This window comes from Poecilia mexicana, unplaced genomic scaffold (genome assembly GCF_051168715.1).
Source record: "Poecilia mexicana isolate PSO_F unplaced genomic scaffold, ASM5116871v1 scaffold_2, whole genome shotgun sequence".
Lineage (NCBI taxonomy): Eukaryota > Metazoa > Chordata > Actinopteri > Cyprinodontiformes > Poeciliidae > Poecilia > Poecilia mexicana.
The window spans coordinates 8,986,524-9,265,482 of record NW_028263371.1 but is presented as its reverse complement, the minus strand read 5'-3'; the positions used below and the strand labels follow the sequence as shown (position 1 = coordinate 9,265,482).

The window sequence follows — 278,959 nt, the reverse complement described above, 5'->3', positions numbered from 1 at the left end:
GGCTTAGTCATGAGAATTATCTGAAAGACTTGAGGAAAAACTGTTGCATTGACAAAATGACACAAACGGACAACAAAGGCTATAAATGTTGATGATCGTAGAGATGTTAATAGGTTTTAAAGATAAAGGAATGTTGACTACGCCTCCAGGATGTGACAGAACTGTGACTAAAGTACAAGAGAAGTCTCCAATTGACTCACTTTGGTATGAATTAGCTTACAAGGTTATAAGATTATGTTCTGTGAATGCAGCAGTGTCTGTAGAGGAGGAGGATGTACTGTCATATAGTCAGATGAAGTCAAAATAAAACCTGATTTTAGTAGAGTTTTATTTTGCAGTGTTTGGAAGAAGGAGAATTGGTACAACCCCAAGAACACCATTCCAACCGTGAAGCATGGGGATGGCTCCATCGTGCTTTGAATGGTTGTTTTCTGCAAAGGGAACAAGGCGAGTGCATTGCGTACCCAGTCTTCAGACCTGGACCTATTAAAACTTTGTTGGATTGAGCTGAAACTCTGTGTTTCCCCAGAAACAACCCCGAATCCTAAGAGATCTGCAGAATATCTGTGTGGAGGAGTAAGCCAAAATTTATGCTGCAGTGTGTGCAAATCTGGTCAAGAAATACAGGAAACATCTGACCTGTCTAATTGGGAACAAAAGTTTCGTTACAAAATTATTTTCTGTTGTATGAAATACTTACTTCATGCAAAAAGAATTAACATTATTTTTATTCTGCCAGGTTCTTTGAAAGCGATAGATTAGTATTTCAGATCATGTAATACTGACTTTCCTCCACTGAGTGGCGCTGTAACAGCGCACTTTTTTGGATCTCGATGGAGAGATCCGATCGCTGTCAGTTTTCCCAGGTGTTCAAACTTTTTTTTTTTTTTTTTTGGTATTTTCTTCGAGGTCCATCAGTCTACAGCTTTCACAACTTTATTTTCAACGATTTTTGCCTGAGAAGTCCATTCTTCTTCCTCCTCACTTGAGGAAGAGGAAACTTCCGCACGTCTTATCTTTTGCGCGTTTTGTGTTGAACCCCTCCACCCCCCCTTCCCTGATGGTCTTTCTTGGGGCGAAATCGGGCTTTTGTGTTTACCTGGAAGCCGCAGGGGCAGGGGTGGATACACCCCGGACCTTGCCTCTCAGCTGCCCCCTCCCTGCTACAGGTCTGCCGCTCTAAATGCCCTAAACTCTGTGAGCTGACGAAGTCGAGCACAGGAAGACTCCGAGGACTCTTTTGATCGGAGCTTTGAAGAAAAGAAGCGAACCACAGGTGTGTCGGATGAAAGGACAGGTAAAAGCTGCTGCAGCGGCAGGGTGATGCAGACGGAATGTACTAACCTCTTGTTACACCTTGCATCCACCCTGCAGCAAAAGAACAATAGGAAACATTTTTGTGCTGAACAAGAGGTGTGATCACGAGGTCACCTGTGTTTCTGACTGTCCACGGGAAGACTTTTAAAGGCGATAGTTGCGCTTGCATCTCATAACCTGGAGTGATAAGCCTAAATGATGGAGTGGCGTGAGCAGTCCTCCGTCAGCAGCGAGGAAGCATACTCGGAGGCGCAAAGATGGATCGAGGTAAGTCAAAGCTACCTGAGAACTGTTGTACCAAGGATATTCTAACACTAGACGCTTTTATGCTCCAATGTATTAGTGATACTATTCTGGAAAGCTCATTTGTTTCAGTAATTCTGCTCAACAAGTCAAAGTAATTTATATTCATTATGATATATTTCATGCATTTACTTTTACTTTTTATTTTTTGACGATTTGGGTTTATAATTAATGGCAGCCACAAAAGTCATTGCACAAGATCGTGTTCTTTAACACAGAAATGACATATTATGACCTAGACATTTCTGAAGAAAACCACTGGTTTAACATGAACTATTTGGCAATGACAGTGAGCCCCAAAAGGTCATGACTGAAGAAGCTGCCTGTTAAGAGTCCTATATCCAAACATGCTAATGGAAAATGCAGTGGAAGAAAAAAGTGTGGTTAAAAAAAAGGTGCAGCTATGGAGTCAGGGCTTCAAGAGAACTTTGGGATACAACTGTTGCATTTGTTGTGTTAAGCCACTCTGGAGTCAGAGACAATAGCAGACGTGTCTTACCCTGGCTGGGGAGTAAAAGGACTGGACTGTTGGTCGACGGTCTTTCTCTCTCAGATGAAAGTAAAGTATGCATTTCAAGTGGAAATCAAGGTTCTAAAGTGTGGAGGAGGAAGAGTGGAGAGGCACCATACCCAAGTTGCATGAGGTTCACTTTTAGTGACGGTTTGGGCAACCAGGCAATCTCTGTGTGTTGGTCCACTGCTTCCCTCTGCTGACAAGCTTTATGGCGATGATGAAACTTGTCATTGCCGTAAAGCGATGGCACTTTTCACCGGCCCAGCTTCCAAAACGACCAATAGTTCCTGTAATGACAATGATCACAGCTCCTGATTGGCCAACAAATTCCCCTGACCTAAATCCCATAGAAAATCTTCAGGGTATTAGATAATAAGTGACACCGGACCCAACAATGTAGACAGCTTGACAGCTGCTGTTAAAGCAGCCAGTAGCATTGCAGCGTGCATTTTCACCTAACCTTGGGTTCACATTTAGCCAGAGGCACGCATATGATGGAAACTGGCTTCTTGTAAAAAGTGTTTCAGTGTCTTTTGGTGAGATTTAATGTTAAAAATACGGAAATCTGAACATATCTACAGGTTCATGCCATTCCTTCTCAACTGGTGTACAATTTAACCAGTGAGATCAGCCTTGTTTCTGGAAAACAAAAATAGTTTCTCAGTAAACGGATGTCTTATCTTCTTAGAGAAAAGGTTACATTGTGTTGAACTCATTCATCGTTGCAGGACTGTTGTCTGCTTTTTATTTCTTTAGATCTTGTCAAAACCTGCTCCTCTGTTTTTAAGCTCCTGGGGCTTCAGGGCTCCGGTTTCAAGCAGAAAAAGATACAGAAGCATTAAGAAAAAGTGCAGCTTGTCCCAGTCGCCAAGATGTTAACAAATAATTTGACATATTCTTGGTTCGTTTTGATCTCACACCTTTTTCATGTGAGAAATACTGATGGAAAAGTTCTTAAAGCAGTTGCACATCTTGGCAGGCAAATTGTTTAGGATCAATTCAAGAAATCAGCAACTGAAATAAGGAACAGCTAAGGTTTAGTATTTTTCATATTAGTTGATTAGTTGAACTGTTTGATCCAGCAAAACCTACTGTCCAATTTTTTTTTAGCTAACGTGCTTCTCTTAGCTTGTCAAGTGTATTTTTGAAGTGGTGTTCCCTTTGTAAGAGCCATGACTGTAGATGTTTATTGCAACTGCTAACATTTTGTGAAACAGACAGAATGTGCTATAGGGCAGCTGAGCAGCAGTGTGTAGTAGGTGGATTTTTTTCCTTATGATTAGGAAAATGTCCATTCATTCCAACACTTTCTTTGGGTGAAAATGGTGTTTAAACCATACAAATAGTAGGATAAAACATTTTTTTATTGTTTAAATCCTTGGAATACATTAATAGGCGAAACATATTTGCCATTTCATTCAGTGAATACAATTTGACATATACCCTCTAAAATGCTAACAAATCTAAAATGCCACATTACGTAAAGTTTCCACCCAAACTCTCGCCATACTCTTTCTTCGGATCTAATTAGGGAGTCATCCCCCCCCCCATCATTTTGCGAATTCTCCTCCCAGCATGGCGGCACCGACACGAAGCTGCTGCATGACTGTAACTAAACAAATATTGTTCTAATTTCATGAAGGGGTGAATCTGAATGCTTTCAATGTGACATCAGCATCTCTCCCATTCACACACTGGCCCATTGTTGTGGCTCTGCCGGTGGGATCGGGGTGGGGGCCGCAGCGCTCAGCTGAAGGCTGCAGTACAAGAAGGTGAAGGTAAAGGCCATGGAGCTGCTGGATGAAAAGAATGTGAGAGAGGGCTGGCACAGTGGAAATAAAAGAGCAACAACAACAAACCGTACTCTGGCACTAGAGGAGTTGTCCCCCCCCCCTCCCCGAAGAGAAAGTTTTTGTTGCTATTGGATTGTGCCTCTGAATGATTAACAAGCTGCTTGGCTTCACAGAGCTTTAAACCGAGGCATGTGTGCACTGCGAGGTTGGTGGTGGCGTTAAAAAAATGAGACTAAACGGTCCGGAGCCCGTCACATGGACACATTCCAGGATTTGCTGCCATGGCTGTGAACGTGGCCCCCTCTGAGGCAGTCGGCTGTCAGCGCAGGGCACGGGATCCTTCGACCACAGGGCCTGTTGGAATAATGGAAGCTCTTGTTAATTGAATAGAAAACCCTTCGAGTGTAACTGTTATGACGACCCCGAACAAGTGGTGGTGTTTGAGCAACTTATGGGTCCGAAGAGCAAGCATAAGGCTGCTTGTAATGACAATTAGTGATAATAATGGTTTCCTTTCATTGAGATAGGTGTTCTCTACCTCTGTTTGTTGTTTATTTTTCAGGGATTTTTTTTTTTTTTGTAAATATAAGCACTAAGATTACCAAACTCCATTTTATGTTATACTTTGACCTGCTCATACCAATTTTAGCTTACTTAAATTTCTCTTTAAGAGCTGTAATTATTAGCATCCAAGCCTTCTAGTAGTGAGAGGTTGTTACTTGTTTACATAAGAAGAGGCAACAACAAGCTGTGAGAATGAGAAATTATACTTGTAAAATAGAAAATTAATATTTTTCAAACCCAAGTAAAATATTTATGAAGTTGTCTTTATGTTTAAACTGGAGTTAGCATCTTATATTAGCTATTAGCAGGGCTAGCACAGCTAGCCTTACATAATCAACAGTCCCCATGTGTATTCTCTAGAATATATATTACTTTAACTCTTGAGACATCCTGGACAGACAGAGCTCAAAAGGATTAAATAAAGCAGTTTGCTGTACCCCTTTATCAGCTTTCCTGCCAGCATCTGAACGTCTTGCTCTCTCACACTCTATTGGAACCTGAATCGCAGACACAATTTGTCTTGTTTTTGAAAATAAGATTTTTTTTTCAACAGCTTCTTAAATCTGCATCCTTTTAAGGTATTGTATCACTCCACTGATACTAAAACTAACCTTTGAGTCTGATTCATTCTGCATTATAGTGAAAGGTGCTGCCGACAGCACGACCTGCTAGCTGATAAGGCACACTTCTCTGATCATTAGAGAAGATTAGATTTGTCTCTTTTTTGTGCAGGAGCACAATTCAAAACATTGAAAATGCAAAACACACAGTCTGGCATGTGGGTTTTATCAGTTTGTCAGGTTACAATCAGATTGTTCACTACGCTGATAAGAGTACTTTTCATTCAGTTTCTACATTTAGCAGTGACTTATTCTAATACTTAGTACAATATTAATATTAATAGGTTTTTAGATATAAGCAGCCCAAGTTTTAATACGTAACAAGCTTTATGGAAAAAAAAAATTAGAAAAAAAAACACACTGAGTACTGCAAGATCTTTAAAAAAATTGGAAACTTTTTTTTATGAATTCTAGAAAACCTTTATGCATGTTTAATAGACAATGTTGTGGAGCAGAACTGTTCTATTACAGGACCAAACCCTACGTTCTCATAAGTGTCATTAGAAAGGATTTTATACCTTGACATTTTAAAATGTATCTGTAAAGTCTGAAATTGCTTAGAAAAAAAAAAGCCAATGTCAAAAGAAATACTTCACAGATGAAGGAAAAATTGATTTCCCTCCGTCAGTGGATCCATCTATTGTCTTCTTTTGTTCCCAGTGGATGGGAGTTGAGCTGGCTGAGAAACGATATCTGATTTCCCATCTAAGGTAATGATCAAAACATTCCATGAGAAACAATGACAGCATAGAGTGGGCCCGTATAGCAATACATTACTATTAAAATAAACTCAAGTCAAAGAATATTAACCCAAAAGACAGTAGATAGTATTTGCAAAGTTGACTAAAAATCTCATGGCACACAAATCCCTTTGCAGCTGTAAGAAACAGCAGATCTTAAGGCAGGGTTTTAGTTTGTTTTACTCTCAAAAATGCTTTTATTCATCAAGAACAAAGTAGGTTTTCAAGAGCAATACAAGCTGGTGGATCTAGAATTCTGAGTTGTATAAATCTGAATGAAATTAAAGTTTCCTTCCTGTCCATATTATACAGGAAACGAGAGACCTACCCAAGCACCAGCGTTCTGCTTCTTAATGTTACAAGGACTTATTTTTATTGGCTGCTATTCCTAGATTTGGGAAAACAAAGGTAATACCAGATTTAACGGCGTCCCGCTCGAGTCTTTCTGTCACTACCCACAAAAACTGATTGGAAAGGAAATTTACAGCTCTTCTGAAGCAATGTTTCCTGGACATTTTCCCCGAATAACTCACAAAATATGTTTTGAATGGCTCTGTTTTTGGAACAGAGTACTATCAATCAAAACATTAAGATCGCCAAGTTGATCCGTCTCGGTGGACTTTTTTTTTTTCTTACTCTGTTTGAGGGAATGAAATTATTAATAACTTGGAGAGGAAACAACTCTTGCTCTCTGGAGCTGATGTTGCTTCATTGTTTACCACCATAGAAACGTTGAATCTAGACTGACCATTTATCACCCTGAATGATCCCTTTTTGACAGTTTTGACATGAAGTAATTAGGAATAGCATTCAGAATCATCAACGTGAAAACAGGCCCTTGCACAGGCAGCCAATCGCTTTGGTGTAGAAACAGTTGTAGCTACATTGTACCAGCGGTGACATTAATGGATTTCACAGCTGAAATTTTGTTTTCAATTCAAACCCCGAAGCGTGTGGAAAAATGTTCCCTCTGTTGACCCGTACTTTATGCTCGAGACACAAAGAATGTCAGGAACAATTAGTGGTTGAGTGCTACATCAGTAACCAGATTGGCCTTGGTGTCCTGTATGAATAAACATGGACTCCTCAGACTGTTCATGAACTATCTGGGCTCCCCCCGTTTGGTTTGTTCCTGTAATAATTACTGTTCCTTGCAGAAGTGTTCATATCCCTTGAACTTTTTTTCCCGCGTTGTCCTGTTACAACAACGAACTTTGTGTCAATCTATTATGTAAAATCCTTACAATCACAACAAAAAATAGCTTATCGTTGTAAAGTGGATGGAAAAGAAGGCATTGTTTTCAAAATCCCTTAAAAAGCGAGACTCAACCTTTTCCCTGCATTTACGACTACAAGTCTTTCGGGGTGCGTGTATACCAACGTTGCCTATCTATTGAAGCAGGTTTTGGCCATAAATAATAAAGCAAAATAGCTCTAGCTCAGTCACATCATGATAGAAAGTTGACAGAGACTGACTGAGCCATTCCAACACATGGATAAGTTTCTGGTCGCTGACCTGGAACGTTTAGATGCAACTGGTCCAAAGTAGTTGAATGAAGTGGGTGAATTACTCACTCAGTCTGTATTCAAGACATTCAAGACATTCCTGCTTATGCCTAATTATTCGATTCAAGTATTTTGAGCAGATCATCCTCTCAAAACCCATGAGGACTGGAGTTTCGGACCCCCTAATTAAAAGAATCCAACTTCGGTCTCACCAGAGAGACACATGCCTTCTTCCATCTAGTCACTGTTCCCCATAAATGGTTTGTGTCACAATTCAAACTGAATTTCTCTAGGCTTTTTTCCAGCACATAACCAATTGTTTTCCTGTTGAGAAATTTGGCCACCTGAGCAACGGTGGGTTTCTTTTACAGTTCCCCCAAAGCTACTATGCGTTTCTTGACAAAGGACGGACAGAGGGAAGGATTTTACTTTTCCCCTTCACTACTGCGTAATACTTGGTGTTGGTCTGGCACATTAAAACCAAATAAAATGCATTAAAGTTGGTTATTTGGAACATAATGAAATGTGCGAAAAGACGCAGGCATATAAAAACTTTTGCGAGGCACAATTGTTTTGCTCGGGCCTCTGTCTTTACCCATGGCGAACCGGATCCATATTTCTGGAGCTCCTGTGTTTAGTTCTCTGATAAAACCAGAGCGCCCGTCTGCCGTTCCACATCAGACCTGTTGATCTTGATGGTTGATAATATCTCTAATAATAGTGGAGCACACTGGCATTCTGTTACAGCACATCCAGCCTGGTGCCAGGGTGGTTCCCACACCTCATACCCTAATTGTCCTCTTTCAGTCAGATTAGCCGATGTCACTTTTGATTAGAAAATGTGAGGGGAGAGCAACATCAAAGAAACACGCTGTGGAAAGAGGATGAAAGATGTTATCGTTCACACTGAGCTGTTTCCTTCTCTATTGTTTATTTGCATGCAAGTGGATCCCAGTAACTTGCCAGCGCATCTGTGGAACAGCAGGGGTCAGGATTTCGTATGCTAAATGCACAGCCTGGCTGACTGCTGCCAGTTGCATAAGGTTGTTTTCACTCCTTATAAAATAATGGCAGCTCTCCCTGCTTCTCTCATCTTCCTGTTTGTCTTTTTTTTGTCCTGGGGAATTAGTTTGGATACTAATTTTGTGAATGGAAAAGAAAGAAGCAGACTGAGCTGAAATATTTCTTACCACGTAGCTCGATTCCGTCTTGCAAACGATACAGAAGTAGGCAGTGGAAATGTGTGAGAACTTTATTCTTGTTCATGTATCTTGGCATGGTCTAATTCTCTTGGAATGATAAGCATTCGAGGCCACGGCCATCTCTGGTTACCCAGGGTGTGTTCTGAGGTGTAGCGCAAATTGTTTGAAAGTAATAATAGTCATGTTTAATCGCCTTTAACTGTTTCGCTTTTTCCTGTCTTGTCCATAATTATGTCCTGCACTTAACTTTGCAAGAGTTTGTTTCAAGCTTGCCTTAAAATATGGGCGTAATCCTTGATTGTAAATGCCGACAAGCCTGCTTATTTTTACAGTGTAATATAGAAGACCTCTTAAGAATATGCTTGAAACCTACTTTTTTTTTTTTTGGCTCAGATTAAGGACATTTATTTCCTGATTTAAGTACATGGACTGTTGTTGCATTTTGCTTTGATCCTTTTTGAGCTTTCTTGCAGCACTTTGTTTTTAACACCTGGCAATTCTAGTTTAAAACAAAGAGAAATCATAAATCAAAACCTTTCTATTTCCAATTGACCGATAGGACGAAAGGTGTCACACCTGTGCGACACCCTGGACTCACCAAGCGAGGTAATCACAGGCCCACATCAGGTGGGAAAGTCTTTGCAGGTAAATGGAGGCATGAAGTGAACACATATAGTTTCTTCGACTAAGCAGTCACAGACTAAGAAATTATCTGTTAGAAGAAGAGCAAGAAGTTCTTCAATTCAAATCAGAAGCATCAGATCAGCCTGAGTTCCTCTGTCAGTGTTGTTTTAGAAAAGAACGAAAGCCTTCTTACCCTACCCCACACTTTATTTTCGCAACTTCACAGCATTGTGGGACACCGCCGAATCCACTTGCCTTCCCTGGCTGTATGTGTATTTTTTGCAATAACATGAACATCACAGGAAGCGTGGAAGATTGAATTTAGCTGTTAAACACATGTCAAGCCACATTATAAGCATGGAGGAGTCAACAAGCAGCCAGAAGCTGCTTTTTAGAATGAGACGGCGCTGAACTCTGTCCGTCAATCCGTCTGTCTGTCGTGGTGCACAGGACACTAATTAAAGACATTTTAACACTTACTCTTCTACGAAAGGAAATATTGTGAAAATTGTTACCAAAAAAGATTGAATGTTGGTCCATATTTTTTCTGTGAATTAAAATTCCACCACTTCAAATGAGTGATATGAAACTTTAATGTTTCGATTAGCGGTGCGTCAGTTGGAGTTTTCTGGTCAATCAATGATCTTTAAAAAAAACCTTACCTGGTGATTCCAATTTTGGACGATATCGATTTTTTCCCCCAGATTTTTAACCACAAACGTGTCGATATGACCTGATGTTTGTCAGAGTAAGTCAGGAGGGAGAGTGGCTGATTTTCAGAACTTTGCAGGTACATAAGACAGATTTGATTTGTAAGTATTGGCCGATCCCAGATCTTCCAAAATTAAGTAAATCTGGTCCAATTTATCGATACACCCTACTTTTGAACGTTCACAACATATTTATGGACGTTATTTATGTAGATATGAATACTATCACTTTTTATTTATCAATTTATCCACAAATTCAAACATTGTTTGAGTAGCACAGTGTTGTATTGAAAATATTGAGCAGGACTGCTGAGTAAATACAGTTTTTTTGCCTCTTTGTATTTAAGAGATCCAGATTTAGACTTTATTAGACCAGGAAGCATTCCAACAAAACACTGCAGGAATCAGGGAGTGGCTAAAAATCATGCACTTTGTTGCAAAACATAGAAAAAAATAATTGGGCTTTTTTTTCACATAAAAATGCTGCATGAGAGTTGCACAGGAAATGTAGTAAATGCACGAATCGCTGTAGAAGTCCTGCACGATTGCTTCAGTCGCTCCACTGCATGTGTGCTTGTGTTTAAGGCTGCACGTCAGGGTGTGCATGCATGCAGGCATGCATGCAGTGTCCGTGTTTGCTTACATAATGGTTCCTGGTGTTTCTGCTGCGGCGGTTTGAGATCATGGGAAAAGCATGAGGCTGTAACACAGCCGCTGTGTTCCTTCAGTGTTCCAGCCTTGTGGCTTCTGCAGACTGACTCCAGTACAGCTTTAACACAGCCCGCACATTTCCCAGCAGCTTCCAGCAAGTGAGAAGAAATCACCCACTTGGGAGCCCCCTACCCCCAACCCCCTGAGGAATACCTGGAGGACCTTACTTAACGTTGGCCCTCAGAGACAGTGTAGGAACTCAGAAGGAAATACCTCTGACTTCCTCTGCTACTGTTCTCAACATCCTACCTTTATTCTCCAACGCTCCCCACCCCTCATCACACTCTGCCCCCCACCCCAGGCCCCCACCTCCTCCTCCTCCTCTCCTTACCCAACCCTTGCTGACTGTTTTTGCACACTGTTCTTGTATTCTTGCTTCTTTTGTTTTTGTTTGTTTCTCTCCCCCCAGGCAGCAACCAAGAAAAAATTTGGGAACGGCGACTTCCGATCAGCCCTGGAGAATGGAGTTCTGCTGTGTGAGTAAGTACTCCTCTTTTCCCAGGCACCTCTATTAGGCCACTCATTCATAAGGAATCCCTCCGCTCTCCTCCACGTCTGCTCTCTTCCAACGTAAGTGCCGCTGATATTTCCCAGGCAGACCCCCTGCCAGGCCACTGTTTGTTTGTTAGCTTGCATAAACGGAGCCAGGGTTGTCCGGACGGAACAATGGAGGCAGTTATTTGTAGGTTATTTGATGCTATCATGATCAGACTTTCTCTCATGCCTAGGAGAGCAATGTCTTTCCAGTTGTGTTGCCTGTTGGACAGATGTTATGGATCTGTGGATTGGGCTGCGTGCCGTCCTCGCTGTAATGAGAAGCTGTGCAGTGGATGAAAACGTTTCAGTTTTGACCACAGGAAGGTTTCAAAGCATGCTGCTTTCTAATTTCCCCGAATGGATACGGGACGAGCCAACAAGTCAGTTTTAGGAGCCCATGTCTTTGTGACATTTGCTTTTTTTGCATTAACTCAATAACTCTTCTCAGTCAGGACATTTGTAAGGCAGAGCACAAGGAAGCAGCATGCATATGTGCAAATTGCTTAACGGACACTGCAATGGGATTTGCACATATCAGCATGAGGTTGATAATTAGCAGCAGCCCCTGCAGACTCGTCCAAACCTTTATCGGCAGCCGCTCGAAGGAGAAGAAGAACCGCCTCGCTCTGCTGATTGGGGCCTGACTGACGAACAACGCTGTCTGCAGTTTTATTTTTTTGCGTTTCTTTTTCTTTTCAGTCATCAAGCTGTCTGTGTTTTCTCATCACGAGGAAGAGGAAGGCAGATTAAATCACCTTCACCTACAAACACAACCCTCCTGCTCCCATTGTGTTGCAGATATCCCAGTTTCTTGCTCGCAAAGGAATGTCCAGTGTTGCTCTCACACATGATTATATCCTACTCAGCCTTAAGTATGTGTGTCTTATCTCATGAAAATCCATTGTTTCGCTGTTAAATGACCAGCATGAACCCAAGTGCGACCCCCCACCCCCCAATCCCAACACCACACTCTTTCTTTAAGTCTATTGTCAGCCTATCCCATCCGCCTACAGCCAGAAAATCGCTTAATCTTATATGGAGTTCAGTTTCTTTAAAACAATGGCTTCTTTAGTTGCATGTTTTCAAAAATATTCCCACAACTTACTTTTTAAGTTCATTTCTGCAGTTGTTCCATCATAACTAGTCGTTGTGGAAGCTGTGCAAAACTATTTACCGTGCAATGACTATGATTAGCATTTTTTTGGAAAAAATAATATATATTTTGACTTGGACCATTTTAATAGAAGACTTGAGAGCTAACATTTGTCATGAATTAAAGTAAATTGGTACCTGGCTAAACATGTAGATTAGACAAACATAGACATATGCCTTTTTTCAACTACGTTCTTTGTGCTTTACGGTTCCAACTGCTGTGTTATCCTGAAGACATCGCCTGATTGATTTATCTCCAAAGTAAACACTGATACTCGATTGCTCTAATTGAATTAATATAAACTAAGTGCTATGGTTACACTTGGTTAAAATAAGATAATGTACAAAAATGTTTCAACTATCAGGAGTAGTCGCAGGTAAAACGGTTCAGAAAGAGAGTCAGCTCCCTCCTTTTGGTCTTTGGTGACGGTTGTCAACTAGAAGAAATGGGTTTTCACATTCTGGAAACTCATCCCAAGTGAATGACTTCCGAGGAATGTTGCTGTATTCTCTTCAGCCTTCTTATTATCTGCTCTCTCTTGGACTCTCACATGAATCACGGACATGTCCCAAAATGTTGTGGAAAATACCAATCCTTTTGAATAGCTCCTGGTCTCTGGTGTTTCTTTGGCCTCATTACTAAACACCTCATTGTTAGCAAAAATAGTTAACTCTGAGTCCTGGATGTGCTTATACGCAGTGGGTTCATTTGTCAGAAAACAATCAGACTCACAGGTTTCTGATCAGGAAGTCACTTCTTGATCTTCATGGAGCATCAAACTAATTGTTGTCCTATTTCAATTAACAGCTAATTTCTCAGTGCATATCTCATAAATATCTTAACTGGATAATGTGTAAAGGCTGAGGTATGTTTGAGTTTCCCCCCCTTGATCTGTTAGATGTGCAACTCGATCTCATATGTGTGGAAGATGGATAATAACTGAAGTAAATTGTGCTGGAAACATAGTACAGATAAGACTGTGAAATATATTATCTGTGCTCAGATTCTGTAATTGTGAAAAACAATTTATGCTGCAGAGTAAAAAAACCTTCTTAAACAGCCTTACTACAAAGTTTGTCACTGCAGGCAGTTGTTTTTATTTGATATCTTTTTGTTATATTGACTCTTACTCAATAACTTTCCTTCAAAGTGGTTTTGAACGGCACCACGAGTCCATTATCCTCTACCTAAAACCGTAGCAGTTTTCCGAGTTTAAATGTGGTTATTCAGGTTTGTTTTGAGGTTACTTCTGCAGTGGAGGGCATGTTTTTGGAAGCACAAGGGCTCATTTTTGTTTACACCATGGCGCGGCACCGGTGATTTACTAAACTGAAGCCAGGTGGCCACCATTAAACCAGGTCGTAAACACACAACACCACCAGGACTGTGCATCAAGTCCTGCTCATTCCTGCGTAGCTGGGGCAGCTTCGACAATGAGCGGGTGCTTTCACTTACCTTTTAATTTCCCCTGATGTTCTGTGTCTCTTTCCTCTGCTTACAGTCTGATAAACAAGATCAAGCCTGGCACCATCAAAAGGGTCAACAGGCTCCCTACACCTATTGCTGGACTGGTAAGTCTTCTTCTGTTCTTGTTTAGTCTTGGACTGTGTTTTCAAATTATGCCAATATAGCCATCAGTGAAAGCGTTTCTAAGCTTTACACCACATCATTTTCTCACGTTTTTCCTCACGTTTGACGCTGCTGATGTTCGGCGCTGTGAGTTAAAGCAAAGGGAATAATGATGTTTGACAGGTCAAGGTAATTATATATGTGCTTCCTCATACTTGCCCAGTAAGTTTGGTGAATGAGGAGCTGCTTCAAAGGATGCAAATCGCTTACTTAACAATTATGTTACAATAATGTCAGACAGTCATTGTAAAGTGGGATTAAAAAAAGGAAATAGCCAGGTTCTGATTCATTCTGAAAATAGGTAATGATGAGTCTTCTTTATTTTGGCAACATCCAGACTCTTTAATGACAGGCAGAGATTAAAAGATGAAAAGGATAAGACCAAAAAAGCAACAATAGTCCTGGCTGGTATTCCACTTCTGGTTGGACAAAACATTTCCAAAACATTTGGGTTAGAATTAATTTCCTCTGGCAGAAATAAACAACTGCATCTATCCAAAGTCTAGATTTTGGTTGTTGCAGCCGTAATGAACAACTGAAATGCTGACTTTGCAGCTTCTTCCTTTAGTAACAGCCTCCACACAGAAGAGGGTGGAAGTGCAACACAGATTGATTACTACAATCTGATTACTCCCAGTGCATGCACTGATCAGAATCAAATTTTTGAGTTTCCAACAGGTTGGCCAATTTTCAGGACTTGGTCGGGCCTGTGGGTTCGACTACATCTTTTTTTTATTCACCACAGCTTCATTGAACAAGGCACTAAATCCCAAATTGAACTACATGCTGCAAAAATAATGTATGAATGCGTGTGCATTTGTGAGTGTGGATAGCTGCATGTCACTCCAGTGTATAGGTGTTTTAATTGGTCAGCACAGATTCAAAAGTACTATAGCTTAGTTTGTTTACCATTTAATCAAGTGCATCTCCAATGTAGTCCAATCAGGTTTTATGTCTTTCTTGAAAACTGGGTTTTTGAATGATGGAGCAGTTTGTCTTTTAAACTCTTTAAGATGCCAGTTATAAATCTTAACTGGAAGATGTGGCACATTGCACATCTTCCAGTTAAGGCTTTTGGGCCACCATGGCTCTCTGCAGATGGATGTTTTGGGAGTGCCTGCAAACAAGTTCTCGGGAAGTAGAGGCTTGAAAACCTACCTAATACCCATCCATGTGAAAGCTCTCTCTAGTGGGAGTAATTGAGTCCAGCTGTCTAGAGGAATTATAGACATCCCTCTCCAAAGCATTGTGTGTGTGTGTGTGTGTGTGTGTGTGTGTGTGTGCGTGTGCGTGTGTGTGTGTGCGTGTGCGTGTGCATGTGTGTGTCTCGTTGTCAGTAAAAACAAACAGACTGTAAATCATAAACTGTCATATGTGTTTTGTGACAAAATCAACTTTCTTTTCTTTTTTTTTTTTTTTTTTGCCATTTGCTGTGTTGACGTAAAGGCTGGGCACCTGCTGAGGTAATGGGTATGGCTCCATCGCGGCGCTTGTGTGGTATTTCCGAGGCTTGGACGCAAACCTGAAACCACCTGATCATAAATTCCCCCTTCCAAAGGCTTCTGGCTGGCCTGAGGCTATCCGTTACTGCCGGCCACATGGAGCGAGGCTGGATGCTCTCCCGACAAACATTACTCACTCTCACTCTGAGAGTTGTTGAGACTTTACTCCCTCAGCAGTAAAGTGGTCTTGCTATCTCCAGTCTTTAAAAATAGCAGGGAGCGTGAGGATGGGATAAAGTGTTAGGCAGTGTTTAAAGTAGAGAAACACCGATCGCTGACTTCCAGTCTTCATTCTTGTGAAGCTTTGATCTGTCGAGGCCAATTTTAGCTGAAATGCAGCACTGTATACAATGTTGACATAATGAGGGCTTCAGTTGGCCTTATTGTGGCATTTTCCTAAACAAGCATTATTCCTTCATTCATAAAACTAGATCTACATCTGCAAAATGTCTTAATTCAAGCCAGAATACTCTTATACTTATGAGCCACCAGCTGGTGGTGATAATGTTTGCTCAAACAACAAAATTAAGGAGAATGCTCTGAACATACATGGCTAAAGCAGATAGCTAGGCTAAAGTTTAAATGCTACCACCCAAGAGAAAGTAGAACTTTTAACAATTTGTGTGATTTACGAAAGGCTGCCAACATTTCCAAGTCCAAAACAGAAGTTAGAATTTCAAAAGGATAAAACAGAGCAGCTTAGCTTTAATATATGTTTAGCCTTTGTGGGATCTGTTAGCGTTAAATTCGGATCAATTCATCTCTTTGCCAAGTGGATGAAATGTCTTCACTGTGTTATGTGGCAGAAATACCCAATCAAAAGTGGAAAAGACAAGAAAAGGCAAACCATTTGTACAGTTCCCACTGGAAAATTGTGCTCTCCCTCTGCATTTAGTGGGTGGATTTGTCAGCTGTCGTCCTCCTCCAACCTCCTCCTCTTCTACACGTTTTGATTCCACTCATGTCCCCCACTACTCTTCTTACAGCTGACCAACAGGAAAAGGAATGTTTTTGGCTTTTTATTCCCTGCTCTGTCAGAGATTGGTTGTTACTTAAAACCAACCTGACAAAGAAGAGCTATTTGTAACTACGCCTCATTGCCACTTAAACGTGAACATTTGCCATCATCATCATCACCATATGTTGTTTTACTTTTGCTATCTGAAGGATTTTAAATGGTTTAAATTGATACCAGCTTAAAACTCTGGCAGAGCAAAATCCCAAGGAAGGAATGGGAATATTTAGCAATGCTGGCTCCCAACCTGGGTCTATTCTTTGGTTTTACTCGTGTCCAAGTGATTTTTTTTTTTTTTTTTTTTCCTGTCAGCACATTTCAGTACTCTGCAGGCTGTGGGTTTGGACCATCTCAGCCCCAGCATTGGGCCTGGTTCTACCCACCCAAAATACACAGTAATTGGTGTGGTACTGGATGTCCTCTGCATACACCAACCCCTTGGTGAGTTGAGGTACCAGAAGGAGGAGGCAAGCAGGCAGTTTCGATAGGCCCCAGGGTGTCTTTACACATGTAGATGTGTGTGTAATCATCTGTGCAATGACAGGCATTTGACCATGCTTTGTTACTGTGTTTATGTTCTACGGGTGCATGTTATGACTGGATTGGACCGCTGGAACTGTCTGGCTCAATAAAGCCCTGTTTGAGGAGTGGCAGCATGTCAAGTATTCCAGTCTCCTCTTACTTTCTTTTCCCAAGATTTGGAAGTGTGTAGCCTGATATTTTAAGCATAGTTTTTCGTGCTATGTTTGCTTCATAGGTCGTGCGAGGGTAATCTGAGAGTAATCCTCGTTCTTAACCCGACGAGCTACCCGAGGGACGTCAAGATGCACATTTAGGAATAAAATGCTAAGTCAGACGTCCTGTGAGGCAAATCTTTTTCTTCCTTGTTGTGAAGTGCTTGAATCAGGGTTTTTCCAGTGTCCATTAGATTACCCTTTTTCAGCAATGCACTGACGATAGGTAATGAAATATGAACTTCCACTGTTAAAAAAGTTTCTTTAAATAAGTTTCCTTTTTGTGTGCTTGTATTAATTACATTGGTGCACAAGTAACCAGCTGAACAAAAAGTGTTGGTAAACAGTCTGGCGGATGAGACTTTTGACCAGTTTTGATGTAAATTCTGTTGCACTTCAGTCGCACGGGGTTCAGGTTTACCTGTTTGAACCACAATTTGACTCCAGTGACCTCTGAGCCTTGACAGATGTCGCTGTAGGAAGCTGGGGTAAAACGCAAACAAGGACATCACCCTTCCTAATGACTTGAACTTCTTCTATTGTCAAGCGATAAGATTTGATTGAAAACATGTTAAAAAGAAATGGGAAACAAAACACAAAGATGCATATTTATGAATGTACTCAAACGTAATTCCAATAAGGTGCCTCCTTCCTTTTGTGGCGTCACAGGAGGCATATTGGTTTTTTGAGAGGGTAGGTTTTTATTTTATCTACTGACAAACGGAAAACCGGACCATGGTGATTACGAATTTTGTAAAATGAGTTTGACTGATATGATGGTTTGTGTGGTCCTTTTATATATAATTATTCATGATAATTATGTTGACTTTAAGGGTTTTGTCATTTTTCAGACAAATCCCCTTTTCAAATGTCTGCTATGCCAGAAAAATGACAGAAGCAAAGTTTAATCTGAAAAAAAAAACAGTTTTCTTAAGTCTAGATGCTGCTTTTGATTTTGGTACCACTTGATTTTTTAAATAGGAGTCATCCAAGGCTGCATTCGAACACAATGGCTGAATTACAAGGAACAGGAAGAGCTGCAACCCATTGTCAATAAACACCCACAGATTGTTGGCAAGTCCATAAGGACAAAGGGAAGCAGTTAAGATCCTGTAATCAAGGAAGGACGGAAAGAAAAAAAAACATTTTGCTTTCGAAACCACAGCAACTGGTTTCCTCATATTCCACATACTTGCATTGTCTGTAAAGATGGAGGCTGTGCAACACAGTCGTAAACATCCACCTGTCTTTAAATTTTCCTTGTTGCGTTTTCAATACTGTTGCGTTTGTGCTGGATTTCTATTGGTGTTTCTGTTGGTTTAATGTTTTGAGGTGTTGACGATACCGCTTGCCTTTGAAAGAGAATCAGGCCCCAACATCTCACATGCTCCACCATACCTGACCCTTTTAACTGGCAGTCAGATTGTAGCAATTGGCACGTTTAGGCAAATTACTGTAGCTATTTTTCAGACATCTGTCATTCTTAAATGTCGTGCTTTTCAAATTTCAAGGGTGACTAAGAAAAGAGCCGCTGTCATTTCCTGTTTATACCATTGTGAAGCAGGAAATCACATACTGCTAATTAGAAGTTACTCAACATGAATGAATTTTAAGTATAAATAATAATTTAAAAAACTGCTTTATTTATTCTACAGTAATTTGTAGAGGTGTGATTAAGTATTAGATCTGATATTAAAAAATAATAGAAAATATTTCTTTTTTTCATTACTGAACAAATAGATTTGTTAAGTTGCTTTTTATAGCTGTTTACATTTGTATCTGTATTTAGTTAAGATATAAAAAAAAAACTAAACAGTAGATACTTTGACATATTTTTTATCCAACATTTAATTAATATTAAATTGTTTTTTGTTTGTTTCCATTTCCATCTTTGTGTTTACATTTAGATTTTATAATTGACAATACATTCAGTTACCATATAAGGGATTTGTGGGGTCATTTCGTTGACATAATCCAGTTTATTAACCAGCAATGTAATCACCTAAATGCTACGCTGGAGAGTCGCAGCGCTTTTGGAACCATAAATGGTTTAAAGCTGTGCTTCGCCGGCCCTTTCCTTGTAATTTAGCTGTCGTGTAGTTTTAGTTCAGTCAAGACTAATTATGTCTGTCTGCTGAGACGTTTATCTCATGCTTTCAATACTGAAGGTGTAGAAAGGTGTGTAAACATTTTAAAGAGAGTTAATGGAGTTAAACTTTCCAAATAGGTAGCTCACTGCCATGTGTCCTTTGTCATTTGTGGTTCACATACAGGCTGTACTCGGTGATGTTGTGTCATAAATTTAGGCTCAGTGAAATAAATGCACACTGGAGAGGCATGTAATGACAACAAACGATGGGTTTGGTAAGAGCCCGAGAAAATCGCTCAGCTTTTTGCTCTGACAACTTAAAGCTTTATAAATATTGCAAATGTTTTAATAGTTTTTATTAAATTAAAAAAAAAAAATGTGAGAACATTTTAACAGTGTGTTCAGGGCGACAGTTTTCCCACCCGACTGATCCATCGCCCCTCAGTAAAATCCTCAGCTTGTTTCCTAGGTATTAATTAAGATGCAAGTGTTGGGAGGTTAGATGCTTCTTTGACCAATTACTAATAAGCATGTTTGTCACATAAATATAGAACCACCCAGCCCTTAATTATGCCAGCCGATGAGATCACATCAAAACCCTTTTGAAGCAAAAAAAACAAACAAAACAAAACAAAAAAATCAGAATCCAGAAAAGCAATGGTGCTTTTGTACTGGAAGGTTTATTTTGAACTCGTGAGGTGTGAGCACATTTATAGCACAAGACGTCCTCCGGCTCACATCTGTGCAGCTCCTGCGCTCTCAGACATATCCTTTATGCAATGTGACTGACACGGTGTCGGAGGACAAACCGTCTCTTCCACTCCCACGTTTCCATGAATAGCTACGGGGAAATAGTTGTCCACCTCTGTCACCCGACCTCATGTTTCGTAGCAACTGAATGTCTACAAAATACTACTCAGGTATGTTTTGATTTAAAAAAAAAAAAAGGCTTGGCAGGGAGGACAGGGTGCAGTTTCTGGGTGTGAGAAGAAGAAGTAGCAGCAGAAGAAGGCCATGTGCTGCTGCTGCTGCGTGCGTCACTTTTGCACTTGCATGGCAGGTTGGGTGGGACTTGTACATGCCTCTGATGTCATTCTTCCTGCTTTGGTTTGGTCCCCACCCTAATCCATCCCACAGGTGGCTTCGCCTCTGTCATTCAGCTCCTGTCAAGCAACCCCCGCCTCCTCTTTCATTTGTCTCTCTCTCTCTCTTTTTCTCTCTCTCTGTGTGTGTGTGTGTGTGTGTGTGTGTTCTGCTCCGGGTCACTTCTTATTTGCTGCACTCACACGCTCCTCCCTGCAAGCCGCTGTTCCCTGTGGTGACCTGAACTTTGGAAGCAATCAGTTGTAGGCTGCTCCCTGTCAGGGAGTTGTTTTTTTATTTTTTATTTTTTTCTCCTCCCCCCACCCCCTACCGTTTTTTTTTTTTGAGCGATTATTTTCTGCGTCTGAGCACAGGGGAAAAGCAATCATACCTGCTTTGTTCTCTGTCCAGGACAACCTTAACGTCTTCCTCAAGGCCTGTGGGAAGCTTGGACTAAAGGAGGCGCAGCTCTTTCACCCCGGGGATCTGCAAGACTTGTCCACCAGAGTGACAGTAAAGTAAGTTTTGATCTTGCAAACGCTGCTTTACACCCACTCACCTCAGGATAAACTTCATATTAAGAGAACCGTCTGTCACCGTACTCTTACCTTTCGCTTTAAAGTGCCATGAAGCGTGAGTTTCTTCACATAAAGTGTGATTCCGGCTGTACTTGGATGTTGCTTGTGCTTCTTTCAAATGGAATGGCGTCTCACATCGCTCACATCACTCAGAGGTGATGTGAGCGATATTATAATTTAACTTAACAGTTTGATCAGACAACGTCTTGCTGGAGTTACACACTGGGCTTGTTAATTTTCCATTCCACGCATTGTTTTGTTTTCAGTTAGCCACCTGTCAGAGAGGCATGTCGACCAACCAGTTCAGTTCTGCTCCAACTTTCAGTCTGTCTGCTGAGATCGACTGTTTATACAGTATTTTGCTGTGCAAGCAAAAACCAAAACACTTGAACACTGTTCAAGACTCAAACGAGGTTAGAGTGTTCACATACAGCAACAAGCTGAGGGGATTCATCCAGAGTTAGTTGGTTTCCCTTCAGTTGGGTCCGGTGTACTTTCTGTCAAACAAGTTACACCTAACTTGGCCACATAATTGCGCCGTTTAATTTCACCTCAGGCGTTATCACCTTGAGAAAGTAGTTTCACTTCCTGGAGCGTTTGCTTCGATTCCTTCCAAAGTGTCATCCTAATAAAACAATAAAGCATGCACAGTCGGCATGTGTGTGCGATTGTGTGTGCGTGCGCTTGTCACATAGGATGTACTGTTGGACTCCAAATAAGCAAATCTGTCTTCCGTTTTATTGAGACACACCCTCGGCCCACAGCAGATGACAGTCTGTGTTCAGATGCAGCTCACTAAATGTCTAAATCAGGGCTGTAAATGTAACGATAGCCCTTTGATGCGCTGAGCGTTGCATAAGATTTTCGCAGGGTATTGGCCGTAAAGCACTCTCGATATGACAGCAGAAAATGATCTTCCTTTTAATGGCAGCCAGATGAAGCAAACCAATATATCAGTAGGCGAATGCGGATAGAGGAAAAAACATAAGCGGCCTCAAAGTTCAGTTCTTCTGCTTCTGTTGAGTGAGTGAGTTCCCCCTTGTTCTATTCTTAGCTCTTTGGGGGCTGGGGGGGGGGATCACTTTGACAAGCTGGATTGATTGGAATGGTGTCGGCGCTCACAGTGGACGAGCTTTTAATAGATTATCGGTACGTCCTGCTCCGGCGTACAGTCGTTCAGAGCACACCTGCGTTTGTTTGCATGTGGCATTTAAAGTCGGGTTGGGTTTTAGCTGCTCTTTCATACAGGAATGTGGACATTGTTGCTGCTGGAAAGCGTCACGTTTGGTAAATTAACCTGAAGCTGTTTGTGCTCTTTGTTATCGTTTTTTTTTTTTTTCCTCTTTCACTCTTTTGAGAGTGGCCATAGATGAGACTAAAGGTATAATTACGTCGCTGCAGTCAAAGGGACCCGGCGCACAAAGAGGTAACATGAGTCGAAAATGCCAAACAAGGCTGCAGACGTGCATCCAACGGCTTTATTGCTGTGCAGCTTATCGGAGTCTAGGCAAATTAACTCCAGAGTGAGAGAGAGAGAGAGAGAGAGAGAGAGAGAGAGAGAAAGTTGTCTCTATCAGCTGTCTGAATCCTGGTGTTTGTCCAGCCTCCACTCCCCTAAAGCCCAGCCTGACAGGTGCTTTGCTTAGCGCTGTTGGATTTTGTTTCCTACTGTTGTTATTCTGTTTGATTAGAGATCAAAGATTTTCTTTAATCTTTTTGATCTCAGAATATTTCACTTTTCTCTTTCCTTTTTAAGATCATCTTTAGAGTGGGGGCAGGGGGGCGATGAGGATAATCAACACTGTTTGGCATTACTTTCTATAAACATCAGCCAGAATGTGTATTCACCAAAGAATGAAGATCATCAATGTATATATTTCCAAATTCAGCATAATAAATAGTAAGCTGAAGCTTAAAGCCTAAATCAATAAATTGGGATAATTTTAATATAGTATATTTATATATATTTAGCCTTACTATTATCTATGCGATGAAGGAACCGCAGACATGTCTAAACATAAGTAGAAAATAACGCTTAGTGTTGTACCCCTGTATCTATTTTTTGCCTCCTCTGATATTATTTGAACAGATTATTGTTAAAACAAAATAGCTAACTTTCACACTCGGTTTTTACATCCAGTTATCCCTCAGGTTTGGAGCTGAAAATGATGTCTGATGTTTGAGTTTGCGTTCAGTCAGACACTGTTGAGCTGAAAATCATTTCATTCCGGTCACATCTTGTACGATTGTAAGACTTAATTCCATCAGTCATTGTTACAGATGCAAACATTTAGATAGTTAATCAGATAAAAACAGGACTACAAAGCTTTGGACAGGGTTATTTCTCTTTGGCGTTTTGTTGACCAGTTTGTTACTTTGTTAATTTAATTAATTTGTTTATTCCCAATCACACAACTGCTTTAAATTAGAGACGTTGCGGTGAAAAACAATCCTCATTGATTTTTCCGGTGATTGGTCTTCCATATCATCGCGGTGCGCTGCGAAGCTGGAGTCAGACATCGACTGACAACGTGTGCTGAGAACACAGTTCAGTTCACACAACGTTCTTGTTACGACAGCCATAAACGCAGATTGAATATCTTCCCTGACCTTTGAGCTGTGAAGATGCTGTAGTATTCACCTTCCTGCTATGCTGCATTGCTTTGTGTTGTGCAACGTTTGTCCTGATAAAGACCTTTATCAATCAACAGCCCGGTCGGTATCAAAATTTTATTGCAGCTAAACAAATTCTTGTGATTTAGCAACACCCTGATAAGAAGGGGTGACTGTGCCGGAGGATTCGGACCAATTAAAGATTGTCATAAAAAAAATACAGAGCAAATGTAACGCCTTTGTTTAAAATTGTGACCAGACTGGATCCGATGCATCACAGGAGACTGTGATTCACCAAACCAGCGTTGCTACTTTTCGTCATCTCTGCAGGAAACTGCAGCGATCCAGATGAGTCATTGAATTTAAAGATATTTGGAGGAATTCGACACCACCCACTGCCTGTTGACTCGCAGATTTATTTTGGGAATTATGCTTCATAGGCTGCACAACTGAGACTAAAACCCTGGAGAAATGAAGAAGGAGCAGGATGTAGGGGGGACTGTACCTATACGTAATGCTGGCAAACATTGTCTCAGCTGGGAGGGTGTGAGGCCTGGCCTGTGGCTTTGCCTCAAATCTTGCATATCTTTCTTCGCTCTATACTGAATAAAACCCACCAGCCAACCAGAAAGTGCTAAAAAGACACCACTTTGAGTAACTCCTGGTCGGCTTACTGCGACAGCTACTGGGACCTGGTCTCCTTGACGATATTTTGTTGAAAAACTACAACATTTTTTATGAGCCATTAAAGTGTTTTTCATTCCAACAACCCGCGTTACAAAACCTTACAAGCATCAACATCATAAAGATGACCTAAGAGATCAACCAGCATAACTTTATTAAAGGTTCTCATCGATCAGAGTCGTGTAGCTGGTTAAAACTTGTTTTTGTTCCCCCAGCCTGTCAAATTTAGCTTCTCTTTGTCTTGGCCCAACAAAAAAAGTGTCTATTTTCATTAAAGAGAGTCTGAAATCTATCCACTCTATGCAGTCTGTACCAAAAAGTGCAAAGATAATGTTGCCACATTAACAAATGTGTACTTTTGCAAAATGACGACTAAAGAAATAGGAAGGTGAGAAGAGGGTCGCTGCAAAATCAGTACTTTTAGATGGAAATAAAATGTATTAAAGAATTAAATAAGGGGTTTGTAATTCTATCAAATAGCCAAAGTACTTCAGCCATGACCTTTAAATATGCCACATACTTATTTTGAAGCCTTAAGTTTGGTAGCTTGTAGCTGCTAGCTACAAGCTACCAAGCAAGCAGAAAAATGTCTCATTCTGAGAAAAAAATAACTTGATGTAGTGACTATTTGTCCCAAAACTTAAATTCAAAAATAAAAAAAATAAAAACTCAAAAGTGACCAAAACAAAGGTGAATCCAACTCAAATAGTCACCTGATGCACCGTGGATTCTGGTTTACGCAGCACAAAGGATCAAAAAGGTCAAAATATAGTTTTTTGGCTTTATTTCACATTTCAGGCAAAAAGGTTACAGGCTTCTGCTTCTGCTCCTATTCCTGTACCTGTTATCTGACTCACGATTAGAGACTGATGTGACTGACTCTATAGGCTGGTAAAAAACCTTGTGACCACCCACGTGCATAATAAGCTGCCCAAGAGACCCACCTATTTATACCGTGAAATACCCACATCCCAACCTGAAGTTAATTAACTAATTAAGTGAATTCCTAATCAAAGAACAAAAATTCTAATGATAAATCACCTGGGAAATAAACAAAAAAGAATAAACTAAACAATTTAAATTCTAAGATTTAACTAAAAAATGGGAAAATGGCTCCTACACTTAAGAATCAAAATAATATGCAATCAAAGCTCATTTCTCATGTCTCACATATAAATGTCTTTGTGGGCATGGTTAATACATAAATTAGTCAGAAGTTACTTGATTTGTTTTTTCTTTTTGCTCCCTGTGAGTGACCAGAATGTCAATATTCCCCTCATACGTGTCTGTGTATGTCCCTTTCGTCCCCTATTTGAATTCAAGGCCATTAGAGGTGTATATAGTGGAATATATGAGTTGGATTGTTATTTTTAATTGAATAAGAAACCCAGGCATCTGCTTATTGACCCCAGTGATTTAGAAAATCAACCCCCTGCAGAGAGGTCCAAAGTCTCGTTTTTTTCCACAGTTTGATTGAGCAAATTATTGACAAGATGTGACTGCTGCTCTCCCAAACAACAAAAATAAAAGAAAACTACTTAAGATGGACAGGTACATCAAGGTTTATGTTGCCATTCAGGAATTTCAAGGGCATCTTTGACAGAACAGAGGAGAGGAGTGCCTATGCAATGTGGTTCCATTATGTAATGGCTTTGTTTGGCTGCAGACCAAACGTCCGCACTACCACAAAAGGACATTTTTTGCTTTTCCTCATAAAGTTTCACTCGCCACACAGAATGTATTTAAGGTGGACATGTACTGTACCAAATGATTTAGCTGTGTAAAATTAGTAGCTAAGTTCGACTGGGTAGAAAGAACGAGAGTCACGCCTAGTTTGTTGGTACTGAGGGTGTGGCTCACTGTGCACTAATGGTGCGAAGACGACGTTTCACAAAACCATTAGGTTTCATGGTTTTATGTAAAAGGCACGGCCATCACTGTTTGTCCGGTTGTGTAACTGAACAAGGAGCAATGCCAAGCAACCTTTAAAGTTTCCTCGTCTGCCAGTTGTGACCCCCGGCTGTACCAGGCCCAACACAAGGGTTATGTTTGTGCTCTGTATGCCGGCTGGAGAGGGAAATGCCAGCCTCACCCTGCTCCTTGCCCACAGAGGCTGCTGTGTCTCAGATAAGCACGCCACAATGATGCCCAACACTGTCGCAACCACAGCTGATTCCACTAATTAAACTGAGAGCAACTTTCTTTTTAGCACTGCTGAGATTGTCTTGGATGCTTGCTGCGACCCGCAGCAGAGAGAGAGGGAAAAAAAAAAAAAAACAGATTTATTTCTTATTTGTGTGGTGAGACAGATGTTGAAAGAGTGAAAGATTTTCATTTCTAAGGTATGTGTTACTTTTTTTTTATTGGGAAGTAGCTTGCTTGTCTTTGTGACGTTGATGAAGCTGAGCAGGTTTGCTGGTATGTTGCGGTTTACTCTACATAGTTTCAGGCCATGTAAAAAGGTTTCACATATTTTGCTCATCACTCGACTGTAGATCTTAACATGTCTTTTCACTCGCGTTGCAGCACAAGCGAAAATAGGAAATTGGAAAGAGAATTTTCTTTGCTCTCTGTTAGGAAACTCATTTGTCTAAAATTTGAATAGTAGCCCATGTTTCTTTACTTCCTTTTTTGCATTTTTTGTTTAATTTATGTGTTGGCGCAACTCACGTCCACTCCTCGTGAAAACGATTTAAAAGGCTTGTCAGATGTTGATTATTCAGCTTTTTATGTCTGGTTTTTGATGTTCTCTATTGTGTGGTGTCTCTCCACAGTAAAACCTTTTTCATGTCATCATGAGTACTTCACAGATATTACCAGAAATATTAAAAATGATCCATTATGTGTGTATGAATTTTAACAAATTTGTTTAAAAAAAAAGAAAAACATCTAATAGCCTGCCACTTTATTAGGTATTACAAATAAAGATTCAGCCAATCACATGGGAGCTGTTCAGCAAATTTAGGCGTCTCAGGATGGAGAAGATGACTTGCTGAAGTTCAAACCAAGCATCTGGTGTACCTAATAAAATGGAAAATGGGTGTAAGTGTGAACGTGTTGCTATTTTGTCACTTGGTCCTGTGTCAGAGGATGTGTTTTTTTTTGTTTGTTTTTTTTAGGTGTACACTCTGTGCTGTTTTTGTACCAGACTCCTGATGTGTTTTTTTCCCCCAGTGATTTTGCTTCATCATATGAGAGCTCAGCTGATTCTGACATCTATGTGCGAGTCCTGAGGCACTTTAAAAAAAAAAAGAGATCTTTTTGTTTACTCCTCTCCTTTGCTGCTGCTATTCCCAATGTATGACCTTAAATCTCCTTTTATTTCCAAGTATAATACTTTGCAACTGTTTTTTTTTTAAAAAAAGAAAGCATTGTTTTATTCTTTCTTTGCCGTTTTTTTTTCTTTGCCTATAAATTTGTGCAAGGCCCAACTGAAAAAAAAAAAAAAAAAAAAACCCCGTCCACTTCAGTTTTCACTTCTGGCAAATGACCGTGTTGGAAACTCCTCGTGTGAGATGACGCACACTGGTGGGAAAGGGGATCTGCCACCCATCCAGTGAAATGCCATAAGCGGTTGAACGTTGCAGTGCTGTAATCACAGCAGTTTAACTCACTTAAGAGGAAAGAGTTCCACGTAAATACACAACATTCACTTTTGACGTACAAACAAAGAGCTACATGCTCCATGGAGCGCATTAGTTAGCTGCAAACTCAACGACTTGACTGTATTTCTCTTTCCGACACAACACAGCTGTTTTGGGGGCAGGGGGACTGAACTTGACAGCCAACAGAGAAAGTTCCCAACGACCTGGCAGCTTGCTAGAGAGACGACCTCACCAAGTGTTGCTGGTACAGACCCAGGATTTAGTCCAGGCAGCTGCTGTGATACTTAAATGCTTTTACCAGGAGGCAAAAAAAAAAAACACTCTACATGAAAAGTCTTCATCCTCAAATATAGATGAGTAAATATAGTTTCTTATAGTTTCATAGTTATAGTGAAGGTAAACCAAAGTTGTTGAACCTCCTAATGCTGGTAGTTTTAAATGCATATCTACTTTCCGGCTCACAAACTTATTAGAAACTTTACTACTGCACAAAGAAGAACTTGCAAAGAAAAATACATTTACGCAGACGCAGATGTTGGGCAGCAGTATGAAGGAAGAGATAAAACTAAAATAACACTGCCTCTTAACGACAAACCGGTGTTTGCCCTGCAGCTCAGCTTGCTGCCGCAGGAAGCTAGAAAAGTAGCAGTTTTGCCATGAATGATTGCTTTAGAAAAAATAAGCAAATGGCATTTTTGATGCTTTTGGATATCTGCTCTGTGCCAAATTTTTGAGTGTATTCATTAGTGCTTCTGTGCATGTTGAGTTATTATTGGCTAATTTTATCAGCAAAGTTGAAGATTTGTTGGTGCAGTGTGCTACCAGGGCTCACCATCAGACTAGGTTAGTGAGAAACTTTTAGTAAGATTTAAATTTTTCATATTTAAATATTTGTCTGTACTTATAGCTGTGCTTTATCAATAATTCTATGGTAAATATTTGCACTTAGCTTCAGCAGAAATCCTTCTTGCAATTTCCAAAAGATTTAAACGTACCGATGACACTTATTGATGAATAATAATGATCTTTGTCTGCCATGTTGCCCTCTGCTCTGTTGTTGTCATGATTTGGCGGTTTTGTGATGGTGAGAACCAACGCAGGGACCCAGCTTGAGATGATGACGATGAAAAGTTTAATAAGAAAGTGGCTCAAAACAGTCCGGTTCAGGCAGCACGGCAGAAGGCTTAGCAACAGCTAAATACCGGTAGCAACTGAAAATACAAGACTGAAAACGAGAGCTGAGTCGACACAGGACTTATCAGTTCTACTGTGACGACGACTGACGGTGACACACAAACACACAAGGATCTGACAAAGAACAGAGACAACAGGTGGGCTTAAATACACAGGGAGTAATCAGGGGGACTAGACACACCTGGGAAGCAAAAAGGGAGCAGAAAGAGCAGAAAACACAGACTCACAGGGGAACAGAACTAAATAAACTCAGAAAAACTTAGAAATAAATACACAAAAAACTCAAATCCTCACAGTTGTTGAGTGAGATTTTGGCGTGTTTGGGATTATTATCCCCTGGTTACAGCACCGTGTTTGTTTTAAGAATTTGCTGGTGTTAAATTTGATCCGTTCTATTTGTTTGACGATAAATAACTCTCGTGCCACTAGCTGTAACACTACACCAAAACACCGTCGAGTGAAAATAGTTTTTTCCTAAATGCTGCTGCTTTTTCTCAGCACATTCCTGCCACCATATTTTATCCATTTACCTACTTGATTTTTTTATTTATTTATTTATTTTTACAATGAGGTGGAGATTGTTTATAGTTGGATTTTTGAAGGTGGCACTGTCACTTTGAATACTTTGTGTACTTTCTACTTTAAAGATATTCAGCAGTGTTAGTGTGACAGCATATTTGTCTTAAATTCTTGTTTGAAAAAAATGACTGTTGTTTTTCTTAAACTCAATTCTTGGTTGTAAAACAAAAGATGCAGATAACTGAGAAAGTCGTATTCCCAAATGTGAATTTTTGAAATCCTAGTCATTAGGTTATAAAAGTCAGCCTTCTCAGATCAGAAGTTGAATATTTGTTTGAAGCACTTACTGTAAACATTACTGTGATGATTCCAAAAACATTAATAATCAAGAAGTTGTTTTTTTTGGCAGGGCTTGAATCATGATAGTAAGCATTTGTCAGTCAGCACACTTGAGGGTGTTATTTGAATTTTACATCACTCTGTGATTATGGCCTCAAAGGCGCATGCTTTTAGTCTGCTTATTAGCTATTATCAGCACAACCGCATTAAATCAGGAACATGTTGGATGCAGCAAAGACGGAAGGAAGGCTGTAAATCATTTCTCTCTTCAGTGGCGTATATACCGACACATCTGTCACCGTAAGTGACAGGTAGACACGAAACACACAAAGGTGAGAGTCATACAGGGCTTCCAGGATGACGCCGTGGGCTTTGTTTTTGTCTCCACGGGAAGTCAGATTTTTCCCTCTTAGGTGATTTACTGACAGTCGGGCCAGACTGCTGAGCCACAGAAAGAGAGAAAAAGCTCAGCTAATTCTTCAGAGAGTTTGTTCTCTCACAGCAGGGCTGTGCTTTGTGTCATGTTTCCGGTTGTTAGTTTTATTCCCATAAAAATGACAATCAAGAATCTTTCTTTAATGTCAAACAAATGTTTTGAGCAACTTATTGTTAGTTCTACATGTTTGAAAGCTAAAAGAAAAAAAAAGAAAAAAGAAAAAATCAGTTTCTGCTGTGCTTTGATGTTGTTGTTTTTTTTCCATTTCAGAAATAATGTTTGTTTTTCTCTGTGCCTCTGTGTGTTGTTGTACGGAGGGCTGACAGAAGTCAGGATTGTGCTCTCAGCTTCCAGCTCTTTCACTGCCCAGCTGACATAAAGCTCACAGCGATGCCCTCTGTTCTTTTATTGTCATTTGCAGTTGTACACAAACATCTCTCCTTTCTGCTCTTTTCCCACACAGGCATCAAGAGACAAACAGGAGGCTGAAAAATGTGAGTTGTTTTCTCATAAATCATCTGTCGGTCTGTGATTTGTTAGGTAATTATAAAAAGGTAGAGCTTGATTTATTTCAGGTACGGTGCTGTCAGGGACTGTACCTGAAGCATATCACTCCTTGTTCATTTCTACTGTTATATTTGAAAAGTTTTACAAACGATAGAGGGGAACGCAGAATCGCTACTTGTTAATAATTAACTCTGTGGAAAATGCTGACCAATAGAGACAGAGTCTATTAATTAAATGGAGAGCCAAGTAAAACCGAATACTAACGGCAATGATCCTTATAGAGTCAATCACATAAATACAAACAATTACAATAGAATATAGAATTTAAATGCAGTTGTCATTTCCACAACAATAAGGTTCAACTGCCTCTTCTGCTGTGTAAAACACAGAAAAGCATTTCTATTAATGACCACTTTACCTCGCCGCACAACTCGTACTACAACAATCAGCATAGATTTTTTAAGCTATAACTATAACATGCATGACAAGGGACAGATTGAAACGTAAGTAAATGGTAAACACTGTGTCTTATGGTGCACAATCTATATAAGAGCAGATAAAACAGGTGTGTGCTTAACAAGCATTTGATTTCTTCTGCTCGCTTTAGGATAAGACATAGTAGCAGTTCTATTTTTACATTTTGCACATTTTGTATTAAATATTACAACACTTTATGAGGATATTTTTGTTTCACCTGCCTACTTTCCTGTTTGGTAGCTGAAAATTTAGCTCATATGCTCACAGCTGTATTCATTCAAATAGCTGAAAGAACAAAAGGCAAAAGGAAGACATTTAAAAACAGATTTTTATCCACTCTTAGTGGACAAGTTAAGGTAGACGTGGACTGAACAGATTTCTGACCTCCAGTAAAGCTTTGACCTGAAGATAAGTGTTTTAGCTGATTCTCAGTCTCTGTTTATCAGTGTTCAAAGTATTTTTCCTAGACTTCCTGACTCAACGTATGATTGATTATTTGTTTGTAGCAGTGGTGAGGAATCACTGCAAAATAAAAGTTTTGGTTGTTATTTTGAAAGACGAAAAACAAAATGATTAAAGAGCCATAAACGACTACCGTGGTTAGCATTTACCAACTGTAAACAAAAGCGTTTCTGTGTTCTCCCTAAAGAGTGTTGATCCTGATTTCAGCCTTCAACAAATCTGCTAAAATTTTTCAAATCCAAAAAGTTTTGAGCTAAGTTTCTAAATGTCCCTATGTCAATTTTGTCTCTGTGTATTTTGAACTTGGGGTTCAACCTTACATGTTGTTGAGAGCCACATTAAATGTAGGAGGCTGTTGATGTGTGCTTATTTGTTGGAGAAATTGTATACTTAGCTGTACGGCTTTATGATGTGCTGTTTTCTAAACGAGCCTAGAAATCAGACCAGAACAATCACCTGCCTTAGCACAGCATAAATCATTCACCACTGAGGGCAAAAGTGCAGCAATTGCTTGATAAATATACATCTCTGGAAAAAATTAAGAGACCCCTGAACTGAACCCCATTGAAAACCTCATGGTTATAACACCAAACATTGATTTCTGAACTCTTCCTGAGTTAAAACGTTAGTATTGCTGTTTCTAAATGAATATGAAATTGTTTTCTTTGCATTATTTGAGGTCTGAAAGTATTTGACAATTTCTCATTTTCTGCAAGTAGATACTAAAATTTTTACTTGGAATTTCAGAGACATGTTGTCAGCACTTCATGGAGCAAAAGAACGATGTTCGTTTTACTCAAACATATATATATATATATAAAGTAAAATCAGAGAAGCTGAACATTTAAAGTGGTCTCTTCATTTTTTCCAGAGCTGTATATTCTCTGATGGTTATTAAATTTTGCCATTTTTTATTTACTGTCTGTTTTTTTGTTTGTTTTTTTTGTCTCCAGGTTTTAATCACCATTTACTGGCTGGGTAGAAGAGCTCAGAGTGATCCTTTCTATGATGGACCTTACCTAAATTTCAAGGCCTTCGAGGGATTATTGGGCACCGCACTATACAAGGTGAATTCCTTTTCGAAGGTGTAATTGTACCTCTGGGCTCTATGACCTGTTGAAGGCTTAGCTGTCAGCGTGTATTGAAATCCTCTTTTACAGTCACTGCTCAGTACATTTGTGAATCCTCCCTGGTATGTGGACTATGCGTGAGGACGGCCACAGACGGCCGAGGGAGCCCGCGCTCTGGTGGGCGGCGAAACCAGCATTGCGTTAAGTCATAAGTGACCTGATCCCTTGACTCAGCTATTTTCATCTTGTTTACAACGCGGCACACATAGTTCACATGTTAAAATAGCCACTTCTTTTCCTCAGAGAGGCATTCCGTCCCTCCCGTCCTGCCCGTGCCAGTGTTGAACTTGGCACCTTGTGTTTCGCGTGGATTTATGGCTTGTGTGTGAGCCCTCTGTAATCCACTTCACTCCAGGGATTTTTTGGTAATAGGAGTTGGTCAGGGCACATTTTGTACATTTAGCCACGTTAATCCAAGTTCAGCGGCTCTTGAGGTTTTGGCCGGGTTTTAATTTGTTGACCTCTATTGTCTGGCAGGATTCGGAAGATTACAGATCAGAAAACCGTCTTTCTCTTTAAATCGCTTGACACGTTTTGGCTTGTTCGGTGCCCTCGTGTTTAAAGAGGCTTTTATGTGTTTGTGTGCAGCGACGTTCTCGTCTTGTAGTAAACACAGTCATTAAGGGTGTGGGGATGAAGTTTGTTTTGACAGAGATGGCAGGAAGGAAGAAATGATGATGTTTTTCGATGCAGATTTCGCCATCCGTCACCCATTATAACTCATTGTATGTTTACAGTAACCACGTCAACACAGACTTTAAAATCTACCTGGGAGATCTCGCGCACCTCCGCCCCTTTACACACTCAAAGGAGCTAAATATTAGAACTGGCACAGTGTCATCTAGATGCGTTGCTGACTGTGTGCTTAGGCATAAAAAAGGTGTTAAGCACCCACGTTATTTCTGCCAGTTTGCATACAATCATTATTGGTTGAAGTACTTCTGAGGCTTTTAATTCTTTATTGTTTGAATCTTTCTTTCTTTCCCTTTCTAGTTTGATATTTGACTACTCTTTCTATTTAATGAAGAGTTAATTTCAAGCAGATGGCTTCCTGCCACTCGCCCCGCTATTAAACAGGGCGCGTTAGTTTTCAGGGCCTTTAGGTTAGCGCTTTGGGAAGAGACAGTCAAAGTCAGCCTGATTTAGTCATTTAAGCCAGTTTAAATGTTGGTTTGTGGTCGTTTGTGTCACTGAGTTCGCACAGATCAATCTTTGTCTTCTCTGGCCATGAACCCTTTGTCCATGAGGGCAGCTTCCAATTTTAGTTGAGTTGGTACGTGTTGATTTTAATAGCAGTGGCTTCTTTCTCACTCAGTACCCTTTCGGTCAACAGGAAAACTTAACGTTAGTCCACTTTATCTGTTCCCACAACATTTTTGATGCATGTTTGGTGCCATAGTCCTATTTGAAGTCCACATTGGTACCAAGTTTTTGTTGTCTGGTTGATTTGAATTGAGGTTGAAGATTTCAGAGGTCTTTGCATGATGCTATGACCACCACACTTGACAGCTAACCCTAACCCTAACCCTAGGCCAAAGGCCAAGTACCTAAATTTGTCTCGTCTACCTGCAAAACTCCACAAAACACTTAGCTCGTCTGAACGGGAAGCTCTTGAAATGGTTCAAAATTTAAAGCAGATGAAATGGGGTTCACAACGGACAGTAACAGAGAAGCTAAATATTTTAACTGGCACCCTATTATCATCAAATGTGTGACCGACTGTGTGTGTTTGTGTGTGCATGAAAGGCTCTGCAGGAATCAAACAGCCAGAAGGGCTCCAGCGTTCGAGACAGCGGTTTTGGAGACAGTTGGTACTCTGAGCGAGAGGAGATCTATTCCCTGAGAGGAGGTGGAGGCGGAAGAGGCGGACACAGGAGGGACGACTCGTTGGACAGTTTGGACTCGCTGGGCTCGAGACCCCACAGCATCTCATCCGACGCCACTCTCAAAGGCAGCAGCGAGGGTACAGTAGACGATTCAAGCCGCTTTCCCTTGCCTTTTTGTGTCGTTCGTCCGCTAAATTGCCTGGGTTTTGCTTTTCAAATCTGTGTTTTACTCTAAATAGTAGTGAGTCACTGAGTCTCTAGATCCATACCTCTCAAACTGTGGTCCGAATACCACTTGCGGTACTCTGACTGTGAACTATTTATAAGTTAATTAGTAATAACATAGAGTGAATACACCCCAAACGGACAAAAATATGCTGTGACCACAGTGCTTTGTGCACTTTGATCTTTGTTTCAAGAGAGCAGTACTCACAGAGGAAGTGCAGTTGAGAATATTTAAAAATAAAAACTCTGAGAAAATGAACCACAAACAAGTGCTGGTGTCTATTTTCCTCTGGATGAAACCAGTAATAGTTACTGTTGTTCTCATTGACTGTTCATTGGCTACTGCAGCCCTTTGAACTGCCTTGTTGTTGAAATTGTGCTATGTGAATAAAATTACCCTACCTTGTCTTTCCTTACTGTTCACAATAGGCTGCAGTCCGATGGCAATGCATCCTTCAGCAATGTCTCCATTCAAGCACTAAAGAAAAATTTTGGGAATGGAGGTTTTTTGTTTTTTGTTTTGCTTGTTTTGCTACCAGACGTAAAAACAGAAAGTTTCTAACTGCAGCTTCAGCAATTATCGGCCATGTTGGATTTGTAGGTTAAATTGATTTACCTATTACCAAACTCTGTCTTTGACTGTTTAGATTTTCAATTCAGAGGGCATTTCTGTCTTGTTTCTTTGTTTGTGTTTGCTTGCTTCACTCTTCCTTTCTTACTCTTTTTCTCTCTTTCTCTCATTTTTTGTTTTTTTCTCTCTGTCTTTCTTGCTGCAGCTCTTGTACTGTTTTAAAAGGTTTGGATTAGGTGGAACTTGGAACACCTAATATTTCGTGAGGTAATATTTATTTTCTTAAAAGCTAAAGAACCGCTGGTCTAGACCTTCTTATCTTGTGTGTTTGCCTCAATATTTCAAATCCATTTCATCTGTCTGGACGTTCAAATATTTGTGAACTGGGAAGACCCGCCGTCTTGAAAAGCTGACTCCCATTTGTGAAAACAAACGTCTATTGCCATCTAGTGGTAGGCTTGTGGAAGTTTTTTTTTTTTTTTGTAGAATATCAAAGTACAAAACTTTGACACACTGATGTAAAACGGATTCTCTGGTAATGGACGTTTGGGCGACCCAGCGGTTCTTTTGTGTAACTGGGAGCAGTGAGACATTCCACAGCCGTCCACAGCAGCTTGTAAATGAAGAGGCCTCTGTTCCCCACCCTGCACCCCTCAGTTACTCCTACAAAGTCACTCCAAAACACACACACACACAAACCTCACTCTTTTCTGGCTTTGTTTGTCTTCTTCTCTTTTCCCTCCTTCTGTTTTGCACCAGTTCTTGATCCTGTCCTGGTTCTCTGTCCAGGTTGTTGCAGCGACATCGAGGCAGACTCCATCTTCAGGATGGCTGACAAGAACAGCCTCAGCTACCGCAGGTCACTAGTCATCACGCCTAAAGCCAGCGCCCAGTTTAACCAGTTCCTGCCCACTAAGGACAAGCAGTCGGGCTACGTGCCGGCTCCGCTGAGGAAGAAACGGGCTGAGCGAAACGAGGACAGCCGGCGTAGCTGGGCCAGCTCCAGCTACGGAGAAGATGAAGCCACGCTCACCAGGTACATCGTTTTTTTTACACTTAAAGGTGCTGTTCCTTATTTAGTTCATGTTGGTGAAATATTTGGCTTGTTTAGTTGCCAAAAGTTCACAAAAGTGTGAGCATGGTTGCTTGTGTTTTTAATTTTTATGCTGTGGGATGACGATCTTAGTCAAGAAGGGATTTCCGCTCCTGGCTATGGCAGCAGCCATGTCACCCAGAGCGCCTTACCATCATCAGCTCAACCCCGCTGGGAATATGGTTCAGGGAGCGGAAGCGACACGGACCCAGACCGACCCGACCCCGATCTCGTCCTGGACGATCTGGCAAGCAGACGATTCCACAGTCCCTCCCCTGCTCCTCCCACCAACTTTGCCGTGCCCGTCAGCCCCTCAGCAAGGGGACGGGGGGTTTGGGGTAAAGGCGGCCCCTGGCCCAAGGTCACTGTTTCCCCCACTCAGCTATACGTGACCTGCGACAGGTCAGAGAACATGAAGATGCAGTGTGGATGTGCCTGTGTGATGAGAGATAAAAACCCAATGCTCATCTTCCTCTCAGTTTGCATGGTTTATTGCAGCCATGAGCAACAAAGTATTCTGCCTCTAACACAGCTTCAAACACTTCCGTTTGATGGAGTTTTTGGGGAGAGTGATTTACAGATTCAAGCTGCAGTAAAACCATGTTTGTTCTTTCTAAAGAAAAAAAAAATGTGGGCTTTGAGTTGGAATTTGATTTTTTTTTTTTTTTTTGTGGCATAGGACCTAAAATTGGTTTCTCAGTTTGCCTTGAGTTTGCTTGGGTTTCCTAATCCTTACATCATTTGGTTTGAGGCTGCTGTGCTTTTTTTTTTTTTTTTTGCGTGGCTTTTGTGAGCTTGGTTCCTGCAACGAGTGATTTTTAATTTGGCACTTGTGGTTGGCTGTCTCCTTTGAGCAGCAGAAGCAGGAAAACGCAGTCCCTTGACCGCAGCCGCGTGAGGGTGGACCACCGGCGGGGCGTGTGCTCCGACAGCCTGTTCAGGTACACGTGCGATGATTCTGAAGAGGATGATGATGATGAGGTGGGCTATGCCGATCCTGTCCAGGACGATCTCTATGCCCGTAAGATAGGCGCCAAACCGCAGCGGGCGAGCAGCGTGTCTTATAACAAGTTCTTACCAAAGTTCTGGACGCCCGAAGAAGACGTTCATGTACAGAAGATCAAACTGGGCTCTCAGAGGAGGCCCTGGTACAAGGAGATGCAAGGCTTCAGGTGTGTGAGGGGGGCTGACGGTGTGTGTCGCATTACTGGGGACCAAAATGCAACAGGGAATCGTAACATGTTAGCTACACCTCGGCTTACCCAACGCTTTGCAAGAGCATTCATACTTCTTGAACTTTTTCCACATTTTCCTGTACGACCGTAAACTTTTGGTGTATAATAAAATAAAGATTGTGTGGTTGGGTTTACTTTTGGCCCACTTTACTCTGATACACCTGAATAAAATCTAATTAAACCACCTAATCAGTACACAGCAGGGGTGTCATAACCAAACTGTGGGAAGAGCTGGTAGTGATAGAATGTGAAAACGGATAAAAACTGTTTTTGATTTGACTGATGAAATAATATTTAAGTACACAACTGTTATCTTGAAGGCTCTAAAGTCCAGAAGGCCACATGAGAACTTATGGTGGACCTGATTTGGCCCGCAGTTCTTGAGTTTGACACATATACCATTGAGTATGGTGCAGCGAACACGACAACCCAGAGTGCAGCATCTGTATTCCTCCCCTTGTTGCACCCAATCTCCTCCTAACTCCAGCACCATCTCCACAGTGAAACATGGTGGTGGCAATATCATGCTGTGGGAATACTTTTCCGGTCAGAGTCGGCGTGACAAAAAGTGACAAAGTTCAAGGGGTATGACGACTTTAGCGAGGTGTAAGTCACACTGCTGTTTGTTTTCTTCTTGCTTAGTTTCCTTTAACTAACTGCATGCTAATATAAAAAATATTTTTAATTTATTTAACAGCGCATTTCTTTGCAGTACGACTTCCCAAACTCCTATGAGTCCTGCTTTTATCCTGCGATCGATCGGACGCCCTCTGCTCTGTTCTAACCTCCTCTGTCCCTCTCTCTTCCTGCTCTTCTCGGCTGTAGCCGTCAGCGGTCCGGCTCTTCGTCCGACGACTCAGAGGGCGGCATTGGTCCTTGGTTCTCCTCCGCTCCCCCTTCTTCTGCAACCTCCCCCTCTCGCTCCCACAAACACAAGACCCCGGCTCAAACCACCCTTGTTGTCGGGAAAAGGTCGATACAGCTGCACGACGGTGACGATGCGAGTTCGCTTTAAAGCATCGCATTTTAAATGAACACTACTCCATATGGGGCTGAACTGATTTAAGCTGCTTTCTAATCGACTAATAAAGTAGTTGAGCCGCTGGGGTTGCCTTAACGAGCTCTAACAAGGAGTTTGCTACCCCTTTTTTTGGAAATGAGCTGTATTTAAATTTATTACAGCTTCTACCCAGTTTTGCAATCAACTTGCATTGGTATTATTTCGCAGCTGTGTGCATTTACGAGTAACAACCTCATTTTATCAGCATCTGTTTGAATCAAATGTCCCCTTTCCACCTTTTCTTGCACCTCGATCCAGGTCCCATGCATGCGCTCATCATCTCTCTATCCTTTTCTCTCCTTCTGCTCACCCTGCAGTACTCATGTCCAAGCACACCCTCCCCCACAGCTCCCCAAGATAGAGCCCCCTATTTTAGAGATCCCTCCTCTGGTGTTTGCCCCCGTGGACCCCGCCTCAGGTCCCAGACTGGTCAAAGGTGAGAAGTGGCCTCTTCTGGGGCGCGAAGACCCCAGAGAGCCACCGGACCCCATTGACTATGAAAGCATTGACCCGGACTTGGAGAACGATGACATGTTCGCCAGGCGGACCCTGTCGTTTCAGTCCAACGCAGACCTGGCCGCGTTCAAGACTCGGCTCCCCGCCAAGCGCAGACTCCACTCATCTGAGCCGCAGCTCAATATCGTCACACGGCAACACCTTCGCGGAGACGCAGAGGGAGACGATTTTCCAGACATTGAGCGGGACGATGTCGTTTATCGCAGGGAGAAAACCCAGAGGCAGCGAGCGCTTTCGGGAGCCCCAGACAACTATGCCCCCATGCACGTCCCGGAGCCCTGGGCCCTCCCTGCTGATCTCAAAGCCAGACTCCTCTGCGCCCCCTGCCCTCTGACTCGGGAAGCGGCCGCGGCTGAGCAGGATCAAGCTAAGAATGAGCTCCAGCCAGAAAAGGATGACATGCTGGTTCGGAAGCTGCGAGATTGTTCCGATCAGAGTCAGCAGAGAGGCCCATTGGCCGGTCGCACGACTCCCTCCGTGCCTTCCTCCTGTAGCAAAGGCGACCTGCAGAGGTGGCAGGCAATCAGGGAAGCCTCTCAGCTAAGATACAAGAGGAAGCTTTTATTGGAGAGACTAGTGGCTCTGAAGGTGTAGAAGCAGATGGATGTGAAACTTCTGATCCGTGTACCATTTACCGCCCCTGTGTCGGATGACACACGAGTCCTGATGGATGTGGAGTCGGTCTGAGGTTGAACTTTTGTCCAGTCACGCTCTTGTTTAGAATGAAACGCTGCTTCTTCTTTTTTTTCACTGGGTCACTTTAAAACATGTTGCTGTAAGCCACATAGAAGGAGATATACTGACATTTGCTGTATAAAAAGTCTATTTAGTTCTTGACATATTCTGGTATCACGTTGTCACTGTTTGGTGGCTTTGAGTGAAAATACAGTCTGATGGTATTTACACGAGAAGGTTGAAACGAAAAGACAAAATAATCTAATTGGTTAAATTGCACCATATTATTGCTGTTGTAATTGCTATTGGTTATAATGCAATAATACGCTTTTTGCATTTTTCTTTTGACACATTGACATAAGCAAAAAATACAGTACTAAATACCAGCTACATTTAGCTAATTTTTTTCAAGTTAATAATAATTTGTGCTTATTGCCCAGAATAGTGTGTGTGTTTGTCGTTTGGCTCCTTATAGAGTAGCAGGAATGGATCTAACTTACATCAGCTGTGTAATTAGTTTGGCAATCAACTCATAGGCAATAATGCAGTATTTTTCCAATAATTTAAGAAAGTTTTAGGTCCTTCAGAATAATTACATTTTGTCAATAATTAAGTTGATTTAGTTATTACTTTATTGTTGTAGCTCCAAGAAACAGTGCTTTTATGCATTGTACGACTGTCCACTGCAGTGATCACGTTTAAAATGAGTTTTTAATTCTGAACCAAAGAGGTAATAACTTTTTGTTTTGTTACTGGCAATATAGCAGTTTATTATTGGATATTAAAAACTTTATTACATTATTGAAAAGGTATTTGTGTGACTAGCTTTATTATATTTGGAATGGCAAAAATGATCACTTTTTTTGCTGTTATTTTGTTTTTGACAGTGAGCTTCTCATAGCTTACCTGTAGTTTTAAAATATCATAAGAGACTGACTTTGTGGCTTTTTGGGGCAGAAAATATTTACACTGACACAGATGTCTTGTTAGCGTAGTCCTCTTTCAGCCAGCTGACCAGCAGTGTGGAGTAATGGCATCTTGTTAAAAGGGTTTTAAACCAAAGCAATGATAATGATGGAATATTTTTTTAAACATTTGTCTTCCTTGCCCATGAGTAGTTTCAATTTTGTTTCCTCTTATATTGAGAATTAATATTTTATTTTTCTGAAAATGGTTGCAGTTCAGAGGTGCATGTTGTTTACCTTCAGGGTGAACTCCCCGGTTGTGCAGCAAACTTACTGCTCCTGCGTGTGTGGGTGTGGTTCATGAACAAAACCCCCCAAAACTTCTCCTTGACAGGAAAGGATTTCATGACAAAAAACTGGTCCCATACATTTTCATCTTTAGTTTGTTTTCTTGAAAGTCTGAATTTGCCTGTAAATTGTAAATCCATATATTTCTGCTCAATAAAATAAAAGAAACAACTTCATGACTTTGCTTTGGAACCAGTTGAATAACTCCCCGAGCCGTGAATCTGACCCCGAGTTCAGCTGAAAAGAGCATCACGCCAACATGTGAAACTCGAAGCGCAGCAGCAAGACAGGGCAGATGCAAACTACAGCAGCCCAGACTGCAACAAGTCAGGCAGTTTAATGTGCGCCAACAGGGGGTAAAGAAATCCCCCACCTCTCTGAAAGTGCATGTGACGTGTGCGCTCTCTTCGTGAGCAGAACTCAAAGTTTTCACCACAGGCTGGGGGTACAATGCACCCATTTAAGCTGAGTCAAGCTCATCTGGATTTACTTCGCTGCCATGTGTGAAGTTACGCTTGCATCATGGAGTCTGTGGACAGGATGTGTTGCTTAGAGGGAAATCCAAACACATCTCTATTAAGTAAGAAGCTCCATACAGTAGAGTCAGTTTTGGTTCTTGTATGAATGGAGCTTAGGAAGCTTTCTCCACTCCACTAAAGCCTTTTAAAATGCAGGAAATTATCTGAGATTATGGGGTGTGATTAAATATTCCATAGAGTTTTGCACAAAGCACACTGGCAAGCCTGTGTTTTTTTGTTTTGTTTTGTTTTGTTTTTTTCTCAGGGGAATGAGGGTTCATACAGAAAAAGCAATCCATTGCAATAGAAAACTTTCATAGGGCAGACTTGACAGATAAGTAATATTTTTTACTTGGTGTTCCCATGCCTCTCTTTTTTTAATGCTTCCCTGGGCAACTGCCCATATAATTCATACTGTCAAGTCAGCTATTTCACTCTTTATCTTCTGCAGGCAGGCAGCTGCAAATTTTAGACTTTGGCAAGCGGAGTCATGTTTGTGTTTGGTTTAAATACAAATGAGTTTTAATAAGAGTCTCCACCTGGCCTCCAGCTCTTGACCGGAGTACTGTCAGTCTCACTGTGGGGGGAAAAAAAAGAAAAAAAAACAGCCTACAGAAATGTGACCTTTGTTGTCTATGATTCTCTCCGGTTCCCCCAGACAGCAGGAAACGCAGGAAAGTTCTGATGGGTGAGTTGACGCGGACGCCCAGAAATGTGGCATGTTTTGGATTTGCTCGGACCTCTGTCCAGTCACACCCTGCCTCTTGGTCTGCTGCTCTCACTGTTGTTTGCTGCTAACTTTTGACATGCAATATTAAACACAGGGGCGAGTCCAGGGTGGGAGGGTGGGGATGAGGGGCTGCAGAAAGCTCTTTCTTAAAATTACATAAAAAAAATATATATATATAAAAAAACTGCAGTGTGACCGTTATGACTGGTTAGAGGTCTGAAATCTTTGTGTGACATCTTTAAAGGGAGTTTTTTTTTTGTCAACTGTGACCCTTTGGAGACTTTTGTTGCATGACGGTGGGGATGGCAGTCGTAAATTTTATTAACCCACTAATTTTTTATAACCTGTTTTATTTTTTTTCCTGGCTGGTCTTTGTGGTGTGGATACTAACTCCCTAACATGAAAGTCTAACATGATTTCCAGTATTTGCAGATATGGCGGTATGGTAAGAGACGATGCATGCGTAAAATGTTTTTAGTTGAAACTTACGAAGTATGTTTTGTTTTTTGTTTTTTTTGTTTGAAGATTTAACAATTCAAAGAAGGTGACTCTTTATTTTCTACTATTTTCTCCACTTTTATCGTCCCTCAGGAGCAAATCAACAAGCGACATCCAGGTGGACCCGTCAATCATCCGGCAGAATCGCTTCGAGGAGCTTCAGAAGTACAGAGAACAGATTAAAGAGAGCGAGGATAAGTGGCAGGATGTGAGTATGTTTGATATGGGCACTGGATTTTACTTAGGATTATCCAAGTGAAAGGGGTTTAAAACTGAAGTACAGTGAACTTCAGATTTTTTTTTATTATTATTATTTTCTTTAAATCACTTTCCTCCCATTTCCCTAATTACTAGCTTCAATAAAATACACTGAAGCTGGTAATTATAATGTGACAGAATGTGAAAAGGGCACTGTCTAGCACACGCCTGCGGCCATCTTTCCCATAAGTTTTCTGCATAATCAAGGCAGACAGGAAAGATGTTTGCTTCTGGCAGAGATAACGCTGAAGTGAAAGACGAGCGCATGATCTGTGAGATTAGACTCGCAGCTGCCGGCTGAAATCAGAGCCGTTTGGATTGAAGTCAAAGAGGCAGGAACTGGTTGGTGCGGTGCTGCCCTCTGGCTATTCACTGTTCTCATTGGCAAATGTCCCTGCTGGCAAGAACAACCCCAACAACAGATTCAATATGAAATATTGCTATGATGTAATAACGATGGGGAAGTTACAGAAAATTACTTCATTTTAATAAAAGAACAGCGTTTTCTTGAAAATGATGACAATTATGTACCTGTTTTGTCACTTACTTAATGAGTAATAAAACGCCTATTACGTGACAGATGTCTTTATGTTCTCTCTGTTGTACCTGCCTGCTGTCTGATTGATGTCACTGCGAAGTAATGGAGTCCTGAAGCTGCATTTAGGTCACACAGTCCCCAAACCACAGGGGAAGCGAGTCGGGAGGAGCTTCAGGCTCACAAATAGAACACCTTCAAATGAAGCCCTGTTTCTTTTTTTTTCCTGTTTCTCTCTTTTTTTTTTTTTTTCTTCCCCAACTTCTCCATCACACCCCCTAGCTGTCCACGACAGTCTGTCGCTTTAATCCAAACCTCGAGCTTCGATGTGTTAAAGATGCGGCGCATTAGGTGAACTTGGATATCTTTTCTCCGCAGGACTTGAGCAAATGGAAAAACCGGCGCCGGAGCGTGAACTCTGACATAGTGAAGAAGAAGGAGGAGCGGGAAAAGATAGAGCAGATCACGTACGGCAGCGACGGCAGGTCCAAGTCCTTCAAGGAGATCCAAGGCGAGAGGTGAGCAAAAAAAGGGGGAGGGGGAGGAGGGAAGCACACCTGATCAGTGTAGAGCATCAGGGTGGTTGTGGTGCTTGATGAGTTTGTTCTTCTTTTGCACCTTTTTACCCTCAGAGGAGGGATGCTTTACTAAGGTAATAAAGGGTAAAAATGTTATTCTGTGTTGTTGTAGAGAAACTGCACGGTTGTCTTCAGTGTGTAAATGAGAATCAGTTTATTATGCCTCATCTCTTTGCATCATACCCACCGCCTCATCTTTAATGTTGCACATTGCCCTCCCTTCCCACTCCCTACCCTCACCTTTCTCTTCCTCCCTTCCACCCGCAGAGAAACTAAAAAAAAGCACAGCATCGGCAGCCGCCTGTCGTCTCTCTCCTACTTGGATGACGACGACGACAACTTATTTGAGAAACCCGTGATTCGCGCGCCGACCCGATCGCTTCCACCCAGAAGCTACACCATCGACGCTCCCTCGTATTCCCCAGAACCCCCCAAGCCCTCTCCGAAAGCCGAGGACCCCCCGGTTGCTTCCCCACGGACTCGCAGACTGCCTTCGCCTCCCACTCCGCAGGAAACCGTGGATGGTCCTGCAGCCAGAAACTCCATCACCACCACCACCACCACCAGCAACCAGTCTCCAGCAGCTGCATCCTATCAGAAGAGTCCAGCGGAGGAACGCGAGGCCATAAAATACACAGAGAAGACTACGAGGGACGTAGCCCCCCGCTCCTCCTTCGCCTCCACCCAGAAGGAGCTCGAGCCAAGGTCCTCATTGTTGGGAGCGCCGACTGGGGTGGAGGCCCCCTCCTCCAGCTCTCCGGACAGACAACCACAGTCGAGCTCGATGGAACCCAAGCCTCCCGCCGTGTCTCGGGTTTCCGCCTCCCTCCCCAGGAGCTACCAGAGATCGGATAGCGCGCGGCTAACCTCGGTCGTCACTCCGAGGCCCTTTGGGACCCAGCCGTCCCGCATCTCCTCTCTTTCCAGAGCTCACACGGTAAGTGCAGCAAACCGTGTACCAGGCACACAGAGGTGCGCCTCAGTAAATGAGTACTGCGCTGAGTAGATTACCTGTTACGTAGATTCATTACACAAAGAGGGTTTAGTTCTGCTCATTTTGATGACTCTGGCTTACAACTAATGAGGACACAAAATTGAGTTTCTCTGACAAATGTTCTTTTGCGTGTGAAAATAGGTTTTGGAAAAAGACGAATGTTTATAGTCATGCTGAGAGTAATTAATGAAAAGTTGAGTGGAAGAAAACAGCCTTGTGGTAATAGAAGTACAAGCAGCAGAGATAATAAAACAGCAAAACGTGCTCAGGGTACGCTAGGAAGGTGAAGGAGGCCGGACTCAACAACGTGGATGAGGTGAAGACGGTTATTAGACCTGTGATTCCTTCCCGCCTCAGACATCGTATCTCTGGCTTTAGCTCTAGCTATCTTCAACTTTGATCATCTAGAGCTACTGATCAACTCTTTATGTTCTAATCCTCGACAGACGGACGAATCCCACAAGGGTGTCAACGGCAACGTCGATGTTTCTAAGAAGGCGTCTGTGCCGAGCCGGTATCATCAGTACATGACCTCAGAGGACGAGGCTCAGTCCAGTTCTGCACACAGCAGCGATGACGAGGAAGAGGAGGAGGAAGAGGAAGAGGAGAGCGCCGCAGCGAAGGGCCTGTCCTCGACTCAGAGCATCAGGTCTCTCCCGTCTCCTGTCAAGAGTGACGTCTCAGTCAGTCCTGCTCCTGGCAAAGAAACCAGCAAGGTACTGGGATTTCTTCTTCTGGTGATATCAGAAAAGGAAAACTCTGCTTCAGAATGATGGTGTTAACAAAGATGTATTTTTATTTTGTTCGTTTTATAATAAAAATTCAATGAAACTAAATTCAGTTTATCTTCAGTTTGTTTGCTGACTAAAATGGAGCAACAAACGATTATGTCAGAAGCTTTTCTGGCCAAATTAAAAAAATAAAAAATAAAGACATAATCTGAAAGATAGTCCATATTCTTATTAAACACCTGCTGTTGTGTGATTTCCAGGAGGATTTCTGTGAGATGCGAATCAGCCTGAACCAGAAACCCAACAGCAGCCGAGACTTTGGCTTCCAGGCTGCCTGGGACTCGACGGGAGCTCGGGTCACGTCCATCCAGCCAGGTGACCCAACACAGCTGAGCTCGAACCCGAACCTTTCACATGAAAAGTCACCCATGCAGTGTTTGCATGTTATTCACAGTAACACATGGTAATACCGAACACTGGTGCTTTGGCTCCGTTTCATCTCACCTTTTAAGCGCTGCCTGTTAGCCGTTAGCAGGTTTTCGAGTCCACTGCAGTTGTGATGCCAGAACCTTATGTAGGGCAGCGTCTATATGGGTCAGATCTGCTGGGTCTGAGCCTCTCTTTTCTGCTGCAGCTCCCCACCAGCGCATGAACAGTAGGACGTGTATTTTAAGCTATACTGACATCTCGCATCAATTCATGAAGCCTGCCCCAAACTTTTCTTTATACAAACTTAATTCTGTTTATGCAGCTTTTTTAAGTTTTCACCTACATTATCTTGTTGTTGTTGTTGTTGTTGTTGTTGTTTTTTTCTGTTTAAAAGAATCACCTTTAGCGACGTACATGAGTTTGTTGCTGTTTGTTTGAAAGAAAAGAAAAGGCCTAATAACAGTAACAGATCTACATTTTTCCAGTTGGGCGGAAAAATGTCCGTGTTAGAAAATATTTGCTTTTACCAAAATTATTGTTCTGTTTTCGTCGGTTACATTTCTCTCAGTCATTTTTCAAAAACAGAAAAACAACATCCCATTTTGGTCATGACAACTCAGTCTGTCGCTAAACAGACAAATGTTTTAAAAATTTGAAACAACTGGGTAGGAGTTTATGTTGCCGCCACGCACGATGAAGAAAATCGTAATTGCGGTGAAAAGAAATCTGGGCAAAGAAAGGACAAGTCTCCATAGCAACCGTAAGATGCTATCCACAGCACCTGCTAACTGGGTGTTTGGGAGTGTCGGTAAAAGCCCACAATGTTCGACCATCACAAACAAAAATGTGGAGTTTGCTCATTTCTACTGGGTATTTTAACTGTGCGCTTTGCACCCGCTGTTCAGTTCTCGTAGTTGAAGATGCTTCTTTTGTTTACTGATGTTTGAAGCCCTAGACCAGAAGAACTGGAAAAGCTGGGACTGCTCTGATGTCGGTTCTAAAAACGTTCCTTCTTCTAATAAGCCCGTTCTCCCTGTAACTTTCAGGTAGCTCGGCCGAGATGTGCCAGCTGCAGGCCGGGGACGAAGTGCTGACGGTGAACGGGCTCCAGGTGGCACAAATGAGTTACGAGCAGTGGAAGTCCAGCTTGGAGGAGGCTCTGCAGAAGGGCAGCCTGGTCATGGATGTGCGCCGTCATGGCCAGCACAGTGAGTCATCTCCGCTGTATGCATGTGCGTGTGTGCGTGTGTGTGTGTGTGTGTGTTTGTTTGTTTGACTGCTGTGAGAGCAAAGAGACTGAACACGAAGGAAAGGTTCAAGGGTTACTCTCCTGCACTGACAATGCTGCTTAATCTCTGGGTGTCGCTAAACAGTTTTGACACTTTAAATTGGTCCGTAAACTATTGTGAAGTCACCCATGAATGATATCATGACAGCTAAATGGCGAAGGACCTGTTGAGGGAGGGCTGGGTGTGTTCTCACCTCTGTGGTATATTTTCTCCCCCCCTCCCCCCCTTTTTTTAATTGGCTGGTTAAAAATGTTCATGTTCCATCTTTTTTTCCTGGTCATTGTTCTCTTTGCTGTCCTTTTTTTTAGTATCTATAAAACATTTTCCTTTGGAGAGTTAACCCTGTACTGTTTGTCTTTGCAGTCTTTCACTTATATCAGTGTCACCTCAGAACAGAACTAAACTACGCAGTCACTGAAACTAACATAAACGACTTGTCGAATAGTTTAGCAAAGCCAATTTATCTAGTAAAAGCCTATTAATAAATCAGTTTGAGTTTATGACCTCTTTGGGCTGCATGGCTGGGGAAGGTGGTTTCTCTGTCGCCCCCTGCTGTTCTCTACAATAACACCATAACGGCACCTCTTGGTCCCCTGCTTTATAGTGGTGGTGTGTGTGTGTGTACATTCTGCCTCCGGATGTCGGGGTTCACATTGACAGAGTCACGGACTCACATACACTTACATGCACAGATCTTGGGTTTATCTTCAAGCACACCATCTATTTTTTTTTTCTGCCATTGCATTTACTGCATGCAGACTGGGACAGAGATCAACCTTCCCTGCCATTTAAAAGCCATAAGACCATCAATCTGACCAGTACGGATCATCCGATACTTCTAGGTCCTCCTGAGACAAAGACCGCCAACTCCAGCCTGGATTTCACTTCCCGTACCGTCACAGAATCGGTGCTGGCTAAAGAGGCCCCCACTCTGGTGGTAAGTGTTGATATCCACTCGGTTGACGTGAATTTAAGCCGTTTTTATTCCAGTGTTATCTACGAATGCAGTGACCACAGTTTTGCTGCCAGTCTTCAATCTGGCAATTTGGCCAGTGCTAGCTTTAGCTGCAACCGATTTCTCTGTCATTACTATAATTAACCAAATTTTTAACATTTTCTCTAGCCTTCCAGCTGATTGGTCAGTCATGGTCAGGGTAGATGTCACATGACTGCAGACATAAATAAAGACAAAGTAAAATCGGTTTACATTTTAAGTTGTCTTTAGCATAAGAGTTAGCATTACTAACTATCAAATCTAGTCTCTGTGTGCATAGATTGCCAGTTTCCATATCCAGCATGTTTTGTTACAGAAGGCAAAATCCTGAGAGGCTAAAACAAAGCAACTGTGATAATCTATTAAGTCTTATTGTTATCCGCTGAAATGCTTGCTCTCTCTGACTCTCTCGTAACCTAAATTTTGCCTCAATATGTTTTTTTTTTAATAACTTCTTACATTTCTGTCCTCACTGATTCTGAAAATGGCCAACAATGACAAATTTGTTAACACTTAGCTATGATGCGTTCATTGAATCGAAAGAAATATGATTTTTGAATTTCCAGCCGGCTGGTCACCTATCAGGATCAGTGGACCTGAAACTTGCTTAGCGTTTTCTGTGTTTTCCTGTTTTTTTTACTTCATTAAGTGACGCTTTAATGACCTTAAGCCTTTCTCTGCAGGATGTGGCTTCAAACAGAGTTAATGGGGACTTCCAAGACCAACCAGTGACCATGAGGAACAAAGGTAAAGAGCTGTGCTAAAAGTTGGAAAGGTTATGGAACTGATCTCTGAGATTATTTCTGACCATAGCAAAGACGTGGAAAATAAACAAACCTTAAACAGAGATGTCATTTATGACTGTGTGCTGGAAATAGAACGGACAAATTTGTTGGTAAACCTTGTAAAGATATAAAAAAAGCCTTTAAATAGGTTCACTTTTTCCACAAAGTCCTTCTACAAAAAGGTAGGAAAATGCTACCTTTAATTTGTGTGCTTTTATTCAGAGGGAAATAATCCCATTTTGATTAATAATTGTTTTTAACAAGGTTGCACAGTTATTGATGGCCTGGAATGTTATTTTTTTATGAATGTCCCTGTTGCCAGTTGCACAGTGCTGAGTTTTCAATAAGATGGAGCTGACTGACAGACCTTTGACCCTTCCTGTTTACCCAGGCTTTCTTTCTAGACCATTTTAGAGTCTTGGGTCCTTTCTTAGTGGATAAGGTAAAAGGATTAGGATTGAGTCAGGTTTGATTTGGCCCTGTCATTCCGGTTGTTATCCTGTAGAAAGACACGTTAGGAGTAAAGCTTCACTTTTCCAGCAGAAAACACCAAATCTTTTGCATTCCCAGTGTTTGTCATCCTTTGAAACAGAAATAGGTGCACAGCATCATGTTATTTATGTTTCAATCTTAATTTCATTCCTTTTTAGGTGGCAATAATTGTGCTATCTGTAACTTTTTTTTAAATGCAGTTTGTTCAATTTTTTCCCCCACTGAATGAACACACCCAAACCAAAGGTTGAGTGTTTCCAGATTATTCAGTATGAAATTACCCTTTACATAGAGTACCAACAAATCTGTGTCCATCTGTAAGTGCACTCTTCTCAGGTTAAACTAATTTCTCTCTTCTGCTGTGTCTCACTTAACCCTGTTTTCCGTTTCTCACATAGAGTCAGAACCAATATCTTTGAAAAACTTAAAACGGAGGTCAGAGTTTTTTGAACAAGGTAAAAGTCAAAGAGAAGAAGCGACTGAAAGGGATGAATGTGGTTCCTAATGCTGACTCTGACTTCTCTGCGTATCCCGATGGCCGATCTCTCTGCGCTTTTTATCTGTCTGAATTCCAAGTCGGAGCTGCATGTCTTCTTGTCCGTCTCAGACTTTCTTTCTGTTTATAAAAATGGGACCCTGTTCCCAAGGTTCCTTTTTTTTTATTTTTTATTTTTTTCCCTTTTTCTTGTCTAGTGTCAAAGCTTAACCCTTGTGCTGTGCCCCTTCCCTCCCTCAGGTGGCTCAGGGCCCAGTGTCAGTGCGCTGGTCTTCCTCTGTGGTAAACAGGGTTCATTGTGTGCAGTTGAAGTCCTCACCCTTGCTCGGTACAACTTGGGATTTTGACATGAAACCTGAACAGCTTAATAATATTCTTGTCCAACTTGACGCCCTCTAAAACATAATTTAAAAAAAATGAACGTAAGCTACATTTTGAAGCAGTGTGTGCTGGTCCTAAAGCTCTGCAGCATGTCAGCATCCCAACATGCCAACCACAAAAGCACATCCCTTGAATCCTGTTGCATTTGTGGAATTGCACAGATTAGCGCATTGCTCCACTCTTCATGGAGTTTTAGGTATTCCTGACATGCACGTACCGAAGAGTCTGTCTGCCTTTCAGGCTGCCTGTCTGCTGCTGCTCCTCCTGTTGTTGCTGCTGCTGCTGCATGCATATCGCTGATTAAATCTTCTTTGATCATGTTTATTGATTTTCCTCTCAGAAATACTGAGGTGCAAATGTCAATAAGTTTGTGATCTGCCACGAAGAGACCAGATGAATCCTAATAAGTGGAAATTGACCTGTGGTTCCCTGAGGCTTGGTGAAAACATTAATGACAGTTTTGCTTTGAGTTTTCATTTTTAAAACACACATCAACACTTTTTTTTAAATTGAACTGGAACGTTAACGAGCCATTTTGCCTGGACGTATTCTCGGGCCTCAGGGTTAACTTGTCTGTTTACATGTGCCGCTGCGCCGCTCCGCCCGAGCATGCCTCTCGTACTGACTCAGTGTTATTTCGTTCCCAGGAGGATCGGAGTCTGCGATGCCAGATGTGAGTAGCGTCAGAGGGGAATCTTCTCTTATCTGTGTTGTGTTTATTCGATTGCCATGACAACACCTGTGAAAGCAGGCACTGTGAATCTGTGTCCATGAAGCCCAGGCACACTGTCCTCAACAATACAATTATGCGCCACTTTGTGTTGCTTTGTCTTATCAAACACAGTAGAATCTTTAAAATGTTCTGGTTGCAACACGAGAAGTTGTGAAAATGTTCAAGGCATGCGAATGCTTTTCCAACGCATCTTAAAAAGTCAGTGCTAACGGCTGGAGCTGCCGTCCTGCGGTGCAGTGTGGTCCTAATAATCCCTCTGCGACTGCACTAGAAATGGGTCGCTGCCGCTCCTGATGGCACTCATTGCTGTAACATCTGATTGCTTTACGTTTCAGATTTCATTTGTTTCTGTTGCTGCAGAAAAAAAAGCATCATGTCAACCAATTTTTTTTTTACCTTTAAATGAATGAAATTCATGTTATTTTTTGGCTTTTGGAGATCAAACTTTTTTTTTTTCACCGCCAAAATCGGCTCATTTTGTAGCACGGAGATTTAGCCTTTAAGGAAAGAGAAACAAGACTTCAAACACAGACAGACTTACAGAAATCAAAGTACTTTCTGTTAGAGACACTTGAATTTTAATTTTCCAAGCTGAAAAAAAAATAAAAAATGATGAGCACCACCTGTTTTTAAGGTTAGATGTATAAAGTAGTGACTGTGTTACTTTTTTCTGGTGACCTCCAGATTCCTGTTCCTGCAATCACTCCAGCTTCCTCCAGCCGCTGGTCGTGGAACCCAGAAGAAGAGCGCAAGAGACAAGAGAAATGGCAGAAGGAACAAGAGCTCCTCCTACAGGTTTGTAGGAAAATCACAGTAAATAATCACCTTCATCAACTTTATTAAAGACACAAGTAGGTCCATATGAGAAAAAAAAATAATAATAACCAAAGTTATAAAGTTTATAACTTGGATTTTATTTAATTAGTATATTTTTATGTGTTAGTTTTCTTTGTTAAAATTAAAACTATGATGTTTCAGGTACTGATTGTAACTAAAAAAGAATCTTCAAATGAACAAAAAGCAAAAATTAAACTTAAATTATTAATATGATGTGTTGAAGACAAGAAAGCATTCAAGGACCCAGTAGTATGTGTTGTATATCCACGATAATTAGAGCCTCTCTGAAGCTAGAAGAGACACATTTTTTATAGAGAGGATTTCCTGATGAATCTCAGAGGGTTTCTTGTTTCAGTAGTCTTCACCGCCGTTTGATAAACGACCTGATTTCGAGATGAGCCGGGACTCATCCTGCCAAGGTTTAATAGGTTCTTCAGATCAGGATTCTCTGAACATGAGATATGGGTGACCTCCATATCCACAAGCCTCCCAGCAGGCTGTCTGTCTAAAAGTATTCACACCCCTGTTACGTTTTCACATTTTACAACCACAAACTCTGTGTATTTTGTGTGTCAGACCAACACAGAGTAGTTCATAAATGAGAAGTGGAAGGAAAAAAGTTTTTTTTTTGTTTTTTTTTTTTAATAAATAATAATCTGAAAATTTGGGGGTGCAAATGTATTCAAACCTATTTACTCTGATACTTCTAAATTAAATTACCTTCAGAAGTCACTAAAGTAGTGAGGAGAGTCCTTGTGTGGGGGCTCTAATCTCATTACAAGACAGCTCAGAGGTTTGTTACAGAGCATTAGCGAACAAACAGAAAAGACAAAGGATCAGATCAGAGTAACTTTCAAGAGGTTAAAGTCTAGGAATGAATATATGCATGAAGCATACCTAAGTTTTCGCTTGTAATTGTCAGAAAATGTGAAAAAGTTCAAGAGATACAAGCATTTTTGCAAGATACGGTGCATTTCTGCATGCTGCTTAGACAAAAAAAAAAAAAAAAAAAAAGTGTTTGGCATTATAAAACCGCTTTCTAACCATCAGGAAAAATACAAGCGTGATCAGGAGAAGCTGCAGGAGGAGTGGCTCAAGGCCCAGCAGGAGATTGTCACAAGCGTGGGCCACCAGCAGGTAATGAAAGTTATTTCAGTTCTCATGAGTTATGGACTGCTGCCTGAAATATTGTCTGGATTGTTCTAAAAGGGTGGCAATTAGTCATGAGTCACAGTGGAAATTTGTCTAAATGTATCCAAAAAGCTTTAGTGAACAGAAATCCTGTAATTATAAAACCATTACGTGGTCTCACAGTCTTGTATTTGACTTTTATAAAAGCAGAACAATTTCAGATAAAAGGATGTACCGAAAGCAAGGCGAGAACAAGGATTAATCATGTGGACGCTAGTAATATTGCTATTAAGTTTAGTCTTAAAAATATTATTATTGCTGTTTAATATTAGAGAATTTGTAGAGATTATTTAACAAGTGGCTCCTCCTGATGTCACAGCGAGGAATGAGGCTGCTGAAGGCCGTTGTGTCGTTTTGAATGTTTCTCCAGGTGAACAGCCACGGCGCCGGCCCACACTCGCCCCCGTCCTCACTCCAACAGCCCACTCTGTGGGAAGAGGAGGAGAGGCAGAGGAAGATGGAGCAGGAGCGCCAGCGGCAGGCGGAGGAGAAGAGGAGGAGGGAGGAGGAGGAGCGGGACCTGCAGCGACTCCAGGAGGAGAGGAAGAGGAGAGAGATGCAGGCGGAGGAGGAGAGGAAGAGGAGAGAGATGCAGGCGGAGGAGGAGAGGAAGAGGAGAGAGATGCAGGCGGAGGAGGAGAGGAAGAGGAGAGCGATGCAGGCGGAGGAGGAGAGGGAAAAGAGGGAGGTGGAGTTGAGAATGCAAAGGACGAGAGAGGAGGAGCTGAGAAAGAGGGAGGAGGAGCAGAGGAGGAGAGAGGAGGAGCGGAGGCAGCAGGAGGCGGTGGAGCAGCAGCGCCGGCAGAAAGTCTTCGAGCAGCAGAGATGGTCAGTGCCGTGGTGCTGCTGCTCCTAACACGCACGCACACGCACACACACACACACACACACACACACACACACACATCCTCGTGTCACTTGATGCGCTTTGTCCCCTGTGCATTAACATAGCTGCAACTAATGCGTTTGCTGTGCTTTACTCTCCTTCCCCCCTGTCCCCCTGCTTCCATCATCATCCCACCTGTCTGCACACACGGCTGCTCACCAAAGGGCCGCTGTCTCCCACGACTTTGACAGTGCTCAGCCTCCGCTGTCCTTTATTGACAGGTCAGTGCTCCTGCTGCCATTAGCCCATCATCGCTGCTTTTACGATGCTTCATGTCGTGGCTGTTTGCTCCGCAGGCTACTAACACCGGTTTAGGTTGATGTTTACATGAAGTATAACAGGATCCATCCACACCACGCAGCTTTTCTTCTGTCCATTTAGTCGTCCAAGCATCTGCGCATACATCCGTATATCTGTTTATTCATCCATCAGTCAATCCGCCCACATATCTGGCCGTCTTTTCATCCATTCTTCTGTTCGCCCATCCAATCTCTTAGCAGTTCTTTATGCCGTTATTGTATTTAACAGTCAAAACTCTGTAGGAAAACTGTCCAAAAATGGACAGATCAGTCTGCAAATTTGAAAAACCCAGTTCTATGCAGAACTATAAACTACACAAATGAATGGGGATGTTTTAGTACAACTTTGACCATGTGGGCACTGGAGAAAAGACCCCTGACTTCAACCTTGTGCACCTGATTTTCGTTTCAAACAAATGCTATTTGTTAATTCCACCTTTAAAAAAATAGATCATTAAAAGCCTAAACTCAGCATAACATTTTTCCCTGTGATGTTTATGTAAAGTTAAAGTTCTAAGTGTTTGTTTGTAATTAGGCTTCTTTTAATTGCAGCCAACTGAAAAGTGTTGCAGGTCATACAAGTGGATGTTCACCCAAATGGAGTTGAACTGGAGTTAGCTGCTACTTTCCAGTTCAGCTTCCTAAATATAAAAAAAAGAGTTTGAATGAAGGTCTGCGATATAAAAATGCTAATAAAGTGTCTGCCGTCAGAAAACTAAACATAACGTTCAAACATTTGACATGTTTTACTGTGAAGAGTAGGAGAATTTATTGACAAGAATTGTCAGTCTCCCATAGCTTTTTATTGATTATTGATCACTTTAAAGTTAATCATTTCTCACTAATTATAATATTAACCGTTTTGTTTGACAGGACAAAATCCCAGTCGTCTCCCCAGCTGGATGATGACGACAAGCCTCAGAGGAGAGGTCAGTTTGGCTCGTTTGTTTCTTCGTCGGGTTGTTTTCTGAACGGCTCCGCGCAGGGCTGTTGTTGCACAGCAGATGTGCGAGTGTGTGTGTGTGTGTGAGCCCTGTCCTGCTGTACGTAGGTTTGCTACGGCAGCCAGAGGACTTGTCTCTCAGGCTGCTGGAAGAGGAGTTGAGGATTGCACGTAGAAAGCGCCAAAGCCAGAAGGCTGCATCAGAGCTGGAATGGAGAAACTACCTCAGATACGCAGAGGCAGAGAGAGGTTGGCTTCGTTCTGGAAGCTCCACCGCCTCTGCTTTTTTTTTTTTCCTTAAATCAATCCCTCCCAGTGTCCTTCCATTACGATCGACTGATTTGTCGTTTCACCAAATCAAAACTTACAGCTGTTTGATTTGCATCGGACTGACTAAATGAGACGTTAATCAGCTGCCTTGCACTTAAAGTGACTCAATTACTGCACGTGTGACAGAACAGAAGCTTATTGATTGCAATAAAGTTACTTTCAGATCGGCGCATGTTCCCACCCCCAAACATGACTGAAGTCTGATTTGAACAGCGCCTTGGAAAAGTTTTCATACCCCTTTAAAGACGTTTACGTTTTGTCACGTTTGAGCCACAATCCTCAGTGCTTTTAACAGGAGTTTTAAGAGAAAGTAAATCATAAGTGTGACGTGGAAGGAAATGATGCAGTGATGCAAATAAACGGGTCAGGCGAGGAGAGTATTTATCAGACAATCAGCTGCGAAGCTCATGAGGTAAATGAAGGTAAATACAGGACAAAAACAGATTAAATTCACATCCACATTCAGCTAAAACGGTCTAGATCAAAGCATATTTGTGTGTGAGAACGGCCCTGTCAAAGTCAACAAGACCTTTATCAAGCTGAAAATCATTGGAAGCGCTTTAACATTTTGTTATTTTATTTTTTTTACAGATCCTCTCCATCTAATTTAGCTGAGCTATTTCTTAAAGATGATTGAGCAAAACAAATTCAGTATCTGTGCAAAGTTGGTGGAGATATTCAGACCAAAAACATTGCAGTTGCACAGAAAGGCAGTTCTGGCAAGTCGTTACACAGCAATAATAGAAATTAAAACAAGGTGTAATATTTTCTTTCCACTTCACAGTTATGCACCACTTTGTCTCTGTGAAAGACATTGAAGCTTTTGGTTGTAACATGACAAAATATAAAGACCTTCAAGGGGTATAAATGCTTTTGCCAAGCGTCTTTGGTGCGCATTATTGCAATATGTTAGATAATAAACTCATATTTATAAAAAGAATATGTAGTCTAATAAAAAGAACAAAAAAATCGCTCTTTTCACCCAGCATAATTACACTGTTTCTCTCTCCTCTCTGGGTGCAGCGATGGGAAGCTCAACTCCTGACGGGAAGAGTCAGCAGCCGCTGTCGCAGGCCGAGCTGGAGCGCCAGCAGATCCTGAATGAGATGAAGAAGAAGACGCCGCTGCTGACGGACAGCAGCTGGATCCGCCAGCGCTCCGCCGGAACGGCAGTCAACAGGGACGGCGACGTGCCGCCTATGCGCAGGTAGACACCTCGTCCGTCCTGGTTGGTTGGTTCTGTACTTTTTTCTACTAACGGCCCCGGGTCCTGAAGCGGAAACGTCTAACCATCTGGCTGCCACACTGACACTGATTCGGCACGTTTTGTTAGAAAACCTGAAAGCGGTTGGTAGTCAGATGGTTTTTGCTTCTTCAACTAACATCCTTTAACGGAGGGGTTGTGTGGTGTGTGGGCTGGCTTTACAGAGGGGAATCTCTTGACAACTTGGACTCCTCCTACGACTCTCGGCGTTCATCCTGGACTCCCAGAAGCAGCTCTTTTGCCTCAAACTACTCTCGGCCGTATTCCGGCTACTCTGGCAACTCTTCTTTTTACACCGGCGCATCTGGGCCCCGCCGGCCAGGCTCCTCCACCCTGCCCCCCTCCTTCTCTACGGGCTCCCTCCGCGGTGGGGCAGGAACCTACCCGGCCCCTTGGTCCCGTACGTCCCCCTCCCCTTCCACTCCGTCACCAATCACCTCTCCGGAGCCCGCACCTGACGCCTATCAGCAGCGGAACAGGTAAAAAAAACCAAACACGCCGGTTTCCTAAGGCCCCCAGGAACCTGCCTCTACCTGACTTTGGGTTGTATGTGTTATACCTGTGAGGTGAGGAGTGGTTGCTAAGGGCATTCTGGATCTTTCTCCTTGATGTACTTCTGGTTATTTGCTAAGTCTGCATGGGGGAGCCAAGTGTCTTCTGGGTGAAGGTTTTATGGTTTGACTTATTTGGCTACGGTAAGTTGAACATTTGGAGGAGTCAAAGTGAGGTTTTCTAATCTAAAAAAGTACAAAGTGAAGCATGTTGATGGCAGCATTATGCTGAGGTACAGTTGCATTCCACAAAGTGGACGTGACGTTTAAGAATGAGTTTCAAACCACAGACCCATCAGCTTCACCTCTAATCAACAGCTAGCTAATTAATACTTGAACGTAAATGCTAATAAGTGAAAATGAATTTCTGACCAGCACTGTAAAAGATGACCTCACAGATGACCTTCTTTAAAAAGATGATTCTGGATCGACAGCCAGACAGTCAACAGGCCAGTCTTGGTCACATCTATTTATCGCATCGCTTATCATTTATTGTGATACAATTTCTCCAAGTTAAGAATTTCGATTCGTTCTTGTCACAATAAACTCCAATGAACGATGTTTAAAATCACCCAAAAATGTCCGTATTGTTGGGATCGGTATTTTCTCCACTCAATGAACGTATCGATAAATACCAATACATTTTAAAATGCGACTAAATGCACTTAATGTGGGAACTATAGCGACACAAGTCGCAGTTATTTATGTGACTATTTGGGATATGATTGTTGCGTCATGCAGTCACAGCCATGAAGTCGCCTAAAAAATTAGTAATAAATTCTTATCACTTCTATTGTTACCACAAAAAATCGTGATAAAACTTTTGGTCTGCATCGTCCGGCCCTCCTGAAAAGAATTATGCAGGAATTCAGTGTAAATGTATACCAGTGTGCTTTGTGTGTGTGTGTGTGTGTGTGTGTGTGTGTGTGTGCGTGTGTGTGTGTGTGTGTGTGTGTGTGTGTGTGTGTGTGTGTGTGTGTGTGTGTGTGTGTGTGTGTGTGTGTGTGCGTGTGTGTGTGTGTGTGTGTGCATGCAGTCACACATGCCTCGTCGCATGTGTGCTTCGGCTCTAACAATCTCAGCTGTGGATTCTGTGACCCAGGTCAGTGAGTGGCAGGAAAACCTGCACGTTCTGTGACACCCCGCTGGGAAAGGGAGCAGCCATGATCATCGAGTCCCTGGGGCTCTGTTATCATTTGAGCTGTTTCAAGGTGAGAGCCGGGGACTCCTTTCGCCACGGCGGAGAGTGTCGTCTGCACGCCTTTGTCTGCTGATCATCACAGACTAACTCGGTCGATCTGAACTCGTTTTCCTAGTTCTACTAACTCGGGGGGGGGGGGGGTTCGGGGGAATTTCATGATTTCTTCCCAGCAGCTCAAACTTTTTAGCTCTCTACTTATCCGGGGACTTTGACCTTCAATCAGATCTGCTCTCTTGCACCCGTGTCGTTACTTTCTGTCGTGATGCATGTCCTGCGACTACTCCAATCATTTGTGTTTGAATGAATACGGCCTTCGGTCTGTCTGTCTGTCCTCATCACAGCCTCTGTGGCTCTCTTTACCTCTCCTCTCTCTCTCTAAACCCACACAGTGCACCGACTGCAAGTCCGACCTCGGAGGCTCGGAGGCCGGGGCCGAAGTCAGAATACGAAACAAGCAACTCTTCTGTAACACCTGCTACATGCGAGTCAAAAGTAAGAAATCGATCCGGCTCGTGCCACTTTCGTTTATCTTTTAAATTAAATTATGATGTTCCGTTTTTGTTTTTTTTGTTGTTGTTTTTTTAGCTGCCCACCCAACATCCATGTGATGCAGGCGTGCTGCAGCAGATCGACGAGGAGACTACATGTGACAACAACCCATGAACTTTAAAGTGAAAGCCGTTGCAATAATAAGCCGGACCTCTGGTGTCTTTAATTGTACTGATGAGATAAAGATTTCAAAAGAAGTTATCTGCTTTTATCATGATCTCGTATGACGCATTATAACTGTACAAATGTTCTACTTTCCCTCTATATATTATATTATTTTATTTTTTTTATGTTTTAGCCATAAATCTGTCTCTGCGAGATTCCAGGAGAGTTTGCTTTTCCGACTCCATTTAGACAGATTTTGTAAACGTGGTGAGAGAAACCTGCAGGATCATGCTTCTTTTCTATGCGTGTCTGGTGGTATTAATTTGTCGGGGGGGATGGGGGGGAGGTATGCTTTCCATGCGTATGTGGCTTTGTATTTGTAAGAGACAAAGGCAATAAAATTATTAGGATTCTCTGATGCATCGCGTTTGAAAATGACAGCCTGCTTTGACCGCACTTTTTATGCTAAGACTTCACGTCATTCTGTACTGAATTAAGGCAAATAATAACTCTGTAAATAAATGACTAAATCCTCAGCTTGGACGTGTCTGGGGTGTTTCGTTCTCTGCTTTCGAAAAGCATACGGGGCAAAAGTATTTACACCCTTTGACTTTTTTTTTTGTCATTTTGTCACTTTCCAATTACAGACGTCAGTGTATTTTATTCAGATTTTAAAGAGAACAGGAGGGGAAAAACTAAAAGGGAATTTGTACTCGACTCACTCCGAGTCAAAACAGACAAAAATGGACGTCACACTTTTTCATTTTTTGTTTGTAATCCCATTGACTTTTGCAACATGTAAAATGTGGAAAAGTTCTGAGGCTATTAATACTTTTCCGAGGTAATTTAGTGCAATGATATTTTAGAATATGATGCAAAGGTTTTCCATCCTCTGTTATCTGAAATCATTACTCTCATCCTCTTTTTTTTTTTCCTGTCTGTTGCTCCCGTTCTGTGCTTCTCTGCAGAGCGACGCTCATAATGAAAGGAATCTCAATGAGCTCTTCTTTTTTTTTTCTTTGCTAAGGTTCAGAGGGCCGGCATGCTCTGAGTTTCCCAAAGCCAATTTGTCATGCATATTTTATTCAGTGCACATGCATTGCACTTGATTATACTTTGATAAGCTCTTCCCCCCTCCCCCCCCCTCGCATATTCCTTTGTTCCTGCCTTTCCGCAGGTGTATTTTGTGGACGTCCATATTTAGTCTGCAGCTCCCAATTGCATTTACAACACAAGGTAAAAGACAGTGGAAATGAGCTCCATTCAGGCAATTTTACTTTGAGGAAATAGGTTAGACCGAGCATTGATTTCTCTGTATTCTCTGAGGTGAAGCACAAACAGTCCTTGGAGGCGGACGTCTTAAATTCTTGGATTCTTTTTTTAGATCTATCTTGGCGCTTCTATTGCAGAGAGATTTTAGTTTTGAAAGGAGCCAAGCACAGCTGAAATGCTGGCTGGGAAATCTAAAGTCATCCAAAATAGGTGTCCCATGTTTTTTTTATTATTTTTTTTTGTATCTTTCTTTTAAAGCCAGAGCCAGCTTGTTACAGAGCAGAATCGAAGAGCGTGTGTTTGAACACAAAGGGAAGCAGGATGCTTCTCATTTAGGTGTACTTAAGGTTTAACTCCTATAAATCAATAACTTCACTCATTTCAACACCCGTCCTTGAAAATTGTCTTGTTTCATTATTTAGATTGGCCTTAAGGGGGCAGTGTAGGGTAAGATTTTTATTTTTTATTTTTTTTCCACCAAAACAGACTGAATTGATATTTTAGCTGCAGCTGACTGACGGCTGCTGTTGGTTGCACCACATATGCAAATGCATGACATTTACATAACATATTTTCTGAGACGAGCTAGAGCAATTGAAACACAGCAAATCAAACAAACAGTTTAATCTACAGCAAACCAAAATATTATGCCGCTTCTAATTTGCAATATATTCTGACTCCAGCTGTCACTAGCTTAGACGTCGGGTCTTGGGTTTTGGTGTTTTCACAATTAAAAAGCACATTTTCGACACGGTGACAGACATGTAATCATCTTCCAGGTTTCACATCCTGCCCCAGCCGGAATGCCTCTCTGAATCAGGAGAAGCCATCATGCTAATTTACATGCAGCTTAAACTGATGCTATAATTAGACATTTAATTGCAGACACAGTCTCCAAAGACCTGTTGCTACAGCTCACTGCATCCTGCACCTCCAGTTGACAACAGGGACTAAAGAAAATGCCCTTCCAGTAAATCTGTAAATACTCGGCACATCAAGGAGGATCTTTCATTCTTGGTCTTTTGGTCTCACTGGAGAGGCTTTCGCATTAAGACGTGTGACAATTTTGCAAATTTCTTGAAAGTTTAAAAGACAAAACCACAAATTGTTGGAAATGTCAGCCTTTTTTATTTCATTGGGACAAAATTATCCAGGTCAAAACATACGATGTCAGAAGACATAATTATTACGAATGTTTTGTAGAAGAAAATGGTAACATTGAATTCAATGTAGGTGTGTGTGTATCAGATTATTATTACAAAAATACTACTACTTTTAGTAGAACGTCTGATGATGACAATAATCTAGTATAATAATTCTATAAGAACAAATATAATACTTTAACAAGTAACTAAATAACATTTCTATTAGTTCTTTATCCACACCCACGACCACATAAAACTGTCACATAAACTGTAATAATGTTGTTATAAAGCTAGTCCTTAAGGAACAAAGCTTATAATAGGATATAATAACCCATTTTCAACTGCAAATTTTAAAGCTTCAAATTTATCACTGAAAACTAAATGTGCATCGTTTATTTTTTTCTACTCTGTTGCGCAAATCCAGGAAGCTATTTGACCCACAAAATAGCAGTGATATAGAACAGTGGAGACAACAGCTGCTGATAAGCCAAGGTACGTGTAACGTACACACAAATGGTCTCAGTAAATCTTCTGGACATGGTTGTGCAAAACGTCCCACCGGTGTTCAGTCTGGGGAAATCGGCGGCCAAGTCAAGACCTCGAACATGTTGTGGTCCATGTTCTAATCTGGCTCTGGTCAAACTTGCTAAACTGTCCTCAGTCTAGTCTCTTGAACATTTTGTCCTCTACCAGAGTTACCCGCTTCAGCTTCCAGTAGTCATGCGTTGCCTGAGCAGCTGCGCGTTTTAAGTATTAGCCATGCAAGCTCGATAACAATCAACAGAACTTTCTAGTTTGAGTAGGAAAAAGTCGTTTCTTTGCTAATTACCAACATATTATTAGTTCTCGTCTGCGAGCACGCACATATTTTTTCCAACTTTTATCGGGATTATTGATCTGTGACCTTTCGCGAAGCGAGGGAAGGATCAGCTTAGATCCCTACTTGTCTTCATTAAAAATGCTGCCTCTAATCCCCCACTCACAAAAGGGCAGAGCTCATTCAAAGGAGACTCGACCTTATAAAAGAGGTGTGTTTGTTTGCTTTTTTTTTTTTTAATTTGTCAGTTCGGCTCAGCTTATTTATCCAGCACCCATTCCCAGCAATTATCATCTCGAAGAAACTTCACGAAACAAATTTATTCCCAGTTATAAAGAATCCTGTTCGGTCCTTCTTCGGTTCGTCTCCTTAAACCTATTCATACAGTCAAGTTCAAATCTGGTTACAAATTATATTGCAACATAATTATAGTCACTTGATGATTTGGGTACCTGATAAAAAGCCAATTGTCAATTGATCTTTGATCAGCGTGGAGCAATACCTCCTCAGCAAGCATGTGGCAACAGTGGAGAGGAACTACTTCCTGTTAAGAAGAAGAAAGTTCCAGCAGTACCAGGTCCCACATGAGCTGCCAGTTGTCATTACTATCTTGGTGTTAAAAGCACAGGAAGGAGACACACATACACACACACACACACACACAAAAAACAAAAAAAAACACTGGACTAGGAGAACTTTCTACTAGGAAAAGACTCTGTATGTTTTATGTCAGCAGTAGTTCTTTCATTGCATGTTTGAAAATGCTGACATTTGCTTCCTTTTTTTAAAATGTACGTACACAAATTGTACTATAACTATAAATTGTACTACTTTTGCTTTGGTCGCCTTCAATAGCCATTTGCCAAATATCAAAAGAAAATACCATTAAATGTCCGGAGAAAGTTGGCTGTGGACGTTTGGCGAACGTCTGGCAGAAGTCCCGCCAACGTTCACCTAATGTCCGCAGCTGAAGTCCTCCGGATGCCTAGCGGTGTTTCTTTTTGACGTTCGGAGAAGCAGACCTACGTTGACCAAAAATTCAAAGCAACGTTCAGGGGACGTAGGAAGGAAGTGCTCCGTCAATGGCACAAAAGCACTGAGTCATGACTCCTTTCTATGAAAATGTAAAACAAAAAAAGTCACACATAGTTCATGACGGCAGCACCACCATCGATGACTGACGCTAAACTGCTGAACTGTGAATCACTGGGCGAAGCGTACCCTCTGTGGAAAGAAAAAGGAAATGTGATTTTGAGCCTTTTACGTTTTCTACTTTGCGTATTCCAGCGGACTTGGTCTGCCTGAAAACAGCCAAGAGAATAATTCATTTAAGTGAAGAAACGATAAAAGAAACTCCCCACTCACCCATCTTTGCTTCCCCCCTGCAACCATGTTATAATCAGGAATAATAATGTGCCAGAATTTCTACTTGCGGCCTTAAAGAGCACTCTTTTTCTTCTTCTTCTTCTTTTCTCCCCTTTACGTCTTAAACACTGCAAGGAACACCATTCCCGGTGATAAGATGCCTTTGAGTTGCTTTTTGCAGTTGGCAGGCGGGAAGAGAGGGAGTGTTACATGGCTGTAAAATGATAAGCCTCCATGGTCCCAGCTGGGACACCCAGATATGTTTGAGACTGCTTTGTGCCTTGGGTGACAGGGGACCAAGTTTTCTGTCCTGATATTAATTCATCCTGCCTCAGTACTACAGCAGAGCATGAGCTAGAATACAGATTCTTTGTTAAGTGTTTTCTGCTCTTTATTTGATGCTTTGACCAGGGACAAGGACTGGAAAAGGCCGATCACGTTGGTGTTTTGCAGTATGTTTTAAAGCAGTATGTGGATAGAAAGCCATGCCTACAGTGGTGGTTTGCTCCGACGCTAACCTTCTGCAGATTCCCAATCGTTTAACCGCACACAGTTCAAACGTGCCGATCGGGATTGAAGTTAATTGGAATATGTGCTGACAGATGATTCGCTGTGAAGTGTAATGCGAGCTGTGATTTAGCCAGGCACCAACAACCTCCAGCCCACTGCGTTTTTACACATCACCTGACAGACAACAGAGAAAATATCACATTACCTGCAGACTTTTTTTTCTTTTTTTTTTTCCCAATTGCCTTTCCAAACTCACGCTTAAGATCCTGCGCAGCATCGCAGACTTTTGCCTCAATTTCTACTGAAGAATTACATTTTTAAGATGCAAAATTCATGATTTCATTTAATTCCCCTGTTTTATGTTGATCGTCAACCGATTGGTCGGTTTATATCACTCTTTAGGTCCTGCTCGGTTCTGCATCACTCTATTTGCTCAAGTTTCTAAAATGCAAACTTCAAAATGTCACGAAAGTTAAGTGACTTTCAAAATATCTCTGCTTATCTAGAAATCTACCTTGAACAAACTCCTCTATTTGCATTATTCATCAAAAATCTAAATTATTTGTCCAGTACATTTGATTTCACATAAATTATCCCCAGAATTAAGCACCACATTCGACCTCATGGTACATGGAAATCAGTACAGAGCTGCCTTCATTCAAATGAATGTTTAGCTGTACCAGACAGTTCTCCCTGAGATTTTTATTTTTTTAACTCACATTTCACAGTGAAAGCCGTAGTCTGCAAACAGGAGGAATCTCATTGTCAAAATATATCAGCCGTCTGGGAGAAAAAGAAGACAAGAATTGCTAAGGGAGTAGATACAACATAAAACACCGGAAACCGAGACAGCGTGAGTGCAAAGAATTGGACTTTCTTCCAAAACTGATAAAAAGACAAGAAGAGAACTTGTAAGGGAGGCTGTCAAGAGGCCCGTTGCAACATTAAAGAAGGCACAGATAATAATGTCAGATTCATGTGATAAAATCACCCATATTTTTCATGTGAGGAGTGAAAGACTGGAGCATTTTCTGACAAAATGTGACACGATCTGATGAATGACAGGTTAAGACTTTCAGCCGAAATCTCCAAATTAAATCGCAGCTAAACTCCTGCTGTGAGGAAGCTTCAGGTCTGTAGCTATGTTTGAATCTGTACCTAAAGTGTGTTTGACTTACTTCTATTCTGAAGGTATTGAAATAAATTCAACCAAAGTGGGTCGACGTGCCTTTTGTTTAAGGCACGTCGACCAGTTTAAATAGTTAAACTGAATTATTTTAAAACGATAAATATTCTCGCCATTGTGCAAATTTTGTTTGACCTCCGATTTAGGCTTTTACGAGTTTCGATATGTAACATAAAATGAATTAGGAGGAGACAAAACCATGCATGTATCTCACTAATTAAACAGAGCAAACCTCAACTCACTTAATTACATAATAATAAGTCACAGACGGTCATTACAGGAACATGAAACAGAGGGAAAAGATGAATATGTCCCCAAAGATAGGACGAGCTCTTAACCTTTGCTTATTGATTCCCAGATGAATTACAAACTCCAATATGCCATCATGAAGTTGCATGTTTTTGTTTTGTTTTTTGGAGTTTTTTTTCATCTGTGTTAACCTTTTAAAACTAATGACGCAGGGGAAATTATCTTGCTGACTATGTTAAGTCAGACAAAGAGTGCGGGCATAACAGAAAAAGGTGAATTGTGCAGAACCCACTCGTAGGTGGAGAGATGACGAGTCGAGTCACAAACAGGCTGAGGTCAGGCGAGGGTCAAATGTCAGCTGTGCAAAACCTGACAAAAAAAAACAAAAAAAAAACGGAGAGCTGATGAATCCATTGAAGGGCAGAGTCACACTCTGTGAGCCTGAAGGGAGACATGGAAAGTGACTGTGCATGAGTGCTGCTCATTCTCACCTGAATGCAGTACTCCCAGGATCCAGTTTTGTGCCGCTCGCTCGCTCTCCCTCCCTCTCTCTCTCTTTTTCTCTCCGGGAGTCACCATATGGCCAACGCAGTAATCCTCTTTCTAGCCTGAAGCCAGCCTGAGGCTGAAACAGCCTGGATAACTCGCACTGACTGGAGCCGCTTCGCTCTCTTTGTTTCAGAGAAGAATTTCAGAATTCAACGCACTGCAGTCAACCCCAACGTACATATCCGACGTCTTCCCTCTTTCGCTTTGCAACCCACGTTTTAGCATCAAGTGGTAAATTATTAAACAATTTAGCCCTACTGGTATCAATATCTCCTTGATCTCCTCCAAAAATAACATCTTTTTTTTATTATTTAGAAGTCATCCCAGCTGTGTAGGAACCTCTATGGGTAATGTAGTGGTAAATATTTTACAGACAGTTGGTTTTATGGGGTGTGTGAGTGAAACGAATGCACCTGGTGATGTGTCACACAGTGGAGGCAGCATCATGCTGTGGGTATGCTGTACTTCCACCAGGGCAATGTTTGCAGAAAACACCTAAGATTAGAAGGGGGGGTTACTTAGGCATGCCACACTTTTCAGATCCATTTCCAAAGCACTTTGGACACCACTTCCAATTCACAGTTATGAACTGCTTTGTGTTGACATCTCACTTAAAATACCAATAAAATAAGCTTACATATGTGGTACTAAGGCAAGAAAATGTGAAAAGGATAAAGAGATATGAATACTTTCTGTGTGTTTTTTTATATATATATAAATATAAAAATGTTAAACAATGGTATATTAAACATGTAGGTCTTTTTTTTTTCCTGCATGTCCTTCCTCAAGGTTAAGCCTGTAGCTCAGCTGATAAATATAATTCACTGTTGGCAGGTAAAGTGTGAGATATTTTGTAGGAGGAAATAAAGGTTAAGTTAAAAATCTAAGAGTATATTTATAGCTTTTCAAAGATTTGACTCACAGGGCCTTACTGAGTAACTCCTAAGTGTGTAAGGAAGACCATCTTCCTTTTTTCTTGACGTAATCGGTCCGTTCTTGCTGTTCCACGTCGGACTCTGTGGGAAGCTGGGGTTCTTTTTTGGGGGGGTTCTACATTTCTTTGATGTTCTGCTGAAACCAGACCGATGACACATCAGAGCCAAGCGTTTTTTTTTTTTTACAAGACCGGCAAACAGTTTCCGAGCCGCAGACATCACTCACGCTGGCTTCATGTTCTCGACGGTGACTCAGACGCACACCATATAGTTTTATTTTAGCGCCACAATAAATATCTCTTCTTCTACTTTCCAAACCAAGACACGACGCCGGGCTGGGTTCTGAGTTTTCTGCTCACGCATTGATGCATTCGGTTTGTAGTTTCTTCCTATTTGATGCCCTTTCTAGTTTCTCTGACCTGTTGTTGCCCTCGTGGAACATTTTTTGTTGCTTTGCACATAGGGAAGAAACAAAACAAAACAAAACAAAACAAAAAGGATAATTTCTGACCTTGAGGGGGGGGAAAACACTCAACAGGAGAGAAAACAGTAATTTCTGTCTATTGAACTCTCTTTGTGGGTAAAAGCAAAGATCACTCTTCATCCTGTGCGCAGGTTCAGGATTTCAAAAGATCTCCTGAGTCACTCTCTCGTGCTGAATTTGCCGTTTTGCCCCGTCTTTATGTTTCTCCAAAGAACCGTACGGCTGCGGAGTGGAAAGACACCTGAAACGATGCGCAAGCCAGCCAAGATAAGACCTCCCTATTGTTGCGAGTGCAGCGAGCAGACGGCGCCTCGTCTGAAAAAGCTCTGCTGTGGCTGTGGAGCTGTACGTCTGGGCTTTTGTCTGTAGTCCATTCAGCGTCATTATCTCTCTCGCAAAGATGTAATTACTGTATGGAGAGTAGCTTTCCAGAACCCATCATTTCCTGCTCTGTAAGCCTCTTGTTTTGTTCGGCCCGTACGTAACGGAGGTGCCGAGCCGTTGTCAATATATTGATATCAACAGTTTTCACGACTGTGATGCTGGAGGGAGATTCGTGCATGTAAAGATTGGGATTGGACTCAAATGACAAATTTGAAGATGAAATAACTCTGAGACTTTGATATTTGGGGAGAAAAAAAATGTCAGTGCTGCATACTTGAGAAAACCCTCAGGACTTGCTGTATTACATTTTTTTAAAGATATTTTGTGGACAGAGGTGAAGAGTTTATGTAGACCTAAAAAGTTGAACTTGCTCAGAGCTTTGCCCTAGAGTCCCAGGCATATGGGTCATCGGTACGCCTAGCTGCCGTTTTCTTCACCCTTGACTGAAGGCCCAGGAGGGAAAGGAAACTGGAGCTGGAACCGTACGCCCTTCAGGAATTCCTCACTAAATCACAGTTTGACAGCTTGTTTGTTTTGGATGATTGCTCTTGGTTAATATTAATCTTCTTAGAGGTCTCAGGAGAAAAGGAATATCAGTAATCTCTCACAGGTGCAAATGCACACCCTTTCACACTCCTCTGGTGAAGGAAAGGCAAGAAGCAAAGATGCATTCTGCTTTTTGTTGCAATACTGTGTCTCGCAAAAGTACTCTAGTGCAGAATCTCAGTCATCCAGGGTCCCAAGTGCTTAAAATGGAGGGAACAGGACTTCTTCTGATTCTCTTAGCCCGAAAAATACCCAAACACTCAACTAGCACTTCTTTCACATATTTTTTCGTCCAAGTAAAAGTCAAATATGGTCATTCAAGAAATTACTCTGTGTAGCTGATCATAACATCTGATTTGATATTTTTACAATGATGCCATCAGACTGATAGAAAATGATGTCATGAGTAAATTGTGTTTCAAAGACTAAGTTGAAAAAAAATTATCCAAAATACTAACCATAAAACACACTTTTGCACAATTTTTCTTCATTTAATGAAGTGAGTATTCAGGAATTATATTCAAGTGAGAGTAGCAATAAAAAGTAGTGTAGTAAAACTATTCCTAAAAGGTTTTTTTTTTCTTCTTCCGTAAAGTTACCCAAGTTAATGTAACTACTTTTTACCCACAATCTGCTCTCAACCAATATGCATCATCAGTTCTGAACATTGGTTGGACTGCCTGGAAAAGCCAGATACTCCCAGATACGTACTTCAGTTAAAAACAGAAAAGACAATTATGTGGTAACCAGGCTGTACTTATCTATCCTAAGGTCATTGTGTTGTATCTTATAAGATGAGTGTCAGAGGTATGAATGTGGCCTAGAAGGACATTGTCTTGTCTCACATTCATCTCTATTTAAATCAGCTTTACATATGCAAACAATGTTCTCTGGTGAATTCATGTTCTCAACATTAAGCTGTTGTGATTAAACACAGGTGCAGATTTAATTCATGCAAGAATCTTTCCACAATTCTGTCCTCCAGATTCACTTGAACAGTGGAGAAACTGTGTGATGTCCTCAGACCACTCAGTCGTCTCCACTGTTCATCATTCAGCCCTGCAAGGCCTTCATTGGTCACAAAGCAAAGAGACAAGCCGAGCTTATTAAGAGTGTTTGGCTTGTTAACTTGCTAATGGCCTGGGTGTTTGCTCATGAAATATATAGCTTGTGTCCATTTGTCTCCAAACTCAATTTCATGCCCTCCTGAACTGATTCTTTATGTCCTCAGAGGAGGAAGATATGAGGGTTTGTGCAGAGTAGATCACAGCCCGGTTGCAAAAGCTGCAAGTTTTGTACTGTTCATAATTAACACTTTCGCCTAAGAGCTAAAAGTTTAAGAGGAAAACAAAATCACTGCTGAGGAGTTTAAGCCCTCAGATCTTTCGGTGCGTTTCTCCACTGTGTTGAAGTCATTTTCTTTGCCTCTTTACGTTGAAGCTTGAATGCGGCTCAACCGTGCCTGGTTATTTTTTAGAAACCATGAGTGTTCATTTCTTGTTGACTTCTTGTCTGCTTTGGGAGTTAAGTGGAGACAGATATGTCTCAGTGACATTTGAAATACCAGGAAGGTGTTTGTGTGTCGTATTACCCAAATCAAAAAAAAAAAAAAAATAGGGACTTTATATTTCATTTTAGGACTTCAAACTTAACAGAAGCAAACATTTTTTCCTGACAGATTGCTACTTGGTTTATAAGTCAGTCAGGTTTTTGTGTCATCTGATCTTTTTGTATGTAATAAAATTACAATTTGAATTGCTGCAGTGACTGTAATTCATGCAATGTGACACAAAACAATCAGATTTTAATTTGTAGCCCACTTTTGTTTCGTAAAATGTCTTTACTTGCTTAATTCTTGTGGGTCATGACCGGAATGATGCACGTCTCCAGTGGTAAGTGGACAATAGATGTGTTAAACCTTGACAGGCGGAAACACAGACACAACCACGTATGCATATGGTCAAACCTAATGGACATTTAGAGAACGCTATTAACTAAACTTTATGTTTTTGTACAGTAAGGGGGGGATGCTCTATAGTTACTATTAGATGCATAACGATAAAAAAAACAAGACAAGACCAGACACATTTGAGTTCACAAGACTGACACAGTACGAGATTTTAATAATACACTCGAAAAAACTTTAAAAAACAAATTTATGCTTCAAAAAGCACTTTTATTGACTTTTTACACAGTTCCTTTACTTTGTGACTTTCTTTTTAAATTGAGCTTTAATTTAGCTTAATAAGTGATTGGTCACTAAGTTACTGATCAGTCTTGTACATATTGTGAATGGCAAAAAAAAAATGAAAAGCAACTTGTGATAAGGAATGTTTTTGATAAGACTTGAAATATTGAGAATATTTATTGTACATCATTTCTGAATAAGATGGCTGGGAAAACATTAAGTTGTTAACCATCTAATTATGCACACTTTGATCAGTCACCCTGCTCCACCCACATTCTTTATTTCAGGTAAATCTCTGTATCGAGTTAACGGGATTAACCAGCCAAGGCCTTAATCTGGAAAACTGTTGACCAGGTTGTGTCCCTAATTTACCCTCCATGTTATTTTAATTGCTGAATCTTTTCCACAAAGATGACTTATAATACAACATTTGTAATTGGGTTAGTTTCAGAACGTTCTGTGTAAAAAAAAAAAAAGTTAAATCAAATCCATCTCGTTCTTGGACATGAAATCTTGGATTACAGCAGGTAATCCAGTATCAGTAGTTTTCCTTAAATAAAACAGCGCAAATTCTCCTGCATGAGTGAAAGTAAAATGTTTTATGTTTTTTGTTCTCATTAATCCTCTTTTGCCTCTCAGTAATCTCCTTCAGCTGGCCTGATTTCTGATTCCCTGGCAGCTGTTGACCCCCCATGATAGGGTTACATTTAACTATATAACAGATTATTTAAAAAGCTGATTGTTGGAAATTTTTCCTCTCTCTTCTTTTTTTTTTTCCAATCGCAGGTCTTGCCAAGCAGGCAGCTTTCTGTTGATTCACCAGCTGGATCGCAGCTGCAGCGGGCAGCATTTCCTACAAAACACCGCCCTCGATCTTCCTGACAAAAACACAGTGTAATCTAATAAGTAATCGATGCCTCTAATAAGCGGGCCCGTCAGGCATCAGTCTGTCCACAGAATGTCTTCTGTTGGGTCAATAGATCCAAAGGTGGACTGAGATTAGTTGGACTTAAGTGTGCAGGAGGAGATTTATTCTCTGTGAAGTCGGCGGCTTGCCTCCGTCCTGCACGCAGCTGGTGGAGCGCTGATAGGGAAACCTGTTACCCGCAGATAGAGCGCAGCTGAGGCATGAGGGTGCAGACATGTGTGCCCTTTGGTGAGAAAAAAAAAAGATAAGAAAAATATGTCAACCTGAATATATCCTCATGACGTGCGATTTTGTCACTCAGAAAAAAAAATGTTTTCTTTCTTCCTCAAAAACTGCCTGAGAAACTGTATCCATGTTGCCCCCCCAAAAAATAAAAAATGGCGACGCACCAACAATAACACGCCACAGCAGCTGCTCTCAAACGCTAATGAGTGTCCATCACATTTCTGCCCGCACTATTATTTGATCGTTACATCATTTATTAATTGTTCTTGCTCCTTAATGGCTTGAAAGGAGCGGAGCCAAGCCGACAGACATATTCCAGTCACCGGTCGTTGTAACCGTCACGTAAATCAACTTAAATATTACAGTGTGACCCAAAATAATAATAAAAAATAAAAATAAGGCACCACAATATACATCGTTGCACATTGCTCATCATAATCCTGTTGCTGCAGCAAGATTTGCTCCGTGGTGACTCACTCGCTCTAAATCCACCTCTGCATTTCAGCATCATATGTTGGGCCCTTCACTATACCACTCTGAATGCATATTTCATGGCTCAATGTGTGAAGAATGGAGAGTTTCTCAAGTAAAAAAAAAAAAAGCTCCTTGTAGCTGCCAAAGGATGTAAGAAGAAATACATGTTTTCTCTTTCATTATAAAAGCATCTCTCTCGAATTAGGGATTTGCTGAGGTTTGATCCACAGCACAGTTTAGAAACTTTCCTGCCACTCTAAATTGAAGCAGCATTGTTGAAAAATCGCGGCTCGCGTGGAATTCAAAAGAGAGATTTTTCTTAAAAGCTGGATTTTGAGCTCAACGTAATCGATTCAAAAGAAGGAGATTGCAGGTTGTCGCCGCAACTGCATTCGGAAGCAGAAGCCGGTAATTGTATTTCAGTAAATACAGTTGACATCCTCAACGATTTAAGCCAGCATTAATTGTGAGGGTTGTGCTGCTCATTGCATAGAGAAATCTCTCATAATTGGATATAAATGCAGTTTGAATGACCGGCTGCGAGTTGATGTCAGCAGTGAAGGACTGCAGAAAGAATTAGTCCTCCAAGAGTTTCACCGTTGATCAAAAACAAAGCTGCTACAGTGCCTTACCAGAAGGATCCCACCATGTTTTTACTCTGCAGCCACAAACTTGAAGGTATATTATTTGGACTTTGTGTAACAACACAGAATGACGCACAATTCTGCAGAGGAGATAATGTAGTCAAAGTGTCAAGGAAGGCGATAAGGAGACAGGATCAGCAGACAGTTTGAGTTACGTTTCTCCTTGCTGGATTTTATTTTCCCAACATCTTGGGATTATGACATCTTAACCTCCCAGTGGCCAAAATCTTACTGGCTACAACACATAATTGGAGACACAGCTGCATTTCATTAGTCTGTACCATTAGAAAATAGGTCAAACCAAGCCACAAGTAAACAAACTCATGTTCACAACTAAATGATTTGCAAAAATCAAACATATAAAGGTTGCCTTAAAGAGAAAAAACAACGCAATACAGAAAAAAGAAGACCCTGCATGTGTTTTTACCAATGGATGCATTCAGTGACATCATACACTAATTTAAACAGGAAATGGCGGCCGGTCCCGCCCACACACCTGTCCTGACTGTATGGTAAGTGTAAAAGGAAACAAACAGAAGTAATTTGGAATAAATGCACTATGTAACAGAAGAAACATTCAAATAAATGTAATGGTTCAGCAGTGTTAGCTCTACAAAACATAAGCATGGATGTAAACTGCAACATGGAGCCACCACAAACGAACCCGGGACGATAAAGTGAAGCAACAAGGTTTATGTTGAAGCATCGTGGCCAACAAAAGAAAGATGAAACGAGTTAGAAATGATGGGTGGTTTACATTTTAGAGCTTGAAGAAGTGTGCAGTCGGTTATTTCTTTTTCATCGTTGTTATTATTTTTAGGCTGGTGACGAAAACTGCCAAAATCCACGTGAGCGCCGTCTGTATCTGTTCAGCCGTTTTTCCAGCGGATTTTTTCTGTGAGCTGTCAAAATATGTCGCCAGCCTTCAGCAGACATGTGAGTGCCTGATTGGTGCTTCTGATCAAAGGCCAAAATTAGATCCCTCAAGGCTCAGCGGGACAAGTGGGGAACAACAAAGGCAAGAGGGGAAGAGAAGTCCAATGTTGGTGATGAGGAGGAGAACATGGTGTTAACATTGGTTTAATTGACTGGTGGTTATAAAAAATGCCTGTCGATCAGGGTTGTGTTATTGATCTATTGAACCTGTAAACGGTGGCAGCGGACAGACATATTTGATTCCCAGTAGGGGTTAAAGGAGCAGAGGAGCCTGTGGTTGTTTTCGTCCTCCGCATCTATTTATGGTCCAAATATCGACACAAGGCAGAGAGCACTGGGTACTACTAGACGTATTTAGTATTAAATTAACAAAAGCCAATCAGAGGAGATCTGCTGTACTCTTTAATGTTTTACAGTAAAAATATCTAAATGGACGTGGTGAGGCAGAGGAGTGAAGTGTTTGCTTAAAAATAGTCCAACTGGCTTGGCAATGATTTCCAGAACAAACAAAAATGTAAGAATCAACCTGAGCTCTGTTTTATTTATGTGGACAACTATTTTCAGTGAATAAAAAATCAACATCTGTTCCGCAGTACCTGTACAATGCTTACAGGAGTTTCACTAAATATAGTCCTAATGAAACAAAAGAACATTCTCGATCATTTTTGAGAATTAATCTACGCAAATGGCATTCTGTGAATATGGTCAAGTATTTAACCATATTTTCAATGAGCGACCGTTAAAGTCGATTACTACCAGAATTGCAAAGGCAAGAAATCAAATAAATTAAATGAGCCCGGCGGCATGAAGTACGTTAAAATGTCTCCAGTATCAACGCAACGCAACTCAAAGAAATTCAAGAACAGACAGGAAATAAAGTAAATGACTACTATTAATCTGGACAGGGGTTACAAAGCCACTTCTAAGCCTCTGGGACTCCAGGGAACTAAAGTGGGCATCTCAAGTAACTGCATAAGCAGAAGGAAAATTATTAGAAAAGCAGCAGCAAATCCACCTAAAAAAAGAATCCCAGAAAAAAGATCTTGATATTTTTTTGGAGCACTTTGGAGAAATTCTCTGGTCTCTGATGTTGTGTCCTTAAGTAAACCATGTACAGTAAAGCTGTATTAAAATACTGCGACTAAAATTCTCAGCAGTGAGGTAAAAGACTCATTTAGACTTTCTGATGAGTTCTTAAAGGTAATTATTTTCACCAGCTTCAGAAGACCCAAGCTATTATCGGTTTTTATACATTCACCTATTTGCATCATAATTTTCTGTCTAATGTCACTCCAAATTATTTGCAGAAAATTTGCCTATTTGGGTTTCTTTTTTTATTTGTCGTGAATTTTAAAAGTTTTTTAAAAAAGCAACTTAGGAATCTGACAATCAGCCAATCCAGGAGTGGCCTTCATTTTCCTTGGTGCTGATTGGCTGTACGACCCTGAAAAGGAGCATGTAGTTTACGATAGATGTTTTAGACTAATCTAAAAACAAATAGCCGATTTCATCTATTTGTTGGCCATTGTGGTCCTTATCCATCACGAACACCAAGGGGTCACCGTATCAGGTCTAGAGAGTGAATACTTTTTCACAAACGAATGAATGGCTTTTTTCCCCCTGCAATAACTAAAATCCTTATTTGAAAGCTGCATTTCGTATTTACTCATCTGACATTAAAATGTCTGACAACAGAAAACACTGAAATATCAACTAAGCGGCAAAAGCAGAAGAAATCTGTAGTACTTTTTTACACTGCGGTATGTGTTCAAAGGACGTCAAGTCGGCTCATCGTTTGACTCCTGCTCTTCCACCCTTGTTAGTATTTTTAGCCAGCCGTGCATCAGGTGACCTTTACTCTTGAAGAAACCTCCTCCTCTGCTGTTATGTCACTTAAAGGTCATCTGTCTCAGAGAGTTCTGCGTTTCACGGTGAAAGAGGAATGTGCTCAGAGGAACTTTTCAGACCACCTGTCGCTCTGTCGTCATCAACCCGATGTGATGCATCAGCGTACAACAAATATTTACAGCTCGGCCAGCGCTTCGCCACGAACCTCGGACTTGTGTTCGTAGATCTGATGCCGAGAAGAAAGCGTGAGAAGACGAGGGCTGAGTTATTAATCACATTTATAAGTAGAAAATATTTGAGCGTTTCTGTCAGCAGAGCAGCCTTTTGAGATAAAGAGCGATATCAAAACTGGCAAGGCTCCTCTTGGAGCTGTTAAATCTTTCATTTCAAATAGCATCTCATCTAATCTGCCGCTTGAACTCAGTCCAGCTGAAATGATGAAGGAGATGCTGTCTTATTGCACTCAACAATTTTAAAAGATTATAATCCTTGCAGTATTCTTACATCAACTTTTACTATGGAACATTTACCAAAGATTAGTACAAAGCTACAGACGTTTACCCGGGGGGGGTAAGATGCAATCCTGACCAAACAGGCACTTGTTAACAGGAGAATTACCTGCTTTTGTAGCTGAATTAATGGCCAAGTAGGAGGCCTAATGATTCTTCTGTGTAGTGTAACTCAAGCTTGTGAGAAAATACCAAGCATCATTACATCTGCTTGGCCGATAACACTCTAAAAGTCTGATGTTCCGACTATTAGCACCTACTAATTAAAGCTATTGCGAAGAAATGTGAAATGAGCACCAAAAAAAGCGACTAAAAATCATAAATTTGGAGATACAGTATGATCAGTATGATGGTTTGCTAAATTTATTATTTGTACCTGCTTAATGTTATTTTCATACCTATACATGATTTCTTGTGCAGCTGTAAAGCAGCAACAGTAACAAAAAGCTTTGCCTGGGAAGTTTGTGCAACATTTACTGCAGTCTTCATGAACAAAGCAAGCTTGTGAGAAATGAGAGCTCTGGGCCTCATTGTGCTTTGTGTTTAACAACACTGCTGCTGGAACGCCGCAAAGATGCAGCATTTCCAACTTGAATGGGCAGTGGGATTTGTCGTCAAGTTTCTCTCGCCGCCGTATTGATGTCCTGCAGCAATTTCCCTCGCAAGGGATTTTTAGCCCGGTGTGTCTCTTGGCAGAAATCCTGCACAGCCACAGAGCTTCAGCATTAAAAAGGGGAAAATGCAGAATCTCAGTGTAATAATAATTGCATTTTCTGTTCAATTTTTTTTTTTTTGTTTTAACAAACCTCAGCAATTCAGTAAAGATCGATGTAATTTTTCAGACTTTACATGAATGGGGAGAAAACGTACACTTCGCAATCGACATTTTTGAATTTGCAACAAAATGAGCTAAGCCGAGCTACATGGAGTTTATGGGATCCACTTTAGATTTATAGAAAAATTATATACCTCGTCCTTTTAATTTGAACTCTGCTTGTTAATTCATAACTTAAATTGCAAATATGTGATATTCTGCATATGTGATGAGCATAAATATCAACAAGTCACAGAAAAGGGAGATATTAAACATGTTAGCATTAGCTTAGCACTTCAGAACTGTTCAAACAGGGAAGAATGCTAGCCAAAAAAGTACAATAGAACTGCAACAAAACTAAAGTTTTAACGCTTTGAAGTTTCCCTTTTTTTTTTATTTACACTATTTCCTTTTTTCAGATTTTGTTGTGAATATGTGTCAGTTTCATTGAGGAAATGTCTCATCCATCCATCCCTCCATTTTTGTTTTGTTTCTTCTCTCCTTCCTTCCTTTCTTGACTTTTCGAGGAAGGACAAGTCGATGATGGAAAATATGAGTTGTTGCCTTGAAATGTGTCTTCAAGTGTGACTCCATTTATTGTCTTTTTTTATACAGTGTATGTAAACATCTGCTTTCAACAATAAATATATTAAAATGAATCAAAATATTTTACTTTATCATCCTGAAACTATTATGTAGGTTCAAAACCCCCTTTCCCTTGCAACAGAGGGCCATATGTGACCTTTGATCTGATTACGAAACCAAAAGAAAAGTGAATAAGCTCTTAAGAAATCACATAACATGCATTAGAATATATCAGTAACCTTTCCATTCAAAACAACAACAAAAAATTAAATGTTATTTAAAAAACCCTCTGAGTCATCCAGGCAGATGTCATTCAACATGCCATGTTGTTTTGCTCCATGAATTTGAAAAATACCAAAGAACACAGAGAAGATGCCGAACGTTGTTACAAAAGCATGAAGGACGGAAACACGTGAGCACGTTTCGTTGAAGGATTAGGACAGCCGCTCTTGACATCAAAAGAAAATAGAAATTATCCTTTTTAATATCAAAATAACTCCACTGACGCTTGCCAGCGCCGAGAGTCTAAGCTTCCCCTGAAGGATGTAGCTTCAGCTGAGCAACATGCACGCGTCCTGCCAAACAGAAGCAACAAAAAAAAAAAAAAAAAATCTCTGCCTCTCTGCGTAAGAACAGCAACACTTTTTATTAAATGCTGGAAACACGACAAACTTGGATGTTCCCATAAGCTTCGTTGGTAGAGTATATGTAAAAAAAAATAATAATAATTGATAAATACCCAAAGTTCTCGTTGAACTTGTTTGAAAACTAAAATATATCTGAAAATACATTCGACCTAGTTGTCTAATCAGGCTGGAAACAACTCCAGCAGAGGAAGCAGACATCTGTCAGAGGAGGAAAACAGATGTTAGAGTTTCACCATTTCATTTTTTTTATTTCCTGTTCTGAACCAGAAATCCGTCAGAGCTCATGCACCAGCATCAATGTAAAGCACAGTCCGTGCTTTAATTGTATTGTGCTGAAATCAATACCCATTTAGTCTGGTGTGAATGTCAACAGTAGAAAAAAAAAAGAAACCTTAAAAGTACCCTAATTCACCTGTATGCTGCCAGTGGCGATTGATATCAACTTAGCATGTCTTACGTAATATCTGTAGAGGAATCCGTCTCTCGCTGTGGTGTTTGTTGAACTCCTAGATGGAGGATTGTCAGACTGCCAGTGTACAGATGAGTAATACGGCACATGGAGGATGAAATCACCTGTGAATCGTTGTGTACAGAACATTTTTCCCCCCCACCAGTCATTGCTTTGAATCAGATATGACACACAAAGACTTTTTTTTTTTACTGTTTTATCTTTTCTCTTGTGTCGACTTCTTGAAGGTTCTGTTCTAGCCTTGTTGCTCGGATCCTTCAGGTTCTCTCCCATTTTTTGGCTTTTATATTGGGCCGGCTAACAATAGCTTCTCTTGATTATTTTAAATATTGACAAAGATTACTTCTGGGTAATGAGAAAGGGAGGAGGAACTCGGTTTTGCTCCTTTGTTTAGCCCTAAAGTCTTGAAAGTATTTTATATTCTTGTGTGTTTACATTAGGAGCCCCATGGAGAATGCCAGTGTGACACTAATAAATGAAAACTGAATTATTTAGTAGACTCAGGTTGAGCTGTGAATGATGGTTCGACAGCTCTGTTGTTGTTGTTGAACGCCCCTGCTAAAATGACGAGACTTCATTTCCAAAACTTTTTCCCACATTTAATACAACACGTAACCTTTAATTTACAAAGGTGGATCAGAAAAGAACCAGAGTCATGTCAACATTTGAGTCAGAAACAGATTTATCCTTGTGCTGTTTTTATTTATTTATTTATGTGTTTATTTACTTATTTTTTTTGTTTTTTACCACAGCCAATCCATTTGCATCTTCGTGTGGAAACATATCTCTAGAAATCTGCTCCACAAAAGTGGGGAAACTCAAACAAAACTGAGTAAATATTTGCTTTGATTGAAATAATAATACTTCTCCTTCTTTCTGTGAAAATGAAGTTCATTCAAGCCCTTTGAAGGGATCAGAGTAACACTGGTTGCCTCTCTTAGCTGAAATATTGGCAGTCGGCACTTAAAGGATCATTTTAAATCCATAAGTGACCCAAATAGTTTCCTTTCTTTTTGTTTCTATTTGATCCATTTCATAAAAAAATAAAATAAAATAAAATACTTGGGCAATGTAACATTCAATGTAAGACTGTGTTTCTCCATCAGTGACAAAAAAGATGAGCTATTTATATCAAGTAAAATAGTCTGGGCTTATTTGCATTTGCTCTGGTTTTGAGGGATTAGAATGACTTGTGCGATCTCAGAAAGCCAGTAAGGATTATTAAAAAAATAAACCATTTATTTTATTCAACCCTTTACTCACACTAAGCATGATTACCTTAGATTACCGTTTCAGATAAGATATGAAGCTGTTTGCTTTCGAGAATACTGACAAATGCTGAACAGCTAGTGGATTTCTTTTATCTACAATGCTAATGTAATAAGGAAATGACCAAACACTGTGCCAGCCGTACTGTGCCATGAAAAAAAGTCAAACATTTTTTGATGCCCACTTTATGTATTCATTTTATGTTTTTGTCCATTTTCCTTTGTTTTTAGTTTAAAATGTCATCGGGGACGTTTCTGATGTGGCCCTTAATGGATTAGGAAACGCCGTAAAAGAAACAAAATCCCTTCGTTTAGTTTAGGCACAAACACTAATTATTGATTCCTCAGCTAAAGCGGTGCTGAAGTTTACTTTTAAATCCCCTTAAAGGACAAACTGGGCAATTTAAAGACCAGGAAAGAACAGGAGTCGTCTGCCTTTCGCAACAGAACAACAAGCATGTCTTCTTGCTCCGTTTCCGCTCGCAAAGCTATCAGCGGACTTACTCCTATAAAGACGCCTCAAGGTGTTTTATGCTTCTTCTCGAAACGCTTTCTGTCCACAGTGACTCAGGACATAAAAGTCTTACCTTATTTTTACTTCCTCGCCCTGCCATTCTGTCCCTCTGGGACAAAAGTCATCAATCGTCCAAAAGAACGCTCAACTAGATCACAAACACGCATTCTGACGAAATTTAGCTTAAATTCTGAATTTGTTTTTAAAATGTGAATCACAAACACTTTGGACATTATAGGCCTTAAAACTTTCTGAACATTACACATTTTCTTTATTCTCTTCCCAAAGCATATATATATATATATATATATATATATATATATATATATATATATTTTGCTGAATATAATATATTTTTTTGTGAATGCAACTGTCAGAGCTCCAAAGAGGTGCAATGAAAAGACCAGTACCTAAGAAGTACAGCCAATTGCCCATACCTGAAGCACTCGAAACTGCCAAACAAAGGCTCCAAGCCTTGGCCAGCCGCCTAAAGAGATACACAAGAGAGAATGAAGCCAGGAGGATTAACCGGCTCTTCTCCACCCAACCAGCTAAAGTGTACTCTCAATGGCAGGGTAATAACAACAGAGCAGACCCACCAAGGCTGGAGACTGAACTATACTGGAAAGGCATATGGGAGAGGGAGGCGTCCCACAACAGCAATGCACAGTGGCTAACCTCTCTACGAGAGGACCACAGCAACCTCCCTGAACAAGCCCCGGTAACCATCACTGTGGCAGATGTCCAAGAAAGAGTCTCGGGTATGAAAAACTGGACAGCACCAGGGCCTGACATGATCCATGCCTACTGGCTAAAGAAACTCACTGCCCTCCATGAGCGACTGGCAGTTCAACTGAACCAGCTGCTACAGAATGGGACTCACCCTGAATGGCTAACTGAAGGGCGCACAATCCTGATCCAGAAGGATCCCTCAAAGGGTTCAGTCCCATCCAACTATCGGCCGATAACCTGTCTCTCTACAACATGGAAGCTCATGTCAGGCATCATAGCAGCTAAGATAAGCGGGCACATGGATAAATACATGAACACGGCACAGAAGGGCATCGGCATAAATAGCAGAGGAGCCAAACACCAACTCCTTGTAGACCACACAATCACCCGAGACTGCAAAACCCGACACACCAACCTGTGCACCGCTTGGATTGATTACAAGAAAGCCTATGACTCGATGCCACACACTTGGATCATTGAATGCTTAGAGATGTACAACATCAATAGGACTCTAAGAGCCTTCATTGCAAACTCGATGGGGCTGTGGAAAACCACCCTTGAAGCCAACTGCAAACCACTTGCACAAGTGTCCATCAAATGTGGCATATACCAAGGAGATGCTCTGTCCCCACTGCTGTTCTGCATAGGCCTGAACCCCCTTAGCCAAATCATCAACAAAACTGGCTACGGATACCGACTCAAGAATGGGGCCACAATCAGTCACCTCCTCTACATGGATGACATCAAGCTGTACGCCAAGAACGAGCGAGACATCGACTCACTGATCCACACCACCAGGATCTACAGCACTGACATTGGGATGTCATTCGGACTAGAGAAGTGTGGCCGGATGGTTACAAAGAGAGGGAAGGTCATCCACACAGAAGGGGTCTCACTCCCAGAGGGAACAATAGCAGACATAGAGCACAGCTACAAGTACCTGGGAATACCACAAGCAAATGGCAACCTCGATGAGGTCACAAGGAAAGGAGCCACAGCCAAATACCTCCAACGAATAAGGCAAGTCCTGAGAAGCCAGCTCAATGGCAAGAACAAGATCCGTGCAATAAACAGCTATGCCTTACCAGTAATCAGATACCCTGCCGGAATAATTAGCTGGCCAATGGAAGAGATAAAGGCCACGGACGTTAAGACTCGGAAGCTGCTAACCATGCATGGAGGGTTCCACCCCAAATCCAGCACCCTGAGACTGTACACAAGCCGTAAGGAAGGAGGCAGAGGACTAGTGAGTGTGAGAGCCACTGTCCAGGATGAAACATCCAAGATCCATAAATACATCAAGGACAAAGCCTCAATGGACGATGTGCTCAGCGAATGTCTCAGACAATGGGGAACAGAGGACGAGGTGCTGGAGGAACCATCATGGGAAGACAAGCCCCTACATGGGATGTACCACCGACAAATAACTGAAGTGGCTGATATCAGGAAATCCTACCAATGGCTGGAGAAAGCTGGACTCAAGGACAGCACAGAGGCCCTCATCCTGGCCGCCCAGGAACAGGCACTAAACACCAGAGCAATAGAGGCTCAGATCTACCACACCAGACAAGACCCAAGGTGTAGGTTGTGCAAGGAGGCCTCTGAGACAGTCCAGCACATAACAGCAGGGTGCAAGATGCTGGCAGGGAAAGCATACATGGAACGACATAACCAAGTGGCGGGCATAGTGTACAGGAACATCTGTGCCGAATATGGACTGGAAGCCCCGAGGTCAAAGTGGGGAACACCCCCAAAGGTGGTGGAGAATGACCGAGCTAAGATCCTGTGGGACTTCCAGATCCAAACAGACAAGATGGTAATGGCGAACCAACCGGACATTGTGGTGGTGGATAAAGAACAGAGAAAAGCCGTTGTGGTGGATGTAGCAATACCAAGTGACCACAACATCAGGAAAAAGGAGCATGAGAAACTGGAGAAATACCAGGGCCTCAGAGAGGAACTGGAGAAGGCCTGGAAGGTGAAGACCACAGTGGTGCCTGTGGTCATAGGGGCCCTCGGGGCAGTCACCCCCAAACTGGAGCAGTGGCTCAAACAGATCCCAGGAACAACATCAGACATCTCAGTCCAGAAATGTGCAGTTCTAGGCACAGCCAAGATACTGCGCAGAACCCTCAAGCTCCCAGGCCTCTGGTAGAGGACCCGAGCTCAGAGGATGAAAGAGACCACCCGCAGAGGGTGAGAAGGGAATTTTTTTTTTTTTTTTTTTTTTTTTTTTTTTTAAAGTCCAACACAAACATCACTGATTAATTCAGGAGTCATTGAGATCTCATAATAAAGTCGCAGTGCTCTCGAAAGAGCAACTTAATGCATCCTGATTGGTGCTGAAGTCCAGTAATTGGTCTTTAGGGCAGCAATCAAATATGAGAAGCATAAAGGGGAGTCTGCTGCTGCCAGGTGCTGCCTCACATGAATGAAAAAATGAGCACGCCATTGAGCAAATAACACTCCGCTGATTGGCAATAACCCTCCGAATGCAGAGGAGACTCGACTGTGAGGCTTTGATGTGAGACGAGCAGCGCTGTATATGGGGAGGCTTTTACACAAATGCATGGCTGCTGCAGGAAGGACATTTTCTTTTTGATGGTCGTAATTTTCAAAAGGACCCTGCAGCCATGAAAGGTGGCAGGTTTAATGGCCGAGCGCGTGGATAGCATCTCGGCTCGGGTTATCGGGACGCGTTACGTTGATGTGGGGCCTGGTGATCGCAAATTGTGGCATTGCCGAACGTCCAGCAGGGCCAGGACGCACACGAGATGGATTTTAATGCAACGTGTGCTTTTTTCAAATGTTAAAAAAATGCAAAATAAAAATGAGCACAAAGTGAATTCAGTTGTTTCAAACTCTGCAAGACGTCATGTTTTTGCTTCCTTATATGATGTTTTGCAGTCCTACACAATGCTCATGTGCAACTTTTTAAACTTCTATTTATTTGGATGCAACTCATAGGCATCCTTACACACGAGGTTTAAATTTAGATGCTGATCTACATTTTAAGCTTCTTACTTTTCAACCTAAAACACGATTAGCTTTGTAATTTTAAGAAAAACACTACAAGTAGACAATTTGATGGGGGCAACATAGGTTAACAGTTGTTGCACCTATGGCTGATTTGGTGGTGCAGTTGGAAGCATTGTTCCTTTGCAACATGAAGGGCTTGAGTTCAAATCCTGCCCTGGGGTCTCTCTGGGTTACTCCAGCTTTGTCCCACTGTCCACACACACCCACTGTTTGGTTAATTTGTCTTTTTAAATTGTTAATAGTTAAGAGTGTGTGCAATCAATGGTGTGTATGTGAACAAAACATGCATGTGTTTCTTTAGGATCAGGAAGTAATGTACAACAAGATGAATGTTAAATAGATATGGTCTCAATTTCTTTAAAATAATATTTAAATAAAATTATACAACTTCAGGGCATTTAGTGGGCTAAATGAAAAAAAAATAAAGAGCAAAGAATGTGCCAAAACAATTTAGCTGCAGACTTTAAAGCAGCTTAAGGTCATAAAACATTACCCTAAGCTTTGAAAATCTCTCAAATGACCATTCAGTTTGACATTGGAAAATTGAAAGATCCACCAAATTGCCACGCAGTTTAAGGAGAACATTAATCAGAGACGCAGCGTTAGTCATCACTCTACACATCTCACCTTTATGGAAAAATGACAGGGAGATTGCCACTGTTTAAAATAAAGCCATTTGAATTCCTATCTGTACTGGTCCTTAAGCCATGTAGGGGAGGATCTGAGATTTTGCTGTTTACTGGTTCACCAGGTCTGCACATCACCTTAAAAACACACTATCCGCACCTTAACCCTTGTGTGTGCGAGGACTGAGGCAAACGTAGAGGACTATGGAAAATGATACAAGTTTTACGTGTGTGGGGTCGATTGGACCCCATTTCTTCATACAAGGGTTAAAACTTAGGGGAGGCAACATCGTGCTGTATGTCATGTCTTCAGCAGGGACATAAAAGCTGGTCAGGAAAGCCTGTGAAATACTGGAGGCTGGAAGAGAGGTTTACCCAAAGCATTACCCAAGAGCTGCAAGGGAAAAGCTTGCTTCACAGAATATCCATGTATGAAAATGACTTTGAAACAGTCGAGATTTAAATTTGTCTGAGAATCTACAACAAGCACATGATGGCTGGATGGATGGATGGATGGATGGATGGATGGATGGATGGATGGATGGATGGATGGATGGATGGATGGATGGATGGATGGATGGATGGATGGATGGATGGATGGATGGATGGATGGATGGATGGAACTCAATACAATAATTTGTGGAACACCATGAAATGCAAAAAAAAAAATCTCAAGGGATATTATCTTTTTTCCTGCTGAAGTTCAAGCAAAGTTTCTAATACTTTTCTAATTATTGTCCACCCTGCCTGTCGAGTCTGATTAGGTTAACGCCAACGTCTTTCTCGGTTTGCCGTGTCAAACTCTTTCCATATTTAACGATGGATTAAACATTGTTCTGTGAGATGTTCAGAGCTCCCTTCCTCAACCAGCGTATTATAATAATAATCAATGTTTTAGTTTCCAAGTCACGCTTCTTAATATAGTTTAGAAATAAATGCAGTGTCTCAAACTATTTCAACATTTACTTCATGGGTGATTTATCACCGCAGCACGGCAACGCAGGGCATTTTTTTGGTGTCTCTAGTTAAAGTAGTTTCTTGAGAGTTTAGAGAAATAAAAATTTATATGAGCAGAAAAAAGTAATAAAAAAAAAAGACCTAAATAAACTGATCAAGTTTAAAATGCTATGCAGGTGCCACACAATGACATCACAGATACACTATGCTTCAATAAATTCTCAAATTTTATTTTATTGACAGAACTGATGAATGAACAAGAACTAGCTCTAATGTTGTGATGGGGAATTTAGTACAGAATGTTTAGGTGGTGGATTATGAATCTACAAAAAACATGTCATCTTAAAATTACAAAATTAGAAGTAGTTCTTATTCAGGTTGACCTTGCATAGCGTATTCACGCTGGCCACCAGAAGTCCTTCGCTTTGTGTTTGGGAGATTCTGGGGCTTTGGACTTACCTTAGCTGGCTACTCACACAGGGTAGTATCCTGGACACTGATTATTAGAGCAAATCGTTCATGTATGATTCATATAAAGCTTTGAGAAATGCTCTTGACCTTTTCTAACAATCTCTTTGAACAACTCTCAGCTCCAACAGGCCAATTATGTCACCAAGTCTGTGGACTTGGTAACATTTGTCGAGAGAGGTCTCGCCTGCCGCGACTGATTCCAAAGACGCATATATAAAGATTTCATCCGTCGTTTCAATCACACAGGCTATACTTGTTTCTTTCCTTTTTCTTCCCATTTCACAATCAGTAACAACATGCATGAATCTAAGGTGCAATGGAAATCACGCTCTATGGCTGAAATATGAAGCAAGTACAGCGGGACTGAATTTGCATGTGCCGCGACAGCTTGAACAATTTGTTCAGTTGTGAATGATAGTTCCCTGCACATGTTCAATTGGGTCCCAATCCACAGTCTCAGAGGAGACGAGTGTCACAGCGGCTGAGGTGCTCATAATATTTCATGAGTAAACATGGCCATGAGTCAGTTGTTTGCACGCAGAAGTCGATGATGGACTGGTGACTAATCGAGGGTGTTTCCAAGGAATAAATGTCGTGTAAAAGAGGCCAGTTCTAATAAATGGCAATGCTGTCCATTGTCTTGTGTGTCTCTGATGCTAAGAAAAAAAAAGAAAGGATTAAAACTAGTTATTTATTTTTGAAGCATGAGCATTTCTCAAAGTAATACCTAGATTTTGTATAGGGAAGGGTTGTGAGAGTATACCTTATAATGTGCTTTTTTGTACACCGATATGTGTCTGCTAGCTCTCCGAGACTGATTTTTAAACGTAAGAACTGGGTACACAAGTTTGTTTGTTTTGTTTTTTTTATTTTAGATTTTCCTCTAAGTCCACAGGGTCACATTTTCTACGTACAGAGTCAAATATATCAATGAATCCCCAGTGATATTTCATTAAATGTTTCTCAGCAAATTGCAACTCAAGCTCTTCTGGTGGAGCACCTAGTTTCAAAGCACCAGACCCACCCAACGTATCAGACTTAAGTGAAAGAAATTTCTACAGGAAGAGTTTAGGACCTGCAAAATCCCCAACTTACCATGAATGGAAAACTACTACACCACCAGTGTCACTGTCTGATGAAGACAGTTTCACATTGCCATGTTGTGAGTGTGTACCAATCAAGAAAAAAAAAGAGTCTGCTCCAAACTCAACTCTTTCAGGCTAGATTGAAACTTGCAGGCACCAACAAGGATCTGGCAAATGTCTTCTCTGGAAAGCCATTTGGATGATTTTGCCACACTGACACAAGGCATGTTTGAAGGAGTCAGTGGGAGGCTTTCAGACCGTAGAGCACTGCACCAGCTCTTCTTTTACAAATTTTGAATTATGAAATTGCCTAAGGGTATAACGATTTTTGACCTAAAGTAAGGCTAAGCCAATACTGAGCTGCTGAATCTCACTAAATAAATTTTAGTACGGAAACCTGTTGCTTTTGTTGTGGTTGTTGAGATGCCGACCACGTTGCTTTTATCAAATGTGCAAAACATAAATTTAGAATGAAAATACAGTGTAGAGATTAAAAATGTAAATATTACTGAATTCACACAATTTCTACATGGTGGCTGAGGAAGACCTACAGTCTTTTTTAAATGATTTAGCCAAGAGATCATCTCTGCCGAGCCCCAAAGAGGGCCTGCTGTTCGTTCTCTAATCCCAGCCACATTTTGAAGGTGTAACAATCCATTTTCTGAGTCCGTTTCAAGCGAGAGCTGGCTGCGCTCTGGCCAGTCACTGACTCTCCATTCGTCCACAATCGCTGGCAGACGGCACCCTCCTATTTGTGTGCAGCTGGACCCTTTCATTATTTACACTTGAAATGATAATGGCATCATGTGTGCGCAGCTGCATTATTTGCATCCACACGCCACGCTGCCGAATTCGTGTGACAAAATAGGAGCGGCGCATCCTCCTGCAACATTTAAATGCTAACAACATTCAGATGTGGAGGCTTTCTTCTCGTGCGGTTGAAAAGAAAACGGAGCACATCCAAGAAGCCAAACATGAAAGAGAGGAAAATGTTCAATGTTAGGCCTTTAGGGTTTTCGAAAAGTGAAACAAATTTTCCCAGCGCCGTGCAGGGCTGAGATTTCCGGACAGGGCATGTCTCTTTTTTTGAGGCTGACTCTTTAATTCCCTGTGGAGTAGGGGTTTGAAATGAAGGGGGGGAGGGAGGGAGGTAAAATCCCACTAATTTTAACAGATAGTGCAGATTATAAGAGGAACATGATTGGCAAAGAGCTTGGAGTAAAAGAGAAGAAGGCTTTATTTAGGTCTGAACACTGTAACAAATATAGCAGACATTCCACGTACACATTTACGGTCACTGCAGCGGTAGAAACTGCTAGAAGACACTACAAAACTTGGGCAAACAAGTCAACCTTGAATGTACATTGACACCGAATATTAATCTCCGCCTGTCAGCTCTCCTGGACATCAATCAGTTCAGCATTAAATCAGCTGAGACTATATGGCGATGAAGACGATGGCGGTTGCTTGTGCCATGCCGTGCAGCACAAACGCCAGGGCGCCTCCAGAAAGTTTTCGAAAGACTGCAGGGATGGTTGCATGTCATTTCTTCCAAGTCCTTGTCAAGTATCAAGTCTTTAAGGAGCAGGTCTGAGTCAAGTCTCAGGTTACTGAGGACCAAGACAAAACACAACGGGGGCAAGTCCAAATTAAGTCTCGAGTTTACAAGAAGCAAGTCCAAATCATGCCTCAAGCTACAAAGGACTAAGTCTAAGTCAAAAGCTGTTGTTTTTCAGGAGCGATTTCAAATTAATGTCTAGTCTTGAGGGACAAGTCCAAGTCAAGCCTCAAGGGTTAACGATTAGAGGAGGTTCCCCACGTTACAATCCACGTCACTGAGTTCAATACCTGGTCATTGGCTGCATGGCTACCCGTTTCTCTCTGGCCTCTTTCCCATCTTCTGTCAACAAAGGCCACTAATGCCACACACACAAAAAAACCCATGTGTCAAATCTTTTGCCATAAGTCTAATCTCGTTAATCTTTAAGTCCAAGTCAAGTTGCTATGGGGTAAGTCAAAGTGTCAAGTTGCTTGCCTCAAGTCCAAGATGAATCTTAATTATCCATTGACTCGTTCAACATTTTCACACCAGATGCATCTCATCTAATTGAAACACACAAAGATTTGTAATCTTTACATTTTTTAAAAGATTCAATTCAACATGTAAGAAAAAATATTAAATACTGTTGTATTATTTATATATTTAAAAGAAATTAAAATGGCAACATATTTACCTAAATAAGCAGTTATGTTCTATGAAAAATAGCAGAGAAAGATTAACATGATTTAACATTGAATTTCTGCACTAAATAAGTTAATAACTGTTGATCCCCTTGCTTGAAATGCTCTAGCTCGTTATGGTGTGTTATGTTGGGTTTGGAGGGCTTTCTTCTTACTTTGAGTGGGATTATTTAAAAAAAGAAGAAAAAAATAGTAGGAAACCCTCTTAAAAGCTTTGCTGTCAGGTCTAAACCATAATTTCCCATTTATGGAACAAATAACAAAACAAAGAAATTTGTTCATCTCTGTTTAAATGTTACAACTTGTGCTTTTCATTTTTGAAGAATCAGGAGTGCCTTTGTCTAAGTTAAGGCCTGACATCATGTCACACAGAGTTTAGGTGAGAAACTAAAAACCCCACATGTTGTTTGGACACTGGAAAATGAACATTTTTAAGGATGACCACTTCCCCTCTCCCCCCTCCCATACTTTGGAGGCGCAACTGCTCATGTGATGCTCAATTAACAAACTCATATTGATTTTCTCCGTGAAATTCAGTTAGAACCGTGTCTAGAATCTATTTCCGAACCGAGTAATCAGTTTTCTCTCTGCCACTCGTTCCCTACCATTCAGAACAAGAACTTTTGAAAAAGACAGTCCTTTCTAGATTTTGTTTTGCTATGTACATTTTTTTTGTTTGTTTGTTTGTTTGTTTGTTTTTTTACATCGAAATGGCACGAATGAGCTTATTCCCGACAGAAGACATATTCAGTGTAGCTTGTCCAGATCTTGTCCTCGTTTGGATCGTTGCTGGTGTAGGCGCAGGTACCCGTGGAGCTGCAGGCCACCATGTGAAAGCCCGCCTCTGTCAGCTTGTCAAACGCCTGCTCCAGAAAATTATACTTCAGGTAGTAGCGGGAGGTGTACCTCTCCGGGGGCCTATCCGGGTCCCTGCTCTCGTTCAGCGTCTCTCCGAACACCTCTTTGGCCAGAGAGGTCTTCCCGCACACGGTGATGCGCGCCACCCTCCGGAACTTGGCGTCGGTCTGGATGTCCCTACCAATCGTGTAGGAGCCGCGGTATCCTACGGTGATGTACCCGGACTTTCTGGAGTCCAGAGACGGTGAGCGCATGGCCCCGCTGGCGGACAGGGCGCGCAACGGCTCCCCGGAGGAGGAGCAGCACTGCGCGCCGTCCTCCGTGTCGCTCTGGATGATCTCCTCGCTGATCGAGTTGTCCTTACTCACCCGCGGGCTGAGGCGCTTAGCCAGGTCCCGCAGCAAGAAAAAGTCAGCCTCCCTCTGCAGGCGGCTCTTCTCCGGGAAGTAGTCCGGGAGGACCAAATTCAGGTCTCTCAGGTAGTCGAGGATGTATCGGAACAGGAAGCCGTCCCTGTCCAAGAAGAAGCGCCCCTTGCTGTCTCTCGCCAGCTCCTTGGGGGACTTCTTGCTGAACATGTTCCACAGGAGCGAGTCCGGCACGGCGATCAGAGTTTTGTGCCTGGTCACGTACACCTGCCCGCCGACGTTCAGCTCGATGATCTCTGAAAACGGGGAGCCCGAGTCCCCGCAGCCGGACGCGGCGCGCTCCGTGTCGGCCAGTGCCATGTTCTCCGAGCCGCTCTGCGCTGCAGCAGGAGGATCAGTGGGAAGGAACAACGAGGTGCCAGCGGCGGCAGCCTGCTTATGAAGACTGGGCTTACCATGTGCGTGTGTGCGCGTACTCACAGGGGTGACTGATAAATTAACATTTAACTGTTGAGATGCTGCCGTGAGGGGCGCCTCTGCAGCTTCCTACTCCCGTTTTCTCGCTCGCCTCTCACACGCAAATACAAATACAGACCGACAAGGATGGAGAGGAGAGGATGAACGCAAATGGTATCCTCAGGTTTCAGGGGCGTTACTTCAGAGAGACACGGAGGGGCATTTCCCACTCCTTAAATTTTAAATAGAATATTACAAAAAAAAAAAAAACTGTTAATTTATAAGTTATATAAATTCATTCACACAAAGTGGTGGATTTCAAGTACAAGCTGATACGTCAGTCTTATCCTCAGAAAAGTCATTTTCTCATATGAACTGGCTGTTCGCACACAGGGAGCTGTTTTCACACGTTAACAGAAGGTTAAGTGGAAGGAGAAATTCTTTCCACACAACAACCAGAAAAAAAATCTGAAGCAAATACGGCATTCGAGAGTTTATGGACAAATCAAATCACATGCACTGCAGCAGCTTGACTCAACTTCAACGTCAGGGGCCATCTGATCTGACTGAGGAGGAAAAGATGGAATTACTGCTCGGTGCTGCAAAGTCCTCTTTTTAGCTGAAAGTAAATGTTGCATCTCAATTGGAAATTAATATCCCACAGTCTGGAGGGAGTGGGGCACAGAAAGTCACAGGAGGAGTGAAGTGCCCATCCAATCCAAAGTCAGTGCAGATGATGGTGATTGGATGCAGTATAAAACATGGACATATTTTAGGTCAATTTCTAAAGTAAGAAAGGAAGAAAGAAAGAAAGAAAGAAAGAAAGAAAGAAAGAAAGAAAGAAAGAAAGAAAGAAAGAAAGAAAAAAAGAAAGAAGAAACATTTTTGTATTGCTTTTATGGATTACTGTAATTTTCTGAGAAACCAAATTTTAGGTTTTCTGTATCCGTAAGTCATACTTATCAAAGTTAGGGGAAAAATACATTAATTACACCACTATGACTTACACTTCTTAAACTGGATAAGTTAGATAAATTAATGTTCCATCTGTATATTGATAATATATCTTAATATGAATTTCAGAAAGGAGAGTACAAGATCCAAGAAGTTGTTCTAAGACGTTTATTTATTTGATTTGATTTGATTTGATTTTTTATGCATTTTTCGGTCTGTCGCTCGCTCATGGCTTCACCCTTTCCGCTCCTTAAGTATCACAGCATGAAACTCCTGAACGCTCTCATGGCTCATTATGGTTCTCTTTTATGTCCGAGCCTCTCTTGATTATCTGAATAATCCAAGAAATGTCCAGAATCATTCCAACTGATATTTGTTACTCTAAGGCATCGGACATGAAACAAGGAAAGAGCGACACCTATTGTCCTGGAGATGGAAATGCAGCCACTGAACACAAATCCCAGTTCTTAAGAGCGGAGAAGCAAAACCAGGAAATGAAGGGAGGGCTTTCATCTCAGAAAAAACACAAATATATTATTATTCTTATTATATATCTATTATCTATAATATATATAATTTATTTGCACACAGTGATTTTTTTTTTCCTGTTCATAATTGGTTGTTGCAAAATAATTGAACACATTTTACGTTTCTTCCTCTAAGAGTGACCAGTTATATAGTCAAAAATTTCATATGTTCCTTGTCTCTGTTCCCTGTAGCAATAGCTGCGGTTTCACGTTGCACAATATGCTCAAATAAAGGCATTTAAAGGATCAGAATCAGACCTTTTATAGATAGAAGTGTAGTTTCCCTGGGACAGGGAGAAAGGAAGCATGTATACCATGCCAATGAATTTGTTCTGCAAAATGATATTTAACGTGAGACAGGAAAAGGAAATGCATAAGATTTAGCTGAGGTTTGAAACCAGAGGAAGTCTTTGAGGAAGTTGTGGGACTGGATTGCTCAAAAGTGAAATAAAAATCCCTGCAAGCAGAGGACTGATGGCATGCTATCGTCAAACTGAATTTTCTCAGGTGTATTCAAGGCATAGAGGTAATAAATGACAATCTGAGCAGACCTTGGTTAGTCATTATGACAAACTCTATTTGGGACTCTTGTATTAAGACGGAGTTAGAATGAAACCACAAAGCCAACTGTAAATAAAATATGTTTAGAAGATAAAGTGAGAAAATTTAAAATCTTGAATGCTTCCTTGCTGTGTCCCTGTGTTACAATTTGTATGGAAAACATAAATAATAATATTTTATTTATTTATTTTTTTTTACTTCTAGGAAATCTTCACAGGATGCTGTTTTCAATAATTGGGTGTTGCTGTTTTGAAACCATAACTTGTCATTTTTAAAGTTGCGTAATTTTCCTGTGCTTGATGTTAATTATACACTGAGTGCAGAAAATATCCACACGCCCCATTCATTAACGTCACATAACGAAAACTTTTAATATTGTCCCTTTTTTTATGAGCAGTTGTCTATTTTTCTAATTTCTTCATTTCCGTTTCTATCTGTTTGAAGTCAAACAATCTTTATCAGGTGACTGCGGGTCGGTGACTGGTTTAGACTCGTGACAAATTTTTCTGTACAGAACTTCCTATTTCAAAATACTGAATTTCCATTGTCTGTGCTCTCAAAAACACAAGTATTGCGAAAAACAAGTCTTTTTATCCCAGGTTACGAGGCAGTACGGAAGGTCAAGCAGCTCTTTTTGAATCGATTAGTTCTGCATGAAAGTCAGAAATAAACATTTGATTATTGTTTTGATTACAGGTAAGCTAGAGAATTATGTAAGGATAGAATGTTAAAAAGATCATTAATGTATTTAGATACAACTGAAAACAGATGGAGGTACCAGCAACCCTCCCGACCCCACTAAGAGATAAGGGTGTAAAGAAAATGGATGGATGGAAAACAGATGGTTGAATTTATATTTCTCACTGACACACAAAAGTGTTCCTGTTTTAGGCCAGGTGGGATTAAGATATATATAACATATGTAATTTAATATTATTTATTTTCACTAAGTGGCAGACTAATTAAAAAAAAAAAATATATATATATAATTTTCTTTTTTTTTCTTTCTTTTTTTTACTTTTGCTTTATTACTTCTTTCACTTTCAGAAGTTTACATACGTTTCCTCATTTGGCACCATTCCGTTTATGCTGAATAATGTAATTCAAATGTTTTGCATAAAGACATTTCAATCTGGAGAGACTCAGACGGAGAAAGAAAGCGATTAAAACAGTTTAATGACAAAAATGAACATGAAAATAAACACAAAGTCCTTTGGCGTTCAGGCCCCAGCCTGTGATGTCGAGCTGGAACTTCGATAAGCTCGATGAACATTCCTGATGCTGCATGGGAATGTAATCCCCCCGGGGCCTGTACTGGTGGCGGCGGTCGAAGAAGGATGTGAGCCAGGAGCAGAAGGTGGAGATGGGACAAAGGTGGGTTGATCGCAGCTGGCAAAGCGGAGGAGGCCGTGGCCAGGAAGTCCTTTCCTACTGGAGCTCGAATGATGATTGGCTGAAGCGAGGCTTGACCCAACGCTGATAGGTCCAGGGTGAAGAGAGGGAGGCGCTGATTGATGAGGCACGTGAGGCTAGAGAGCCTTCCAGATTGAACTTTTGTCAAGACTCCATTTCACAACAGTTTGTTGGGAGTTTTGACCTTTTCCTTCCGTCAGAACTGGTGTGACTGAGTCAGATTTGTACGCTGCTTTGCTCAAATACGTACTTTCAGATATTCCCACAAACTCTCCATATGACTGAGATGAGGGCTTTGTGATGACCTTGTTGTCCTTGAGTCATTATGCAACTAATTTGGTTGTTCAATTAGTGTCGCCGTCCATTTGGAAGACTTCCCCCCCAAGTTTTAACTTCCTGGCTGATATTTCACCTATTATTTCAATATTTCCTCATTATGTTCTTTCCTTGTCATGCCCTCTAAAGTGTGAAGTCCAAGTTGTCTCTTCTTCAGCAAACACCCCCACAACATGATGCTGCCACCCTCGTACATGACTGTAGCAGATGATGTCCTCAGTCTTGCAAGTTTCCCCTTTTTTCTTCTAAATGTAACGATCATGGCCAGTTTTAGATTCCTCTGCCCACACAACTTGTCTCCAAGTGTTATATTATTATATCCAGAATTGAACATGTCATTTAAGAAGATGATGTTGACACTAAAACAAAAGTAAAGTTTACAAAAGTAAACTTTACTTTGTAAAGTAAAAGTACTTTACAAAAGTAAAAAGTAAAAGTAAAACAACTAGCAGCACATTTCCCAAAACAGTCAACAGAATCAAGGATAAGGAAACATTCAGTCATTGTGAAAGTACACACTTCTCATCAAGGGTGGATTGAAGCCACTTTGGAAATTTGGCCAACCGGCCCTCACGCAGGCGAGCTAACTATAAAAGACGAGGACTCCCACATGTTCTGTCACTTCAGCGCCTGGTTGAGTACGAACAATGCTGAGGAAGGTATCGCAGATTTCTTACACTCCGGATTTGCATTTTCTCAGCATTTTCTCTGCAATACTTTCTCAGCTTTTTATGTGTTTTGCTGTATTTATTAAGCTTGTTTGTTCTCAAGCAGCTGTGTTTTTTTTTTGTTCGTTTGTTTTTACTTCTCCAGGGTGTTACTGAGAGCTTCGGAGCTGCTATCCATGCCCTGGGTGCCTCTCAGCTGACAGATGGTGTGATTAACAGGAGCAAAAGGATGATGCTGGACACCCTGGGTGTTGGGCTGTTGGGAACCCGGACAGCTGTCTTCAACAAGGTTCTTAAGTACAGCCAGGTAAGCCGAGACGAGTCAAATCATCCGTTTTCCTAACGTGAGCTACATTTACCTAAGTCCTGCTCTTCCTCACTTGACCTCTTAATGCTGAGATTCTGAGTAAAATCTGAAAGCGAGCGCCGCTGCTCACTAAAGATCACTTTTCATCCATTGGTCTGATTGCAGATGTTCACATCTGAGCACAGAAGCAGCATTTGGGGAAGATCAGACAGAACGCTGCCTCCTTGTTATGCCGCGCTCGTCAACGGCATCGCAGTAAGTTTCGACGCAGAAATGCACCACAATAGAAAGTGAACACTCCACATTTTATCACGTTCCAATCACAGCTTTTGCAACTGGTTTGTATTATTGTGCTGGTAAAATCTCAACAAAACATATTAAAGTTGCGAACTACTCGTGCAAAATTTTGTGCGTCGTACGATTTGTCTCTCTTTTGACCTTTGGTGACCCCTGTGAGTCAAGGTTCACTCCATGGACTTTGATGACACTTGGCATCCAGCGACTCATCCTTCTGGAGCCGTTCTGCCGGCTCTGCTGGCCCTGGCCGAGACGCTGCCCAGCCGGCCTTCTGGTCTGGACTTGCTGCTGGCGTTCAACGTTGGCATCGAGGTGCAAGGCAGGCTGATGAGATTCTCCAGGGAGGCTTACAATATCCCCGAAAGGTGGGAAACGTTTGGCATTATCTGAAACCATTAAGATTACTTTCAGATTATTCTCACACAGTTGTAAGTGGATGAATCCCTGAAGACATGTGAGCCTTAAAAGGCTTGTACACCAGTTATAAAAAAAAAAAACTGAGTCATAGAAAGTGTATCAATAGTGCAGGAAGTTTTTTTTATTATTACATTATAGTTTTGTTCACCAGGGATTACAAAACTGCATGTTTTTGAAACAATTCAATTTTTTTCCGATTTTGTCATGTTGAAGCCATAACTTTTAATGTAAAGTGGAAGGAAGATGATATGTTTTTTTTTTTTTGTACAAATAAAATCTGAAGTGCAGTGTTTTTATTCAGCCTTCCTGAATATGTACTTTAGACCAGTGTTTTTATACGAAGGGGCCGCCAGGGGGCGCTGGGTGGCCTCATGAAAGTTGGAGGAAAGATTGGGGGGATGCAATAATATTAATAATAATAATTTAATCTAACAACTATTTTAACTGATGTTTTCGTCATAATTTCAGTTTTGTTTTTCAATAATTAAAAAGTAAGTTAAAATAATTGATTTAAATGTGATTTCTGACACTCATTTTCTGATTAGGTGTCAGTCAAATTAACCAAGCTGCTTTGCTCCTCAAGCTGGCGTAGCAAGCAACAAATGGAAAAGTTTGTGACAAGAAAAAAGGCCAGAGAAACTGGTTATGCTGCAAATAACCATAAGAAATAAACTGTGGAAATAAAATAAAATTTGATGCGATTAGTATAACATATTACAGATTTTCTTATAATCTAAAGGGGAGACTGTAATGAAATATTATATCATCTAGAAATACAGTTAGATATTTTCTGGTAACAAAATTTTCCACCACAGTAAAGTACTCATGACCATCTACAATCAGATGGTATGAGTCTGTATTTAAGCAGAAAATAAAACATTTTAAAAGTTGATGTTTCTTTAATATATTTTGTAGCATTGTCTGTGGATTTTAAAAGGAGGCCCCTGGTCAGAGGCTAATGTGTTTTGAGGGACCATAGCAAAGAAAGGTCCTTCTTTAGACAGATTCAAGTTTTTTGTCTCTTCTTTTAAGAGACAAAATGGCTCAACTTAAGTCAGATTGGGTGAAGAAATGGAGAACATCCATTTTCAAGTTTCCTAATTTGGTTTTAGGTGTGGCCATTTAGAGAGAGAGAGAGAGAGAGAGAGAGAGAGAGAGAGAGAGAGAGAGAGAGAGAGATCAGTGTGCTTTAATCTAAAATGCTCTGGTTGTGAGTCTCAGGTTGTTATTCTGCTGGGAGATGAACCTTTGCCCTAGTCTGGAGTGTTTTGCAACTTTTTTTCTCAGTGTTTGCCGGTGTTTTTCATGTTCCTGATAAAGAAAAGCATCTCTTCTGACCCGAAGACCTTTTTACCACACAATTGCTAGATACCCTGTGTGGTTTGTGGCGAGATGCAAACAATTTCCTGCTGCTTTCTTATGAAACCTATTGTCTGTTTACTATTTCAACAATCTTCTTGTCTGGTGTTTCAGCTTTGGTTTGACATGCTGATGTGGTACAACTGCATGTTTCTACCGCTTTGTGTTAGCCCATACCGGTAAAATGCATCGTATTATGGTTGTAACTTGACAAAATATGAAAAGTTTAAAGGTTTTTAATACTTTTGCATTTAACTGTATTTGATGTATAAGCTTCTCATGAAGTTTCTACGGTTTACGAGCACAGGAAATTGTTTTATTGTCCACAAACATTCTAACTTGGCCCTTTGTTGCGAATCCTCAGGTTCCACCCTCCCAGCATAGTTGGAGTGATGGGGAGCGCCGCAGCCTCCGCCAAACTCCTCGGCCTGTCTCCTTCTCAGTGCAGTCACGCACTGGCCATCGCAGCCTCCTCTGCCGGGGCACCTTTGGCCAATGCCGCCACTCAAACCAAGCCCTTCCACATAGGGAACGCAGCTCGGAGAGGCTTAGAAGCTGCCCGGCTGGCGCAGATGGGACTGGAGGGAAACCCCTCTATGTTGGACATGGACGTCGGTTTGGGAGTTTACTACAAGGACTACAGCCCTTCCACGATGCCAGATTGTGCCTCTGGTGCCTTCAGGTGGATCCTGGAAGATCAGGATGTGGCATTCAAGCGCATCCCTGCTCACCTGGCCATGCACTGGCTGGTGGACGCAGCTCAAGCGGCCCTTGGGAAGCTCCAAGAGGCGGCCTGGAACTTTGACCTCAGCCAGATCCAAAGGGTCACCCTGAGAGTGCCTCCATCCAAGTACATTAACTGCCCCTTTCCCACCACGGAGCATCAGGCCAGGCACTCCTTCCAGTTCAACGCCTGCTCGGCCCTGCTGGACGGCAAGGTGACGGTGGCTTCCTTCGACCCGGCTCAAATTAACCGCCCCGCTCTGAAGGAGCTCCTTTCTAAGGTTGAGGTGAAGACGCCGGGGGACAACCATCCCAGCTTCGACAAGATGTACTGCGAGGTCCAGATAGAGACGGCTCAGGGAGAAAGCTGCACAGCCAGATGCAATACCTTTTACGGCCACTGGAGGAAGCCGCTGAGTCAGGAGGACCTGGTGGAGAAGTTTATAGTTAACGCTTCGTCGGTATTGTGCACGGAGGGAGTGGAGGGAGTGATTGATGTGATTGGGAACATTGAGAAGGTGCCGGAGTGCTCGGTCTTGGGCTCGTATCTGAGAATGACCAGCAACACACTCGAGCAGGTGTACAGCACAAGAATGATCTGAGTAATTTAAAGGGACAGTGTTGTGCAAAATATACTCAACGTCATGTTGTAGCGTTATTCCCTCTTCAAAAGCATACCTGAAGTGTTGCTTTGATTTTTTTCATGAATGATTGAGGAATCCCTGTGGTCTAAACAATCGCTGCCTTTTTTCACCCTGACCAACTCAGCTCCTTCAGACTAGACAGCAGCAATTAGCAAACACCTGAACTGAGCGTCTACTGAGCTAATAAAAGGAGTTACTAGCTATATGATGAGATGCTGGTAAAAACATGAACAGAGGAATGTTGTGATGATGCTAAATGTGCTGGAAAGAGCAGGAGCTTCTTAAAGAGACGGAGGCTCGATTTCAAGGCGCTAAATTGCAAAGTCTAATTTCTTTTAAGTCATGCTTTATATATACATAATTGTTTAGGTGAAGCTATGAGTTACTTGATTGTACCATAAAATGGCCTAGAAAACATAACACTGTCTCTTTAAAATAATGTATTCCATAATCTTGTAAGAAAATGTAAAATGTAAATATTTATTTTCTGATGCCGGAGTGATTTGGGTGAAATAAATTGAACTGCAAAGCAAGTTTTCTTTATTGATCCTCAGAAATTTAATCAACAATGACAGTGTTTGAATACAATGAAATAAATCTTTTTTTTTCGGTGAACCAAAAATTTCAAACATGATGCACATGTCAGAACTATCCCCAAAAAGCTAACATTTCAAGAGTATCTGTTTTTAATCAAGTTTAAATCTCCTTGTTAACTCAGCAGCTGTCTATAAAAATAACTTGGCAAATCTACACTCCGACATTCGTTTCTGGGTTCTTCTGCCGAATCAGGCCATCTTCAAGACGCCCTGCACCATGGAGCCGATCCCGTCAAAGATCTCGTGGATAGGAGCGTCGCACATGAAGGCGCAGGTGGTGACCAGCTTGTTCTTCTCGTCCACGTGGCTCTCGCCGACGCCCTTGCTGACGTGCTTGCAGCCCAGCTGGTTGATAGCGTCGGCCGTTCCCGCCGTGTCTGGATACCTGAGCAGGAAAAAAAAAAAAAGTTACTTGCTGCATGAAGCGACGGTTTAATCGTCAGACCAAACTTTTTCCTTTTTTTTTAGCTAAATACCAGAATTTTTTTTAATTTCTATAAGTTCTAAGTGCTTTAACATAAAAAGCTGTGAAAGTGATTGGTCATTACAACCATCCTTACATTTGGACTAGAACGGCAGAACCTTGTAAGCCTGAGATTAACCACTCAAGTCTGCAGAAAATGTCGGATGGATAAAGTTTCTCCTTTAGCTCAGTGAAGGAAAAAAATGAATTTATGCTGCAGAAAACAACCCACAAGATCTTCCATAATGGAACCTCTTGGTCCTCTAGTCTCTTCTTTCATCAGCAATATTTTCTATCTCAACTCCACCTTCACCTCAGATGTTCTGATCACTTCTAAAAGTCTTGAAAGCTTGAGTTTCATTGTCACACAGTCAGAGGTGAAAACTGCTATGAAACGGCGTCGGTCATGAAATCCATGAGTACAACTTGATTACTGTAAATGATCGTTTGTCTGACATTGCAAAACCAACCCTGCAGCATTTGCAGGTTCCCTGAAAATGCTTCCTTCCTCGTTAACGTGAAAAATCGGCATCCTGCCAAAACTCTAATGGTCGTGCGGGCACACTGTTGTGAACGTGCAGAGGAACTTGGGGTTAGAAGAACTGCTCAATTTCTCTTTCATATGTAGTTATGAGAAAAGAGAGAATTTTTTTTTTAGCAAACCTGCAGTTTCATTAGGGATTAAGGAAAGGCATTTGCTTCATTCCGCTAATTCCCACCCGGTCTGGAGCGTTCAAGACTCACTTGCTGTCCTTCTCGATGCCGACGGTGACCTCGCAGCCCGGAAGCACCTTGGCTGCCAGGACGGGCGAGATGCAGCAGAGGCCAATGGGTTTGCCTTCACTGTGGAACGCCTGCAAAACGGCCTTCACCTCGTCGTTGACGGAGCAGTCCTTCCCCTGCACTGCCCACGTACACAGGTTCTTTGCCGCCCCAAAACCACCTGAGAAACGACAAAAAGAAAAACAGGGAGTTACAACACAGCTTTCACTTCCACCGCCCACTGTAACATCTGTCGGGAGGGAACTGCAATCAAAGAGACCGCAGCAGCGGTGGATAAACCTGGGATTATGATGGCATCATGGTCTTTGGCACTGAGCTTAGACAGATCCTGGATGTTCCCACGGGCGAGTCGTGCGCTCTCCACCAGAACGTTTCTCTTCTCCTCGGAAGGTTCACCTTTCAGGTGATTGACCACGTGCATCTGGTCGACGTTGGGAGCAAACATTTGCACCTGGAAGCGAGGAAAAACAGAGAGGAAGCCATTTTTATCAACAGAACACAACCAGCGTTGCAAACTGAAAACTATACGAGTAAAACTACGATTTTAAAAGAATAAAGGATATCAGACTTCTTGAGGAGCTTTTCAAATTTTCTTGTTTTAAAGACTGATATTTTTAACGTCCCAGCAGCCACTGAATGCAGCATTTAAACATCTGCGCTGACTGGAACACCCAGAAGAAAGAGGAAAGCCAACAATATGCAATCAATGGTTTTGGGCTTTTAAATATGGATTTGAACCATTCTTTTTCCCAGATGGAATAATTACACAGTAAAATTAAGTTTTAAAATGGGTTTATTTTCTCCAGTCTATGCAGGATAAAAAAAATATGAATGCATATTTAAAGCTACAATAACAAACACTAATATTTGAATATAAACTTTGCATCAAGTTTCAGTAAAACCTAGCTTCAGGCATAATTCTGCCTGAACACTCTTTATTAGAAACGGTAGAGGACATTTAAACTGGACTTCACTGTTATATTTGAGGTTATTCCAGATGATTAATATTTGATTATTTAATCCAATAGAAAACCAGTTTTTAGTGGACTGGAGGGACGAGCACACCCTATGGGCAGCACTGGCAGCTAGTCCCGAACGCAGTGGCACTTGTGGCAGGTGTCACACCTGCCACCGGAAGTGCCAGTAGTAGGTGCGGTGTCACGATTTGCGCTCGGCCCTGCTGCCCTAATGTCACTCAGTATTGCTGAACAGGTTATAGAGGTCAGGTCATTTTCACGCAGATCACATCAGCACTGTGTGTAATTCTGACATAATGAATCCTTCTGATTGACTTCAATATGTGGCAGAGTGACTAATTCATATTTTCGCCAACTTCACTCCTCAAACCACACAAAGATCAGATCCTGCAAATAAAGCAGACTTACAGTGGCACCTCCTCTGCTCAGATGGACCAGAACGGCCGAGGCCTCATGGATTTCACTTCCATCATAAACCCCGCAGCCCGCCAGCACCACAGCGACGCGTTTAGCCATCTGGGAGGAATAAAAGCTTTTATTCAGAGTCTGGACCGTCCTGAGAGTCAGCAAGCTGCGACTACTGTGCTGGAAAAGGCTGAGCAGCATGTCGGACGGCCCCTTTCTAACACTGCTTCCTCTTCTGTGGATTACAAGTGTTCGGGCACGTTAGCTCATTAGCGCCCTCGTGTGTTTGAACAGGAGCGTCACCACGGTACGTTTGAGAAAATATCAAAAAAGCATAATGTTTCTTGCTTTATCTAAACACAATTTTCAAAAAAAAAAAAAATTATAAGCAAGCACTAAAATAAGTTATATTCCTACTTTATTAATTTGGAAAAGACACTGAATTTAAATATAATGTGTAATAAAATACAGTTGAATTGTGCAGTGAATTTTGAATTAAGCTTAAAAAAAGTTAAGCTTGACATATAATTAAAATATTAAAATAAACTAGCATTAATTACGTTTTGGTATTGTGCAATTTCAAACTAAAACCTCCACCAGAAATTTTTTTTATTCCCTGCAGGAAAAAAAAAAGTATAGTTTTTTTTCCGTTTGGTTTTTACTTCTAAAGCTTCAATCTTTAAATCAGCCCTCCAGGGGATTTGGGATTTTTTTTTTTCTTTTGCGTTCCCTCGCAAAACTTTTGCGCTTTGGTGCAAAAAACTGATTGAAAATCGATTTATTTGCTGCATGTTTATGTCTGTTAAGGCTAAGATGGAAAGGCACTGAAAGCATCCCTTTAAACCATTCAGACTACGAACACAATAGAGACACAATCAGATGACTTATTACCCGGCGATAATAACTCAATAGTCCATGGAAAACCCTTATAAGCTTGTATTAAAGCAGAGAGTACGGCGGCCACCGTAAGAAAGGCTTACAGTATCAGTTATGCCGCATGAACTGATCAGTAGATTATTGCGAGAGAACGCAAAAGAAAAAAAAATCCCCATGTCCCCTGGACGGCTCCGTACTGTACAGCTACTTTAGGAAATCCTAAATAATCAATGAAGTTTATTTTCTTTTCCGGTTTTAGTGACGTCGTGCGATTACGTCGCATCAACAAACCCACGTGACTCCGCGAAGAAGGAAGTCAGCTTAGAGAGGAAGAATCATGTGAAAACAATCGCCGTAACTTTCCCCTTATTTTAGGTTTATCTATCCGGCTGCGACATGTCCCGCTGGGAGGTCTGCGTGTGCTTGAAGCTGCTCCTTTCCCTTCATGTTGTTGCTCAGTTGCGGGCTGACGGAAGACAGCAGTGGCCTGTTCCCTATAGGTATGCAGTCAGCTCATCATATGACTGATTAGAGAAGTGCGACTTTATGTTGCATTCGCTTAAATTTGATGTAGCTGCGCCAAAACTGCCGAAGCTGGGCTGTGTCACAAATGTAACTTTTGGTGAAAGCTTTCTTTTAGTTCATCCACATTGATTTTAATCATCTAAAGAACTTGAGTGAAACTAATGTCTGCTTGAATTGCCATTAATAGATTAAAGTGTATAATTTTCAGCAAATAAAATCAGAAAACTTTTGCATCAGTAATATTTAGTGTCGTACAGTTAAAAAAAAAAGTTTACTCCCCAATACACAATTGGAGCAGAGGTCATTTCCCAGGACGGCAACACTAAACAGACACCTAGAGCATAGTGGGAAGGTTTAGGTCATGTGCTATTATGACCTAGTCAAAGTCCGCACCTACGTACAACTTAAAAATGCATGTTCTCCATCCAGTTTGAGAGAACTTGGGTTAATTTCCAAAAGAGAATTAGCAAAAACTTTCATCTCTAGATGTGCAAACCTTTTAGAGACATAACCCAAAAAGACTTTAATGAAAGGAGGTTTCACAAAGTGAAAGATTTTTAATAGTTTAAGAAGCTGAAATATTTGTATATTTTTCCTCTTTATTCCACTTTGTTTTGGTTTATCACACAAAAATACCAATTCTACAAATGTAATTTTGTGGTCTTATTGTGTCAAAGCACAACAAGCAAGCAAAAAATTTGAATTGTTAATTTAGAGCTGACTTTTTTTTATTTATAAATTTCGAGATAAATTACAGAAGCAGGTCTAATATTGTGACATTGTTGGCCCCTGAAAGTGTGTAAAAAAATGTCATTTCATTTGAAGTTTGCTTATTATTTTTGGTACCTTTTGGTATCAGCTTTATTTAGGTCGCTGTTGAATGGTTCCAAAGTGACGTGATTTTGACTCCCCGTCCCTCATTCCTTCTGTTCTCATCAGGCGCTTTGACCAGCGACCCCCTGCGGACTCGTACTGCGAAGCTCTCTACCCGTTCTGCCCCACCGGAGACCGCGACGGACGCTTTCCCTCCATACGAGACAGCGACGTCGTCTCTGTCTACCGGCTGCAGACGCCTGTGTGGGAGTTCAAATACGGAGATGTACTGGGGAAGTTTGTAAGTACATCAGTCTTTTTGATGTTTCTATTTCAGATATTTCTCTCTGCAGCTTCAGTTGATGTAACGTCTGAATTGGTACGAAAGAACTCTGTATTTCACTCACGTGCTTTCGAAATAATCCGAAATAGCAGCATTGTGGAAGCTGAGGTGCAGCTGTGTTTGACAGTATTAATAGAAATGCAGCTGCACAGTTCCCCCCCCCCCCTTGTCTTCTCAAGCCAGAGTTCCCATGTTTTTTGTCTTGCAGCACATCATGCACGATGCCATCGGCTTCAGCAGCCTGGAGACCGGAGCCAACTACACCATGGAGTGGTACGAGCTTTTCCAGCTGGGCAACTGCACGTTCCCTCACCTCCGGCCGGAGATGTTCGCCCCCTTCTGGTGCAACCAGGGAGCTGCCTGCTTCTTCGAAGGCATCGATGACCTGCACTGGTCGCAGAACGGGACCCTGGAGAAAATAGGAGAAGTAACAGGTGATATTTTCCGACTTTGTTAGTGGAAACACCTGTTGGCAATCTGCGTTTGTGACTGTCCCGAGGCTGCAGCTGCACCTCCCATCGCCCAGGAATAAATGCAGTTCTTAGAAAAAAACAAATAGGTTACAGACAGATCTCTGGTTTTGCTTTTCGATCGATCGTAAACGTGTCAAACGAGTATCAAATTTTATGTCGTATCAAATAAAACTTGAGCAAACCTGTGTTATATTGGTGGTTAATGTTTCACTTTAGCACCAAATGCTTAGAAATCAGAGATGTCAATGACTTTGTTTATGATTTGTTTTCAAATTCCTTTTAGATCAGGGTATGATACACTGCTGTTTGACACCCGTTAGTCTACTTCGTGTTAGAAGAGTTGAATAGAAAATGTGGTAAATCACCAAAAATTAATTTATGTGGGGCATGTATATATTCACATGTAGATTTTAAACGCCTTTTCTGAGAACAGAGTTTTGCATTTACTCAAGTTATCTTTGTCTGATATTAAAATTTGGTTGATAATCTACAGTAAAAAAAACGTAAAAGCAGAAGAAATCTCTACAGCGTTACGCAGTCTTTCACATCGCTGTAATGTCGATGAACATAATAGAGTGTACAGGTAAGTGCTATTATCAGCACCTAAAACCTACTTTTTGTCCTGCAGGGAGTCAGTTCAACGCGATGGCCCGGTGGGTGCAGGACGACAACGAGACCGGGATCTACTACGAGACGTGGACCGTTCGCTCCGACCCCGGTCCGAACGCAACGGTGTGGTTCGAGTCGTACGACTGCTCCCAGTTCGTCCATCGCACGTACAGGAAGCTGACCGAGCTGGGAGCCAAGCTGTCCAGCCGCTCGCAGACCAACTACACCAAGATCTATCTGTACAGCGGAGAGCCCAGCTACCTGGGCAACGACAGCGCCATATTCGGGCAGCCGGCGCTGAAAAACCTCGCGATGGACATCCGCCAGTTCTACCACACGTTCAGGCCGCATCAGTCAATCTTCGACCTCGCTTTCAGCCTGCTGGAGGCTTACAAGGAGGTTGTGCTGGACAAGAGCTTCTACCTGTACTACAACTTTGAGTACTGGCACCTGCCAATGAAACATCCATACGTGCAGATTACGTATGAAGAGGTGCCGTTGCCTTAACAACCAGCCTGTACACATGAAATTGTTTTTATTTCTGGTTTTTTAAGTTTAAAATTCATGACTAGTCCTGCCAGCACTTGCTAACCTTCATGCTGAGTTGGTTGTTTTGTTTTAACACATTAACAATTTCCCTTCTCTGCAGGAAGCACACTGGTCTGATTTCACCTTTTAAAATGTTTGTTGTGGGTGGATGATCCTTATCTGACCACTAGGTGGAGACATTGTTTAAACAAAACCTGATCTAACTGGTCTGCTGTATTTATGGAGATAAATATAGCAGACAGATAAAAAAAAAATGTTAAAAGATCTGATTTAAATGAAAATGACCTGATTTACATCTGATGTACCAGGCATACCTGATAAAAAAATGTGAAGTCGTTAAAAGAAATCTACTTCAAAGATTTATTCCAACCAACATTTGCAAGTATCTTTTGCAAATAGCATCATTGCTATCGGCATCCATAACACTTTCACATATTTGTTTTTCTAAATAACTTTTTATGTTGATCAAATTGTCTAGAAAGTTTTAATTTATAATTCAGATACAAAATATGAAACGACTCAGAAGCTCCTTTTCCCTCTGCGTTGTGTCTCAAAATGAGAAAGAGGAACATTTTCTACAGGGACTGCAGTTAAGCATTGATCTAATACCAATAAATATCATTCAGATGTTCGGATATTTAACTAACTTTCGTCTTTGATGTAAATGAACCAAAATTAAAGGTTGAACTTTTTCTTTTTCTGTGGCTTCATTCTACTCACTAGGGTTTTGGGTGTGTTGCACATATTTTCTAGGGATGACAGTGATGGTGGAGGGCATTAGATTGAGTCAGTGAGTTAACTTGACGTAACGGCATAACGGAAGTCTTTCAATCCTGCCTGTTGTGGCTTCTGCTTTAAAATTATTGCTTAGCTGAATCATTTCCTTTGGAGACCACAGTTGGTCTCTGAAGATTTATTTCATCACACTATCAGCACACTGAGTACAAAGACTTTTTTTTTCTACAGTCTGTGAAAAGATGCCTTATTGACTTTTTAAACTGATTCATAAAAAAAATGTTTACAACTGTGGCTGACAACTTGCACTCTTTGTCCAGCGGCCCTTTTGGCTATGCAATGCGACGCTGTGCAACAGCAAAAGAGGAAGTCCATATCGGCTGAGGTCATCAGATGGGCGGTCTGCTATTTTTGCCCAATTCACACCTATGATTTGATTTTGCATCAATCCATAACATGAAATGGAAATAAATTATTCTGACATATGGTAAAATGACAAAATAAAATATTTTAGTGTATGCATAATAAATTCACAAGTGATTAGTATTTTGTCTTTGGTTAAAGTCACTGTTGGAAATGTCTAAATATTTTTGTAAGGTTTGTTTGGTGCAGCAGTGAAGCAGGTGAACAGATACAAGGTGCAACAAGTACATTCACAACTGTTTATTTCTGAAGATCACAAGTCCCAAATAATACCTTTAAATTAAAGACAAGTGACCAGTAAAGCAAAGTTGTGGGTTTTTTTTCCATAATCACTTGCAGCAATATTAATAATAATAAACATAAAAAAACAGCATTAACAACAGTTTAGTTTTCCTAAACTTTAGAGTATTCTCTAAACAAAACAGAGATCAAAACATTTTCTGACAGTCGGTACTTAAAAATGCAAGATAAATAATTTTCCCTCAAAAAGAGTCACCCGTTCAGCTGAATATTCAGATGAAGGCGACGGTAAAAATCGAATGCGCTGGTTTCTTTAACTGAAGCGAAATCACAGCACTAAATCCAAAAAAATAATCAGGTGATATGTTACCGTATCGATGACATGAACACAGACGGCACAGCTACCCAGTTCGGTGAGACTTGATACCAAAAGAGTCTAATAATGACTTGAAATGTCTCCATTTTAGTCTACGTGTTGCCAAAAGCATTCGTTTGTGTCCCCTCACTCACACAAGATCAAATTCTCAGGGTTTAATATGATGCAAGACGACTTTTGAAAGCAACAGCTTCAACTCTTCTAGGAACGCTTTCCAGGTCAAGAAGAAGAGAAATCCTATAGAGGCTCTAACACTCTTCCAGAAGCACATTTGTGAAGTCAGACACTGATGTTGGACGTGTAAATTTGACTCAATTTTCACTGAGGCATCCAATCAGGCTGAAATCGGGATTTTGTCTGTTCCGCGCCAAATATCACCACTCATCCAGTGGTTTATGAATCTGGTGCAAAAATAAACGGGTGCCGAGTTTGGAGGAGTAAACAAATACTTTTGGCAATATAGTGGATTTCCTTTTTTTTTGTTTTGTTTAAAAAAAAAAAAAATCATATTAACAAGATCAAGTGACCACAGCAGAAGGGAGAGACCATCACTCAATTCCTTACATTTTTTTAAAGACTTAAGTATTGTAAAAACAGTCATCGTGAACTTGAGGACCACCTGTCTGCAACAATACCACGATGACAACGACCAGAAATACTAAACATAAACAATGATCTTGTTGCTGATCTGCATTCAATACCAACTCACAAATTAAGTTCAGCGTAATAATTAACAACAAAGCGTAACTTCTCGAGGGTCTAGCATCCGAAAAAAAAAAAAAAAAAAAAGGCAACTACTTCAGCTTAATTCGGACTGCGGTATTACAAAAGACAAAGAGCTGCTGGTTGAGCAAACGTTGAACCCCGACAGGGTGAAATAAAGAAATGGTTACATTTCTATTCAAAATAATCAAACACACAGCGTTTTATATACAAGTGAATTTGACTTCCTTCTTAAAGGAAAAAAAAAATACGTTTCACTCATCTGACTTGCCACGTCTCTTCTGACTGTAGAGGATGAACGCGTGAGACGGCAGCAGACGTATTTGCAAAGAATAATTCTGCTGCTCCTGTTTGATGCTATTAAAAGAAAACATTAGTAATAGGAGGGTGACTGGTATACAAGACTGACAGGATGTAGAGCTTTACCGGGCAAATTGCAGAAGATAAAAACTGAAACCTGAGACAAAAAAAGAAAAAAGGGTTGAGCTCTGCGTTCCCAATGTGCATTTAGCGCCAACAGCTGCAGACTATTATATTGCTGATTCCAAAGCAAACTGAGCGGAAAGAGCGGAGGCACACCGACGTGCACCGACACTTCTGGACGCAATCGGGACTTACACAATGCGGTGGCTTGTAAAAGCATTCGTACAACTTCGGCCTTTTCACACTGTCAAGACTGTAAGCATCATCTTTTGCAAATAAAAATCCGAGATGTGTGGCGTCTGCTTCTACCGTTACTCCAACGCCCCTAAATAAAACCAATAACCTTTACACGTCGCCTGATTATTAAGCAGAATCCACCTTTGTGCAATGCAGGTGCGGTTTTTAAATATCGACTCAGGGAGGCGGGATACAAATGCGCGCCACACTGTTCAGATTTCAGAGTTTTAAAACAAAGAAGCTTGTATATTTTAACCTGCGAATTTAAACGTTACTTTGTGTTGTTCTGTCTCAACAAAACTTAATGTGACAAAATGTGGAAAAGCTCAAGGGGTACGCGCTTCTTTCGCAAGGCACTGTAAATTGATTGCTTCTCTTCTTTCGTTATAGCCTTATTATTTTATTATGCTGTCTCTGGGTGCTGATTGATCAGAGCTTCGGTTCGATACAAAAATGCATTATTTGGCCGCGAAGACTCGGTTCGGCCCAGCTGTCATTTGGTTTCCATGTAAGGTGCGTAGAAAAAAAAAAAAATCTCTCACTGTACAAAAAAAAAAACCTTCTTTCACCAACGCAAGAAAAAAAATAGTGTCTCAAATATACAAAGTGTGTGATGCACAAAAAGAAATACAATTCAGGTACATTACTGAACACTGTACACCTTCACATCACAAATATCTACCGTTATTTACACGTTGCATTCTGCCAACGTCGGACATCTGCAAAGAGACATTTTGTGATTCATGAAGTGCAAAAAAAAAAAAAGAAAAAAAAAAAGCTCCCCGTTTCTGTTAAAAGAGTTAAAAAAAACTCCTTCGGCATCGTCTGAAAGAACAAAAATCCCCATCTGTTGCTTTCTTTGCATTTCCAGTAATTCAGAAACCTCAAATGCTGTTTTGTTTTCAGAGTGCAGGGCGTCTAAACAGAGCGTAGTATGTAGGCCGAGTGGTAGTGTAACGACATGCAGCGATGCAACTAACCGGATTTCCTGCAAAAACGTTTGACGTGTTAAAACACACCTGAGCCTGTGCTTGCAGACGCACACGGACTGACATCTTTCCTGATCTACAAAGTGGAAAAATGTCCACATCAGGGCTGCAGCTAACGACTGATTTTGTAATCGATTAATCGGATAAAAAATACGCACATGCTGCTGATTTATCATTTAACCCCTAATGTGTTTTTTTTATATATATAAAATATTAGAAATACATTATAAGATACAAATAGACAAATAATTAAATTCATTTTTAATTAAGAAAATAAACATTTTATTGCCTAAAATACGATACCGTAGCATTCCTTTTGTAAATCTGAACTGAGTGAAGCTAAAACTATACCACTTGAGGAGTTTTGGCTAAAACATATCTACAGAATTATTATTATTTTTTTTATTTTAAATGCAAAATATTTGGCTTAATTAACCACTCTGAATAGGTTGGCCTTTTTCAGAACCTGTGTACTACAGTTAATCGATCACTATATCAGAGGACAATTATTTCAATAAACGATTAATCATGATTAATCGTTTCAGCCCTAGTCCATTTAACTCGGCTTGTTGTCGCTGCTCTTCCAGCCGCTCTGAGTTTCACTCCAGAGTTGATTTCAGGCTCTCAGACGGAATCACATGACATCCCCGTTTTTTTTTTTTTTTTTGTTTGTTTTTTTTTTTACTCCAGACGCTCAGAGAAGTTTTGCTCGTCAAGTTGGCACCTGGCAGTTCACTACAGCGGAGCGGCTTTTCAGGTCAAAGCGGCCCCCCTACCAAGTCGGCATCATGTCCGGGAACCAGACCCGGCCCAGATGTTTGGACACCTCCCAGTGAATCTCGTCCAGGGAGTACTTGTGATCCGGGATCAGCACCTCCTCCATGATGGACAGCTGGGACAGCCTCCTGCCGCACATTTTCACAAACTCCACGAACGCGCTGCAGGACACCTCACACTCCCCCAGGCCGATGGCGGACAGCTGCGTGCAGTGCTTGGCGATGCGGATCAGCTCCTCGTCGAGCGGCCGCAGCCCGTTGGCGCACACGACCAGCTCCACCAGGCGGGGGCAGTGGAGGCCCACACGGCCCAGGACCTCCTTGCTGACAGAGCGGCCGAAGTAGAGGTGCGTGACGGGGATCTCGTCGTTGAAGAAGGGGCCGAACTCGTCCTCGTAGAGGAAGAAGTACATGACCAGGTTGAACTTGGGCGAATGGCGCACCATGGCGTCCCAGCTGCTCTTCTTGATGGTGTGGAAGTGCTGGCCCGGGTTCTCGCTCACCACGTCGATGCGCAGGTGCTCCAGGTGGACGTGCTTCTCCGAAGAGAGCGCCAGCAGGAGCTCGTCGCTGAGGAGGTGGTAGTTGAGCGCCAGCTCTCTCAGTCCGTGACACTGGTCCGCCACACACAGGATCCCTGCAAGCACAGACGGGGGATTCTTTTATTTTTAATCCCGCCGATTGTTCTGGCCCGGTTTTTAATTTCGCGTCGAGAACAAAACGGCTCACTGTGTTCGGCAGGAAAGCTGTGGGTTGAATCAACAGAGCATCGAAAACCCTTCCAGGAAAATGTATGTCACAGCAAGAAACCACAGAACGGGTCCCTTCATAATTACCGCCACACAGTATGAAGTCGCATTAAGAGAAGAAAAGTGCAGCTTCAAAAACACCAAATGAAAAGCAGCACTGTGAATAAAAACGACAAATATGGCCGATGGACGTTTAAGGCCTGATTTGAAGTTAAATTGTTGGGAACAATGAACACCCACATACAAAATACGAAACGAGCCAAAATCATTAGAACGCCGCTTACTCAAAGCTTCAAAGGTCGGGTACATTTAAATGTTTCTGTCACGTTACAACCGCAAACTTCAATGTTTTTTTTTTTTTTTTTTTATTGGGATTTTATGCTTCAGACTAATTTTATGTTGTTGTTTTTTTCACAAATACAAATATCATTTGTTTCAATATCATTAATTCAATACTTTTTTGAAATAAGATTTTTACCCATTTTTTGGTTGTAAAACAGCTCCAGCTCTGTCAGAGTGGCTCAAGACTTTCTGTTAACATCAAACATTCAAAGACTCCCTGCAGACTTATCAGTAGGTCTTCGGTCTGGACTTTGACTGGACCGCTCTAACTCATAACTACGCTTTGATCCAAAGCCCTTGCACTGGAGCTCTCTGCGTTTTGGGTTGTTGTCCGGACGGAAGATTTGCCTCCACCCACTGCTGCCCTATAATTAGCACCATCCCTTTTCCCAACTGTAGAAAGACCATCATGAAAGCATAACGAAGCCAACGCCGTGATTCACCACGGGGAGGATGTTTCTGGGAGGATTTTCAGTGTTGGGTTTAATTTCAGCAAAGAAAACTGGCAAATAAAGTTTAACTGTGTTTCCGTTTCCACATGTTTGCCAAGTCCCTGACCTACCTGTTTGCTAACTGGACTTATTATGGCTTTCTTCTTGCAATGCCACTTTTTTTAATAAAGGCCAGATTTGTGGAATGTGTGACTAACAGGCGTGCCAGTCCTCTATAAAGTTTACTCACAGTTTCTTTGAGGCCCTTCGCATTCCAGCCGTATTTACGATGGGAATAAATTATACGACGGTAGTCTCTGTTTACTAACCAGGTGACTCGAGAGGAAACTGGCTGCACTAGATAAAGGAACCAGAAAGAAAGCTCTAATTTTCAGATTTTTATTTGTAAAACAAAATCAGAAAACTCTAATCATTTCCTTAACACGTTTCAACTCTACACTACACTACTTTGTGCTTTTCTCTCGTATATAATCCCAATAAAATACCTGGAAGTTAGTGGCTGTGATGTGAACATAAAAAAACAACAATATAATGAGAAAGTACCTGCAGGTGACACATGGGGGCAGCTGCTCATCTTCAGCAGCTTCAGCGTGTCACTGTTGTTGGCCACCAACACCTTCAGCGACGGATCGTCCACCGGCGTGTCGTCGATCTTCAGCGACGACAGCGACTTGGAGTTGACGAACAACACCGTCAGCGCCGAGATGAAGTGAGACTGAGGAAGTAAAAACGCGGTCAGTCCTCTGGATTTTTCCCTCAAACTTAATGTAGTAAGCTTTTTCTTAACTTCACAGATTTCAATAATTCAGCTCTAAAGAAGTAACACCGATGAGGCTCCATTACTGCTGAAGCAGCTGGATTCGTTTTCATACGCTATGCAAAGAGCACCGATTACAGCGTGAACGTTAATAGCTACTCGTGACGACAGGAAAAAGTGACACAATCCGTCTTTAGAAACACGACTGTGCCGGTGAAAGTGTTTCACAGCCAACATCAGTAAAAGTTTTACAGATCAATTCCAGTGCAGCACAGAAAAAAAAAAAACAGGTCAATGACAAAGCTGTGTCAAAAAGTAGAAAACAGATTAATCAAAAGGTAACATTAAAAAACAATAACAAACAAAATCAAAAAGAAAAACAAAACTCCAAGTTAAAAATGTATAGAAGACAATGACTCAAATAAAAAAAATCTAATTTAACATTGACTTAGACCTTACAAAAGGGTGAAGTTCATATTTTATTTAAAAATAAAAAAAAATAAATAAAAAAAATGTGAATTTCTTTGTGTCCATTCAGTCAGCATTAAGGGATTGTTCGAGGGTTCAGAAAGAGATCACTCTGCACAGAGGAGAACTAAGTAAACCACTAAATGTTTTTGAGGCCAAATAACAAAATGCTGACCTTGTTTATGTGTGACACAGACGCTACTTTCTAATCTTATCTGTGGGTGGGAAGACTGAAAACACTATCTCGTCAGCAAGTGAGTAAGAGAATTAAATGGGTCAAAGGTTCAAGATAAATTGGCCGAAAGCTTAATCTTTTCCTTGGCTAATACGGGGAAAGGAAATTCTTGTTAAGTGTTGATTGTACCTTTGGAACCTCCATGAAACTGGGCCTGGCAGTAGAGATGAGCCCCAAGGTCTTCAGGGAGCAATTCACCAGCTGTGACAGAATGTCACATGCTGCCTCTGCAGACTCTGTGCTACTGTCCACCTGATGAGAACAAACAAAGACTGGCTATCATTACGGGAGGACAAAAACTACTTTTTTTTTTTACGTCAACATTTAGCAGGAGCAATAAAACCAGAGGGCCTGAGCCGGGATTGGATTTTTACCTTGAAGCTGACGTACTGGAGGTGGTTGGAGTGCCTCTTGATGATCTGCTTGATGAGGTCCGGGTGCGTGGCTTTCAGGTACGAGCTCGCTGGCTGATTGAGCTCGAACTCGAAGCATCTCCACAGCTCGGGCATGTGGAAGGCTTCGTTCCAGCCGCGGCACACCTGCGAGGCGTAGGCCCGGTCCAGCAGCGGGAGGTACTGGAAGATGTGCAGCAGGATTTCCTGAGGCAGCAGCGACCAGTCGCACAGCGGAGACTCACCGGCTGCCACGGCCTCCGACTCCTCGCTCGTCTCCGTACGGAGCTTTTTGCAGGCCTCTGGCGGGCTTTCACCGCTGCTTGCTTCCTCTCCTCCTTTGATCCGTTTCATCCTGAAACATGAACATGTGCCGTTTAAGTCCACTGTATAAGCTCTGAAATTTTCTCTCAGAAAAAAAATAAATATAAATATATATAAGCGGCAGGAGGTTATTTGCTTAATGGTAGATGTTTGACATTTCTGGATGCTGACAATAAGTAATAAAGTAATAAGTAATGACCCAGTAATAAAACAATATTACTGGGTCATTAGAGTTCTCTTAATTTTTTTTTTAAAGATTTTTTTCTGGCTCTAAGAAACTAAGTTATCCTCACAACAAATTTGAGTTTTACTGTCACTGAAAATTTGCCGTTTTTCAATATAGATTCCCTTAAACTTTTTATTATATTCTTTTCAAGTCAACTTATTAAGCTTTTTTCTTTCTCAGGCTTCATACGTGTAAAGCACCAACCTAATACCAGTGTCCTTATAATGACTAAACCACTGTTTTATTTGCGTTTGCAATAAATTTCATGAGTCATCAGTTTTGGAACAGGATTGTTTTTCTTTTCTTTATTAGTCTAAGAGTTTGGTGGATGATCCTTTAATATTAAGCTGTAACGCCCTCAACCAGTCATCAAATCATCTGCTGAGAATAGATTTTGTGTTAGTTTAAAAAGTCACATGTTTTCTTTGGCTCCTTTCTAATTTTGTATTCGGCAGCAATAAATCAAACTTTGTTTACATTTTCGACACATATCGATTAGAGCAATTTAACTCAGCTAAAATCGGTTACCGGTTTGTAGATTAACATTCTCCGGAACATAATAAAACCGAACTAGAAAATTCCTGAAGAAATTTAACCGGGACATGCCAAAGTGTGCCCATCGGTTGGAAACCAGCATTCTGATGCTAAAAATAATCATCAATGCTAAGCTTAGCTAAATTGTAGTCAACCTGTGGAGAGGCAGAAGCATGTTTACTAAGCTGTACTTATACCATTCATTATGTTAAAATCAATGCATCAGCTAAAATTAGCCAAAATGCTAAAGTTAGCTTAAATGCTGGCAGTAGCATGTGGAGCAACACAACCATGTTTTAATTTTACTTGCTCCATTCAGTATACTAAACATCGCTAATAAGCAAGAAAATTAGCTAATAGCTAACTTTAGGGAAAAGGCTAATGCTAATGCAGTGCCTTGCTGCATTTGCATTAGTGGTTTGTTTAAACCAGTCACATAAAGCCCAAAAGAGCAATTACCTGATGTAAAAATTGTCAAATTTTAAAATTTTCAGTAAGCTTCATTTTAAATGGCCACACTAATCCAATGTGTAACAGTGGTTTGGTTAATCCAGCTGTATAATGTCTAAAACAGCAAGTACTTCTAAATGCCAGTTCAGCCCTCCCCTGTAATAATTGAGTGTTCCACCATGTTCTGACATTCTGCTCTGCCCTCTGTATTAAAGTGTTCCGCCATGTTTAGAACTACAGAGACCGAGTTTTTGTAGTCCAAACCAGCAGCTCTGCCTTTCTCTGTATTCTGTTGCTATAGTGATTAAGCCTCTGCTAACTGTCATGTGTGTGTGTGAGACAGAAGAGGTGGAGAAGGATTTCTATCTTTATGAGACACCCAGTCAATTTTGATGAAAAAAGCAGTCCGAACAACTGCTTCCCGTTCAGGATCCGTAAGGCCGATCCAAAAACCATTTTAACTGGGTGTTCGCCATAGTTGGAACTACAGAGATGGCCATGTGTTTGTAGTCCAAATCAGCAGCTGTGGCCTGTGTTCTGTTGCTATGGTAATTAATCCTCTCTGCCAACTGTCAGCTGTGAGAGAGACACACAGGGGGAGACATAATTCCATCGGTTTGATCCAGCCAACAACTCCTTCCCGTTCAGGAAGCGTGATACGTATTCGAAAACCGTTTGAAGCATATGAGAGGGGCTATTTGTCTTCTCCGATAGTCCCACGATTCACATCTCTACCTCACTCACAGTAATAACAGCGATGAGAGAAAAATGGTGTGCGCTGAGCTCTGAAATTTTTCAGAAATGTATGGAAAACACTTGATGAGAGCGCCAGATTACCCTGTCCCATGACTTTGCTCTAAAGCCCCTTGAAAGAAAAAAGTAAGCCCTAGGGAAATATCGAAAACATTTTACAGGAGCAGCCATGCGTATCAATGTCATGACTGACTTTGATACAGATAGAGCGATACCTGTAGGCGTGGCGGCGATTTAAAAGTTATTTTGGGGTTTTTCTCACTCTAGCAGAGCGGCAGTTGGTTTCAGTTACACTCTAATTTTATGAAAAATCGAAAACTTTGGGTCGCTTGGAGACAAGTTGTGGACAAACCGTAATTGGTATTGACGTACCGTTTTCACTTTAGAAGAGATCACGGACGTATCTACAAACTGAAATTTGAATGGCATTTCTACGTCAATTTATGACGACACAGAAATTCCTCAAAAATAGTGTTTCTTAAGGTTTTTATTCCTCGCTCCATTGACTTTAATGGGATTTTTGGGCCTCATTTTTCGCAAATTACGTCGCCATGGTAACTCCGAATCCCAGTAAAAGTACTAGCTCCCTTCTCGAGATCGAGCCGCACGTTTTGATACCACTTTTGTGGGGGTGAAAAAAAGCGGTACGAGCCGCATTAACGGTGACGGAATAAAAATAAATAAAGAAACGTTCTATTAGGTGTAGAACAATAGGTGCCTGCCATGTATTACGTGAAGGCTCTTCCCTATGTGATGCTAATGGCATGCCCCAATGATAAACAGAGGGAAGATGCTAGCATTTTTCTGACTGCCACAACGTGACCATGACAATGTGACGTCACGTTTTCGGCAGAAAACGTGAGAAACGTGACAAAGATTATAAATATGACACTGCAGATAACACATGAAAAACGCTAGCTTTAGGTTTGAATTTGTATCACACGAAGACAAAACTTGTCATGTAAAATTGTCTAAAGCGTTTTCCTGTAACTCGCAACAGCGTCAATGAATGTAACTGTTAGCTAACTTTACATTAGCTTGTTTTAAATTCACTCCAACAGTTTTTCACTAAAAGATAGCTACACGCACCTTCCTGTAACGCACTGTACGCGTCGCGAATAACACTTTTGTCGATAAGGAGATATTTACTCGTTAAGCTCCAGCTCAGCCGAGCATCATCCTACCTTGTTGTTTACACACACCGCTAGCTCAGTAGCTGGACGAAGGAAAATCCGAAAGTTGACTTCACTCTTCAACCCGGGCCCACGAAGGAAAAACTCAGCCGCAACAGCCAGATAACTCGCATCGGAACCCAATTACCGAGCACACTGACGACAGAAAATAAGAAACAGCCACCTCCGCTGGACTGACCTAATTCCCCCTCCTAACCCTGAAATGGCGAAGTGTTTTGACAGCGGCGGTGCTCCACGGGAAACGTAATGCGAAATGGCTGTTGGTGAAGATCGTGCATACTCGCGAGATTATTCACTCTGCTGCAAAAACCTACTTTCTCTCCACAAAACACTCGCCTACAGATACATAAATAAGCGAACATCAAAACTGTGCGACCCTTTGTTATTATTAGACAAATTCTCTTTCAGGTAAATTACAGCCTCCCTGTTAGTCATTTTTAACTAGAAAAACACGATATTAAGTCATATCTATGAAAAACAGTAATTTTGACTTTCAATCACAATGTTGAGAAACATGAGTTTGAAAGTAAATTTTGATTGTAAAACGTTATTTTGACGGGCAAATTAATATTCATGGAATCAAACAGTGATTTTGATTCTGAGATCAAAACTCACTAATTTGAATATCAGGATGAAATTCAAACACAACTTTGACCGTCAAGGTCATAATTGTGTAATTCAGCATCTGTTGAGAGATTTTGTTCTAATTGTAGCTCTCAATGTCGCAATAATCAGTTAATAGTTAAAATGAGATTGTCACTTAGAAAGTCTAAATAACCATTTTAAATTCCACAATTATGACCTTAAATCTCCAAATAACGACATCTCTCGTCATTTTTTGTGTCAAGTGATAAACTGCACCATAGTTATGAACATAGTTTAAGCGAATTTAAAAAAAAACAGTAAACCACGTAGAGTACTAAAAATGCTCCCAGAGTGATGCATCTTTCGCTCATGTTTGAGTTCTTCTGTTTGCATTTAATGTACTTTATCTGCACATTCTGTATGGCTTCTGCAAATACATTTGAGTTGTATTTAAAAATACTGAATGAATTTCAGTAACATTTTGCAAAAAATAAAAAATAAAAATAACAATGTTCCTTTTTCTTCAAAAGAACAGGGAAGATTGTAATGAAATTCCAAAGTTTCAAAAGGCTACCTACACATTTTGCTGTGAAAATCCATACTTTACTTTCCACTTGTGTTTTTTATTTTTTTATTGTGAGTGCAGATGTTGGTGAAAGAAGGAAATAGACCACTGGATTGCATATTTAATGTCCAGCAGAAATCGTATTTTGGCTTACTAATGAAAAACTGATGACACATTGTATAATTTGTGAAACAGAGAATCTGGTTTATTACCATTCAACTCCATCCACCACAGATATTACAGAGCAGATTCACAAGTAATAAGCTTCTTATTTAACAGCAGCTGCTTCTTATGTTTCTTTATTCTTTTTTATCCCCCACACTCTTGCTTCTTTGACCCCCAAATCTCTTTGCCACATACTAGGAAAACGCATACAGGTGCACAATTGTATTTGGTGTAAAGACTGGACCCTTGAATCCTTCAGCTGTAACCACTCCTATCAAGACTTTTTTTTTTTTTTTTTTTTTTAATTCTTGTATTTATGTTGGATTTTGATGCTTTTTTATTTATCTGAGCTGAAAACAACATTTACATCCACCATCTTTCACTGCAAGTGCCAGACTCTCTTTTCCAGACAGTAATCAAAGAGAACCGACACTAAGAAGAGGGAGGGCGAGGACTGGGGGGCGGGGGGCGCGGAGGGGGTTACGACTGTATAAAAATGTACAGTGGTTTTTATTTGACATACATTCCATAGATGAAACAGCTGCAAAATAGGAGGCACACCCAGTATTGCACTTCATTAAAAGTTCTGGCTCAAAACAAAACCCAGAATACCAAACAACTGAAGAGAGCAACTTCGGAATACAGCTACTTTGAATAGTTTCGCTATATACAAGATTAGATAAATCGTACACTATTTCCATCCCGAAAGCGATATTCTTAACAGTCTTAACAACCAACTCACCTTTTTGTCGTCTGTCAACTCATGATGCACTTGACAGAGGGGAATACTATACAAGATTACGAAAAAAAATGTTTACATACAACAATATTTTAAATTTATAGTAAGGAAGCTGGAAATATGGCCCCTTCTTTTTTTCGTTTTTTTTTTCCTTCCCCTCTTTTTAAACTCACGCTCATCCTCAGTTGCGTTTAAGCAAATTTATTTGATCTTCAATGTTACATCGTTACAGTTCAGTGATTGGGAGGTGTGCAACGTCTATAGAAGCCGAGGGATTACAACGGCTGCATGCAAACACGTCACAGGTTATTTTCTTATTTTTTTTCCATTCTTCTTTTAAAATAACAAAAAACAAAACCAAAAAAAAAAAACAACTTTTTTTTATTATTAAGCTTGCTCTGAATCCAAAGGAGCAACAGCTTGCATTTGCAGCAGAACCTGGATCCTGATGTTGGTGAAGGAGCAGACCTGACAACTCGGCGTAGAACGGAAACCTGGTCTGCGGTCCAGAAGACTCAAAGCCAGAGCCGAGCTTCATCGCCGAGTCTCAGCAGGGGCGGCGGCGGCTATAAAAATCACAGTAGACCGACTGGTTTTCAGCGAGTCTCTTAAAGTTTAGAAGGTGTGGGCGTTCCTGCACACTCCACAGCCCAGAGCAAATTCTTCGCCCGTCGGAGGGTGGACCACATGCAGGGGGCACTCTGTGCCTTCCAGCTGCTTGCCTTTGGGCCCTGCAACACAGAGATAGCAATTAAACCTTTTATCAATTTCTCTGGAGGCATCACAATAAAAACAGCACGTAGGTATTTTATTATGTTACAACCACAAACATGAATGGATACTTTTCTCACAGCAAAACTCAAGCACTTCTCAAACATTTTCAAGCTAAGTTTTCAACACCACACTTTGGAGATAAAAACAATAAAAATAGACTAAAAATGTTCAATTCATTATTACATTATATATTTGTGATCGTATTCTACGTTTTACAGCAGGGATAAAAAAGGTAAACTAAAACTAATTCTCCCTTCACAGAGGGCTTTAAAGAGGAAATGTTTTACGCTAAAGCACAAACGTTTCATGGAGGGCAATTAAAAGTCTAACCAAAATGGCAGATCAGAAAAATCTAACAAACATTCACATTTGTTTGTGTAAATATAATACTTTTTAGGCAACCAAAAGAAAAACACATTCACCACTATTTAAAGGCTTCAGTTGACACTATCAGCTAAAATAAGACTCCTGAAACTTTGAGGATAAGGTAACATCATGTTATTGTTTTCGAGAGACACCATCCAGTCACCTGCAGGACAACGAGGGAGCTCCTCCTTGGGGACGCTGGTCATCCTCTGGAAGTCGTCGTGGCAGGCGTTACAGAAGTGTGTGGTTCCAAAGCAGAAGAAGACGGCCACGGAGCAGCAGTAGCGGCATTTATACTCCAGGAAATCTGTGCCGTGTTTGGAGCACATCTGATGAACGCACAAGGTAGAGAACATTAGGCGGATTTCTGGCAAAACGCAGAAATTTTGGAAACCATTTCGAGATCTTCCATCTAGCGTAGCTGGGATTCTTTACGGGCGTCATTCACTCACCTGGGCCCTGGAGACGTCCGAGCATGCTCCACAGATCAGTTCGCTGGGGTCGTAGTCATCACCTTGTCCTGCTTCTGCATCACAGCGAGCCTCTCCTCCAAAATACGCCTACAAGAAGGGACACTGTTGATTTTTTCCCCTCAATCCACGTAAAACAATTTGAGCCAAAAATCGGATCAACGGAAGCCATTTGTGACCTTTTTGCACTTGTAGCAGACGTAGTACGCATATCTGTTCATGGCGAAGCCTGCGGGGTCGTTGTGGAAGCGCGCTCCTGGCGTAGTTATCGCCTCGCTCTTGTGAAGCCCCTCGTACTCCAGTCTCATCAGAGCTTTTCTCCTCACGTCCTCATACAGCTCCTTAATGGGGTCGAGGAGGTCTTTGATCACAGAGTGATTGATTTTGTTCTGCAGAGGACAAAAAAAAAAAAAAAAAAAAAAAACAGGATAAAACTTCATGAAATTCTTTTTAAATACACTACATAGAGTCTGAATATCGCCATGTCTAGAGATGGTAACATTTTTAGCAAGCTAATCTCAAATATTGCGCGATACCTTGCAAATTGGACACAGCATGAACCCAAACGTGATGCGTGGCCCGAGCCAGCGGTTTTCAAGAACCCGTCGAGTGCACTGAAGGTGAAACACGTGAGTGCAGTCCAGCTGGAAGCAGAACCGGCAGTTTAACGTTAAGGCGAGCTAATTTATAAATTTAAAATAAAAAAAAGAAGCTAAACTCAAAGCCACCTGTACTGCAGGAGCTGCCGAGAGCGCCTCTGTAAAGCAGATCATGCACATGTCGTCTGCGTCCTGTTTCAGGCAGCCGGTGTTCTTATCGCAGCCATGCAGACACGGCAGGCAGGTCTCCTCGTTCTTGACGCCCCCACAGGGGTGACCGCAGGGATGAGTCTTACTGCAGGCCAGCTTTGCGTACTCCTGAGAGAGTCGACAGGCAAGGAGGTGGTGACGTTTATGAAGCACAGTACGATACACAAAAGTATTTAGTGGCTTTTGGATGTACCTGGATTAATAAATGTGTTAGAAATAGTTTATTGTGGAGAGGGAGACGCTAATCCTCCACCAACAGCACATTTGTAGAAACATTTTCTATAGGCTCCATTAAGCAAAACTATATTATGTAGTCAGTAAAATATATTGTTGATCATCTATAAATCTGTGTTTATTAAAAAATTATTAAAATTATTTTTCTCGCTAAAATATGCGGGGTTTGAACTATTATTGCTTTAAAGGGTCAAAGTACAACAATGTGTTTTTGTATACGGTATTAAAATAAACTATATGGATAGTTTGTTTGCTGTGGATGATTGAGCTTAGTGGATCCTCCACACCTGACAGTCTGGGTCTGAGCAGACGCTCCCCACTGCAGACAGTTCGGTTCCATTTCTTGTGCCACAGAACCTGCAGGCGTCTGAGCTGCTGGATGCTGGTTTGCCTGCAAAAATATTAAACATGTGAGCGGAAAGAAGACGTAAGCCTGGGAAGGCAAAGACTGAGAAATTAAATATATTTTTTATCTTATAATTTTATTGGATTTCTGACATGAGAATGTTAGCAATTCCCGTTGTCATGCTCTATCCTAAGTTACCCGTGTGCTCTCTGAACTCCACCATGGCCTTCATCGTCTTTGAATCAGCGAGAGCCATGAGCCAGAAGAGCTTGGTCCTCCCACAACCTTCATGGAGGTCGACCTTTATGGCCTCCTCCTCCTCCTTAAACACCTGAAGAGCAGAAGAACACAAAGCTGAAACCAATGAACTAACAAAAATGGCCACCCAGATAGAAATCAGCTGGTAAGTGGAACTGAGTTAGAGAAATTAACCACATGTAAGTACTATGGACCTGTACTTTGCCATCAGTGAGAAGTTTAAAATTACAGCTTAATTAATTAAATTATTACAGCTTACAGCAGAAGGATTTGATAAATCTGCTTTGAAAGTCGTTTTTATTTCTTATAAAGTTCTTAAAGAGAAATCTTAAGGGCCAAAACTGGAACCACAAGATTCCACCAGAGATCATAATTTGTGCTTCTTAACCTTAGCAGTGACAAAAACTTACTGATATTAAAGCAAACTTCGGACACAAACCTGTCTCTGGTGGGAGCGAGTGCGTCGGTGAAGATGGAGGAAGCGGTCGCAGTCGGTGCAGAGGTTGCCGCATATGTTACACAGGATGATAGCTGCCGTCTCGCCGTCATCGTGATTGTCACACATGGGCTGTGGGTGGGGAGAGAAGGGCATAAATTATTACCCTTCCATTTAGCCTCGCACGCTTCACTTTTCACACCCACTTATAAATCTCACCATCTGCTTCTGCTGTCCGTCTTTCCCCATCCAGCGACCAGAAGAGAGGCGGTCTACGTGATCCTGGTCAAGAACGCACAGCGACGCCAAGGCGAGCCACAGCTAAAGGAGGAGGAGATGAAATACTTACAGCGCCGTCGATAAGCGACATCTGTAATCACCGATTTGTGCTTCTGAATTGCTTCCTTTACCCTTGTTGTTGCTATGCAGCGAACAGGAGAGCGATGCTCCTCCTCCATTTTAGTCAACGCTATGATGGTCTCGGCAATTGCGTTCTTGGTCACTCTGGACCAGGCGTCCGACAGGTGGCCCTGCAAACAACGCGTTACTTTAATCTGTGTAGGTCAATTATTTCAGCAATCGGTTATCCTATTGATTAATTGAATACAAAATTGGCACAATCTGTAGATTTTTGACTTAGCCACTTAAAGCTTATTTTATACAAAATTAGAAAGATATTAAAATATGCAAATAAAATAATTCAGTTCCTTTTTTACATAAGAAAATAAACATTTTATTGCCTACAGCGCAATAACATTCATTTAGTGTACGCTTGATCGTTTGTAGCAAAGGATGCATCTGAAGCTAAAACGTACTTCTAACATGTGACAAGTTAAGCAGAAAGGATTGAGCTTATCGATTCAGTGTAGAGCTTATCTGTTTTCCATTTTTATGGATTAACCAACTAATAATTGGACAGCAAAAGGTTCTTCACAAAAGACTTTATTACATAATTTGAACCAAGTTAAGCTCAAGCTATGCTATGAAAGGACTTCTGGTTTGAAAATGTTAAATGTTAAAAAAGTTAAACACTCACCGCCGCCATATCTTTGACCAGCTTTATGATGATCTCAGCTATCTGTGGAGGCGTGGAGCCTTTCATCCACCAGTGGCTCTCACCTCTGCGAATGTAGCTGCGTACAAAAAAAAAAAAAAAAAAAAAAAAAAGAGAACGAAAACGTAAAACAAACTGACGTCAACAAAACCCCCGTCTCTGGAATCTTCCACAAAACTCCAGCTCACCTGGAGTTGAAGATCATCGGTAGAGTGACGGTCGTGACGCCCTTCCCCGCGACGGTGCCGCCCGTCCCGGCGATGGTGGTGCCTTTGGCTTTCAGCTGCACAGTGAGGGCCTTCGCGATGCAGCCCAGGAACATGTCAAGGATGCACAGCTTGTTCCAGTCGCCTTTCTCCGTGGAGTGGATAATGTCGCTGATGTCTGCCGGGGGAAGAGCCTTAACCCCGATGATGCTGGCGAGGCGGACCGGCGTCACCTCCGGCAGGACACGTCGAAGCAAAGATGTCACCTAAGAAGACAAAGGTCATGAGGTAAATGTTAATAAACTCTATTATACAGGTAATATTTTAATCCTATGAACAGTTTGTTTGATCCATCAACCATAAAGTCTTAAAATCTAGTGTCAGCTCCACAATATGGATGGGCGATAAATTGATTTTATACAGCTGTAAAACAAAGTTGATATGAGATGAGAATGAAGTTTTAATATTGATTTTTTTTTCTCATAAAAATTCAACACGGATTAAACGAGGAATGTTGAGCAATCTTATGAAGTTTTACTTTGATATTAGTTTAACAGATAAAGAAATATTTTTTTAACACATCAGCATAAAATTATTATTGGTAGCAGGACTTTGTCATGCTAGATCTCAATAACTCAAAGCTTTTTCTCATTAAAACGACTTCTAGCAAAATTGACTTTTTTCTGATAATATGACTATATTCTCATTATTAAACAGTTAGCAATAATTTTGTAGCTTGGCCCCAACACTCTGTTGTGCAAAGGGATGATTGATGTAAAAGTCATTTTTTGAAAATATTCTCTGTTATTTGTAATTTCTTTTTGTTTTTTTTTTAAAGAGGAAAAATAAATAAATGTATTAAAATCAGATCTTGTGTGAAAAAAAAGTGAGCTTTTTAAGCCATATCATCCTACTGAGCATACATCTTTATTACAAGAGTGTGAACTAATCAATTTCTCAAGCATACAATGAGAAATTGGGCTAAGAGGGTTGGCTTAGCAGACTTTTTTTTTTATTTTTTGCACAGGTCGATTGAAGTTTTATAACATTTTATATACAAATTTTATTCTAATCTGAATGCACATATTTGTCCAGGCCTTATTTAGGACCATTTCACCAATTTCACTTCTTCAAGCAAACCTTACAGGAACATTCTGTATCTAAATGTGTGGAATAAACAGAAGGGGGTATGTATAACTCAGTGAATAAGAGACAGAATAACAGGTTAGAATGAGTGTTTGCCATGATTCAACCTTTATATTACTACCCAGCACACAGAGCTACACGTGTTTCAAACAAACACTTCTCCGTTATGTATGCTGCAGTTCCCCTCACCACCAGCTGGTGGAGACATTTCCATAAAGAAATCCCAATGAAGAAGCACATGCAGTTTTCAGGCAATATGTAAGCTACCTCGAAACACAAATTTGCATGTCGGACAGTGTGTTCACATTCACGCCCACCTGTCTCTGCACCCTCGGAGAAGCGGTGTGCAGGAGAGAAAACAGGTCCTGCATGAGGGTGAGCTGTTGCGCCAGATACTGGCGGCCCACGTTGGAGCCGCTCAGAGCCAGAACCATGGAGAGGAGCTCGAAGCAGTAGGCGTCGGATGAGGCGTCGTCGTCGCTGGGCTGGGAGTTGGCGTTCTCCTTGCTGGAGATGGCGTGTTCCCACTCCTCCCTCACACGTGTGGCTTCCATGCGGATCGCCTGAACGATATGTGCGCACACCTGGAAGCAAAAGGCAGCGGTTACATTGGACTGTGGACGCTTTACAGATCCGGTGGTTACTTTTGAATGGTTTTGACGTTTACTTGTTTCTGCAGGTTGGTTAGTTTGCTCCTGCTGAAGATTATTCCCACCATGTGCTCCTTAAGATCCGCATCAGATGGTACCTGTTTGCAGAAAACAAAAAAAAGATCTAAATAATCAGGAAGGAACGCATCAGTTGGGAGGAAGCTACACAGAACTGGATTTCTACAGACCTTATCCTCTCCTTCCGGAGACGAGAGCAGATTTTTCTCCTCCTGCTCTGGCGTCGGCTCTGCGTCTCCACAGATTAGTTTGCCAAAAACCTAAATGCAAACCAAAGAATTATACTCGCGGTTTCAGTTGAATGTATTATCTGCTGATATAACCGCATGACGGAGACAGCGCGCCAGATTGACAGACCTGTGAGGTGATGAGGCGGAAAACTCGGAGTGTCTCGGCTTCACAGTTTTTCTGCTGAGCCATGCTGGCTGAGATTTGTCCAAGGATCTTGATGCTCTCGCCCTCCTTCCAGCCAAGAACCTTCACCTGGCGAACCCTCAGGGTGTTTTCGGGGCCTTTTAACTCCACCTTGATCACATGATAATCGCCTCCAGGGAGTTCACTCGTCACCCAGCCCATGTGACGCGAGTCAAGGTCGACCTGTAATTTAATGCCATCTATTTTATGCCCGAAATCGGTTTTTAAATCATTTCTCACGTTACGTCACTGAAATGGCACGTACCTGCTTGATTCTGCAGAGATCCTCTATGGCTTTTCCGCAGAGAAACGTTACTGACGTGACTTTGTTCTGTTTGCACAAAATACAAAATATAAATACCCTGAAATCCATAATACGACATATTTTCAGTAACTTAATTCTCAATTATGCCAAGACATTAAGTGGAATATATTACAAGCCAAATTATTAACACTAAGCTAGTGTTATTTTACCAGTTGTTTTCTTAAAGCTCAATATAAACAGTAGCATCAAAAAAAAAAAAAAAAAACAGGGGATGGCTTGTCTGACTCCTCTTTTTAGTGGATTAAAAAATAAATTTAAAAATCAGCAAACTCCTTATTGTACTGAAGCTGCTGCTCATTATTAAAAACATATGCTTGAAATTGAAACAACCATCTTTTTGTCTCTAAAACGAGAGAATCAAGCACGTGTTACTGGTTTTCAATAAAAATGTCTCAACTTGTACAGATCAACTCCAGCTGACTTTAAGAGTGGATCCCAAATTTTCCAATCACTGCCATATGTTGCAATTCCAACGGATCTTATTTTTGAATCAAACAACACACCAGTGTCCTTTAAAACTCTACAGCCTGGTTTGGTGTTGCTCCTTACCCCGATGTCTCTGGAGTTGTCCACATGGACAGAAACTTTGGTGGCGTTTATGCCTTTCACGCAGCTGAACGTGATGCTTTTGGTCTTGTTCTTGTCCTCGTCTCCAGACTCCCAGAAGGTCTCCGTGGAGCCATCAGTCAGGCTGCCAATCATGGCGGGGCGGCTGGAAGTTTTAATGTCTACTACACTGGTTAGGTCCTTCAAGCAGGTTACCAGGCAGAGATCCTGTAAAAACACACATTTTCTCCTGGTTTAACGCACAGCAGATGAGCAGTAATAAGAGCCAGAACTGGTCTGCGTTCTTGCCTGGCTCATAGCTTCATAACCCGATTGGACGCTGATGTTGAAGCTCTCCTCGCTGTCCCCGTCGTCCGACTTGGACAGGATGTTGTTGATGTGATGGAAAACGTTGCTTTGATGGAGGAACTGGTGGTCGGACTGCTTGAACTTGAGACTCCAGCACCTAAAGCGACGAGACGCAAACAGCAAAGCTTAATGTTTGCCTGTCTGAAATCAGAAGACAATCTGGCAAGTTATTTCCATGACAGTGGCATTCTGGAAGCAGAGATTTTTACCTCAGTGCCATCTGCTGTAGTGCACTGCCACTAGGAAGTGACATCATGAGGTCAGAGATTGTCTGGAGAAGGCGGTGGAAAGTGTGGGGGAGCGGATGGGCTGCCTCCCCGGCGATGACTATGTCCGACAGAGGGTGTTCACAAACCCCGAGGTCTCTCTCCTATGTAACCGTGGAGATGATTCATGATTAGGAAAAGTGACAAATAAAAAGATCATGTAACTGTAAGCCACTCTTGCCTGTTCTAAATTTTCCTTGTTCCCCTTATTCTCCTCGTCTTCCTCATCCTCTGGCTCACAGGGTGAGGGAGTGAGAGATGCTACAAAATGCCAGAGGATGTCGTGCAGAGAAGTCGTCTGGATCACGTTGCACAGCAGCCAGTTGAATGCCTGACGAGAACATAAAAAATAAAAAAAATTGATCACAACGTCGGACATCGAAAAGCAAAATTTCGCAGCCACAACATCCGTACCTCCATGGCAAACACCCTGCAGGCAGACTTTCTCAGAGCGTGCTTCATGGCCACCTCCAGGCCTTCAAGGTCATGGTGTTGGATAACGAAAGCCAGAACAGGCCACTGGAAATTCCTCTCCCCTTTATTAAGTGAGCCATGAGCCGAGATGAGGCGGGACAGCTCAGGAGACGGGTGGCGCAGCAGGGAGGAGCCCACTTCTATGTGGAAAACGGAGCGGTTTATGCAGAAATAATAATGTCACGACTCACTCCAAGCGACGCAAATCACTTTCGCATTGATCTACCTGCATCGCCGCTATGAACTCTCCGTCTGGGCACGGCTTTGACTCGGGCTGGAGAGGGCGAGTGTTGTTTGTCGTACTCTGATGCCACAACGGAGTAAGACCTCTGAAAAACGGTGCGCTTTGCAGTGTCACTGTCTGTGATCGGACTGGTTTCAAGGCTAAAAGGAAATCAAGACAAACGGAGCAAAACTCTGGGTTAGAATATCCCAAAAGAGAACAATTTAAGCTTGTTCTGTTCAGGCATGTTATTGGCTGAAGTGGTAGACAATATGGACGTCAAGAGATGTTTAACCAATTCAGTGTCGTGAAAAACTATTTATGCCCACTGAACTTTTCCAATGTTACAACTACAAACTTCTGTGCATATAATATTGTGAAATTCTCACAATATTAAAGATCAATTGTGAGTCAATTGCAAATTTTCTGCAAAAACTGTTAAAAACATGGGGTTTTACGTGGCTGCTAACTCACCGCCTGCAGGTGGCAGTATTTCTTACTTCTATTACACTTTTACCTCAGCCTTACTGTAATAGTCTGATGATATGGAGTGAATAAAAAGTCGTAAGGAGTTTTTATTTTTTTTTTTTTACCTGGGGGGCATTGACTTCATATTACTTTCTGGTTCCTCAAACACATTGGGACAAGCGTCCGGTGTGACAGAAATGTATGGGGCAGGAACGGACGTCGACCGCAGATACCTCATCTCATCCTGGAAAAGGTTGTCATCTTGATAAGCTCCAAAGTTCTCAGTGTGTTGCCTGAAACAAAACACAAAAAAAACAAAACAAACCCCAAAAAGACATTGTAACCCTCATTTTCTGTTTTCGCCAGAAGAAAGTTGAAGTCGCCCTGTAACTACCTGGCTAGCGTTTGTAGATACAGGCAGCCCATTTTATTGGGGAGTTCCTCTGACACGCCCTCCTTCAGGCTGGGGAGCAGCTGCGAGTGAAGGGGGCGGGGAGGATGGTGGCAGAGCATGCTGGGCTCTGCTGCACTGCTGAGGGACAGCAGGAACAACGCGTTGGCTCGGATCACCTGGTGGGCCTCCATGGTGGGTAGAGCTCTAGGAGTCTTCACCTGCAGAGGCTTCTTCCTCGACTGTTTCACCTTTAAGATTATGTTGACCGTATTAGGTTAGATAAAAAAAAGAAATGTAATCATAGAAGCAGAAAGGAGACGGAGATGACGATTTGTCGACGTATGCTACCTTTTCCCTAGCTGCCGTCTGTTTCTCTCTCAGGTATTTCTCACGACAGCGATCACAGACCAGGTACCAGGTGCTGCCTCCTATGCCTCCATCTCCACAATTCCCAGCCCAGCCTCCACAGAAATGGCCAATACTGTTGTAGCCCTGACCCCCAGCATAACGACCGCAACCTGGATTGGAAATGCAAAAGAAGCTCGTTTGAAAACCGATCGGGACGGGTTTGCGGTTTTTAAGGAAAAGGACTTTGCTCTTCTCACCTGGATGAGCCTGTCTCATGTGGTAGGTGACAGGATAAGGGTGAGACTCCCCACACAGCTCGCAGATGGTGTCTTTCTCCGGTCCTCCCATGGCGAGTTGAGCCATCTCTCCAAACAGATTCCCTCTTGGACGTACCTCCGCCTTCTCCCTCCTCTTCTTCTCCTTCTTTGCCTTTTTGCTGTCCTTTTCGTGCTCCTTCTTCTTTAAGATGGCGCTGGACCCCGGGCTGGGAAAGATCATGTTCTGGGTGGCTGCTTTGATGGTGGCCATCGAAATGTCTTCCCAGAACGCAACCAAGTGCTGCAAGGTTAGCGGCAAAATCGACTTCGGCCTCAAGCAGGGGTGAGAGGTCATCTCATAAGACGAGGCCTCCCCTTTCCCATCCTCGCACTTCTCTGGCAGCGGAGGCTCCTTCAGCATGGATAAGACTTTGTTTTTGTTGATGCTGCCCATTTTGGAGATGTCTGGGCCATGGGGCGCGATATTAAACATGTTGAGCGCAGAAGAAATCTCCAAGGAGTGACGGTTTTTCAACTTGCTCTCTTTCTCCTCGGGTCCCTGTCCGCCCAGCGAGTTACGAATGGGGGCTTGCTCTTTGGTCAGGTCGGGGTTAAACTTGAGGAAGGATGAACAGGCCATGGCGTCATGGACGATCCCCTCGTGCCAGAGGAACGCAGCGAAAACCGCACGAGCGCATTCAGCCACCGAGGGAGACATGGCCTGTTTGACGGGCTCTGCAATTCTCGATGTGCTCTCAGCTTTGAACAGAGGCCCAGATTTGTCTTTCTTGGGACGTGTGTGTCGGCTGGACGTCTTGCGGCTGACTTTGGGCGACGAGCGGCTCTCCAGCTCCTCTTTGACGGGAGCTTTGCCGATGCTGAAGTGGACTTTGCATGAGCCCTCCTCCGAATTGCGGAGCTCCGCGTTCTCATCGTTGATGTCCTCATTGGAGAGGAGAGCGCTAGAGGTGCAGACCTCCACTACCTCACTGTGGAGGTTCTCCTGGGTCACGTGTGGAGATGGAGCACGGTTTTCTACATTGCTGATTACTTCTTTATTGGGATCTTTAGGAGAGAGCTTAGATTTAGGAGACGTAGATCTTCCCCTCAGCGGCTCTGTGAGTGGAATCTTCTTCTTCCTGAGCGTGTCTGGATCAAGAGTGTACGAGTCTGACTTGGATCTCTCCCTGGGAGGATCCAGTTTTGCTTTAGAAGAAGGGCTGACTTTGGGGGGTAGGTTTTTGTCATGGTGGCTCGAAGAGGAGTGCTGGGATAAGTTGCTCGAGGGACTGGATCGTCCTGATGAGGACACGCCTTTTTGTTTGGGAGAAGAGGAGCGAGAGCCTGGATTTGGCGACTCGGCCCGACTGCCCGAGGTTCTACCGTCCGCCTTTAGCGCCTGTAGAGTGTTGTGGTTGGGCGAGTGGGAGCGGCTGTGAGAGTCACTCCTCAGCTTGGCCGTGTCCGACCGCAGAATGAGAGCTTCGCTGGCCGAGAGGCCACCCTCGCTCGTTTTCACCCGGCCCTGTTCAGAGGAGCGGCTTCCTCGACTCTCTTGCTTGGGGGAGCGGTTTTCCTGACGCTGTTTGCTGGTTTGGGACACGGAGCGCGCGCCGGACATCAGATTCCCTCGTTCGCCTAAAAGCATTGACGATTCAAACACAAACGAGTTAGAAAACATGCTATTATCGTTGAAGAGTCATAAAAAAAAAAACAGCAAACACACAAAAAATTGTAATGTGTCAAAACAAACAAAGAGAACTAAAGCCTTGAAGATGAAAGATGTTAAGACTCGTGATTAATAAAGGTAGTTAAAAGCAATTTTTAGAATGAAATTAGTCAGTGGACAATGAAAGCATTGATGAAAGATGGTTTCCAACCCAATTTTGAGGAAAGCTCTGTCAGAAATCAAACCAAAAAGGTTTACCAGACAAGTTTGCAGACCTAATTCCTACAAAAGCTAAATCTCTCTCGTTATGCTCCAACCTTATGAACTATTACAGCAGAAAACTAAATGCTGTCCTATTAGCAATAGAGGATTGTAGGTATTACCAGCTAAGATATCAATAACTTAATGGTGATTTTGTAAAAAGATTTTTTTGAGAAAATGGGAATTTTTTTCCCACCAGTGAATAAATGTGCTCAAATTAAAGGTAGGATTGTTTAAGTTTTCAGTGTATGATTATGGTTATGAAACTAAAAATAAATTTATTTTAGGGCTGAAACGATTCCTCGAATGATTCGAGTACCTCGATTACTAAAATTCCTCGAGGAAAATTTACCTGCCTCGAAGCTTCGTTAATTTATGTTTTATTAGTTAGCGCACCGTGTTCCGACCGGGACTTCATTTGCGTTGCGCGGAGCTCTCACTTCCGCCTCTGAGTTGTTGACAAAAGCTAAGTCTCAGCGGCATAAAGTCCAATCTTCAAGATTGGCCCGTGGGGATTTTATTGATTGATGATAATGCCCGACTTTTTATCGTTTTTGGGGTACCAATAAGCATCCTTAAAATGACTGGGGAATGCCTGGAGTACGGCAGCATTTCTCCTCCGGGGCTGCTGGTTGAAAGCGAACGGCGGGAAGAGCGCTGAGGTGAGCGGATAGACTGAACAGGGCGGGCGGCTGAGTAGCTGATGCTTACCGTGTAAATGTAGCTTTACCGACGAACCGCACAATAAATTTCATATCCCAGTCTGAAGAAACGGGTGGCGGAGCACATCGTACATGGCTGGTAGATGAGTTTCTGAGTGTGACCAGTGAAGGTGTCGTAAATATCCCGTATTGCTTCCCCCGTGTTCGTCCCCCGGTCTAACGGTTCGTCAGTCCGCTGGTCTATTTCCTCCCCTCCACCCCATCTTACGTTCGTTCATTCGCCCTCTCCTCCCACTCCAGGCGGCATTTCCCGTATTTTCAAACCCAAAGCGTGACAGGTTAGGTGGCAAGGTGAGTTTAATTAATCTATTAAACTCACTGAAGATGAATACATAAACTAAAAGCTGGATTGTAGACATTTTTTATAAGCATATTTGTGAGCCTGCCTCTTTGTTATTAAATTCAATATAATTTCAGATTTTTCTATAACTTTTCTTCTGGTTAACTTAGAAAGTGAGCTATTATTGTTACAGGTTAGTTTTCTAAACTACAAAAAAGCAACTGTTAGGGATGCTCAAATATGAAAAATTGGACTGATATTGATATCTGATAGTAACACCGGTATTATGCCAGATTTACCAATATTTCATTTTATAATTTTTTTTTATCCGATTACTCGATTAATCGTAAGAATAATCGATAGATTACTCGATTACTAAAATATTCGTTTAAAACAGCCCTAATTTATTTAACAGCTTTTTATATGTCTTTGCCAGAGGGCTCTGTCCATGTTTGTCACTTTTTGCATTCAGCAAAATTTAGGTAATCAATATTAATATTTTTTTATGCTCCTACTAATTCCCTGAGCCGTACTGTCTAATCAGTACACCCAGATTCCAAAAACGGTTAATCATAACATAAACATAAAAGGCTCTATAGAGGAGTTTTTTTTTTTTTTTCTGGAGTTCATACCCACCCTCTGTTGAGTCTGAAGGGAGCATGCAATCTGTGATTACCCACCCTTTTGCCTTAGAGCGAGAGATGAGAGAGCACTACCATGACCAGCCACCGACACACTGCTTTTGTGCACACGCTCACGAGAAGCAAGGCTGCGAGATGAGCCATCTACTGTGGGAAACAGTGGAGCAGGTAAACAGGCCAGACATGAAATGTAAGACAGAAAGAAAGAAAGGGAGGGAGGAAGAACAGACGGACAGAAAGGAAGAAAGAACGAAAAGGAAGCCAATGGAGTCAAATCATGAAGCCGAAACAGGAAAACGACAACGCACAAACTAATGGGAAGATATATAGATGGAACATGAGGAAAAAAGACACTTAGAAAAAATCAGTGAAGTCACAGAGGCCTGTGGGTTTTGTGAAAAGAAACTTGTTGCTTAGACGTGTAAAGTCATAAAAAAAGCATTACGTGATGCAGAACACCAGAATGAACGTTTGGTTTTTAAATATTAGTAGCTTTTGATGGAAGGAATTGAACCGTATTCAATAGCCAAGAGCCTGACATGCACACATCTACAAAAACAAAAATACACAAATGGCAAAATGTAAATAATGGGCCTGGGGAAAAATGACCAGAAAAGTCTTAAATCTGCCATTTGGAGCTAAATTGTTTTCCCAGCAGCTTTTTTTTTTTTTATTAAACTCTGACCTAAAGATACAGATTTGTCTCCAAGACATTTAATTATTCTTAAAATGTGGGGAAACACACGAGAAACATTTTTAAATACATATTTAAAAATTGTATCATGGCTATTTTTAGATTTTTCTTTTGTATTCTTTCAAGCGATAGCTACATAGAATTTCCCTTTCATGCATGCATCACAGCAAAAACAATGCAAGTTATTCTGTATTTAATCTGCTCATCGCAGGCAATCAAGGAAGTTGTGCTTTAAGTTGCATCTATGTTTTAATGACCCTCACAGGACTCTGCAGACAGACAACACAGAACCAACAAGAAAGTAGACAGCAGCAATGCCACAAAATAAATCAACATGTGCAAAGAATATTACTTCAGCTGAAACCTCCAAGGATCTTCTAAGCTGACCGTCTTTTATATCGTCACACTTTTTCATTTAAATGATCGAGCTGGCATACAAAAATCTACACAGGCCACTGCTCTTAATGCTTAGATAAAAGTCTCGGGCTGGCTGAGGTGGGAAATGAAGCGAGACGCTTATGTGGCAATAAAAACCATGAAGGAAACGGAGACGATAAACAACTGAGCAAGCACAGCAAACAGAAATCAAAGCAACTCAGCCTCCTATGTGAGCACATAGCAAAAATATTCATTTTACCAAGATATTAAGTCTAAGTATTCCAGCTTGAAATCTTGTTTTCTTATGAGTGTGTTTTTTTTTCCTTAATTACAAACCATTTATTTTTGACTAAAAACAAGATTTCAGCAGTAAACATTAGACACATAAGCTTGTTAAAGATATTTCTGCGCCATAGAGCAGTAGCATTATGCGTCACTTATCACCCCTCTTCACCACATAGAATATTTAACATGGAGGAATAAATCAGGAAAACAAAAACATTGCAAGGTTAAAAAAGATCAACACCTGTGTGAGCAAGTGCTGTCAGAAAGCAGGACAGACTTACTCAGAAGCTGTGGTTGTGGCTGAGACACTTGGGAGGGGGACTGTCCAAACACAAATGGGCTGTGGACAAGGGAGGAGGAGGAGGAGGAAGAGGAGGAGGAAGAGGAGGGAGGTTGGGCGGCTTGATCAAATACGGAGGAAGAGGAGGGAGCTGCTGAGAGGAAGGGCCCAGACTGAATGGAATTCAGTATGGCACTTAACCGGTCACCTGCAAATATGAACACAGAGGAAGTGGAGAAACTGCAGCTTATACTCTGGTTTTTGAGGAAGTCAGAGGAGGGGGGGGGGGGGGGGGGGTTCAGGGTCGGTTTGTTCATTTTGTGCCAAATCATTCAGTTACCGCCGACAGCACAGATTTACAAAATAGGAGGAGCCGAAAAGGACATACAGCTTCCTGGAAGTCCTTTTGTTAGATGTGCAACTAAAGGTCCTTTTATTAAAAAGTTAAAATATAAAAGACCGTCTATAAAAAAAATTAATAAAAAATCCAAACCACATTATATTTAACTGCTCAAGCTACATCAGAAACAAACAGCTCAGGGCGTGTAATTTAAAATACTAATCCTTCCCAACATCTCTTAAATTTATGTTAACCACAGTCATTCACAACAAAAGCCATCTACTACAACTAATCAGATAAAGCAAATAAATTCACCATTCAGTACTGTTCGGTCTATCTTGTTTTAATTCAATTCAATCCCAATTAAACTTTGGATATTACCTAAAGGTGGTAATTGATCAAATCAGACGATGGAGTTCAGTAATGGTTGACCCTAGGATAGAACCTGCTTTTGAAAAAGGAGGTAAGGGCTCCTTCCTGAAGCCCAGCTCCACAGAATGCTCACTAGGGGAAAATTGGAGCATTGGCTTCTGGTGTTTGGCTGAGCTTAGCTCAAAAGTGCTACAAGAAGGCCCCCTCTCACACTGCTCACAGCTCACCTCACACGTGACTTCAAGGTCAGGTCAGGCGCAGGTTGAGCAGAGGTGTCATAATGCGACTTTCAAGACTTTAAATATTACATTGCTCGTAGGAAAAAGAGTAGAAACTGTGTGTGGTGGTGAGCACCTTCAAACAGCCTCGACTCTGGGACCTAGTCTGCAGAAATGGGGTGGACTCTCCTTCTCTTGAATTTCCAAGCAAGACAATATTCCGTGGGTGCAAGGGATGCCCACAGTATTGGTGTTGACCCCTCCACAGGGTAGACTCTTTGGACGGGAAAGTCTGTCTCTTGTCGGTGCTTAGACACGGAAAGGTAGCTCAGATTACCCAGCTTGATGATGATATTGATGGTTTTACCTAATGGGATATGATTGGCTTCCCAAATCTGAATCTAAACATAAAGTTACTGAATTTCGCTATAAAAAGGATCACTATAACAAACACCACGTTACAGCACAAGGTGGTCCATGTATCTCACGTATTGTCACCCAGTGGTGAGCGGGATCTGATGCATGGGGAGGCTGCCGGACAGACCTTATAAATCTAAACAATGCTGAAAAAGAACTTATAACGTCTCAAAGAAAGCCTCGTTTTCTGAGATTTTCAGTCAAAGTTTCTTTCATGTTTAATCAAGGGATGAGGATGAATGTCATGGAAGTTCAGCTGTCCATTTCACATGGTTTTCTGGATGTGGCTCACACAGCCATTATCATTTTGTTGGGGGTTCAGCAAGAGTATGCAATGCCAGGGAAGCTAGCAAGGGTCATCCAGTCCTTGTATATCCAAAGTAAGAGCCGTGACCACATTCTTAGTACAAAGTCAGTCTCGTTTCCAGTGCAGGTTGGACTCTACCTGAGCTGTCCATACTCAGTGCCACCGTTTATGGTGTTTAAAGTGTTTCTCAAGACGTAGCCATGGGAATGAAGGCGTCTACCCCAGAAACCCTCAAGGTCTTAACTTTGCTCTTTACAGATTATGTAGTTGAGATGATATCTGCAAGTCAAGAACTTCGGCATTTACTGGGGTGGTTTGCAGCAGAGTGTCACATGGCTTGAATGAGAGTCGGCTGCTCTAAGTCTGAGGTATCCTCAACCTCTCTCCAAGTCGGCGTAGAATCTGCTTCAAGCAGGAGAATTCAGATACAGTCTAATCTGAAGTAATGTGGACAGTTTGATGTGCTGAAGAGAAACCAATGAACCAAAAGCAAAGTTCTCAAATTACTCAAAAAGGGATGGATGAACAAAGGACTGAAAAAGAGGTGCCTCTCTCTTTAAAAGGGCATTGGGATAGACCCAGAACTAAATGGTAGAACTATTAATCCCTTTTGGCCTGGGAACACAGTGGGATTCCACTGCTGGAACGAGGGATTACTGGGTTTCCCTGCTACTCATTACCCCATCTTGGATTAGTGAAAGACAATGGATGCAAGGATGGAAAGATTGTTGAACGTTCTTTTGTCGAGAAGCCCAATGGATTACTCTGTATATTTATTTCATTCTCTAAAGAAGAAGCAAATAAGTTGCATCTATGAATTGCAACATTTGGCAGTCAAACATTGTGTTGTCACTGTGCTCGATTACACATACAGGTGCTGGTCATAAAATTAGAATATTGTGATAAAGTTCATTATTTTCCATAATGTCATGATAAAAATTAAACTGTCATATATTTTAGATTCATTGCACACCAACTGAAATATTTCAGGTCTTTTATTGTTTTAATTTTGATGATTTTGGCAAACAGCTCATGAAAACCCAAAATCCCTGTCTCAAAAAATTAGAATATTATGAAAAGGTTCTCTGAACGAGCAATAAAAATAATCATCTGAATCAACAAAGTAACTCTAAACACCTGAAAAAGATTCCTGAGGCCTTTGAAAACTCCCAGCCTGGTTCATTACTCAAAACCGCAATCATGGGTCAGACTGCTGACCTGACTGCTGTCCAGAAGGCCATCACTGACATCCTCAAGCAAGAGGGTGAGAAACAGAAAGAAATTTCTGAACGAATCGGCTGTTTGCAGAGTGTTATATCAAGGCACCTCAGTGGGAAGTCAGTAGGAAGGAAAAAGTGTGGCAGAAAACGCTGCACAACGAGAAGAGGTGACCGGACCCTGAGGAAGATTGTGGAGAAGGGCCGATTCCAGACCAAATTAAATTTTCATCTCCATAAAACTTTTCAGCAGATGGAAGCATGAAGTGCTCCAAAATCTCCTGATAGCTGCTGCATTGATCCTGCCCTTGATAAAACCCAGTGGACCAACACCAGCAGCTGACATGGCACCGAGACCATCACTGACTGTGGGTACTTGACACTGGACTTCTGGCATTTTGGCATTTCCTTCTCCCCAGTCTTCCTCCAGAGTCTGGCACTTTGATTTCCGAATGACATGCAAAGTTTGCTTTCATCCAAAAAAAGTACTTTGGACCACTGAACAACAGTGGTCCAAAGTGCTGCTTCTCTGTAGCCCAGGTCAGGCGCTTCTGCTGCTGTTTCTGGTTCAAAAGTGGCTTGACCTTTGACCTGGGGAATGCGGCACCTGTAGCCCATTTCCTGCACACGCCTGTGCACAGTGGCTCTGGATGTTTCTACTCCAGACTCAGTCCACTGCTTCCCCCAAGGTCTGGAATCGGCCCTTCTCCACAATCTTCCTCAGGGTCCGGTCACCTCTTCTCGTTGTGTAGCGTTTTCTGCCACACTTTTTCCTTCCTACTGACTTCCCACTGAGGTGCCTTGATATAACACTCTGCAAACAGCCGATTCGTTCAGAAATTTCTTTCTGTTTCTCACCCTCTTGCTTGAGGATGTCAGTGATGGCCTTCTGGACAGCAGTCAGGTCAGTAATCTGACCCATGATTGTGGTTTTGAGTAATGAACCAGGCTGGGAGTTTTTAAAGGCCTCAGGAATCTTTTTCAGGTGTTTAGAGTTACTTTGTTGATTCAGATGATTATTTTTATTGCTCGTTCAGAGAACCTTTTCATAATATTCTAATTTTTTGAGACAGGGATTTTGGGTTTTCATGAGCTGTTTGCCAAAATCATCAAAATTAAAACAATAAAAGACCTGAAATATTTCAGTTGGTGTGCAATGAATCTAAAATATATGACAATTTAATTTTTATCATGACATTATGGAAAATAATGAACTTTATCACAATATTCTAATTTTATGACCAGCACCTGTACATTGTTTTGTGGATGACCTCCGATCTGATTCTAAACTACTAAACAGTTGAAGCTTAGTACTGGTTTTTAAAACCATAATTCTCCGCAGAGCACAGACTCTCAAGAGGAAAACCTCTTAAGCCACGTAGGGCAGAGAAAATCACTGTAGGAAAACTGGCACGAAAAAGGCACAATATTCAACCAAAAAAAGGGGGATAAATGCACTTTACTGAGGCTACATCTGCACTGTGCCCGAGGTGATGCTCGCTGTACTTCGCAATGAGTTGAAGATAACTGAGTAAATAAAGGACCACGTATTGTAAAGGAGACTTAACTAAAACAACACAGAGAAAGGGGTGAGAGGGGTGTTCAGAGCCGGCTTCTGCAGCCAACTACAAAGCCCACAAAAAAGTTCAAATGACACTGATTGGCCCATGCATGCAGACATATGCCCAACACTGCAGAGATGTGAGGCATGACACAGCAGCATTAGACAAATTAAAAAGCATGCAGAAACCTCAAAAAAGAAAACAGAAAAAAACAAAAAACAGATGACACCTTGGGATTCAAAGAGAGCCACATATGTAGAGGAGATCTCACCATAGTTTGTAAAAATAAATAAATAACTTTTTAATATGTTTAATCAAATACAGCAGTGGTATTTTGAGATATACAACAGTTTTTCCTGATAAATATGGCCCGGAAAAGCTACAAACCGAGAACAAGATCATAAATGATTTAAACATCTCACAAGGGACAGAGTTAAAGAATCGGTAAACTGTAAATCCATTGGTGATGCTTTCAAGCATTTTCAAAAGCAAGAGAGAAGCATGACAATGAGCTATGATAAATGAACATTCCGTTCAGATAATGTCAGCTCATCAACTGTTTTTGTTAACAAAAGCCATCTTTAGTAAACTCACCTTTGTTGTTGGAGATGCCATAATCAAAGCCCTGTGCTCCATTTGAAGTAGTTGCTCTGTTGAAAGCTTGCACAGAGAAGGGACTGGGAGGCGGGGTCTGATTCCCATGCTCGATCAAAGCTTGTTCTGAAAAATCCAAGTTAGATCGCCTCGCCTTAACATTCACTCTTGAGATATTTAATCAGATACAGAATCCTCCACAGTAAATCGGATTAATCTGGTAAGATTGCATAAAAACACATTGAGATAAATTTATCTCTAGAGCTGTTAAATTCTGTCACATGTTGTTGGCACACAATGTCAAATGACAATAAAATCAAATTTGTAAAAATAAACATTCAAGACTGGCTTTCAAAGACATTTTAAATGTCCAAAAACAACAAATTAAATGGATACCGAGGGTTCTGTAAATTTTTCCAAATCGCCACCAAACGCTATGAGGTCAAACGAAACTCACCATCGTCATGACGGAGGTACTGGCCGCCACCGCGGTCTCTGGCCAGCGACCACGCCTCGCCTTCATCGCTCTCACAGAACTCCACTACACTGTTCTTATCCAGCTGCACCCAGGTTCCCTCTGAGTTCACAACCTGACGCACAAACGACACGTTTTATTCGTACTCCCGCACATCCTTCCAAAGCCAGTTTGATCCATTTCACTGTTCACCCACTCGACATCCAGTTTGTTACGGCACACAGAAACCAAGAGCAAATCTCTGCCACAGAAGGATCAACGACATGCAAGCATTTGGGTCATCTCAGAGGCACAAGTGTTCATAAGCAGAAGATTACATGAAGCTGATTTCGTCAGAAGATACTGCTGGACAAAACTGTGGTTAAATTAATTAAAAACAACTTACTCTAAGATAGAGGTGATTTATTGAAAGGTAAATGCATGAAGTTGTGTTTTCTCAACGCCCTGGAATATTATTGTTGTGGAAAAACATACACAGACGGAAGTATTAGTAAATGCAGGCAGCATCTCCCACATCCGCACAGGGCATTCAAGAGCAGTCTCAGAAATCTACTGAACAGCATGACACGCCACAACAGCCAAGGACGAAAAGGAAGAGAGGAGGCTCCGCATGGACAAGATCACGGGAAACCGAGGTGTTTAAATCAAACTTACAGAGCAGTTAAAAGAACAAGACAAGTGAAGTCAAGGTACAGAAAGGCTCCAGGATTTGGCAATCAGGTTGTTTTTTTGTTATTTTTTTTTACCAAGGCCGCTGAACTTGACACCCTAAGATCATCATAAATTTACACATATGCTGGAATTAGTCAGGTGTTAAGTACTGCAGCCACAGAAGTTGATAAGACCTCAGAAAGTGCAAAGGCAGAGAACAAACCCCATGCCCGGAAGCTACAGACAACAGCTTTGAAAGTAAAAGTAATCATGTAAGGAGATCTACACAGACTAAATTATTGAGCTGCAGCCACAAAAACACATTGTATTATTTTTAGGGTGAGTGCGTACCTCGCCTATGGCCTTGACTTTGTTGCCAAGTACTAACATTCCAATAGGGATACCCCTAAGGTTTGGACAGCTTCTGATGTTGTGACCAGAGGGGCCGGTCTTCACTACCTTATAAAGCCCCGGGCCGCCGCCCTGCCCTGCCCTGCCCTGCACCCGAACGGGAGCCTCCTGGGAAGGGCAGCTGCTCACCTCCTTTAAGTTCTCCTCCGACTGGCCCCTGACCTCCTGCAAAAGGTACAAGCAAAAATTAAAACACAGCAACAAAAAAGGTATGAAAAGCTTAAAAAAAAAAAAAAAAAAAAAAAAAAAAAAGGCTGGAAACAATGCTGGAATATTAAGTATTCACACTTTTCCCTCCCTTTTTGTGTTAATGTTACAACCACAAACTTCAATCTAGTTGGTTGGAATTCTATGCTGAAAGACCCTCACAAAGTAGATTACCATAATGAAATGGAATGGGTATGAGCTATGCGTACACAAGCATGATTGGCAACCAATCATGCTGAAACCGTCCTCCACTCTGATAGGTTGTTCCTGACTGAGAGCGATGCATTTCTGCAGATGGAAGAAGGGCCACAATGAGAAGGTGGGACCACAGATTATCTGTCACATATTATGCTGTCGGGACATAGTGACACTTTTAATATGTAACAAAAAAAACATTTTAATAAAAGAACCTCAGCATTTCCATTTGCTGCAATGGTCCAGTCAATATCCAGGACTAAATCAGCTTAAAAAAATCTTCAGAGAAACCTGCTCTCTATTCACGTTTGTAAATGAAGAATGAGCAAAAATCTCAGTCTCTGTATGACAAGCAGCAAGAGACCGCCCAAAAGACTTGGACCCGTGTATAATTTTTCACTCCCCCTAACAATTACACACTACTTAGTATCGGTCTATAATATCAAAGAATGCATTAAATTTAATGGTTGTAATGGATCAAAAGGCGAGTAAATTTCAATACCTTTGCAGCACAAATGCACAATCCATTAGCCAAGCTGGGCTTAAAACCCTTAAAACAAATACGGCAAGTCATCAAAAACAAGCTAAAAATAGATGTTTTTGGTTCAGCTAATTCTAAGAGCGTACGCTTCATTCTTTGTGTTCGGGATCGCAGTGTTCTCAGCACACACACAGAGACAAGAAATCAAGAATCTATTCAACACTGAAATAGTTCTGACAAACAAACAATGGGCCTACTAAAAAGCAAAAGGCATTTTTTTAATACAGCTTGAAGGGAGTCATGCTTGAACATGGGCACTGTGTTTTCATATCACAAAATCTCATGCAACAGCCTGGACATCAACACCTGAGACCCATGCAACTACCAACCCTTTAAAGCAATTACGCAAAATTTCCAAACACCAAAAATGGAGTTGGGCACAGGGGACGTATGAGGCTGGAATGTCATTAACCTCGGCGTTCTGACAACCATGCAAGTATACTTCTGACGTCTGACTCACAAGGGTTTCAAGGCGACACGTGGAATAACACACAGACCGTCAAGCTATTTATCCCCGATTCAAACAACTCACCTGCGGTGGGAATATAGATAAGGGAGTCCATGACAAAAAGGCGATATCCCTGACTCCTTGGCTTGCGTTAAAAACATTCTGAGCAAATCGTGAAAGAGTCAAAAAACAGTAGACGACTCGGGAGGAAGAAAAAGCAGAAACAGGGCGGGGGGAAAGTGCATGTATTTTTTTGGAAGAAAAAAAAAAGTTCAGCCCTGGGCATTCTGGTTTTACTGCTTTAAGAGGTTTATTTGAAGAAAAGAAGGACATCGGTTAGATTTGGGCAGATGTCAAATAGGTGGGATTATTGGTGTGCATCACCAATAAAAGGGCCCAAAATGTTTACATATTTAAAGCAATAACAGAAGTTCCCTGCAAACACTTTGGGGAGATTTCTTTCCCCCCAAAATACAATAAATAGGAGACTTCCAAAAAAATCCCCCACTTGGATGATGTAGTGTGCCATGCTGTTCAGACAGAGACCTTTCACTGAAGCCTCCTAGCAACTAAAACATCCCAATGCAGAGGAGGAGTTGCAATGCAGTAAAGTTAAAATGTTACACATATTCTTTTTATGGACCACTGATTAATTTTATAGCAAAAAAGAACCGTTGTAATATTGACCTTGTTTTTAAGAAGAAAATGCTATCTATGTAATAAGCAAATTCCAAAAAAAAAAAAAAAAAGAAAAAAGTGCATACCCTTAAGACAGTTTGCAAGTCAGATACACCAACTAAAACACCCTTCATTACAGAATAAACCTGCACCACAATTTTATTGTTTCTCTTTCTCCTTGTGAATCAGTCGCTGCATTGGGATTCTCACTAATGCACAAAACAAAGTGGAGGCTACAAATCAGGTGTTCCTTTAAGGTGTTCAGCTAAACACAGAATGAGACACGAGTTAACACATGCACACTGATTAGCAGCGTTAGTGAAAGTTTCATACTCCGGTCTTTCTCAGTTATGCGGTTCCCCGAGCAAGTATTCATTCCTCTTGAATTCTTTTTACGTATTTTTGTCACATTGCAGCCACAGAAGTCAACGTATTTTATTGGGATTTTACGCGAGGGAACAACACAGAGTAGCAAGTAACTGGGGAGTGATTGCAACGTGCTGTTCAAACTTGTTTCACTAATGAAAATGTAAAACGATCTTCATTGCTTTTTGGATTTACCAAAATGCATGTGGCATGCATTTGTATTCAGCTCACTTTACTGTATCGCAACAAACTGTCTTCATAAATCCAGCTGCATCGTGAAGCCTTTTCTTTTTCTTTTTACAATATTAAAAACATTTATAATTCAATTCCTTTCTTATACAAGAAAATAAACATTTTATTGCCTAAAATGCAACAACATAGCATTCCACTAGTAGCAAAGGATGCAGCTGCAGCTAGAAAATGCTTCTAACATCAGCGTGTGAAAAGCTCAGCCTTTTCTGCGAGACTTCACATCAGTGGAGCGTCACTTCGAACTTGTGATTACTTTTTTTTAACTTTACCGATTAATAATTTGATACCAAAAGATGCTAAATAAGATAATTACTTCTTTTACTTAATATGAAGCTAAAGCTATGCCACTTGAGTTCAGGGTAGAGCATATTTACCGACTGAGGAGATTTTTTTTTTAATCTTTATTATAAAATGTATATATGTTTTTGTACAGTCTTGTTTTAATTATTGCTCAAAATATGTTCTTTCAGCTGCTGGCCTTTTTCTTTTGTCTGTATACGCCACTTAATTAATCAAACCCTAAACTATCAAACCCTAACCCTAAATTTGTTGAGTGTAATTTCAAAAATTGATTCATCATAATTAATCAAATTAATTGTTTCAGCCATCGTTAAAATCTCCCAATTAAAGTGCAAACACAACTGAGAATCTGAGACAAGTCGGGAAAGCTGATGTTCCCAGATATTCTCCATCCAATCGGAGACTGAGGAAAGGAGAACGGGCAAAGATTTAGATCTGCAAAGCTGGAAGAGACATGACAGATTCTACCCAAAAGGTTGGCAACTCTAGCTGAAGTGAAATCTATTTCTACACAATATTGACTGGTGGAGGCTGAGTGCAAAAAAAAAAAAATGAATTAACTGAATTTTTATTTGTCTATCACTTAAAGTCCCATGAGATACATGGAAGTTTGTGGTTGTAACGTGACACAGAGTTCAAGAGGTATGAATAATGTTACGGGACTCTGCATCATGCACCCCGAGAGCTGCCCTTTTTAACTGACCGCTTACCATGCTACCACCAGGACATGTAAGCGAAACCACTGCTATACAATATAGACGAGCTCCTTCCCAAACCAACAGTGCATGAGCCTGTCATCGTCAGGCCGGGTGAAAGCTACTGAAAGCAGGCCGCCTTCTACTTACGTCAGCTGGGACCAGTAGGTTCCTGCCCAGGTGCTGATTAAAAGAGAGGCACCAGGCTTCTGTGTAACCATTCATGTTGGGAACATACTTCTTTACTGTTTCATCATTGAGCCTGAGCCATATTCCATCATCATTGTGGATCTAAGGGGGAAAACAAGCAACAGAGCAGAGCACAGCCATGCCGGCTTGTTACTAAAGGAGACAGAAGGGGAAATCACCCAGATCACAAACATCTGACATCTCTGAGGCTGCAGGAAAGGGTTTTTTTTTTTTTTTTTGCCGTTACGGCGAGAAGCAAATCAGCAGAAATCGACTCCAGAATGTATAGAGAGCTAACAAATTTACTTAAAGTATTAGAAAAAGCACCAGAATCTTTCATGTGGCCTCAGAGTGTCTTGCAAGATGAAATGAAGCAACTTAAAAGAAGATCATCAAAGTTATAAAAAGCAATAATTATTACAGAGAAATGATTCTGTTAAATATACCAAAATTACAGACAAAGTCTTTAAACTTGACATTATTTGTCTCATTTTCTAGTTTGAATTTATTGATTTAAAGAAGAAAAGCTTGGATCAGAGTAGTCCAGCTTCTACGTCTATGATCTTTTCTTGGGGGGTTTTCATTGAGTTACCTCGTCAATAAAAGTGATGGTGCCATTGACGTGCACTATGCCTATCTGTTCACTCTGCAAGGAGGGGTGACTACGGACACGCAGGCCCGCGCTGTCCTTGGACACAAATTTGCGGACCTGATAGAGTCAGAAGGGAGATGGAGATCGAGATCAGCAGAAGCAAAGAATAGGAAGAAATTAACAACAAGAGGTGCATCAGAAGGAAAGAAATGTCAAGGGAGGCACTGATGGTGGGCGTTCACATGCGATTTGTCCCCATACAGAGCCTGCTTTGCATCATACGCATCATCACAGCAGAAGAGCACAGAACATTAGGAGGTGGGTTTTCAGTAGGACGAGTCGGTGCTTCTTTAAACTCGCTTTTATGGAAAAACAAGTTCCAAAGCTTGTTTATTTATTTTAACAATACCGAACATCACACATTGTTGCTTGTTTCCCCATTATGACATTCAGAAAAAGTAAAATCCTTTTCACAAAATGATGATGAAATCAAATTGGATCTTATTAGTTGACGGCATATTCGTTACGATCTTTCCAGCCTGTAAGCATAAATGGCTGCTAATCCCTCAATATCAACAACAAACTCACTCACTTCCAGGCCTTGATTGTTAATTTTCTCTGGACAACATGCTACAAATCATTTGGGGTTTCTTTTTTAAGATTCAAATCAAACTTGTCTCTTCTTTTTCCTCATCTACTGGATATAAATGGGGATTTTTGTTCACTCTGGAATTCAAAATGGGCTGGACAAGAGTTGCACATACATTAAGATGCACTTTTTGAGTACTTAATACAGAAAATATAAGTTATAATGTAAATCCTGAATATGTCAATACATTTATTAAAACACTGTTGGGCTCAAAACAGAGTAATCCAATCTAAATATGAACTCTTCAGACATGTTGCATGTTCTCCCTGTGCATCACAGGCACACCAGCTTCCTCCAAAAACAAAACTGTAACTTAATTGGTAACTCTAAATTGCCCTTAGGTAATTGCGTTCAGGATTATCATCAGCAATCTTTGTGTTGCCCGGTAATGGACGAGCAATCAGTCCAGGGTGCACCCCGCCTATCGTCCAGTGAAACGCTGGGATAAGCAGGTGTAAGACAATGGATTGAAAAACAAATAATCCTTGTTTTAGATGCTCTAAAACATTTTATTTGTGTGCGTGTGTGCGTGTGTTTATGTTCAACAGAAAGAAAAATAAAACTCACCTTGCTTGGCTGAGGTTCGGCCTTCTGCTTCACCATCTGAGTCCCAGGTGGTATCATCCCTTTTGGAGGATCTTTGACTTCCACCTCCAACCCAGCATCTTAAATTAAAAAAAGAGATTCAGAACTCAGGCACACACTCACTCACACTGCACAGATGTTAATCAGAGCGTTCACAGAATATGCTCAAAGTTACACCAACTGCTGGCAGTGACAGGGGGAGAGGGGGGGAAATACCTATTTCAATGCCATCGATGGTGACATGGATTGTATAGAGACCGACGGCTCCTGGGGTCCAGTTAGCGCTGTAGGTCCCGTCGGTGTTGGCTCGGATGAGCATGTTCTCACTGGGTCTGTTGAGGGAGGAATCGGTGAGAACGCTGCGTCCGAGTGGAAAGTGTGGTCTGCATGCCGCTGCTTACCTCTTTGGGGTGGGAGAAGCAAAACGCAGCTCCTCAAAAGAGTAGTTTTCATACACCTAAAAGAAATGTAGAAAATGAGTTTGAAGGTAACAACCAACCTTTTTTTTGTGTAATCCTTGTATTACATGTTATTTCCTCAAGTAGTTATGATGATAATTTTACTCTATCATCTGCCCAATTACTACTCGGTAATTGGCCCAATTGAAAACTAAACTGTTGCCCTTCTTTTTTTTTTTTTTAGATCCCTGGGCACATCATCCAGAAAACAACAGGATGAGCTATCACTTTTCTGTGATATGAAACTATTTAATTCAGATAGAAGGAGCCAAAGTTTTGAGAAGATTCTAGAAAGGGCAACGTTTTTAATTGAGATTGCCACAATGAACAGTAAGTCATGGAACCAACTGGATTTAGAAATGTTGGCAGTTTTTGAAACCAAGAATATGTCGTAATTACACCATTTTTTCCTTTAAAAGTGTTCCCTGTCTTGAATAGATTTTGTAAAAAAATAAAAATAAATAAAAATGTGGGATTGGCACACTTCTTTATTTTGAAGTGTGCAGATAGAAAGAAAGTGGTCAACTAAGTGTACGAGGGGTGAACCGATTGCAGTTTTCTGACTAATCACTGACCTTTAGAAAGCCTGACCTGCTGATTAAAAACAAGCAGGAGACAGGCTAAATTAATTCAGAAAAAAAAAATATGGAACCTCACCTAACTGATAAGCAATCAGATCCCTCCCTTCTAGAATCCACAACCCTTTTTTAGGAAATGAAAATATAAACGGAGAGTGAGTGAGTCATGCTGACCTTCATCATAGTAATGGCAATGTATCGAGCTTCTTTCACTATGACCGGCTCATAGGTGGCTTCCAGCTTAGGCATCGGCAGACCTCCAAAGGTGAGGTCAGGGCCGGAGGACGAAGGAGAGGAGCTTCCAGGAAGCCTCTGCAGCTTCTTCATGTTGTCCGTTTGAACCGACTTCTTCTGGGAAACTGGAACAGCCTTTACCTCCACCTACAGATAAAGAAGATAAAAGTGGAGTCTAATTGGGTAAAATAACACTATTACAAAAATTTATAAGCCATTAAAATCTAAATGTTCCTAAAAGGAGGAAATAAATAAATAAATTAAAAAGCATATCCTTACCTTCATGTTGGGAACATGAACCACATCCCCATACTGATCCTTAGTCTGTACGACCACAGTGGCCGGCCATCCACAGCGGATATCATCTTTGTTAAGGATCAGAGAGGTCTTTTGAGGATCTGCGTAAGAGTCGGGCTGCAGCCATCTGGACAGAGCAAAAAGGTGAAAGAGTTTAAGTCAAGTTTATCTGTTCAGTAACGAGGCAGCTCACAGCGATTTGCATCACAAAAACATCAATTATGACACAAGCAAGAAACATCACATTTTGTCAAATGGCGTCATTAAAATGATCAAAACACATCAACTATGTTGACCGACGTTCCGGTTAGAACTAATCAAAGATGATTCTAAGCAGGTGTGGATTTTTAGCCTCGATTTAAAAGAAACTCAACTATTTCTGCTGTTTTGTAGTTTTCTAGAAGTTTGTTTCAGATTCGTTTTGCTCTCAGGAGGTGCTTTGGGCCCTGAAGCATAGTGAGGAAAGCTAAAAATGGCATTAGAGGGCTCTTGTTTCATATATTTGATCTGTTTGCTGTTCTCCTATGATCTATTTATTCTCACTCTAGTGTGTTTTTGATTTCAGCGAAACGGTGCAATGGCAATAAAATGGACTTGACTTGATTTGTCAGCAACAAAGAGCAGCTGCACACCTGGCCAGTCGCCCTCCGCTTGAGTTTGATACACAGGTGATAAAATCCTCCAGAAAAGAGTGCTCGTTTGTTTGGATGTGGAGGGGCAGATTGCCCTCCAGGGCCTCCAGTATGGTAGGAGAATGAGAGAGGGCCAGACCTTTCCCCAGAATCCCGGAGTGGGCCTTACACACCTAGGAAATGTGAGGTGAACAAAAAAAATATATATATAAGTGCTTAAGAAATGTACACTTTTACATTTAACACACCTCAGGTTTAATTTTACAGCTAACGTACCTGAAGGGAGGCTTCCTCGAGAATCTCAAGATCTTCCTCCAACTCGTTTCCTAAATTAGAAACAGGACCAAACATAGATTGATACTTAAAAATAGAAAAACAGATTTATTAAAAAATAGCCATAAGGGACAAGAAAAATCCATTATGCTCCGTCTTTCATACCAATAGGGAGGGCTAAATCTTTCTTCATTAAAGCTGCAGCACACACGCTGCCCAGGAACGCCAGCTCTTTCTCTAACTGGATTATACCCTGAAAGCCCAAAAACAATAGGATGAGAGTTCACATTCACCTTTAACAGAACATTGTCAACAAGCCACAACCAGTGTTCAGACTTGCAGTGGACCAGATTGGAGAACATTTTAAGCACAGGGTGTAGAGGGAAAAAAAAGAAAACAGAATTTTCTATGAAACTGAAAATTATTAATTGGTTGAGCTGGAATACCAGAAACAAAACCGCAGCTCATAATGTGTCACAAACAGTGTGTGACTTCATATTTAAGTGATGCATGCACTTAAGACATGTAAAATGTTAATGTGCGTTTTCTTTCTTGCCACTCTCATTTTAATTTTAAAGTTCAACTGGGTGTCAAGGTGCTGCTGTGTGTGTTTTTTTTTTTTTTTTTTTTTTAACTAAATCACCTCTAGAACTCCTTCAGTGAAACTGAGTCTTTACCTCATCGGGACCGGGATTGAATTCATATCCGATAGCCACACACTTAAAGCCGTAGAAGCAAGCTTTCTCGTCTTTCACGTAATCTGAGGCAGTTTCAAGAGAAAAGAGAACTTCGTTTCCTGAAGGGAGAGAAGGCGTTGAAAATAAGAGATTTTATACGTTCAGTAAGATGCCTGTGTCAAAGGTTGTATAATAATCTCATTTACAGCTAAGAACACTCGTTGACTGATAAATGAAAAACATACTACTGAACTACTGTCTTTAGCATGACAGTGATTCATTTTTCTACCACATTCTTTGTTTAAAATGCTGGCAATACTATCATTAAACTGTACCAAAGACAGTTTTTTCCTATTTGTCCCATCCTTTCTGATACTTGACATCACAACATAATTGACTATTTCAGGATTGTATTTAAATCCTCACATCACGATTGTGGCAACATCAGCAGTGCCACACAGACCTGAGGCTAATAGCTGCTGTCCTGTTAGATTAGTATTGACAAAGTAGTAACATAACACTCTGTGTTCATTCTTTATCCAACCTTGTAGCAACAGCAGACACATGGTTTGCTTAAGCTACCAGAATAAGAGATGTGGTGTCTGGGGAAACATGGAACCAAAACACAAGGAAGTAAGGGAGAATGAACCTCAGGAAGAAAAGACAAGTGTACGAAAAGGAGTGAGAGGAAGGAAACAAGAAAATAAATACATATAGAAGAGGAAAAAAAGAGAGAGAAGGGAGGAAGGACACAAGGAAGGAATGGATGCAAGACAACAGGAAGGTAGGGAGGATATGAAAGAAAAACACAGAGGGATAGAAGTAAGGACATAAGGAACAGAGGAAGGAAGAACTTGTGAGAGAAAGGACAGGAGAAGGACATCAGAAAAAAAAGGAGATAAAGGATAGAAGGAAAAAACATAAGGAATAATGGACACAAATAAGAAAATAAACATTTATCTAAACTCATCAAGGCCTGGAAAACCCTGAAGTCAAATTCCAGGCCTTACCAGACCATGTAGGAACCCTAATCACGATCAACAAAAACAAGAACCGATTTTCCCAGGTGTAATAATCTCACCTGGAAGCACCAGCACAGTGGTGGGCCAGCCATTGGAGCCTGAGAACTTCCTAAGTTCAGTCCATGTGTTGATGGTGTCGTGGATCAAAGGCTTCCCGCCCAGGTTTGACAGGTGGAGCGTGCGGCTGGGGATGAGCAGCCGAAGGGCGTCCTCCGGCTGCGCGGTCCCGCACTGCGGATCAAACTCTATGGTGGTCCATCGAACACAGTCTGGGAAGGAGACCTGAGAGCAGAAACAACGACTTAAGCGCCTCGCTGCATGTTGTGATGATTTATTGGTACGGTTAAAAGGTGAAGTACCCTATATTGTGTGACCCCAGCTTGCTTGTAAGGGTGGTCGCTCTCGATCACAGAGTAGTGGTTTGAAGTGGTGCAAGCCGACAGGCCGATCTCAGGCTGGTTGCCGGTGGTGCTGTCAGTAGATTGGTTGGGGTTAAAGGAAGGCGGGGCGTATTTTTGGTTGAGGGCAGAAACGGCGGGCAGCAGCTCTTGAACTAGGCCAAAGACCTCAACAGCAGCCTGCAAGAGGAAGAGGAGACATTACACCTCATAATATCAATTAAAGTTTTTTTTTTTGTTTTGTTTTGTTTTTTGGTAGCACTGCTCAAAGCTTGTAGCTTCTACCTTTGGCACAGAGGCAGCAACAGGTCCAATGTAGGCCAGAATGAGCGGCAGCAGCATGGAGAAGAGGCTGGAAGAACTTAACAGCTCTGGAATATCGTCAGCTGCAAAGAAGATAGGACAACTATTGTAAAAATAAATCTGAATGCATATGTCTTCAGCTCCAAAGTTTCTCCATCATATTAGCTTTTGCACTTACCATCAACTGCAAAAGCCCTGTGGAGAAGGTCCTTTGCAGCTCTGACCACAGCACTGACCACAGACAGAGCTCTGCTACAGTTCTTGTCCTCCTCGTTGGCTTTGCTGAGCAGCTGAGACTGGAGGTCTCCATCGTATTCGCTCCTTCAGTTATTATTTAACAAATGTGTTAAGAAAAAGAAACCTTGTAGACGATATATAAGAATAGATTGGCTCTGTGTTTACCTGTAGTAGAGGATCTGAGGGATCTGACCCCTGGTCTGATTGGTTCCATTGCTACTCAAGCTGCAAGTGCTGAAGGTGAAGGAAACGCCGTCTGAGCACTGCACCGTCGTCATACCTCCGTCCCCATTGGCCGTCCTGCTGCCGTAGTTACGCAACCGAACAGCGTATTTCACCCCTTCCTACGGCAGAAAATAATTCACACTTTAACACTCGGCTGCAGATCTTCGAAGCTTGACAGAAATCCCTAAACGGGCTGTTCCAGAATGATCAAGCACCTTTAGCGGCACCGCCTTGTCCAGGCGGATCTCCGCAATATCGCTGGGAGAGTCATCAGTGCTGTAGGTGCCCTTCACCAGCTCTAAAGACGTCCACCTGTGAGAATGTGCTGAGTCGCCAGGGTGTTCAGTCTGCGCCTGAAGGACACGTATACGAAAGTTGGAAATACTTTTTTTTTTTTTTTTGAAAACCAGCCAAGCAGCTAAGAGTTATGAAAAGCTAATCTAGGCAGAAAAGACTTATGAGCGCTTACGTCGTCAGCCAGCACCTCCAGCTCGTACTCATGGATGCCCCCTCCTCCGTAGACGCAGACCCCGACCAGCACGACGCCCGGCTTGTCCACCGTCAGACAGATGGCGTCCGGCGAGCCGTTGCCTGTGTTCCAGCTGCGACCTTGGCTTGTTTTGGTGAAGCGGTTTGGAGAGGCTTTCACAGAGTGGAGTGAGTTCAGTCCATCAACCTAATAAAAGAAGCACACAGTAGACATGTACCCAACAGCTTAAGTTTATTGAGAAATTAGCAGCAATGGTTACAGCAAGGCAAAACGGTATATAATAAGTGACATGGATCAGGTCGAATATTAAAGAAATAAATGCAATATACAACTAGGGATGAACTGATACCCAATTTTTTTTTGTATCTATATCCAATACATATTGCCATTACGGCCGATATGATGAGATCTCCGATTCCAAATGACAGGATTACAGAAAACTATGAAAATATACTATCAAATAAACTTTATCTCCCAATGATTATACAAAAAAAAAATAAAGTTGCTATTTCTTCCACCCTGATGGGAGTTAAGGACCAGACAACTGCTGAGATACCCAATCGGGTACACTGGGGAGGAAAAAGTTGTTTCCCTGACAACAGACTGAGGAGAAAAACATTGCTGTGGGGGGGCTGCTGTCAAGTGACATTGCCATGGCAACAGGATTCCTGACTGCAGCGACTGATGATAATAATAGGGAGTGTGCATGCAAGGAAGGCTGACAAGCATTTGGCCACTCCTATCTAATGACTCATCAAAACATAAAGGACAGCAGAATGCCCCTCCGCCCTCCTTCAGTTTGTTGCCGTTTATTTATTTATTTTTTTAAGAACAGGAAGGACAAAGTGTCCGTTACTGTCACGAGCTAGTTTGGTGACAGTTTAAATTAAATTAAATGGCAAAAGATCGCTAATAAGCAGAGGGAAGAAAAGGTCTAGGTGTGATATTTGATTAAATAACGAGGAAGAAGATTCAAGTCATTTGATAAACCAAGAGACAGAAACATGACATGAAAATGCAAAAAGCATAACTATCAAAGTTACGTTAAGCACTAAAGATTGCTTTTGTGTATATGCTCTCAACCAGAAAAAAAAAAAGAAAAACAGGTCACTGAGTGAACATAAAGCTCGTGATGATGGTGAGGTGTTTGCCAAACCCAAGCCTCGAAGCAAACGCTCTTGTTGTTTGTGTTTTGTTGCTCTCAGTGAAGTGGATGTGAAGCTACCTCGGAGCCCATGGCGGACGCGGTGAGCTCAGAGACGATGGAGGCCAGCAGCCCGCAGGTGTTGGAGACCAGGTGAGGGGAGAACAGCTCCACTTCCTTCCTCAGAGTCTTCCTCACCGGCAGCACCACGATCACCAGCATCTTCTCCAGCACTTCTCGGAAACTGGTCATACCCATCAGGTTCTCCTCGGTCTGAAACAGGAAGCCACGTTACACATGGGAATTTTCTTAAACGCTGATGTAACCGAGTTAAAACACATTTTTCTTTCCATTTGAACACTTCATACTTCTCTAGATTAAAATGTGAAGATTTTGGTCCATTTTCATTTTTTTTATTTTATTATATTTATGCAATGGAAATCACAAAGCTCAAGTTGGCTCCTGATTTAGTATAGAAAATTCTATGATTTGGTGAAATGGATAAGTCGACCACTAAATACAGATTTTTTTTTTTTAATTTTTTATTTACAGCCGAGTTCATAACCTGGGGTTGCTGGGATATGTAGAGGTTTTAATTCCTTTTTTGGCATCAATTTTTTTGTATCCATGAGTCCAACTGAAGACCCAAAACAGGTGAAATGGCCGCAGGTGATTTCTGAATGAGCATGTATATCACTGGGTTTCCTATTAGTGACTGTGACAAAACTGAATTTGTGAATTGTCAAAAAAAAAAAAAAAAAAAACAGAACATGTGTAATTTCCATATAATTGAGTAAACATTTCTCTGAAATTGGTTTTCGTCTTTCCACACTTATCCAAAAATGTAAAATGAAAATGATAAAAGCAAATTCCATAGAAAGAGTTACGCAAGATTCAAGAAAATCTATTCACAGGGTGAATATCACTGCTGTCAAAACTTACATGGCTTAGTTTCTCCATATGGGCCACCAGTAGGGGGAAGCGATGAGCAAGGGCAGAGTCATTCTCTGTGCTGACTTGTTTCACTAAAGAACGCAGCAGCACTTCTCCATCGTATGCAATGGGCAAGATGGATGTCAGCTTGACTGAAGTGTTACAAAGAGCTGACATTACAGCTGCCAGCAGACGGCTGCTGGATGTGCGAAAATTTGCCTCAGCAATGTCCTGGATTACAAGGAGAGAGAGAGAATTTTTTATTTATTTACTTTCTCAGAGTGCAGGTAAATTTTAGCTTCTGGAAGAATGAAATCCTCCTACCTGGTCCAGACAGTTGAGCAGATCACAAAGACAAGCCCACTGCAGAGCTGGAGTTGGGTAGAAGGAGTGAAAGCAAGCGGTGAATGTGTTGTGGCACTCCTGCAGCACAGCTTCCAGCAAGGTAAGAGGCTGAGACAGGTAGCCCTGAGGGTCATTATCCAGTTTAGTCAGGCAGTTATCCATGCCTTCTGACAGGATCTTCTTCAGCAGGCTGCGCGTCTTTCCCACACACTCGGCCAGCTTGCTGGACTCCTCCACCACAGCTTTGGTGCTGGCTGTAAATCAGAGACAGAACAGAGCATTTTGATTCTTGCAATGAATACAAGCTGTGTTTATTTTATTGTTTTCTGTAAGAATACCTGCGTATAGGAAAAAAATCACATTAATAATAGCACACTGGTTTCTTTTACGGCCGCAGCTAACGATTATCTTAGTAATCAATTAATCTTACAATTATTCTGATTAAAAATATGCACATTATACAGATTTAACCACTTAGGCCTTTTTATACAATATTAAAAGTACATTCAAAGATTCAAATAATTACTTTTTTTTAAATAAGAAAAACATTTTACTGCCTAAAATACAGTACCATAGCATTCCTTTTGTAAATCTGAACCAGTTGAAGCTAAAACTATACTAAGCGAGTATATAGTTTTGTAGAGTTTTGGCTTAATTACTGCTCTGAAATGTTTTTCACCAAAAGGCCTTTTTTGAGTACGTGTGCTCAATTTAACAATCAATCGATTACTAACTCGAATTAAGCAGTTTGTGTTGCAAAGAAATGTTAAAGATTCAACATCTTTCATTCCAAGTAATGTGTTTTGAACATTTTGTTCTCAAATCTTTTTAGCCCTTTTTTAAAGCAAGAGTACAGAAGTTAATGAGGAACTTATAGTATATATTTTCTTCATTGCTCAGTCTTTAAATGTACAAGGCTCCTACAATTTGTCCATTTAAATATTCTATACTTATTACGCAAGCATTTTTTTTCTAGATTTGTTCCACAGGTTTTTATGCAATTCTGGACGTTCAAGCACAACACTCAGGACTATACATAGGAGCCAAGAACATGTAAAGCAGGGTGGATGGATGAATGCATTTGAAAAAGAAAATAAAGTGTGAATTCTGTAATCCTGTAACAGACAAGCAATTCTGTGAATTCTGTACTTTGCTTTTATCTAGACCTGAAAAACACTTAGATTAGACAACATATTTTTTCCAGACTCTACAGGCGTTCTTACCTGCAATGGGGAATATCTCACAGATGTAAACCCTGAGCAGGCGGAGGCAGCACGTGCCAACAAAGCGGAGTCTCTCCAGGTCCAGCAGCGTTGCCGTGTACTGGAAACCCTTCAGCCCTCGAAGCTCCTCCACTCCCAACACCAGGGTGGTCCAGCTCCAGTGAAGAACACTCAGCAGAGACTCAAAACACTCCTACAAGCAAAGTGATAGGCAAAAAAAGAAAAAAAAAAAAGAAAAAACTTACAAACATAGTTATTACCAAAACACACACAAAAAAACAATATGCTCACCACGGAGACCGTCCGAGCAAATGACCGCTTCAGGATGTGAACTGGTTCACTGGTTTGCTGTTTTCCTTTGGAAGCGTTGCCATCGTGGGATGGAAGCCTAGTGTTAAACATCAAAATTATTAACGCATTTCTTTATTATGTTTACCCAGTTGCTCTTAAATGTGCAATATAAATAAACTTGATAACAAACCTACAGGCAGACACAGAGCCTTGAAAGTAATAAAACCTAAATAATACATGTTGGTCTACATGCAAAACATTGTATGGTGGAAAAGTGACACTGAGTATGTTATGGTGGCAGCAGCATCATGCTGTGGGGTTGCATTACTTTAGCAGAGAAAAATGGAATTGTCACAACTGATATGAAACACAGAGAGCTAAATACAGGATAATGATGGGCAACACTTTCAGCCTCTAAATGCACACCACACTTTTCAGATTTTCCATCTACTTCACAATTATGTTTTACTTTGTGTTGGACTACGATTGTGATTAAAACATGACAAAGTGTGGAAAAATATAAAGTATATGAATATTTTTCCCAGGCACTGGACTGCTTAAATAACTTTCAACAGAATGTAGAAATGTAGCTCTGCTTACCTGTAGAGTAGCTGAGGTATCTGACCCGCATTAACATCTGTACCATTGTTGGATTTCTTGGAGCTTTTGAACTGGAAGACGACACTAAAAAAAGCAACAAAAAAAACAAAACAAAAAAACACACACATACATTTGATACACTAATTCAAGGGGATAAAAATATTTATTAGCTTAAATGCAATAATGTTTCACCCGTCGTCAGTTGTGATGGTTGCCTGTCCGTGGGAACCGCAGTCGCTGCTGGGGCCAGAGACTCTGGCCCACGCCACGTACCACCAGCCCAGCTGCAGCAGCACCGGCTCGTCAAACATCATGGCGTATTTCTCCCTAGAAACGTAAAGAACCATCAATTTAAGCCGAGCAAGAAGGCAGATCACAAAAAGAGCAAAGGACATTAAGGGGAACTTAATGTACTAATGGGGAAAAAAACAAAAAAAAAAACAAGGAAACGTCATTCGTACCTGGCAGCACAGTCGTAAGCCAGAACATCGGTCTCAGCCAGCAGATCTCCATCAGTCTCATGGTCACCTCCGTCGGGTCCCAGCTCAAAAAGCTACACATTTTGTTTAAGAAAGGAGTCTCTCCTTATTCTTTTTTTAAAAGTTTGAGTACTACATTACAACTACCAACAACATCTATATGTGCAAAATACTCTAAGCAGCACATGTTAAGAGGTTAAATGATCAGCTTTTACAGGAAATGACCAAAATTTCCCACCTTGATCTTGGCTGTGTACTCCCCTCGTCCACCGAACAGGCCCAGCCCACCCAGCAGGATGTCGGCATCGGCACAGAAACGGATGGCTTCCACAGAGTGAGCCGAGTAACCCCAGCCACCTCCGTGACCTATGAGATTAATCATGGCATCAATGAGGCTAAGCTATGCTGACAAAAAAGAGTTAATTTGCCATCAGTGGTAAATAGGGTTTCTCGGAGTTTATTGGAGATTTTTTTTTTTTTCCCCCGGAAAAATTCCCTGGTATTCTAGTTTCAGATTCGAAGAGTTTCAAGACAGTTTTTAAAATATAAATGAAAAACGGTAGTCTGACATATTTATGGATTTGTACAAATATAGAACCAGCAAACAAAACTGAACAGATTGAAAGGACAGAGCTTTTAAACAGGAGGACCAGGAGTAAAATCTAGAAAAAAAATGCCAGGTGAAATAAATCAAATACATGTTGATAGGTTGGTTTATAAACTGAAGACTTTAAACTTTCTATTTCTGGATATTTTTTTCAGTAATTCAAGCAACAACCAAAATCTGTGCATTGGCTTTCACTCTGAGCATTAACTCCATCTTACTTTCAAAGCGGTTGACAATGCTGTAGTCCTCCTTTGAGTAGACCTTCATCACTGCCTGGGTTTCTTCTTCTGCGCTCGCTACGCCCATCTTCAGCTCCTGCATGGCGGCTAATGTATCCAGGCAACCTGCAGCGAGAAAAAACAGTTTTTCAGCACATCAACTAATTCTGATCACATTAGTTTACCTTTTGGCTCACAAATAATACTCTAATTTTGCTAGTACAAAACAGCATAATAAAATTTACAAGGATTTACAAACAAAAAACAGGTGTCACTTATTTTTACAAGATGCTGACATGGTAATACTTATAATTAAATTTAATTAAAAAAATTATAAATAAATCATTGGACATCTCAACAGGCGTTTATTAAATACCACGTCAGGAATATGAGGATTACCGAGAATGTGTAGAGCTCCATGAGAGCGAGTGGTGGTCGCATGCGATCCCGAGGGCAATGCAAGTTCTGGACTGAGAATGCTACAACGAGCCTGTAGATCTGTTGCAGAGGGCATCCTAGCATCGGCTATTACCGCGTTGTAACACCACATCTCTTTTGAAGCCGGAAGGAACCTTCAAAAGAATAGTTGGGGGGTTAAAAGATTAAGTCCAGTCTTTATTTTTACAATCAAGCAAATACTGAGAAGCTGTTCATTTCAAAGACTCCGATGACTTACCTCCATATGACATCATAAACCGGGTCCAGACAGAGGCCGAACCCCTGCAGGTCCTCCTGCTCAGAGTCGTTGAATGTTCTGCAGCTTCCGTCCATCTTGTTGATCAGCAAACATTTAAAAGGAGGCGGCTCAGACGCAGAGGATGGAACAAGCCCGATGATGTGCTTGCTGGCAAAGATCTCAGAAGTGGCCAGGACGTGAGAGTTGATGAGGGCCTCGTCGATCCGCAGGAACGTCTGATCTCCGCTGGCTCCGATCCAGGTGGCCTTTCGTCCGTATTTGGCACCGATGTTGGGCATGGGTGACGGCTTGGCGTTCCAGTAGGGCATGTCCAGGATGGGCCGGCCCAACTGCCCTTTCTGCAAAGCAAGCAAGCGAACATTCAGACTGAAATGCAAAAGAAATGCACTCAAGCAAACAAGCGCTTATTACGTAAAGATCTGAGCGAGGTACGGGTATTACACCAAAATTTTGAACATCACGGTTTCAAAATTGATAAAAAATATTTCCATCGTATGGTAAAGTTCTTTTAATAAGATGGCAGAACTGATTTTGTCGTTGCCATTTGACATAAAACAAATTAGATCACATTATGTTTAGTTTTTTATATTAACAGGATAACTGCGGGGATTCAGCAAGTAAAATTCAAGACTTTTTAAGGCCTTTTAAGGCCATCTTGAATAAAATTTAAGGCTAAAATATTATAAAACGGTATTACGATCAAACATCTCAAAAACTGTAATTTCTGGGATCTGTTTGTGGCTCTAGGCAGCAGCTTTGTCCTTCTCACACCACATAGAAGCCTCAACCGCCTTAGCGCCCAGTTTAAAAGTTTTTTTGTTTTGTTTTCTTTTTGCGCTTAGTCTCATATAGGTTCACAAAAGAAGTGAGAAAGCGGCGAAAACAATAAAGATGTCTGCACTTGACTCAAATTTTCACCCAACAGAAATATTCCTCGAGACAAAAAGAAACACTACCTAACTCTTCAAGATTAAACAGTCCAAAATTTAAGACCTGTAACGTATTTAAGGCCAACTTGCATTTTCCCAATAAATTTAAGACATTTTAAGACGTTTTAAGGACATGCGGACACCCTGATCAATATTATCAAATCATAATTTTTACTCAACTTTATTATGCCATGAGAATTATCCAGACCATGTGTAGGAAGAAGACCGTATTGCTACATTTTCTCACCGAGAAACTCCCAAAAGTGAAGACCTGCCCATCCATGAGGAGAACAGCCGTGTGGTTACTTCCTGCCGTCACCTGGATGCTCGGTCCCGGCAGAGCCTGAACCAGAGTCGGAGAGCCCCTGCATGGTAGAAATGTTGAATTAGCTGGCTAGTTTGGAGAACTGCCTGTGTTTCAACAACCTAACCCATTAAACAGATCTGGGCTCCAGAATGGAGCTGCAGAACTCCGGCTATTGTGGCCATTCCTATGGCAAACCATCAATCTGTTTACCTGGAGTTGACGTCTCCATGACCAAGCTGACCGTGTTGGCCATACCCAAACGTGAAGACATCTCCATTCTCCATCAGCACCACTGTAAAGCAAGTTCTGTTTACAGCAACCAGACAAAACCACCAAAGAGCTAAACCAGCAACGACGAGAAAGCACTTACCTGAGTGGTGAAAACCGCAGCTGACTTGAACGGCTCGCAGCTCGCTGTCGAACCTCACCGCCCCGGGGGGATAAGTGGTAATTTTGCTGGCATCCTTCTCTCCGCGCTCGCTGCTACCATCTAGAAGAAAAACACTGAAGTCAGCACATCTGAGTGGAGGGTAAATACAGAGAAGTGTAGTGGCGGCTTTAGAGCGCCGAGGCGGGTGTCTCTGCAGAGTCCTGAGAAACAGAGCTGGAGGGGAAAGAGGACTCAAAAGAAAATGAGAGGAAAAAAGGGGAAAACATGCTGGAATAGAAGGGAGGGGCTAACGGTTGTGCAGGTAAAGAGCCGTTTGGCATCGGGGCATTTTAAATTCAAAATTTCTCACATGCATTAGTCCAAAAAGAGTCAAAAAAAAAAAATCACAGGGATAAAGTATGACTGGACATTTTCTCAATGTTTTTGAACCCGGAGCTGTTAAAAAAAAATAAAAATTTTACAGTGAAGGAATAATCTTCTGCTTTCTTCAACGCTCTCACTCAGCAACCTATCCCTGCTTCTTTTTTTTTTTTTTTTTAGGACAAGGCTCAGGGTACAAATTTCTGAGGTTCTGGATAATTCACTGATTAGCTGGGTCTGCAACGCTACTGTCCTCTGCAAATCTGAACGGCTCACCAAATCTGAACTGTTCAGAAACAGGCAGCTCAAAAACTAACAAGCGTGTGTTGCAGATTTTGAGCCAGCAAGTATGTCATGCAGTAAAATAAACACTCTGCAAATAAGTAAAATAAAGACACAAAAAGGAAATGTGAAAAAGTAGCGCAATATCATTACTTTACAGAAGAATGGGAAAACGCACATGACAAGGGTCGTACCATTGCAGGATATTTTCCGTAGATATTGAAGCTAATTCTGACTTTTGCCCTTAGAAAACCATTTTTAAAAATGCATAAACAGACGTCTTACAGAGGCCGATGTGATGACAGGATAATAATTGACTAAATGTTATAGTTCCAAGAACTTGGAAAGGATTAGGAGTGCCCAGATCATTCATACAAAAAAAAATAAAGAAAAATGAGCAAAATTCATGAATTATTAATGATTGTTGCTAATTTTTCATTTACCAATAACAGTTTCACTAACTAAACTCATCTCCTGATCCATGTTGTGCAGTCACATTTTGCTCAGCCAACTTTGTACAATAACTTTCTTTCGGTGTGCAGAACTGACTTTGCACATTATTTTGCTGATCTAAAAAAAATATATATCTGTATTTTCCCAAAAAAGTTTAAGTATTTTTTATTATTATTTATAATGGAAATAAAAGAGAAACCGTGTCGGCTGCTGCAGCTTTCTGTTTCCACACATTATACACATCTTCCAGTTTAGGAAAGATCTGCTTAAAGTGCAACAAGAACACCAGCTGTCAGTTTTACAACTTTTAGAACAAAGTAGTGCATTTATGAAGCAGTTAATGGCTTTCACACGCTTAGGTGGATTAAGTGAAATATGTTACTAGTATAACTAAAATAACTCGCATCTAAAGAAAGAATAATCTTGCGAGTCTTAGTCTAGGAATGGTTAATTATCGCATTATTTATAATTATTTTGTGAAAAGCAAGGTATTTTTTAGAGCGGTAATTTTGTTTATGGCCTTTAACTATATGCAGGGATACACAATGATATACAACCTAAAATTCTAAACCTGTGTCCATAAATGTGTCCAACTAAAACTGCTGGTCATAAAAGCTTCAGCAGGAGCAAGTCATTAGTTTACCGACGACTGGCTTTATGTGTAAAATAAAATCAGATGCATTTTTAGAAACAAAAAGGTTTTGCGGAGACAAAGTATGTTGCTGTCAAGACAAATGGCCACTGCAGCATCAAGGATGTCCATTAACGGTTCATAGTACTGTGAAACTGATTTAGAAATGATTTACGCATAGAATTGTTTTAATGAAGCACATTAGTATCAGGGACAATAAAAAAAATTTTAAAAAGCTAATCAGGAAATCCCCAATTATAAACCGTTTCTGTAAAGAAGTCTTTAACTAGCTGTATTGAGTTTACAGTCCTCCATGCCAGCAGGTGTTTATCCTGGTGCAGACTTTAAAGAGTCCTTCCTTCAGAGAGTGAAAGGAGGTGGACGGGACAGCCAGATTGGGAGATGGGTCAAAGGGGCGTCTCCGCACCCACTGAATTAGTGAAGACCATAGTACCTTTGTGCTTGTCCCGTTTATGCCTGAGTGCCTGAAGGGGTCTTATTCTGGCTAGGGCCTGCTCACGCTGGTTCATAAAAATGGGACCAGGAAAAACAAGGGGGCCTGAGGGAGAAAAAAACTTTCACATGCATGCACAATGCTCACAAATGGGATAGAAATACATGGCAATACTACATCACAACAATACAGAGACACGGAGAAATATGTGACAAGGAAGAGGGAAGTCACCAAGGCACACAAAACCCAAGCTCTTGCCTCACATCTGTAAACAATCCAAAACTTAAAAAAAAAAAAAAAAAAAAAAGGATAGACCTACTGTCTGTCAATCCACATTTCTATAATCCATCCCAGCAGCCAGGTATCCTGAATATCCCCAACCAAAACTCTGAAGCATTAAAACATTTCCAAACTGCATTCTTCTCCTAAATCTTTTGGCCCATACCTCTTCCCTCCTCCAACCTATGCCGGCGGTTGATTCTCTGACGCTTCTCCTCCTGGCGGATCTGAAGGTGCTCTTCGATGTTAACTCCTGGAGGGGGAGGGACAGGCACAGCTGAAAACATAAAAGGCCCCGGGGTAAAGGGCGCCCCAAACGGGATGAAGGCAGAGGTGGGAGGATGAGGCAGAGCAGAGCAGAGCAGAACAAGACAAACATCAATGAGCGAAGGAGGGACTTGATGGAGAGAGCAAGTGACTGTGCAACACAAGCATTTTAACAAAGAGTGAACACTGACAAGTTTATGAAATACAGCATTCAGACAACTGCAAAGAAGAACGTAATATTGGCAGCGTGTCATGTACTAATGGCCTTAAACAACGGCTCGTGTATTTTCAACTTTTTCACATTACAACCGACAAACCAAACAGTTACGTCTTTGGGAGTTTATGACTCAGTCAAACACAAACTAGTACATGATTGTGAAGTGGAAGAATTGATTTTCTACTTAAAAAGAAACTAAAAAAAATATAACTTAGATCTGACATCGACCCACTTGAGCCAATACTTTGTAGAACTGGCTCTCACTGCAATTACAGCTGTAAGTCTTTTGAGTTAAGTTTGAACCAGCTCAGCACATCTGGCTCTGGCTGTATGTCTTCCAGCCTCAAACTGTTTTTTTTTTTTTTTTTTTAGCTCAATCAACACAATACTTTTCCAATATAGAAAATCATTTAGCATTTTCATTCCACTTCCCAATAGTGCACTACTTTTTGACTCGCAACATAAAATCCCAGCAAAATACAGCAAAGTTTGTCACTGCAACGTGATAAAAAGTTAAGTTCAAGGTATGAAGATGCTTTTGCAAGGTACTGTATGTGAAGGCAAGTGTTCATGAAGACCTCAGAAACACACCACTCACACTTTGACATACAGCACTATGCAAAAGGCTTGGGTCATTTATTTAAATTTTGCTTTAAAGCAGCCAGACTGGAGAAAACCTCTAAAGTGCATTTCAGCCAAAGTCTCAAAATCTTTCCTTTCTTTTCATTTCTGATTAGTTCTTTGTACCCGACAAGAAAGAAGCACCGAGCAGAGTCTGCACACAATGGAAATAGTGCACAAGCAGCAGACAAAATAAACAGAACTGGGCCTTAAAACACGCTGCATCTACAACAAATGATCAGCATCTGAAACTGATATCCTTAGGAAAATGTCAGAAAGAATAAAGCCTGGAAGTGGGAGTGGGAGGCAGAGCAAGTTCTCTTATTGTCTGTTTTTCTTTAGGAATGTCTTGACGTGTCGCACTTTGTTTTAATTGTTATTTATTTATTTTTTTTTTTTTATAAATTTAACAAAATAAATTAGAGGCCTGAAAAACAGTGGTAAGAGTACAGCTTTAAACAAATTCTAAAAATTCATTATACAAGCAATGAGTCAAAGCTTTTGTATATTGTTCTGATTTTCTTTTTCCTAATCAATTTTAGAGACACTATTTCACCAATGAACAATTGACTCATAAATGTGCTTAAGATTGTAACATGCATATGATTTGGTTTTATGTGAGACACAAACAAGAGGAGTGATGAGTTTGCTGCAAACCATTTATGCACAAACAAAAAAAACAAAAAACAAAAATGAAAATTAAATGTGAAAATGCAAAAAATAGCAGAATATATATATATATTTAATTTTATTTCAATCAAAAGTTTATTTAAAATATTTAGAGACTGATTGCTTAAATAAATTAAAGTTACTTTTTATAAATATATCAAATCCAAATGAGATTTTCCCATTTTGCTACAACGGACTTCTACAAGCACATAAATTAAGTTGTTTTATATAAGACAACTGAACAGAGGTCTTTTTAATATATTAATCTGTATTTTTTGTATTACATTCAGATTTCTCTAAAAAAAAAAAAAAAAAGGTTTCTTTTTATTTTTGTAAAGCTGTAGCAAAACGTTTGAGTCGTATGTGATGATATGGCATGAATGTCAGGATAATTTGGCAACAATAATTTTTTTTTTTTTTTGACTAGATCGCATTCGACCTCTAAACATGACTCAAAGTGGAAGGTACTTGCAAACATCCATGCTTATACTTTGTCTGTTTGCATGCTTAATTAAAATGAGGCTTAAAGTGTTAAGACACGAGTGGTGAAATACCTAGGAGCAGATCCAGTGGAATCATCTCCTTCACAGCATCAAAGATCCCCCGCTGTCGGGCCTCCTGACCGTCCAGCTCCCTGGCGCAGGCCTTACAGCAACCACACGCTGAGCAGCCAGACTCTCCAGACCCGCAACCACAGATACTAGCCCAGAGATAAACACAAACAGATAAAAGATCATTTGTTACATTATAATTAATAACTTTAAACGCGCTGCGCATAAACACGTTCTTATTCCATCGCCGGCTTACCCTCCTGGTACTCTGTCTGGCCGCCCACTGCTGACACAACTGGCACCGTACCCAGTGCAGTCTCCACACACGGTGCAAACCATGCACTGGTCCAGCTTCCACTTGTGCATCCCCGGCTGACACATCATGCTCTTCTCTTCCTTGTCCTCCAGCTCGTCCTCCAAGTCCTCATCCATGGCCGTGGCCATGCTCTCAACGCCGAATGCTGCAATAAACACGAGCACCACCAGAACGATAAATTAGTCTGAGGACATCGTAGTGCTAATGTACGTCTACTATAATCGCGGGTGTGTATTTTATTGGTTTAATCTGCCGTCCATCTGCTCACCTTTCCCTGCCTGGCTCATGGCTCCAGTGTCTCTGCCACACTGGCCCTTGTTATTGACCCCAAATGTCCACACTTCTCCGTTCTTAGTGAGGACACACGTATGAGCCTTCCCCATGGCAACCTGAGTTACAAAATTACCTTTAAGGTCCGTCACTTGGCCTGTGGAGAGACATGAAACGATTATGACAAAACAAAAACAAAATAAATCCTGTTCAAGCGAGTGTCAAACTTGCTCTTAAAAGAAAAGCTGAAATACTCCTGTCGACTTACAGGTGCTGTCACTGTAAATGGCGTCCTTGCCAAACATATAAAGCTCTCCCTCCTTTGTGACGATGCTGCTGCTGCCGTTGTTGCAAGCAGTATACACGGCTGTCTTCGTCTCCAGTTTTATCATCTTCTTGGGTTTGTAGGGCTTGGGCTGCCTGCGGCTTTTAGCTGCAACGGGAAATAAGACGTCTGCTTAAATCAACACCCAATGTTACTCTATGAATGTTTGAATGTAGCTGGGAATATATCCTACTGGATTCCCCGTCTTCTCCCTTGCTGGCAGAGCCGGTGAAGAAAACGCTCCCGTCTTCAGCCACTAGAAGGGCGTGGGAGCCGTCATGGCCGACCGAGAACTGAATGATCTTCGGAGACTTTGTGATGGGCAGCTCCACCCATTTTCCGGCTGATGGGCCACCCTGCTTAATACCCAGGCTCTGGTACTTTCCTGTGTAGTAGATCTGAGAAAAGAACATGTTGGAAGATTGTTGGAGAACTGCTGGCTATGCTTGTTGAATAGTTAAAATTAAGGTTTTAATTTTAAAGTCAAAGAAAATTTTCTCACACACCATGGTAGAGTTTCAACCTCATTAACAACAACAACAACAAAAGAAAATCAAGAAATAAACTGTTACAGGCTTGATAGTCTGAAATCAGCTTTTTTTGTTTTGGTTTGCTACAGGCAGGGAGCGAGACCAGACGCAGATTTGCAAGAACGACAAAGACAAGAAGAGGAATAAAGCTGCAGCTTAGTCGTATTCCTCACTTTGCTCTTTATTCATCGCTGAGCTAAATATTGGCAAAGTAATAGCATGGAAACCTTAATTTAGGTGAGTGACAATTATGTTAGCTGACATCATTTATGAGGAACACCAATGCTTCAGTTCTTTAAAAGTGGCCAAAATTAAAAATCATACGCTAAAAACGATCAATTTTCCAATAAAAAGTCTGTATTATTTATCAATCTTAGGAAGTAGAGTTATAGTAAAATAGAAAAATATGTGGATGGTATTCACATACATATTCACAATAATAATTTGGATAAATGATTATTAAAAATGTATTTATAATTTATTATTAATTATTATTATTATGTTGGTAGAGTGAACAGGAGAGAATAAACCAAATAACAAACCAAAGGTCATGTTTTGGTAGATGACACAGTAATCTAGATGCTAACTGATGTGTTGCATCACAATAGATTTTTTTTAATCTATTGTTAAAACATTAATCTTTTTTTTTTATTTCAATGACTATTATAAATACTGAAGACATAACAAAGATGGTGTGCGGAGAGAGGGGGGAAAAACTGCAGATAAAATGCTTTGAAATCAGGCACATAAAATGTGCAGCCTGTTGCTAACATGAGCTGCTATCTGCCAAAGAGGCTCACTGCACCACACCTAGACTCAACGTACAACCAACCAGGCCCTGCAACACACCCTAAACCACCTAACATAGTAAGCGCTCTCATCAAGATGAGACACTTTTGAAAATATGTAAATGATTTACTTCAACTTAGTGCTGACTGAATGTGCTCCAAAGAAAATTAGTTATCGCACACATGATGCAGTTTCACTGGTAGGAGCTTCAATTTTTCTAAAAACATGCTAACTAGGCTTAATTAGGAAAAAGAGCCTCTGAAAAAAATTAACTCCTACTAGCTCGGTTAATACAGCTTCTACGTGCCAAGTGTATGTTATTTAGAAAATTATTAATGGTATCTGTAAAGAGGGGGAAAAGAGCACTGAAACGACTTACATAAACTTTTTAGAGGCAGAGAGTTTGGCTTACCCTTATCAAGATAAAAGCTTAGCTGTTGACGCTGCGCTAACTTTCATTACTCTTAAATGTTCAGACACCCGACTGCTCACCTTTCCAGAGGCAGTTTTCATCAGAGCAAACTCCCTGCCAGCTCCAAGCAATGCTGCCTCTTCATCAAAGCCAGTGCCTGGGAGAAAAAATAGATGACTGAAAAAAAAAAAAAAACATCCTGCAGGATAGTATGAATTTAAAATAAAAAAAAACAAAAACATTTTTTCTAGCCTATCACACACCCCTACAACAACTAAGTACTTGTTGCGGCTGTAAAGCCCCATATGACACTCAGCGCCCACAGACTCGTTTTGTATCACTTACTGATGATGTGTAGATCCTTTTCAAGGTCGAAGAGAGAGATGCCACAGGCGTGCAGGCATTTCCTCGCCAGCTTCAGCTGCAGCTCCTGCTGCAGAGCCGGGTCTGAACTCATGGTGTAGATCCGCACAACAAAACCGTCCTGCAGGAGCGAGGGCATCACAGAGGGGGAAACGTTGTTCGACTTCACAACACAAAACTGTTACAGTTTGGCATCTAAAGCATGTTAAACACAAACACTGTCACTGAATGTTGTTTACCCAGTTGCAACCATTTAATCAGTAAGTTCAGTTTTCGACGGAAACGGCGTCTTGTAGGTACAAAAGAAAGAGAAAAATTTCAGATGAATCACATCTGGACTCATCTGAAATGAGCACGTTCTGTCACACATTTCTTGTGCTCCCTAAATTGAATAGTTTTTGGGGGAGTTTTTTTTTAGATAAAGAGGACAGAATGCAAATGCATGCCACACTTTCCAGATTTTTATTTTGCAACAGATCTTGAAAAGATCTTTTCACTTCACAGCTGCGGGCAACTTTGTGTTGGTCACAAAATATCCCAAATAAATACATGGAGGTCTGTGGTTGCAACATGCCAAAATTTGGACAGAGTTGAGGGATTAGAACACGTTTCTAGCTGCAGAAAATCTGGTTTAGATAACAAATACATGCACAATCTTTTCTTTTTTTTATTAAAATGATTTCCAAGAGATAAAAGCATCTTGTCTTAAATCCTACTTGACTCAGCTCTATGCCTGTAAAATGATACATCTGCCAGAGATGCAAGTGAGGCAGTAAAAAAAAATGTAGATAAAAGCAACTATTTACAGAGCAGAAAACAAGAATTGACTTCAAGTGAACAGAAACTATAACTCAGCATGGCAATGATCAAAGTCATGTATTGGACATTCATCCGATCAATTAACTGCAAGTGGTCTGTGCAGCTTTTGCACTGACGAATGCAGACAAACTCCTCCCCTCCAAACAGTACTCCATCCATACAATTAGCTGGGAAGAAGGCTTCTTCTTCTTACAGTGGATGTATGGATTTCACGTATTACCCTGCCCCCACTCCCATTACAAAGTGCTTTCGCTGGAGAGGTTAAGCTCTCTGGAGAGTGCACACATGTCGGGCCACAGCTGCCACGCCCACACACATCTAGATGAAGGGATACAATGAGAGGCCTCTCTGTGGCACAGCTGATGATCAACCAAGGATTTCAGGGAGAGAAACGTGCTACACAGAGAGAATAAAGAGAGGCAAAAGAGAGGCTGCTGCACAACTAACCTCAGTTTGACTAAGAAAAATACTATTTGAAGTCCATTTATATTAATTTATTATCCAAGAATATTCTCAGTTGGAATGTAGCCCAAATGTGATTCAATTTTTATAGCCACCTTAAGTTTAGCTGGTGCAATCTAGTAAGGGGTAGGCCTGGGTTGGTAGTGGCATCAAAGTATACCAAGATTTTGTTTTCTTCTTTTAAAAAAATGTTTCAAATTTGAAACTGCTAAAATTTTCCATCATAATGTTTAAACCTCTTTTAATGAGGCACCAGAGAAAGTGCCAGAAAGAACAGTTTTCTCTTGTTTTATGGAGAGTCGGCTAATTCAGTGCCACCCCTCCCTCACTAGCTGCTGCGCACTGCCAGTCAGCTGTCTAAAAGAACTCTAAAAGTGCTTTCACTGGAAACCCCTCGCTGGAAGATAGCGAAGACAAAGTGAAACGTTTAGAAACGTTTCCAGGGACTATTTGACTCATTTCAACCCCAGACTTAAAAATCTGAGAATAAGGAAAATTGAGTGACTTTACCTTTCAAAGCAAGTTATCAGCTTTTCTTTCCAGGATTACTTATAAAAAATTAGGGACTCTTACAGCTTTAAGCCAGAAATACTTTTGCTATTATATTAGATACAATGTAAGAACAAAAAAAGCCTATGAAAACTTACATCTTTGCAGGCTGCTATTTGGTTAATGTACTCTCCATCTGTGAATATGATGTTTTGTCCATCTGAATGTTGACCTGCAGCAAGAGAAAGTGAATATAGTGTCGCTTAAGTTAATGTTGGCCTAAATTAACAGCACACTGATGAAAGCATGTAAATGTGTTTCCTTTGTACCTGGCATGGTGACCACCCCCTCATGTTCCAGGGTCTCAGGGTTGATCTTGATAGCCGACATACTGTGGTTACTTGTGTCCCGATACAACAAGTACCCCTGAGGACACAACACACACTCTATTACTCATCTCAAATTACGACTCTTCTTAACAAGACAGTCACAAAACATGGAATTAGGATTTTAAGTATTTAAGATCTTCTTAAAAACAGATTGCTTGTTTCAATTGCTTGTGTCAACAGCAGGGGACACCAGTTACCTCAAAATGTGACATTATTGTCAAACTAGAGAAAAAAAAATAATAATAATTGCACTAACTCTGCAGGTACTGTCTGAATGCCATAAACTGAATGGGTGGACTGCTTTCCAAAAAAAGCCAAACTGAAACAGAAAGAATTGCTGAACTTTAAGTGGCGGCCGTAAAAATAGAAGCGTTATCCCAAAAGTAGGTTTACAAAAAAATAAGTTTACAATTTTTATATGATAATGAATTCCTCAAAAAACAATCAATAGTTTGCATGTTAGCCTGAAATTAGCCAACAATAATTGCTAAATGTGACACTAGCATTAGAAAAAAAGCAACCGCCAGCTAACATGCTAAAATCGTCATGCTAGCTGACTTTAGTGACCACAAGCCAATATACAAATAGAAAGTACTTTGCAGTGTTACCCATTATGCTAATGTTAGCTTAAGAGAAAATATGCTGATACTATAAAAATAGGAAAATATCCCAGTGGACTTTCTTGCTTTAAGTAAGAGAAGGCAATTAGCTTTAAAACAGTTAAATGTGTTTGATTTAAAATCTTCTCCAAAGAGACTTCTTTTAAAAAAAATAAACAGAAAATGTAAACAAAAAAAAAAGAAACATTTATTTTAAGCCATGACTTGAAATATTTGAACAACTTGATATTTGATACTTCACAGCAAAATGTATCGTATGAAATGTTTTTCAAAAGTTTCTTATGCAAAACAGAGGCTGCTGCACTACTTACCTGAGCAAAGCCAAGCCATGACCTTTTCTCCTTTCGATTCCTGATTCGAGACGTGGAGTTGTAAACGTGTCCCTGTGGGAATTTGAGCTTTGTTGAATGCAATTTTTTCTAAGCTGCTGAAGTTACATGTTGTGGGTTTCTCCTAGTCTCTTGTCTTGTGTTTCAAACGACTAGTAAAAAGCAAAATGCATGTTGAAGAGTCACATACCCTGACAGTACCACTATATCCAGATCCAGCTTTGTAGAGTCCATCCTTGCAGAGCAAATACAGGAAGGAACCATCAGTCTGCAGAAGACAGCGCTCGTCTTCGTCGATGGACACTTCCTTTAGGACCCATTTGTTCATCAGTGCAGCACGTTTGATGCCATTTCCAAACCAGTCCTGGATTTGGATTTTCCCCACCAGGACAGCCTGGACACTTCGCTGTAGTGCATTCAATATGGTGGGGACCTGGTTTGATTGAACAAGACAAGCAGGTAAACCTCTGATTAGAAAAAAGTGGGACTTCCTGATATTTACATTTGCAGCAGATCTGAGTCAAACTGCACTAATGTTTAGTGAACTGCGGTTTTCTGTATGTTTACATTTCTGTCTAAATGCATTTTCACACAACCTGACACCATTACCATGAAAGCGACTACAAATGCCACTGATCTCACAGATGTTTACCCACGCACAACCAAGCGGCACACTTTGCACCACTCCGCCTGACATTGTGATGATTCACAAACCAGGCAATACATAAAATATAAGCGCATTTATTAGCATAGAGAGGGATAAAATTTGTGAGTCTAGAGAGGTCCGGTGAATCCTTGATCAAATGTAGAGTTCTTTCTACATACAACTGAAGCTTTTTTTGTTGTTTTTCTTTCTTTTAGGCCAAAACAAAACAAGAGAAAGAGGATGCAGAAAGCTGAAAGGTAGACGCAAAAAGAAGATTAGCTAACCAACAGAGGAATTCAAGCAGAGTAACAAGATTAAAAAGGAGAATCAGAGCAGCTTGACATTTTGCAAACTCAATTTGAGCTGTCCAGACGTGGCCCTGAGCATCTGTGCACAGAGGAAATGGACGAAGGCAGCTAAAGTTATGCTGTCCAGAATGGACTGGGAAAAAAAGGAAAACTTTATGCTCCACACAACTTTTATTCATGTTTATCGTTCATATTTGGGACCAGGTGTCTTCTTATGAAATATGCTCCGAGATACCTTCTGCAGGTAGATAATCACTATTGGAGTCACTCAATGGGAGATTGGCAAAAATGATCCAAAAAATTTAAGATGGTTGCTGTATAATTGTGAGAATAAGGCTGATTTGTCAAGACTACCTGCTAATTTGAACCTGTTGAAGTAAGCTTAGTGGTTAATTACCTGTATAGTCTGACAGGCATGGCTACCATTATTTGTGAGAATGGCAGAAACAGCCTGCAGGATTTTGCCCGTATCTCCCCATGCCACCACGAGGCTGAAAAGGCATGCACAGGACAGAGCGGTGATGTCCTGTCCAGTTGGGTCGTTGGGCCCTGTGCTCCGGACCGTGGTCTCTAACAGCAGCTGGAAAAGAGACTCTAAAAACAAAACAAAAAAAAAAATAGTGGAGGGTTTAGATATTTGGAAAATAGAATAAAATAATAAGTAATTACAATTATAGAAAGGCAAGTGCAAGTAGAAGTTTACCTAATACATCAGGAGGCTCCGTCTGAAAACCCTCTGGCTGTTGCCCCTGCAGCATGTCCAACAAAGCCTGCAGGCTGCGCAGGCACAGTAATGGGTGAGAGAACCGAGTCTCTTTAATCAGCTCAAAAACCCCGCACAGGCCGATGCCGATGATCTGCAGACGAGGAAGGAAGCAGGTTTGTGTAAAGGGTCAGTGAGGAAAGATTGAACATTTTGCTAACTCAAAATGCTTTTCTTTCTACATATTTTAATGCAAAGAGTAGATTAACCAAGGATTGGAGTCCTGCTCTGCTCAATCTCCTATAGTATGCATAGTTACTTGGGTCAGTTTAAATATCCAATTAGTACATTGGGTAGAACATCAGCTGCAATTGGATGTCTACATATGTGAAAGAGTTTGGCCCAGAAACAGATGTCCTTTCCCATAGTTTTTAACGAAGTTTGTTAGACAATCAAATAACGCTGCAATGCCACTGAAGACCTCTTCTTCCCTTACTTAAGAGTAAGCTCTATTGCATAAAAGATGCAATAAAAGTCCAAGAAAAAAAATCTAAATGGACAGATTCAATGATGACTTCAGAATTCATTTTAAAAACATGCATCAAGAATTGTTTTCTCAACACATATTTGCAACATCTATCTCGTCATCAACACGATGGAATTAAAACTCAACCCTAAATAGTGTTGTATCATCAAAGAGTTTGGCTCAGAGATTATGTAAGCATGACGACTTGCATCTCTTTATCATAATCCATAATGAAAGAATCTACATTGCTGTGGAATATTTACATGGTAAACATGGCTTCAGTAACAGTTTTTTTTTATTATACAGTGGGTCAGATTCAGGAGAAGCAGAGTGGCCTCCATCCTGGGGTGAGGAGGGTTTGGCTCTAGTTTTCCACTCAAGTGTTTTTTGGACCTTGTTGACTGGTCTCATCTTTGCTCTTTGCAGATGATGTTCTGTTAGCGTCTTGAGTGTGCAGTGCAAACAGAAAGAGCTGAAGTTTAGTCAGTAAAGAAAGGGATTATTGGGGTTTCCTTCTCTGATGCAGTTATTCACTCAAAACGCGAAAAAGAGTGAATGAAAGATGACTTCCGAAAAAAGGAACAAAAAAACTTTTTAATGGGTACCGCACAATGGGAGATGATTACTATTTAACTTTTTAAGGGCACATTCAGGAGTGGCTGTTTTAAAAAATTGTTAGTCCAGTTCTGCATTTGTGAGTCCAAGCCTGCACCCATGTTTGAGCTCAAACTGCATATATGTAAAAATAACACACCAACAAAGAGACATGTTAAGAATCAGGAGCCTGTAATTTACACATGGTAGATTTCTGGTAACTACAACTAGAGCCACAATAAGCAGACTGCCTGTTCCTTTATCGACAGCACCTACAAACCATCAGGGACTGGGGATATAAAGTGAGTGAAATGCAAAAACTGTCTAAATAAATTTAAAAAGTTTGATACTATATTGTTTTCATAAATTAAAACATTAAGTTATATTTCTAACCCAATTTCCACAAACAGAAAACATCTTTTTACTTATTTTCTCTGTTGTCAATGCACGACACCTGTCAAGCACCAAGCCTATTCTTTTTTTTCCCCACTAGTGAATAACTGGCAACTAATTGTGTAGACAGTTTGCTTGAGAGGCAAAGTTTACCACCTTATTGGCCCTGCAATAGCTGTAAACAAACATTAAAGACCCTTCATCTCCAAACAGCTGCTCTATTCCTGAGTTCTGATAACCGCATGAAAACAAAAACAAGATCACCTCTAGCCATGTTGTTTCACATGAGGAAATATTCCATCTTCCTACAGTAAATGGCAGTGGCTAGGTTATTACCCGGGCACAAGGGTCATAATTTAATTACGCCACTGCCATAGCAACATGTCAAAAGTCCACAGGTTGACTCTGTTCTAAACCAAGGGGAAAAGTTGTAGCCCAAACAATTCTTCTTTGATCAGGGCTTAAAGGTATTCCTGGTAATATCAACAAAATTACAAAGTTTGCAGGTAAAAAAAAAAAAGAAAAAGATAAATTTGAACAATTGGAGCCTTCAAAAGCTCATCAAAACTACTATTGTCTCTGCCAAGACACAAAGCAATGACAACACTACAAAAATGCCACAAACAAACAACAACAAAAAAAACTCCTTCTTGGCTCATACCTTTGGCAGCTTTACCGCCGGCTCACGGTACTCTTCCTCCTCCTCGCTGTCTGAGTCGCCGCTCTGCACTGAGGTCCTGGAGGCCAGAGCTAGGGAGGCCTCCTTCTGCTGCCAGTCCAGAACGCAGTGTCGCACATTGCAGTAGACATTAAATGCAGAGGGGTTACTGTGTAGTTTGATGTCTGGCACGAAAAGAGCTCCATCTAGACTCTCGGCCTGTGGAAATAAAAAAAGCAAACAACAAAGATCGATAAATACTTTACTTGGTCACGATGTTCTCAATTAGTGCATTCACAAGTACATAAATACTGAAAGGAAACAAAAAAAAACATTTCCACAATGGCAATTAAATAGAAATCCCAACTTTTATTCTTGTTTCTTCATTGCTGAAAGAAGCGATGAATTCCTCCTTCAAACCAAACATATTGGTAACACTTTATTAGATGAGGTGTGCATAAGACTGACATGACGCTGTCAAAAACACGAAGGAGTCTTAATGAATGTCTATAACTGTTATCATGAAGTGTCATTTGGTAAATGACACTTTCAATGCAAAGTTGCTCTAAAAGTTGCATCAAAAGTCCATTAAAAGTGCCAACTTTGCAGCAAAATAATGACACTTTATCCAAATTTGACACTTTGAACTTTCAATGCAATTTTTAGAACAGCTTTGCATTAAAAGTGTCATTATTTACCAAATGACACTTCATGACAACAGTCAGAGATTCATAAAGACTCCTTCATGTTCATAACGGATGTCATGTCGTGTCAGTCTTATGCACAAACATATTTTTCAACTTACATCTAGAAAATAGACATGCAAGAAATCCTACATCTAAGGCAAACTTTATATACGATTTCTGACTACAAAACATCTGTGTGTCTAAAACGTACGTCGACCAAACGGGCTTCAAATTATTTACACATAGCCATCACTATGCAATTGTCTGCTCAGAACAGACAGGAAAATCTATATGAACATAATGTGCAAGGTCTGTCAGCATCAGCTGAACAGACATTACCAGATACTCTGCATGTTAAACTAGGATTCCTTTAGTTAGCAGAGTTTTTATTTCTAGCAAACCTAACCACCATGTTGTAAGCAATCGGAAATATCCTCCAGTGGTCTGTGGTTGAAGTATTTAATGTTATAGGGCCATGAACGTAACATTCATGTCCAAGAGAGAATTAATAAGCCAGAGCCATAAAAAGCAAAATGATTCTTAATGTAGAACGAGTTTCAGTAATATGGCACTCTACACAAAAATTTGCACATCTAGTAAATTGTTTTTTTTTTTTAAATTAGCAAGCAATATAACCTCACAAAAATGCACATTTGAGAAAAATCCAGGCTATAACTGGAATAAATGTATTCATTTGGTAAGAATCCATCATAACTGATATAACTGATTAAAGAAGGGAAAAATATTATCAAATTTGCCATTTAAATATCTCACAACCAATCAACTGTACCAATTAAAGTTAAACAACTCTAAGTGTAACAAGCAAAGTTGAGTGAGGACCCACATTTGTCTCGCCACCGTAAACAGTAATGAGGGTGAGCTTTAAAAAAAAAAAAAAAAAAAAAAAGGTTAATAAAAGGCTAATTTAAGGCTTTGTGTAAATATTTGCTAAGGGTGCCAATAATTTGCTGATGGCCCGGAACATAGATGTCTTACTATCAGAAAGGATCACACAGGTCCAATGAAATCACAGTGAACAGCTTATTTTTTATGCTCTTTTGCCAACAGTAAAGTATGATAGGCTACAGAATTTGGCATTGTGACATATATTGTTCATCGAGCAACAGATTGGGTGTGAGTCACCGCAGCGTGTGGCCGCAGTCTTTTTGTTTGGCAACAGCGGTGTCATCTCAGAAAAGGCTAAAGGGACAGGAGGGAATATAGTTCCATAGTTTAACAAAATGAAACATGTTAGATCATTTTGCCTGTTAACGAGTGTGTCGTCAGCAGTAGCTTCTTACTACCAGTGAACAGTGTTGCAGAAATAAACATTTGGCCAATACTATAACTTATTTTTTTATAATGAGAAAAATAAAAGCTTTGGAAATCAGCTACAGAAGAAATTAATAGGTGGTGTAAAATTTAGACTGGATACAGGAAAATGTAAAGAAATGGTGGAATAGGTTACCGAGTTTAACTGATTTATTAAGTTTGCTTTAATGCTGAAAAAAAAAAAAATCAGTTAGCTTGTCTAATGTATTTCCTTAAAGTCAATTTTGACCAAAGAGCAACTAATGCAAACAATTCGAAAGCTGCCTTCTGCTATTTTACACTCCATTGTTGAAGGCTACACAATATCTAGGCGTTGCCTAAAATCTGACCCTTAATTTATATACACAGTACTCAGAAAAATATTTCATATATTAGCAATATTCAGTGCCGATTATTGCCTCGTTGAATAAAGAAATAAAAAATAGAACCTGTCTGGCAACATGAAGTATGCCAAAAGATCTTAAAAAAAAAAACTGAAATAATTCATGAAAAAGTCATTGAGATCCATCAGTCTTGAAAAGCATCAACAAATTCTTTCTAACAAACAGTGAGAGCCACTGTACACAAAATAAGACTGAAGAGCTCATCCTTCCTACCAAAATTACTCCAGGACGCCATTAGTCCAGATGGTTGCAACACTGGAAGCACCACAGGCCTCAACTGTCTCAGTCAAGGTCAGAGGTGATGATTTAACAATAAGGAGGACATGGGGCAAAAATGGCATCCATGGGACCTTGAGGTCAAAACTTCTGCACACCAAAAAAAGAACGGAAAGTGATGCTTCACATTTGGCACAAAGGCATCATAATGATCCAAAACTTTGTTGTGGAATTTTTAAACGGCGAGAGTCAAGCAACAAAATTACATCTGAAAAGTAAAAGGAAGCAGATGGGAAGGAGGACAAAAAAAACAAAAAAAAAACATGATAGTATTAGTGTGACAATGTTGAACTTCTTTGCCGGTTCAGGACCTGGACAAGTTGTAACAATTGACTGAACCAGAAAGTCTGGTTTCAGCCAAAAACCCAAGCGGTTCTGGAGTGGTCTAGTCAAAGTCGGGTCTTTAAACAGATTAAACGGGTCGTTCGTGCTTCAAAACCCATAAGGTGTGGCCAAATGAAAACAAATCTTCAAAGAAGAGTTGACCCAAATTCCAACACAGAGATGAATTGCTTTGAATTTTCCTTATTTCCCAAAAAACACTTAACATATTTAAATAGTATATATATTTCATATAGATGACAGGAGTTGATGATTCAGCAAATATTTTCTGAAATGGACATCAAGCAGCTCAAAGTAACTCTCCTCCATTACTGAGTTTTTACAGTTTTTATTTTTTTCTTTAATTGATTTTACTCAATATAAATGAGGAGGGCAGCCCAGCTGGGGAAATTTGGATTAAAATAACTATTCAAATTAAAGGTTTTCTATAATCGTTATGATCAGACAAACTGCAGTCGACTGAGAAACTCGATAAACAATTTAACTAATTGCTGACTGCTTTCCCAGTCCCACCGAGAGAAGTATTTTAACCACAGTCCTGAGACCAGCTCTAAAGAACTGCATCGATCCACCCTGGATCTCTCGCACTGCTGTGCTTCTGGCATCGTGATGGCAGGAGGTGAGGTCATCTATTGAGGGGAGGAAAGGGTCATTTATTATCAACTAAAACCTGCGAGGAGAAGAACGCTGGCTCCACACTCCCCAAACAGTGCCGTCAGCTGATCTTTTGCCAAGGTAGTAGCGTAACCTTTGTGACTCAGGCCATACAGCGTTCATGTAACAGAATTAAAGCGTGGAGACATTCAGAGCCAGCAAACTAAATCCTGTCAAACTTGTGCAGCAGAGAAAATAAAGCTGAATTGTTTAATTATTTTCCACCTGCAAAAGGAGTGTTTTTAAAGCGTTAGATGCCGAAGCGCCATGCTGTTGGGCAGATCTGCCAGTTTATAAAGTTCACAGGAGCAGCACTCGTTAGCGACAACGATTAACTGTTATCAAATATGCCAACGAACAGCCAATCCATTCTATCTGAAAGCACACAAGAAGATGACGATCCCATTATGCAATATGCAAATCCAACCGGCACACTCATGGGTTTCTTCTCGCTTAGATAAAGTACAACGCATGACTCCAGCAAGCTGCTCAGAGGGTTTCTGTGTGCTCCACACTGCTGATCTGAAGTTAGCACTTAAAAGTTTTACAAAGCCACCGCCAGACATCCAACGGCACACTTTGTCGAGGAAGAATCTTAAACTAATAGAAAATTAAAACCGAGGGGATGCAAGCCAACATGGTAAGCTGAAATCAAATTATATAACAGGCTATTTCATGAGTAAACATGTGAAATCAAATCTGTAGTTGCCGTATCGGTTCATGCCAAAAACATGACGATTAAGATTAAAATATTACATTATGACAATAAAAAAAAAAACATTTCAAAAACAGAAATATGGGCTTAATGAAAAGCAGCATACTGCAAATTCTTCATAGTTGCGTCATCAATGCAATCACAATATCAGATGATTATTTAAGTACGACGCATTCAGACATTTTGCGGTAGCGATGTGATTGGAAATGTAGCATCAAAATGCTAGAGAGAGTAAAGTGCTTCTGCAGAAACACAAAGTATTCATACTTGCAACAAACATGACTTATTTAGCGCAAATCATATCATTATTGCACTGACGCCACCGCACGTTGAATGGCTTGCTAATAACATAAAGCCCCAATATCAACTGATTAATTCGCATTTTTCTGACTCATTTCTGTCTTTGCCATTACACATTGTCCAACACGCTTAATATCTCCGCCACTAACAACATACATGAGGTGTGGCCGTGTCTTTTCTGACAGCATCCTTGCACACCTTTGCAAATGCAATACTGGACTCGCCAATGCTGAAATGAAAACTACGACTAGATCAATATCGCACTTGTAAAACCTTCGCTGTGTTTGTGAAAGCCTAAGTCCTTCTTGGTTTCCTCCGAAATAGTTAAAATCTTATGTTCTTTTTAATTCAACATCGCACATCGTCTCTCCTCTCATGCTCAATGCATCTTTACATCACTATTACAATACAATTCATTGAGAAAATCCTAATAAAAAGCAATTTATGATGTTAACATAAACCATGCCAGTTTTTAACCTTTGAGCTCTTAATAAAATAATAAAAAAAATAATAATAAAAAGTCTGTGCTTCTCAAGTAGTGTTACACTTACTAGCTTCACTCTTACAAAAAAAAAATTATAAAGTCATTTTCAGAATGTTCAATATCGCTTCTAAGCTTGCTGAACCATTTCAAGGAAAGACCTTTCTGCCTACAGCGCGGAAAAGGAGATTGCTTCTTCTTTCCAGGGTTCTACTCTATGTATAACTTGCTGAAAGCTGAATCTCTTTAAATATTAAGAGCCACAAGTTAGAAAATAAATTATTACTGTAAGCTTCGACATCAAATGAAGATCACATCAACACAGCTAAAATATCTGTGCACACGACTAGAGAGACATCGTATCCATGCCACTAACACACTAATTATGGCTTTATGGGAATAAACCACATAAGAATCTCAAGTATCGGAGCAGAGTCCTGATTAGGAACCGGAGATAAGGTCTCTAAATGTCATCACGATGCTTTTCTGTATTTACTGATAACGATTAAAAACGATGATATAAAGCATTTAAAAATTCATCAGTGGAGCTACCACCGCACGCCGTTAGACAATCACAAACACAGATGCCGCTCTTAAGATATAATACACTCGTTAGCAAATCGTTTACTTCAGCACACCGGCAGTTACATTTACTGCAACAGTGGAGGCTGAAATAGTTGAAACACTAAAACAATCCCAACCACACTGTCCCATGCTTGCAGACATTAGGAGTTTATCCTGTTTGCAATCAAACCACTTTTAAAAACAATCATATCCCCCCATAGTGTTGTGATAAACTCAAACCTGGCCTAAATCAAGACTTTTTTTTTTGTCTTTTTATAATATGGCAACAACTAGGCTTCTAAGAACGTTTTACTCTCTACAGAAAAGTCAAAGTCTACAGCCTTCTGCAGTTCCTTGTTTGTCTGTGTGATGTCACCTGCTCTGACCTGTGCTCAGACATATTCAGGCAAGCTGTCTAACAGTACTAAAGCAGAACAGAGAGCAGCTGAAACACCAGTCATTTAAATCGTACAATGTTCAAATCAAAAGTGCAAAGCTTACGACGCAGGAGAAACTTTTTTTTTGTACGTTTTGTCCATACGCAATGACTTGGTGCCGCATTGATTTATGCTGCATATATGTGAATTATCAATGAGACACAGAAAAGCAAAGCAAACATGCCAATGTTAGCATGGCATCTTAGCAAACTGCTCTGCATGATAACATAATCAGCTGAAGAGTTGCATGAGTTTGTAAACCGCAACCATATGTAGAGATACAAATGATAAAGTTATGCTAATATATAGTAGCACACTAAATTATTTAATGCCATGAAGGAGGAGTATTTTGTAGCTGTCCTGGTGAAATTCCAGACGCAAAAATAAATAAATAAATAAATCTATAGCCACCGGGTACGTAAATGGCATTCATTTTATTTTCTTAGTATCATAATTACTCTGATCTGCATCTAAGAAAGAAATTCTCATCAGGACATTCCTAGTAATAAGTTCTAGGAAAAAGCTCAAACGTTTTTAAAGCTCAATATCAATGATCACTTAGCATAAAAGCTTGGACTTACAGGAAATGTATACAAGGAGGAAGCCACCAGAAAAGGGATGCAAAACATTTCTATTATTACATTTCCAAGACACTTAAGAAAACTAGACGTTTTCTGGCGATAATGACTTCAAGTAAGAAATGCATGATGAGGAAATTGCTTAGTGTACCATATCATACATATTACTATCGCAATTATACATAATTGCGATACGATTTTAACGAAAACAAATCACACATCTGCCTACAAACAAGATGTTACATAATGCTCTTCATAGAAATGACAAGCGTGCGTGTTTTTGTTTTTTTTTCCGTTTTGTTCTTTGCCCTACTTTCATGTTTCAATGCAGCAGCAGAAGAGGAGCTGAGGAGAATTCAAACCACTCTACTGTCTGACTACTCCAGCGTCAGAGGCATGACAGAGCAAGAGTGAGCGTGACAAGTACAAATACGACATGACTGCCCAGTGTCCATGTAACAGCAACCCACAGTTCTTATGCCTCCCTGATATCCAGGCTCACTTCTCTGCGTGTAGAGGTTGTCACTTAATTTTAAGAAGAAATCATCTAAAAAGGAGGATTTTTACTTGAAGAAAACTAGAAACATTTCAGACAGATTCTTTTTTTTTTGCAGAACGGAGGCATGACATATTTTCCACATCTCCTAGGAGACCTTACTCTCTTAAAGAAACAGTGGAAAGGAATAAATATAACCTTCAGTATAATTCATCTCCTTATGAGCTTGAAGTAATTTGGGATCAAAACAACACAACAGCATCCTTTTTATCCAGACCTGCATCCTCCTTCGGATGAAGGAGATGGAGGCAGGAAACTGTTGCTGTGGAGATGTGGAACACATTAGGTCGCTTGGCAACAGCCCATCATGCACAAGTCGGAGCCACTCCCCGAGTGCTCCACATTCAACCTCCCCAACTTCATGTTTGGAGGGGCTAAACTGCAGCTGACTGAACTCAAAACCAACAAAAAATTATTATCCTGACAAAAAAGACAAAACAAAACAAAACAAAAAAAAACAAAAAACAGCACAGATCCGCAGATCTACCTGACCTCGTCTTTAATCACAGCATCAGTTCAGACACTTCAGCCGAGAGGATTTATCGTAGGTATCATCAAGAAACATTGTGTGATATCTGTAGATTATGTCATCTCCAACTACCGAGGAGGCTTAACAACTACAATTGACAAAAACAGTGGCGCTTTGAGCAAAAGAATCCCAGAAAGCAGATATAAAATTGTAAAAAATGGATTTTCTAAATCAAGAGTAGTATTTTAAAAAAAGCAAAAGAGAACACCTTGGCATCTCTTACCTTTGTTCTTGATTTGACTTTTGACTTGACTTTTTGTCGCCTTTTCAGTTTCTTCTTACTCAAGGCCTTCTTCCCCCTGGAAGTTCACAGAAACAAGGCGGATAATGTAAAGCATAACCTTTTCTATGTGCATTTGTTTAAAATTTCTAAAAAAAAAAGACATTTAGTGCTCGAACCACAAAGGAGCGGGAGATTCGTAGAATCCAAATGAGAGTGCTAATGCATGCTCTCCCTTGCAGTACTTGTGTCTTTTGGATTTTCACGGCGCTTAAAAGGCTCATTTAGACAAAAAGCACTCCAATTTTTTTTCTCTCGGGGTTGAAAGATTATTTCAGTTCTGAGTTCTCTGCATTAGCACCGGCGCAAAAGTTGCAGGCAAAATGAGACAAATTAAACCTGATGGCATGTACAGCATCACTCTAGAAAAGGAGTCCGAGACCACACTTAACAGGGGGCAGAAAAGGACAGTGCAGTGGGAGAACAACATCTGCTGTGTTGCACATTTACGCCTTTCTATTTGCACTGTGGAGCTTTAGCGCTGTTAAAAGGATTTTTTATTTTTTTTAAACACGAGAGTACTCTTTAGTGCGACTACTGCTTTTCTGTCTCAACTGCATTTTCAAGCACGCTCAAGCAGCGCAGGTTCTGGGGGGGGGGGGGTGCTTTGACTTCTTGAGCTGTCTGAATGTCCATGTCTGAAAAGTCATTTTTCAGTTCGTTTTATAAGTTTAACAGACCTTTTGTAGGTTTTATTGGAGATTGGAAGAGAAATTAGGTTGTTTTAAGAATGTTCTCCTAAAAACTATTCTTCAAACTGGTCAGGTCTTTGTCATAAAATATATCCTTCATGACTATTACATCAATGGTAGTTGCTGCAGTAGAACTTAAGGAGTTTAAGTGTTTTGGTTTTTAGCAGCAACCCTTGTGGTCAAAGTATAACTTTAGCAGAAGATATGACGAGGTTTTACAAACAAATGACTCCAAAACCGCCACACTTTATCATAATAATGGTCTTGCAGTTGATGGGTCTTTTAACGACATCTCCCACCTCTTCCTGCATAGCTGCTGGTCAGCTGGCTAAAAAGGAAGATGCTATGCCTCCCCACTGACTACAAACAGAACAGTCTAGTGGCTTTGAAATACATTTCACAGAAAATCTTTACTCATCATTGTTCAGCCGATTGTGGTTCTGTGGGTAGAGTAGTCATTTAGAAATTTTAAGGTTGTTGGTTTAATTTCTAGCTTCCCTCTGTGGCGTGCCGATGTGCCCCTGGGCACTGCAAGTTGCGATCGGGTGAATGTAAAGCGCTTTCAGTGATCAGAATCACTAGAAAAGCACTAAATATATAAAGTCCTTAAAAGGTATGCCTTAGTCGTACGTCTAGATATCAGGATAAAAATAAAAATAAAGACACATTTCATATTGTTATAAAAGTAACAAACATTCTACATATTTCAAGGAGCATAATAAAATAAATGTCATGTTTTCATTAGTTTGAAGCAGAAAATCATCATGATAAAAAAAAATACAGATGTTTGACTAATCAAACACCTGTATTCACTTGATGATGGAGTTACTGTAATGGGTTTTTCAATAATACTCCAATTTATTGAAAGGGTTTGTACATACAGATACAAGAACATGAAGATGAGGGAAAAAAAGGGAAAGATCTGCATTATGCCACATGTTAAAACAAAAACATAAGTTTGGCTTCAATTACAAGCCAAAATTGTAATTCAATTACAATTCTGAATAACTGCGCTCTGAACAACTGACATCATCCATTCAAAATCTCTCTCTGGCCTTCCATTAAAATCAATACTGAAGTAATATCAGACACCCACTAATATAAATAACACTAGACAGGATGTTCATTTATAGATGTTCTTGCATCATCTTATGAGCATATCAATTAATTCTAATAAATAAATATCAATTCAACAATCATTTCTGGCGATTTTTTTTAATTTATCAGACTTTATGGTCCAAAATTAGAAAGTAATTATTTGGTTTCTGAGCAATCACCTGATCCTGTCAAACTAAACAACCTGACTAGAATGACGTAAGTGTATTATGACAGAAAACCAGATGAGTTCATTTTGCTGCCAACACGTCTTCATCTGAACTTGTCTCAAATTGCCATTTGGGTTTGTTTAGATGTGATGTGTGTATATATTCATAGTGTTATATCCATGTTTATTGTCATTATCACCCTCTTTTCTGTAGAACTGACATGTTTAGATAACATAGAAAGGGGCTGATGCCAAACGTTTGTTAGCTGGCTAACAGTGACGCTGTTGGGCCTAAAAGCATGTACACGGCAACACTAAACGACTAAATTGACCAACGCATGTTGTCAAGCAAACCTGGAAAGATTTAGAACATGCTTAATGAAAGAAAAACGCCAAAGATTAGGGATGAGTTTGTTTACGTGCAGCAGGGTGTCACCCTCTGTCCAAAACAAACTGGCAATATGCTGTAATGACAGCTAGCTAGCTAGCTAGTGTGAGTGAAAACTGCTCAAATTCCATATGCATTAGGACCTAAACCTTGTATTTAGTAATTTATTCAGTTTTGAATCACCGCTTAATTAAAGTCACATTGTCCGGAACACCCGGAATAAAAAGGACCCACAGAAAGGTGAAGCAACGTAATGTTAGCTGGGGTTGTACCCCTAAGCTAAGGAAGTCACACAAATTTACCAAATAAGATGACTCCGCAAGCAGATATTTGAATACACAGCATGCTTGTTTCAATATTAAATACGGAACATTAATACAAGTGAGACTAATATATTATTTTATTTAAAATATTCGACTTAGCACCGCGACGAAAGGGTTAAGGTTAGCTTTCAGCCGTTAGCCCTGTTAGCCCTTCAACTGACAGAGCAGCTCCATGTATCATTTTCTGTTGACCACTTACCTTCCCTGATTTATCCCCTGCTCTTTATCATTGATGGCGGTGGTATAAATCCGTCTGTATCTTTCCGCAAGGGCTCGTCCAGAGAGTAAAAGCTGGTACCGAGTCCGACAATCCGACTGGGCTCCGAAAGTCGGGCAAGAACCCATTCCCGAACCGATGGTGGTGAGATCGGCTCCCACTCCAGAAATTACCCTGACACCCAGCCCCATGGACGGCGATAAAGAGGGCAAAATTCCCCCTCCACCGGCGGCGGCCGCTGCCGCAGCAGCACACATCATCGTTTAGCAGAACAATGCATATATCACACAGTCAGGTAATATCCAGCCATAAGATGCAATCCTCTCAACGTCAAACCCGCCACATGTCACATCATATGTCCGCTCCGAACTGCAAAAGAGCCGCAATTAGCATCCACTGTTCTCGGTTATTCTCAGACGCAGAGTAGGAGCCTTTCTGACGGCGCTGCTACGGGGTTCCGATGCGCAGTGTCAACACGTCGTTCTCCTCCCGAAGGCAGACCTCCTCAAGCCACGAGAAGCAAATGTAGCAGAATAGAAGAAACGAAAGTCGTCATGAATAAAACTGTTGTGTTTCGGTTTCATTCGTTCCTTGAATATTTCTTGACCCCGAAGAGGCAGCACCCTCAGCAGTGCTGCCATCTTAGCTCCATCATCCCGCCCCTCCCAGACTCAGTCCTGCGTCGATAGCATGCTGGGATATTTTCATATGACAAAACTGAGCTGATTTGCCTAACAAATAACCGCTGTGTAAATAATTCTTTTTTTTTTTTTTTTTTTTTTTTTTTTACAGGGGCTTGTAAATTATATCACCATTGAAAAGTAAACTTTTTGCCATTGTGTTCAAATTGTGCAACTCACTTTGATGATGCTTAAAACCAAAATTCGGTTTCCCAGAAAAGTAGAATATTATAAAACTGTTCTTCTGACATCAGATTTCATATTTAAATATTTTAAATATCAGATTTCATTTTTTAAAGAGTGTAATCAGACATAAAAATCATGCACAAATTCTGGCATTTTAACAAATAAAAAAAAACATTACTAAAAAAGCCTAAAAGCGTTACAAAAAACCCAACTCAGAAGAAACACACACTTACACAAAAGCATTTGAAACCAATACATTCAATAGGGAATGTGTATATCACACAGTACTTCCCGTCAATCCTTTTTCCTGCATGGTCAGTTGACCTCTAAATGGTCCAGCAGCCTAGAAAATAACATTAAAATGCTAAAGCTTGTGCACGAACAAGAAGTCTCACTTTAACATAAACTGTGACTGAATTCCTCCAGCATTGCCAACTGACTTCACCCCGGACTTTGAGTAACTTGGAGTCTGTGTTTCTTCCCTCTTCCTCCAGACGTTGGGACCTTTTTTTCCAAATAAAATGCAAAATGTGCTTTCCTCCAAAAAGAGGACTTTGGACCACAAAGGAACGGCCCAGTCCTGTTCCTCTTTAGCCCAGATGTCTGAAGTTATCCTATTTGGGAGACAGACAGCATATGAAAAAGCAAGGGGTCATATAAATTTGCATCGCCAGATAGATTTATCAAGGTTTCTTATCCGTGTGACCTTTAAAAACAAGGTTGGATTATGCTGAAACTGTTTTGGGTTTTATATAGCACACCCTTTAAAATGTATTTATTGATCAACAAGATCAACATTATGTGCTCGTAGAGTTCACCTTTCCCTGGGGAGAAGTGTGAAACAGTGAGACTTTGATCTCAGACACGAAACATAAAAACACCTTCATTGCATAAGAGCTGGAGCCACCCTTTGATTTTATAATTATCCTGATAAAATCACCCCACAGATTTTTTTTAAACTACTGAACATGTATTCATTTCTGTCTAAATATATATAAAAAAATATATGGCATTGCTGGAATTCTTCAAAATACAGAACAGAGATTATAGTCAGACTTTCTCTTGCAACAGAAGGATGCACAAGGAGGGAAACTGTGTTCGACAACATCAGTCAAAATGTCAGCAAAGGTCAAAACCCTGTGTGGTGCAGAGGTAGACATGAACAGCAGGTACACCAAGCAGACATCATCACAATGTAACACATGCAATGTTTTGCGATGTGCAAAGATGTGTTTAGCAGGAAATAAATCCTCCCGGACCTTTCTGTTCTCAGAGGGATATCTCCTGCTGCTGTCTGTTTTTTTGTTTTGGGGCGTGGGGAGGAGGTTGCACTGAAGGCTTATAACTTAGCATACATTCACTTTTGCTGAGGCAGGGAGAGGGACGGAGATGCATGCGGCCGCTTGTGTTCTTTTATTGGCTGCGAGGCATTGCATCGGCCCAATGACAAGGGGAGAAGTCCATCTATATTGTCTCTTTTCATAGCAACCCAGAAAGCATTCGGTGGCGATCGGCGACAGCAGCAGCGTGTAGCACTGATGATTAAGAAATGAAGGAACAGTCTTCTTGAGTTTTTAATCTTAGAAACATGTGACAAACAGAATCCCTGGAGAGTATTTTCCTGTTAATCCTTAAATAGAAGGAACAGATTTGCTTCTGTTTGTGCAATCTGAACACACATCCACATGAGGAGTCCATTGATCCAACCCCTGCTTGTATCATCTCTCTCTCTTGTTCCATCAAGGAGGAGGAAGAAGATTATCTAGGCCAAGATAATGCCACAGACTAGACAGCACAGAAGAATATGGCAAATGTGACAAAGGATTTACATGTTTTACACAGATTTACAAAACGGGTCGGATGGAAAACCCACAGCGCGCTACTTGTTGTACACACTTATCTCAGTTTTGCAGTCTGCTGTTATCATTATTTGTTCTCACATTACAAAATGCATCGTAGTTCAAGAGCCCTCAATCAGCTGGCCAAATAAACAATCTGTCAACGAAAGACATTTTTTTAATTATTACAAACTGGCCACCTTTTACTATTTTTAAACGTACATCAGTTATGTTCACCATCACTTCTATATGCATTAGGAACATGTCAAACACACACTTTAAAACTTATTTCGAGCTTCTAAGACTCATTTCATGACATTTCTATATCACATTTAGGCTAACATTAGTATGAAAATTGATAGGGCTGCAAAACAATGATTCGAAGCGCACCAACATGTCTTTTAATCTTTTAATGCTTCATACAAAAAAAAGAGAGAAGATTTTGGAGCCCAAGTCTGAATTAATGAATGGTTCAAATTCATCATTAAAGACCACAGTTTACATGATATTCATATCCATACTGGGTAGATGTAAACTTCTGATCAGACCAATAGGTGTGAATGTCGAGCTGTCAGGATAAAATACACTTTAGAACAATGCTGCATCAGCCAGTGAAAACCACTCAAGATTTGTTCCTGTAAAAATAAGACTCTTCTAAAGTACATATGCCTTAGTTACAAAAATGTTAGATTTAATACAGAGCTGTAGAAACTACAATAAAAAAAAAAGTTATCTTTAAAAGAAATTCTCTGGAGGAGCTTCGAAAGTCTGACCAGCCAGGAGACAACAAACGCTCCAAGTTATAAGCATCACATTGTGATATTTTGTTTAAGCTTCGCATCGTTTTCTGGATTTAAAAAGAAATTCCAGAAAAAGGAAGATTGTTTCCTGTAAGTCTCAGAAAATACACAATACATTTCAGCAACAGAAACCGCTGAACATTTGAATGAATATTGCAAAAGTCTTCCTATGGCAGGGTCTGTGTTTATTTATACTCAGAAACCTGGACGCATACTTGGATCTTCAAGTATTTAACTTGAGCTAGATATATTCGCCAGTAGAGGGCAGTGTTCAGTGACCCATTTGGAGGGAACCTGGACCAGTGGAAATGGCTTGCTAGAGATGAAAAGTTTTGTGTAGAAGTGGTTTGCTAAAAATGTTTGACTCATTCTGTGGCGAAAAAACACATATTAAAAATACATTGTCAGACATTGTGATTTCACAAATATTCATTATTTTCGTTTTATAGCATTTAATATAATGTTCAAATGTGTTTTTTTTAGCACATATCTTGAATGATTATGGATATTTTGACATTAAAAGGGCCATCTCTTGCTTGACTCCAATTAAAATAAAGATATGTGTTTCACATGTTTTTAATTAGCTATTATGATTAACTTAAACAAATAGCTGTTTAAATTACAAGTTTGGAATTTAAACAATTAAAAACTTTAATTTTTGGAGTATCTGTGAGTTTTTGAGAGAAAAATCTGTTACCAGTGAGTTGGATTAACATTTATTTAGCTTTCATTCTGAGTTTTGCTATAAGTGTTGTCGTCACTACAGGTCCTGAGCAACTCAGGATCTATAGTGACAAAGTAATCAATGTTACTAATGTTTGGGGATGGCTTTGATATGCAATGCAGAGTAAAAACACATGTGAGAGCCTACAAGTTGATCTTTGGATTTTATAAAGCCTAAAATCCAAAAGCGCTTAGAATAAAAAGTGTGGAGTTTTTCTTTCACAACTGGACACCGATAATTGTCCAAAATTAACAACAACAACAACAAAAATAGGTCTCAACTGTCTTTGGATACTCACCTCTATTGTTCTGTCATTCTGGGCCCGTCTGCATTCCTCCTTCACCGTCAGTGACCGGGAGGGGTTAATCTATCAGAGACATGCAGTCACACCCAAGCCAGGTATGAAAGTGACTGCGCACCTGTCATACCTCTGATCACCCAGAACATGGCACACCCAATGGCACATTTCTCACTTGCTCAAAGGCTGAGCTTTTTCAGACTGATATTGGTGCCCCTGATAAGGAGCCAGTCCGAAAATGATCACATCACACTTGCATGGTGCTTCATGTACCATGGAGGGAGATTTTGAACTTCTGGGTTCACTGAGATCTGCTCTTCACTGTCTCAAATCTAAGCCAGATATCGTATTTGTTGGAACTAAGAAAGAAGCGTTGCTAAAGTAATCACACCCTGCTCCGGCTGTATGTTTCAGCCTGTTGTTCATCCTTTCACTGCTTTTGTTCCATTTATCTCCATCCGTCCTCCCACTGGTTCCGATTAGCTTCCCTCCTGAAGAAAAGCATCCCCACAGCATGATGCAGCCACTACTATAATTCATTATGGGGTTGACATGTTCAGGGGAGAAATCTGGTACTTTAACTTCACGTATCGTGTCTTTCGACGTAACCCACAAGGTCCACGTTTGGAGGAGAGCACGTTCATCTACGCGTTTACGGCATAAACTTTCCATGGCTTTCTTTGTGCCACTCTTCCTTGAAGGCCACTTTTGTGGAGTTCCCAGCTAATTATAACGAGCACTGTAGTACTTTTATCAGCACGAGTAAAGTACAAAGTCTCGTCTCAGCTACAACGCAGTAAAAGACCAACTCCGGCAAGACACTGGTGAGTAATCATGTTGCAGAATGGCCTACTGAGATGACTCTGCTCACTTTATGTCCACAAACTGTGATTAAAATGCTCCAGAGGTCAGGGTTTAATAGAGCTGATTAGTTCCAGACTATGCGAGAAAGACCTACTTCAACACCAAAGCTGAGGAGCAGGTATTTCAGCACTCCACCCAGTTCCTTTAAAGCTCAGCCTGCACTCAGAAACGAATAATTAAGAGGGAAACGATGACGATGGAGGAAGAAACATGTAGAGCGACATGAAAAGAGGAAGACAGTTTCTCTGAGTCCTCTGCAAGGCCACTCCCAAAGGGTGGCCTCCCCTTGAGGTTAAAAGCAGAAGGAATGACAAAGGTGTGACTGTGCCGAGAAGAGTGATAGACAGGTATTCAGACCTGAGCTACAGTGAGGATTGTACCTTTTAAACCCCAGGAACAGAGCCGTCTCCAGAGGTATGCATCATATTTTCTGTCATAACTTTTCCCTCAGTGATTATGTCATTTTTATTTTTATTATTTACGGGGGGTGTGATCACTAAAAAAATAATAAAAATTCTAACCCTCAAACCTTTAAAAGAAAAATACAAGTTATTTTATTTAACATGTTCTAAAGATAAAGAATAATGCAAAGGGGCCTAAACTCAGTGTCGATTTGCAGTTTTACTGAACATGTTTGCCAAACAATTAAAAAAAAAATTTCTGGCACCCAGACACTTTTTCCATGGGGGAAAAATATATATAAAATCCTATCAGTTTTAAGAGCAGCATACTTTTCCTTCGACTGATACCTTCAAGATGCTGAAAAAAAAATCTTTAAGTGAAAGCAGTTTTCACTTAATGAGCGGGACACATTCAATGTGTCCCGCTCATTGAATGATTTCCCTTTCAATGAATGAATCCTCGTCGCCAGAAGCAGACGTGACACTCTGAAACAATTCAGACGACGCACACAGAGTGATAGTTATTTCTCTAGCAGTGAAAACTATTCTTGCTCTGGCAAAACAGCAAACCGTTTTTGTCCTGTAAAGTGAAAGCACTGAATTAACCCTGCTGCTTTGTGCGATATTAATAGAAAAGGGATTAAATGAAGGAAAATAAGCACGAAAATTCATGTTATTGAGTTGAGCTGTACGATCATAGCTGCATCCCAATTTTTGTTTTTTATTGTAAAGATTTTTTTTTTTTTTGGCTTCAACTGTTTATGATTCCCTCAAAAACACACACATTGTAGAGTACAGAAACCTCTTACAAAATACTGCTTCTGGACTGCATTACTAATAATTTCACTTGCTTATATCTGCCGTCTGATTCTTTCTCAATAGCATTTTCTGGCATGTTACTGTATGCCCCTCTTGTTTTGCTGACAATGGTGTGTTTGGAGAAGGAGTGTTGTGGAGGGTGGGTGTGTCTACATGTGGGCATAGATCAAGACAAACCAGTTTATGGCTTAATCACTGAGCATGGACCGAAGGTGCAGCGACAAACCCGACAGCGTCATTAATGTGAGCTGCTCATAAAACGCTCAGAACGAAGGAAAATGAGAAGTATGCAGAAGCAAAGAATGAGTAATTTCAGATCGGAGTTCTTAGGTTCACTCAGTTCATGCTGAGCTTCAGCAAGCCGCCTCACATTTACATTCTTAGGCTGCAGTGCCACCTAGCGTCCGTTTGATGTGCTCTATTTTCCTCTGTCATTTTCAGGTGAGAGTCCAAAATGAGCTCCTACTCAACTTGTAAGTATTTACATTATTACGAATAATAACAGAATCATTGAAACTGTTGTGTCACATAATTACTGACAACATCTAGAAAATCATATTCTATGCTATGTGAAATGTTTGCCCCGCGCACATTTCTGTTGTTCTTGCTTTTTTTTTTTTGTCACTCAGCTGTTTAAGATCATCAAACCAATTTTAAAAGTAGACAAAGAAAACAAGATTAAATACAAAACCGGGTTTTCATATTGTGATATTGTTTGTTAAGGGGACAATGTGGACGCTAATCCCATTTATTTTGGTATATGTATCAATGAATATATGTATCTCTGGAAAAAATTAAGAGACCAATGCAACCATTAAAAACCTGCTGGTTATCCCACCAAATATTGATTTCTGAATTCCTCCTGAGTTTAAAAAATAATGTTGTTTCTAAATGAATATGAACTTGTTTTCCTTGCATTATTTGAGGTCTGAAAGCATTGCATCTTGTTCATTATTTTGACCACTTCTCATTTTCTGCAACTAAATACAAACTTCTTACTTGGAATTTCGGAGACATGTTGTCAGTAGGTCATAGAATAAAAGAACAATGTTTATTTTACTAAAACATATACATGTAAAATGTAAAATCTGACAAACTGATCAATTTAATTTTTAAATTTTTTCCCAGAGCTCTGTATATGTATATATTGTTATTTTGGCTTAAAAACCATATAACACCCACATAATTCAGTCATAGTTTTGAAGTGCATTGCACTGAACGTTAAACCTTTTTGCTCTACAACATGTTAATATTAGCTGTTAAGGAAGTTAGCATGTAGTTGGCTCTACCACAGAAATGTCGCTCGTATCTTAGCAACAGTAGTGTCAAAACAGGCTTACTTTAAAACGGGTGAAAGGTGGGGCTCTTCTAGACTGCATTTCATGACTGTGTTTTTCCAAGCCAGAAATATTTCCAAACTGAGTCTGTTGACCTTGTAAACAACAGAGCCTTAATTAAGCACTGCCAGCTGGCCTGCAGTGCTTAGCAACAAGTGGGGGACGGTCATCATGGCATCATTTTTGCTTGGTCTGGCATCTCATGAAAAAGACTTTCAACTGAAGAATGATTTATGGACTATTTTTTTTGTGTTTTGAAACCTTGGCATACTATGAACTGATACTTAATGAAAATGGCAGTAAATAAAATGAAAAAATACAAATGTGCACCAAGTTTTCACTCCGTTTGAACTTTTTTCACATTAAGCTTTACGTGGACGTAAGATGTATTTAAATATACAGAGCGCCTGAATGATCCATTTTGTTTGTTTGCAGCCAAGACCAAAGCGCTCGAGGACAGCAAGAAGAAAACCTCTCTGCTGAAGGACAACAGCTGGATCCGAAAAACTGATGACGAAGACGAGCCCGTCGAGTAAGTGTACAGATACCGAAGGCAAGCCGGCTCACACCCTTTAGGATTGGCTGGACAGACGAGAGTTACCTGTACCAAGCGCACCTTCAGACACACTCGCATTCCTTTTGCGAGTCACAGCGTTGACTCATAACTGCACGGATGAATGATTTCTCTTTCCTCTCTCACAGCCGAGACCCAAACTTTGGTAAAAGTGTCCTGAGTCGAGTGAATAACACTGATACCACTGATAGGTAAAACAAACATAAATCTCCATCTCAATCAAAGTATCAAGTGAAAAGGATTACATCTTATGGTCATTTGTGTCATTAATCTCTTTTTAAATAATGCATATTGTCTTTATCTTTTACACAGTAGCCCAGAACCCAAGTCAACAAGAACAACTAAAACAAGCTCATCCTCATCTGTCCAAGCTCTCACCAAGAGGTAATAGCACTTTTTGTGTGCCAAAAGGTTTTTAAGATTAAAGGTGGGGGTCATTGTGTAAAATCAACTTTTTTTGAGCTTTACATCATTGTATTATATCATTACAATGTTTCTCCCTCATCAGAAACATATCTTGAGTGTTGATTTGATCTTTTGTTTTTTTATGCACGTTTGAGAAATCCTCGAATCTCCCATTGGGAGACATTCGTTCGGTAAAACACCTGCTCTGACAAAGCCCTGCCTCTTTCCACAAACCTCCTACTTGGAGCTGCAGTCTCCAGCCCAGCCACTCAGCTCCTCCAGACTAGCGGCAGCAGTGATTACAAACACCTGGTGGAAGTGCGAGTCTGCGGAGCTCGTTATACGAGAGCTACTTCTCAGACTAATGCTCCTGCAAATGGTCATAAACATTATAATGGAGGAATGTTGCTGAGAGCAGGTGTCAGAGGGACATTGAGCTTCTTAAAGAGACAAACGTCTAATTTCAAGGCATCAAATTGCAAAGTCTTGCAAAGATGTAAAGTTTGATATATACAAAAATTATTTATCACGACTGGAGATTACACAGTTACTTACTTGTGCTATAAAATTGCATCATGTGCCTGGAAAATATATAATACCACAACTTTATCAATTCATACATAGACTACAACAAGAGCCTTAACGTCTGAGTTCTTTCATTGCAGGTTCAGTGGAAGCACAGATGACCTGAAAACCATGTTAGTGCCATTATTATTATTCTAAAATTATGTTTTTCTGCTATTATTATTATTATTATTATTATTATTATTATTATTATTATTATTATTATTATTATTATTATTTTATTTTTTATTTTTTTTATTAATAGTAGTAGCAATAGTAGTAGTGGTAAATACATAATTCTACTGTATTTATATCATTACCTAACCCATGACTAAAACATGCTTTTCTTCTACTGGCAGGACACCGTCTTACTACTCAAAAAGGTACATTTTCATATCTGAGCTCATTTTATGCATATATACACCATTTATAGTGTGTGAATGAATATACACACTACGTATGCATATGATGTTTTATGTAGATATGCAAATGCTGTTTGGTATAATTCACTTTCTGCTTCACTAGAACTTCCGGTACGAAGACAGAAACGTCCAGCACGTAAGCACTGCTCTTGTATATCACAAAGATTGTGAGATTGTAACATACACATATAGGAAAATGCAGTAAAGAACTATTTTATTTATTGCCTCCCCCCCCACCTTTTTAGCACTAAAAGCACAACGGTGACTAAGGATGGGACAACTGAGACCACCGTCACTACCACCCAAAGTGTCAAGTAGGGAATAAAATATCAATACTCTGAAACAGTATGATGTGTTTCATCATTATGTTATATCTATGTTATAACTATTTTCTCATTATGGAGACTTTTTCCATTTTTGTCTCCTTACAGGTCTCCTGTGACCAAAACACCCACTAAAACTGAGACGTTCATGGAGCGTGTCAAATCCTCAAGCAAAGAGTAAGAATCAATCTAACCATAGACGCAAGAAATATAATATAGAGCTAAACTATAGTGTAATATGAGCTTTACATTTTGTTATTGGTTATTTATACTTCTATTCTGTTTTTATTCATTTATTTTCATTGAATCATTTTAGAAATCTCCTGCCACAAACTGCTAATTGCCAGTGGAATTACCATTTATGCGTGTTTTAAGAGCTGCAAATTGCCTCCTTGTCAAATTTGTTCTTCAAAAGATTAATTTAAAGTTTCTTAGCAGACAGATTATATCATAAAAAAACGAGAAAATTGTAAAAAAAACTGTTTTTTTTAGTATATCTTCTATACACAATCTGTGCATACAAGATACTTTTGAAACTGAAAATGAAGGTCACTTGTCGTGTTCTCCCATCTAGTTCACAGTACTCAAGCTACTCGCCTACCAAGACAACAAAACCAACTATTCCCACCACCAAAGAGTAAGATTTAAACATATTAAATTGCCCTGTTATAATATGTACTAATTTGTATTAAAACATTTTACCTTTAATATTTTTCCTCGCAGAGCGGAAGACCAACTTTACAACTCACTGACCCAATCACCTGTGAAGAACGACTCCCCAACTAAAGACAGGTGATATTTCCATTCACCAAGCCTAAAGTTACAGCAAATGCGCTTTGATACACAGGAGCGTTTGCGTTTATGCTCATTATGATGTTTTTTTCCCCCTTCTTTGTAGCAAAACAACTGTGACCACAACTGAGACTGTGACGGTGAAAAGTAGCAGTGATGCAAAGTAAGTTTGACCCCATCCTTTGAAAGTGTCATCAAACCGCTGACCTTAACCTGCAATAATTTCATGTCAGGTGCCGCTGTTTCACCTCAGAAAAATACAATGATACAACACAATACACTGCACAGTCAAACAAAACTATAGAATAAAATAATAGGTGCCATGCAATTCTAGACAATATGCTAGGATATACGACATGGTGTGATGCAGTGCAACGCAATACAATACAATACGTTACGATGTGATACAATAAGATCTAATAAATTGTGATAAGATGTACCACACTATGTGATCCTAAACAATCTGATGCAATATGATCATATTCCCTATGATATAACAGATGATGGAATGCAGTACTCTGCAGTGTGACAGTATACAATATTATGTGATCTCACCAGTATCAGATCAATATGGTCAGACATGTTGGAGTACAATGCAGTGCAATATTCTATTCTATTCTATTCTATTCTATTCTATTCTATTCTATTCTATTGTGTTCTATTCTATTGTGTTCTATTGTATTTATTGTATTGTATTACATTAGATTATAGTATAATAAATGCACATGAAAGCCACAGCATATGGTTAAGTGATTATGACAGGCGATTGATTCTATATGTCATAATCCACTTCATGAATACATTATGCTGTTGTTTTTACAGGGCTGAAGACAAGTTGTACGACTCCCTCCTGCCTGATCCGATCAAATCTCCTGACAGGTGAAACATCTCAGTCATTAAAAATATAAAAAACAAATAAATAAAAACAAAGCAACAACAAAAAAAGAACCTGATTGATATTCTAATTCTCAAACATCCCATTAATGTATCAGCAGCACCACCAGCACAAAGACAAAGACAAAGACAAAGACGGTGGACAGCAGCAGTGAGACTGTGACTGTGAAAAGCAGCAGCGATGCGATGTAAGATGGGCACCAAAATAGCACACACCTTTACAGATTTATAAACCTGAAAACAACAAATAATGGCCGAGCTCACAAGCACCACAAAAACAAAATCCGACCAAGTTTTCTTACTACTGGTTTCTAGTGCAAATATTTTAGTAAAGTTGAAATAAAACAAAACTAATTTGTTCCTATCATATACTTAAATAAAAGCTCATTTTAAGTATCTAAATTAACAGCAATCTGCTACAAGGAATGCAATTTTCATCGACCATGAATGTATTTGTCTTCATTTGAAGACGAAGCTAAACGAAAAACAACCAAGGTGAAATGTTTGCACAAAAATCCAAACCCAAACTGGTATATATATTTTCCACAGATTTACTGCATCTCTGGTTAAAACTCCCTCTGATTAGACCTTACATAATGCGTTTTTCATCTTCTGTTAAAAAAAAAAAGAAAAGTAGGCTAATTCGATGCTCAGCTGGTCTGTAGGTGTGTGAACAGTGGATGTGTGAGGGTGCAGTGTCCTTGCTGACTTGCTCAGTGTGTTACTGCTCTGTACAGAGCCAGCATCACAACTAATGGGCATTTCAGGAAACGTTCATTTTTATAATAAAGAAAGACAGTTTGGTAATGAATCATTTCAGAGACTTACTTCAGTTTTTAAAGCTTTTAAGGTTTGGAGGCTTAAACATTCTATAAATATGCATTTAAGAGTCTGTGAAATGTGATGTGAATTTGTTGCCACATTGGAAGCTGCTTTGCAAAAGTTAAAACATTTCCTCTTTATATTCCTGTTGCATAAATAGATAAAAAGAAACAACAGTGTGGTGCACTACTGGTAAATTAATTATCTTGTATTTATTCTTTCTTGTAGTGCTGAGGACAAACTCTATGACACTCTGATTCCCAGTGCTATCAAGGATGGAGACAGGTAGCAGGTTTTTCTGTACTGCGCATTTCAATGTTCTTGAATACAAGCTGCTTAAATCCCAGCAATGCCATGATGAGCTGGGACATTTTTTTATAGTTTCATCTGACCAATTATTGGAATATTTTCTTCGTTACAGCAAAAAAACAACTGTGTCCAGCAGTGAGCCTGTGACGGTGAAGAGCTCCAACACTGTGTGAGTTAATCTGATCCAAAGAGTGAATTTAAATATCAAAAGTGAATATATTGTATATACTATAACTATTAATAACAATATTAATATTAGTGTTTATTAAGCCAGGAACACTATTTAAATTTTTTTTTCTCATTTTGATTTCAAGAGATGACCCCAAAACAACAACAACAACAAAAACAGTCACTGTAAAGTCCTCCTCAACGTAAGCTGAAACCTGTCCTCCATTTTCATGTAGCACGCCATCGCAGTGTCTGAACTGCAGCTGTGATGATGTCATTGTTTTAACAGGCCCACGGATGACCTCTATGACACCCTCCTGCCGAAAGCCATCACATCTCCTGTCAGGTGAGACGTCTTAGTCAATAAATGAATAAAACAGGTCAGCTTTTGTTTTTTTTATTACGTTGGTAAAACATTAAATGCTCATCCTCTCAACAGTTCAAGCAAAACGGTGAAGGACATTATCACAGTCAACACCAAAAAAGAGTGAGCGGTTCTTTCATTTCTTTTTAGCATTGGACAAAGACATATTTTCTGACTTTTTTTTTTTTTTCCAGAGACAAAACCCCATCAACACCGTCATCCACACGCAGCGTCAGGTGAGAAAAGAAAGCAACTCTAAAACCTATAACAATGCACAAAATTTCCTAAAAGTAAAATAAAATATATATATTTTTACTGCATCCAAATAATGTCTTCACTTTTTTTTTTAATTTTTTTTTTATGATCAGCTACAGCTCAAACATTGACGATGCTCCCTACACTCCCACCAGCTCATACAGGTCAGTATCTCATGTTATCTACTGCAATAAAACATACGTGTGGTGTTTCTGTTGTCTTTAATCCTTTCTCTGTTTGCACAAACGCAACAGTGACTATAAAACCTACTCCTACTCCAGACCAGACTCCAGGTGGGTGGCAGAGGAAGTGGACAACAATCGCTCGGTAAAGAATAAGTGCAACAGAAAAGGTAAAAATGTGTCTCTGGTTCTGTCTTCTTGCAGCTATGAGTACAGCAGCCTCAACAGCCCCTCGCTCTACAGCTCCACATCATACAAGAGCAGCAGGTATGAAATGATCTCAGCCGATGCTTGATGGGAATTGGGTGCAAGTCATAAGATTAACAGCGAAAACACTCTTTTTATTTTTTTTAACTCTCACAGCTTGTCAGATGACATCCTGTCAGATCCGATCTACTCCAAGTCTTCCACGAAGAGTGTTTATCAGTCCCCTGACAGGTAAGAAAAGAACACCGCCAGCATCTCTCGATTATGAAATATGTAGCCCAAAGAAACGGCAAAATGCTAAATGCCAAAGTTAGCAGTGGATTTGTGTACCACCAACATGCTGACGCAAATCGTTTCTCAAGTTTACCGTGCTCATCACTATAGCCGCTAAGCACATGATATGAATTTTCAAGCCTGAGAAGAATGTTTGAATTATAGCCAGACAAGGGCGACATTAAATAAACTGCGACCCGTTAGTTACGGCGTTGCTAGGCAAGCCAAGGTTAACGCTTAAAGGCCCCCATCCAACAATCGTTTGAGGCATAGAAAGTGTCCACCAAAGCAGCGTTTCACCATTTTGACAGGTTCAAAACGTCTTCGTAGAAAATTGTTGAGGATCTTTTACATAGTTGCAATGAATTTATCTAAAATATTAAGTACCACTTAGGGGTCGCCAAATGAGTTGAGGCTCTAAGGACCACTGGATTTATGTTGGCTGAATTTCTTGGCATATCATTGCAAATCCTTTAAGCTGGCTGTTGGGTTAAAAGACTTTCACTAGCAATGAGGTTTCATGACAGGGCGAGGTCAAGGATAAGTGATCCGAGGAGACTTGCTGATGGACTTTTTACAAAATTGAAGTTTAACTACCATGTTTTAAACGGCGATGGTCTCTTGTTTGAAACAGGCCTGTGCTGGAGAAGGACCTGTGCACCACCTGCCGAAAGCCCTTCACTGGAGATGCAAAGATGGTCCTGGACGACATGAAGATCAACTGCCACGCCACCTGCTTCAAAGTGAGACCTGCAGTTTCAACGTGCAACTTTTATTCATCAACTTAAACCCATTCCCCCATTATATGATCTTACAACCACAAACGACAATGTGTTTTTATGGGAATGTTGTGTGACAGATCAACGCGGAGTGGTGCAAAACTGAGAATTTTCACATAAAAAAAAAAAAAAATCTGATCAGAAAACAGCAGCTTCCAGTTTTATTCAACCCCTTTCATTCTGGTACCCCTCAATAAATTGCAATGCAACACAATTTCTCCAGAGATCCCTTAGTTATTAAACAGAGTCCAACTATTTGACTGGATACTCAAAGAGAGTATATATTGTGATGCTTTTCTCCAGCATGAACAAGGAAGCTGGTCAAGGTCGATGACAGGTTGGATGAAAAAGAGTTGAAACGTTTTTCCCTCCCACTTCACACTTTATTTCTAGGCATTGTTCCTGACGTTTGTGGTTGCGATGTGTCAAAATGTGTACAAATGTGAGGGGTCGTTACTACTTTTGCAAGTCTCCGTCAATACTGGGTTTCGATAGGTTTGCACGCAACACAGAGAAGCTCCACAGAAATCCAAAAACGCTTCCTGTCAATACATGTAAAATATCTGAAATAGATCACCGAAGTCCTCCTATGGCATCCTCCCCTCCGCGCAGCTTTGGAATCCTTACATAAATGTGCTTAGCGACATTTATCCGGAAGATGGCAGACATTAACAGTCAACAGCCGGGCCGCTGTGTGCTAAGCATGATTATCCGTCTTCATTTAAGCGTCTGTTTGTTTTGGCAGTGTGATGTCTGCAACGGCTCTCTGGGCTACATGAAAGCCGGGGACAGCATGTGGATCTACAAGCGCAAGGTGCACTGCGAAAACTGCTTCGAGAACACCAGAGGTAGATGAACAATCTCTTTGCTGGCTTTTTTTGTTGTTGTTGTTCTTCAGCTCTTCAATCAATAAATGTGAATAAACACAATTCTTTTCCTCCTGACAGAAAAATGGCGCCGCTGAAGCTCCTCACAGATTATTGCATTCTGATGGTGTGGGTGATGAGGGTCGTACTAAGACGTTTTAAGTGGGTGCTTTAAAAAAAAAAAATCACAGTTACATAATGTAAATTACATTTTCATGTGACTCTACAGACCACACATGGCATGAAATCTACTAATATATCTGTCTCTACCTCTACACTGTATATCTCTTTCTATACTCTCTTTAATGTGTCACTTCTTGGGGGACTCTTGTGAGTAACATGACAGGATATTCTACAATAATGAGGGCCGGGGGCTTTTTCTTTGTGCAATAAGGGCAAATAATAAAAAAAAAAAACTTCGTTATTTACATTTTTTCTTGAAAGTCCCTGTTCTTTGAGTCTACGTTTACTGCTAAATTATTACGTGATGATACAGAACAAAAAAAAAAGATGATAAAGAAAGGCTTGTACTTAAATAAAATTTTAAATTACTGAAGACTGTGGTTTTTTTTTGTTTTTTGTTTTAAACCGGATGCTAAAATCTCAAGTAAAAGGTCAGGCTGTCTATTGTTAGAGGGGAATTGAAGAATATCTGTTTGCAATTCTCTATTCAAGGGTGTCTTTGCCTTTGTGAAACCTGCAACTGAACAAATAAAGTTAATGCAACAATGTATGTTAAATGTATTTTTCAAATTATTAAAGTACTCTGCAATGTTGTTTTTGTATTTTTTAATTGCAATTGAATATATTACATAGAGGAACAGCAAACAGCATTTGATCAGCACTGTGTGTACTACTAATTGAAAGACAGCCCTAAAGAGCAATAAAGTCACAATATGTCTGTAAAATACCTGGAGTGCATTACTTGATTTTTATTAACTTTGTCAATATCAGAATTTAAAATCAACTTGCTTTACTGGCAATTTACCCAGCCGACCCAAGACATAAGCAAACCAGGTTTGGGCCAGTAAGGGGGACAATAGATGGTCGAACTAAAGATGTCAAAGCATGAAATTTGTCAATAAGGCTAAAAAGACTAAGGCCTACACTGTAAAAAAAGTCAGTAAATTTACGGTAAAAAACTGTAAAAAACCAACAGTTTTTGACCGTCGTATCCAAAAACATTGCATTACCGTAGAAATTACATGGAACTACCGTAAGTCGAAACTGCAAAGAAAGTCAGTAAATCTACGGTAAGAAATGGTAAAAGACCAACAGTTTTTGACCGTCGTACCCAAAAACATTGCATTACCGTAGAAATTACATGGAACTACCGTAAGTCGAAACTGCAAAGAAAGTCAGTAAATTTATGGTAAGAAATGGTAAAAGACCAACAGTTTTTGACCGTCGTATCCAAAAACATTGCATTACCGTAGAAATTACATGGAACTACCGTAAGTCAATACACATATATATCATGAATTTTTGACAGTCATGAGCAATAAAAAAAAGGATTGTAAAAATAATAGAAATGGTAAAATCCATAGAAAAATTGTATTCTTTACCAGTAATTAATAATCAATGGTACTAATTTCCCAAATTACAAAGTTTGTTGAAGTTAATCAGCAAAATGTTGCATAGAACTACATTACAATAATTGATTTCTACAAATACATCTTAAAATATATTACTCTCTTCTATTGACTTGTAGTGCAGGGGTTCTCAAAATGTTCTGCTTATAAATCTATATATTGTATTTAGTAAATAGTTATAGGGTGACTCAATCATAAGCATTTTAAAACAATGCAACACAGTTGCTTAGCAAAATAATTGCTTTCATTATTTAATCATTTATTGGGAAATATTAATATATTTATTCATAGTTATTCATTCAAGCTTTCTCTTTTTACTCATAAGGTTCTCCATACCCAGTGGCGCAACTGCACATTATTCAGGTGGATGCTGCGCCCCTATGCGTTGCATACACTGCATACCCACTTTTTGCGCCACTGTCCATATCTTTCAGGGGTCACATCACAATGATTTTCATCTTTCGACTCCCTACCTCGGGAATCCTGTTCTAGTCAACATTTCTAAGATAAATAGAAGCTCTAGTGACCGTTCATTGAACGTGGTCTGATAGGACCAGTAAATGGTAATGAGGGAGGGTGAAGACATGCATCTTGGGTGGTGAGACCTAAACTCGAACCTGTGACTACAGCGTCAAGAACCTTCTCTGTTGTGTGTTACTTCTGAGCCACCGCAAGGGTACTGCATGTTTAGGCTAACAGAGAATTGTTTCTGAGTGACGTCACCCGTACAAGATCGCTCCTCCCCACTCATCTTCATGTGTCCCCATGACATGTTTTATAAACAGAGTAAGGACCATACGCAGTGTTTTGTTCATTCGCCGATTAAATAAAAAGAAATAGAATAATAGCAGCTACAGTGTGTGAAGAGCATTACACTCACTGAGACTTGAGTCCTAGTGTCCATGAAAATGTGTCGTTCAAAACAATCAAATCGTGCGTAAATATTACACCACTAACAGAATTTACATGTACCGTCAATCCTTACATAAACACAGAGTTCTCCATTTTCTGTTGAGTATTTAAGCACAAGCGGGACAGCGGTTGCAATCGATTACCCAAGTTGCTTGATATGTTAACTGCGGTTTAGTTATGATGCAGTCTGACGGTGGGAGGTCTCTTGTCTAAAAAGGTCCGGAATATAATTTACATAAGGACGTAGTTGTCTTTAATACCAAGAACATAGGACAAAAACAGAAGAGATTTAATCTTGACCACGTGCCGACGATCGAACCCAGGTATTCTGAAGGAGAAGTGCAGACAAGCACCAGTGTGCTATTTTCCTTCAACTCGAGTGAAAGATTCAGATCCAACTACTTGGCACATCTCCTGTACATTAGCACCTGACAGGATCCTGTTGGCATTAAAGTGAAGTGCAGCACAAATGTCCTTGTATTAATGACTGGTGTGAGGGCTGAAATTATAGATAAAACGGAAAAAAACTGGTGAAAAACAATAAGATTTGAAAATATAATAGCCCGAGAATTCCAAAACATCTAATTGTAACCCTCTTCATACAATGAGAACGTATCGTTGCCTCGGGGCTGGGGGGGTTGAGCGAGTGAGCATCGCTCCTTCACCCCGCCCCCCAAGACAGCGCTCCTTCCTCTGACGGGGGTGGGGCGCCGATTTATGTTTTCGCGTCCACCTGAAAAATGTGTGGTTGCGCAACTGTGTTTACCCTTATTAACTTCCTTAGAATTTTCACTCCTCCCACTTTCTTAAACGGGGTCTTTTGTGAAGTGCGCATGTTCCAAACGCAAGTTAACAGTGCTGAAAAAAATAATTAAAATATATTTCATTTTATTTTTATTACGAAATGAAATACATATTTTTAAAATTTAAAATAGCACAGCATTTTGAAATAACCTATTAAATAAATAAATATATAAGAGATAAATCACGTGTCTGCCACTTCCGGAGCAGAAAACCGCTGCTCTCTGTCTTACTCAAAGGGAATAAGACACCTCTCAGGTTCTGCCCCGTGCCGTTTCCAGGTAAGGACCTGCTCCGATTAAACCCTAATTTACTAATCTACAAAGGAAATGTTTACTTGCAATTTCTGTGGCAATTTGGCTAAAACATTAAGACTTTATTTACTTCATTGTAAGCTACATCGAAATGAGCCGCGATGTTTATTTAAATGCGCTGCTGCTGGTTGCAAAGACACGTTCTTGCGTTATGAAGCGTTGAAGGCTCATTTTTATCGGAAACACAACACCTCTGGTCCTAGTAGCGTCGGAACGGTTGTTACCGACTTTAAATGCTCGTTGGCATTGTGTGACCACCAGTGTCAAACTACTAAGGCTCTAATAGCTCACTTGAAGCATCATATTGTGGAAGGGCGTGTTGTGAATTGTCCTTTCAGAGGATGCAAAAAAGTTTTTCATGTGAAGTCCTCGTTTACTGCCCACATTTCCCGGAAACACAGAGATCTTGCAGATAATATCCATGACTCATACAAATGTTCTGGTTCTCAGTCATTATCTGTTCACAATGATCCAGATAACATCGAGTCGCAAGGAAATGAGATTATTTTACAGACAGCTCCAAATGAAAGTGATAATGATATTACTGAGGATTTCAGTGATCTTTTTTTTAGAAATGTCTCTCTATTTTACTTGAAATTGCAAGGGCAGTTTCTATTACCAGCTTCAACCATCCAGAATATTGTTGAGGAGATACAAAATATACACGAGTTGGGCCAGACATACTGTTTGAGCAAACTTTGGTCACTGCTAAAAAATGAGACACCATTATCAGATGAAGACATCACCAACATTTGTGAGTCTGTCAAGGGATCTGATCTATTCTCTATATGCCATACTGGGCCGATGAGGACAGCACACTCAAGAGTGCAAACCTTCAAAAAAAACTTCAACTATGTTGAGCCTAAGAAAATATTTTTAGGAAGAGATGAAAACAGAACAGATAGGTTTGCCTACTATGTTCCTCTGAGGAAGACTTTGAAATGTTTGTTGGAGTCTGATCTGTGGAAGAAATCAAGGCAGCACACGTCTGAGTCTCCTTCAGACATTTTAAGTGACATTAATGATGGTCAGATATACAAATTCAACAACTTTTTTGTGGAGAATCCATCATGTCTCAAGCTAATACTGTACCAAGATGCATTTGAAGTGGTTAATCCTTTAGGCTCAGCAAAGACGAGACATAAGATATTAGCCGTGTATGTGTCTGTTGCCAACTTGCCACTTCATGTACGGTCTGACACAGACCACATGTCACTGGTTTTATTGTGCAAGGAAAAAGATTTCAAGGAATTTGGGCATTCTAAAGTTCTTTCTGAGTTACTAGAAGACCTGAGGCTGTTGGAGGAAAATGGGATTGTAATGGTTGATGAAACGGTAGTTAAAGGAACTGTATTTTGCATTGCTGGAGATAATCTAGGCTCACATTGCATTGGTGGGTTCTCTGAAAATTTCAGTCGCACACAGCATTTCTGCAGATACTGCTTAATAACCCGATCAGAATTTCAGGGTGAGGACCCAAATGTGTGTGGACCACTCCGCACTATTGAGAGGTACAACTCTGCTCTTGATGAACTCCAGACAGCTGAGGAACCGGACGTAGAAGGTGTAAAGTTCAGGTCAATATTTAATTCTTTGAAATACTTTCATGTCTGTCTTCCAGGTTTACCTCCTTGTCTAGGTCATGACCTCTTTGAGGGAATTGTATCTTATGACCTGGCATTGTACCTGAAATATTTAATTAAGAAAAAGGGATGGTTCACTTACTCCACTTTGAACAGGCGCATTAAACAGTTCAAATATTGTGACTCTGATGCCTCCTCGAAGCCGTGTGAAGTCACTTATAACGCAGCAAAGCTCTCAGGACAGGCTACGCAGAACTGGAACCTTCTAAGGCTGTTGCCCCTCATTATTGGCGACAAAGTACAAGATACAGCAGATGATGTGTGGCAGTTGACTCTCCAGCTGAAAGATACTGTAGAGTTGATATGTGCTCAGAAAATTTCTTTGGCTCAGATTGCATATCTTGACGTTGTTATTCAAGAGTATTTGGAGACAAGAAAAGCGCTTTTCCCACAATGTAATCTAAAACCAAAGCACCATTATTTACGCCACTATCCAGCTCTGATTATAAAATTTGGACCCTTGATTAGACTATGGACAATGCGTTTTGAAAGTAAGCACAGTTATTTCAAGAGGTGTGCTAGACATTTGAAGAATTTCAAAAATCTCTGCCTCACCCTCTCTGAAAGACATCAGATGTTGCAGGCTTATGTTTCAGCAGGCCAAAGCGGTCAGACTATCTTACAGATTAAGTCTGGTTCTCCTTTTTACTCAACATTATACAGTAAATCAATTCAAGATGCAGTTAGGCAGTTTGACTTCACTGAGACCAACACAAATGTCTCATTTGAAATACTCTACAAGGGAACGTCTTACAAAAAAGGCCAATTTCTTGTAACAGGGAGCATGGAGGCAGTGGAGTTTGGTGAACTACAGCTTATATTGATAAATAATGAAACTGTCCATGTTCTGGTCTCGGTGTATATAGCAGAATTCCTTCCCGAGTATCACATGTACTCTGTTAGGAAAGATGATGAAAAGATGCAGTGTCTAAACATCTGTGACTTGATAGATTTCTATCCATTACCATCTTACATAAAGAATGGAAACAAAATGGTTCCACTGAAACACAGTGTGCTGTCACATTAAACCGGGGTTTTGAAAAGTTAAGTCCAGGACCCATTTGCAGCCTTTTGACTGTTTTTCTTTTCTTTTATCTTTTGCCAATGACGATAATCCCCTAATGAAACAGTTTTACTAATCCAGCATGACTGATGGAGTCTTTAGTTTTAATTAAGGCAAAATGAATGCAGAAAACATTAACTATTACCACAAAACATTGCCTACACATTTAAAAGTTTAAAGTATCAAAACTTTTTGCATTCTCTTGTGAGGACCACATGTATCCAGCAAGCCCTGCTGCACCCAGATTTACTTTGAATGAATTTATTCAATTTTGGAGACCTTTAAAATGTCCATAGTGGATCACTTTTTCTCAGTTGAGTAAGAAAAACTGATTAGTTTTTCTTTTTAGCCTCTTTTTTTCTATCACTTTTTTTCTTTGGCCCTTCACTTCTTTCAACTTCAATATTTTGCACCTTAGGACAGAAGGTTTGGACACCGCCATACTAATGATGTTTTGGAAGAAGTCTTAGGTTGTTATTTTTGTGTTAACTGGAGTTCTTTAACTGTTTTGTTCTCAGATATGGATGATGACTCCCGAAGCCTCACACGCAGGGTTATTTATGAGGGGTTGGCAGATCTCCCAGTCTCAACTCTACAGACTTTGGAGGACACACTAGAATCTTTGGGGGTGGAGACCAATGAAGATTTTCAGTATATTAATGAAAATGATCTGAGATCTGTACTAACACCAATTCAAGCAAGGAAGTTACTGAAAGCTTCGAAACAAACCAGTAGGTACATTATTACAGAGATATAGCAGCCTATCTTTACCTTTTGTTCATTACTATATACCTTTTATCATATAGCACAGACCAGTGGAATTTCCAGTGAGCCATCTCTGTCGTTGTCATCTCCTTCTACAACCAGCACATCGTCTGCCTCTTCATTTTCTATACATTCCACGCCAGTAGATTGGGTTGACACTTTTCAAATTCCTTGGAACAGGTTTCCAGAGAACTTGATTGAGTGTTTTGAGAATGAGGCAAGGCCGAAACCCCACCTTCGAAGAGAAATGATTCGGATTGTTGTTGCTTCAATGATGGAGGTGTGTGCTTCTCCTCGCAAGCAAGAAACCACAGAAGTGGCGAAAAAATTGATAGCAAAATATCCACTTTCACTCCAAGATATTATTGAAGGTGATATAGTGGGCCCAGGGTATTATTCACTCGTCAAGCAACTACAAAATCGTATAGAAAATTTGAGACGGGTTTCAAAACCAAAAATAAGGAAGCGTAAAAACATGTTAGATGAAGATGGCACAGTCCCACCAGAGCAAAATGCAGCTGTTCAGGACATTTACGGTTGTATAAAGTGGGACATGGAAGTCATGCCAATCCAGGAGACAGCAGAGACACAGAAAGAGAAAAAAGTCAAATTGAAAATGCTAAGTGAAGAAAATAACTTAAATTCGGACGAGATAAGAGATCTTATGCAGAGAACCTACTACACTCAAAGGAAAGAAATAAACCAGGGAAAAGACCTACAAATTATGGTGAAGGAGTGGCCCTTCCTGTTTCAGGAAATTGGTATGACGATCCACTTCCAGGAGCTTACTGGAGTAAATCTACTAGAGACTTTCCATAAAAATCTCGAAAAAAAGGGTAAAAGACTTCTGGACTACTTAAGGACTGTCTCGGCCCACAAAATTAAACGAGTTCTTCAAACTGTCCGAAACCTGGATATTCTGAGAGGACAGGTCCAGGGCTGCTCTAAAGAGTTGAAAGATCTTGTCCTCCTCCTTCTGTCTCATTTCAATGACAAAGAGGAAACCCTCTTCCACTATGTAGATGAGACATGCCTAGCAGGAGAAGTAAAAGTGGACAACTTGCCTGTCACACCATGCTTGATTGTATGTGGTAAGTAAATATGAATATTCACTGAGTAATTTTAAGAAAGAAATATTACACTGGTTAAAGTTTGTATAAGACTAATTGTTTTCTGGAATATTTTTTGTCAGGAACCTCCTGTTATACTTCCAAGAATTTTATGCTTGGCATTGACGGCAATGTTGTGAATGACCAAATACCAACCTTCACATCCGCTATATGTCTAATGTTAGCAAGTTACTTTTGCTTCAACATTCATTATCCGACTCATCTGGCCTCCACACTTGATTTCATTCAGAGGTAATATTCTTTTGTTTTCCTTCCCTCATTTAGATGAAGTCATATTTCATTACAGTGGTTGATTTTCATGTATTGAATAGGTGCTTCCTAAACATCAATCCAGACCGGGGGACAAAAGTTGAAACCAAGAAGAATAAGAAGAACGTGTCAGTGAACCCAAGGGTCCTTACCCTAATCTCTGAAATCGCAGATCATGAATGGAGAGGGACATATTAAAATGGACATAATAGTCCAGCAGAAATGTAAATTCTGATTTCTTACACACCACTTATAGAGCAGAATACAAATTTCACTGCAAGAATATGGTTTGCAATCTGGATGGATAGAATTTACATTTAGTTTTCATATTTCTTAGTTTTAGGATCTATTGAATTTATTTTAACAGGCTTGCTGTATGTTTTGCGGTAATTATAAATGCCTGAATATGTAGACAAGTTCAAGACAACAGCTACTTTTTTTTCCATCATTGTGAGAGGCTGTTCCTTTAGTTCAGTAAAATGAGAGAAGAGTGACTTGTATTATTTATTTTAAAATTGTAGATTCATTTAATTTAGATGCTCCATTAATATCTCAGCCAGGACTGCAACTAATGATTCTTTTGGCTATCAATAAATATGACAATCATTGAAACCCATACAAAATTGCACTGTAAGTCAGTAAATTTACGGTAAAAAATTGTAAAATGCCAGCAGTTACTGACCAGAATATTCACAGCATTATACTGCCGTAGAAAATACATGGCATTATCATAACTGAATAAACATATATCCTAAATAATTGTGACAGTCACGAATGTAGAAAATACAGAAATATAGTGTAAAAATATAAGTAATTGTAAAGTTCTTAAAAAATTGTAATATTGCCAGCAGTTAATTACCCTAAACTTAACAGTAGCAATCAGCCAAAATTACAAATTTTGCTGATGTTTAGATCTACAATGTAAAAGCGTAAACAAGACTGCAAAATAATTTTTTACAAAGAACAGAATGCTGGTGTGATATTTTGGTTTCTTTTTTAATAATGCCTTTAATACACCAAACTGAAATCTCAGCAGTAGACCAGGCATCGATCTGGCGATCCACCGATTGCAAAGCAAACTCCTACAGCCAACGCCACCATCATTTATGAGAGCATTTGATCATTAACATTAAGAGAACTGTATGTTAGCCCCTCTTGCTTGAATGAAGCTGAAGTTGGTTTCCAATTGCTGCTTCCAATTTGGGAAATGGCTAAAGGGCAATTCCACCTAATTTTTCACTGCAATCAGCATCTTTAATTTACTCTAGCTAAAAAACTACAACACCTAGACTCTTCAAATCTGGACTAGATTATTCTCAACTCATATCAGAATATTTAAAACCAAGTGTGGGATTTGTAAAACCTTTATCTGATTTGTGAAACTTCAATGAAGAACAATTCTAGTGTTATCCAAAATCATACAAGTTGTAAAGTCACCCATCATTGAAGTTTCACAAATCCCACACTTGGTTTTAAATATTGTGCTATTAGTAGAGAATAGTCTAGAGCAGGGGTCCCCAAACTTTTTCCTGCGAGGGCCACATAGCTGTTCCTTTCTCTGCTCGGGGGCCGGTCTTAGTTTTTGGAGAAAGATACCTTAGAAACTTATTGTCGGCGGGGGGGGGGGGGGGGGGGCTGTTCTGTCTTTGAAACTGTCGACGGGGGGGGGGTTGCTGACTACGACACATTCGCGGTCGCTTTTAGATAGATTTTTACCCAGAATGGAAATGGAAAAAACCGTGAGTGAAACGGTGACTGGGACTGACTAGTATATATTTGAGGGAAAGTTAGTTTAACATCTGCTCAAGAGCCCCCTGGTGGTTGAAGAGAAATCCACAAACCAGAAAATACAATATATGAAAAAATACACTGAATGCTCTCTGGTATGAGGAGGCGGGCCAGATCCGGCATTGCCAGACCAAATGACGCAGGCCGTAGTTTGGGGACCCCTGGTCTAGAGAGTTTTTCATTTTGTTATTGTGATAAATAGTAGGGTTTACAGTAAATGGAGACTGTTATTTGTCATGTAAACAAATAATTATCTAGTTTGCATTGCTGCTTGATCCTTCAGCATCAGCAGCAAGATTCTTTTAACTCTGTTCCTGTAGTGGTGTCCTGAACTCAACACAGTAAAGTCACTGTGCTAACTAAGGTTGCTAACTAGGGTGCTGAGAGCCCAGTAGGCCTGGTCCTTGTCAAGATGCTGCTACTGTCTTTGAAATCAAATTTCTGCTATTTTTGCACGTTCAGGAGGAGAAGGGCAACACATCACAGGTGAGTCCCTTTCACGGTTTCAACTGAAGTTAGCTAACTTTAACCAACTGACAAAGAAATGTGTAGTTTCTGAGCCATGCTGTTTATGTACATGCACTGCAGCTAGATATTTTTACTATATGGAACATTTAATCTTCACAGATGCAACACTTCCATTAATGTTTCTGTAGGAACGGCTGCATAGATTATATTTCTGGTCTACTTCAGACTACATGTGCTTAAAGTTATTGTTAATGGCAGAAGCAACTTTTTCCAAGTTTGGTTCAATAATTAATTTGAATTACTTTGAGTGTGAAATGTTCATGCATGCAAGTTAAATCTCTGAAGAACATGTTAGCTTTTGTTTCAATACTTTGGTAATACTTAGAAGTATAAAGCTTGGCATCAGAGATATTATTTAATATTTTCCTTTGACCTCTTGACTCTCACACCCAAAATACTTGCACTAAAGTCACTGGGTCCATGACAGTTGAAGGATTTGAAGATAAGAGAATTTAAATATTAATATTTTACAGCTTTTCTCAGTTTGGGTGCATCTCTCAGAACAGAATTGAAATTCTTAAAACTACCTGTTCAATCTTCAAATTACTGTGTCACTTCTGCACATCAAAAAAATTAGTTTTGCAAGTTTTGCTTTTGTACATCATGTAGCTGGTTATGTACACTTCTATGCTTTTATAATTGTAATTTGCTTTTATCGTCTTGATCAAAATATGTTAACCCTCCTGTTGTCCTCGGGTCAAAATGACCCGCCACTGTGTTAAACCCCCCCCCCCCCAAAAAATCCCCTAAATGTAATTTTTTTAACTTGAGATTTTAAGACTTTTCCTAGATTGGCCCAGACAATAGAAAAAGTTCAGTGTTGCTTTTATTCTCATTTCCATGTAAGCTGTACAAAAAAAGGTACAAAGATGGTCTTCAGGTCAAAATGACCCGTGAGGCAAATGGAGTTGAAATCAAGGTCACAGAGTTATTTACAAACCATAAAATGTTACAAAGTTTTAGTTGTGTCTCAGATCAATCAGTAGCAGAAGTGAGCAGAGAGTGGAAGGCCAATTTTCCGAGCCACAATGCCAGTCAAACTCTTTCACACCTACTCAAGACTGATGCGATTTGATGACCGTGAATCAAGACCAGCAAGACGTATGACAGACAAACTTGCAGCCATAAGAGAGGTATGGGACAAGTGGGTGGAGCGGTTGCCCTACCTCTACAATCCAGAGCCTGATGTAACAGTGGATGAGCAACTGGTTCCATTTAGAGGTAATCTGTTTTCATATTTGTAATAAAAGTGATTTTCACTATTGATTTCTTTGACTGTTTTCTGTGACACTGATACTAATCACTGATGCTAATGTCTTTTGTCCAAAGGTTGTTGTCCTTTCCGGCAGTATATGCCCAGCAAGCCAGCAAAATATGGGATCAAGTCATGGGTGGCTTCTGAATCAAGCTATGCTTGGAAAATGCAAGTCTATACTGGGAAGTCAACCAGTGGATGCCCAGAGAAGAACCAGGGGTTGCGAGTTGTGCTTGATGTGACAGAGGGACTGAGGGGTCACAATGTGACATGTGACAATTTCTTCAACTCTTATGAACTCGGACAGCAGCTCCTGAAGAGGAAGATCACCATGGTTGGTACAGTTCAAAAGAACAAGCCTGAGCTCCCACCTGCACTGCTTGGGTCAAAGGAGAGAGAGGTCTTCTCCTCAAAGTTTGCCTTCACACCCACCACCACTCTAGTTTCCTACCTCCCAAAGAAAAACAAGAATGTAGTTCTTCTGAGCACACTGCACAAAGACGGCGACATTAGTGACCGTGAGGACAGGAAGCCAATCATCATCCTGGAATAAAACCGAAACAAAGGAGGTGTGGACAACCTAGATAAGGTGATTGGAGCATATAGCTGCAGAAGAATGACTGCCCGCTGGCCCCTGGTCATCTTCCACAACATCATTGATGTGTCCTCCTACAATGCCTTTGTGATTTGGATAGAGATCAACCCAACCTGGATGTCTCATAAGCACAACAAGAAGAGGGTGTTCCTGGAGCAGCTAGGAAAGGCACTTGTAACTCCACTCATTGAAAGAAGGAAGCATGTCCCCCACACAGAAGCCTCAGCAGCAGTTGTGAAAGCTATTCAGAGTGCAGCAGCTCCTGATCAACCTGAGGATCCATCTACCACAGCCACTTCCTCAGCTAAGCCAAGTAAGAGGAAGAGATGTCAGTTCTGCCCTCAGACTGTAAAACACATACTGTGTGCTGCAGGTGTAAGAAATATATCTGCAAAGGCTGTGCACTTGCATACTGCCCTACATGTGCCAATTAGTTGAATGGGTTATGTTATTTTTCATATTTTTGTATTGTACATCCTCTTGTTCACTGGAGAAAAGTAAAAGAAAATTAGTCACTGTGATGAATAAAAATGCATTCGAAACTCATTTTGCACATTTTTTTTCTTAAGCTATAGAAATTCAAGTGGAGAGGGAAAAGTCAAGTATTCACACATTTTGTGGTGAGTGACAATATACAAGATAGAATTTGGTGTTTAAAATTCAATTAAGCTGCTTATATTGGGGGTTTATTGAAGACGGGTCATTTTGACCCGGAGGATAAAGGGTGTATACAGAAAATGAGGACAACAGGACAACAACGTGTCTGTGTTGAATTCTCAACTTCCAAAATAGCATCAGTTCATTGTGTAAGTCTTAACATGCATAAGTCTTAAAGTTGTCATAATGTGAATCATATATTAATTAATTTATATTCTATTATTTTCTAAATCTGTCCTGAATTGGTAAATTGCTCCCAAGTGAGTCCTGAGTTTCTCTAACAGGTCAGTGTATGAACCATTAGCTCAACCAACGATCAACCAGTTTTCTGAAACAGATTGGAGGTGCATCTTGTGAACCATCAGTTGGCAACATTATGCTCTATATAGTCAGAACACAACACAATGTTACATGTCTGAGAACTGATGAACAAGTATCTGGGCAGAGTGAACAGCCAGAGAGAAGAAGAGGAGTGAGGCTGAGGAGGAAATAGTTGGGAGGAAAGCAGAAGAAGAGTCAGAAGAGGCTGAGGACATCTGCCAGTTTCCATCAGTCCAACATCAGGACATGGCTGAGACCCACAACATGATGCTGATGGAGGTCCTCCCACCCTACTGTTCATTCCTTAACCCCACTGAGGAAAAAAGATTCCTCAGTGGAGTTAAGGAACAAAGTGACTATGGAAATTAAAATGTAATGTAATTTCTACAGCACTGTACAGTTTTCCTTGAGGAGATTGTCCTGTGGCTCCTTTTCTACTTTTTTTGTTCTCTGCATTTCTGTCTTTTTCTTTCTGAATCACCATGGCATGGTCCATGAATAAATTATAGCAAAAGCGTAAATCAGTGTTTCTCAATCCTGGTCTTCAGCGTCACCCTGTCCTGCAGGTTTAGGTATTTCCCTTCTGCCACACACCTGAATTGTATCTCTGGATGATTAACAAGCTTCTGCAGTACTTGATTGTCATCCAATCATTTGAATCAGCTGTTCTGGAGTAGAGGCACATCTAAAACATGCAGAGCAGGGGGGCGTTGAGGACCAGGGTTGAGAAACACTGGCGTAAATGATCCTTTTGTAGTCTCTTCTCATGACTAATCGATTTGACTGTCTTATCTGTACATAGAGAGACTATAACTTATTATTTTGAGTCACTGATATGTTAACAGACAGAATTTTAAGAGCTGAACTAAGGATTTTGAAAGCAAACAAATGCTATTTTTCCTGTTTCTACAAATTGTTTTGAGAAATGCGCTTACTGTTTTGTAAATGCCAACAATGACTTGAGAAATGCACCAAAAGTGACTGAGAAAAACTAACCTAGCATAAATTGTCTCAGCTGTATCAATTTGTTTGCCTGTATGAAAAGTGTTCACATTTACAGCTTTGTTTCTGCTAGCTTGCAGGAAATGTAACTTACATAAATGGTTGAAGACAACCTATTGGCCTTCATGAGACTCAGATAAATGGTGAGTATCTATTTCATAAATTGCCTAAAACAGTTATATTTGTTTTTATTTGTTTTTTGTTTGTGTATTTTGTCTGGTTGCAGACCAGAGGATCACACCTGTTGACAACAAACAAAGGTTTAACTACTGAATTTTCAGTCAGAAATGATCACACCACCTGGTTGAAGTACCTGTGTCCATATGCAAGTCAACAAAGGTGAAACAAACATTTAAGCGAATAAGATGTTCATGTAGTGCATCTTTCTAACTTTTTCTTTTTGTTTTCCAGCAGAGAGGAAACACCCGATTGACAACATGCGAGTCTCAATTTCAACCTGTGACTGGGAAGACTACAACCATCCTGAGCAACGTCTGATCTCAGCGACTTGTGACTCTCAACCCAGAACAAGAATCCTTTTATCACCATTTTGTCTTCTACAATATGTTATCTCTTATGTGGACACATACTGTTTGTTTTGTTTTTGTTTTCCAGATCTCAGTAATACCGTGAGGAAACTGGACAGAAAATAGAATCAGTTCTTTTTTTAACTTGACTTTTTAAATAGAAATTGTTTCTTTAAGTGGATTACTCGTAATCTGTATTTTTGTTTAATTAGAAATTATTTTCTTTATAACTTTCTGTATAGAAATGCTTGACAAGTTACACTTCCTTGGTTGTTGTACTATAATTTGTATGGTAAAATTCTGGTAGGAACAGAGACCAGTAATTTACCATAAGTTTTTTTTGGGGGGGAGGGTTTACAATAAAATGTCAATATATCATACAGTCTGGATGTGTTTTTCACTCATGTAGATATTATGCCTCAGTCAGCATGACCGTATTTACTACGGCAAAACCACATTTTATTTTTTTTAAAATATTTTAGGAAGTACGGTATTTTACCGTATTTTAAAAATACGGTAAAATCCTGCATTTACAAAATACGGTGAAAAACTGGCAGCTGTGGTTGCCAGAATTTTACCGTATATTAAAAATACGGTAAAATCCTGCATTTACAAAATACGGTAAAAAACTGGCAGCTGTGGTTGCCAGAATTTTACCGTATTTTAAAAATACGGTAAAATCCTGCATTTACAAAATACGGTGAAAAACTGGCAGCTGTGGTTGCCAGAATTTTACCGTATTTTAAAAATACGGTAAAATCCTGCATTTACAAAATACGGTAAAAAACTGGCAGCTGTGGTTGCCAGAATTTTACCGTATATTAAAAATACGGTAAAATCCTGCATTTACAAAATACGGTAAAAAACTGGCAGCTGTGGTTGCCAGAATTTTACCGTATTTTAAAAATACGGTAAAATCCTGCATTTACAAAATACGGTAAAAAACTGGCAGCTGTGGTTGCCAGAATTTTACCGTATATTAAAAATACGGTAAAATCCTGCATTTACAAAATACGGTAAAAAACTGGCAGCTGTGGTTGCCAGAATTTTACCGTATTTTAAAATACGGTAAAATCCTGCATTTAGCAAATACGGTAAAAAACTGGCAGCTGTGGTTGCCAGAATTTTACCGTATTTTAGAAATACGGTAAAAAACTGGCAGCTTTGGTTGCCAGAATTTTACCGTATTTTAGAAATACGGTAAAAAACTGGCAGTTTTGGTTGCCAGAATTTTACCGTATAAAGACGGTAAACTTCTGGCAACTCAGCTGCCAGTTTTTTACCGTAAAATGAGGCCGTTTTTTTTTACAGTGTACATTTATGTTTGAGTTGAAGATATATGAATAGCAAAAAATGAAATGGCTCAAGGTAATAAAAATAACAATTTTATTAGGTGTTAGAATATCAAAAAAATATTTTAGTAATAATACAATAGAAGGAATGTTTGATAGTTAAGTTGTGCATCATGACACGTGTTAATGGAGTTGTATTTAAAGAAACACTGTAGCTGCACATTAGTCAGTACAAATGTCGAGTTTGTTCTGCATTTCAGACACGACTGTCCGAACAAAAGAGTAAGTCAGAAAAATAACTTTGTCTTCATGATTGTACTGCTATAATAAATGTAATATATTATAAGTGTAATATGGTGCTGCAGTTTGTCACTGTATGGGTTAAATGCAAAGACTGGGCTCCTTTAATATATTTAATATCAAATTTCAGAGCAAAAAGCTACAAAAACAAAACATGCCAGTAAACACAGATACTGCACATATCTGTGCTTTTAAATGTCTTCAGAGTGGCTATAACAAACACCTCCTCGGTGGTGGTGTGATGGGAATTTAACTCGAAGCTGCTGACCAATGAGATGCAGGCTGTGCAGTCATCCCAGCAGCAGCAGCAGCAGCAGCATCAGTGTGAGTCTGTGTGTGAGTAGTAGCTTTAAGGGGGGGAATCTGGACACCCTCTCTGAATCGAAAGAGACCCTCTGCCAGCAGGCCGTGCTTTCCGCTCCTCTCAATGTGCTTGTTAGCAAATGGAAGCAGAGGTGCTGAACCCCCAGAGGATGGCGGACGTCAGCGGCAACAATAAAATCGCCAACGCGGAGCTGGAGGTGCTGAAGCTCCAGGAGCTGGTCCGAAAATTGGAGAAGCAGAATGAACAATTGCGGAGCAGAGCGAACGCTGTAAACAATTGCTCCGTCGGCCCTCATCTCCAGACCTCGTTGTCGTGTCTGCACGGGGCCACGGCGTGCCTGAGTGACAGCTTCTCGTGTAAATATGACGCTTCGAGTCCGACTCGTCCGTGTTTCTCGGCGCCGCGGGCGCCAGCGGAGGAGCCGTTCGCGTATTTTCAGCCGAGCTCCGCGTCTCCTGGCGCCGCCGTGGAGGACAGCGGCGCTGCCGGTGCCACAACCGTGTTGGACGAGGTCGATGTTTTGGACCTGAACACCGTGCTCCCCGTCGGAGAGCCCGAAAGCTGGTAACCACGCTGTTTTATGACATTGTGGACACATGTTTGTGCTTTGCATAAATTCATATGAAAAAACCCTGTCTCACTTGTGTTTCACAGCCGTTAATAGGCAAGACATGTTTATTTTTATTTTTTATTTTTTTTACCTCATGTACAAGGTGATCCAACATGATTTACAAAAATAAGAGAAATGAACAAAGGGAAAGAAAATTACAATAAAAATATTAAAAGAATATTAAGACGGTCTGAGCTATTGGTGTAACATGAAATATTCAAGAACAGAGCTTTGAGGAACCCCACATGTGATCTTTGTTTACTCAGGATTAAAACATGTGAGGGACACAACAATTGTTGCATTGTGACCAAAACACAATAAGCTAGAGTTTTATTATTATTCGGTTGCACTTAATATTTTCTTTTTGATTATTGTCTGGGCCAGCCCGTGGCACAAGTGAACAAAGCTTTTGCTTTGAGAAATATATCAAAACTGCATACTTGTAATTGCCGTTTTGTAAAGAGTAAGCTGACCACGAAATCCATTTTGTCGCTTTCCAAAGAGCAAACATGATGAATTTACATTTATTTCAGATTGAAAAGAAGTTGCAAACATGTTACTTCAAATCATCCAAGGGGAAATCATAATAGTCTGATGGAGACGCACCAATCAGTTGGCCAAATCAGACAATCTTCATCAGTGATTGGCAGGTTGGAAACTGGACAAGCAGATGAGGTTTTTATCTCCTTCTGGCCTTTAAATGCGACAAGCGTAATAACTCTCACCATGTTCAGTCTTTAAATTAATCAACCAAGCCGTTGTACTTTGATGCACGTTTTTGAGTTGAATAAAAATCAGATAACGTCAGGGTCAGACTTTGATGGGGACGGTCTTGCCATCCCTAGATTTTTAGGTGGACTCAAAGCTAGTGCCGCTATCAAAAATCCCACAACGGCTTTGAACTCTTCTATGTGTTACAATCCATAGAAACACTGGCAAAGAAAACTGAAAATTAACATTGGCCAGGAACAGTTTGATGGCTGTGTCTCTATGTCAACAACTATTATTTAAAGCTACAGTTAGTGTTTGTTTTGTAAACAAACGAGGGAAATTAATTGACACATTTGGTCTTAAGCTGCTGTAAAGATTTGTAAATCCAAAAAAAAAAAAATTTCTTTGCTGCTACCAAGAGCCTAAACATTTCATACCAAAATCATGTTATTTATATGATGTGACTGATCACATCCTCCAAGACCCTTGAATTTAAAGAATTCATTGTTCGTCCACAACTTGACTAACACAAAAGTGCAAAGGATCGAGCTTGGCAGAATTTCTAAGACATGATAGCAATGCCATGGCGACTGGCGGGTGATTGGCGGAAAATGGCCCCAAAATCGATTTCTTCCTCCTTGTGCCTCCTTTGATGATGTTGTTTACTCTTCTCATGGATCACACTCGGAAACACTGGACAAACAGTGTTTTTATTTTCACGAGGAAGCTACAGTAAAATGGACCTGAATCTTAGGATGCAGGGTGCAGCATATGTTCTGGGATGGATTTAGAAACAATGACCCCCTTCAGTCTATGATCAAACAGCTCGGCTTTGTGTGTGGTTGTTCAGCCCCAGGCTGAGCTAGTGCGGAGCGCCGGCGCTGCTGCTGACTTGGTTTCGCTCTCAAGCTGAACTGACATGCTGACTACTGAAGCAGCTTTATGTATCTGATGCGATGATGCGGAAAATGTAGCACACAGCTGATTGCAGCACTGATGGGGGTACGGCGCTCATCTCCTGCCCTATCTTTTTTCCGTCTAGCATGACAAGCTGACCTTAAAATCACTCTAACGCTCTGCTGGCCTAGTTGTTGAATTTAAGGTCGCTCCTGTCTTATTTATGCTCTCCAACTTTGGAGAGACCGGGAATAGATCCTTGCTAGATTTATTTTAGCGCTCTGCCGAGAAGGCGTAGCAGAGCTAACGGAGAAGCAACTTATATCATTTTAGATGTGTCTTCTTGTTTTCTTGAAATCGTTAAATTTCTGTAATTTTTTTCATAAATTCCTCTGTAACAGTTTTGGTCGGAGGTTTGCATACCTTCGTCGTTGATGTGATTCCCATATTAATGTTAATCATTTAAATAACTGCTATTTTGGGGGATGGATTCATGCAACTCCACTATTATCTGGTCAAATGTCCCGTTTTATGCTCATTATTATCTTCTGTGTCCATCAATTTTCTGATGTAGCTCTGGCTGGATTTTTAACCAATCCTCTTCTCAGAGTCGGTAGACCTCATTAAACTTGGTTGATTTAATGTCATACATGAAGTGTAAAGCATGGCCCATCAATTTGTCCAGTGACAGAGGCTTGCGCCATTTCATCTCCTTCATATTGGTGATCGTAGCAAAACCCAATTTTAATGTGTTGGGGGTCACTGTCCATTCGGTTCAAGCTTGCAACTGCTGATATGAGCTGAATTTGAAGAATATATGTACGTGGATATCCTTTTAGATTGTTGCATCAAACAGAACCAAACTCAAAACTCTCTCTCTCTTTCATTTAGTAAAAAAATACATAAAGCACTCACTGTGTTCAGTTTTGAGCTATTGGGTAGTGAGGGATTTCTCTGTAAATGAGTAAGTACCGCAACGAGTGAGACTATTTAAATGTTGTCTGTGAAGGCTGCAGAACATGACTGAAGTGCTTCTGTGTCTCAGGCTGTATGTGAATCCCAGAGCCAAGCCGCCCAGTGAAAGCACGCTCAGCCCTCTCCGGTGGTGCAGGCAGGTCCTGGACCACCCTGGGCCGGAGGTGGAGCTGGCTAAGATGACGCTCTGTCACAGACTGGACCAAGGTACAGTGTGCTTATCCCTCAGACAAACAGAATTCCTCTGCAATCACATTTTATATGGTCAACATGGTCAATATGTTAATTACTGTGCAATGTTTATCCCTGAACTTGTTCCTTCAGTGTTTGAATTTACAAGCCTGAGAGAAATACCTTGTTGTTTGTTTGTATTGCTAATTCTAGCTAGCACCCATGAATTAGCAAATTGGACTGTTTTCTTCAACTTCCAACTAAAATGAACTCAACTCAGGTGTGATGAAATTGAGTTCTGACTTTAAACAAATGAAGCACAAGATTAAGAAAACATTATACAGCAGGTTCTTTAGCATCTATTTGAACTTCAAAGTTGCATTTTTCCAAGTCTTATGATGGAAAAAGTTAAAACTGAACATCCCCGGGAAGTCATAAATTTAAAGTCGGAGGTTCCAAATTAAACTTATCATCAGCTTTTCTTGCTAATGGTAGTTAGCCTGGACACTGAGCACATCAGTTAGTAAATCCCACTGTTTTTCCTACTTGCAGCTAGAGAGTGTGCTCGTTTTCCATAGCCAGCAAATCTGTCATTCATGTGCTAATATAAGTCACATCAACAATTTACAATAAACCAAATCTGTCTATAAACAGATGGACAACCTCTTACCACTAAGGCCACAATCCAGTTTAAAATATATTATCAATGTCTGGGTCGAGGGATTATTAAAATTACCAAAAAAAAAAAAAAAAAAAAGATATTATCAGATCAATTTATATAACTTATATGTATATAAATGCAATAACTGGTACATATGTGTGCCAATAAATAACATTTGCTGCTGGACTAGACCCTTAGCTGTAATGCGTGGGGATGTTGTTACCATAGAAACACCGGTTACATTAAATGCACGTTTGAAGCAGATTTCACAGTTTCAACAGCCTGCTGAAGAGACTCTTCTGCAGTGAAAGCTCATACATTGGCACAAGATGTTCATGGATGTGGTTTTGTTCACGAAATATTTCCCAGTGATTAAATATTCTCACACCGTGGGCCTGGGTCCACCCTGTGACTCAGTAATGAGCATCGGTGTGGACGTTTCAAGGACTTGTTCTTTCTCTCAAGTTGGCTCTCTTCCTTGTGGGTCCTGAATACACCCCTGTGTCTTGGACAAACCAGAAGCAGTTTTGTAACTTGCTGTGAATGCCGGTTTTATTCGGTAATGGTTGCGCCTAATTGTGTAAGGAATGCAAAGCGCTCCACTTCGTCAGGAGAGCTCCTCTCCGACTGCTAATAGGCGAGGATGGACCCGGCGTTTTACACATCGGACAGGTCAGACGATGAAGACCAATTTACTCAACATTGAAGAACATTTAAAACGTTAAGGGTTTGCTTATGCCCTACTAAATTTCATTCAACCTTAATTTGAAGTATTTAAGTTAGGCGTTCAGCTAAGGTATTAGGTCACATTTGATGAAAATTAGCAATGTTCAGAAACATGTAATGAATTGAAAAGCATTGCAGTTTTGTGACATAAAAGATTTGAAACAAAATAGATGTAAGCTCAGATTCTGAAGCCGTCCATGGATATAATTTAATTTTTGGATTGTGATGTAGCTTAAATGCACAATCCCTGCTTAACCTAAGACCCATCTCCAAAATAATAAAAAAAAAAACCTGTGCTTTAGTTTAGCTCAATAAGCTGCTATTGGAGGCTAAACCCTGTCTTACCATCTTTGCTTTCTCTGATCCAATCATTTAAAATATCAATTCTGATCTGTAAGAGGCAGATTAACATAGATATGAGTGTGTTAAACTGTATTAATCAATGTGCCGTGAGCGAGTACGTAACATAGGGGGAGGGCGGTCCGTCTAACATGTCCTTCACTGCATGTCATCTTGTTTCTGTAGCGAAGCGGTGGAGAGGACTGTCCTCTGTCCGTCCGTACAGCTGCATAGAGGGACTGTCCACCCTCAGCTGTCCCGTCCTGCCTTACGCTAAACCTGCTGCACTAACTGAGACACCAGGTAACACAAAGCTGTGCATATCACCCCAACTAACCACAGGAGTCACTCCAGGATGATTCCATCAGAATTTTGATTCCGTTAAACCAGACTGGAGCATCCGACTCAGGCAAAATGCTTTACGGAACCAATGAAGCCAATCAATGATGGATATCGATCAGATTTTTTTTGGTGTGGTTTTATTAGTGTTATATTTGCATTAAGTTTATCATGCCACAAAGGCAGGTTTTCTTATGTTCCTGACTCTGCTGTGTTCATCTCAAAATAAAATATGACAGCAAAATAGTACCTGAACGTTTTTGTGGAGTTTATGGGACGTGGAGAAGAATGATCAATAGGTTGTTGTGTCTTGTGCGATTATTCATAGCCCTTCAGTTTTTAGCACCACGAGCCTCAGTGTGTTCTATTGGGATTTTATTAAATCGATCAGCACTGAGAAGAATGTGATTGAAATGTGGAAGGAAACTGATTCATGGTTTTAGAACCTTTTCTACAAATAAATACTTTGTTGAACTGAATTTCGCTGGAGTCTGAATATCTCTACCAGCTTGTTTGTTTTTTTTTTGACGTATAAAAGCTCAAGCTCAGTCCGATATGCTGGGGAACATCTGTGGACTTTCAAATCTTGCCGCAGATTAGAGATGGACACTTTGACTGGGTCGTTCCAAACCAATGATGGTGCTTTGAGCTAAATCTTTACATTTATCTTGCACTTTGAATATTTAAAGTCCATTAGACTCTGTGCATAATCATCAGACGTGACCTTCTTCAACTTCAAATTCGTATTCTAATCCAAATTAATCTGAAAGTTGCGCCAAAAGCAGTTGTTGCTTCCGTTACTGACATAACCCAGATTCTCCAATGACCTGCTTCGTGCTGCTTGGATTCAGATTACATCAAATTCCAGAGAAGAGATTATTTACAGTCAGACCCTGAAGATGTTTGGAGACAAACGGACTCATGTTCAGCTGGAGAAAAACTCAATCCAGCATAATTTAAGGTAGAAACAGCAGTAAAGTAAGGCTTAAATATTGTGTGTTTCGTTTCCTTTTGAAGCCTCGGTGCCGTCGTCAGTCCAGCCCGTTGTCCAACCGGCTCCCCCTCCCAGGGCCAGCTGCAGCGTCAACGACAGAGCGCCCACCTTCCTGTCAAACTCAGCCCTCCACAGTAAGACCTCACTGTCAACATGTCTGTTAGTCACTCACCTCCTTTAGTGGGAGTGAATCAAGCAGGGATGAATGCATGCACACACATGCAAGTGTTATCTGCCCACGGAGCGTCTTTAATGGGTGTTATAAGAGAAAAATAAGCCTTTTCAGAATGAGTGTCGCCTTCATCATTTTAGATGTCGGTCGCCGCCACGCAGCCATCACACCCCAGTCCTCCCTGGACAGTGACATAGGTGTGTCAGAGCTGGAGGAGGACTCCATCTCCATGAGCTACAAACTGCAGGACATGACGGACGTGGAGGTCATGGCACGACTCCAAGAAGAGAGTGAGTCACCTATAAACTGAAAATATTATTATTATTATTATTATTTTTATTATTATTTACTCTTTATTTAGCTAAAGTAACTCACAGAGATTTAAAAGATCTGTTTAAAGGAATTCCTGAGCAAGGCACACAGGTTACGATAGGACGAGTTACAGCAGGCTAAATATTTTCATACATACAAATATAAATACATATCCATGATCAGCGTTTTCATCAAGAAATACATCTACATCTTTCTTCTACTAGTAGAAAGCTCAAACACTTGCTAGTGGAGTTAAATTCAGTTGGCGAACCTTAAGAAGTGGTGACTGTTTGCAGACAAAATTTTGAATTTTGCTAACAAAATGTTGAACAACTTGAGTGTTTTCTCTGAATTTCAAGCATAAACTAACAAATAGTTTTATTGCACACATTGTAAAATTAAAATCTGCAGCTTTTACTTTAGTATTGACCCATAACTTTCCTGTGTATCGGTGATAGCCATGATGAGCAGAACTGACCCAAAGACCAGACCCTAAGGGACATCAAACAGGCACTTATCTAACCGTCCAAAAAAAAAAAAAAAAAAAACCTTAGGGGCCAATATGTGTATGTTATGTGTGTGTGTGTGAATGATTGTCTTGTTGTAAAAGAGCACATAAATAAATATTTTCCATCATGTGAGAAATTTGTAGAAAAGATATGAGCGTTAAGCTTTCAAATTTGTGAAAAAAAACTTTTAAAAAATTGCAGGAATTAATTGGTGGTTCAAAAAAAAAAAAACACTAAATAATGACACAACATACAGTAAATTGTAATGTGAGTCAGCCAAATTGTAGCAATTTTTTCTTCTTTTTTTTGCCCATTTGACCAAAGCATTCAATGATTTTATTGAAATGAAAGATGAATTTACTCTAAGGATTTTTAAGCACCTCGTGGACGGTGCTGTATCTCCGCTCGTGCTTCTTTGTTCTGTCTGTGGCCCACAATGAAAATGCTGATCCGTGGTTGTATGGAGGGACTGAGAGGGGTGTGTGACCTCTGAAACGTTGACTTTGAGTAGCCACCTCATAAATTATGCAGACCATTTCAGAAATATGCCCTATATCGGTCTGGCTTACTTATACGGTGACTGAATAATAGATGAGCGGTGCCTCTATTCGGACTATATCGTATGCGCCATACAGTTCAGACTCGCGTTTTTATCAGGATAAAAGTATCCATCCCCTCTCCTCTAGGCCTTCGCCAGGACTACGCCTCTACCTCTACCTCAGCCACAGCCACAGCTGGCCGTCGCAGCTCCAGTTTCTCCTTGCACTCCCTCAGGCGCTGCGAATTGGACCTGGAGGAGGAGGACGAGGAGGACGAAGGCTACGACCAGCTGCCGCCTCCCCAGCCTCGACTCTTTCGCACGGGCTCTATGCAGCGGGGCAGCATGCCCCACTCTCACACCTTCTCCAGCTTCAGAGACTGCAGGCGCACCTCGGCCGGCCCCCAGTTTTCACTCAGCGGACTCTCTCAGCTGTCTGGACCCTCCAGCCTGATCGCAGACACACACGCAGCCTACAGGAGCGGCGCGGGTGAGTGTTTTCTGTTTGCAAATTCAAAGCTGAGTTTGGACTTTTGCATGCAGCCCCTTTTTTTTTTTTTCCAAACGTTTTTAATGCAGTAGTTCAATACTGCAAGATCTGAGCACAACTGTTATTACTTGTTTATTTAATTGATCTGCAATTTAAAATGGAGGGATGATAAGGTGATATAAAGAAAAGTTCTGAATGAAAAAGAGTAGTTGGAAGAAAAACATCCACCTAAAGCCCTAACTCTTCTCTCAAAGGTCAATTCATTATGCCATAAAACTTAAGCATCACTCAACTATATAGATACGCCTTTAAGCACAATATATATAAAAAAGTAATAATAAGAGAAAAAAATAAATCTTTTCTACTAAGTCAATATGCCACATTTTGCTTTGATGGGATATTATATTATATTATTTTCTTAAAATCTACTCTCTCTGGTTTCTTTTGCAAGATTACTCCACAGATTTGTTCCATAAACAGAAATACAATGTTCCATTTGTTGAGTTATAGTTTTGTTGTTTTTTTTTAATCTCAGATCCTCTCCAATTATAAGTGCTATTTCCTTTAACAAACCTTTTTTTTTTGCAAACGTGCTAACGTGCGCTAACGTTGTCGAACAGACAAGCTACGGAGAAGCATGCCCAACCTGATCCGAGCTCCCAGCATGCCCAGTGTTCCCAGTGTTCCGTGCCTGGCCTCCCCTGTCAACCCACCCTCCAACAGCCCCTCCTCTTTACCACCAATGCCCTCCCTGCGGAGCAGCCAGAGCTTTGACTCGTCCAGCGGGCTCCTCCGACTCCAGTCCTCCAGTAAGGCCCGTGTGTCTACCGATAAATCAGCCACACGGGGCTCGGTTCTCTCATAATTCAAGCCTGTCTTGTGTGTTTCCCACTGTGCTTTCAGTCCCTTCCCCGGGCCAGCTCACCCAGCGAGTCCAGAGCGTCGGAAACTTCTCCAGCACTCCACGACAGCAGCTGAAAGCCACAGCCTACGTCAGTCCCACGGTGCAGCAGGGCCCCACCTCCACTTCCCTGTCCACCTCCGCCAGTTTGAGCTGCATCCCGAGCAGCACGGCACTTCCTCAGCCCCTGAAAGCCAGCGGAAGTTTGCTGCCGCACGCCCTGAAGGCCGGCATCAACCAGTCGGCCGCCCCGCGCAGCTCGCTTCCTCGTCCGGCTTCCTTAGTGGGGGCGAGTGGACTTCCACGTGCGAGTAAAATCATGCAGCCCACCCGCAGGTATGGTCCAAACCGCACCATCAGGTACAACAGAGGGGTTTTTTTTATTAATCTTTCTGTGTTGTTAGGTCAGTAATATGTTTTTTTGTTCCATTTTTCATTTTCACATGCATGCTCTTACTCGGGAAGTGTTGTGTGTTTTTGTTTCTTTTAATGTAAAACTTGAAAACAAAAATAAAACCGGGCGCCTTAATCATTAAACTAAATTTATGTGGTAGGTACTCATAAATTTCGATCAGTTATCCTTTTCAAAGGATTGTATCACAATAATTATTGTAAAGGTTGCTGACCTCTGTTCTGGTACAATTATGGCTTGGTGTGGTCCTATAACACCAGTGGCACTTCAGCATGCTATGTTCTGTAAGATATAAAAGCATAAAGCATTGTGTGATTGATGTGCACAGGCTTTCAGATCTAAGTTACTGAACTTTACTGCTTAAATATGCTGCAGTTTAAGTCAAACGTTAAACCAAACAAATCCAGTTAGTGACGCAGAAAGCAAAGCACAGATAGGGAAACGAAGCAAAACTACTTATGGTCAAAGGTTATGTAAAAGAACATTTCTAATAGCTACAGATCAGAAGCGATAACTGAGCATCAGCGTAGTTGCAGTAATTATCTGATGCCAGTAGGGGGCGACGCTGGCTCAGGTCTACATACAAACTGCGTGTCCATGCTTCAACACATCTCCTTCTTCATTCACTGTTTTAAATGAAGCCTGATTGCACTAGCAGGGTGTCGCCACTTGTTCCCTCTGTGCTCTGCATGTTTCCTAATCTTATTGTCGGTGCATTTGATTTGGTTAATCTGTTATTTATTACGTGCTTATCAGATGCTCAGTAGACCTGCTTCCTTCTTCCCCACAGTTTGCTCGCTCCTCCAAAGAGCCTGGCTGCTCTGAGCGCCCTGAGGGACGGCAGCTGGAAAGACGGCTGCTACTGAACCCAAACGGACTGAACCGAGGTGAAGCCTGAGGGCCGCACAGGGTTACTCTGCATGGGAGCAAAAGTACCGTTTTAAAAATGATGCTGCCAAAAGCTCCCAGAGAAAGTGACTGTTAACGTGAACACAAAGACTGAGAAAAAGTGTGGATCCAGCAGGCTGGATCTAAACTACCTGCTTCAACACTGATAACACAACGATAACAACAGGCAATACTCTGATAATAAGACGCTAAATGTGAAAGAAGAAATCCACTTTTGTTTATTTTTTATTCTTTTTTGAGTTTTCTTTGTTGATGATTATTATTTTTATTCGTTAGAATGGAAATTCCTCTCAAGCCTAACGCTTTTGTACACGCTTTGAATGCTTTGGATGGTTTTCTTTGGTTGATTTTGCAAGCAATACTAATTTATTTTTCATTCCGTGGTAAGATGCAGAAGAAGGCTCTCAAACTGGAATGAAGTTACTTCCTGTTAAACAGTGTTGTGTTTCTTGATAGTTCTGTTTTATGGCTGGACCTTGCAGCACTTTAGATGGGAATTATGATTCACCTGTAAAAGTAAATAATCTGCTTTTTGTTTTGCTGTTTTTTTTTTTAATCAAATATATTCATTTGCACACACATTTCATATTGAGGATACTTTCATTTTCTGTAATTACATGAAATCTTTACACTTGTTTCATAAATTTAATCGCTGCAGTAATATTGCACATGCTTTTTATGGATCACAAGGACAAAAAGAGGGGCTTAATTTTTAAAATGAATAAATCATTTCAAAGCATCTTTGTCCGCTCTCTTTCTCTCACCTGGTACAGTAAGGAGCAAAATGGATTCAGAATCTGTTAAAGCTCAAGTTGAGCAGCACATTTCTGTTTTGTTTCCATGTGTACAGAGATGTTGACGGTGTTCCGCAACGTCTAGATCAGAGCTGTTTACCCAGAACGGTTTTTCCTAACAGGGAAAGGTGTGCTCTAGCATTTTTAACTCTTAAGGCACAAGGCGTAGTAAAAACTGACAAGAGATGAAGTAAGATTCAACAGTAGAGCAGCAAAGAACATGGATATAGTTCCACAAAATATTGCACAAAATTGTATTAAGAAAGAAAAACAACAGCAACACCTTAAAGAAACATACCTTTCAACCGCATTTTATCTTAGATTTAGATGTTTGTTTTTTTACACAAATTTGAGAAGCCAAGAGAATTACTGAATTTATGACATATCATTGTATTCTTGGGTGCTTTGGTTTTCATTTGTGTTTGTGTTTTGAGTTCCATATTTAGTCTTCCCATATTCAGTTCATTTCTTTACGTTTAGTTTCTTAGTGTCTTCTTGTGTACAGTTTTTGTACCTTTGGACTTATTTCCTTTTTTCCTCTAGGTTTTGTTTCTAGTTCAGCTTTCTTTGTGTTAGTGACTCATATTGCCTTAGTTTGCCTGTTTGTTTTCTTCCTAATTCCCTTATTTATTAATTTGTGCTCAGTGTCATTCTCCACTCTCATCTCAGTATATTACCTCTTTGTTTTTTATTTGTTGGTTCTTCCTATTGGTCTGTCCATGTTCCATGTCCTGTCTGTCTTGTTCCACTTCCCTAAGTTTATCATTAAATCCTTCGCTGTGTTCATTCCGAGTTCATGTCTGAATTTTGGTCCTATTCACCATCACAAACTACTAAACATGACAGTAATCGTCATTCTATTCTATTTTTCCTGTCCTTTTTTCAATCAAAATTACATAGGATGCATAAAACATCCTGTGTTGTAATCAGATTCTGAACAAATCGTTGATTCAAAACAAATATTTGTTTTGATACAAAAAAATTGTATTTGGTGGATTTTAAATAGCTTTACATCAAACCCAATGATTGATATGCTAGTTTTTTAAAACTTAATGCTATGGGATAAGTTTAATAATAAATGTAGAAAAGGAATGTTGAACTATTTATATGGGCTGGGCTGTAAAAGTGAGGCAGAGCATTGAACCAGACATGTTTGCTGCAGCGAAAACCCTGGAAGAGCTGAGCTGACTAATCTTTAACATGCTTGTGTTTTGAAGGGAAGTCTCCAAAGTAACGTTTAGCCTTGTACAGTTAAGAAGCCATAAGTATATTCTCCTGCTGTTGGGGAAACTTGCTCTGTATGTGCTAAAATCCTAGCCCTGGAGCGGAAGGTCGGTATTTCTAAAAATGCCTAACAAAGCTCAAGAGGTAAGTTTTAAGCTTTTTTTGACATACAAGCTCGACATACATTACATCTAAGATTGCTAGAGCATTTATCGTGCCTTTTTTTAAAAAAAAAATAATAATCAGGATGCTGTGACCAACCTGAGTACGCTACAGGAGATTTCCCAACAACTGGGTTTTGAATGGACAGTTCTGGCATCTCAACTTGGTTTCAGCAGGACTGAAATACATCAGTTCCACACCAAATCAACAGAGAGGAGCGAACAGGCCAGGCTCATGTTGGAAAGATGGTACTATGTGTGTGTGTGTGTGTGTGTGTGCGTGTGCGTGTGTGTGTGTGTGTGTGTGTGGGGGTGTGTAGGTGTGTGTGTGTGTGTGTGGTTGCGTGTGCGTGTGTGCGTGTGTGTGTAGGTGTGTAGGTGTGTGTGTGTGTGTGTGTGTGTGTGTGGTTGCGTGTCTGCACATTCAGGTGTCAGAATTTGATCTTTTTGAAAGAAGAAAAAAAATAACTAATTTTAATGTCAGTAGTTTTTGCACCAAATTTACTTTGTACCACTGGATCCTGTATGGGATAAAAACATTAGAAAATTTTGCACCTCTTTCCTTTTTTCTGATATTGGATTGATTACCAGGTACGAGAGGTCATGGGACAAGCCAAATAAGACCAAATTACTCCAAGATGCACTGGAGCGAGCGGGTCGGCGTGACCTCGCAGAATGGCTGCGATGTCTCCACTGGGGTCATCAGAAGTTGAGTAAAAAGGTGGAACTGCCCTCAGCATTCCCCTTCATCATCACCGTCCATAAGACCATCCGCAACCAAGATGCCCTGCGCAGAATCAACGACCTCAACCACAAATTCACCTAAAAATACATGGCTTTTGCATACAAAAGCCACTCAACTCTTTTCATATGTATTATTGATCTTACATTACATGCATAAATTATAAGCATATAGACTAGATTAATATCACTGACCAAACAATACAACTGTCTTATGTGGAGCTTCTTGTCTTGTAACTAAATAAATACTTTGCAATAAAGCTACAAAGCAGTTATCAGGGCTCTGAGTGAGTTATTTTAATTCAAAGTTTATTTGTTAGTCTTTAGGATTTCCTACAACTTGTAGGTTGGTGTGTTGGGGAAGGGGGCCAATTTTAGGTACATAAAAAAACATGTAAAATGAGGTGACCTAAATCACTAACGTTAGGGCTGATATTATTAATCAAAGCAAAAATTATGGTTTCTTTGTCTTGTAACTAAAAGCCAAAAGCAAATAAATTATCCCTGAAATCAAATACTATGGGTTTAAAATGTATTTTTATCTTTTAACCATCGCAGAGTTAAGACGAAAGTAAATATAGTGTGCAGTTATGCTTATGACATTTTGTGAATCAAAATCGTGCTGTTCAAGTTTTAGCTTCATTAGGCTGTCCATGAGTAAATTTGTTAAGATTCGGTCATTGGCCATTTTGTATCTATTTACATCATTATTGCTTTCATCAGTTGTTAAAGATGATGTAATATTTATCCTATTTCATTTATTAGGACTTTACAAACGATACTATTCTATTTAGTCATTTAATTCCTTAAATTATTTATGTCTTTCACGGGGAAAGAATATTTCTCTAATAAAATAATTTAAATAATTCATTGAATCTCGGTCAACCTAACACGAATTGACACAGTTTTGCAAACCAATCAGAAGGTTGAGCTATATTCTAGCAAGGTTGTGAGAGCGTACAGGTTGAGCATGCAGTAAGGCTTCAAAATAAGAGATTTAATTTTCTATTTTGGAGTTAGAAAGGTTTTGATCTTAAATAAACAAAGTAGCTAATGTTGTAAAATAAAATTATAGAGCATTATAAGGAACTCAAGATATGAAAATAAAGCGGGAGAATAAGCAGTATTTGTGATAATTCACAGAGACGACACATTATTCTGAAACTCTTTCTCCGGAAGTAAGAAGCAGCCCACTCCAAATAGACGCCTATTTAGTCGTATTGTAGCTGGCTGCTTGCTACTATCAAAACAACAAGAAAAAGCTTTGACAGTAACATGAAGTGGTGCTCTGTTTGTGATTAGTAGGTTATATTTTATTCAGAAGTGAGACTAAGCTCATTTGGACACCGAGAAATGTTAGTTTTTGGACACTCAGGCGGACGTTCGGCTGTAGTGTATTTAACCAGGTTTGATTTTCATCGACGAGTAGGTAGAACCGCAGCATGTTTGCCGTCTGACAACTTGTGACTTGGGCTTTAGAAGTGCGAATTTGCCGTAATGGCCTCATCGCTGGGTTGCTTCAACGGTCCGGAGGTGCTGGAGGACGTGAACCACGCTCGGGGCTTGATTCACGAGCTGAAACTGATGTACGACTCTCGGTTGCTCGGCGACGTTACCATCGGGGTTGAGTGTGATGATGATGATGGGGAAGAGGAGGAATCGCTGGAGCAGCGCGAGGGAAGAAGAGTTGACGTGGGTCAAGTGTTTCTGTGCAGCCGCAACGTCCTGGCCGCTGCCAGCCCGTACTTCAAGAGCATGTTCACGGGCGGGCTGAACGAGAGCGCCCAGGAGCGGGTGCTCATCCGCGGCGTGGACTCTGAATCCATGTCGGTCATCATCGATTACTGCTACACGGGCAGGGTGACCATCACGGAGAGTAACGTGCAGAGGCTGTACGCGGCGGCCAACATGCTGCAGCTGGAGTACATCCGGAAAGCCTGCTCCGGCTTCATGAGCAGGAGGCTGGATCACTCCAACTGCGTGGGGATGCTGAAGTTTGCGGACACCTACGACAATCCGGAGTTAAAGGAGAACGCCCAAGCCTTCATTGCCAGGAACTTCAATCAGGTGTTTAACGGAGGGGATCTGTGCGAGCTGAACTCGGATCAGTTTAAGGAACTATTGTCTCTCGATACTTTGGACGTGGACTGTGAGAAGACGGTGTGCTCTGCAGCTATCCAGTGGCTGGAGGTGAACGCACCTGTGAATAAAGAGGACGCCCTGCAGGTGCTGAAGTGTGTGCGCTGGAGCTTGTTCAGCGAGAAGGACAAGTGTTACCTGGAGAGCCTCGCGGCGAGGCCTTTAATCGAGACATACCTGGCGTCCTTCTTCAGCAGGTCTGCGGAGGACGGCTGCGCCATGTCTGCGCCTCTGGACGCACCGAAACACAGAATAGGCGTGAGCGCGAAGGAGATGATCCTCTTCTTTGGCTTGCCCAACGACAACATCATGTGCTGCGACCCTTACTCCGAGGACCTGTATTTCATGGCTCCGCCTTTGGAAGATCTCAGCAGTCAAGATTACAAACGCTCCACAATGGAGTCGCTTATCGTTTGCGCCACGCCGGACAACAACTTGTACTTGGCTTCCCACCTTTCCAAACACTTCTGGCTGTACAATCCCGTCCTCAACAGCTGGCAGGAGTTGGCGGAGAGGCTGCTGGGCAGAATCCACTCAGGGATGGGATACCTGAACGGCCACGTGTACCTTCTGGGAGGAAGAAATCCAGTCACAGACGCCCGATTAAAGGAGGTGGAGTGCTACAGCATTCAGAGGAACCAGTGGACGTTGGTGGCCCCGCTGCCTCACTCTTTGGGGAAAATGCAAGTGGTGGCTCTGCACGATCACCTGTACGTGGTGAACAAAAGGAGGATGCTCTGCTACGACCCCAAGAGAAACCGCTGGCGCCACTGTGGCTCGCTCAGAAGGGACAAGCTTCACAAGGCCTGCATCTTCCAGGAGCAGATCGTCTGCGTGTGCGACATCCCCGTGGTCAAAGCCTACAGCCCGGCAAGAGGGGAGTGGAAGAGGCTGGGGGACATCCCCATCGACAGCCGAGCGCTCAACTACCAGGTGATCCAGCACAGCGGCAAGCTGCTGCTCCTCACGCAGACGCTGCTGCAGCACAACAAGAACAGGGTCCTCATCCACGAGTACGATCCCGCTCGGGACGCGTGGAAGAACATCATGGCGGTGTACGTGTCCACCCTGGGGCCCGTGTGCGTGTCGACGCGCGTGTACCCGGCGTGCCTCGGGTCCGCTCACAGCTTCTCCACGGAGGAGGACGACGACAGCGGCTCCAGCGCCGACTGGGACCTGGACGGCTTAACGGATGCAGACTCCGATTCCGGAAGCTCCAGTTCGTTCTCTGATGAGAACTGGTAGGGAACCGATGTTCCCTTGTCAAAAGAAGTGTTTATTTATGATGGCTATTTATTTTTCATTGGGGGATTTTTGTTTGCCACTGGTGAGGTTTCAGTATTAAAGCAGCCATTTAACTTGAACACATAAGTTAAGGACTGGGAGAGGTTATTTTTCTTTCTATTTCACCCACTTACAGTATTACACCACTTTGAGATTAAGTAAATACAACAAGCATCTCTGTGTAATGACAGACCAACACACAAGGGCATGAATTGGAAGGGAAAAATAAAACATTAAATGTTTTTACAAATATTCTTAAAAGTGTGGCACACATTTACATCCTTTCACTGCCAGCACATGGGATTGATACCTTTTTCTTGCCATTACCTGAACACTACTTTTACCATATATGTGTTCTTCCTGCTTTCACAGGGACAAATCTTTTTTTGTCCCTTAAGCTGTTAATTTTTCATACTTTTTCATTATATGCTTTCCTCAGTGGGAACGTCAAATGCCTACATACACGTGAACAACTTGGGATGAAGTGTGGACTTTAGACATTTTAATTGGGGGCTTCGTCTCATGCTTGGTGCTTAAAGATCTCTCAGATGTATTCATGTCGCTTTTTGCAAAACACCAGACTTCATTTGGCTCCTCCAAAGCTGTGGGAACTCTGGAACTATTTTTTTGTCCCATTTATTATTTTTAAACATATGGACACCTATAGAGAGTAGTTTTTAATTATTTGTACTCTGAGTTTTGTTCCATAATGACATGTTTTTGATCAAATTTGTGTTTAACTTGAACATACGCTTGCACGCCAGCTTCAGATGGGTGTGAAATCAGAAATTTGAGGTCTGGCAGCTTAAGTGCCTCTCGTTTATGACTCCAAACTAAACTGGATGAAAAACAGGGCTTTTTCTATGCAGATGATGTGATTCTGCGCTTAGCAAGTGGTTGTGAAATTTTTAGTTTGAAACCACAAAGTCAGTGTTTTGCCGCAGTCTCAGGTTTGGGCTCAGAAGCCTTCTTGCCATGTTCGACTTTCTTTTTGTTGTGACTACAAGCGGCTCATTTTGTATTCAGATCTATGATGTTTTTTGTGTAGAAGGATAATTTAATTTCTGCATTCCAAAATGAAATGAAATTTATTCTTGTTTTGCTTTATCGGCAGTATTTGGTCCAAAATGCTGAGAGATGGTAGGCATTGAACTGCTTTTGGGAGCATAAAATTTATGAAATGCAAGACCAACGAACTGCTTCTGCTTAAACAATCATGATGTGGAGATGAGTCAGTATTTCTGTCAGCATACAGCAATGCAACATTAGTAACTGGGTTTTACCTTACCCAAAGGGTCCATAGCGATGAGTGTTAGCTTGACTCTACATTTTACTTTTACATTTACTTTTCACTGATTAGGAGGTGATTTTATTGTGTTTGTCAAAAATAAACTTGTGTCCATTATATCTAGAAAATTTCATTTTGGTGTCTTTTGTATTAAACCACCTATGTTGGAAGTAGGCTTCTGACAGTCTGAACAGTACATGGAACTACAGTACAGAGAACCATGTGTTAACATGGAAAACTGGTTTTCAAAAAAATAAAATACGGCAGTTTTAACAATGAATTTAAACAAAAGTGACATGTTTTGATCAGTTGGTAATAAAATAGGAGAACCAATGCTGACTATTAGTGTTTTTCTTGAGGTAAAATTGGAATTTTACCAATTTTACCTCTAAATGGGTAAAATATAGTCACATTTTAAAAATCTGAAATAACCATGAAAACTTGAAATTGAATGTAACTTTAGTGTTTGTAGAGCCCACACATGCTCATACTGCACAATTTTAAATATATATATGAGGGTGGGCCAAGATTATATTACCCCGTAATACCTTGAGATATGATAGTTTTCCATATGGCAATATTAATTTAAAAAAATATAATCAAAACGTGAAAAAGAATAAAGAAAAGCAACAATTACTCCTTCAGCTACCCAAGATATGTGGAAGCCTCACATTAAACTATTTAAAAAATAGCGTATGTTTTAGTGTATAAATTAAATGAAATAATTAATTTAATTTAAACAGTACAAGTGATTTTCCTTTTCATCATTCATTGCATGTAAATGTGCACAGTCCGTTTGCTAATTTACCTCAAAGAACTCCCCGAAAATCAAAACAACAAAGCAGTAACCACAGGCAGATTTTGCGTATTTCCAATGATTTCCTCTTGGCTACGGGTGACATCTAGGGACGCTTTTCTAAGTTCTCGCGATATCTTATCGCCGGCCAGACAGCAACGAGATGAGCCATGGCAATAGAAAACAAACCAGAGGAAGAATTTGACACAGTTTTTAGTCTGAATGACTCCCTGGAGCTCTCCTCTCATTCAGAGCATGACAGTGGAAAGGCACGAATCTTCAAGATAATAGTCATAGGAGACTCAAACGTGGGGAAGACGTGCCTGACTTACCGCTTCTGCGGGGGCACTTTCCTGAAAAACCCAGAGGCAACTATCGGGGTGGATTTCAGGGAGAGGACGGTGGTGCTGGACGGAGAGAACATCAAGGTGAGGTGACGCACGTTAATAATTATCCACAAGAAACGATAAACATGCTCTGTCTGGTGTGTTGCTTTTATTGGAAGATTAGAGGAAAAGCGTTCCTATCATCACAGGAAATTATAGTTTGTTTAATGAAAAACGGGCTAATGGGCTACAGCATTCCACAATTTAAGGTTTTTATATTTTACTTTTACATTTTTTTCAGTTCGCAAAAGTCTATAATTAGAACTGTTCTTTCAACAATTTTCTCCTCGATGTTCTCATCAAAGGAAAACAGGTGCTACATCTCATGACACAGTGCCTTGCAAAAATATTGACTCTTACACGCTAGACCAACAAAAAATTGTTAGGACTGGGCTCTTCCAGCTTTGTGCATTTAGAGGCTTATGTTAATGCCCATTCTTCTTCACAAACTGTCTGGTGTCCAGACAAATAGGATGGAAAGCATCTATTGACATCCATTTTGTAAAGACTTTGTCTAGGCCATTCTAATTCATGGATTTGCTTTCATTTAAACCCTTCTATTCCTATTCTGGGTGCGTTTACATTAGCTTTCACACTGGAAGTGCAAGTTTTAGCTTAATAAGTATGCTGTTTCTCCAGCAATTGGCCTTTGTTGAGTCTACAAAAAAAAGGCCAGTTAACGATTAATTGGCTACTAAATAAGTTGACAGTTATTTTAATAATTGATTAATCACGATTAGTTGCTTCAGCCGTAATTTATATTTCTTCTATAAATACTAAGACAAAATACTGTCAACCAGCTCAGTCCCAAATCACATTTCAAAGGCCTTTCTTCATCATTACAATACTGATTCTTAAAACTAAACTCCGCAAACCAGACGGTGACAAAACAGAGATCGCCATGTTGTCGTTTGTTTTCTCGTCCCAATTGCTCGGTAGGAAAACGATGGCGTCACTCTTGCTGCACGCGCTGAACAACAACCAATCTGCTTCTGCTTCTGCCTCCTTTTCCAGTTGCAGATTTGGGACACAGCGGGTCAGGAGCGCTTCAGGAAGAGCATGGTGGAGCACTACTACCGCAGTGTTCACGCCGTCATCTTTGTGTATGACGTGACCAATCTCCCATCCTTCGAAAGCATCCCCGAGTGGATTGAAGAGTGCAGCAAACACTCCGTGGGGCCCCTGGTGCCGCGCATCATCGTGGGAAACAAATGTGACCTGAGGGAACATCGGCAGGTGGCCGCCTCTGCCGCCCACTGTCTTGCCGACAGCTACAACTTCCCCCTGTTCGAGACTTCGGCCAAAGACCCCGCTGAGAAAGAGCATGTTGACGCCATCTTTCTGACTTTAGCTTATCGGCTGAAGAGCCACAAGCCCCTGAGACTGAAGCAGCTGAGTGAGAGCTCTGTTAGGGAGCTGAGGAACCAGAGAGAACAGGAAACGACATTTTGTCAGTGCTAAGGTCTACTGTGGGCTCACCAGGGTGGACAAAGGCCACGGGATCCGTCTGAACGTCTGTTTAAAATCAACATTGTCACTAAATTAGTGAGCGGTATTTAAAAAGTAGAAAGAAGCTTTCTGTTGTTTCTAAAATGCTCTCTGGTTGATGTCAGGCACAGGTCATGGTCATGGCAGCAAAGACCGATCGGTTGGAGCAAAAGTTTAACCGATACTTCTACAAAATGCATGAGTCAATGTGGACATGTGTCAAGTATTTGCACTTCAGAAAACAATTACGATTGACAAGAAATGTCTACATCAATCTCTCTCTGGCAGAATTATGTTCCGTCGTTGAATTACAATGCAGACTGCTGGACAGAAAGCGAAAATAAAGTGTTTAAAGTCACCAAAGCAGATAGAATGACAATGGAACTGCGATGAAATTTGCAATCATTTTCTTTTTCTGTATACATTGCAAACACAAGTCTAGAATAATGATGCATATCAATGTAAGTGGTAAAATGCTGCTACTTTGTGGGTACAAAATATAAATCCATACAGCTGACCTGCGAAACGTATCTAGAATAAGCTCTGGTTCCTAGAAATCAACACGAAATGTATCAAACATGACTGATTGTTAAGTTGCATGTAAACAGTTTAAACAACATGTTACAAAAGTAAAACAATTTGACTATTTCAGCCTGAGTGATGGAAGAAAAAAACGCACTTTACTATGCATTATTTATAGAACTATAAAGGGAGCTGAAACCTTTGGATCAGTGCAGTGTCGTGATTGTTATATCAATGTGGATCTGTTTTGATAATTAAATGTGCAGATTATATCAAAGTAGTGGGACCATTTCATGGTTTTGGAAGCCAAAACAGCTAGAGGGCTGGTGCAGAGACGACCTCTATGAGGACAAAACAAAGGAAATGATCGTCTAGTTCTGAAGGTCATGAGCCAAACACAAAGGCCTCGGCATCAGAGCCCTTCCAGGAGAGAAAGTGAATGGCATTTAATTTATCAGAGTGCAGATCTCTGATGACCTCGCGCTGATCGAAGAACATCGCCGCTATTGTGAAATGGGCCCAGCAGAGACTGCAATTTCTGGGGAAACTGAAACCAAAGTCGCTCCTCCCTACCAGCATCTCGCATCATCCCTCAAGGCCGTGGTTTAGTTGTGGTTTTCGATGGGGTGTTATAGATCTCTTCCCAGAGCAGCGTGCAGAGAGTGTAGCAAAAAAATAAAGTTAAATTTTGTAAGTTGTGTGTGAAAAGGGTTTTCTAAGGCTCAATTGTATGTCCAGTTAGTAGGAACAGATTCACTCCCTTTGTGGTTTGAACCAGTGTTTATTTTATTACTTAGACAAGTTTTAATTGGATTTACTCATCCCCGATTTAACATCTGTCCTCATTAGTCATCGTATTTTGCATGGTATTTGGTTTATTATACACTGAACAATTTCGTGTTAAAAACAGTGAAATTCATGGAACCTGTTTCTATTTTTGAAAAAAAAAAGTGTTTTCAGTGTTTTCTTGCAATAAGCAAAATCATGAAAAGCATGATGTATAGAAACTTGTAAAACCTGGACTTGTATTAGGAGTGCTTCTTATTCATTGTATTATATCTATGGATTTTCAGTTATATTGGCTTTCTTTGGGGGGGTTTGTTTGAGTGAGGGGCAGCATTCATGCAAGAACCACCACTGCTCATGATACTCCAGCTGCAATGACAGAAAAAAACGTGTGCTGCAGTGAATGCAAACGTTAATAGGTAGTTAAAATGTCTCTATAATATCTTTCAGAACTACTGCAGGATCAGGACTCTGAAAAATATTACTTTTTAATTTACTTTTATAATGATGTCATCAGTTAAATATACAATTAAATGGAAATAATTTAACTTTTGTGTTATTGTTGTCACGACCGATAAGCTCTATTATATGGCGGGCAGCATGGTTGCACAGTGGTAACACTGTTGCTTTGCAGCAATATGGTCTTGAGCCTGGGATCTTTCTGTTTAGAGTTTGCATGTTTTCTCAGTACATGCGTGAGTTCTCTCCTGGTTCTCCAGCTTAATCCAAAAACATGTTACTGTTAGTTAATTGGTTTCTAAACTGACCTAAAGTGTAAGTGTGTAAGCTGGTTATTTCTCCTTTGTGCCTCTGTGATGATCTGTCGATCTACCCCCGGTGGAGATGGGCACCTCCTCCCTGGCGACCCTTCAAGAACAGGCGGAGAATGGACGGATGGAAATAAAATGGGTCTAATGTTGAGACTATCTCACCCAGATTTCAATATTTGACCTATTTTCAGCGACGACCAGCGGCCATCTCTTGCGTAGCAACAGCCCTGATGAGGCGTTTAATAAACCACGTACAAAAATAATTATTTCAATTCAGTCCAGTCGCTAAAAATGAATAGACTCGTTACACGTGGAATACTAATATAAATACACATTCTCCATCGATTTTTTAAAATCTTTTCTGCCTTCCCAATTAGCCATTCTCTTGATAATCTCTCATTCATGTACTGTGTTCTCTTCTTTACCATGTTTTGAACGCGCAAGTGAAAGCATCGCGGTAACCGAGACTGTCCAAGTTCTTCACGCGGCGTCTCTCTGCGGCCATGGTAACACCTTGCTCAACGTTGGACTGCTAATTCATTAACTACCTCACCAACAGTCGCATTTTGTGCAGGTGTAAAGAACACTTTCGCAAAAAAACGTATTGTTAAATGCACGGTACGTGTCTCGTCATTGTCTGCATGTGTGTTTAACGCTCTGTGGGAGGATTAGGGGAGTGTTTGCTTACTGACACACGGCGGCCAGTTGAATTTGTGTTTTTGTCTGTTGCCGTCTGACCGCGAATTAGCACAAAGCTAACGTCAAAGCGGGTGCAAATATGTTCGTACAGTAATTTGGGTGTTGAATTGTTTTTATGGTAGTTTTCCGAGCTGTTTGTTCACCGCGTTAAAAAAAGAAAAACAAATCAGTGTCCCTGTTATCAGCTAGCTTATTTTCATATAGCAGGTGTTGCTGTATAACTGATAGTAAGCTGCATAATTAGTTTAATCTTTTGACCATTTAACACTAATGAGATTTAATGAATTATTGTAGAGTTCCGTGGACTTTTCAGTAGCTAAAATTTGCAAACTCGTTGTTAAATCGCGCAGTTAATTCAGGAAATTGTTTGCTTTCTTTGCAGCTGTTTATGAAGCATGAATTTGGCAGAGATATGTGACAACGCCAAGAAGGGCCGTGAGTATGCCCTGCTTGGAAACTATGACTCCTCCGTGGTGTACTACCAAGGCGTGATTCAGCAGATCCACAAGCACTCTCAGTCCCTCAGAGATCCAGCTCTGAAAGTTAAATGGCAACAGGTCAGTCAACCTTCCCTTTCACTTTCCATTGATAATAAACTGCAGATCAGCAGGACAAATGCACTGGAGTCACCCTGGATTACGACTTGCTTTCCTTTCTTTTGCATAGTTTGAATGTAGGTTTTTTTTTTCTTTCACTACTACTACTGCCAGGCTAGATATATATGTTGTTCTATTATAAGTCATCTAACATGCTGGTTATTGGGTTTCTAGGAGTTTTTACAATATTGCAGCCTATAAAGCCGTCTTTCCATCCATCTGTCCAAGCACATACACTTGTCCTTATGTGTCTATCCTTCCATCCATTTACTTGTTCAGCTTCTGTCTGTCAACTCTCATCAATTTGTCCTTCTGTATGTTAATCCACCTGCCTGTTCATCCTTACCATTTCTGGAATTTGCAGGGTATATTTAAAGCAAGAGCACTAGCAAGAGCACTATATATATATATATATGTATATGTATGTGTGTGTGTAGTAATTTAAGAGGGAAGAACCTTTATACTTGCACTTTGGCTAAGTGCCCAAGCTGATTTCAGCCTGAAAAACATGGAAAATCTGCAGGAACCCTGTAATGTTTTTTTTTCTTTCTAATTCTATGCACATTTTCTAAAGACTTTGAAATAAAAATAAAACTAAATAATAAAAAGACTATACATTTATAAAATTTGTAAAAAAAAAATAAAAATACAAGAATGCTTGAGGAAGATTAAGCTGTAACTGTTAACATTGTGAATTTAAATTAGTTCCCTGAGCTGAGTAAAAGAGTCCCTTGTGCTCGACTCTCTCTCAGTTGAAGAGCTGGACAACACAACAGGAAATGACCCCAGATCATGAACAGAGCATTGAACCCCACCCCCGCACCCCCATCCCCTGCGAATCTGAAACAAGACAGACATCCAGTAGCCACTCAACGCAAGTGGGTAGCAGCCCTGTTGAAAAGGTCTGAAGAGTGAAGAAAGCTGTGATTATATAAAGCTAAAAAAGTGATTTTTCTTATTGGTTGCTATAAAAGTACAGCGCCAGGGGCTCTTGGATAAGACCGATGCATTCAGAGCAGTGATTCTCAAGACTTTTTCTAACAGCTACCACTTCAGTAAATACTGTACCCAGATTTCTGTTTTAAAATGGTACCACTTATAGGACATGGACTTATTTGTGTTATGTTGTAAAAAGAAAAACAAATGGTTTCTGTCCCATATTTACTCCGAAGTTGTAATTTTTGACTTTTAAGATGGAAAAATGAACAAAAATGCCACTAGAAGTTAGACTTCTTAGTGGAAATATCAGAAGTTTCTCACCTCTACCTCAAAATCCAATATGGCTGCCTGACATGTACAATTACCTGATGGCTTTGGTGGAAAAAATGATAATCTGATAATTTGCATCTTATCAAATCAGTTACAATGCTGCTACAGTGGCAAACAGTAGAGAAACACATTGGTATTGGCTTAAACTGCTAATATTTATTAGAATGGTAACTCATCTTATCAATTGGCAAACTCAACTGGTTTTCAAACTCGACCAGTTAAGTTGGGTTGGATGTCGTTCCCTGACTCGTTCTGTTTTAACTTGATGTAAATGGAACTGATCGTGACTCATTGTTGTCCATTTCTTCACAGTTTATGTATTTGTACTAACCTTAAAAATAATTTGGACTTGACAATCATAGGTAGAGTTTGTCTTTGTCGGTAGCTTTTTTTTTTTCCAACTGTCAAGTGTTCAAATCATATGTTGCTAATATTCCTGAATCTGTAAATTAAACTTCACTTGTCCAAACATTAAAGTGTTTCTTGAAACACTGCAACTTTAAAATGAACGCCTACAAACATTAGAGGCTGTTTTTTTTTGTTTTTATTTTAACTTAATATTAAGATTAAGTTAAAATAAATGACCTCCTTCCTTCTGTGTGTGAGCAGCTCAGACAGGAACTGACAGAGGAATATGAGCAGGTGAAAAGCATTATGGGAACACTTGAGAGCTTCAAGTCCGAGAAGCCAGTCGACATCCTTGTCCCTCTGGAGCGGCCAGAGGACCCGGCAGTTTGGCCCCCACCCATCCCAGTGGAACACAGGCGAGTGATGTTGTACCTGAATTGGCTGTGTGACAAAACGACACACTAAACTCCACAGGGTGTGATTTTGCATAGTCGGGTTTTATCTCTACAGCCTCCACTACATCACTATTCCACTTACAGATCTGGTTTTGAACGTTGGGGGGTGATTTCCTGTCTATTATTATTGCCACTGTTCGCCTATCAGAAATGATCGTTGGTATGTTTAACCGTCTGTGTATTTGCAGGAATCCTGTTGTGGTGAAGAGGCCTAACAGCGCAATAAAGCAGCACAGGAAGGAATCTCCTGGTGTGCAGCACCGAGGAGCAGGAGGACGCGCTCAGGCCAACCCCAGAGCAGAGCGGCAGGCCAACAGGGCCGCAAAGGCCAAAGATGATAAGGTCTGACAGCTGCTGTTGCTCATGTTTCGGTTGACCAGTAAATTAACATAGGGCGTTAAAGGAAACATTTGTTTTTTCAGCAGGGTAAGAAAGTGGACCCATTGGCGGAAGGAGAGCAGAAGAAGTTTGATGGTACTGGGTATGACAGCGACTTGGTTGACTCACTAGAGAGAGACATTGTCTCCCGCAATCCTAATGTACACTGGTGGGTTTCGTGTGTACTTCTTTACGTGTTTTGCTATTTTGATAGATTTTTTTTGTTTTGTTCTGCTCTCTGACTATTTTTTCTGTGATTTGTAGGGATGATATTGCTGATTTGGAAGACGCTAAGAAGCTTCTGAGAGAGGCTGTAGTGCTGCCCATGTGGATGCCTGACTTTTTCAAGGGAATTCGTCGACCGTGGAAGGTAGGTCTGCTGCACCGTCAAAAATATTGATACCCCTTTAGAATTTAAAAAAAAAAATTTTGTATGTTTTCATTTCAGTTTATATTATTTTGATTTATTTTGTTACCAATAAAAATCTAAAAGATGTGACATGCATTTCTATTGATCTTTCCCCATTAGATTGATATGCCTAAATAAAACGAGTTGCAAAATATTAGCCTCAAAGTCAGTGGACATTCTCCAAAAGACTTGCAGTGAAAGCTGGTTCTGCAAAGCATCGAGTCAACATTCAGAGATGAATTTGACATTCTTTTCATACTTTTGGCAAAAAGGTTTATGTATCATTTTCTACCTTTGTAAAATGTACACTACTTTGTGTTTTAGGTTTATCACATACAATTTTTGAAAATGTTTTAGGTTTATGCATGAATTTGTTCGTGCATGATGTGTTCACACAGTTCTAAATACTTATTAATGTCAGACATGTATGAGATGAGTGGATTGGCTCTGTTTAGATGTGCTGTGCCCAACTTCTTTGCTTTAATCTATTTTCTTGTAATTTATCAAAATTGTTTGAACCCCCGTATTTTCTCCCTGTTGTCATCTTATTTGTCAGCCTCTCTTTAGCCTCATCATGTGAGACCTTTTCCCTTCAGGCCTGCCATTTGAGAGTCAACACTTTACTGTGTTTTACAAGAGCTCAGTTCTTATCGTTTTTCTACTGTATGCACACATACGTAAGCATTTCAGGCTGAAAACAAAGCGGTGCTTATTTCTCTTAGAATGCTGCAAATGGAGCAAAATGTTAGTTCAGAAGGAAAGTAAGTGTCATTAGTTTTAACATTCAGCCATATTTGTCCTTAGAGTTTATAACCTTTATGATAGTCTTTTCCGTTTGTAGTGTTTTACCCTGGAAATCTTACATATGGCTAGAATTTTAAGACTTCAATACATACAAATGAACTAGAACACTTCCTGTATAGTCTTAATATGTAAAATCTAATATTTTTTTCCTATATGCGGTAGGCATTTCAGATGCAGTTAAACAGTTATCTTATCAGAATACAGCTTTTTCTTTATATTTATTTTGTTTTTTGTTTTAAAATCCCTAATTGTGGTCCATGAGTACTTTCAACAAGACAATTTTATTCTGGGTGACAAAACTCTTGGACACAGTGCCACAGATGGAGGATTTCAAGGTGATTTCTTTGTTATGTCTTAATCAAATCAAAAAATTGGAATCGGGGAGGGACAAACCAACACAATTAAACAGAATAATTAAAATTTCTTAACCGAATTTAACCATGCAATATGTCTCCATAACCCAAATAAAGTAGCAAATGCAAATAATTGTGCAAGTTTGTAGACGGTGGAAAAATTAGACGAGTGGCTTAAAAGAGACAAATATTCAGCTAGTGACTGTGTCTGCTGTGCGCGAGACTTAGATTGAAATCATTATTTTTACAATACGTTCCATGGAAAAAATTATTTTGTTACCAGTGAAACAATAAAAAAGGCAACAATAAATATCCCTTCATAACAGTTGCGTTTAGGAGTCGTCCTCAGGCACCCAGCCCTGGATTGTAGATCCTCCCAGTGGGACTGCCGATCAGCTACCTTCAATTACCTGCAACAGTCTCATCTGTTTATTTTTCTTTTTTTTACACTGCTCTCCTCAGGGCGTACTAATGGTTGGCCCTCCAGGAACCGGAAAGACAATGTTAGCCAAAGCCGTGGCCACAGAATGTGGGACTACTTTCTTCAACGTGTCCTCCTCCACACTCACCTCCAAATACAGGGGCGAGTCAGAGAAACTTGTCCGTCTGCTGTTTGAAATGGTGAGTGTTTCTGCAGACTGCTTTCCTGGCTGGAATATTAAACATTTCCAACCTGTCTCTTTGTTTACCTGCATGTGTAAAAATATGTTTTCATCTTTTTTTTTCTCCTTAGGCTAGATTCTACGCTCCAACAACTATCTTCATCGATGAAATTGACTCCATCTGTGGCAGAAGAGGGACGTCAGACGAACACGAAGCCAGCCGGCGTGTTAAATCAGAACTTCTGATTCAGATGGACGGTTAGTGGACCACAGGGGGGGAGGTTGTTGTGTGTAGTAGCTGCTGATTGAGTGGATCAGCCAAGAATAAAAATACGAATTCAAAGTATAAAACCTGCCACAATGTGGGCTTTTATACTTTTAGAGTTAGAACTGCTTTGGTAAAACTAGTTTTTCCAAAGTAATTCTGCGAGCTTTTCAGGTGTTGGCGGCGCCTTGGAAAACGATGACCCCTCTAAAATGGTGATGGTGCTCGCCGCCACGAACTTCCCCTGGGACATCGACGAGGCGTTGCGGCGACGGCTGGAGAAGCGGATCTACATCCCGTTGCCCACAGGTGACCTTTCAAGCCACCGCCGTCCAACTCGTTTCCATGCAAAACGAGGACGACTCATACTGATGGATCCGTTCCCTCTTGAAGCCTCGCCTTAACGTCTGACCCGTTCTGTCCGCATGTAGCCGTGGGCCGTGTGGAGCTTTTAAAGATCAACCTGAGGGAGGTGGAGTTGGCTCCCGACGTCAACCTTGACCTCATAGCGGAAAAGATCGAGGGATACTCGGGAGCGGACATCACCAACGTCTGCAGGTTTGTGCGTACTCGGGACAACGTGATCAGATGTTACCATTGAAGATCTGTCTTGTAGAATACACAGCAATGTGAATGCTGTCTTAAACTTCATCCTCAGGTATTCAGAACCTTCTTTAAAACAGTTGTAAAAAGTGTTCGCACACAGTGGTGTTGGCATTTATCATCAAGGACATTAAAACTGATCAGTTAGATGCTGCATATGACTTGAGGCTGGGACAGAGGCTAACTTTCTGATAATACAACAAGATTAAACATGAAGCCAGAGCTTCAGGGCAAATCTAACTCATAATCTAATCTGTGACGGGACTTGGAAAATTGATGTTCACAGAGGTTCTTTATCCTGTGTGACTGAACTCGAGCTGATTTACGCAAAACAAATGGCCAAAAGTTTCACTCTCTAGTTGTGAAGCCTGACTAGAAATGCACCACACAGTTTTGTGATATTTAGTTGTAAAAATATGTTGAAAACATTGAATCCATTTCACAATTTTTCCATTTCATTGTGTTGACCTAGTTCCCATGTAAAATCCCAATAAAAATACAACTTGTTTAAAATTGTTGATTAAAAGAAAAAAAAAACACATAACTCTTTATGCAACAGAACTCGGTAAATCACATTAAGGATTCGTAATATGATGTGACTGACCCAAGGTGAGTCCAGCACTCAGAATCGTGTAACCAGACTGTTCTTTTTTTTTTTTTTTTGTAATTCTCTGCTTTATGTTGGAAACCAATCACAAATAAATTTAGTTATTTGATTTTTTTTCCACATTTATTAGTCTCCTTTACGTAGTTAACCTTAATATACCGACATTTATTCTATTTTAAATTCTTATCTCTTAAGGACCAGCTGTGCCTTTGTGAGTCACAGCTTCAGGGTTTACCAAAAAAAACAAAAAACAATTAAGTAAAAATGTTTAATTATCTACAAAGTTTTATTTAAAACAGAAAAGCAGAAATTATTCCTACTGCTGCTGAAGTAAAAGTCCTGTTATTAATACTTAGCGATAAAACTTATTTTTATGCAAAAACAAAATATTTTTTAGGAACTCATTTCTCGGAATATTTCTATTACTTGTGTTTCTTTCCGATTGGAAAACTTCAGAACAGCCAAATTTTCTTGTAAAAAAGGAAATGGTAAAAAAAAGTTGTAATTAAACCACGCAACTGGCAGTTCCAAGCAACAGATGGGAGAGGGGCACCACTCTCGCATCTCTCTTTTCCATTTTCGGAAATGAATACTATGTAAATAGATTTAGTTTTCTCTTGGTCTGTGGATTTGTTTTGCAAAAGCTCTGCAGGGGATTTCAGGAATGTTCTGTTCTGAAACTATCTGTTCATTTCTTAAATCATTGCTTTAGTGACCTTGTGTACTTCATTTAGAAACAGCGTCTAGCTTTAGGCAGCATTTCTTCATAGAAACCGCCCCATCTTATTTCTGAACATTTAACTATTAAAACACTTGAGTTCCTGGATATCTGGTAACCATCTTTTCTGCCGTGTCTGCATCAGAGATGCATCCATGATGGCCATGCGTCGTCGAATCCAAGGCCTGAGCCCGGAGGAGATACGAGCCCTGTCTAAAGACGAGCTGCAGATGCCCGTCACCATGGAGGATTTCACTACGACTCTGAAGAAGATCTCAAAATCCGTCTCTGCCGCAGACCTGGAAAAATACGAATCCTGGATGGCAGAGTTTGGCTCCGTATAGAGAATAGATGCAAACTCGCACAGTTGGACCAGAGGGTTGAAAAGAGAATTCCCAGCTTTGAAGTGTAAAGGCTTTGAAGAGGAGGAGAACTGTAGAGTGAGCCAAGAAGCACATCAGGGATGTTGAAGTTCACATCAGAAGGCTGGCATCTTTGACAGAGCTTCATAAAAACTTTGAGAAGCTCCACTTCTGCTCTTTTTTTTACATTCCCTCCCCCTACCCCACCCTTTGCACTATATAGGAAGACTTCTGATATCTTCCACCTGGGTAACCTGAGGGATGTCAATATTATTAAGCTAAACATTTCTGACCTAAGAAAGATCTAGTAGTTGCCTAATAGTCAGATAGGAAAAATGGATTTGTTCTTGTGAAACATTCAATCTTGTTCATCTCTCATTAAAAAGGAAAAAAGAAAAGCCTGGCATACAGCATCGGACCTTACTTCTGATGACTTGATATACAATAAATCTACAATTGTAATCAATATTTTAAAAAGAAACCGTTAACAATGCATCATCCAAACAAAGCTGTGTCCCTTTTTACAGCAAAGGCAACTGTTGACATATTTTTTTTCAACAAAGTTCAAATTGTCACTAACCCCACAAAAACGTGGTCGGCTTTGCATTTGCAAGATGTTCTACAAAGCATAAAGTTTATGTAGCATAATTCAACACTCAGACTCAAGTATTGTAATAAATTGCTGTTAGCAACTTAAATCTGTCATATTTGTATGAAGTCTTACTTCATTCATAAAGATTGTTGTCTTAAAGAACTGTATATATATATATATATATATATATATATATATATATACACACAGCACTTTAAATGTATTTTCTTAAAACTTCCGTTTGTTGACTACTGACTGAACTCTTGCGTTTTAGTGACATGTTTGCTTTGTTGTGATTATTTTGTTGAGCTTTTTTTAATTTGTCTTCAGTTTTAGATTAAATTTGGACATATATGTAGAGCATACAAATGTGTTTGCTTACTTTTTTTTTTTTCATTTTTAAATAAAAAGAAAAAATTTGTTTTGACCTGAAACCTTGCCTGCTTCAGTTCTCCTGTGGCGTACCTCAAGGCTTCATTCCTGAAAATGACATTTATATGATCCCAAAAAATAGACCTAGTTTATTTTTAGTAGGCTATATCATTCTGAAAGTGACTCCACGGGTCTCTGGACAAGCAGTTCATCCAAAACGGTGAAGCCGAGAGTCCTGACCATCACCAGCTTAAACTGTTTTACAAATAAACTTGCCTCGCCTTAAAATAGAAATAGGACAGGTTTTCATGGTTCTATAACATTGGGTGTAGTATTTAATTTTGGGTATTGGTTGCTTAAAGTCAACAAGTATGTTTTTAGATTTTCATATCACAGTTGTTGAACAGGCGGCAGCTCAGTTGTTAATAGAAATGTGTGTATATCATAAACTTTGGGTTAGAGAATTACTTTCATGAGTCATATGAGTCAAATGAATAATGTAACGGAGAGTGACCTGGTCTGGGAGCCATGCAAGCCACTTGATCACTCAGACTCTTTTATTACACAGCCATGCTGTGTTGTAGCCTGATACGAGACTGAATATTTAACCTCTTCCCCTCTGTTTACAAGGAGCCGGGACAGATATAGAAGTCTGGTACATTTTGTTTTAATGTTTGCAATGTTAGTCTGTGTCACACTGGAATGGCATCATGTGTGGAATGAAAACCTGATCAATTAATTTCAACATTAATGCAAACTTTGATAGCCAATTATGCATTCATGCTACACATTTCCTTGAACTCTGTTTTTTTTTTCTCCTGAATTCTGATTATTCATGTTTTAGCTGATTCCATCAAGAACACTGAACTCTATCTTCAGCTGCTCTCCTGACATTTTGGTAGTTTTTATTGCTGCGTTCTACGATAGCAAATATTCTGCTCTTATGTTGTCTTTCATCTCTGTTCATATCTGCTTTTCTATATTCAGTCATTCGGTATAAAAACATATGCACCATCTTCGTATTAACTCTTGACAGCTTCCCTGTCTCTGCTGAAGAATAACATCCCCACAGCATGATGCTATCGCTACCGTAAGTCACAAAGCACCCGCTGTGTTCATGGCAATGAACCAAAGAAGCTTTTATAAAACAGCAATATTTAAACTGGGATAACATCGCACACAGTTTGGACTCTAATTACTACTTAGATCACTTCTAAAGAGTTTTTTTTCCCCACTGAATCTTATTTTGGATATTGGTGCGAAGGGGACTGAACATTAATGCACAGCACAGATTTTCCAGTTTCATTCATAAAGTCATGGATCAAAGTATGCATCAGTTTCTCCCCACTTAGCTTCACAGAAATGCACTACTTTGTTGGTCACTTAAAATACCAATAAATGAATGGGATTTTGTTATTGTAAAGGGACAAAATATGCAAAAGTTCAAGGGTGGTGGACTCTCGATTTGGCTTTTTCATGTCTTCTAGTTTAAGGGGAAATAAAATGATTTGACATTAACATTCATTTGACAAAACACGTTTGCAGTTCAAAACCATAATGCATATTTACATGTAATAAAAGCATTGTCTTTATGATTATTATTTTTTTAACTGTTTCAGGTTTAACACAGATTTAAGTAACAGAGTGTAAACTGATTGGTTTGAACATGATTGTTTTTTATGGAAAATGTGACGAAACGAAATATATATATATATATATATATATATATATATATATATATATATATATATATATATATATATATATATATATATATATATATATATATATATATATGAATATATTTCACTGTTCTGAACGCGTGGGTTATTTTTATTTTTTATTTTATTTTTTTTTTTTTAATGTAACCTACAAAACCTCGCTAGTGCGCATAGGGGTGTTTTCAATGAAGTAGAGGATCTATATGTTCCTCCGCCGCTCAACAAACTCCATGCTTCCACAATAGGGACCATATTTGTCTCCACAGTGTCGGAGGGGTGTGAGGGGGAGGAAAGAGCTGTTTGATGCTGCATAGAAACTAACAGCGCAACCTGCGGGCGGACAGTGACGCCGTGCGGCCGCATCCGCGAAGGACGCAGCGCAGCGCGACCAGCCGCGGAGACGTTTCTGTTTTTTTCCGCTCCTGTTATCGCCACAGCGGCTCGATCCGACACAGCACCACAATGGAGACCAAACCGGTCATCACCTGCCTTAAAACGCTCCTTATCGTCTACTCCTTCGTGTTTTGGGTATGTAGCCTCTTTTTTTCTCTCTCTCTCTCTCTCTCTATATATTTTTTTTTCACTCCCTCACCTTTCCTAACCGAGAACAAATCTTGCCGCTCCGCCTCCGCCGCTGCTGCTGTGCGTGTTTTTGTTGTGCGTGATGAAAGGCCGCTCGGTCCCAGCATCAGCGATGGATCCGTGCTGTTGACTAACCCCCCCCCAAACCCCCCCGCCAAAAAAAGAAAAAAAAAAAATCACGGACTGAGACTAATAACGCCGCGACTCTGTTTTTAGCGTTTGGAATCGCCTGCAGTAACTCCTTATGTAACCGGGGGTCTAAGGTTGCTCATTTATTGGCAGCTGGGCGTCAGCGCGTTTTATCTCACACTGTAGCATCATGGTCGATGTGAGCGAGGTGGAGGGAGGAAAAAAAAAAAAGATTAAAGAGCAGCATTGAAGGCGCTGCATAGGAGACTGGCCTGTTTTCAGTAGGATACTGTGCATTTTAGTGTTGCTCCAATACATTGTTAAAGGGCCGCTTTATTTACCCAGCCTCAGTGCTGGAATGTAACACCGTTAATATAACCCACTTTCACTTTGAGTGGGATTATCCCCACAGGAAGTCTCTGCTTACACTACCATCATTGAATATATATTGATTGTAAAGCTACAAGCTACTATTTTATGCTAATATCTACCAAAATATGACACTAGTATAGGTCAAATACATTTTAATGATTGGGTTGCTTTAACAAAAATAGGTTGAGATTTATAAAAAAAAAAAAATACAGCATCCTAATAAACATTAATATGCTATAGTTAGATCAAATCAACAATGGTAGTGTCTATAGTCCTTTGTGGACAAATAAGTTGCAGATGAGGTGGAGTTAAAAGTGAAGCCAGCGTGAATATTGTGCTGTTGATATCCCAGCATCACCTCAGTGTCGGTGTGTGAACGAGAAAGAGACGAGTCCAAAAAAACAAAAAAAAAACAGAAACTCAATCTGGGTACACAACTTTCCCAGTCTTCACAGATTTTGCAAACACTTGGAGTTTGAACTAACAGGTTTTTGCTGGGTTTTTTTGTTTCACAACTGAAAAAAAAGAAGAAAAAAAAAAGAGAATCAGACACTTAACTGCACCTGCATCCCAGACTTCAGGGTTTGTCAAACCAACTAAAGCAAAGGTCTAGCTTAACACACCAGTTGACTGTTTTGAGTTTCCACCTACAAGACGATGTCGATTCTTTGAAAACTAAATCCTAACTAAGTCACTGGTGAAATAACCTGTTTTACTTTAGAATTTGATGAAACTTTTTAATTTAAAAGGATGACGAGTTTTCTTTTTATACTAAAAAAATGCATCTCGTTATTTATTTTAGATGTAATTCTCTCTACTGTGTGTGTTTTGTTTTTTGCTTATCTCTCTTATCACTATGCGTTTTGCTGAGTTTGATACAGTAATTTAAAAAGTTGGGTTATAGTTTGTGCTGTAGCCCCTGTAGTTTTGAGTTTATGGTCGTATGGTTACAAAAAAAAAAGGTTTGAAACAAAACCACCTGCAGCTGATGTTGTGTCCTATCCAGACTGATTGTGTATTTTCCCAACTGGGAATTATGGGTAACGATGGACACAAAAAAAAATCTGATCATTTGTCTCCAGCCTACGACAAATCTGTCATCTGGTGGAGCTTAAATTAGAGTTCCTGCTCCATCACATCAAAAGGGTCTACTGTTATTTTGGTGTCTGATCAGGATGGCTGCTGTCTTTTGAGGTTTTTGCCCCACTGGAAGGAAACCTCTGGGCAAACTCAAGACAATATATCCTTCAGCTTATGCAAAAATACGATATGTATTTCACTGTTGTGGAGCCTCCTTTTACAGGACAAGTGTTATCATATCAGAACCATTGAAATCTGTGAATAATTTGCACCTCTTTAAAACAGGAAGTGAGCAGCGCATAAGGATGATGACGCGTTATCAAAATATAGCGATGGGTTATCGCTGTACATGAGGCACAGGCAGTTTATTTTTATTTTTTATTTTCGCAAAAATGAACATCTCTTGGTATTTCTTGTTACTGTACCATTGCTTGAATCTGTTCTTGGCGCTCGGCGTCTGTGTCGCGTTCCATCGTTATTTTGTCCAACATATCAGCCGAGCCTTTTTTTTTGTAACAAACTCACCATGTAAAACCCTTTCACACAAATTACACAAATGATTGGCAGATTGAGTTAGGCTGCACGGTTTACGTATCAAACCCGTCCAGTTTACATCAGCTTAAAATAAAACCCAGAGAATTTACCAAAAAAAAAAACAAAACAAAGAATGAAACCAAGACCAAACAAAAACAAAAAATTACATTAGGATTTCTAAGGCTGTATTGTTACAAGTAGCGTGGTGACAAGTCTGAGATAAAAGAGAGGAAAATGGGCTTCCTTTTGAGTGTGTACTACAGATTTATCTGCACTGTCTGGCTATCTTGCTGTTCTACAGCAGAGGAAGCAAAACATAAGACACACCCTGCAGTATAATGCAAACCAGTACAGCACTATGGGACGTCGTTTATTTTTCCAGCATATTGAGCCGGTACATCTGGAGCCTTATTTTTAATAAAGGTTTTATACTACAAATCATTAATAGGGTTTGGTTACTATGCAAAACTGCATTTATCAGTCAAGACAAGTCAGATGTAACATATTTAGTCTTTTTTTAAATAAATTCAGCCAGACTAGTTAACAATCTCTAGAGAAGTTGTCTCTAAACCAAAGACCTTAACATACCAGTTGTTGCTGCAGGCAACAGTGTTATCAGTTACTCCACTGTGCCCCTCCCCATACATTTGTGACAGTCGATAAAAAATATGCTAACTTTATTGCAGTCTTATAATTGATAAAGTTCTATTGACACTTGCAGCAGCAAGTAAATAGCCAGACCACTGAGGTACTGCAGTGGCTGTTGGTGAGCATTATAATGTAATGATTTTTACTTCATATCCATCCTCTGTCAATACAAAGCCACAGTAGAAGTCTGAAAATCACTTTTGGTCAGAGAATCTTGTTTAAACTAAAGTTTAACATGACTTTAGCTGATTTTTCTTTCTCTGTGTCTGAGCTAAGTGAAAAGAGAATAACTTGCCTGCCGCTGCAGTCTGTAGATGGCACTGATTATAACAAGAATCAAGAATCACTGAAGTTACATTTCTTGCAAAACAATTGAAGTGTTCATTCTGAATAAATTTTACTCACAGATGCAGCTCCTCGAATGGTTTATCATTTTCGTTGGAAATGTCAAGAATTCATTCTTCAGACTGATGTTAATATAACATTTAAATACAAAATTAAAATAGAATAATCTCCTTCTAATCTATTTATTTAACCTCCCTTTGGGATCAATAAAGTAGATCTGAATTTGAATTGAATTGCGACCATGCAACTGCAAGGTAAACAAGAGGAGTTATGGGGTAATTGCAAAGTTTCATTGGTTTTGGTACGACTCTTCTGACACAGGTTCCTCTGACTCATTTCCAGGAATAAGGTCATTTAATTAATCTGGAAGTGATTTACCCATCAATAATTGTTTTAAGAACTCATTATTATGCTTCCCACGCGCTCTGTGAACCCCGACTAACATGACTGAATACCTTTTCCTGGATCTCATTAAAGCTAAATGTTATAGGAAAGCTGATTTCAGCCGTCAGGTTTAAGTCCTGCAGAGCCGAGAGACGGAGCTGAGCAGAGCCGCAGTCACAGACGTGGACTTTTTATATTTAGTCGGTGGTCCACGAGCGCACTCTACCATAAGAGCATCGGGTTTCAGGCAGCCAGAGTGGAGGAGAATCTCACAGCTTGGCACAACCCCCCTCGCCCCCCAACTCTGAGGGCTGAAAAGCTGGTTCCGAAATAGGAGAGGTGTCCAAGTCTCGGGCCTGTAGGTTTCACTGTCTCGTAGCTTTGTCGTGAGCTTGTGAGGAAGTGGCACCATTCTTTAAGTACACGCCAGGGGACAGGAGACGCAGAAACGCGGAGCAGGTGTTGCAGTCGGCCCCTCGTCCTTCGTGAGCATATTTTGTTATCGCACCTTCTGTTTCTTTATTAGGCCGAGTGGGAGGCGAATTGAAAGAGAAGCGAAGGGAGGCGGGGTAGGAGAGGAGGGGAAGGGAGAGGAGGGTGACCCGTTTTAAACTCAGCGCTGTAACCACGGTGGTCGGCGTTGAATTTCAAACAAAACATGCGAGACGGGGGGCGAGAGGCGACGAGGGGTTGTGGGGCTCCAAAGAGGGAGGAAGAAAGAAAGAGCGTCTCAGGGTGTTTGGAATTCAGCCTCAGACGTGGAGCTTCAGTAATCCTCCCCAGACTTCAGCCCCTCGGCGGCTTGGAGAGCTGCACTCCAGCAACAACACCAAATTGTTTGTTTGTGCGAAGCAGCAGCTGTTTGGAGGACAGGATCATGTACGACATGATTAGAGAGATTATGATAATCAAAGGTAATACTCACTGACATAGCTCCCTGTGCTGGCCGCCTCAATCACTGTTAATAGAAATACTAATAATAATATTACTGACAAATGAAATCGTCAGCCTTAAGCCCTTTAGTTTATCGGGGCATCGACTAAACGGAGAGGAAGGCTTTACTTAAAAGTGCTTTAGATGTTTTGTTTGTCTTTTATTATATGTTGGTTGACTTCAGACCATAATAATAAGCTCCTGTCTTTTAATTGTTGGATTGGAATAAAAATGTTTACATTTATTGGCAAAAAAAACAATAACATGAAGGATTTTTGATTTTTTTTTTACAATCAACAAAATATTAAAACTAAATCAACTAAAAGAAAAAAAAACATTTCTAGAACCACCTTTCACTGCACTTAGAGCTGCGAGTCATTTGGACTACTGCTCTTTACGCTTCCCACATCTAACAACTGAAGGTTTTGAAAAGTAACTACAACTCATTCACGTTGGTAAAGACTACAAATGTAGACTTTGCAGCTCATTGATTTTCCTATCATGTGGATGAGTCACTGTCAATGGTCTTCACCCGTTCACATTTATGTAAACAAAACTTCAAAGACTGAAGGAGTTGGTTTGAAACCTGGAATTTTATCAACTATTTTTTTTAAAGATCAGAAGCAGAAAAATGATTTAATGGTGGGAAGTGTTGTAAGACGCACTTTGCATGAAGATGCCTTCTTCTTGAAAGCGTGGCACTTAAATTATTTTATTTTTGTTGGGTTCCAACTTATATTTTTGTTGTTTTTTTTTTGTTTTGTTGCAATTTTAATGCAAAAATTGGATTTGATTGGCTGTTCTGGATTATGTTGAAATTAGGTTTCGTCATCTTTTGTAGAAAGTTGCCATAGCAACACAAACTTGTTGACGGAAGAGGTACATTCTTACGGGTGGTGGAAGCTAACACATGGAAACTGTATCAATATAGAAGTTTTTTTTTTGTTTATATGTATCTTAAATTACTAAAGTTAAATGTCTGACAGCCTGTTAGGAATCCACCAATCAGTGATACATTTTTCTACCAGAAGTGAGGGAAGTGTTACCCACAACTTCGAAGAACCTTACTTGAAGAAATTGAACTAACCTTTTAAACCAGGACTTTTATTTGCCCAACTTTTATATGCCATTAGTTTTTGATAAACCGCTCCGTTGTAACTCTGGTTGAATATTTTTGAGGTTGTTGAACTGCTGGAAGGTGAACCTTCACTCCAGTCTCCAGTCGTATTCTCTGGATTGCTCTGCCCATCTTTCCATCATCTTTGACCAGTTTCCCTTTCCCAGCTGAAGAAAGTCATCCCACATTTCCTAGAGGGGAAAGTGCTGTATTGTTGTGTACATTTAAATGTTTGGAATATAGGCAAAAACGTTAAAACTGGGTAGGTTTGGTACGTCCCCCTACATCTAGGGTAGCAAACATGGCCCACATGGTCAGTGATGAATTTTGAGCGTGACGTCATCACTAATAGATGTCATGTCAACACATTCTTCCATCCTCTCATTTGCTAGTTGTTGTCCTAGTTTAAGAATTATGCACCAAAATATAAGAAACAACAGATATACAATGTAAATACACAGGCGCTCTCTCTCTAGAATTATTCATACCACTTGTACAGGTGAAAATTCGTTCATTTTTGTCGCAGTAGTATCATCCTACCCTGAAAATCTGATGAAGATCCAACCTTTGGTTTGTGAACAGAAATAAAAACCTCGACTGTGTGTGACGACATCCTGTGTGGGCTTCCTCACCTCTGCATCTGACTGCCCACAAGTTGTCAATAACGCTCATTTTCACCAGTTTTGCTTACTTCAAAAAATATTCCTTTACGTGAATAATATCAACACACACACACACACACACACACACACACACACACACACGCACATGCACACAGTGTTAAGACTGAAAGGTAAAACAACTGATAGTGGTACAGCAATACTAACAAATGACTGAATATCTTCAAGCTTTTGGACTGAAAGAAAGTAAAGTCGATCATGTAATGCAAGGCTTTTTGAAATACCAAAGCAGCATTAGGTTAATCATCACCCAGACTGGTCATTTCTAGACATAATTATGACTCTTTCTTCTATACCTGGTCTGCAAATTTATGCAAATTTATATGAGTGCCCACATTGTATTGCAACACGTTACTGAGGACCTTCACTAAAGATGCAGGCAGAAGAGACAGTTGGTAGCCTCTTTTGCAATGTGTCAATAAATGTTCAAACACTCATCTGTTGACATATGCCTGCAGATCCAGCTGCAGATTCTCAGTTGGATTTAGGCCTGAACTTTGAGTAGGCCATTCAAATACATAAATATGCTTTAAAATCAAACGGTTTCGCTTAGATGTAAACCTCCATCCTGGAATGCTTTGCAACCTCCAACATGTTTCCCTCCTGAATTTATTTATGTTTTATTTTGATTACCGTTTCTTTTTGGTACAAACCAAAAAGAAACATAAAGTGTATTTATTTATGTTTTTTATTTTTTATTTTTTTATTAGCGTTTTTGAATGTAAGCCAGAGAGATTGAGACTCATCTGACAAAAGTAGCCTCTTCCATATTTGCTCTCCCCAATAGAATCTAAGATGGCTAATTTTGAAGAAAGCCCTCCGAAGCTACAGACAAAAATAAATGTGAGAATCTCCGGCGCGTTAAATAAAAATAATTCTGTCCCCTTTTGTCTCTGAACAGCACAGTTTAGAGAAAGGGGCCGTTAAAAGTAGGGAGGCGAATGTCACGCTCACATCAGTTTTAAAGGAGCAGAGAACATTAGCGCCGAGCGTTCCCTTTGTAATCAGAAGGTCTGGCAGCTGGATGCTGAGCAGCCTCGTCTCTAGCAGACAATGGTTAGCAGGATGAGGCATCCCTCGCCGGAGTCGGATCATCCGCAGCCGTTCACCGCCCCGCTCTGTTTCCAGCGCCAGCGAGACAAGCCCAGCTGAGACACACGCTGCTTCATCTGCCTCGAACAACGCGCTCTTTTATCCGCCGCATTCATTTGAAATGCTAAAAGAGGCGCAACAGGAGGAAGCGTCTCGCCTCGGATCAAAGAGCTCCTTTGATTTGATGTTCTCGTGCGTGAATGTAGGCATATTCACGGAGCAGGTGATTGGCACCTCGTGCTCCTGATGATTTTCCTTTTTTTTCTTCTTCCTGTCTGCTATCTTCCGGCTCCTCCTACTACTATAATTGCTCTCCTTTTTGATCCACCTTGATCCCCATTTCTTCGTCTCTCCCCCTCTGCGTGCCGCAGAAACACAACTGTTGAAATAAGTGCCGAGAATAAGGCCTCTCCTTCCCTGCTCTCACTCGGCTCCCTGTGCCATGTCTCTTTCAACCGTTTAGATAACGGGAGCCATCCTGCTGGCAGTGGGAGTCTGGGGGAAGTTGATGCTGGGCCCGTACATCTCCCTGATCGCCGACAACTCGACCAACGCCCCGTACGTCCTCATCGGCACTGGGACCGTCATCATCGTTTTCGGCCTGTTTGGATGCTTCGCCACCTGCAGAGGAAGCCCATGGATGCTGAAGCTGGTAAGAACCTGCAGGTGTTGCTCTGCAGTAAGAGTGAGAAGTGCTGATGAATTAACCTCAGGTCGCATGACCTTTATCCTGAGTGAGGATATGAGTTGCTCAGTAGGTCCTTCTGGGTACCTTGTTCGCTTAACCGTGGTTATGTGAGAGTAAGCATCGAAAGGCGAATGATATTCACCTCAAGGTTTTCATGTTATCAATGCAAATCTCCTGCTTTTGTTCCTCTTCGTGTAGTACGCCATGTTTCTCTCGCTGGTCTTCCTTGCGGAGCTTGTGGCGGGGATCTCTGGATTTGTGTTTCGTCACGAGGTCAGAGTCGCTTCGAACTGCAGCTTTTGCAGTTCTGCAAGTCTGTGTCGACGTGTCGGACTAAGTGTGTGTTTGTGTCTTTGCAGATCAAGGGAACCTTTCGCAGGACTTACACCGATGCAGTCCTGAACTACAATGCCAAGGACGAGGCGAGCCGTGCTGTTGACTACTTGCAGAACAGTGTGAGTGGTAACATAAAGCCGAGTCACAGACTCGGAAAATGATACTGTCTGCACTTTAAAAGGTTGGTTACCTTTGATGAAGTGCTTTACGGCCTGCCTCTTAATCACACAGGTATATGAGATATAGTAGGCTAGCCTGCAGTACACTCAAAAATGTTTACAAAATCTTAATAAAGGAGCTGAAATGGAGACTTTGCAATTTCGAGTCAAATTTACGTGGAATTAGGCTACAAGGACAACTTGAACTCAAGGTCTTGGACTCAAGTTGTGCTTCAGCCACATGAATCAGATCTTAAACTTACCCTCAGAAGATTCTCCACCTAGAGACTATGTCTGGCACTCCATTGTGGGTCTTAGTCTCACAAGGACTTCAAACTTGAATTATACTTGTGCTCTAATGACTTGAGTCTCAACTTGGACTCATGTCTATGCTGCACAAGCAAAGAGTTCAGACTTGCTTTAGACTGGTGCTCTAAAGACTTTTGTTTTAACACCAAGCTCAGGTGCTTGGGTTTTCTAAACCATGTTTATCCCGTGAAATTGGGTGGAAACACACCAGTGAGCTAAGACTGAGTAAATGATTCATTTGGTCCTCTCTGAGTCACCGTAGTGTATACAAATTATTCTGGTTGTCATGGTAATGGTGCACACAGTACGTATGGCTCTCTGTATTGTTTGGCGGCATGTTCAAGTTAAAGTAGTACACATCACCTAGTTTATGCTACCATGTAGCAAGCAGATTGCAGTTTTGGCAGAGACGTCCTGTTAAAGGGGTGTTTTACTTATTAGCCAGAGACTTACTAAAGGTTTTTAACAACCTGTTTGTGTTTGTTGTAAAATCATATCTATGATAGAGGAAGACCGGAGAAAGGTGCGTGTCCATAAACGACAGCACCATAGTCCCAGAAAACTCTTAAAAGTTGTCAGTACTAGTGTGTTTTTTTTTATTGTCGAATTTTTGCCTGTCTGACTCAGAGAAATAAGGTTTTTTTTTTCTTTTTTTTTTGTTTGCTTTTTGGGTTTGCAGCTGCGTTGCTGTGGAGTTTATAACTACACCAACTGGTTTGGCAGCGTGTTTTACCCCTCCAACGGTATCCCTGCCAGCTGCTGCTTTAACTCCTCTGATTGCAACCCAGACGATCTCCGCAATGCCACTGTAGCGCCAAGCAAGGTCTACCACCAGGTAGGTTCTGACTGTTGACCTTTTTGGGGTTTTTTTTATGCTTTTCCAAAAATAAATGAATCTCTTCAAACCTCCTGGCTTCTCCATACACTAACAGCTGCCTCAGATACTCTCCCATATACCTGTCTTGCCTTTACTTTGCGCATATAACGTGTCCCTGTTTCCTGTGCAGACTAACATGCCCCCTTTGTTTCAGGGCTGCTTTGAGTTGGTCACTTCGTTCATGGAAACCAACATGGCCATCATTGCTGGCGTGACGTTCGGGATCGCCTTCTCGCAGGTTGAGAAAAATGTGCAAAACAAATAAATGGTTCATTGCGATTTGCAGTGGTTCATCGAAGCTCACTTTGTGTGTGTGTTTTTGTTTGTTTGTTTGTTTGTTTGTTTGTTTTCAGCTGATTGGCATGTTGCTGGCCTGCTGTCTCTCCAGGATTATCACAGCCAATCAATATGAGATGGTCTAGCTGATGTGACCGTGGCAGGTGAGACGCAGTTATTAAACTTAAAGCGCATCTCCAAAAAAAAAAAAAAAAAAAAATTAAAAACAAACTACTCCAACACTAAAATGTTCTTTATCTTATCAGGGAGATGGAGAGAAGAAGAGACAAAGCGTCTTGTTGCAGGACTGAAACGAATTCCCAAAACTCCCATCACGCACCTGCATCGGAAGCTGCCTCCGTCCGTCTCTCTGCCTGTGATCTCATTGTAATATCTTTATGTAACTTATTGTAAAGCACCATTCCTCGACTCGCTGCAGTTGCATCAAAGCTTTCTGTACCACGCACCACATCGACGCTTGACGTAAAAGTTGCTCATTGGCGTTTTTTGTTTTTTTTCTCTGATCGGTGCGGCAGGGGGAGCAGAGCGGACAGCGTCAGAAGGGCATTACTTAAAAAAAATCTGAAAGTAACCCTTCCATTGGTAGGTTTAGTTTTCCATTTGTCGTTGCTCATCACTGTGTATTCCTGTAGGGGTCGTAGTCTTTTGTTACTTGATTATGTGCACTAAGGAGGAGATGTTATGTTGCTAAAGGAGGCGAAAGGGGAAACTGCTGTAGAGTATTTTTAACCACGATAATGAGAAATATTTTTTTGCCCATAGTATATGAAATTTAGAAAGCCAAATAAGTTAACAAATTACTTTTTAATTCTCACTGTGAAACAAGAAAATGCATGTTTAGGCATAAGATGGGTAAAAAGGAACTAATATTGAAGCTATTTAGTCAGTTTTACATGTGAAATTTATTAATCAGAGTTTGAAGAGCCCATAAAACCTAATGTCGACACCAGACATAATCTAGGGAATCTTTATTTAGTGGTATCATGAAAGTTACAATATTAAAACTTGTCCCACGGTTCCTATGATTTAAAGAAACAGAAGGGAAAAACTTCTTTCTGGCTATTTTCGTCATCCTTCCTGGCTTGATCCAAACTGACCTTGTTAAATATGACAACTTGCACCTGGCATTAAAATCAGGCATGCAAAATTCTTGCAGTTTTGGATATAGTTGTGAACAGGTCTCTTCAGACTCTGAATGCATTTTGGGACTTAGCCATACTTTTGTTTCCGTTACCATTGTCGCCTTGCGCAGGCACCTACGTAGGACACTGTCAGATAAAAAGAACAACATCTGAGAATCACTGTTTGGATCTGAACGTACGTAGTTCATGTTAGGACTCTGTCGTGTGGTCGGTAGGACGTGGGAAGAGATTTAGATCGTAGGATGCTGCTCGTCGATCCGAGAGTATAGTTTTTAGCATTTTTCGTAAAGTTTCTGCTAAGCTTTGGTAGTGTTTACATTTTAGCCGCTGTCGACAATTTTCCTCTTCGAGCGATCGGGATGTTAAGTCATTTTCTTCTGGTGAAACATTCAGCAGTCTGTGTGTCTGCGAGCGGAGAGATCAGTGGGAATCACTCGGCGAACATCGACGACTTACGGTTGTTCTGTGTAATTCATCGACCTGCTGCTGCCATCATCGTCCTCATCTGTAGATATGTATGGGAAATGTAATTTATATGACGTGTTGTTTCACAATCTAATATGCTAATCAGTATAACTGTCGTGTCACGGTTTTTTCAATCCACATCAAGCTCTGAGTCAGTATTTGTTTGATAGTTTGTAAGAAACTTGCACTGAGAAAAAACAAAAAACAAAAAAACTAATAATTGTGGCTGATGTTTAGTTGAGAAATAATGCACACTTTAGCTCTAAACTTATTATGGTTTGTTAGTATTTCGTTTACAGCTTCGCCCAGATGTTTTCGATCTCTCTTTTTATGTCTGTGTGTGTGTGTGCGTGTGTGAGTGTGTGTGCGAGCATTTAGTAGACGTTGTGGCTCCAGCTGTGATTTTTTTTTCCTCTTTTGTTTTGTTTTGTTTGGTCAGTATTTAATTGTGGCGTTTCCTTATAAAAATCTGTAAATTTGATTTGTGGTTGTATGTTTTCCTGCGCTCTCTTCTCCGAACTTTTGTTCTGTAAATACTAAACTGTAATACCATCCAGCTTACACTAGGGGTCACTACAGGCCCAAGAAGAACCGCACCATGCTGTCTACTACTGACTAAGTCACCATCAGTGGTCTTATTATCAATAAATATACAGAATAACAGTTTTGCTTGGTGTAAATTAATTTCTGCCTTGTATAGATTGCTTTTGCATGGCGACACAGTCATTTATTGTCTATTCAAATCACTTTGCATATAGAAAACCTGCCACTGCAACACAAGTGAATCAGTTTATCACATCAACACTTTATTCCTGTGATTTTTTTTCGGGGGGGGGGGGGATCTTTACTTTTTGCTCCTTATTTAAAATATTATTTGGGATGTACAGGGGTGGCAACATGAGGTTGCAAAGGTATTTTTGCTGCAGACGTCATAAGACGTCCATAACGTCTGTGGAAGAAATGAACCAAAATTCCAGCAAACTATAATGTGAAGCTTGATGAAGGACATGTGAATGTTTTACTAAATTTGGATTTAAAATAGTTTATTTGAGCTAAGATATTTACAGCTTAAGATGATTTTACAACAAAGTTTCTCCAATTACCAAGAACCCCTTGGCATTTCCGGTTAGCTGACCTTGCCTCAGCCTGCAGGTTTTTTCAGGATAGCCATGGGTGGGTAGGTTTTCATGTTTCCCCCTTAATTGCGCAGATCCAACATCTTATCACTGACACTTCAACGTTTTGAATGATGGACTGAACAACTGAAACCTCGTAGAGCGTCTACGTCCAAACAGTCAGAAGGTGAGAGGCAACACGGACTCTTATGAGGACAATTCAGAGAAACAAATTGACCTGTATATAGGAGGAAGATGGAGCATCCAGTGAGAACTCACGCATGCATCGAGAGAACGTGCAAACGATGTGGAAAGGTTTCAACCCCGACGGAATTTTCGGGTTTTATTTGTTGCAAAAACTCGCATGATGTCCTTATTTCTCTTGTGGCGTTTGTCAATCATTCACAATATTCTAATAAGATACACGGAATTGTGTTCATAATGTGAAACAAAGAGCATAAGTTCCAGGAGCGTGAGCGCCTTTGCGAGACGCCGTCTATTCCCCCCTCCCCCATGCTACGCATCTGCGTTGGCGGCTGTGCCAGTTTTGTCCACATGATGGCGCTTGAGCATCGGCGGAAAACGGAACCTCGGAGCGAAATAAATGAAGCGAAACGGAAGGCTGCCGCACACACATACACGCACCCGCACACACCACACACACACACGCACACAAGCGCTTAATCTCCACCTCTCTCTCCCTGTCTGTCTATCCTCCTCCGCTCCTACGGGCTGCATCGGAGGCAGCGCGGTGACAGGCGGTGTGAACACGAGGAGCAGAGAGGAGAGCAGCTCCGCTCGGTCAGACCGCGGCCAGCCAGCGGAACTCGCTCCAACCTCGTTACGCAAATTACCGGCAGAGCGGCGCGGCAGTGGGTCCGCTAATGGAGCGTGCGTGCTGCTGGCTCTCCGCGCTCCTCCTCGCCCCTCGCCTCCGCCTCTCCGCGGCACATAATGGGCTGTGGGCTGCAGGGAGGCATTCACCGGGGAAGCGCTATTACTCACTCAGACACACGCACACACACACACAGGCGCTCACACACATACACACACACACACACACTGAACGGACTCCGCAGCGCACAGACACCTCAATGTGCAGCCAGACTAATTATTAACAGGGCGAGCGCACTTACACCCACCCTTTTTGTAACATCAAAATAAACAACAAGGAGATTTACTGTTTTTTTTTTTTTCGTAGAATGAAAACATGCTTGCAAAAGCAGTTTACCTCGACGCTCGGCTCTAACGTTTCAGTCCATTTCAGCATCAGAGGGCCTCAATAACAGAACCACCTGTCTGTATATTGCGTTACATGTCACCAGTCCCCCAAAATAACCTATACTGTTGATTCAACAGCTCTCCAAACAGCTTCTCCAATGACTTAGCAATATTTACTTTGAAAGTCTTTTTAGCGCTTTACTTTTTCAACAGACTGTGTTGTTCTTTAATTTAAAGAAATAGATATTAATAATTAGTAATCAGTACAAATTTTCCATTTCAAAATTTCAGACTTTTCCATATTCCATTAAAATATAAACTGATCTAGAGAACCCTTTTACTTTTTGTGTGTTTTCCAAAGCTGGGTTGGGGATCCCGCTTTGGGTCCTGAATAAACACGTTTGGGGTCTTGAGATCTTCTTCATAAATTAATCAAAACGGAGAAAATGATTCACTAAAAGCACACCTATGCTTAAAATGTTGAAATAAAAGAAATATGTTAACATGGGCGTTTTAAATGATTTAGTAAAAACAATTGAAAGGTGAAAAACTGGCGATTGGACTCAAATGTTTCTTTCACTGGTCTAGCGTCAGTGAAAAGCTAAACTTTCTAGAAATGTTCTAGTTTGTCCACAGTCATCCAGATTGTTTGGAAAGTGGTTCTGAAGAAGATTTCTTGGTTTTCAAGACTGGGTGGGAAATCTACATCTGGAACATTCTGCTTTGGCTAAATTGGATCATCGTGGAGTTTCTCAAACATTTGACATTTTAAACCACAAACCGATGATCAAACAACTGCGACCATGACCCTTGACCCTGGTTAATGTTTCCAATTACAGCAAATAATCAGTCATAGCTACTTCTGCTATTTTTTTTGTATTTTTTTTATACTTGTAACGATTACAGTCAGAAATGTAATAAGTTATTGTTTAAAAATACGAGTTCTGATTGATTTTATGGAATATCCCTCAATTATTCTCTAAATTTTCACGGAACAGTCGGAAAGAAATTACGAACTTATCCAATCAGAGCTTATCTACGTTTTGAAAATGTTATCTTAAAAGACACTGCAGTTCATTCATAATTCACATAGTTTATTTAAAAAAACAAACAAACAAAAAACAAAGGAGCGGCCTGAGCGTTTAGGAGTCTCGTTTCATTCATCACCTATGAGTGTTTGATTAAGAATCCTTGGCATCACATTTGAATACTCGGTGTACTTTGGAGTAAAATGCGTGAGCTCAGAGACAAACATTCTCTGACTCTTGTCACCACTCCGGTATTTGTCACATCAGCACACTAAAAATGTGAAGAAATGTCTCCTGCACAATGTCTCATCTAAAATATCCTTTTAATTACTTTTTTTTAATAAAGGAAAATATGTTTACTGGAGCTTGCAAAGCGGTTCTACTGTTCTAACTGAACTGGATTTCTGGATTTTAATCTTGAAAATTCAATACATCAAAAGTGATGGTATGTAAAATAATTACATTACACCCTCACACTAATATTTACAAGCAGGGAGTCTTCCAGAGTTTCCATGTCATCAATTTTGGTGAACCTGATTAAGCTGTAATAAACTTCAGATGTCTTGAATGGGGTTTCTCTGACATTCACATCGTTAAAGCCACAGTTTGCAGAGAAGAAACAAAGGATCAAAACAATCTCATCGTACAAAGGCATCAATCAGGTGAGAGGTTTCATGGTGTAACTGAAGCAAATTTAAAGTTTTCTCCACAATTTGAAAAGGGCAAGAACTGGTTCAAATTAGAGTAAAGGTAAATATTAGCTTACTTATGTTTTACGTGACAGAAACCCAAGCATCTTATTAGGGTTGTGTACACTCAGAACCACCTTACGTAACACACAAACACACACACACACACACACCCACGAACTCACGCACACACACAATTTCCTTTGATATCCACCCCCTTATGCGCTTACAAGGGTTTGCTTGTACACGAACCATCCTTGAAAGCCTGCAGACTCAATCTGTCTGGAACTAATTTTCCAGCTATTTGGTTTGTCTGATGAGTATTTCTTCACTCCTTTTAACAAATCCCACAACATTTTTGATGCTTAAACGGGTAGAACATTCGGCTAGCACCAGGAAGCATCAAGATCCTGATGTTGATAGCTTAAAGGAGTGCGTCCTCGGATATAAGCAACATCTGTTATTTCTAAGCTGCAATAAAAAACAAAAACACAGTCCAATGCTTTCATCTCAATAGGAAAGTCAGTGTTTTAGAGAGGTAGTATAAAATTGACTCTTTTTTTTTTTTTTTTTTTTTGCTTTATGTCATGTCATAGTGTTATTCCCTCATTAAAAACATAACTGGAGTCTTGAATTGATTCTTTCATGCATGTTTGAGAAATCCTTTAATCTCCCGTGGCAACCGTTCAGCTGGGTGGCCCTAGCTCCGCCTTTGAGACGCAGCTCCTCCTCAGACTGGCGTTTTCCCAGCTTCAGAGGTTCCGCCTCACAGAGCTGCCCTCCATCCACTCAGCTCCTTCAGACTAGCCGGCAGCAATTAGCAGACACTGGAACTGTGCATCTGCTAAAGTCGTTACGCAAGACACTTCTCAGCGCAAGGCTGGTGAAAAATCGTTAAATGGTTAACAGAGGAGCCATGTTGTGGTGACTTCCTGGAGTTTGAGAAAGAGCAGGAGTTTTTAAAGAGACAGAGGCCCAATTTCAAGGCGACAAATAAGGTAAAATTTATTTTAATTCATATTTGATTTTTTTTTTAACAACAGAAGCTAACATAATTACTTGGTTGTGCTGGAAGTCGGCACTATGCCCCCTTTAGAGTTAAATATGCTAGGTGTTGCTCATGACAAGATTTGACGAGGATTTGTCAAGATAGATCACCGTTTTAGATTGATGAAATAAAGAAGTTCATGATGCTGAGAATAAATCTGTCTTCAAAAAAAAAAAAAAAAAAGGCAGCTTAGTCACATCAAAACATGCAAAAGGTCCAGGGCGCGAACGACTTTGCTTCACAACGGTCTTAATGCAGATTTCGTTTTGAAAGGCAGCAACCCAGCCCTCCTCCCCGTCGAAGCGCGGAGACAAAGACAGACACTCCCTCATGCACGCCACTAAAATGCCTCATTTACTACCTTATAAAGTAAACGCAGCCAGCCTGTCTCACTTCACCTTCCTGCTCGTGATGGGAGCTGTTATCACTGCTGTTTTTTCTGCTGCTGCTGTTGTTGTTGTTGTTCTAATTGCTGGTGCTGCTTTGCCTGCAGCCTTCCCGCTGACACCCCTTGCCTCACGCTTTCCAGCAACATGCCGCCGCGATGACAAGTACTAGAGTTCCCACTCAAGCTGCCTGTTCCTGCAGCTCAACGCACCACTAACCCTCATGCCCTCTCCACCCCACACCCACACCCACCCAGCCCTTTCTCCCCACCCCCAACCCCCTCCCTCTTCCTCTCTCCCTTCCCTCGCCCTTTGAAGCCTCAGAGATGATGATGATGATGACACCCGCGGTAATCTGTGGATGCTCAGCTTTCTGACATGACACACAATTGAGGAACCCTCCCGACTTGATCCGGGTTTCGCTGTTGCATTCAGGCACGGCGCGTCCTCCCTGACAAGTGGAAGGCCCACCCCCCCTCCTTTTTTTTTTTTTTTTATTCCGCAGGAGAATAGATGAAGTCAGTGAGGTGGGGCGCATGACTGACAGCGCTGTTGAGAGCAGCAAAGCCAGCCCCTGTTTCTCTCTGATCTCTGCTCAGCAGCTGTACACACTGGCTCTGCTGACCTGGTTTAGTCTCTCTGTTTTCAGGCTGAATCTGGGATCAGCTAATCTGCAGAGAGGAAGCCGAGAGACCGTTAGTGGAGCTTTGTTCCTGAAGCAGCAAAAAAAAAAAAAAACTCAGGAGAAAATTAATAATTACATTTGTCCATGTAGACCGCTGGAAATGGGCACCGGACCTGTCAGATCTGTCTGAATTAGACAAATTCTGTAAAGAAGAATGGGCTGACAGAGACAAGCTCCAAAAGAGCTGCTGGTTAGATTGCAACTAAACTTGGCTCTACGACTGGGTAACTCAGTGTTTCATTTTTGTTTGTTTTTTTTAAAACATTTTCCTCCCGTTTGACATTTATGCTCCACTTTGTGCAGGTCAGTAACATGAAATCCCAGCAAAATATATTGAAATCTGTTGCTGTAACGTGACAAATTGCTCAAGGGGTACGAGCACTTTGGCGAGGCGCTGTGTATAGTTTTTACACTAAAAAAAGAAATGCAGATGCTGACAAAGAGAAAAACAGAAGCTAGCACTGAATAGCTCAGATCAGAGCAAATTCACTATGCAGAGACTTGAAAGTGGATGTTCGAAGACGCTGGTAAAATTTGCAAAGAAAAATGGGCAAAAATGTGACATTGACTCATTGAAGCTGAATACAAATGGTCACCAAGTGGGGGGGAGAGAAAATCACACGTATTTTTTCATCAGATTTCGAAAATGAGCACTTAAGTGTTTCACCATGACACATTTTAGCAATTTTAAATATATAGAAGTAAGAAGAAATTTTTCAAGGGTCTTCACTTTGCATATGCTGGAAAAGAAATTCTGAATTATACGTCAGATTAAAAAAAAATATGCAAAATTGCATTTACGGATGAAAGAATTGTAAATGCTACACTTTTGATGTGTCTTCTTGTTCTTTCCAGTCCACAGGACAACCAGATCCAACCAGTGACCTCATGCGTTTGTACACAATTTACTCTTGTTTAGCTGCAGCCACAACTGCGTGAGGAGCAACCAGTTCTGTCTGGTTTGTGTTGAACTGCTTTTCCTGCTAACCACCTGAAATTGGTGAGATGAAGAAAGTATGACATCACCAGAAAGAAAAAAGGCTAGTTCTGTCTGGCCTACAAAACTAGGCCGTGGTTACCCAACCTATTCACAAAAATATAAAATTGCAATATTTTAATGTTGCATGATTGTTTGCTTGTGCATTTTGTAGAGAATCTGGTCATCTTTTAACAGATCTTCATTATATCTATGTATGATATAAACCATTTACACAGTTGTGTTATAAATATGTTTTCCATTGCTTTTATGCATGTGCGGTACAATCGTGAGGAGAAATAATATGACTTCCTTCATTTCTACAGGTTGGGGTCACCACATTGGACGGTTTTTGATCACAAACAGCCGGTTCAAATCCTGGATCTCAGTCGGATTTAAACCCAGACTTTGACTAAGCCATCGAAAATGGGAAATTTTTTTAGATGTTTTTGTCTCCTTTCAGACTTAGATTTGCTTAAGGTGCTTTGGATTATTGCCTAGTCAATAATTTCAAGATTTAAAAAGAAGGGCGACCATATTCTCACACAAGGTCATTTTAGTTTAGATAGTTCTTTGACTCTCAATAAACAAACGCATTATTTAAAAACCTCTTATATAAAAAATAAAAATAAAAAAACAACAACTTATGTTTATGTAATAGCTTAGATTTCATCTGATGTTTTATGTGAAGTCTTTGACACGACAGACTTCCACAGCCCCAATTTAGGTTAGGAATTCACGAGAACAATAAACTTACCATAGACAGGGCTTCCAGAAGTAGGCTGGGACCCAGAGACTGAAACCAACCCAGCAGGTTTTAACACCTCACAGTTCACATTCCCTTAATTCTTACCCAGCAACAATGTCCAAACATTTACTCATCTCCTCCCATGCAGAACAACCTGTGCTATCAGCAAATAGTCTCGGTCAGCCCGCCTCGCTTCCTGTCTGGCTTCGTCGCCGGTCTCCGAGCTCATCCTTTTTTATATAACGCTGACCTGTCTCCACATTCAGGGGGCACCAACACATGTCATTTAACTTTCAACGCAATGGAGGTATGCGGGGGGAAAACCTTTCTATAGTTTCATTCTGAGAAGACGTATTTACAGGAGCTCAGATTTCAATCTGAACCCTCCCATCAAGCCACTGCACATACAGTAACAAGAACTGTTCCAGAGGGTATTTTTGTGGCAGGAATCGTGGAAGTCCCTGTGTTTACCCTGCAGCCGAAGGGTGGGAGGGGGGGGGGATGCTCAGCTGTTTACCTTCTCTACGGGAAACCAGCTGGTGCAACAGTTTGGGTGTATGTGTAATTTAAAAGTCCAGTGGACTGCAGTCATCCTTAAGAAAATACCCAAACATGACTGCCATTGGGCACGTTCCCGCACCCGTCAAAATGGAGAACTTCTCCTGATATAACTATTACATCCTCTATCAGGATATCTTTCATAAGTCACTGGAACTATTCTAACCGTAGTTGGAAGTTGCCTGCTGTGTTTGATCCAGAATTTCTAGTTTTGAACCAGAAGTGGAAAAAAAGTCAAAATCCCGCTGCCAAGCGTTGTTTAGCACTCACTGCTTTCAAGTTAAAAGACAGGGTTTGGCAGTTTTACTGAATACCTGCTAGATCCGTGAGTTGAAGTTGTCTTGAAAAAGGGGAAACATATTTTCATGATATTCTACAACCAGTTAAATCAACATAAATCCATTCGGCCTACGCATAATTTTGGTCATGAGAGGACATGTACTTTTTTGATTAATGAAAACATCCAAAATCAATAGCTGGATGCATTCCCAAAGGCTACAGCGAAAATGTCTGTCATTGAAGGTTTTCTGGACTTTACTGTAGTAGGTACACTGTAGGGGATTTTCGCAAGCTAAAGTCTGAATTTTGTTGAGTTTTTTTTTTTTTTTTTGTCACTTTCAACTGCCATGTTAGTGTTTATTTTTTACGTTGGTCTATCATATAAAATCCCAATAAATATGCCGAGGTCTATAGTTGAAGTGGCTTGAATGGTTTTGTGAAGTACTGTACAAGCCTAAAGTAGATCACTGTGACTCTCTTTGGAACTGATCGAATGACATCAACTTGAAAGAAGTTCGGGAACCTTCTAGCTGACAAACGTGTCCTTTCTAAATTTGGATCGTTTTCATCCTTCACTAGAAGGGAAAACACGTGTTGCTTGGTCTTCTATAAGTTTAGTAGGACTACACTGGCTTCACATTGGTGCACCTTGCTTTTGGCCCGCCCCGACAGAAGCAAAGCCTGGCCTGTGATTGGCTGCCGTGCGTCAGCTCAGTGGGCTGATGTTCTCTGTGGCTGACAAAGCCCCGCCCCCGGTGACGTCCATGACCAACTACTTGCTCATCAGAACAGAATGTGTGATATGTGGATTAAATCTTTGCCATCTTTCACCGGAAGGGAATGTTTTAAAGATTTACAGGACATCGGCACTGAGGTAGAAGGATGAGTC

General features: G+C 40.6%; 16 protein-coding genes across 40 annotated transcripts; 12 read left to right on the top strand and 4 right to left on the bottom strand.

The window, feature by feature from the left end:
- The first annotated feature begins 789 nt into the window (after window positions 1-789).
- Window positions 790-60,477, top strand: LOC106927836 (LIM domain only protein 7). 10 transcript variants are annotated; one of them, XM_088010347.1, is made up of 32 exons: window positions 790-1,584; window positions 11,014-11,084; window positions 13,796-13,865; window positions 20,758-20,864; window positions 30,778-30,808; window positions 32,714-32,827; window positions 34,637-34,853; window positions 36,302-36,548; window positions 36,699-37,007; window positions 37,463-37,777; window positions 38,666-38,812; window positions 42,521-42,550; window positions 43,184-43,298; window positions 44,262-44,401; window positions 44,729-45,398; window positions 45,902-46,171; window positions 46,447-46,561; window positions 47,662-47,823; window positions 48,663-48,841; window positions 49,582-49,645; window positions 50,574-50,630; window positions 51,700-51,725; window positions 52,470-52,580; window positions 53,673-53,759; window positions 54,184-54,641; window positions 54,864-54,920; window positions 55,872-55,927; window positions 57,295-57,478; window positions 57,700-58,014; window positions 59,189-59,297; window positions 59,677-59,779; window positions 59,873-60,477. In XM_088010347.1, the coding sequence occupies exons 1-32, from the start codon at window positions 1,513-1,515 to the stop codon at window positions 59,893-59,895; spliced, it is 5,031 nt and encodes a 1,676-aa protein (XP_087866473.1). In that variant the 5' UTR covers window positions 790-1,512; the 3' UTR covers window positions 59,896-60,477. The 10 variants fall into 10 exon arrangements, with proteins under 10 accessions (XP_087866473.1, XP_087866456.1, XP_014859235.2 ...); XM_088010322.1 differs by lacking the exons at window positions 36,699-37,007; window positions 37,463-37,777; window positions 38,666-38,812 and having other exon boundaries at window positions 805-1,276; window positions 1,375-1,584; XM_088010337.1 differs by lacking the exons at window positions 36,699-37,007; window positions 37,463-37,777; window positions 38,666-38,812 and having other exon boundaries at window positions 805-1,584; window positions 48,747-48,841.
- LOC106927896 (LIM domain only protein 7-like) lies at window positions 38,851-41,520 on the top strand. The gene has a single exon (XM_015003789.2). The coding sequence runs from the start codon at window positions 39,168-39,170 to the stop codon at window positions 40,008-40,010; it is 843 nt and encodes a 280-aa protein (XP_014859275.2). The 5' UTR covers window positions 38,851-39,167; the 3' UTR covers window positions 40,011-41,520.
- Window positions 60,478-89,555: 29,078 nt separating the features above from the next.
- kctd12.1 (potassium channel tetramerisation domain containing 12.1) lies at window positions 89,556-93,626 on the bottom strand. The gene has a single exon (XM_015003662.2). The coding sequence runs from the start codon at window positions 92,167-92,169 to the stop codon at window positions 91,309-91,311; it is 861 nt and encodes a 286-aa protein (XP_014859148.1). The 5' UTR covers window positions 92,170-93,626; the 3' UTR covers window positions 89,556-91,308.
- Window positions 93,627-96,593: 2,967 nt separating this feature from the next.
- On the top strand, window positions 96,594-101,000 carry acod1 (aconitate decarboxylase 1). The gene is made up of 5 exons (XM_015003611.2): window positions 96,594-96,715; window positions 96,870-97,031; window positions 97,197-97,286; window positions 97,494-97,693; window positions 99,469-101,000. Exons 1-5 carry the CDS (start codon window positions 96,704-96,706, stop codon window positions 100,427-100,429), a joined length of 1,425 nt encoding a protein of 474 aa, XP_014859097.1. The 5' UTR covers window positions 96,594-96,703; the 3' UTR covers window positions 100,430-101,000.
- A 5-nt stretch (window positions 101,001-101,005) lies between these two features.
- Window positions 101,006-103,929, bottom strand: LOC106927822 (glutamine amidotransferase-like class 1 domain-containing protein 3, mitochondrial). The gene is made up of 4 exons (XM_015003650.2): window positions 103,699-103,929; window positions 102,593-102,764; window positions 102,275-102,473; window positions 101,006-101,452 (listed from the first exon to the last, which is right to left on the bottom strand). The coding sequence occupies exons 1-4, from the start codon at window positions 103,894-103,896 to the stop codon at window positions 101,257-101,259; spliced, it is 765 nt and encodes a 254-aa protein (XP_014859136.2). The 5' UTR covers window positions 103,897-103,929; the 3' UTR covers window positions 101,006-101,256.
- A 953-nt stretch (window positions 103,930-104,882) lies between these two features.
- cln5 (CLN5 lysosomal BMP synthase) lies at window positions 104,883-108,575 on the top strand. The gene is made up of 4 exons (XM_015003635.2): window positions 104,883-105,071; window positions 106,036-106,210; window positions 106,461-106,686; window positions 107,354-108,575. The coding sequence occupies exons 1-4, from the start codon at window positions 104,968-104,970 to the stop codon at window positions 107,839-107,841; spliced, it is 993 nt and encodes a 330-aa protein (XP_014859121.1). The 5' UTR covers window positions 104,883-104,967; the 3' UTR covers window positions 107,842-108,575.
- A 691-nt stretch (window positions 108,576-109,266) lies between these two features.
- fbxl3a (F-box and leucine-rich repeat protein 3a) lies at window positions 109,267-119,929 on the bottom strand. The gene is made up of 5 exons (XM_015003624.2): window positions 119,672-119,929; window positions 116,183-116,555; window positions 115,938-116,060; window positions 114,892-115,063; window positions 109,267-113,442 (listed from the first exon to the last, which is right to left on the bottom strand). Exons 2-5 carry the CDS (start codon window positions 116,552-116,554, stop codon window positions 112,802-112,804), a joined length of 1,308 nt encoding a protein of 435 aa, XP_014859110.2. The 5' UTR covers window position 116,555; window positions 119,672-119,929; the 3' UTR covers window positions 109,267-112,801.
- A 1,076-nt stretch (window positions 119,930-121,005) lies between these two features.
- Window positions 121,006-191,241, bottom strand: mycbp2 (MYC binding protein 2). 12 transcript variants are annotated; one of them, XM_088010274.1, is made up of 85 exons: window positions 189,749-191,241; window positions 186,826-186,901; window positions 178,773-178,988; window positions 176,599-176,752; window positions 176,293-176,489; window positions 175,132-175,374; window positions 174,924-174,995; window positions 173,933-174,029; window positions 173,762-173,835; window positions 171,816-171,954; window positions 171,551-171,627; window positions 169,933-170,137; window positions 169,683-169,847; window positions 169,413-169,571; window positions 169,085-169,289; window positions 168,832-168,977; window positions 166,670-166,780; window positions 166,225-166,329; window positions 164,024-164,143; window positions 163,864-163,945; window positions 163,594-163,711; window positions 162,397-162,755; window positions 162,120-162,292; window positions 161,721-161,846; window positions 161,134-161,261; window positions 160,878-160,969; window positions 160,609-160,743; window positions 160,417-160,500; window positions 159,817-159,913; window positions 159,526-159,718; window positions 158,282-158,556; window positions 157,967-158,188; window positions 157,106-157,297; window positions 155,860-156,066; window positions 155,606-155,743; window positions 155,331-155,509; window positions 155,107-155,249; window positions 154,911-155,011; window positions 154,587-154,805; window positions 154,287-154,509; window positions 153,206-153,324; window positions 152,694-152,781; window positions 152,532-152,581; window positions 152,256-152,428; window positions 151,606-151,750; window positions 151,267-151,473; window positions 150,458-150,513; window positions 150,273-150,388; window positions 150,039-150,136; window positions 148,823-148,939; window positions 148,192-148,332; window positions 145,835-145,912; window positions 144,300-144,524; window positions 143,280-143,412; window positions 142,823-142,948; window positions 137,797-138,003; window positions 136,198-136,302; window positions 132,586-134,223; window positions 132,329-132,498; window positions 131,981-132,228; window positions 131,712-131,879; window positions 131,122-131,279; window positions 130,836-131,035; window positions 130,603-130,752; window positions 130,365-130,525; window positions 130,096-130,252; window positions 129,790-130,014; window positions 129,181-129,246; window positions 128,859-129,098; window positions 128,672-128,761; window positions 128,501-128,581; window positions 128,151-128,417; window positions 126,670-126,953; window positions 126,464-126,560; window positions 125,838-125,957; window positions 125,647-125,748; window positions 125,431-125,559; window positions 124,932-125,064; window positions 124,675-124,778; window positions 124,073-124,261; window positions 123,881-123,988; window positions 123,524-123,733; window positions 123,327-123,434; window positions 123,038-123,203; window positions 121,006-122,465 (listed from the first exon to the last, which is right to left on the bottom strand). In XM_088010274.1, the coding sequence occupies exons 1-85, from the start codon at window positions 190,024-190,026 to the stop codon at window positions 122,350-122,352; spliced, it is 14,394 nt and encodes a 4,797-aa protein (XP_087866400.1). In that variant the 5' UTR covers window positions 190,027-191,241; the 3' UTR covers window positions 121,006-122,349. The 12 variants fall into 12 exon arrangements, with proteins under 12 accessions (XP_087866400.1, XP_014858968.2, XP_014858992.2 ...); XM_015003482.2 differs by lacking the exon at window positions 136,198-136,302; XM_015003506.2 differs by lacking the exons at window positions 136,198-136,302; window positions 145,835-145,912 and having other exon boundaries at window positions 189,749-191,240.
- Window positions 191,242-195,358: 4,117 nt separating this feature from the next.
- Window positions 195,359-206,822, top strand: scel (sciellin). 3 transcript variants are annotated; one of them, XM_088010246.1, is made up of 28 exons: window positions 195,359-195,570; window positions 196,818-196,849; window positions 198,149-198,245; window positions 198,416-198,478; window positions 198,603-198,671; window positions 199,358-199,390; window positions 199,616-199,639; window positions 199,782-199,814; window positions 199,924-199,992; window positions 200,110-200,178; window positions 200,576-200,638; window positions 200,725-200,793; window positions 200,900-200,956; window positions 201,616-201,672; window positions 201,786-201,875; window positions 202,738-202,794; window positions 202,931-202,987; window positions 203,133-203,189; window positions 203,276-203,332; window positions 203,426-203,473; window positions 203,545-203,586; window positions 203,719-203,769; window positions 203,860-203,898; window positions 203,992-204,054; window positions 204,151-204,225; window positions 204,902-205,010; window positions 205,792-205,894; window positions 205,994-206,822. In XM_088010246.1, the coding sequence occupies exons 2-28, from the start codon at window positions 196,831-196,833 to the stop codon at window positions 206,008-206,010; spliced, it is 1,587 nt and encodes a 528-aa protein (XP_087866372.1). In that variant the 5' UTR covers window positions 195,359-195,570; window positions 196,818-196,830; the 3' UTR covers window positions 206,011-206,822. The 3 variants fall into 3 exon arrangements, with proteins under 3 accessions (XP_087866372.1, XP_087866369.1, XP_087866368.1); XM_088010243.1 differs by having other exon boundaries at window positions 198,600-198,671; window positions 201,789-201,875; XM_088010242.1 differs by having other exon boundaries at window positions 198,600-198,671.
- A 5,341-nt stretch (window positions 206,823-212,163) lies between these two features.
- LOC148160389 (uncharacterized) lies at window positions 212,164-214,875 on the top strand. The gene is made up of 3 exons (XM_088010240.1): window positions 212,164-214,093; window positions 214,195-214,363; window positions 214,444-214,875. Exons 1-3 carry the CDS (start codon window positions 213,250-213,252, stop codon window positions 214,577-214,579), a joined length of 1,149 nt encoding a protein of 382 aa, XP_087866366.1. The 5' UTR covers window positions 212,164-213,249; the 3' UTR covers window positions 214,580-214,875.
- An 8,020-nt stretch (window positions 214,876-222,895) lies between these two features.
- On the top strand, window positions 222,896-235,215 carry slain1a (SLAIN family member 1a). Its single transcript, XM_015003416.2, has 9 exons — window positions 222,896-223,535; window positions 226,235-226,371; window positions 228,248-228,364; window positions 229,418-229,528; window positions 229,707-229,856; window positions 231,074-231,415; window positions 232,036-232,224; window positions 232,319-232,652; window positions 233,519-235,215. The coding sequence occupies exons 1-9, from the start codon at window positions 223,090-223,092 to the stop codon at window positions 233,592-233,594; spliced, it is 1,902 nt and encodes a 633-aa protein (XP_014858902.2). The 5' UTR covers window positions 222,896-223,089; the 3' UTR covers window positions 233,595-235,215.
- A 530-nt stretch (window positions 235,216-235,745) lies between these two features.
- On the top strand, window positions 235,746-236,642 carry LOC148160388 (p53-induced death domain-containing protein 1). Its single transcript, XM_088003875.1, has 3 exons — window positions 235,746-235,799; window positions 235,902-236,065; window positions 236,408-236,642. The coding sequence occupies exons 1-3, from the start codon at window positions 235,779-235,781 to the stop codon at window positions 236,640-236,642; spliced, it is 420 nt and encodes a 139-aa protein (XP_087860001.1). The 5' UTR covers window positions 235,746-235,778.
- A 1,101-nt stretch (window positions 236,643-237,743) lies between these two features.
- kbtbd7 (kelch repeat and BTB (POZ) domain containing 7) lies at window positions 237,744-241,396 on the top strand. Its single transcript, XM_015003402.2, has one exon. It carries the CDS (start codon window positions 238,055-238,057, stop codon window positions 239,939-239,941), a length of 1,887 nt encoding a protein of 628 aa, XP_014858888.2. The 5' UTR covers window positions 237,744-238,054; the 3' UTR covers window positions 239,942-241,396.
- A 779-nt stretch (window positions 241,397-242,175) lies between these two features.
- Window positions 242,176-244,737, top strand: LOC106927668 (ras-related protein Rab-33B). The gene is made up of 2 exons (XM_015003391.2): window positions 242,176-242,492; window positions 243,465-244,737. The coding sequence occupies exons 1-2, from the start codon at window positions 242,235-242,237 to the stop codon at window positions 243,909-243,911; spliced, it is 705 nt and encodes a 234-aa protein (XP_014858877.2). The 5' UTR covers window positions 242,176-242,234; the 3' UTR covers window positions 243,912-244,737.
- A 1,711-nt stretch (window positions 244,738-246,448) lies between these two features.
- On the top strand, window positions 246,449-255,510 carry katnal1 (katanin p60 subunit A-like 1). 2 transcript variants are annotated; one of them, XM_015003377.2, is made up of 11 exons: window positions 246,449-246,634; window positions 247,098-247,272; window positions 249,190-249,344; window positions 249,572-249,725; window positions 249,809-249,930; window positions 250,026-250,131; window positions 251,790-251,948; window positions 252,061-252,187; window positions 252,369-252,503; window positions 252,626-252,752; window positions 254,268-255,510. In XM_015003377.2, exons 2-11 carry the CDS (start codon window positions 247,111-247,113, stop codon window positions 254,464-254,466), a joined length of 1,446 nt encoding a protein of 481 aa, XP_014858863.1. In that variant the 5' UTR covers window positions 246,449-246,634; window positions 247,098-247,110; the 3' UTR covers window positions 254,467-255,510. The 2 variants fall into 2 exon arrangements, with proteins under 2 accessions (XP_014858863.1, XP_014858830.1); XM_015003344.2 differs by having other exon boundaries at window positions 249,806-249,930.
- A 1,726-nt stretch (window positions 255,511-257,236) lies between these two features.
- Window positions 257,237-270,000, top strand: tspan7 (tetraspanin 7). 2 transcript variants are annotated; one of them, XM_015003333.2, is made up of 8 exons: window positions 257,237-257,697; window positions 265,529-265,717; window positions 265,952-266,026; window positions 266,113-266,208; window positions 267,236-267,391; window positions 267,588-267,671; window positions 267,787-267,873; window positions 267,976-270,000. In XM_015003333.2, exons 1-7 carry the CDS (start codon window positions 257,632-257,634, stop codon window positions 267,853-267,855), a joined length of 735 nt encoding a protein of 244 aa, XP_014858819.1. In that variant the 5' UTR covers window positions 257,237-257,631; the 3' UTR covers window positions 267,856-267,873; window positions 267,976-270,000. The 2 variants fall into 2 exon arrangements, with proteins under 2 accessions (XP_014858819.1, XP_087866342.1); XM_088010216.1 differs by having other exon boundaries at window positions 267,787-270,000.
- The last annotated feature ends 8,959 nt before the right edge of the window (window positions 270,001-278,959 follow it).

Excerpts from the sequence above, each read along its gene's own strand:
- fbxl3a (XM_015003624.2), bottom strand. The coding sequence starts at position 116,554 with ATGAAACGGATCAAAGGAGGAGAGGAAGCAAGCAGCGGTGAAAGCCCG. Across the intron at positions 116,061-116,182 it reads TCCAGTACGTCAGCTTCAAG|GTGGACAGTAGCACAGAGTC; the intron begins GTAAAAATCCAA and ends TGTTCTCATCAG. Across the intron at positions 115,064-115,937 it reads GTTTCATGGAGGTTCCAAAG|TCTCACTTCATCTCGGCGCT; the intron begins GTACAATCAACA and ends TTACTTCCTCAG.
- LOC106927896 (XM_015003789.2), top strand. The coding sequence starts at position 39,168 with ATGCGCTCATCATCTCTCTATCCTTTTCTCTCCTTCTGCTCACCCTGC.
- cln5 (XM_015003635.2), top strand. The coding sequence starts at position 104,968 with ATGTCCCGCTGGGAGGTCTGCGTGTGCTTGAAGCTGCTCCTTTCCCTT. Across the intron at positions 105,072-106,035 it reads CAGTGGCCTGTTCCCTATAG|GCGCTTTGACCAGCGACCCC; the intron begins GTATGCAGTCAG and ends TGTTCTCATCAG. Across the intron at positions 106,211-106,460 it reads GAGATGTACTGGGGAAGTTT|CACATCATGCACGATGCCAT; the intron begins GTAAGTACATCA and ends TTTGTCTTGCAG.
- slain1a (XM_015003416.2), top strand. The coding sequence starts at position 223,090 with ATGGAAGCAGAGGTGCTGAACCCCCAGAGGATGGCGGACGTCAGCGGC. Across the intron at positions 229,529-229,706 it reads GTCAAACTCAGCCCTCCACA|ATGTCGGTCGCCGCCACGCA; the intron begins GTAAGACCTCAC and ends TCATCATTTTAG. Across the intron at positions 229,857-231,073 it reads GGCACGACTCCAAGAAGAGA|GCCTTCGCCAGGACTACGCC; the intron begins GTGAGTCACCTA and ends CCTCTCCTCTAG.
- kbtbd7 (XM_015003402.2), top strand. The coding sequence starts at position 238,055 with ATGGCCTCATCGCTGGGTTGCTTCAACGGTCCGGAGGTGCTGGAGGAC.
- LOC106927668 (XM_015003391.2), top strand. The coding sequence starts at position 242,235 with ATGGCAATAGAAAACAAACCAGAGGAAGAATTTGACACAGTTTTTAGT. Across the intron at positions 242,493-243,464 it reads TGGACGGAGAGAACATCAAG|TTGCAGATTTGGGACACAGC; the intron begins GTGAGGTGACGC and ends CTCCTTTTCCAG.
- scel (XM_088010242.1), top strand. Across the intron at positions 201,673-201,785 it reads CCGATCAAATCTCCTGACAG|CAGCACCACCAGCACAAAGA; the intron begins GTGAAACATCTC and ends TTAATGTATCAG. Across the intron at positions 203,899-203,991 it reads TACTCCAGACCAGACTCCAG|CTATGAGTACAGCAGCCTCA; the intron begins GTGGGTGGCAGA and ends GTCTTCTTGCAG.
- tspan7 (XM_015003333.2), top strand. The coding sequence starts at position 257,632 with ATGGAGACCAAACCGGTCATCACCTGCCTTAAAACGCTCCTTATCGTC. Across the intron at positions 257,698-265,528 it reads TCTACTCCTTCGTGTTTTGG|ATAACGGGAGCCATCCTGCT; the intron begins GTATGTAGCCTC and ends TCAACCGTTTAG. Across the intron at positions 267,392-267,587 it reads CAAGCAAGGTCTACCACCAG|GGCTGCTTTGAGTTGGTCAC; the intron begins GTAGGTTCTGAC and ends CCTTTGTTTCAG.
- mycbp2 (XM_088010274.1), bottom strand. The coding sequence starts at position 190,026 with ATGATGTGTGCTGCTGCGGCAGCGGCCGCCGCCGGTGGAGGGGGAATT. Across the intron at positions 159,719-159,816 it reads TTGCTCGGACGGTCTCCGTG|GAGTGTTTTGAGTCTCTGCT; the intron begins GTGAGCATATTG and ends CTTTGCTTGTAG. Across the intron at positions 143,413-144,299 it reads AAGTCAAGGCCATAGGCGAG|GTTGTGAACTCAGAGGGAAC; the intron begins GTACGCACTCAC and ends TTTGTGCGTCAG.
- kctd12.1 (XM_015003662.2), bottom strand. The coding sequence starts at position 92,169 with ATGGCACTGGCCGACACGGAGCGCGCCGCGTCCGGCTGCGGGGACTCG.
- LOC106927836 (XM_088010347.1), top strand. The coding sequence starts at position 1,513 with ATGATGGAGTGGCGTGAGCAGTCCTCCGTCAGCAGCGAGGAAGCATAC. Across the intron at positions 37,008-37,462 it reads CTATACGTGACCTGCGACAG|CAGAAGCAGGAAAACGCAGT; the intron begins GTCAGAGAACAT and ends TCCTTTGAGCAG. Across the intron at positions 54,642-54,863 it reads GTCTTCGAGCAGCAGAGATG|GGCCGCTGTCTCCCACGACT; the intron begins GTCAGTGCCGTG and ends TGCTCACCAAAG.
- LOC148160388 (XM_088003875.1), top strand. The coding sequence starts at position 235,779 with ATGCCTAACAAAGCTCAAGAG. Across the intron at positions 235,800-235,901 it reads TGCCTAACAAAGCTCAAGAG|GATGCTGTGACCAACCTGAG; the intron begins GTAAGTTTTAAG and ends AATAATAATCAG. Across the intron at positions 236,066-236,407 it reads AGGCTCATGTTGGAAAGATG|GTACGAGAGGTCATGGGACA; the intron begins GTACTATGTGTG and ends ATTGATTACCAG.
- LOC106927822 (XM_015003650.2), bottom strand. The coding sequence starts at position 103,896 with ATGCTGCTCAGCCTTTTCCAGCACAGTAGTCGCAGCTTGCTGACTCTC. Across the intron at positions 102,765-103,698 it reads TGAGCAGAGGAGGTGCCACT|GTGCAAATGTTTGCTCCCAA; the intron begins GTAAGTCTGCTT and ends CCTCGCTTCCAG. Across the intron at positions 102,474-102,592 it reads TGATGCCATCATAATCCCAG|GTGGTTTTGGGGCGGCAAAG; the intron begins GTTTATCCACCG and ends GTCGTTTCTCAG.
- acod1 (XM_015003611.2), top strand. Across the intron at positions 97,287-97,493 it reads CGCTCGTCAACGGCATCGCA|GTTCACTCCATGGACTTTGA; the intron begins GTAAGTTTCGAC and ends CTGTGAGTCAAG. Across the intron at positions 97,694-99,468 it reads GCTTACAATATCCCCGAAAG|GTTCCACCCTCCCAGCATAG; the intron begins GTGGGAAACGTT and ends GCGAATCCTCAG.
- LOC148160389 (XM_088010240.1), top strand. The coding sequence starts at position 213,250 with ATGATTCGGATTGTTGTTGCTTCAATGATGGAGGTGTGTGCTTCTCCT. Across the intron at positions 214,094-214,194 it reads ACCATGCTTGATTGTATGTG|GAACCTCCTGTTATACTTCC; the intron begins GTAAGTAAATAT and ends ATTTTTTGTCAG. Across the intron at positions 214,364-214,443 it reads ACACTTGATTTCATTCAGAG|GTGCTTCCTAAACATCAATC; the intron begins GTAATATTCTTT and ends TGTATTGAATAG.
- katnal1 (XM_015003344.2), top strand. The coding sequence starts at position 247,111 with ATGAATTTGGCAGAGATATGTGACAACGCCAAGAAGGGCCGTGAGTAT. Across the intron at positions 250,132-251,789 it reads GAATTCGTCGACCGTGGAAG|GGCGTACTAATGGTTGGCCC; the intron begins GTAGGTCTGCTG and ends TGCTCTCCTCAG. Across the intron at positions 252,504-252,625 it reads CTACATCCCGTTGCCCACAG|CCGTGGGCCGTGTGGAGCTT; the intron begins GTGACCTTTCAA and ends GTCCGCATGTAG.